The 207,624-nt window shown below is 46.4% G+C and overlaps 3 protein-coding genes across 7 annotated transcripts; all 3 read left to right on the plus strand.

The window, feature by feature from the left end:
- The first annotated feature begins 5,577 nt into the window (after window positions 1–5,577).
- On the plus strand, window positions 5,578–45,675 carry MED1 (mediator complex subunit 1). 2 transcript variants are annotated; one of them, XM_008271398.4, is made up of 17 exons: window positions 5,578–5,824; window positions 8,381–8,487; window positions 14,918–14,996; window positions 17,517–17,571; window positions 17,674–17,806; window positions 18,490–18,518; window positions 21,032–21,103; window positions 22,124–22,198; window positions 23,032–23,105; window positions 23,789–23,878; window positions 28,409–28,520; window positions 29,021–29,145; window positions 30,331–30,449; window positions 31,506–31,707; window positions 36,164–36,259; window positions 36,375–36,480; window positions 39,309–45,675. In XM_008271398.4, exons 1-17 carry the CDS (start codon window positions 5,800–5,802, stop codon window positions 42,550–42,552), a joined length of 4,743 nt encoding a protein of 1,580 aa, XP_008269620.2. In that variant the 5' UTR covers window positions 5,578–5,799; the 3' UTR covers window positions 42,553–45,675. The 2 variants fall into 2 exon arrangements, with proteins under 2 accessions (XP_008269620.2, XP_069916861.1); XM_070060760.1 differs by lacking the exon at window positions 17,674–17,806.
- A 988-nt stretch (window positions 45,676–46,663) lies between these two features.
- FBXL20 (F-box and leucine rich repeat protein 20) lies at window positions 46,664–170,019 on the plus strand. Of its 3 annotated transcripts, none has more exons than XM_002719337.5 (15): window positions 46,664–47,053; window positions 96,466–96,527; window positions 118,561–118,615; window positions 124,285–124,359; window positions 126,377–126,471; window positions 128,242–128,310; window positions 147,144–147,239; window positions 149,117–149,243; window positions 151,660–151,734; window positions 153,961–154,091; window positions 157,111–157,171; window positions 158,106–158,150; window positions 159,796–159,852; window positions 161,439–161,651; window positions 163,558–170,019. In XM_002719337.5, the coding sequence occupies exons 1-15, from the start codon at window positions 47,006–47,008 to the stop codon at window positions 163,663–163,665; spliced, it is 1,317 nt and encodes a 438-aa protein (XP_002719383.2). In that variant the 5' UTR covers window positions 46,664–47,005; the 3' UTR covers window positions 163,666–170,019. The 3 variants fall into 3 exon arrangements, with proteins under 3 accessions (XP_002719383.2, XP_051680865.1, XP_051680864.1); XM_051824905.2 differs by lacking the exon at window positions 46,664–47,053 and adding an exon at window positions 47,500–47,589; XM_051824904.2 differs by lacking the exon at window positions 46,664–47,053 and adding an exon at window positions 47,580–47,885.
- A 17,637-nt stretch (window positions 170,020–187,656) lies between these two features.
- STAC2 (SH3 and cysteine rich domain 2) lies at window positions 187,657–200,701 on the plus strand. 2 transcript variants are annotated; one of them, XM_008271396.4, is made up of 11 exons: window positions 187,657–188,170; window positions 195,716–196,022; window positions 196,247–196,344; window positions 196,506–196,596; window positions 197,487–197,602; window positions 197,723–197,795; window positions 197,891–197,952; window positions 198,096–198,193; window positions 198,390–198,441; window positions 198,796–198,933; window positions 199,370–200,701. In XM_008271396.4, the coding sequence occupies exons 1-11, from the start codon at window positions 188,081–188,083 to the stop codon at window positions 199,472–199,474; spliced, it is 1,230 nt and encodes a 409-aa protein (XP_008269618.1). In that variant the 5' UTR covers window positions 187,657–188,080; the 3' UTR covers window positions 199,475–200,701. The 2 variants fall into 2 exon arrangements, with proteins under 2 accessions (XP_008269618.1, XP_002719382.1); XM_002719336.5 differs by having other exon boundaries at window positions 197,490–197,602.
- The last annotated feature ends 6,923 nt before the right edge of the window (window positions 200,702–207,624 follow it).

The following is a 207,624-nucleotide window of genomic DNA, read 5'->3' on the forward strand; positions in this document are numbered from 1 at the left end:
CTTATCCAGTTCAAACAGCAATTGAAACATCCCTAATTTTATATTATTTCCTCTTGAGCTGAATAGAAATCACCAATGAATGAATAAAATAATATTTTTTCTGAATCTTTGAAGTTACAATGAATTACATACCTATCGCACTTTACAATTTTCCATAGACTCTTTTAAGCCTGTCAATGAATATCAGTTAAATAAACTGGTGAGGTGACCAGCATAAGTATTATAAACATCTGGTAAGGTTGCAGCTGAGACGTGGAAGGAGTTGTATTTGACCATGTTTACACTGCATATAGGAAGGGCGTTTCTCTTCTTAATCCTATTATTATATATTTTTATTAGTAGATCAATTAAACTAGAGAAAAATCTGGGTTGTATTCAAACTTTTAAACACAAAAGCTACTGTAAATGGTAGGGGATGGTCCAATAGCTGGTGGAAATAGTGCTTTTGTAAACTAAGGGTTGCTTCATTTTACTGAAAAACTTTGAACTCAGACATTCCAGGACTGCTCCATTTACTTTATTTGCATAACCTCCAGGGGCAGGGAGTCAGAAAACCTGTGTGAATACCCGGGTGATCAGTCAATGACGGCAATTCTTTGTAGATCCTCCAGAACATATAAAAAAGTTTCTATTTTAGCTGTATGCAAGAGGAAATATTTGGGGCAGGCGTTGTGGCACAGCTGGTTAAGCTACCACCTACAACACCGGCATCCCCATATGGGTGCCAGTTCAAGTCTCAGTTGCTCTACTGTCGAGTCAGCTCCCTGACTCCTGGAGGATGGCCCAAGTCCTTGGGCCCCCGCACCCACATGGGAGATCCAGATGGAGTCCGGCCATTGTGGCCATTTAGAGGGTGAACCAGCAGGTGGACGATCTCTCTCTCTCTCTCTCTCTCTCTCTCTCCCCTTCTCTCTGTATCTCTGTCTTTCAAATAAATAACTAATCGCTGTCCCCAAATAAGTAAATCTTTAAAAATGAAAAGAAAAGCAGATAGAGAACGTCATTAAACAGGACAAGCAGGTTGTGGAGCAGGAAGTGAAGCCACCATCTGCAACACCAGCATCCCTCACAAGCACCACTGGAGTCCTGGCTGCTCTGCTTCCAGCTCAGCTCCTTCCGAGTGTGCCTGGGAAGGCAGCAGAAGGTGGCCCAAATGCTGGTCCCTGCCACCCGCATGGGAGACCTGGATGGAGTTCTGGGCCCCTGACTTCATCGTGGCCCAGCCCCAGCTGTTGCAACCATTTGGGGAGTGAGCCAAAGGATGGAAGATCTCTCTCTCTCTCTCTGTTACTCTGCCTTTCAAATAAATAAATCTTTAAAACAAAACAAAGGAAAAAAAAAAAAAAAAAAGAAATCCGCCTTTGGGGCAGCACTGTGACACAGTGGGCTTAGCTGCTGCTTATGGTGCTGGCGTCTCAGTTCACAGTGCTGGTTTGAGTCCTGTCCATTCTGCCTCCAATCCAGCTCACTGCTAATGTGCCTGTGAAGACAACACAGATTGGCCCAAGTATGTGGGCTCCTGCCACTGACATGGGAGACCCAGAAGGAGTTCCGGGTTCTTGGCTTTTTCCTGAGCTAGCCCTGGTCATTGTGGCCATTTGGAAAATGAACTAGTGGCTGGAAGATCTAGCTCTTGTGCTATCTCTCTGTCACCCTGCCTTTCAAATAAAGAAATTAATCCTTACAAACAACAACAAAAATGAGAAAAGCATTCAGGTACATATAGGAATAATCTTCACATACTGCAAAATGGGGACAATGACCAATGTTTTTTTAAAATATTTATTTATTTATTTGAAAGTCAGAGTTACAGAGAGAGAGGGAGAGACAGAGAGTGAAAGGGATCATCCATCTGATGGTTCACTCCCCAGATGGCCATGATGGTCAGGGCTGGGCCAGATTGAAGCCAGAAGCCAGGAACTTCCTCCATTTCTCCCACATGGGTAGCAGGGGCCCAAGTACTTCAGCCATCTTCTGCTGATTTTCCCAGGCCATTAGCAAGGAGCTAGATTGGAATGGAGCAGCCAGGATGTGAACTGGCACTCATATGGGATGCCAGTGTTGTAGGCAGCAGCTTTACCAGCTACACCCCAGCACAAGCCACTATGGGCAAATTTTAAATTATTAAAATTTAAGGGAGTCTAAATAACTTATTAAATCCAAAATCTAAACTTCAAGTTGGTTTGTGGGGAAAAAACTTATTGTCACTTTAGCTAAATATTTCCTTTTTTTTTTTTTTTTAAAGACTTTATGTATTTATTTGAAAGGCAGCGTTAAAGAGAGAATATACTTGAGGCCGGCACCATGGCGTAGTGGGTAAAGCTGCCATCTGCAGTGTCAGCATCCCATATGGGCGCCATTCGAGACCCAGCTGCTACTCTTCCGATCCTGCTCTCTACTATGGCCTGGGAAAGCAGAAGAAGATGGCCTGAGTCCTTGGGCCTCTGCATCTGCATGGGAGACCCAGAAGAAGCTTCTGGCTCCTGAATTCAGATCAGCCCACTCCAGCTGTTGATGATGGGGATGTGATGGGTGTGATGGGTGATGGCCCAAGTGCTTGGATAATCACCACCCATGTGATGACCCGGATTGTGTTCCAAGCTCCTGGCTTCAGTCTGGCTCAGCCCCGGCTGTTGTAGGCATTTGGGGAGTGGATTAGCAGATGAAAGAAAACTGTCTCTCCATCTCTTGCTGCCTTTCAAATAAAAATGAAAATTAAAAAAAATTGTAAAGGAAATTTTCCTGGGACCAGTGCCATGTGTAGTAGATTAAGCCTCTGCCTGCAGTGTCTACGGGTGCCGGTTGTAGTCATGGCTGTTCCTCTTCTGATCCAGCTCTCTGCTAATGGCCTGGGAAAGTAGCAAAAGATGGTGCAAGTGCTTGAGCCCCTGGACCCATGTGGGAGATCCAGAAGCTCCTGGCTCCTCACTTCGGATTGGCCCAGCTCCAGCCATTGTGGCGATTTGTGGAGTGAAGCAGCAGGAAGATCTTTCTCTCTGTCTCTCCCTCTTTGTCTGTAACTCCGCCTCTCAAATAAATAAATAAAAATTTTTAAAAAGAAACATTTCTGATATCTTCTCTGTACCTCAACTTTAGGGTTGCCATATTTTATATAGTATTTTACGTTATATTATATATGTGGCATACTTTTAAACTACAAATATTCATTGACTATATGAAATCCAAATTTAATTGACAATTCAGTATTTTTATCTGGCTTATCAAATCACCCTAAGAATAGGAAGTGAGTTTCTGACATAAGTCAGTAGCTGTCAGACACGGAGAGAAGGCAGTGAAAGAAGAGACTCAGTGCAGCCATCCTGGAGCTAACAGGGAGCTCATGGAATCATCACCTACACTGAAATTTGGCGGTGAAAACACCATTAAGGTGTGGATGTTGTAGCAAAACAGGTTAGGCCTCTGCTTCTGAAAGCTGCATTGCATATCAAGTCCCAGCTGCTCTGAGCTTCCAAACCAGTTTCCTGCTCATGAATCTGGGAGGCAGTGCACAACCCAAGTACCTGGGTTCTTGCCACCCACACTGCAGACACAAATGGAGTTTGTGGTTTCCTGGTTCTTGCCTGGCCCAGAGCAGCTGTTGTCACTTTGGCTTTCAAATAAATAAAATAATAAAAAAAAAGATTTGGTTAAAGTTTGAAATGATGCAACACAGGACCTCAAATCAGGGATCAGAAAGTCTTGCCTTTCTTGCCTAAAGGGAAAAAACTTTACTTAATTATTTGAGAGGCAGACAGAGAGAGCTCCCATCTGCTGGTTCACTCCCCAAATGCATGAAATGGCTTGGGCAAAGCCAGTAGCCAGGAATTCAATCAGGGTGGTGGTAGGGACCCAAGTACTTGAGCTATTATCTGCTGCCTCCCAGGGTGTGCATTAGCAGGAAACTGGATTATAAGTAGAGCCAGGACTCAAAACCAGGTACTCTGATATGATATGTGTGCATCCCTGGGCATCTCTTAACCACTGCACCGAACACCTGCCTGGAAAATATGCTGTTAATCCCAACTCAAGTGGAGCACTGTTAGTCTGCTTTCAAGGAACCAAGTACTCTGACGTTAGGATGCAAATGCCCACTTTGGAACAAACATTTAACTTAGATTTGAATGAGAGCTGAAAGGGTTGGATAAAGGGGAGGCTTCCCAGCAGTTAGAAAGGCCTGTAGAAGGACCTTGGGAGGAATGCAGGAATTCTCCTCCAAATGAGGGAAAGTCAGTATGCTGGGGATTGGGACAGGCAGAAAAGCTGGATCTAGACAGGCTTGGTAAGCCAGTAAGATTGGCTACCAGGCCTAGGTACAGTGCTAGGGAGTGATGATTCAGTAACACGGGGCCATTTCTGCCCCTACGAAATTCACTATGTATAATATGACTCCAAAGAATGACGATAAGAGGAAAAAAACAATAAAAGTGTAATCCTATTTTCAAGGGAATGTTATAATTACCTTTGTGGCAGTAAAGAAACAAGTTGCCAGGTTATTTTTTTTTTTTTTTATCAAATTTATACTGCTGTGCCTACTCAGTTGAATTGCAGTTATTTGCTGAGATGGCTCTGGATATGTGAATGCTATTTTTTAAATGTGGAAAAAATCTGAGACTACAGTCAGTAGAAATTCATTGCTTAAGCAGAAGATGGCCCAAGTCCTTGGGCCCCTGCACCCGTGGAGGGGGGGGGAGGGCAGCAGGGGGACTTGGAAGAAGCTTCAGGTTCCTGCTTTGGATTGGCTAGGTCCAGCAGTTGTGGACATTTGGGGAGTGAACCAGCAGATGGGAGACCTCTCTCTCTGCTTCTGTAACTCTACCTTTCAAATAAATAAATCTTAAAAATAAAAAAGAAATTCATTGCTTAATATTCTTGCAGAAAACTAGGTAAGATCCTACTTTCCAGCCGCATTTTTGAAGGATGTATATGAGAAAATTCTTTTTAAAAGTAGCCTTTAAGCTCCAGTGGCCATGCACTTGCCAGCATTGCTATGGATTTCTCTTCATGAGGATTTATTGACACAAGAGAGAAGACTACACACTGTGATCTGCAGTGGAGATACAAGCTAAACTGCATGTTTCCACCAAGACACAGTGATAACATGCACTTGCTGCTGAGAACAAGTTTATTTTAATCCAAAGCACTTCAGATTTTCAAAACTGCTGCAACTGCTCAAGAAATATTCCTGAAACTTAAAAAATATTAGAAAATGGTAATTAAGTGTCCTAGGCAGCCTTCAAATGTCGTGTTACAAAGAGCCAGTGTTTTTATGACAGTTTTACTGCATCTAGCATATAAGGGAAACTCTACTGTATTTGATAAAACATTTCAGATACCAGTATTCTTTGAAAATCTAGCCTGTAAAAAAAAAGGGGTTCTGTGGGTTTAGTTTCCAAACTAACGGCTAAAATGAAAATGCAAGTTTTCGTACAACAACCGAACTCTACCTGCTCGCAAGTTCAGAACGAAGTACCCAAGAGCTAAGAGACAGCCGGATTTGGAAGAAATCTCGCGGAAGTACGTCATTCACCTCTCGCGAGACTTCAGTATCCCGTCGCTTCCTTTCTCGCGCAGGATCACGGTTTATCTCGCGAGCTTTAGGAAGTTCCGTTGGGGAAGATGGCGGCGGCCGCAGGCACCCTTCTCTTCTTGCCACCGGGGACTTCAGACTGAGCCTTCCCGGGAAGAGTAGGGACTGTTGGTGCCCTGCGTCCCGGGAGCCCGAACTAACGTGGCTCTCCCATTAGTGGAAGGAACGGGCTTCTCCTCTTGTGGCGGACCCAGGCCCTGCCCGTCGTCAGGATGAAGGCTCAGGGGGAAACCGAGGGTGAGTGACAGTGGGGGAAAGGAGGGGGCGGGACTCAACTGGGGGCAGCCAATCTGGGCGAGGAGGTGGGGGCCGATGCCCCGTGGGGGCCGCTTTCGCGGGGGCACTGAGTCCAGGATGCGGGATGTGTGTGTCTTAGATGCTCATCATGCCTTCCTTGATGGTGATAGAGCGCTGACTTAGGGTGGTGGGGGCTCCCAACTTGGGTGAAGATTTCCTTTTTATATAGAGACAGTACCTGGGGCTTCTGGGCACTTTTAGCCTAAAGTGGTGGAAGATCAGGCGAGTGAATATATTAGCTGTTTGCAACTCATTCCGGAAGAGACCATTGAATAATGGCCTAAAAACAGCCATACGGAACCGTGTATCTAAAAGTACTGGAGAGTATTTTGATGTGAATGATGTGATTTGGTCCTGAGGATACAAAATGCCTGCACTTCCTAAAAGTCACAGTGTTCCCATCGGTGGCCGGACTGATTTAGAACTGTTGAAAACGACTTTTTCTATGGAAATTTTTACTCCGATTCTCTGGAGTTCCACACTGCACTTTCAATCACAGCTTACTTTATTATCATTGTTCATCCTTCCAGTTTGTTCTGAGCTTTGTAGATCAGGGGGCTGCCCTATTCATTTTTTTTTTTTTTAAAGATGTATTTATTTGAAAGGCAGAGTTACAGAGAGAGAAAAATCTTCTACCTGCTGGTTCACTCCCCAAATGACCGCAATAGTTGGAGCTGGGCTAGGCCGAAGCCAGGAGCCTCCCCAGCGTCTCCCATATGCGTGCAGGGGGCCACTCTCTGAGGCCATCCTCCGCAGCTGTCCCAGGTGCACCATCAGGGAGCTGGATTGGAAGCGGAGCAGCTGGGCCTTGAACCTTTGCCCATATGAGTTGTCAGCATCCCAGGTGGTGACTTCACCCGCGATACTACAACACCGGCTCCCTTATTCATCTCTGTATAATCTCTGGCACATAGTAGTTGCTCAGAAAATGTTTGATTTGAGTTTCAGACTAAGGACGTTTTACAGAATGCTTCTCAAGAAAAAAAAGGGGTGTGATTTGAAGGAGAAGAAATGTGTGTCCCTTGGGTGTAAAGTGGAAACACCATCAGGCAGGAGTTTTGTATGGTTTGCTTACTACTGTGTCTGCAGCACATACAATTGTGCTTGAATGAATGGCTTGATAGTGGGAAATAGGAATGTGCCCAGAGCAATCAGCTGGCTGAAGCAGCCTACAAACCAGTTTTCCAGAAGATGAAGGCGTGAAGGAAGGAGTCTGAGTCTTGACTGAGATCATCTTGCTGCCTTAACTCTGACCTTCTATTTATTTTTCAGTGCCAGTGTCAACAGTCTGTTTTTTTTTTTTAATGTCTCCATATTGATTATGTACTTTTCCTTCTTTGCTATTCAGTAGTAATGTCTCTGCTTTTAAGAGCATTTCTTTTTGCACCAATGGTAATTCCCATGTTAACTTGATCACACTGCCTCACAGATGTCACCTCAGGCATATCTTGTTATTATTATTATTATTATTATTATTATTTTTAACAGGCAGAGTGGACAGAGAGAGAGAGGTCTTCCTTTTGCCGTTGGCTCACCCTGCAATGGCCGCCGCAGCTGGCACGCTGCGGCCGGCGCATTGCGCTGATCCGAAGCCAGGAGCCAGGTGCTTTACCTGGTCTCCCATGCGGGTGTAGGGCTCAAGGACTTGGGCCATCCTCCAATGCACTCCCGGGCCACAGCAGAGAGCTGGCCTGGAAGAGGGGCAACCGGGACAGAATCCGGCGCCCCAACCGGGACTAGAACCCGGTGTGCTGGCGCCGCAAGGCGGAGGATTAGCCTATTGAGCCATGGCGCCGGCCCTCCTCAGGCATATCTTGTGTTCCTTTCCAGTGGCCCCAGCACAGGTCTTCGCTCATACATGGCAGTTCAAGAACTAGGGGAGGCTCGAAGGGTTTAAGAGGTTCATTCATATTCTTAGTTCAGGAGCTGATCCTTTCTGCCTTTCTCTTAACCTCTGTTGGAAATTCATCTTTTGGTTATTGATTTCTTCCCTGTCCATATAATTTTAGCTATATGGAAAAATATGAAACATCAGATAGGCAATTAGGGTCTGTTTTCTTGATCATACTTATCAACCAATCTCTTAAAATTATGGCCAAAAATTAAGGAAGTATTTTCACATTGAAAATCAGCTAACCATTGTAAGACCATGTTCAAATGTATGCTCTCTATAAATATTATACAGAAATTTCAGGCATGTTATGAAAATGACTGTCACTAAGTTGTAGGCATGGTCGTGAATCATGATTAGACTCGGTTCCTTTTTGGGTTCCCATTAAAACCTTGAATGGAATGTCCTATGGTGTTCCTTTTATCAGACCCATAAGGTATGTGTCTTCTCACCTTTAAAAATATTTTCTTTATGTGGTTTGAAGAAATTATATCGAAAAGTAGTTTAGCCAATTCTTAGATTCGGCTGTGTGGGGGTTTCTTTTCCAAGAAAAACGAGGTCTTGATAAAGGAGTTTCTAATGATGTTTTCTGATTTATGTCGTAGAGTCGGAAAAGCTGAGTAAGATGAGTTCTCTCTTGGAACGGCTTCATGCAAAATTTAACCAAAATAGACCTTGGAGTGAAACCATTAAGCTTGTGCGGCAAGTCATGGTGAGGATTGTGGCAAGTGGGTAAAGTGTTATACTTAGATAATAAGTAAGCTCCCTGTGTCCAAATTAGCTACAATAGTGTCTTCAGATTTATTTATCATAAAACACTGGAATATATTGGAGCTTTTCAGGGACCTACCTAGGAAGGAGCTATCCATTCATCCTGGTTATCTAAGGGGGATTGTTCCAAGATCCCCCGTGGACATCAAAATCCCCATTTGCTCAAGTTCCTGTTATGAAATGGCATGGCATTTGCATATAACCTATGCACATACTCCTATATACTAGAAATCATCTCTAGATTACTTATAATAAAAATGGAATGTTATGTAAATAGTTATTACATTGTGTTGTTTAGGGAATGATGACAAGAAAAAAAGTGTTTGCTATAAAAGAAGTTGTTTTTTTTTTCTGACTCTTTAATCTTCATTTGGTTGATTGTGCAGATGTGGGATTTGCAGATACCAAGGGCTGACTGTATTTATAAAACTATATTTATTGTGAGTTTTGGTACCCAGTGGGTACTTATAGCAAAGGTGCCAAGAAATATGCCTGTTAGGGACGCATTTGGCAGACTGGTATTAGAAGACATTCTTCGCTTCCTTTTAAGCTCCTTGATTGTAATGTGTTATTTTCATTGTATCTGTAGAGTAAGCACTACTAGTAGATTTGTAATCACTTTAAAAAATATTTTTATTTTATTTGAAAGGCAGAATGACAGAGAGAGGTCCTGCATCCACTGGGTCACACCCCAAATGTCCACAGTAGCTAGGACTAGGCCAGGCTGATGCCAGGAGCCCAGAACTGCATCTGGATCTTACTCATAGGTAGTTGGAGACCAAGTATTTGGACCATAACCGGCTGCATTCAGAGGAAATTAGCAGGAAGCTGGATCAGAAGCAGAGTAGCTGGGCCTCAAACCAACACTCCGATAAGGGATGTTGGCATTGCAAACAGTGGCTTAATCCTCTGTGCCACAATATTGACCACCTGCAGTTCATTTTTTTTTGTTTGTTTTATTTATTTATTCAAAATAAATACAGCAAAAGAGGGAGAGATGGAGAGATATCGTCTATCCACTGGTTCACTCCTCAGATGGCTGCAACAGCTGGGGTTGAGCCAGGCTAAAACCAGGAGCCAAGAGCTTCTGGGTCTCTCATGTGGGTGCAGGGGCCCAACCACTTGGGCCATCTTCTGCTGTTTTCCCAGACCATTATCAGGGAGTTGGATTGTAAGTGGAGCAGCTGGGACACAAACTGGTGCCCAAATGGGATGCCAGCATTACAGATGGTGGCCTTACCCACTATATCACAAAGTGGGCTCCCTGCAATTTTTTTTTTTTTAAAGAGTTACAGAGAGAGGGGTCTTCTGTCCATTGGTTCACTCCCTAAGTGGCCACAATGACCGGAGCTGATCTGATCTGAAGCCAGGAGCCAAGAGCTTCTTCCTGGTCTCTCATGTGGGTGCAAGGTCCAATGCCTTGGGCCATCCTCTGCTCCTCTGCTGCTGTCCCAGGTGCATTAGCAGGGAGCTGGATCAGAAGTGGAACAGCTGGCGTTCTAAGCAGCGCACACATGGGATGCTGGTGTTGCAGATCAGGGCTTTAACCTGCTATATCACAGGGCTGGCCCCCAATTCATTCTGGGTTTTTTTTTTCTTTTTTTTTTTTTTTGTGTGTGGGGGTGTTACTTATTTGAAAGGCAGAGTTACAGACAGGCAGACGCAGAGAGAGAGAGAGGTCTTCCATCCACTGGTTCATTCTCCAAATGGCAGCAACGGCTAGAGCTGCATCAATCCGAAGACAGGAGCCAGGAGCTTCCTCTGGGTCTCCCACGCTGGTGTAGGGGGCCCAAAGACTTGGGCCATCTTCCACTGCTTTCCCAGGCCATAGCAGAGAGCTGGATTGGAAGTGGAACAGCCAGGCCTTGATCTGGCGCCCATATGGGATACCAGCACTGTAGGTGGCAGCTTAACCTGCTACACCATAGTCTGGCCCCCCAGTTCATTCTTTTTTTTTTTTTTTTTTCTTTTGGGCAGGCAGAGTTAGACAGTGAGAGAGAGACAGAGAGAAAGGTCTTCCCTTTCATTGGTTCACCCCCCAAGTGGCTGCTACGGCTGGCGTGCTGCGCCGATCCGAAGCCAGGAGCCAGCTGCCTCCTCCTGATCTCCCATGCGGGTGCTGGGCCCAAGCACTTGGGCCATCCCCCACTGCCTTTCCGGGCCACAGCAGAGAGCTGGACTGGAAGAGGAGCAACCGGGACAGAATCCGGCACCCCAACCGGGACTAGAACCTGGGGTGCTGACGCCACAGGCGGAGGATCAGCCAAGTGAGCTGTGGCGCTGGCCCCCAGTTCATTCTTAATACAAGTGAATTTTAGATTTTCACCTGTTCACTGTTAATATCTTTCTCTATAGTATTACTTCTCTTTCCTGAGTCATTCACCAGTATTGGAATTAATAGCAGTTAAGTACAAGACAGAAGGGTGCAGGGGGGTTATATTATTCAATGTTGCAGAGCTGATGTTAAGAATTCATCCAAATGATTCCAGTGGTAGTAAAATCGTGCAGGAAAAGGTTACTCCGGTTTTTGACCTGGCAGTGGTGAGTGTGCTCACTTGTGATCTCTTAAGAGTTATTCACTTTTCTGTATGTTTGTTATACTTCAATTAAAGTACCCCAACTTCCCTATCAAATTTTATTTTGGATTCAGAGTATGTTGAGCTTAGATTTATTAGTGTTTAAAATGATCATTATCAGTGTAACACCAGTAGAATAACTGAATTTTCTATCAAAAGACCTGTATTTTAGGTTTTAATTCCATACTTACTACCTATGTAACTTTGGACAGATTATTTAATCTCTCTTACTACCTATGTAACTTTGGACAGATTATTTAATCTCTCTGAGTCTCAGTTTCCTTATCTGGATTATGGAAGTACAGAATAGCAGTTTGTTTTTCCAAATAATTTTGTTGTAAGGAAAAAGTAAGATAGTAAATATTAAATGAATTCAGTAACTATAAATTCTGCAAATGCATGTGTGTCTTCTGGCTCAGGTTTTTACACAAAAAAGCTTTTTTTTTAAAAATATGTTATATAGCCGGCGCCGCGGCTCACTAGGCTAATCCTCCGCCTAGCGGCGCCGGCACACCAGGTTCTAGTCCCGGTTGGGGCGCCGGATTCTGTCCCGGTTGCCCCTCTTCCAGGCCAGCTCTCTGCTGTGGCCCGGGAGTGCAGTGGAGGATGGCCCAGGTGCTTGGGCCCTGCACCCCATGGGAGACCAGGAAAAGCACCTGGCTCCTGGCTCCTGCCATCGGATCAGCGTGGTGCGCCGGCCGCAGCGCACCGGCCGCGGCGGCCATTGGAGGGTGAACCAACGGCAAAGGAAGACCTTTCTCACTGTCTCTCTCTCTCTCACTGTCCACTCTGCCTGTCAAAAAAAAAAAAAAAAAAAAAAAGTTATATAAAAAAATAACTTTGCCAGTTTCAGATTTCAGAAGTTGTCCTTTAAATACTCTGAGGCAGCCATATTCCAGTTTGAAATATTTTCTAAAAATTATGCTGTCATTTGAGAGACCATGAAACAGATTCTGGGTGGCTGGGGTACCTCTGAGGGGAACCCCAATATCTAGGTTTGGTCAGTAGCTCCTTTTACTTGCTTAGCAGTTTTACAGATTGAGAAACTGAATTTTATTGGTCCATCAATACTTTTTGTTTTTGAAAAGATTTATTATTTAATTTGTTTGAAAGAGAGAGAGCTCTTCCATTCACTGGGTCACTCCCTAAGTGGCCACAACAGCCAATCTTGGCCAGGCCAAAACTTGGAGTCAGGAACTCTATCTGGATATCTCACATATTGATAGGGGCCCAAGTACTTTGGCCATGTTCTGCTGACTTTACAGGCAATCAACAGGGAGCTGGATTTGAAGCAGAGCAGCCAGGACTTGAACCTGCACCCTAGTATGGGATGCTGGCTTGGCAAGCAACAGCTTAACCTGTTGTGCCACAATGCCTGTCTCAGTATATCAAGACTTTAAAGACTTTCCAGCAACTGATATACTGGCCAAATCTCAGTGAATTAACATGTAAAACAGAAAGCCAGTCTATTAATTTACGAAAGTGGTTTATCTTCCCAGTTTACAAAGTACTGGTGTTTGTTGTCCAGAGCACCCCTTTCTCTATTCAATATAGGGGAAACCAGATTAGTAATAAATCAGATACTCTTTTTGTGGGAGTGGATTTAAAGAGATAAATTTATTTAGCAAGTGTGGGGAATGTCTGGCCTACAGGCTTAATAAGGCTTGCAAAATCATTTGTTCTGGCTTTGCCAAGCTAACCGTATATGGGATTTGAAATTCAATAAATCTATAGAAGGCTAATTTTTCTTTTTAAAGATTTATTTATTTATTTATTTGAAAGAGAGGCAGACACACACACACACACACACACACTCTCTCTCTCTCTCTCTCTCTTACATTTGCTGGTTCACTACCCAAGTGGCCACAACGGCTAGAGCTGAGCCAATCCATAGCCAGGAGCCAGGAGCTTCTGGGTCTCCCATGTGGGTGCAGGGGCCCAAGAACTTGGGCCATCCTCACTGCTTTTGAGGCCATAGCAGAGAGTGGGATCAGAAGTGGAGCAGCCGGTACTTGAACTGGTGCCCATACAGGATGCTGGAAATGCAGGCAGCAGCTTTACCCGCTACTCCACAGTACTGGTCCCTAGAAGGCTAATTTTTAAGTTGATAATTTTGTATGGCCTACAAATGATGTTATAAGTATCCAAATGACTCCTGGCAGAAAAAAATTTCCTCACCCTTGATTTAGGCCATGGAAAAACCTAGAAAACTATTCATGTACCATAAAACAGTTCATGTTTCTGGGGATTGGAATGTTTTCAGAGAGAAATCACCTCCCTGGAAAAAAAGCATTGTAACTATTTTGATCTTTAGAGTACCCTTCCTAGACTAGATGATTTTTTAAAAAATTAATATATTTATTTGAAAGAGTTAGAGAGAGAGAGCGGGGGAGAGCGAGAGAAGTGAGAGAGAGACAGACTGACCAACGGACCTTCCCTATGCTGGTTCACTCCTCAAATGCTGCAACTGCTGGGGCTGGGCTAGGCTGAAGCCAGGAGCCAGAAGTTCCTTCCCTGTCTCCTACGTGGGTGCAGGGGCCAATTACTTGGGCCATTTCTGCCATTTTTCCCAGGCCATTAGCAGAGAGCTGAGCAGAAGCAGGGCAGCCGGGAATTGAACTGGTGCCCATATGGGATGCTGATATCGCAGGCAGCAGCTTTACCTGCTATTCAATGCTGGCCCTAATGGTCTGTTTTTGGGTCAGTCTAGTTTGACCAGAGTTTGGTTCTATTTCTCATATTCAGATTACCTTGTTAGCTTTGGTAATTCTCAAGTCTCCTGAGTCACTTTAAGTGTCTAAATGTTAAGATGTCATTTCTACAGAAAGTAGATCTCATCTATTTTTTTATGTAAGATTTATTTATTTATTTGAAAGAGTTACACAGAGAAGGAGAAGTAGAGAGAGAGAGAGGAAGAGAGGTCTTCCATCTTCTGGTTCACTCCCCAATTGGCTGTAATGGCCAGAGCTTCACTAATCAGGAGCCAAGAGCTTCTTCCAGGTCTCCCACGCGAATGTAGGGGTCCAAGGACATGGGCCGTCTTCCACTGCTTTCTTAGGCCATTAGCCGAGACCTGGATTGGAAGTGAAGAGTCGGGAATCGAACCAGCACCCATATGGCATGCTGACACTGTAGGCGGCAGCTTTACCCGCTATGCCGCAGCACTAGCTCCATCTATTTTATATATATATATATATATATATATTTTTTTTTTTTTTGGACAGGTAGAGTAGACAGTAAGAGAGAGAGAGAAAGGTCTTCCTTTTGCCACTGGTTCACCCTCCAATGGCCCCGCGGCCAGCATGCTGCGGCCGGCACACTGCGCTGATCCGAAGGCAGGAGCCAGGTGCTTATCCTGGTCTCCCATGGGGTGCAGGGCCCAAGCACTTGGGCCATCCTCCACTGCACTCCTGGGCTACAGCAGAGAGCCGGCCTGGAAGAGGGCAACCGGGACTAGAACCCGGTGTGCCGGCTCTGCAGGCGGAGGATTAGCCTATTGAGCTGCGGCGCCGGCCCATCTATTATATTTTGATTCTCTCTAATTGTTCCCTGAATTACCTTATTTTAAATCTTGGAATTACTTTTTCTTTCATATGCATGTGGATATGGATATATATTCATGTTTGTGAACTTTTTTTCTTTGATTGTATGGACAGATAATAGGTAAGATTGTGTAAACTTGATAGAGTCTATGTTGTATCCTGAAATATTGCTGTCAGGGTAATATGTATGTTTACCTGACACATTGTTGGCTTGGTTAATTTTTACCTTAAATGTTTTCCCTGCTTGATACAGGAGAAGAGGGTTGTGATGAGTTCTGGAGGGCATCAGCATTTGGTCAGCTGTTTGGAGACATTACAGAAGGCTCTCAAAGGTTTGTAAACACCAGGATTACACTGATTGCTTAAAACCCCCATTTTAATTGGGATTCTTTTATACTTACATTAGAAATATAAATTGAGGTAGGTCAACTTTCTTTGCAAAATATCACTTCTTTCATTTATGGACTTGAAATGAGCTCCTTCCTAAACCTTTGAAGCATTTGGTTTTGTTAAAAAATTTATTTTATTTACTTACTTAATTTGAGAGAAAAGTGCAAGAGAGAACTTCTATTCCTTGGTTCACTCCCCAAAAGCATGCAGTGGCCTGGCCTCGGCTGGGGATGCCGAAACTGTGAGCTTGAACTTAGTCCCAGTCTTCCATATCAGTACAGGAGTCCAGTTACTTGAGTCCTTGCTGCTGCTTCCCAGGGTCTGCATCAGCAGGAGGCTGGCAGGAGCCAGAGCAGGAGGTTGAACCCAGGTCCTCTGGTGTGGAGCACAAGCGTCTTAACTGCCAGACTAAATTCTTGCTCCCTGAAGCATTTACCTTTTTGTCTTATTTTGGAGATTGATAGAGACTTAAAGATAATTGATGAATGATAACTATAAGATAACAAAGGAAAGTTTTTTCTTCACATGGTCTCTTCTAATTCTCTCTGAGAAGATGGACATATTAACTACCTAAAAATATTTTTGTAAAGTTTGTGGACAGAGTTCCTTAGGAAATAAACAATATTTAAATCATGAGCTTAATTATTCATGCTCATTTATAATGATTAATTCTGTCTGTTTTTTGGGGAAAATGAAAGCAAAAACAGATTTCACCCTGTTCCACCACAATTGAACATGATTTAGCTGAGTATTATATTATTTTCCTTTTGAAATCGGGGTAAAACATATATATGTACCTTAAAATTACCTTCTTAACAATTTTCTTTTTAAAGATTTATTTATTTTACTTGAAAGTCAGAGTTACACAGAGAGAAGGAGAGGCGGAGAGAGAGAGGTCTTCCATCTGCTGGTTCATTCCCCAGATGGCTGCAATGGCTGGAGCTGCACCGATCCGCAGCCAGGAGCGTCCTTGGTCTCCCAAGTGGGCGCAGGGGCCCAAAGACTTGGGCCATCTTCTACTGCTCTCCCAGGCCACAGCAGAGAGCTGGATCGGAAGTGGAGTAGCTAGGGTTCAAACTGGCGTGCATATGGGATGCTGGCACTGCAGGCGGCAGCTTTACCCATTACGCCACAGCACCAGCCCCAACTATTTTTTTTTTTTTTTTTAAGAATAATTTATTTATTTGAAAGTGTTAGAGAGAGAGAGAGAGATCTTCCATTTGCTGGTTCATTCCCCAGATGGTTGCAATGGCCTGTGCTGGGCCAGGCTGGAGCTAGGAGCCATGTGGGTGGCAGGGGCCCAAGTACTTGGGACATCCTCTGCTGCTTTTCCCAGGCCATTAGCAGGGAGCTAGATTAGAAGAGGATCATCTAGGACACGAACCAGTGCCTATATAGGATGCTGGCATTGCAAGCAACAGCTTTACCCGCTATACCACATCCCCAGCTCCAGCTGTTTTTAGGTATGTAGTTCAGTGGCATTAAGTATGTTTGCATTTTTTGTAATCACCATTATCCCAGAACTTTTCTCTTCTTCCCAAACTGAAACTCTGTACCCAGCCCTGACAACCACTATTCTTTCTGTCTATGAATTTGACTATATAAGTGAAATCATATCTATCCCTAACTGGCCTCATGTCTTCAAGGTTCATCCATGTTGAAGCATGTATTGGAATATCTTTCCTTTTTAAAATCCAATAATATTCTGTTATATATGTACCACATTTTGTTTATCCATTCATCTGTTAATGGGCATCTGGGTCATTATTTTTTTTCATTTCTTTTTTTTTTTTTTTTTTAAAGAGAGATAGATCTCCTGTCTGCTGACTTACCCCCTGAAATACCTGCAACACCTGTGGTGGGCCAGGTCGAAGCCAGGAACTTGGAATTAAGTCTGGGTCTCTCACATGGGTGGCAGAGACTCAACAACTCTAACGGTCATCTGCTGCTTCCCAGGGTACTCATTAGCAGGAAGCTGGAATTGGGAGCAGAACTGGGATTTGAACCCAGGCACTCAACTATGGAATGTGGGCATGCCAAATGGCATCTTAATTGCTAGGACAAATGCCCGCCCCTGTTTCTGTCTTATGACAATTGTGAATAATGCTGCTGTGAATATTATTTGTTTTGTTGGTTTAGAAATTAATCTTCTTTATTCTAGAATTACCAGATAAATGTGTCTTCTTTAAGTTACAGACTGCTTGTTTCAAATAATGAGTTGTGAAAAAAGGAAAGGAGTAAGATCTGATAATTTTTCAAATAGATTTTTATACCCTTATTAATATATGGGCCAGAGCTAAGCCTTACCAGTGAACTTTGTACAGATTACAAGCATTTGAATTACTGATATGTTTATGGCTTTTGAAGGATGAATATACTTTGTAGGGTATTTCCTTCTTTGAAGAATACTGTTTAAGTTATTTGGAGCATTCTTTATGATTTATTTTTTCACCTTTTCATAGTAACGTCTTTACCAGCAATGACTGATCGTTTGGAGTCTATAGCAAGACAAAATGGGTAAGTAGTCTCTGTAAGCAGAAATGTTTAGCTTAGTGTTAACTTTGGGTGGCTTTATTTATGTGTCTTCTATTAATTTTTGTTTTGATTTGTTCCTGCTAGACTGGGCTCTCATCTCAGTGCCAGTGGCACTGAATGTTACATCACGTCAGATATGTTCTATGTGGAAGTGCAGTTAGATCCTGCAGGACAGCTTTGTGATGTAAAAGTGGCTCACCATGGGGAGAATCCTGTGGTATGTGTTGATATTTCACTGAAATCTGTGGGGTTTAATAGGAACATTTATTTAAAAATGAATTGTTGGGGCTTAAATATCTTGGGCTTAGTTTTTTTGTGAGCCACTGTAGAGATGATGTGATGGGCTACAGCATCAATAGCTGTAGAATGAAATTTGCAGTAACTTGGGTCCATCTGTAACATCATCCAAGGGCTTTCATAAATGAAAACACCAGAGGAACCCTTTTCATTTCATATCGACAAATGTGAGCCGCAATTGAATAATAGGTGCTCAGAGTACAGAAATAAATCTTAGGGTTCCCATCCTCAAAGAGATTATAATCAAGAAGGACACATAATCTGAAAAAATCCTGTCATAGAGATGACTGTAAATTGTGTGTAACCAGACAGTTTGATATGAATTTCAGGGGTGCCATTAAAGAGAGTTTGTAATGTTTTAAACAAGCTATTGAAAGTTGATTCTTTATAAACTTTTGCATATCTTTTGATTTTTAATTTCTCACCCCAACCCCATGGTTTACCAATTAGGAAGAAGATGCTTTTTTGGTATCTTCATTTAAGGACCTTCTGTAGTTTTAATGTTTTTGTTATAAAGCATGTGCTATTAATAAAGAAAAACTGTTGATGTCTTCAAAGTTGTTGAAGTAATTTAATGTTTTAACAGAACTTCTTTGATTTCAGAGCTGCCCAGAGCTTGTACAGCAGTTAAGGTGAGCAAATAACATTAATGTTCTTTGATATTGACATATAGTGCTAGTCATTAAAATGTTTTGAGACTGATTAGAAATTATCTCCCTCAGGAACAGTTTTATTTTCTTGGGCCAAGGTTTTTCAGACTCTACTTGTTCGCTTTTTTTTTTTTTTTTAAGAGAAATGACACAAATTTTTTTTTGAAAGTCAGCGTAACACAGAAAGAGAGGAGAGACAAAGAGGTCTTCCATCCATTGATTCACTCCTCAAATGGCCACAACGGCCGAGCTGGGCTGATCCAAAGGCAGGAAACAAGAGCTTCCTCCTGGTCTCCCACGTGGGTGCGGGGGCCCAAGGACATGGGCCATCTTCCAGTGCTCTCCCAGGCCATAGCAGAGAGCTGGATCGGAAGTGGAGCAGCCGGGTCTCAAACTGGCACCCATATGTGATGCCGGTGCCTCAGGCTAGGGCATTAACCTGTTACACCACAGTGCTGGCCCGTATTTGTTCACTTTCAGAGGTGACTTAACATGATTTTTTTTTACCCCACTTGGTCTATCCTGGAAATCTCAACCTTGATAATGTTGACAGTTTGGATTAGAAAATTCTTGGGTTTAGAGTGTTGCCTGGTGCATTCTAGGAAATATAACAGCATCTCTGACCACTAGTTGTCAGCAGTATCTTTAGTTGTAATCAAAAAGTATCTCCAGGCATTGTCAAATGTTCCCTGGGTGAGGGAGTTAGTTGGATCACTACTGCCTCAGAACTACTGATCTAGTGGTCTTAGGAATTCTGTTTTATAAAAATAATTAAGACCCAGTAATTGAACAGAACAGACTTGAGAAGACTGAATCTGTATCATAAAAGGAACTGTGATTCATATTTTGAGAAAAATTGTTTTATCTTCAAGGAGTATATATTATAAATCCTGTCATAATAAAAGTGCTAGACTTGATGAGTGTCTCTTTTTGGCAGTTGGTAGCTTTTTTCCACTAACTTGTCTTTCCTTTGAATTGAGTAGAAATTTTTCTGCTTAAATTTAAACCCAGAATTAAGACCTTCTGGGAATTTAAGAAAGTCACCATGTTAGCTTTGTTTTATGGTTAAGTTCTCATATACCTTATGGTGAAGGGAAGGGTATCTTAGAGTACTGACAATGAAGAGATGTGTATACATAGCCTTCTCAGTCAGCAGTGTCATGTGCTTATATACACAAGTACACCAGATTTGAGCTAGCTTCCAAAAACTAATGCACTGTAAAATACGCTTTATATGATTTTTGTTAGATCGATAAATTATCAAAGCTGTATTACCAGAATACTCCAAGCAGAGCCAATATTTCTGGCTTCACTATGAACTGATAGTGTTGTAAAGTTAACTTGTAAGTTTGTTTGAAAATGGGATTCTCAGGAAGATTGTTAACCTTTACCTAATACTTTTTAGTTTTTAGTATAGATGGTAATATAGAGGTAGGGCATACCTACATGTACCTCAAAGACTTCACAGAAAGTGGAATTAAATAATAAGTAATTTTATTTTGGTGCATAACGATGAAAGCTTACTCATTTGATGGTAAGGGATGGAATGTGCTACCTTGAGAATCATTGAGAACCTATTGCTGAGGTCATATAGGTGGAGATCCCATGTGTATTATGCATATCATAATATGCACTTTCCGTGAACCTTTTGATGTACATACATATTATTCTCTTATTCTTTCTTTTTACTGTCTTCATAGCAGTATGGGCTCTAAGTGCTGAATTAATGCTCACCAGTGTCTGATAAAGCATTTGACATTGTCACAGTTTAGCTTTTCAGATACATTTTTTTTAAGTTTGAGAAAAGGTGAAGACATTGAGAACTGTTTATAATCTAAAGCTACCCATAAAAGCTTATTGGACCAAGAATCCAAACCTGAATGTTGGGTCATAGAGAACCAGAGATCATGGTTGTACTGTTTCTTTTTCCTTGGGACATATATGACGTTAGGAACATTTTGGACTATGTGATTTCCCTCCTGAGTATCTACTCCCCTTTTTTGTCTCCCCCCTATTTGTTTCCTTCTCACCTCTGTATTTACATGTCTCATACTTGCAGATGTACAGTCTAGTTTATTTACTTCTTATTCCTTTTAAAATTCAAAGTTTAATTTCCTATCAAAACCTAATCTCAACAGTGTATTAAGTGGCAAAGAAAGTGATTCACTTAAATTAGATTTCATTATTTAGGAGCTAATTTTTATACATATAAATCACAGATGTTTTTACTGTCTATTCCTTTTGACTTTTATGCTATTTGTTAGCATCTTCTCCAGAAGAATGAGGCAGAGGAAAAAGAAAATATTTTCTTTTCTTTTGCTGGTTTTGATTGACTCTGGAAAACTTTTTTTTTTCTTTTGCGTGGTGGGGGGGGGTGAAGATTACAGCAAATTATTTAAAATGGTTTTGTATAGCCATGATTTTTGGTGCTTTGTTGTAAGATTGAGTAGTAATTGTATATTCTCCCTTTCCTCCTCTTTCCTGAACTCCTATAGGGAAAAAAATTTTGATGAATTTTCTAAACACCTTAAGGGTCTTGTTAACCTGTATAACCTTCCAGGAGACAAGTAAGTATTTTTGTTATTTATTTATTTTTTATGTTTTGGAAAAATTAGAATCAGTTCATAAACCATTTTGTGTTTAGAAATTTGCCAGCTCTTGTGCCACATGTCATTATTGATTCCTTCTCATCTTAGAATCCATAGCTTAGCTTCTGACTTTTTATTATTATTTTTTTAGATTTTTATTTTCTCTATTTGAAAAGCAGAGGTACAGCTTGAGAGGGAGAGATAGAGAGAGAGATCTTCCATTCACTGGATCACTCACCAAATGGTTGCAATGGCCAGGACTAGGCCAGGCTAAAGCCAGGAGCCTATGGGTCTGCCTAAACTCTTGGTCCATCTTCCACTCAGGCACATTAGCAGGGAGGTGGATCAGAAGAGGAGCAGCCAAGATTTGAACTGGTGCTTATGGAGCCTTAAACCACTATACTACAATGCTGGCGCCTCATTTTTATTTTTAACCTATGTGGGATCCTGTTAAATTCTTTGGTTCTTGTAAACAAATAAAAATAAGCTTTGATAGTGATAAAAATTACTGTTTTAACATTTTAAAGTTGATTGTTTTTTTGATGTTGAAGATTTATTTATTTGAAAAGCAGAGTGACAGAGAGAATGAGAGACAGAAAGCAAGAGAGAGGTCTTCCATCTGTTGGTTCATACCCCAAATGGCTACAACAAACAGGGCTGGGTCAGGCTGAAGCCAGGAGCTAGGAACTCCATATGAGTCTCCCACATGGGTGGTAGGGGCCCAAGTACTTGGGCTATCTTCTACTGCTTTCCCAGTTGCATTAGTAGGACGCTGGATTGAAAGTGGAGCAGCCAGGCCTTGAACTGGCACTCATATGGGATGCTGGCATCACAAGTGGTAGTTTAATCTACTGTGCCACAATACCAGCTGCTAAAGATGATTCTTTTAAAAAATATTTTTGTTGCCTCCAGTATAGATTTGTCCTCTAGGTGTCTATATCAATTTTTATGTGTGTATGTATGTCTATTTTTTAACTCATATTCTCATCTACTCTCCAGTAAACTGAAGACTAAAATGTACTTGGCTCTCCAATCTTTGGAACAAGATCTATCTAAAATGGCAATTATGTACTGGTAAGAATGACCAAAGAGTCAATTCTGTGTGACTCTTGGTTTTTCACCCAGGGCTTGTTAAGGTCCTAATTAATACATCTATGTTATAGTTGTATATTTTGCTATATTATATGTAGTTGTATACAATTTATGTATCTCTTTACACATCTTTTTCTGTTTTGTTTAAAGACATTTATTTATTTATTTGAGAGGCAGAGTGACAGAGAGAGATCTTCCATCCACTGATTCACTCCCCAAATCTCTGCCACAACTGGGGCTGGGCCAGACTTAAGCCAGGAGCCATGAACTCCATCCAGGTCTCCCACAGGGGTGTCAGGGACTCACATACATGAGCCATCACCTGCTGCCTCCCTGGGTATGCATTAGCAGGAAGCTAGAATCAGGAGCAGATCAGCCAGGATTCAAACCAGCACTCTGACATTGCGGGCATCCCAAGTGACAGCTTAACTCTGTCACAACACTCACCCAGTGTATCAAATATCACAGTCATCTTCTTTCCTTCTGAGATGAGGACTGCATTCTATCTTCTGAGTATGACATTGCTAAATTGCTGGTTATTATTTCATAAGTTTTATTGGAAAATTTGTCAGTGTTGAACTCCTATCTCATACATAATAGCTGTAATTTTTGCTCACCATATTACATACTGGTACTTGGATATACCTTTATTTTGAAAATGAAATACTCTTGCTATATGTCTTATTGCAGAACAAAGCCATTACCATTATGATAGTATTAATAAGACTTCCAAGAACTGAATTCAGTATCACACCTTGCACTGAGACCTTCAGGGCTTAAATATGCAAGCCAAACATAGATGTTTTATCTTGCAGGAAAGCCACTAATGCTGGGCCCTTGGATAAGATTCTTCATGGAAGTGTTGGCTATCTTACTCCAAGGAGTGGGGGTATGTGATCCTATTTTGATTATCTAGAAAATGTCTAATTTTAGTTGTAGGGTCATTTTTTTAAACGGTTATTTATTTGAAAGGCAGAGTTACAGAAGCAGAGGCAGAGAGAGAGCTTCCATCTGCTGGTTCACTCCCCAAATGGCCACAATGGCCAGAGCTGAGCCAATCTGAATCATGGAACCAGGAACTTCTTCCAGGTATCCCAACTGGATGCAGGGGCCCAAGGACCTCGGCCATCTTCTGCTGCTTTCCCAGGCCATAGCAGAGAGCTGGATTGGAAGTGGAGCAGCTGGGGCTCCAACTGCCACCTATATGGGATGCCGGCATTGCACGTGGCGGCTTAACCCGCTATGCCAGAATGCCAGGCCCGGGTTATTACTTTTAAGTTTATCTTGGTTTATAAAGATATAAACAGAGGGTGAACACTGTTAGTCATTTGTGTATTTTGTAATGATTTCTCAAGTATGAACAGTCACTCATTTCTTTTTCAGTTGTGCAAAGTAATTTATGGCTCCCAGAATCAATACTTAATCTTCTGTAGTATTTTATAAACTGCTTTGGAGCATGACTCCTCATATCAGTCGAACTGTTTTCTAGTTTATAGGTCTATAGAAACGTGAAGTTTCCCTTTATTTAAAATTTATTTATAAAGCTACAATGATGAGTTTCATTTTTCATAGGTCATTTAATGAACATGAAGTACTATGCCTCTCCCTCTGACCTGCTGGATGATAAGACTGCATCTCCTATCATTTTACATGAGAATAATGGTAAGACTTTAAAGAAATTAATGCTGTTTTCAGATTTTTACTTTTTTAATGAGGTAAAGTGAGAAAGGGAGCATGTGTCTGCTAGCTCACCACCCAGATTCCTGCAGAAGCCTGTTGCTGGAGCTGGGAGATGGAAATTCAATCCAGGCCTCCTGTGAGTGGCAGGGACTCACCTACTTGAGCCATTACTGCTGCCTCCCAGGGTCTACATTAGTAAGAATCTAGAATCAGGAGTGGAATGTGGACTTGAACGCAGCTACTTCATTGTGGAATGTGGTTGTGTTAACCTCTAGGCCAAGTGTCAGCTCCTCATTGTTCGTTTTTTTTTGTTGTTGTTGTTTTTTGTTTTTTGTTTTTTTTTTTGACAGGCAGAGTGGACAGTGAGAGAGAGAGACAGAGAGAGACAGGTCTTCCTTTGCCGTTGGTTCACCCTCCAATGGCCGCTGCTGCAGCTGGCGCACCGCGCTGATCCGTTGGCAGGAGCCAGGATCCAGGTGCTTTTCCTGGTCTCCCATGGGGTGCAGGGCCCAAGCACCTGGGCCATCCTCCACTGCACTCCCTGGCCACAGCAGAGGGCTGGCCTGGAAGAGGGGCAACCGGGACAGAATCCGGCGCCCCGACCGGGACTAGAACCCGGTGTGCCGGCGCCGCAAGGTGGAGGATTAGCCTATTGAGCCACGGCGCCGGCCCATCATTGTTCGTTTTTAATATTTATTTGAAAGACAGAGATCCCAAAAAGGTAGATACCTTTTGTTTTTCCTGATTTGAGGTAACTAATAGAGTACCTGAAATATCATGTATTGGAGTGAAATAGACATTTTGAGAATCAGTGATTGTTTTTAGCCATGTCTCTTTCATAGGAACAGTGTTTTGTTTTCTCTTCATGCTATTTGTTGAACTCCTTTACTTAGGGTAGGATTAACTAAACAATCATTAAGTGTATTGAAAAAAGATCATTGTAAAAATTAAGAGTGAGAATCTGAGAGGGAGGGGGAGGAGGAAGGGTTAGAGTGTGGGTTGGAGGGAGGGAGGGTGGGGGGGAAGTCCACTTTGTTCCTAAATGATATAAAGGAAATATATGAAGCTTGTATAAATTAAATATATAAACAAAAAAATAGAGATTGATCGTTTTTCCATCCACCAGTTCAGTCCCCAAATGCTACAACACTCAGGCCTGGGTCAGGCAAAAGCCAGGAGCCAGTAACTCCTTCGTGGTAGTCTACATGGGTAGCAGGGGCTCGAGTACTTGTTCTGCTGCCTCTCCAAGTACATTAGCAGAAAGCTGGGTTAGAAGCAGTATAGTTAGGACTCGAAACAGTACTCTGATATGGGACGTCAGCATCCCAAGATGAAATTTAACCAGCTGTGCCACAGTGCTGGCATTCCTTCAGTGTTTTAAAAATATTTAAAAAGTCTGAATGTCCAGTGTACCTGTAATTTCTGTTTTGCTACCCCTTAATGAGTTTACTGTCCTTACTATTTGCACTTGATATAACACACACATATTTACATCCATAACAAATGCAAATATACATATCTGTATGAAAACACATATACAGGGGATGGCATTCCAACCTGTTGTGCAGCAGGTTAAGCCACACGGCCTGTGATGCTGGCATCCCATATAAGTGCCAGTACTTGTCCTGGCTACTGGACTTTTCTTCTTCTGCTGCTGCTGCTGCTGCTGCTTCTCCTCCTCCCCCTCCCCTCTTCTCCTCTCCTCCCCCTCCCCTCCTCCCCTCCTCCTTCTCTCCTCCCCCCCTCCTTCTCTCCTCCCCCCTCCTCCCATCCTCCCATCCTCCTCTTCCCTTCCTCCTGTCCTCTTCCCCTCCTCCTCCTCCCCTCCTCCCCCCTCCTCTCCTCCCCCCCTCCTCCTCCCCTCCTCCTCTTCCTTTCCTCCTCTCCTCTTCCCCTCCTCCCCCCTCCTCCTCTCCTCCCCCCCTCCTCCTCCCCTCCTCCTCTTCCCTTCCTCCTCTCCTCTTCCCCTCCTCCTCCTCCCCTCCTCCTCTCCTCCTCCTCTTCCCTTCTTCCTCTCCTCTTCTCCTCCCCTCCTCCTCCTGCTCCCCCCTCCTCCTCCTCCTGCTCCCCCCTCACCTCCTCCTCCTGCTCCCCCCTCACCTCCTCCTCCTCCCCCCTCCTTCTCCCCTCCTCCCCCCTCCCCTCCTCCTTCTCCCCTCCTCTTCTTCTCCTCCCCTCCTCCTCCCCACTTCTCCTCCCCCCTCCCCTCCCCCTCCCCTCCTGCTATCCTCCTCCCCTCCTTCTCCCCTCCTCCTCTTCTCCTCCTCCTCCTCTCCTCCTTCTTCTTCTCCTCCTCTTTTTTTTTTTTTTTTTTTCCCAAGAGACCGAGAGAACAGGAGATAGAAACCACGTTTTCAGGAACAAGTCCTCTTAAAACTTTGACAGGGAGTGCTCAGGGAGGTAGGCACAGTGAATCCCATTAGAATGGGGGTAGAGCTGAGACTGGTGATTGGGCTATATGGTCACCAAGCCAGGAGCTTCTTCACGAAGGACTTGGGCCATCTTCTACTGCTTTCCCAGGCCATAGCAGAGAGCTGGATCAGAAGTGGAGCAGCCAGGACTTGAACTGGTGCCCATATGAGATGCCAGCACTGCAGCAGTGGCTTTACCTGCTATGCCACAGCGCCGGCCCCTAAATACATCTTAAAAAAAAGAAAAACAACAGAACATATACATGTTCATCACAGTAGCTTAATAAGAACTTTGTAACAAATGAATAGATAGGGGCCGGCGCTCCAGCATAGCAGGTGAGGCTGACGCTGCAGTGCTGGCATTCTCATATGGACGCTGATTCAAGTCCTGGCTGCTCCACTTCTGATCCAGCTCTCTGCTATGGCCTGGGAAAGCAGTGGAAGATGGCCCAGGTGCTTGGTCCCCTGCACCTGCGTGGGAGACCTGGAAGAAGCTCCTGGCTCCTGGCTTCAGATCAGCACAGCTCCGACCGTTGTGGCCATTTGGGGAGTGAACCAATGGATGAAAGATCTCTCTCTCTCTCTCTGCCTCTGCCTCTGCTTCTCTGTAACTGTGCCTTTCAAATAATGAACAAATCATTTTTTATTAAAGAAAGGTATTGGGGCCAGTGCCATGGTGCACTAGGTTAATCCTCCCGCCTGCGGTGCTGGCATCCCATATGGGTGCCGGTTCTAGTCCTGGTTGCTCCTCTTCCGGTCCAGCTCTCTGCTGTGGCTTCGGAGAGCAGTGGAAGATGGCCCGGTTGCTTGGGCCCCTGTACCCACATGGGAGACCAGGAAGAAGCACCTGGCTCCTGGCTTTGGATAGGCACAGCTCCGGCTTGAGGCCATTTGAGGAGTGAACCAATGGGAGGAAGACCTTTCTCTGTCTCTTTCTTTCACTGTCTGTAACTCTACCTGTCAAATAAATAAATAAAATCTTTTAAAAAAAGGGTATCTTCAAGCATTTCTGTGTTATGAAGACATTTTTGTTTTTTTGAAAGATGTATTTGAAAGGCAGTGAGAGACAGCCGGCGCCGCGGCTCACTAGGCTAATCCTCCGCCTTGCGGCGCCGGCACACCGGGTTCTAGTCCCGGTCGGGGCACCGGATTCTGTCCCGGTTGCCCCTCTTCCAGGCCAGCTCTCTGCTGTGGCCAGGGAGTGCAGTGGAGGATGGCCCAAGTCCTTGGGCCCTGCACCCCATGGGAGACCAGGATAAGTACCTGGTTCCTGCCATCGGATCAGCGCGGTGCGCCAGCCGCAGCGCGCCAGCCGCGGCGGCCATTGGAGGGTGAACCAACGACAAAAGGAAGACCTTTCTCTCTGTCTCTCACTGTGCACTCTACCTGTCCAAAAAATAAAAAAATTAAAAAAAAAAAAAAAAGGCAGTGAGAGAGAGAGAGAGAATCTTCCATCTACTGGTTCACTCCCCAGATGACTGCAATGGTTGACCTGTGCAAGACCAAAGCCACGAGCTGTTTATTGGGTCTCCCATGTGTGGGCAAAGACTGAAGCAGTTGGACCATCTTTCTCTGCTTTCCAATGTGCATTGGTGGGAATTGGAAAGTGGAATATCCAGGAGTTGAACCAGTGCCAATAGGGGATGCCAGCATTGCAGGCAGTGACATAACCTGCTGTGCCACAACCCTTGTTCCTATCCATTTTTTTTTTTTTTAAGATTTTTATGTATTTATTTGAGAGGTAAAGTTACAGACAGTGAGAGGGCGAGATGAAGAGAAAGGTCTTCCTTCTGTTGGTTCATCCCCCAGATGGCCACAACAGCCAGAACTGCACCGATCTGAAGCCAGGAGCCTCTTCCTGGTCTCCCACGTGGGTGCCAGGGGCCCAAAGACTTGGGCCATCTTCCACTGCTTTCCCAGGCCATAGCAGAGAGCTGGATTGGAAGAAGAGCAGCTGGGACTAGAACTGACGCCCATATGGGATGCCGGCACCGCAGGCAGAGGATTAACCCACTGCGCCACAGTGCCGGCTCCCCATCCTATTTATTAATATGTTGTGATTCCCACATTGTGGTAAAGAATACACTTTTTCTTTTCCTAGTTCCTCGGTCTTTGGGCATGAATGCATCAGTGACAATAGAAGGAACATCTGCTATGTACAAACTCCCAATTGCACCATTAATTATGGGGTCACATCCAGTTGATAATAAATGGTAAGTTAAACATAAGTCCAGTTATGGTAGCAAAGTCCACGTTTTTAACTTTTAAGGCCAGTATGAAAGAAATACTTCATTTGGCTTTCCCCTACTTGAATTTCTAGAGTTTAGCTTTTTGTTCTATCCATTTATTTCTCTTTGCTCACTATGTATTTGAATGTTTCTGTGCTGAAGCCTGCTCGGAGAACACATTCTCTGCTGAGAAAGAAGAGAACTGGGCTAATTCCTGTGGTTGAATGATTTCTCCATTTTATGTTGATTTGGAGTTGTTTTGGAGTAATAACTGGGAAATACGCTTCAGGATAAATCTTTGATTAAATACTTCAGCATTAAATAGTATGTTTTGGAATTGTGGGAGGGCACTTCAAAGAATGGCAGACTTTTGATAGACTTTGTAAGTATGTGTGAGATACATACATGTTTGAGAACAGGTATTTGGCTTTTTCATTTTTATATCAAGTCAAAATCCAACTCTTCCCTTGCTCTTTGTTTTGAAGGACCCCTTCCTTCTCTTCAGTCACCAGTGCCAACAGTGTTGATCTTCCTGCCTGTTTCTTCTTGAAATTCCCTCAGCCAATCCCAGTATCTAGAGCATTTGTTCAGAAACTACAAAACTGCACAGGTGAGCTTTGAGCATTAGGAGCTATAACTCATTATATTTTTATTTTTATTTATTCTAGAGGTAGAGAAAGAGAGGGACAGAGAGGGCTTCCACCTGCTTGCTGGTTGAATTCCCAAATGCCAGCAGTAGCTAGTGTCTAGGCTGGGACTTGGTGGGAGCTGGATTCAGGTCTCCCACCCAAGGGTTACAGAAACCCAATTCCTTGAGCTGTCAGCATTGCCTCCCAGGATCTGCATTAGCAGGAAACTGGAGGCAGGAGAGAGAGCCCAGGTACTCTAGTCTGGGACTCAGGCGTCCTAATCCCTAAGTTGAATGCCTGCCTCTGTTCACTTGTAAGTGTGAAAAGGAAACCTTAATTGTAGATTATCTTAGGCATCTTTAAAGATTTTTTGTTTATTTGAGAGGCAGAGTTACAGACACAGAGAGGGAAAGACAAAGAAAGGTCTTCCATCTGCTGGTTCAGTTCTCAAGTGGTCGCCTCGGCCAGAGCTGAGGTGATCCGGAGCCAGGAGCTTCTTCCGGGTCTCCCACACAGGTGAAGGGACCCAAGAACTTGGGCCAACCTCCACTGCTCTCCCAGGCCACAAGCAGAGAGCTGGATTAGAAGAGGAGCAGCTAGGACTCCAACCGGCACCCCATATGGGATGCTGGTGCCGCAGGTAGATCTTGGCTTACTATGCCACAGCACCAACCCCTCTTTAAGTTTTATAGGCCTTAGGGCCAGTGCTGTGGCAGTGGGTTAAAGCCCTGGCCTAAAGTGCCGGCATCCCATATGGGTGCCAGTTCTAGTCCTGGCTGCTGCTCTTCTGATCCAGCTCTCTGCTATGGCCTGGGATAGCAGTAGAAGATGACCCAAGTCCTTGGGCCCCTGCACCCACGTGGGAGACCCAGAAGAAGCTCCTGGCGCCTAGCTCCGGATTGGCACAGCTCTGGCCATTGTGGCCATCTAGGGAGTGAACCAGTGAATGGAAGACCTCTCTGTCTCTACCTCTCCCTGTAACTCTTTCAAATAAATAAAATAAATCTTTAAAAAAAAAAGTTTTATAGGCCTCAAAAATTACTGGTAACACTTATTAAGTACTTCTTGAATAAATGGGCCAAAGAATGTAAAAATCATGAAGAGAATACTGAGCGGTCAACATTTGTATCTTAATGAGATTATTATATTGGTTCTTGTTTTTCCAGGAATTCCATTGTTTGAAACTCAGCCAACCTATGCACCCCTGTATGAGCTGATCACTCAATTTGAGCTGTCAAAGGACCCTGATCCAGTACCTTTGAGTCACAACATGCGATTTTATGCTGTAAGTAATGCCCACTAAAGCTAGAATGTAATAGGTTTTATTTAGACCCAAGATGAGAAATTTTCTTCATAACATTATCGAGGTCAGATAACTTCCTTTTGGACTGTTGGATCATATTGTGTTTCCTCACTTACGCAAGAAATTACAGAAATCTCTGAAACCTATTGAGGAAAAAAGGCATGAGTTTTCAAGTCAGGAAGCAACAATGTTCAATTATTTGTTGAAATTTCATATGAAATTCTCTTAATGGCATTCTGAAATTGAGTAAGCTTAGAAGTATGTATTAAGTGTTCATACTATTGAATTCTTTGAAGTGCCATGAATGTATTCTGTGGAAACCTCCTTCAACTACATAAAGAGAAGAAAATGTATAAATTATGAAAGTTTCTAAAATCATGTTTGGGCTTGAATTAGAATTTTTAAAAATAATAGTTTCGCAATTCTGCATTATATGGAGTGTTTTATTAAAAAATACAGATTTTGTACTAACCATTTAGAAATGTTTTTAGTAAAGATTTCTGATGTAATTTTTTTATATTTTCATTCATAGAGAAGGCAGAGAGACAGACACATATTTCCCATCTGCTAGTTCATTCCCCAGCTCTCTGCCATAGTTGGAAAGAAGCCAGGAACCCAGAATTCAGTCTGGGTGTCCTGCATTGGTGGCAAGGACTCAACCACTTGACCCATTACTGCTGCTGCCTAAGGTGCCATTAGCAGAGCTGGAGTCTGCAGTGGAGCTGGGACTCAAACACGACACTTTGATACGGGATGCAGGCACCCATGCACCATCTTTACTGCTATACCAAATGCTTGCTGCCACGTTAGCTAATGAACCTAGTAGCATAGAGCTTTTACTAAATAGGGATCTTTCCAGAATAACGAGTAATTGGTTAGCATTTATAATACTAACTACTTGAAGAATTTACTGTGGGGTTTTATTGCTCCCCCAGATTTTGCTGTACTTTTTTTGAGGAGCAGGTTTCTTCCGGGACAGCTTGTGGTTGGAGCACAAAGGGAAAGTAAATAGTACTCACTGATGTTCTTTTTGCTCAGGCTCTTCCAGGTCAGCAGCACTGCTATTTCCTCAACAAGGATGCCCCTCTTCCCGATGGTCGAAGTCTGCAGGGAACTCTTGTTAGCAAAATCACCTTTCAGCATCCTGGTCGAGTTCCTCTTATCCTCAATATCATCAGACACCAAGTTGCCTATAATACCCTAATTGGAAGCTGTGTCAAAAGAACTATTCTGAAAGAAGGTACTGCCTTTCCTTTTGATATATTTAGTGAAAGATGGAAACTGACTACTCCAGTGGTTTTTCAAAATTTTTTTTTTGAGTTTTTTTTTTTTTTTTTTTTTGACAGGCAGAGTGGACAGTGAGAGAGAGAGACAGAGAGAAAGGTCTTCCTTTTGCCGTTGGTTCACCCTGCAATGGCCGCCGCGGCCGGCACACCGCGCTGATCCGATGGCAGGAGCCAGGTACTTATCCTGGTCTCCCATGGGGTGCAGGGCCCAAGGACTTGGGCCATCCTCCACTGCACTCCCTGGCCACAGCAGAGAGCTGGCCTGGAAGAGGGGCAACCGGGACAGAATCCGGCACCCCGACCGGGACTAGAACCCGGTGTGCCGGCACTGCAAGGTGGAGGATTAGCCTAGTGAGCCATGGCGCCGGCCCTTTTTTTGAGATTTTTATTATTTGAGAGGCAGAGTAACAGAGACAGAAAGGTATCTTCTGTTTGCTGGTTTGCTCACCAAATTGCCCTAACAGCCACGGCTAGGCCACACCCAAACCAAGAGTATAGAACTTCATCCAGGTCTTCCACTTGGATAGTAGAAGGCAAAGCACTTGGACCATTTTCCACTGCTTTTTTAGTTGAATTAGCAGGCAGATGGATCAAAAGTGGAGTAGCCAGGAATTGAACCCAGACTCTGAAATGAGATGTTGGTATCTCAAGCTGCTGCTGAATATACTGTGCCATAGTACCAGCCCCTCGAGTGGGTTTTGAATTTGGTGGCCCATGAAAATCACCTATGGAGTTTTTAAAACTCCAGGTGCATGAGTTTCACCCCAAGACGAACTGAATTAAGACTCTAGTGGAAAGATTAGCGAAGGCAATGTAACCACAAATTATTCTGATGAAATCATTGTGTAGATTGGCATTTGGGAGCCTCTTTTTTTTTCCTCCTTATTCTGGCATATTCTATGTGTTTTTTTGTTTGTTTTTGTAAATCTGAACTCAGTCCCAACACGGTTTGTCTCTCTCTTTTTAAGATTTATTTTATTTATTTGAAAGGCAGAGTTACAGAGAAAGGTAGAGACAGAGAGAAAAGTCTTCCATCCACCGGTTCACTCTCCAAATGGCTGCAATGGCCAGAGCTGGGATGATCCAAAGCCAGGAGCCAGGAGCTTCTGTGTTCTGCACGTGAGTGCAGGATCACAAGCACTTGGGCCATCCTCTGCTGCTTTCCCGGCCATAGCAGAGAGGTGGCTTGGAAATGGAGCAGCTGGAACTTGAACCGGTGTCCATTTGGGATGGGCTTTAACCCACTGAGCCACGGCACTGGCCCTCTGTATTTTAAGGTCAATCATGATAATCAGTTTCCTGGTTTATGAACACATTTTCTTTTTACCTGTTTGTTGCCTTCTCAGTAATTCTGAATTTTCAGGATCATCTATAAAATCTCTTGTATGTACAACTGAATGACTTCCTTTTCATATTAAATGGATCTACAGCACTTACAGTTCTCTTCAGAAAAGAAAATGCTTGTGCAGGTCTCTGTATGGGCAGTCTTAAAATATTTGACGCATAGTGTTCAGAGACCTTGTGGGTCAGATGGAATGTAAGGTGGGATCTTCTAGGTGCTTTGTTAGTTATTACAGATCAAGGAGAACATACGGTTTTCCAGTTCCATCCATTTTGTTATGAATGACAGTATTTCATTTTTTTTTTAAACCATTGTATAGTATTCCATGTGTACATAGCCCATATTTTTTTTTTAAGTTTTATTTACTTGGAAGAGTTATAGAGAGGCAGAGGTACGGAGAGAGAGAAGTCTTCCATCTGCCAGTTCACTCCCCAAATGGCTGCAATGGCTGGAGCTGGGCTGATCCAAACCCAGGAGCCAGGAGCGTCTCTCTGGTCTCCCGCATGGGTTCTGGGATCCAAGCATTGGGCCATCTCTCACTGCTTTCCCAAGCCATAGCAGAGAGCTGGATCGGAAGTGGAGCAGCCAGGACTAGAACCAGCGCTCATGGGGGATGCTGGCACTGCAGGCAGGGACTTTTACCCACTACGCCACAGCACCAGCGCCTCCATAATTTGTTTATCCAGTCTTTAGTTGATAGATGTTTGAGGTGCATCCATATACTAGCTATTGGGAATCGTGGTGTATGGAGGCCTCTTTTTTTGCAGTGTATTTTACTCTTACTCTTTACTCTTTCTCATATACCTTGTAGAAGGAAGACATCAGAGTGCTATAGTGAGACAATTTCTTGATATGTAAATTTTGGGTTATGACACTGATTTTTAGCTTTAGTCCTTATGGTTTTTTGTTTTTGTTTTTGTTTTTTTGTTTGTTTGTTTGTTTTTTTTTTTTTTGACAGGCAGAGTGGACAGTGAGAGAGAGAGACAGAGAGAAAGGTCTTCCTTTGCCGTTGGTTCACCCTCCAATGACCGCTGCAGCCGGCGCATCACACTGATCTGAAGTCAGGAGCCAGGTGCTTTTCCTGGTCTCTCATGCGGGTGCATGGCTCAAGGACTTGGGCCATCCTCCACTGCACTCCCTGGCCACAGCAGAGAGCTGGCCTGGAAGAGGGGCAACCAGGACCAAATCCGGCGCCCCGACCGGGACTAGAACCCGGTGTGCCGGCGCCACTAGGTGGAGAATTAGCCTAGTGAGCCGCGGCGCTGGCCTTTTATTTTTTATTTGTTTATTTTTTTATTTATTTTTGACAGGCAGAGTGGACAGTGAGAGAGAGAGAGAGACAGAGCTCTAGTCCTTATTATATTTTCCTTTTCCATTCTTTGGAGAACTTAATCATAAAATTTTTCTAAGCTGGAATGTGTGCCCTTTTCTCTCTCAGGATTTTGGAATGCTGATGTTTTTCAAATACAGTTTGCTATTAGAGGCCTTGATGTAAATTTTGGCTGTTCTAGTTAACCAAAGTTAATTTTCTACCTGAGTCATAAAGCACACCAGCAATAGATATATATCAGTGGGAATGATAAAGAAGAAGAATCTGGGAAGATAAATTAGGAAATAGCTTTCATGGGAATGAGAATGTCTTTAAAAATGAAGTTTTCGGGCCGGCGTTGTGGCTCACTAGGCTAATCCTCTGCCTGCGGCGCTGGCACACTTGGTTCTAGTCCCGGTTGGGGGCGCCAGATTCTGTCCTGGTTGCTGCTCTTCCAGTCCAGCTCTCTGCTCTGGCCTGGCAAGGCAGTGGAGGGTGGGCCAAGTGCTTGAGCCCTACACCCGCATGGGAGACCAGGAGGAAGCACCTGGCTCTGGCTTCTGATCAGCCTGGTGTGCTGGCCGCAGCGGCCATTTGGGGGGTGAACCAATGGAAAAGGAAGACCTTTCTCTCTGTGTCTCTCTCTCACTGTCCACTCTGCCTGTCAAAAAAATAAAAAATAAAATAAAATGAAATTTTCAAGAGTTGGATTAATGACATAAAGCATAGACAAGCAAATTTGTGACCCTTCTATTTTGCCTGTTTGAATCCTTGGAGAATTGTCACATAACTTCAGGGCATCTCAAAATGAGTTTTCCTAAGATAGTTTTGGAGCTAATCCTACAGAGATACATGCTTTTCCTCCATGAAACTGTGTGATCCTGTGTCTTGGCTGCCAGAATGACTGGCCTAAGCACCTGTGATGATGGTTAGTTAGATAGATGTATTTGCCTAAACATACTTCATCATTTTAGAATATAGCCTCTATTTCTGCTCATTGAATTACAGGCTACACAGATAAAAGCTGCAAAAATGATAGAAAGCAGGGGTGAAGTCAGTGGTTCTGGATGTCTGCTTATCAAACAGAATAACAAAACTCCTTGTGGCCATTTTTATTTCCAGAATTCACTTTTTTTAAAAATATTTATTTATTTATTTGAAAGAGTTACAGAGAGAGGGAGAGACAGAGATCTTCCATCTGCCTGTTCACTCCTCAAATGGCCACACTGATTGGGCTTGGGCCAGGCTGAAGCCAGGAGCCAGGAATTTCATCCGGGTCTCCTATGTGCAGGGGCCCAAGTACTTGGTCCATCTTCTACTGCTTTCCCAGGAGCATTAGCAGGAAGCTGGATTGGAACTGGAGCAACCAGATCGCCATCTGTGCCCATATTGGATGCTGGCATCACAGGCAGCAGCTTTACCTGCTACACCACAGGGCTGGCACCAGAATTTACTTTCAAAGTAGTGTGTTTACATCTGCCAAAATCTCTTACATTATAGGAACTAAATATCTTCGTGTAGAAAGTTGAAGTTTCTTTTTTTAATTCTTGTTTTGGAGAAATTTATAATAAACTGGCAGATTCCTTTTAATTTTATTCCTTCTATCTGTAGAAGATAAATTGGTATTTTTGTGTGAAAAAGTATGAAATTTAGTTTCTATGGAGGACTAGAAAATTTTACTCTGTATATGTAAGAATACTTATTTGTCTCAGTCTCCCATTTGGTTGACTGTTTTGTGATCTTTTTCATTGTCTTTTAGATTCTCCTGGGCTCCTCCAGTTTGAAGTATGTCCCCTCTCAGAGTCTCGTTTCAGCGTATCTTTTCAGCACCCTGTGAACGACTCCCTGGTGTGTGGTGAGTTATGTGGATGGCTGACTATCCCATGGGAACAATTTGCTCCCTGTATCTTTTTTCTGAAAGTCAGAAACTGAGTCTATCCCAGATATTTCCTGTATATTTTGTCTTTCAGTTGTGATGGATGTGCAGGACTCAACACATGTGAGCTGTAAACTCTACAAGGGGCTGTCAGATGCACTCATCTGCACAGATGACTTCATTGCCAAAGTTGTTCAAAGGTAGCACTGGCCCTTCTCCATCAACATCCCATTAAGAGAACTAAGAAGAATGTGTTTGCAGTACTAGAGTGATTAAAGACAATCATTTAGTCATTGCTTTGAATTCATGTGTCTGCTTTTGGATTTAAAAGTGTCATGAGGTTTTGTTTTTTTGTTTTTTTGTTTTTTTTTTTTTTTTTTTTTAAATCATTCTGAGAGTAACAGGAGTTAAGGTAGGTAAGTTCAGTCCTGGTGTTAGGGTACTTCAAGGTAGCAAAGAGCTGAAATGAAGTACACTTTTTTGAAAAGTTTACCCTCTTTTGCCTTTTTTTTTTTTTTTTTAAGGATTTATTTATGTATTTGAAAGTCAGAGTTACACAGAGAAGGAGAGGCAGAGAGAGAGAGAGAGAGAAAGGGAGGGAGGGTGGAGGGAGGTGTCTTCCATCTGCTGGTTTACTTCCCAGATGGCTGCAATGGGTACACCAATCTGAAGCCAGGATCCAGGAGCTTCTTCCGGGTCTCCCACATGGGTGCAGGGGCCCAAGGATTTGGGCTATCTTCTACTTTCCCAGGCCATAGCAGAGAACTGGATTGGAAGTGGAGCATCCGGATCTTGAACCGGCGCCCATATGGGATGCCGGCACTGCTTAACTGCTATGCCACAGCGCTGGTCCTGCCTTTATTTTTATCTATCTATCTATTTATCTATTTATTTATTTATTTTAGATTTGAGAGGCAGAGTTACAGACAGAGAGGGAAAGACAGAAAGATCTTGCACCCATTTGCTTCACAAATGGCCATGAAGGCTGGAGTTGGGCCGATCCAAATTCAAGAGCCAGGATCTTCTTCTGTGTCTCCCACGTGGGTGCAGGGACACAAACTCTTGGGCTGTCTTCTGCTGCTTTCCCAGGCCATAAGCGGCGAGTTGGATCAGAAGAGGAGCACCCAGAATTTGAGCCAGTGCCCATATGGGGTGCTGGTGCCACAGGCAGAGGCTTAGCCTACTATGCTACAGTGCTGGCCGTGCCATGTTTTTTTTTATAGTTCTTTGGGAAGATTTGTTTATTTGTTTGAAAGAGTTACAGAGAGAGAGGAGAGACAAGGATCTTCCACCTGCTGTTTGGCTCCCCAAATGGCTGAATGGCTAGGACTTGCCAGGCCAAAGCCAGGAGCCAGGAGCTTCATGCAGGTCTCCCACATGAGTGCAGAGACCCAAGGGCTAGCGCCGCGGCTCAATAGGCTAATCCTCCACCTGCGGCACTGGCACATCAGGTTCTAGTCCCGGTCGGGGCGCTGGATTCTGTCCTGGTTGCCCCTCTTCCAGGCCAGCTCTCTGCTGTGGCCAGGGAGTGCATTGGAGGATGGCCCAAGTCCTTGGGCCCTGCACCTGCATGGGAGACCAGAGAAACACCTGGCTCCTGGCTTCAGATCAGCGTGATGCGCCGGCCGCAGCGGCCACTGGAGGGTGAACCAACGGCAAAGGAAGACCCTTCTCCCTGTCTCTCTCTCTCTCACTGTCCACTCTGCCTTGGGCCATCTTCCGCTAGTTTCCCAAGCACATTAGCCAAGAGCTGGATCAGAAGCAGAGCAGCTAGGTCTTGAACCGCTGCCCACATGGGATCCATGCTGCAGACAGCAGCTTAACCTGCTGTGCCATAGCACCAGCCCCTTCTTTTGCCATTTTTTAACTGATCTAACATTAAATGGCAGTGTGTCAGAAGATACATAAGCCACTCAGCTTCCCAGACATTAATTTATAAATTTAACATTTTTTTTTTCCATAGGAAGAGCTAGCAGCCTATTTTTGTAAATGGATTTTATTGGAACACTGCTATTCATTTACTTGTGTGTCAGATTTCAAGCTAAGTTGACAGCAGTGGACAGAACATATGATGTTCCAAAGCCTAAAATATTGCTACATAGACCTATAAGAGAAAGTTTGCTGACATATTCTTTGGGGGACAGTATTTTTACATGTATGTTTATAAGTTATGAAAAGTGCTTTGCTTTATAATAAACAAGAATTCATAGCAGCAGTAGCACTTTTCACAACATTGTAGCTTTGGGATGATCTAAGCCATTAAAGTTCAGAACTTGTTGAATAAAGAGATTTTTTTTAAGTGCTAATTAGTTAAAGTAAATCATGTCCTATCAGTTACAATATGAAATCCCCAAAGGAAGCCTTTTTTATGTTTTACTTCCATTATTACCAATTCTTTTTAGTTCAATATGAAATATAATTACTTGTATTCTTATTTATGATTTGCTTTTGGTATTTTTTTATCCTTTTTTTTTTTTTTTTTATTTGACAGTTAGTTAGTGAGAAAGAGAGAGAAAGGTCTTCCTTTTGTTGGTTCATCCCCTAAATGGCCGCTACAGCTGGAGCTACGCAGATCCGAAGCCAGGAGACAGGTGCCCCCTCCTGGTCTCCCATGCCGGTGCAGGGGCCCAAGCACTTGGGCCATCCTCCACTGCCTTCCAGGGCCACAGCAGAGAGCTGGACTGGAAGAGGAGCAATTGGGACTAGAACCCGGCGCCTGTATGGGATGCTGGCGCCGCAGGTGGAGGATTAACCAAATGAGCCACAGTGCCGGCCCCAGTGTTTTTTTTTATAAGAGGTTAATATCAACTACTCAGTCCAATTCTTTTTGGGATAAATTTACCTGGTATTTGATAATACCACCATTGCTTTACAGATTACTTGCTTTCTGTGAAAACTGCTTACAGCAAGCCTCTGGGGGCTTATCTAAGTCTTGGGCAAAATTGGAGCCTGTTTTCCAAAATCAGAAATTGATTTCATTCAGCAGCCAATGCAATGTTAACTTTGTTTTTTCCATCTTATCTTTCAGATGTATGTCCATCCCTGTGACGATGAGGGCTATTCGGAGGAAAGCTGAAACCATTCAGGCCGACACCCCAGCACTGTCCCTCATTGCAGAGACAGTTGAAGACATGGTGAAAAAGAACCTGCCCCCGGCTAGCAGCCCAGGGTATGGCATGACCACAGGCAACAACCCAATGAGTGGTACCACTACACCAACCAACACCTTTCCGGGGGGTCCCATTACCACCTTGTTTAATATGAGCATGAGCATCAAAGATCGGCATGAGTCGGTGGGCCATGGGGAGGACTTCAGCAAGGTATCTCAGAACCCAATTCTTACCAGTTTGTTGCAAATCACAGGGAACGGGGGGTCTACCATTGGCTCGAGTCCGACCCCTCCTCATCACACGCCGCCACCTGTCTCTTCGATGGCCGGCAACACCAAGAATCACCCGATGCTCATGAACCTTCTTAAAGATAATCCTGCCCAGGATTTCTCAACCCTTTATGGAAGCAGCCCTTTAGAAAGGCAGAACTCTTCTTCCGGCTCACCCCGGATGGAAATGTGCTCAGGGAGTAACAAGACCAAGAAGAAGAAGTCATCAAGATTACCACCTGATAAACCTAAGCACCAGACTGAAGATGACTTTCAGAGGGAACTATTTTCAATGGATGTTGACTCACAGAATCCTATCTTTGATGTCAACATGACAGCTGACACACTGGATACGCCACACATCACTCCAGCTCCAAGCCAGTGTAGTACTCCCCCAACAACTTACCCACAACCGGTACCTCACCCCCAACCCAGTATTCAAAGAATGGTCCGACTATCCAGTTCAGACAGCATTGGCCCAGATGTTACTGATATCCTTTCAGACATTGCAGAAGAAGCCTCTAAGCTTCCCAGCACTAGTGATGATTGCCCACCCATTGGCACCCCTGTTCGAGATTCTTCAAGCTCTGGACATTCTCAGAGTGCCCTCTTTGACTCTGATGTCTTTCAAACTAATAATAATGAAAATCCATACACTGATCCAGCTGACCTTATTGCAGATGCTGCTGGAAGCCCCAGTAGTGACTCGCCTACCAATCATTTTTTTCCTGATGGAGTAGATTTCAATCCTGATTTATTGAACAGCCAGAGCCAAAGTGGTTTTGGAGAAGAATATTTTGATGAAAGCAGCCAAAGTGGGGACAATGATGATTTCAAAGGATTTGCATCTCAGGCACTAAATACTTTGGGGGTGCCAATGCTTGGAGGTGATAATGGGGAGACAAAGTTTAAAGGCAACAGCCAAGCTGATACAGTTGATTTCAGTATTATATCAGTAGCCGGTAAGGCTTTGGGTCCTGCAGATCTTATGGAGCATCACAGTGGTAGTCAGAGTCCTTTATTAGCCACTGGGGACTTAGGAAAAGAAAAGACTCAAAAGAGAGTAAAAGAAGGCAATGGTACCAGTAATAGTAGTCTGCCAGGGCCAGGGTTAGACAGCAAACCTGGGAAGCGCAGTCGGACCCCTTCTAATGATGGGAAAAGCAAAGATAAACCTCCAAAGCGGAAGAAGGCAGACACAGAGGGAAAATCCCCATCTCACAGTTCTTCTAACCGGCCTTTTACCCCACCTACCAGTACGGGTGGATCCAAATCTCCAGGCAGTTCAGGAAGATCTCAGACTCCCCCAGGTGTTGCCACCCCACCCATTCCCAAAATCACTATTCAGATTCCTAAGGGAACAGTGATGGTGGGCAAGCCTTCCTCTCACAGTCAGTATACCAGCAGTGGTTCTGTGTCTTCCTCAGGCAGCAAAAGCCACCATAGCCATTCTTCCTCCTCCTCTTCCTCGTCTTCTGCTTCCACCTCAGGCAAGATGAAAAGCAGTAAATCAGAAGGCTCATCAAGTTCCAAGCTAAGTAGCAGTATGTACTCTAGCCAAGGGTCTTCTGGATCTAGCCAGTCCAAAAATTCATCCCAGTCTGGGGGGAAGCCAGGATCCTCTCCCATTACAAAGCATGGGTTAAGCAGCGGCTCCAGCAGCACCAAGATGAAACCTCAAGGGAAGCCATCGTCACTTATGAATCCTTCTTTAAGCAAACCAAACATATCCCCTTCTCATTCAAGGCCACCTGGAAGCTCTGATAAGCTTTCCTCTCCAATGAAGCCTGTTCCTGGGACTCCCCCGTCTAAAGCCAAGTCCCCTATCAGTTCAGGTTCTGGTGGTTCTCATATTTCTGGAACCAGTTCAAGCTCTGGCATGAAGTCATCTTCAGGGTTAGGATCCTCAGGCTCATTGTCCCAAAAAACTCCCCCATCATCCAATTCTTGTACAGCATCTTCAGCCTCCTTTTCCTCAAGTGGATCTTCCATGTCATCTCAGAACCAGCATGGGAGTTCCAAAGGGAAATCTCCCAGCAGAAATAAGAAGCCTTCTTTGACAGCTGTCATAGATAAACTGAAGCATGGAGTTGTCACCAGTGGCCCTGGGAGTGAAGACCCAATGGATGGCCAGATGGGGGTGAGCACAAATTCTAGCCATCCCATGTCCTCCAAACATAACATGTCAGGAGGAGAGTTCCAGGGCAAACGCGAGAAAAGTGATAAAGACAAATCAAAGGTTTCCACCTCTGGGGGCTCAGTGGATTCTTCTAAGAAGACTTCAGAGTCAAAAAATGTGGGGAGCACAGGTGTAGCAAAAATCATCATCAGCAAGCATGATGGAGGCTCCCCCAGCATTAAAGCCAAAGTGACTTTGCAGAAACCTGGGGAAAGTAGTGGAGAAGGGCTCAGGCCTCAGATGGCCTCTTCCAAAAACTATGGCTCTCCACTCATCAGTGGTTCCACTCCAAAGCATGAGCGTGGCTCTCCCAGCCACAGTAAGTCACCAGCATATACCCCCCAGAATCTGGACAGTGAAAGTGAGTCAGGCTCCTCTATAGCAGAGAAATCTTACCAGAACAGTCCCAGCTCAGATGATGGCATCCGACCACTTCCAGAATATAGCACAGAGAAGCATAAGAAGCACAAAAAGGACAAGAAGAAAGTAAAAGACAAAGATCGGGACCGGGAGCGGGACAAAGACCGAGACAAGAAAAAATCTCATAGCATCAAGCCAGAGAGTTGGTCTAAATCACCTATATCTTCAGACCAGTCTTTGTCTATGACAAGTAACACAATCTTATCTGCAGACAGGCCCTCAAGGCTCAGCCCTGATTTTATGATTGGGGAGGAAGATGATGATCTCATGGATGTGGCCCTGATTGGCAATTAAGAACCTTATTTTTAAAACAAACATAGCCAGAGGAAAAAAATACGTTTATAGGCAACCACCATACGGGATGAAGTCAGGTCTGATTTTTAAGAATCCTAAATGGCAAGGCTTAAAGCTGGGTGAATTTATAAAGGCATAGTCAGACCCTACTAAAGAGATCATATGGTTTGAGTGGTTATCAAGAATTTCTTGTTCTTTGCCAGAAAGAAAAACTTAAGATACTTGCTTAAGGAAGGGAGGGGGGTGGGAGGGGTACAGGGAGAGGGAAGGGTGCGAAAACAGTTTTGTGGGAAATATTCATATATATTTTTCTCCCTTTTTCCATTTTTAGGCCACGTTTTAAACTCATTTTAGTGCATGTATTTGAAGGGCTGGGCAGAAAATGAAAAAGCAATACATTCCTTGATGCATTTGCATGAAGGTTGTTCACCTTTGTTTTGGTAGTTGTCCATTTCAGGCATGGGCAAATGAAGGACTTTGGTCATTTTGACACTTAAAGTAATGTTTGGTGTCTTTACTAGGAGTGATTGGGGGAGGGAAGATGATTCTAGCTATTTATTTGTAATATTTTAACCCTTTATCTGTTTGTTTTTATACAGTATTTCTTTCTAAATCTATGAGGGTTAGGGTTCAAAATGATGGGAGGCAGAAGAGTAAGGCTTATTTGATGGTAGAGAGCTTGTAGCTCATGCTGATCCTGTAGCATCAAGCCCAGGCAGATTAGTCAGAGCCCGCCTTTGGAGTTAAATAGAGAAACCAAAATGACATTTTTATTTTAGAACATTTTTTTCATAGGGTTCAGACATCATAGGAATATTACGAGCTACCTTCCTGTGGAGGTATTGCTTTATAATCTTAAAAAAAAAAAAAAAAAGCTGGGGTGGCTTTTAGGAAAGTAAACATGTTTTCAGATGAGTAAGGTTTAACGGATAGCCTTCCTGACTCAGTGGCATGAAAACCATTACAGAATTAATAGTTCTCCTATTTCCATATGTGCCAAAAGTCTGCATCCCAGCATTTTGATTGCAGGAGAACTGATGCCATTCCTACTAGCTGGGCTCTTGTCTCTCTTCATCATAAAGAAGGAGTCTAGACTTTAATCACTCCGCTGTATGTTCCCTGAGATAAAACAGTGAAAATTTTGCAGCCATAGTTCACTTAAAACAATTTCAAGCTCACTTGAAGTAATGGGGCCTGGAATGCTAGGTGAGCATGAAGATAAACCCTTGCTACTATGTAGCAACACAATTGGACCTTTTTGGATAAATAGGTCTGAGTCTGGATTCTGGGGGACATCAATAAGAAGCCCTTCTCCTAAATATAGAAATCCAGAAGACCATTTTAAGTGCAACCGAAGTTCTCAGTATTTGGAGGGTCCTCTCAAAATTCTGCGGCCTTACTTTGATTTTGACACCTGCACTGTGCCATTCCTGATGACTCCATTCAGGATCTGTATCAGCGGGACGGGGCATAGTCCCCAGCACAACTCTTCTGGATTAAAAAAAAAAAAAAAAAAAAAAGCCAGGTGATTCATATGTGTTTATGTGTGTCATAAAGTGGAGTGACTTCATCAGATATGGAAGAAGATTTCTATTTTCAGCTCTTTCTGCAGGTTGGATTAGCATAGAGTTGGAAAATCAGCTTTGGCTTTCTTTCCTGACTGTCTCTCATTTCCTCTGGTATTCTCCCCTTTCTGGTCATCAGCTCTCAACAACTCTGCCACTTTTGTGTCCCAAGGTAATAAAGAAGTAGGAAACGAAACATTGCAAAGTGGAGCAAGAAAAGTTATCAGTTACCGTATCAGAGTCAAATGTCTTTGGGGGACACTGAGGTGATACCAGAGTGCTTTATCTTGTGATGCTGATACAGTAGCAACCTCTCAGACATGCAACCAGGTTGGATTTCTCACAAGTTTGTCACCTAGTTTTGAATCCTATCTCAATGGTTTCTGCAGGAAAAAAAAAAGTTACATGGTTTTTAAGTTTGTTCTGGGTGGGGAAAATCTTATGGGGAATGTACTGTATAATATCAGGGGCTCAGCTCCCCCAAGCAGAGCCAACAAATACCAAAATGAGTAAACTGGGAAGCTTTTTCTCTCTTTCTGTCTTCATCCCAGATCAAAGAATCCCGAGTTAGGATCTGGATGAAGGATAAGCCCCTGAATTGTCGATGGGCACACCCCACACACTGACCCAGCATCTGAACTTGCTTAACAGGGAGCCGGGGCTAAACTGCTTCACCCTGCCTGGGAACCAGGGAGCACTGCATTTCTCCACAGGGTGGAGGAGAAGAGGCAGAATAAACCAAGCCTGGGACACCTCCCTCCTGTCTAGGTGTACTCACTCTCCTGTTTCAAAAGACGGCAAGGACATGAAGTCAACTTCTACCTATCTTCTGCTGCTGGTGTCTTATGTATTCTTAGTTTGACCTGATTCCTCTTTTGTCTTTTGTCTTTATATATTAGGGGTTCTTGGTCAAAACCTGCTCTGATGTACATGAAAATTTCAGGTTCAAATTCAATGTGTCTTAAAACAAGTATTGGGGGGGAGGGGGACGAAGCTGGATGTAATTGCCAAAACTGGCTTGAGGTTGAAGATTCTTGAAAAGATTTTCCTTCCTCAGGCCTAACTCTGAAAATCTAGTGCAGCAATATCATGAATTCTCAGAAGCCCTTTCAGGGAACCAGTGAATGAATCATACAGTATCCACAGTTGAGTCACTTAAAGCAGATGTCAGTATAGGAAACATTATTCATAATCACTGGGCAATCACATTGTATTTTTTTCCTTTCTGTCCCTGCCTCCCATTTATTTCTATCCTCGAATTAATTTTTTTTGTGCAAGGGCAGGACATAAATCTCAAAAATTGGATTGGGAGACATACTCAGCTATGTAAGAGCTGAGCTTTAAATTTTGAGTAAAAATGTACATCAGGAGCAGCTGGGGAGGGTCTTTTCTAAAAAAGAATCTTTCAAATTTGATTTTCTGTGCGTATGGCCGTTCTGTAAATACTTTGGGGTTTTTCATTTTTTTGAAAGTAGACAAAACCTGTGGGATTTTTTTCCCGAAACATTACAAAAGAATGTTTATTTACATGCAAATAAATTTCTTTGATAAAAAGCAATAAGCCTATGTGTAATGAGATTTTAACCTTCAAATCGTTTTTGTGTTCAGCTTTCCAAAAAATCCAGTTCAAAAGAAGAGCAAAAACTAAGTATCTTCTGGAGTGCTGCTTGAAATGGGTCCACTGGAATGGCTAACTGATAATTCTTTGTAACAGTTTTCTTAATTACATTATATTTTTGTGTGTGTACCCGATATTACCAGTCTGTTCTTAGGAAGAAGATGAAACTTTGATGAGACTAAACTAAAAGGCTGTTTTATACCACTGGCTGAAGCAAAGCAAAATACTGAAAGTATCTGGGGGAGGAGATTATAACACCTAGATCAGGGTTTGTGGGCCTGAGAATCGAGTTTTCTGAAGGTAGGTTCCTTCCTTAGGGAGTGCTCTCTAGAATAAAAAAAAAAAAAAGTCACTGAGTGCTTTAGGGGTTGGGAAATAAGCTTTCCAGCTGAAATAATGCTTTTCTTAAAAGATTTGCAGCGCACTTAACTGCTTTTAATACAGTTCATTTCTTAGATTCATAACAAGCCAGTTAATAAAACTAGTAATTAAAAGGGGTGTGAAGACTAACTTAACTGCTTTGGAAGCATACAATTAGAAACAGTACTGGGGCCATAATAGCTGGGGTTTACGATGCAGTTTCTCACATTTCATGTCTGGAACAGGATTCTGCACTTTTCTGCTCCTTGAAGGGGCAACTCTACTCTGGATTATTCCTTAACTCGTGGGGTTTCAGTCATCAACCCCGGGACCTTAAAGGCTCGAGTAGTTAAAACAGCAGGAGAACACAGATGAGCTCCTACACTGGGAGCCTAAGAGTCAGAAGAACGTCCTAGTTTCCACTGGGCGAACGCCCCCGCCTACTCGCTCACACACGCTCGTTTCTCCCGCCAAAGTGGCGTCAGCGTCAGGCTCTCACCAACCGGCGCCCTGATTGGAGGACGGGCGAGCACCACAGCCCATTGGGCGCCCGCGGCGGCAGAGGGGCGGGGGAAGCCAAAGGCCCTTCTGCCGCACCCGCCCCCAACCCACGACGCGCGCCCCTCCCCCAGCCGGAGGAATGGTCGCCCGGCTTCAGCACTGCACCCCCTGACCCCGAGGTGCGGCGTCGCCGTCATCCCCGGAGCGGAGCGCTCGGCCTGCCCCTCGGCGCAATTAGCCCCTGCCCTCCCAAACCATGCACGAGCCAGACGTCCCGCAGCGGCCCCCCAGGCCCGCCTGCGGCACCCCGTAATGCAATCCACAGGGGCGGGGGAGGCGGCGGCGGCGGCGGCGACAGCGGCGGCGGCCACACTGCCCTAATCTAGAGACATCCAGAAAGAGGAGGAAAATGGCTCCGAGCAGGGACCGCCTGCTGCACTTTGGGTTCAAAGCGACAGTGAGTGACAGGGGAAGGGAGTTGGGTGGCCAGGAAGGATGTGTGTGTGTGCCGGGACAGGCGCCTGGGGAAGTAGTGACAAGACGGGGTCGGGGGTCCCCGGCAGAGCTGAGGTTCTGCGGCTGGGTGCGTGCGTGTCTGCCCGCGGAGGCGAAGGCAGGGGGCACAAGAGGGGCTTTCGCGCACTGTGCTGTCCTGCTTAGCTGTCGAGCGAGCACGCGCGCGCGAGCACCCGCCCCGCAGCCCCTCTGCGCGCGCGCGCGCGCGCGCACACACACACACACACACACACACACACGACACATAGGCACTTCCCTGCCTCTCCTTCTCCCGGTGGGCTCGCCTGCCTCGCGGCGGGAGGGGGCCCGTGCCGCCGCGCTCCGGCTGCTCTCGGGCGCTCCGTCAGGGGCTGCGCCCGCGGTGGGGGAGGGGTGGTCTCGCGCCGCCGCCGCCGCCGCCGCCGCGCGCTCCTCCCCCTCCCCCCGGCGTTCCGGGCCCGGGCGGCTCTGCCCAATGAGCAGCGGCGTTGCTGGCAGGTGGGGAGTGTTTTTGTTTTGGGTTGAAGTTGAGGTTGAGGAGAGAGCCGAGCTAGCGACGAGCAGTCGTCGGGGCCGCGGGCGCCGCGGGAGGTGGTAGAGGCCCCGCCGGAGCCGAGAGGTCTCTCCTCCCCGTCCGCCGGCCCGGGCCTGGCCCCTCGCCCGCCGCCTCCGCGGCCCGGAACTCCGGGGCCTGCCCTAGGCCCCCTGTCTGCACGCCGCAGCGCCCAGCCCGGGCCGCACCCGCCGGCCCCATGAGGAGGGACGTGAACGGAGTGACCAAGAGCAGGTTTGAGGTGTGAGCTTGGGGGGCTCGCGCGGCGTGAGGAAGGCCAGCCCCGCTCTTTTACCCCCAAAACATGGGCTCCCCGCGGAGCCTCCTCCCTGGCTTGGGCGCCGCCACCCACCCGCCCGTGGGGCTGCGGGACCTCGCTCCGGGCTCTGCGACCTGCGAGCCCGGCGCAGCCCGGCTGCCCTGACCCTCCCGGCTCCGGCCTCTCCCCAGCGGCGGGCCCCGGCGGGGGATTAGCTCTGGCGCCCTAATTCCCCCCTCCCCCAGAACCACTCCGCTTTTCCATTCTCTACACCACCCTTGGCTTGCCTCCTTCCACCCGGCTCGGCAGAGCTTGCTGCTTTTCTTCCTGTCTCCTTCTTCGCGAAGCGTTGGTTTCCTCTCGAGGGGCGAGATTAGGGGCCAGGGGCCGTTTCTCCGAGTTTGAGGCATCGATTAAACGGGGGGAGTGGAGCCGGTGGACGGGATGGCCGAGGCGGCCGCGGGCTCTCGGATCTGTTGGGTTTGGGTATTGTTCTGATACTTCCTCTTCTTTCCCATCTAGTCTGTGCTGTCGTAGTTCATTGTTTCTACATGCTTGGAGATCGGGACCAAGGTCTGAGGCTTTAGGAAATCCGTTCCGGCCTGTTTGTCTCGCAGATACTTTTCCCCCTGCTAGCGAGGGAGGTTTATGGTCGTGGAATTGGGGAAGGGACCGTGTGAGAGCATCCTCAGAAGTCGCGAAAGGAAGCGATTCCTTTGGGAAGCGAAGTATTGTTAACTACTGATGAATTACAGTAGCATAAATACACACTGCAAGATTGAGAGATAAGAGAGAGAGAGAGAAACTTACACAACAAGAGGCATAGATGTTACCTGGCCTTTTCTGGCAGGCAGACAGGCTGACCTGGGATCACTCAGAGCTCAGTGTACACCAACCGCACCGGCGTTTTTCTACTTCCATTTGAAAGATGAAATCGGAAGACGGTCATAAAAGAGTTGCAGGAGACTCGCCCAGCTGGGTGCAGGGATTAAAAAAGTTTGCCTGAGACTCTTCAGTTTAGTTCAGTGCTTGATTCATTGTTATGCCTACGGGGAAAATATGTGAATTTATCCCCGAAGATCAAGATGGAAAGTGTGTTGGGGGCAGTTTAAAATCAGACCTACAGTATTAAGTTGCAGGTATGGAGTGGAGAAAATCAAGGAATTGGTCTTCTGAAAGGTTTCACATTTAGAAGAAAGTATTACGATGGATATTTAGTGTTTATTTTATTAGGACATTGGGTTCTAAAGTAGAGAGTCCCAGTAGGGTTAATTTCCGGTGGTTTCATATTGAGTACCCTTGTAGAAGTCCGATGACTGAAGAGGCGTTAGGCAGCTAACAGGAATCTGGAAAGGCAGGGGTAGTCTTGCTGCGCAATTAGCTCTTGATCATTTTGCTGTTCACTCTAGGTTGTTGAATCATTGTTGGAAAGAATTCTCCTGTAGTATGTGCTTTAAAATTGCATTGCATTTCCTATTTTTCTCGTTGTTTTATGTTTTAATTCAGTTTATAGGAGTAGAATATTAAAATAATAAGTTTTATTGCTTAATTAAATGCATCCGTTTACCTTGATTGTTAAGTAGCTGGCAACTTGCAATTTCTAAATAGGATCTGAGAAGGTAGAAAAAGAATAAGGGGGAAAAAACTGGTATGAAGTTATGATTACATTGTTTGTAAGCTAGAAGCTATTTGTTTTGTATGATGTGTTTGATGCCAAATGAAAATGACTAGAAATGATAGGTTAATGGATTTCTTTATCTGAGTATTTCTTAAAACCATTTACTACTTTTTTTTTTTAGGTTTATTTTATTTATTTGAAAGAGTTAAAAAGAGAGGTAGAGACAGAGAGGTCCTCCATCCTCTGGTTCACTCCCCAGATGGCTGCAACAGCCGGAGCTGCGCCCATCTGAAGCCCAGAGCCAGTAGCTTCCTCCAGGTCTCCTACATAGGGGCAGGGACCCAAGAACTTGGGTCATCTTCTGCTATTCCAGGCCATAGCAGAGAGCTGGATTGGAAGAGGAGCAGCCGGGACTAGAACTGGCACCCATATGGGATGCTGGTGTTCCAGGCCAGGGCTTTAACCCACTGTGCCACAGCTTTAACCCACTGTGCCACAGCACTGGCCCAAACCATTTACTTTTTTTTTTTTTTTTTTTTTTTTTTTGACAGGCAGAGTGGATAGAGAGAGAGAGAGAGAGAAAGGTCTTCCTTTTGCCATTGGTTCACCCTCCAATGGCCACGGCGGCTGGCGCACCACGCTGAACCGAAGGCAGGAGCCAGGTGCTTCTCCTGGTCTCCCATGGGGTGCAGGGCCCAAGTACTTGGGCCATCCTCCACTGCTGTCCCGGGCCACAGCAGAGAGCTGGCCTGGAAGAGGGGCAACCGGGACAGAATCCAGCGCCCCGACCGGGACTAGAACCCGGTGTGCCGGCGCCGCAAGGTGGAGGATTAGCCTATTGAGCCACGGCGCCGGCCACTTTTTTTTTTTTTTTTTAAGATATATTTATTTATTTATTTGAAACTCAGAGTTACATAGAGAGAGGAGAGGAAGGGGGTGGGGTCTTCCATCTGCTGGTTCACTCCCCAGTTGGCCACTTCAGGCCTGGGTGTTAACCTGCTGCGCCACAGCAAATGGCCCAAACCATTTACTTCTTAATTGACCTAATTTAGAAGTAATAAGACAATTAGTAAACTGGTCTTTTATGAAGCAATAAACTTATTGCTAGTCTATTGAAAATCATTTGCAATACCTACTTTCTATAAGTAGGTAAATAAAACAGGGTTTTCATATATAAAACATTTATATCAAATGAGTTCTATATTCTCAGAATTACAGAATACATTTTAAAGAGCTGATAATTTTACCATTGTAAGCCATCTCTGAATAGGGATTTTTGAATGCAAGAAGTCTTTATGGGAGCCAGCACTGTGGCGCAGCGGGTTAAGCCACAGTTTGCAGTGCCAGCATCCCATGTGGGTGCTGGCTAGAGTCCTGGCTGCTCCACTTCCGATCCAGCTCTCTGCTAATGTGCCTGGGAAAGCCATTGAAGATGGCCCAAGTGCTTGGGCCCCTGCACCCACCTGGGAGCCCCAGAAGTTGTTCCTGGCTCCTGGCTTTGGCTTGGCATAGCCTTGGCCATTGTAGCCATTTGGGGAATGAGCCAGTGGATGGATGATCTCTCTGTCTCCTTCTTTTTCTGCAACTTTTACATTTCAAATAATTAAATAAGTCTTTTTGGTAGTTATTGGCTGATTTCAAACCGTGGTTTTGGCTGATACAAAAAATGCACAATTTCCTTTTCTTGGGGAAAATAACTGAAGCTTATGATCCTTTCATAGTTGGTTCATTAAAGCGTTTTTATAGGAATGTTTTGTTTAGTATGCTATTGGATGTTATAAATGGAGGCCGCATACTTTAAAACTCATTCCCAGGGATAGAGCAATAGAAAAAAATTAAAACCAAAATAAAGAGAGTGCCTATTTGCCTGTTGGATATATCAAATAGTCAAAGTAGTTGACTGGTGGATAAAGTTAGAAATCTGGAGATGTGAAAATTCTGTCCCTTGCTTTGTCACCTATATTACATCTGTATAATAATGACCCTTATAGGTTAGTGTAGTACATGTTGAATTGTGTTAATTACTTCATTGAAAGTCACATTACTAATAATGAGCCATAGCTTTGTGGCAAGTTTTGGTTAACTTCCTTTCAAATTTAATGATGGTCATTGAGTGTTTCCTACAGTCCAGGCTACACAGGTGCTTTAGCTTGGTTACTTCTAAGTCTCATTCTGTTTTGCCACTGAGGAATATGAGGACCTGAGAGGTTAATTAAATAAGGTGTTTAGTTTGCACAGCTACCAAGTGAAGGAACCAAGTTTCCTAGCTGTAATTTTTTTTTTAACTCCACTGTGTCATCCTCCTCTGTTTTTAGTCTAACTTAGCCAAAAAGCTCATTAAATGTATGGAAAAGTGCTATCCCAAAGTTCTGCATCGTGTGTATATTATTTTGTATTTGCTATCAAGAGAGTGAATCTGTCCTTTTTTATGTTCTTTATCTTAAAACTCAATGAGATTAGTGACAGACAAGTTTAAATATTTTTCATTTAAGCCTCTCCACTCTGTCATACTCTTAGTAGTTCCATTATGAGTATGTACCAGTCCCGGTGCTAATATTAATTGATATTCATGTACCACTTTACGGTTTATTCGGTGCCTGGAAATGTTAAAAGTTCACATAAGTTTGGAAGTGATATAGTTCAATTTGGGTATTTTGAATCCGTGTTTATACTTCACAATCTTTTTATTTTTTAAGATTTATTTATTTACGTGGAGGGCAGCGTTACAGACAGAGGGAGGGAGAGACAGAGAAAGACATCTCCCATCTGCTGGTTCACTCCCCAGATGGCCACAATGGCTGGAACTTGGTTGATCTGAAGCCAGGAGCCAGGAGCTTCTTCCAGATCTCCCACATGGGTGCAGGGGCCTAAGCACTTGGGCCAGCTTCTGCTGTCTTCCAGCAGGGAGCTGGACTGGAAGTGAAACAGTTGGGACTTGAACCGGTACCTATATGGGATGCAGGCACTGCAGGTAGAGGTTTAACCTACTATCCTACTATGCCACAGCGCCAGCCCCCAGCCTTTCTTATACTGTTTTTTTTTTTTTTTTTTTTTTTTTTTTTTTTGACAGGCAGAGTGGACAGTGAGAGAGAGAGAGAGACAGAGAGAAAGGTCTTCCTTTGCCATTGGTTCACCCTCCAATGGCCGCCGCGGTTGGCGCGTTGCGGCCCGCGCACCGCGCTGATCCGATGGCAGGAGCCAGGTGCTTATCCTGGTTTCCCATGGGGTGCAGGGCCCAAGCACTTGGGCCATCCTCCACTGCACTCCCTGGCCACAGCAGAGAGCTGGCCTGGAAGAGGGGCAACCGGGACAGAATCCGGCGCCCCGACCTGGACTAGAACCCAGTGTGCCGGCGCCACTAGGCAGAGGATTAGCCTAGTGAGCCGCGGCGCCGGCCTCTTATAAATTTATAATATTACATATATCCTGTCACACTAGGTTGTAATATTTTGCCTGCTTGTGTGATTTTTATCAATTCCTTCAAAATAATAAGAATAAAATGTGGCATGACAAAATGAACATACTGCATTGGGATTTAAGAGACCTGAATGCTAATTAATCTTTATTTTTACCACTAAGTGTAAGTTTGATAATTTCCTTTTCACTTCTTTGGTTTGGTAATTTCTCTTAGGAAAACAAGGAAGTTAGAATCAGTCATTAAAGTGCTTTTTGTTCCAGAATCCTATGAATCTATGATTTTTCTTTTTTCTTTTCTTTTTTTTTTTTTCTTTTGACAGGCAGAGTGGACAGTGAGAGAGAGAGACAAAGAGAAAAGTCCTCCTTTGCCATTGGTTCACCCTCTAATGGCCGCCATGGCCGGCGTACCGCGCTGATCCAATGGCAGGAGCCAGGTACTTATCCTGGTCTCCCATGGGGTGCAGGGCCCAAGCACTTGGGCCATCCTCCACTGCACTCCCTGGCCACAGCAGAGAGCTGGCCTGGAAGAGGGGCAACCGGGACTAGAACCCGGTGTGCCGGCGCCGCAAGGCGGAGGATTAGCCTAGTGAGCCGCGGTGCCGGCCTGATTTTTCTTTTTATTAAAGCAGAGGGCTATATTTCCCTTTGCCATTTTTTCTGAAAAAGCAATTCCCATATTTTGTTTCAGCTTGTAAGTTCAGTCTCACAATACTGCTAACATTGCATTAAAGACTTTTTTAAATACCTTAACATCTTACACTCTAACTGAAGAGGATTCTGCATAATAAATAACCATATTTTCCAAATTGGTTCATGTGAAAAATGCTTTTCATTTTTCCAGCGGATGATAGCCACTTGTTTTTTTTTTTGAAAAGTCTTGCAGTAGGGCAGGGTGCTAGTAAAACTTAGGAATTTTTGGTTTTAATGCTCTTGAGATTGGATTGAAAGTTAATTATCTAACATTATAGAAAATCCAAGTCAGGCTGGCGCCACAGCTCACTAGGCTAATCCTCCGCCTGTGGACCCAGCATCCCGGGTTCTAGTCCCAGATGGGGTGCCGGATTCTATCTCAGTTGCTCCTCTTCCAGTCCAGCTCTCTGCTGTGGCCCAGGAAGGCAGTGGAGAATGGCCCAAGTGCTTGGGCCCTGCACCCACACAGGAGACCAGGAGGAAGCACCTGGCTCCTGGCTTCGGATCGGGGCAGCACACCGGCCGTGGCGGCCATTTGGGGAGTGAACCAATGGAAGGAAGACCTTTCTCTCTGTCTTTCTCTCTCTCTCACTGTCTAACTCTGCCTGTTAAAAAAAATAAAATAAAAAAGAAAATCCAATTTAAATATCTGCAACATAAATACATGATCTAATATACTATGCTACATCAAAAATTATGATGACCTATGATTATACAGTTATAGAAATGGCCAGGGCCTGCTCCATGGTGCAGTAGATTAATCCTCCACCTGCAATGCCAGCATCCCACATGGGCACTGGTTCCAGTCCCAGCTGCCCCTGCTATGGCCTGGGAAAGCAGTGGAAGATGGCCCAAGTGCTTGGGCCCCTACACCCTCGTGGGAGACTGGGAGTGAGCACCTGGCTCCTGGCTTGGGATCGGCGCAGCTCCGGTTGTTGCGGCCATTTGGGGGAGTGAACCAACAGAAGGAAGACCTTTCTCTCTATCTGTCTTTCCCTCTCACTGTCTGTAACTCTACTTCTCAAATAAGTAAATAAAAATCTTAAAAACAACAACAACAACAACAGGGGCTAGCACTGCGTTGCAGCAGGTTAAGCTACAGTCTGCAGGGCCAGCATCCCATATGGGTAGCTGCTCCACTTATGATTCAACTCTATTCTAATGTGTCTGGGAATGCTTGGGCCACCTTACCTACACAGGAGACCTAATGAAGCTCCTGGCTTTGGCAAGGGCATTGCAGCCATTTGGTGAGTTAACCACCTGATGGAAAATCTTTCTCTGTCTCTCTCTCTTTAACTTTTAAATTAAAAAAATTATAGAAACAATAATAGTTGTATAAAATAAATTATAATATCCATTACTTAAAAATCAACGTGTGTGAAAAATACATAAATCATTACATATTGAGAATTACTATGATCTCAGTTATCCATTAAGTAATTAAAATATGTATGGGCAAATTTTTGTAAAATATATTCTTTTTTTAAATTTTTTATTTGACAGAGTTAGGCAGTGAGAGAGAGAGAGTGAGACAAAGATCTTCCTTCCGTTGGTTCACTCCCCAAATGGCCACAACGACCAGAGCTACACCGATCCGAAGCCAGGAGCCAGGTGCCTCCTCCTGGTCTGCCATGCGGGTGCAGGCGCCTAGGCACTTGGGCCATCCTCCACTGCACTCCCGGGCCACAGCAGAGAGCTGGACTGGAAGAGGAGCAACCGGGGCTAGAACCCGGCGCCCGTATGGGATACCAGCACTGCAGGCGGAGGATTAACCAAGTGAGCCACGGTGCCGGTCCCAAAATATACTCTTGACATTTAAGTTCTGTATTCTTAGGGTATAATCTATTTTTATATTGAAGATTTTCATTTGGTAAATCAACATTACTGGGGCTGGTGCTGTGGTGCCTGCAGGTAAGGCTGCTGCCTGTGGCATCCGCATCCCGTATGGACACTGGTTCGAGTCCTAGCTACTCCACTTCTGATCCAGTTCCCTTCTGATGTGCCTGGGAAAGCAGTGGAAGGTGGTCTGAGTCCTTGGGCCCCTGCACCTGTGTGGGAGACCAGGAAGAAGCTCCTGGCTTTGGATCCACCCTGCTCCGGTCATTGCAGCCATTTGGGGAGTGAACCAGTAAATGGAAGATCTGCCCTCCCCCACCCCACCCCTGTAACTCTACCTTACAAATAAATAAATAGATCTTTCTCTCTCTCTCTCTCTTTTTTTTTTTTTTTTTTTTGACAGGCAGAGTGGACAGTGAGAGAGAGAGACAGAGAAAGGTCTTCCTTTGCTGTTGGCTCACTCTCCAATGGCCGCCACGGCCAGCGCACCGCGCTGATCCGAAGGCAGGAGCCAGGTGCTTATCCTGATCTCCCATGGGGTGCAGGGCCCAAGCACCTGGGCCATCCTCCACTGCACTTCCTGGCCACAGCAGAGAGCTGGCCTGGAAGAGGGGCAACCGGGACAGAATCCGGCGGCCCGACTGGGACTAGAACCCCGTGTGCCGGCACCTCGAGGCGGAGGATTAGCCTATTGAGTCGTGGCGCCGCCGGCCAGATCTTTAAAAAAATAGTATTACTGTTAGAAGTATTTGCATTTTTAACATTTTTAAAGTCTTGTATTATGTTTTTAGGTCATTTGTTAGAGTTGATCCTTTTTTATCTTAATTTTTTTTTTTTTTTTTTTTTTACAGGCAGAGTGGACAGTGAGAGAGAGAGACAGAGAGAAAGGTCTTCCTTTGCCGTTGGTTCACCCTCCAATGGCCGCTGTGGCCGGCGCACCGCGCTGATCCGATGGCAGGAGCCAGGATCCAGGTGCTTTTCCTGGTCTCCCATGGGGTGCAGGGCCCAAGCACCTGGGCCATCCTCCACTGCACTCCCTGGCCACAGCAGAGAGCTGGCCTGGAAGAGGGGCAACCGGGACAGAATCCGGCGCCCCGACCGGGACTAGAACCCGGTGTGCCGGCGCCGCGAGGCGGAGGATTAGCCTAGTGAGCCGCGGCGCCGGCCTTTATCTTAATTTTTTAAATATATTTTAATTGCCAGAGTTGCATCTTTTCACATCTTAGTCTCATTTTCTTGCGGACTAATAGGTACTTTTGTGATAGGCTAAATCCCTTAGGTTACTGTTTCCTGACTGGTGCCAGATTGGAAACTGAATTGAAACTTTCAGTAGTTTAACTAGTACAGTTCTGTGGTTTTGGAGGGGTATTTTTAGATGTTCAAAGTAAAATATTCCGTGACACTAGGAAAATCCAAGGGAGGGAGAGAGAAGGAAGAATGCCCTTAAACTGACCAAATTTAGCTGCTTGTGCATAGTTGTTTTTACTGTTTTCCTATTTGATTTTCCAGACTTAGTGAGTTCTTGGATTAGACCCCGATCCAAAAATTAACTCAGAAAAACAAGGGCATCCAACTGTGTTTTTATACTTTTGTTTTAATGCATATGGCTCTGTTTGATAAAAATATTTTAGTAGAATAATGACTGATAACTGGTGGGTGGTACTGCACCATTCAATAGGATTTGTGCTTGATTCATCTTGCTTAATTATTTTAAGATTATATAAAAACAGATCTGTATTCAAATGTGATAAGTCCAAAACAAACTTGCATTAGCTTTTGAAGACTTTATGTTAAAAGAATGATTTACTGAGGTACTTATTTTCAGCAAATACAACTACTTAGTAGGCATGTGAATTATAACTATAGGTAAGCAACCTCTTTATTCTGTAACCATGTTTCTTCAAACTTGATTTTATGATATTCTGTTGCCTTTAATAAACCTCATAATCTCTTAAATTGCCATGAGATTAAAGTCACCTATTGGGTCCCAGCAGGCAAAGGGTTGGTCAGATATGAAACAGATGTTGTCAGTTTCTTCTGTTATTTTTGTTTAATCTCAGGAATTTCTAGTCAAAACTGAAAAAGAAATAGACCACCATAAAGGGAGTAGTAAACCAATCTTAGGCTTTACTTTGGTGCTAAGGTAGAAATTACCCTTGTCTTTAACAGCATGGTATTGAAACTTGGCAATATGTCAAATGGCTATTCAGCTTAATACAATCACTATGCTGGTATGACTTTTTTTTTAATAATTATGATTTCTTAAAAAAGATTTATTTCAAAGTCAGAGTTATAGGGGTAAGGGGAAGATATCTTTTATCTGCTCACTCACTCCCCAAATGGCCACAAGGGCTGGGACTCAGTCAGGCCAAACCAGGAGTCTGGAACTCCGTCCAGGTCTCCCAAGTGAGTAGCAGGGCCACAAGTACCTGGACTATCTTCTGCTTTCCCAGGTGCATTAGCAGGGAGCTGGATCGGAAGTGGAGCAGCCAGGATGATCTGAGTTCATATGGGATGCCTGTGCTGCAGGCAGCAGCTTAACCCACTGTGCCTCAACACCGAGAATGGAAGACTTTCTAAGCAACTGGATAAAGAGGGGATATAATCTCTCAATCATTTCAAATTAGAAACTGAAAAAGTATTCTCAGTTTTCCAGGCTTTCTCAGTTTTACTTATAATCTGCACTTAAAAGATGCCATAGATATAGCTATGTTAGGGACTTTGTATTTGCTTTACTGTATACAGAGTGAGGGGTTTTGTATGGCAAGAGGGATGGACAAAAAACTAAAGTTTCTAGATTAGGGCAGGTCCTTGAATATAAAGTCACTTTTTGTTGACAGTTCAAGGAAGTTCATCCACCACTCCCTGTGTACTGAATGGCAGTTACCAAGAATAGCCAGCTTTATTTTGTTGTTTTCTTTTTACCTTTTTAGAAATGGGTGGAGAAAAGAAAAAGAAAGGGAGAAAGGATTTGCAGTTCCCAGCAATTGAACAATTTAAGTGCTGGTGGCAGGATTTTTCTAGAGTTCTCTGTTAGAACATGTCATCTTTTCCCCTGCATCTTGTTTTTTGAACCAGATCATGTTTCTTTTAATATCCTAACTTTGGAATTGATTTCAGTAAGGAAAGAATGAATGAAGGTCTTAAGGCGTTATCATCAGAAATTCTGAACCATGAAGCAAAAAGTGCTCATTATATATACACATTCGTGTGTTCAGTGTGCATGTTGTACAAATTCTAGTGAAGTCCTAGTGTTACAGGTATCTGTGTCTTGTGTTACCTCGTTGTCCCTCTAAAGTCTAAACTCTAAGGATGCTTCTAGTATGTGTATTGTGTGATTCTTTGTAAAGAAGTTAGGTGGTCAATTTATTGCTGATGTTCTTAAATTTCTTTGCTTGGAACAGCTAGAAAGAAATCCAGTTGGGGCAGTCTTTTGGCCTAGTGATTAAGATGCTGATTAGGATACCTGGGTTTCATATTGGGAGTACCTGGGATTCATTATCTGGCTCTGACTGCTGAACTCTAGCTTCCTACTAATGTGGACCCAGGGAGGCAGCATTGATGGATGGGCTCAAGTAGTTGGGTTCCTGCCACTCATGTGAGAGACCTGGATCAAGTTCCTTGCTTCCAACTTTGGCCCTGGCCATTGCAGGCATTTGGGGAGTAAATAGCAGATGGGAATGCTTTCTCTCTCTCTCGAAAGAAAAAAAAATCTGGTTAGCCTTTGTAAATCTTATTCTATGTGCTGTTTGGATTCTTGATTGTTTGTGCAAGATAAAAAAAGATTAAAAAAATGGAGATAGACACTCAGGATGGGGATGGGGAGATCTGCAGTATAGCTGACTATATAAATACCTTTGCCAAAGGCCTGATAAATAGATACGATTGTGTGGTATTCTAGAGTCTGGAGCACTGTAATTTCTATTTCTATTAGAAGATTTTATATATATACTATATAAATTATATACGAGAGATGACATACACACATGAGAGACACTGAGACTATTTTTTTTAAAGATTTATTTATTTGAAAGAGTTACACAGAGAGAGGAAAAGCAGAGAGAGAGAGAGAGAGAGAGAGGTAGGTAGGTCTTCCATCCATTGGTTCACTCCCCAATTGGCCGCAGTGGACAGAGCTGCGCTGATCCGGAGCCAGGAGCTTCTTCCAGGTTTCCCACGTGGGTGCAGGGGTCCAAGGACTTGGGCCATCTTCTACTGCTTTCCTAGGCCATAGCAGAGAGCTGGATGGGAAGTGGAGCAGCCGGGTCTCGAACTGGTGCTTATATGGGATGCCAGCGCTTCAGGCCAGGGTGTTAACCCACTGTACCACAGCACTGGCCCTGACACTGAGACTATTTAAGAGCATTAGCTTTGAAGTCTGACTTTGAACCCTGACACTGCTACTTGCCATTTATGTGAATGTGGACAAGGTATTTAATTTCTTTGAGTCTCAAATTTTTAATATCTAAAATGAGTATGGTATCTGTTGTACTGCATTTTGAGGTTTAAATTCTATAATGTTTATATAGTATTTAGGAAGCTCTGCCATATAATAAGGGTACAATAAATGATACCTACTATTTTATTTTATTTTATTTTATTTTTTGACAGGCAGAGTGGACAGTGAGAGAGAGAGATAGAGAGAAAGGTCTTCCTTTGCCGTTGGTTCACCCTCCAATGGCCGCCGCGGCTGGTGCGCTGCGGCCGGCGCACCACGCTGATCCAATGGCAGGAGCCAGGAGCCAGGTGCTTTTCCTGGTCTCCCATGGGGTGCAGGGCCCAAGCACCTGGGCCATCCTCCACTGCACTCCCTGGCCACAGCAGAGAGCTGGCCTGGAAGAGGGGCAACCGGGACAGAATCCGGCGCCCCAACCAGGACTAGAACCCTGTGTGCCGGCGCCACTAGGCGGAGGATTAGCCTAGTGAGCCGCGGCGCCGGCCAATGATACCTACTATTATATTACTTTGTAGAGAACTGTTTATAAATAGACTTTGTGTAAAGTAATATTTTAATACTTTAAAGGAACTTTCTATATGAAGCAAAACCCTTTTTGTTTTAAAGGTTGGTTTTTTTTTTTTTTTTTTTTTTTTATTTGAAAGGCAGAGTTAAAGAGAGGCAGAGGCAGAGAGAGAGAGATCTCCCATCCACTGGTTTACTCCTCAAATGGCCTCAACAGCTGGAGCTAGGCTGATCTGAAGCCAGGAGCCTGGAGCTTCTTCTGGGTCTCTCACATAGGTGCAGGGGCTTAAGGTCTCAGACTATCTTCTGCCGCTTTCCCGGGCACATTAGCAGAGAGCTGGATCGGAAGTGGAGCAGCCAGGACCAGTGGCCATATGAGATGCCAGCACTGCAGGCAGTGGCTTTACCCACCACAGGGCGCCACAGTGCCAACCCCAGGAAAAACCCTTTTGCAAAAGAAATAATGCAATTAATCATCTGTTTATTCATCTGACTCAATTTTGTATATTTGACTTGTTAAACAGAAAACACCTATGAATTTTAATCAGGCTGATTGAGCAGTAGTAATTTAGCAGTGTTTCAATATGGGGTTTAGACTGCAACCATCACTGTACTCATTGTTAAGCGAATGTGGATAAATATCTCCTAAGATAAGAATCTGGCACCAAATTGTAAGTTGACATTTTAAAACACTGGATCAGTCAGCTTTTGCCCCCAGAAACTGGCCATTCTTTCTCTCTGATTTGTAGAAAATAAAACTATGATGTGATTAAACACAGACAAGTAGAAGTACACTTATCCTTATCAGCTTTTTGAAAATTGCATGTCCTTCATGTAAAGTTTATGTTGAAAAAAACCATGTTGCAACTTACTTCTACAGCCTACTTGTTAAAAGAGAAACCTGTCATGTTTTGGAATTTTCCTTGAATAAATTTAAACATTTATTTAATATTGTAACTTTTCCCAGCACATTATCAGGAATGGTAACTACAAGAGATAATACTAATACTTAGTATTCTTTTTTTTTTTTAATAAAGATTTATTTATTTACTTGAGAGGCAGAGAAAAAGGTCTTACATCTGCTGGTACACTCCCCAAATGGCTGCAATGGCCAGAACTGAGCAGGTCTGAAGTCAGGAACCAGGAGCTTCTTCTGGGTCTCCTATGTGAGTACAGGGGCCCAAGCATGTGGATCATCTTCCGTTGCTTTCCCAGGCACATTAGCAGGGAGCTTGATTGGAAGCGGATGGGATGTTAGCACTATAGACCACAGTGCTGACCCCAGTACTTCGTATTCTTACAGTTTAATGAGGTTACACAAAAGACCATTCCAACTCTAGATATAATTTTCTTAAGTGTAACAACAAAAAATGCAACTTTACTGAAGTCAACATATTCCTTAAGAAAGAATAATTGTATTTATATTATATGCCTCAAAAGGTGGAATATAGGCTCCTAGAGACAAATTTCATATGAGCTCATTCATCTCTGGTCCAGACAGAAAAGTTTGGCCTAAATATAGGAATCAGGCTCTCAAGAGACTTAATCTTGGCATTACTGTGAACTCACATTGAGCCCCTGGGGAAACCACTTAACCTTTTTATGTCTTTACAGCTTTAAGATTTCCAATATCTATCATAATACAACTTGGATTAATGTTTGTTAAAAATTAATCCGAACTTTAGCTTTTTTTTAAATAAAGATTTATTTATTCATTTATTTGAAGATCAGAGTTACACAGAGAAAGGAGAGGCAGAGAGCAAGAGAGAGAGAGAGAGGTCTTCCATCTGCTGGTTCACTCCCCAATTGGCTGCAACAGCCGGAGCTGAGCAGATCCGAAGCCAGGAGCCAGAAACTTCTTCTGGGTCTCCCACACAGGTGCAGGGGCCCAAGCACTCAGGCCATCCTCTGCTGTTTTTCCAGGCCACAGCAGAGAGCTGGATTTTAAGTGTAGCAGCTGGAACTCGAACCAGTGCCCATATGGGATGCCGGCACTGCTTTACCCACTATGCCCCAGCTGGCCCCCTAACTTTTTTTTTTTTTTTTTTTTTTTTTGACAGGCAGAGTGGACAGTGAGAGAGAGAGAGAGAGAGAGAGAGAGAAAGGTCTTCCTTTGCCGTTGGTTCACCCTCCAATGGCCGCCGCGGCTGGCGCGCTGCGGCCGGCGCACCGCACTGATCCGATGGCAGGAGCCAGGAGCCAGGTGCTTTTCCTGGTTTCCCATGGGGTGCAGGGCCCAAGCACCTGGGCCATCCTCCACTGCACTCCCTGGCTACAGCAGAGAGCTGGCCTGGAAGAGGGGCAACCGGGACAGAATCCGGCGCCCCAACCGGGACTAGAACCCGGTGTGCCGGCGCCGCTAGGTGGAGGATTAGCCTAGTGAGCCGCGGTGCCGGCTACTTTTGTTTTTTAATAGTACTTCCTGATGGGGCCGGCGCTGTGGTGTAGCAGGAAAGCCTTCGCCTGCAGTGCTGGCATCCCATATGGGCACTGGTTTGAGTTCTGGCTACTCTACTTCTGATCCAGCTCTCTGCTATGGCCTGGGAAAGCAATAGAAGATGGCCCAGGTCCTTGGCCCCTTCACCTGTGTGGGAGACCTGGAATACTCTCCTGGCTCCTGGCTTCAGATGGGTGCAGCTCCAGCCATTGCAGCCATCTGGGGAGTGAGCCAGCAGATAGAAGACCTCACTTTCTCTCTCTGCGTCTGCCTCTGCCTCTCTGTAACTCTGCCTTTCAAATAAATAAATCTTAAAAAAATTATACATCCTGAGTTAAGGGAACATTATTAAGGAGACGTAAATGAAATGAAATTTCATTTATTGCAACTGAGGTCCCTACAAGAGATAAATAGGAGTGTGGATGACCTTTAGAATCACCAGTGAAGTTTTGCTTATTTATTTACATTATTTTTTATTTGTTTGAAAGGCAGAGCAACAGAGCAAGAGCTGTCTTCCATCTGCTTGTTTATCCTCCCAATGCCCACAACTGGGCTGGGCCAAGCCAAAACCAGGATTCTGGAGCTTCACCCAGGTCTCCCTCATGGGTGGCAAAGACTCAAGTACTTGAGCCATCTTTTGCTATTTCCCAGGGTGCATATTAGCAGGAAGTTGAATCTGAAGCAGAGCCAATATTAAACTAGTGGAGGCACTCTGGCATGGGATATGGGCTAATTAACTGCTGTGCCACTGTGGTGGTCCTACCAGTGAATTTTCTGCATAATGCTAATCCCCAGAAACAGCTGCATCTTTTTTTTTTTTTTCCAAGAGAACAAGTCCATTTTTATTTACTTACTTATCAATAGTTGAAATCTTTGAGGTACAGCATCACATGGATTCTGTGTCCAGTGGTGTTTGCATGAAGGTTGCTTTGGAATTTGGCACAAGCCATGGCACTGTTTCAATGAACACTGGTTAACTTTCCCCAGATTACTTTGTTTTTTTTTTAGGTTTGCTGCCAGGAGTCACAGTGCTCTTTGCTTTTGTATATGTAAGCACATCAGTTGCCCAAGTAGAATTCATTTTCATCTCAAGTAGAAATACCTTCAAACAGGTAGAGTTACAGACAGTGAGAGAAACAGACAGAGAGAAAGGTCTTCCATCTGATGGTTCACTCTATAAATGGCCGCAACGGCCGGAGCTGCGCCGATCTGAAGCCAGGAGCCAGGTGCTTCTTCCTGGTCTCCCATGAGGATACAGGGGCCTAAGGACTTGGGCCATCTTCCACTGCTATCCCAGGCCACAGCAGAGAGCTGGACTGAAAGAAGAGCAACCAGGACTAGAACCGACACCTATATGGGATGCCGGCGCCACAGGCAGAGGATTAACCTAGTGCACTACAGCGCTAGCCTCATACCTTCAATTTTAAGAAGTGCTGTGTGGTCCCTTTGGTTCTGGAGACCTTGCTTACAGCCGGCAAAAATGGACTTGCACCTCAGTCTTCCAGACATAGCTGCCTGTAGAAGTCCTGTTCCCAGCAGGCCTCCACAGGCTCCAAGATGGTAGAAAGAACCATCCTTTGGTTTGAAGTAGATGTGGGCTTGCATGTTTCTCTCCTAGAAGTTGACAATGGTAAGAATATGTTAAGAAATGCTGCATTAAGAAAGGCAAAGCTGATTTATACTTGCAACTTGGACTCTAAAGGGGAATAGATTTACGTATCATGAATTTGACAGAAAATCAATCCACTTTTCTTGGATTTCTATATTGATATTTTAGCTGTAGAAACAAAGTACAGTATCTAATATGTAACACCTTAAATCTAGTTATTTTACATCATCAGATATATTCAGTTTCACCGATGAAGCTACTGCACCACACTACACTCTTTTTTTTTTTTTTTAATATAACTTATTTATTTATTTGAAACTCAGAGAAAGAAAAAAAAAAGAGTTCTTCTGTCTGCTGGTTCATTTCCCAAATGATTGGTGCTGAGCCAGGCTGAAGCCAGGATCCAGGATCTCCATTCAGGTCTGCTATGTGGGTGGCAGGGGCTCAACCACTTGGGCCATCTTCTGCTTTCCCAGGTGCATTAGCAGGGAAATGGATCAGAAGTGGAGCTGCAAGGACTCTAATTGGCACCCATATGGGATGCTGGTGTTGCAGGCAGCGGCTCAACCCCCTGTGCCACAGGGCTGGCCCCTACTCTTGATTCTTAAGCTACCAAGAACAAATGTGTCTGGAAAGTTAGTGAAGTTTGTTCAGTTTTGGGCTCAGACAGTGAAAGTTTAGAAAAACAAAATATGGGCCTTCGCTGCAGCTCACTAGGCTAATCCTCCGCCTTGTGGCGCCCGCACACCGGGTTCTAGTCCCAGTCGGGGCACCGGATTCTGTCCCGGTTGCCTCTCTTCCAGGCCAGCTCTCTGCTGTGGCCAGGGAGTGCAGTGGAGGATGGCTCAAGTGCTTGGGCCCTGCACCCCATGGGAGACCAGGAGAAGCACCTGGCTCCTGCCATCAGATCAGTGCAGTGAGCCAACCGCAGCGTGCCAGCCGCGGCGGCCATTGGAGGGTGAACCAACGGCAAAGGAAGACCTTTCTCTCTGTCTCTCTCTCACTGTCCACTCTGCCTGTCAAAAAAAAAAAAAAAATATATATATATATATATGCTATTGGTGGAAGTTCAGTTCTGTTCATTCGTTTGGCACTGAGTATGTTCAATTGACAGGTGTTAGAAGTACCCAGGTGCTCCAGGATTTTCTCTCTGCTTTGTAAAGTTTGTGCTCTATGAAGAATGATAAAAGAGTATATAATCTAGTGTTTTGATGATGGTAAATGCAATGACAGTTGTATGAGAAAGTGATAATGACCACTTTTAGGAGAAGCAGTCACAGTTTTTGTGGTCCTCACTGCTTATTTGAGATACATTATATTTTGTTTAGTGCAGGTAAGAAGTGTGTCCAACTTGGATTTGTAGGCAGTTATGTTACATACTAAAGTTACCCTTTAGAAAAGGAAATACTCAGATTGACATCTGAGCAAAGTTTAATGTAGAACTAGTGCAGTGTACTTTCTTGAAGTTTTTGTGCATTGCAGCATAATTGGACTCTGGTTGGTTAACAGATATGCATTAAATTAAATTTGTGCAGCACTGTTATTATTTTAGCTAAAGGAAACTTGAGAATCAATCTCGTTGGCAGCTCTAAGGTCCCTCAGTTTAATGTGTTTGAGTGACATAACTTTGATCCATTTCTGTTTTAATACAATTAAGGTAATTATATGAATAGGCCTGTCATTTAATTTCAAACTACAAATACAGGTTAAACTGTTATTGGAAAGGAAGTTAAAATATACTTTCTGGGACAGGCAGAAAATTGTAGTGCAGTAGATTAAGCTTTTGCTTGGGATGCCTGCATCACATATTGGAGAGCCTGAGATTAAGTCCTGCCTCCACTTCCATTCCAGCTTCTTGCCATCACTCCTTGGAGGTAGCAGGTAATGGTCCAAGTACCTAGGTTCCTGGCACCCACCTGAGAGACTTAGATAGAATTTGTGGCTCCTGGTTTTGGCCTTGCCCAACCCTGGCTGTTCCAGCATTTGGGGGGTAAACCAGCTGATGGAAGATTTCTGTCACTCTTCCTTTCAAATAAATGAGTTTTTTATTTTATTAAAAAAGACTTATTCCTTTATTTGAAAGACAGAATGACAGAGAGGCAGAGGCAGAGAGAGAGAGGTCTTCTGTCCATTGGTTCACTCCCCAAATTGCTGCAACGGCTGGAGCTGAGCTGATCTGAAGCCAGGAGCCAGGAGCTTCCTCTGGGTCTCCCACGTGGGTGCAGGAGCCAAAGGACTTGGGCCATTTTCTACTGCTTTCCCGGGCTATAGCTGACAGCTGGATCGGAAGTGGTGAATGAGTCTTTAAAAATATTTTTTTCGGGCCGGCGCCGCGGCTCACTAGGCTAATCCTCCGCCTAGTGGCGCCGGCACACCAGGTTCTAGTCCCGGTTGGGGTGCCGGATTCTGTCCCGGTTGCCCCTCTTCCAGGCCAGCTCTCTGCTGTAGCCAGGGAGTGCAGTGGAGGATGGCCCAGGTGCTTGGGCCCTGCACCCCATGGGAGACCAGGAAAAGCACCTGGCTCCTGGCTCCTGTCATTGGATCAGCGTGGTGCGCCGGCCGCAGCGCGCCGGCCGCAGCGCGCCGGCCGCGGCGGCCATTGGAGGGTGAACCAACGGCAAAGGAAGACCTTTCTCTCTGTCTCTCTCTCTCACTGTCCACTCTGCCTGTCAAAAAATAAAAAAATAAATAAATAAAAAATAAAAATATTTTTTTCTATTCACCTTAAAGTGAGTTTCAAGTAAAAAATAGTTCTCTTGCCTCTTTTCCTTCACCGCATTCTCCAGAGCTAACCGTTATTAACTGTTTATTATGTGTGTGTGTATGTACGTTTGTATTTATTTATTTATTTTTGAAAGAGTTACAGAAAGATGTAGAGCCAGAGAGAGAGAGAGAAGTCTTCCATCTGCTGGTCCACTCCCCAACTGGCTGCAATGGCCGGAGCTGTGCTGATCTAAAGCTAGGAGCCAGGAGCTTCTTCTAGGTCTCCCATGTGGGTACAGGGGCCCAAGGACTTGGGCCATCTTCTGCTTTCGCAGAGCATAGCAGAGAGCTGGATTGGAGGTGGGACTTGAACCGGTGCCCATATGGAATGCCGGTGCTGCAGGCCAGGGATTTTTATTTTTTAATAAAGATCTTATTTATTTATTTGAGAGGTAAAGTTACAGTGAGAGGGAGCCACAGAGAGAAAGGTCTTCCTTCTGTTGGTTCACGCCCCAAATTGACCCAATGGTTGGAGCTGTGCTGATCTGAAGCCAGGAGCCAGGTGCTTCTTCCTGGTCACCCATGCAGGTGCAGGGGCCCAAGCACTTGGGCCATCCTGCACTGCTTTTCCAGGCCACAGCAGAGAGCTGGATTGAAAGAGGAGCAGCTGGGACTAGAACCTGGGGCCCATATGGGATGCTGGTGTCACAAGCGGAGAATTAACTACTGCCCCACAGTGCCAGCCCCCAGGCCAGGGTTTTAACACGCTGCACTACAATGCTGACCCTTTTCTAAATAATGTGTAATGTTTTCATATTTTATGAATAAGGACACTATTTTTTAAATGTCTCAAGACCTGTACTATTTTTATTTTTTTATATTTTAAATTTTATTTGACAGGTAGAGTTATAGACAGTGAGAGAGAGAGACAGAGAGAAAGGTCTTCCTTCTGTTGGTTCACTCCCCAAATGGCTGCTACGGCCGGTGCTGCACCATCTGAAGCCAAGAGCCAGATGCCTCCTCCTGGTCTCCCATGAGGGTGCCGGGCCATCCTCCACTGCCCTCCTGGGCCACAGCAGAGAGCTGGACTGGAAGAGGAGCAACCGGGACTAGAACCGGCACCCATATGGGATGCTGGCGCCATAGGCGGAGAAATAACCAAGTGAGCCACGGCGCCGGCCCCAGTACTCTTTTTTTTTTTTAAGATTTTATTTATTTATTTGAGAGGTAGAGTTATAGACAGTAAGAGAGAGAGAGAGAGAGAGAGAGAGAGAGAGAGAGAGGTCTTCCTTCTGTTGGTTCACTCCCTAGATGGCCGCAAGGACCAGAGCTGTGTGGTTGTGAAGCCAGGAGCCAGAATCTTCTTCCGGGTCTCCCACATGGGTGCAGGGGCCAAAGCACTTGGGCCATCTTTTACTGCTTTCCCAGGCCATAGCAGAGAGTTAGATTGGAAGAGGAGAATCCGGGTCTAGAACCAGCGCCCATATGAGATGCCAGCGCCACAGGTGGAGGATTAACCTACTGTGCCATGGCACTGACCCCAATAAGGAAACTATTACTGGACATACATTTTATCATCTTGATCCCACCGCCTTTAAAAATACGTAAATTATGAATGCTTTTTTTTTTTTTAAGATTTATTAACTTTTGTTATTTGAAAGACAAGAGTTAGAGAGAGACAGAGAGATCTTCCATCTGCTGGTTCACTCTTTTTTTTTTTTTTTGGACAGGCAGAGTGGACAGTGAGAGAGAGAGACAGAGAGAGAAAGGTCTTCCTTTGCCGTTGGTTCACCCTCCAATGGCCGCCGCTGCAGCCGGCGCACCGCGCTGATCCGATGGCAGGAGCCAGAATCCAGGTGCTTTTCCTGGTCTCCCATGGGGTGCAGGGCCCAAGCACCTGGGCCATCCTCCACTGCACTCCCTGGCCATAGCAGAGAGCTGGCCTGGAAGAGGGGCAACCGGGACAGAATCCGGCGCCCCGACCGGGACTAGAACCCGGTGTGCCGGTGCCGCAAAGTGGAGTATTAGCCTAGTGAGCCACGGCGCCGGCCTTGGTTCACTCTTTAAAAGGCACAATGGCTGGGTCTGGGCTGTGCCAAAGCCACGAGGCAGGAAGGAGTTTCTTCCAGGTCTCTCACGTGGGTGCAGAGAACCAAGCACTTAGTCTATTCTCCGCTGCTTTTCCTGGTATATTAGTAAGGAGCTGGATCAGAGTGGAACAGTAGAACACAAAATTTTTTTTTTTTTTTTTTTTTTGACAGAGTGGACAGTGAGAGAGAGAGAGACAGAGAGAAAGGTCTTCCTTTGCCGTTGGTTCACCCTCCAATGGCCACCGCGACTGGTGCACCGCACTGCTCCGATGACAGGAGCCAGGTAGTTATCCTGGTCTCCCACGGGGTGCAGGGCCCAAGCACTTGGGCCATCCTCCACTGCACTCCCTGGCCACAGCAGAGAGCTGGCCTGGAAGCAGGGCAATGGGAAAGAATCCGGCGCCCCGACCAGGACTAGAATCATCCACTAGGTGGAGGATTAGCCTAGTGAGCCGTGGCGCCGGCCTAGCCAGGAGCTTGTTTAGGGTCTCCCATGTGGGTGCAGGGACCCAAGCACTTGGGCCATCTTCTACTGCTTTCCCAGGCCATAGCAGAGAGGTGGATTTGAAAAGGAGTAGCCCGGACTAGAACTGGCGCCATGTGGGATGCCGGAGCTTCAGGCCAGGGCTTTAACCCGCTGCGCCACAGCGCTGGCCACTTGGGCCATCTTTTGCTGCTTTCCCAGATGCATTTGCTGGGAGCTGGATTTGAAGTAGAGCGTCTAGAATGCTAACCATTGCCCATATGGGATGCCAGTGTTGCAGCCAGCTGCTTTATCCGCAACCCACAATGCCTGTCCTGTACTTTTTGCTTTTATACTTTCCTTATGATATGTCTTCAGGTCTGTTAGATGTGTGTTTTTTTTTTATTGCTTCCTTTTTTTAAAGATTTATTTATTTTTTATTTCAAAGTCAGAGTTACACAGATAGAGAAGGAAAGGCAGATAGAAAGGTAGAGAGAGAGGGAGGGAGGAAGGGAGGAAGAGTCTTCCATCCACTGGTTCACCCTCTAATTGGCCGCAACAGCCAGAACTGTGCCGATCTGAAGCCAGGAGCCAGAAGCTTCATCTGGGTCTCCAACGCGGGTGCAGGGGCCCAAGCATTTGGGCCATCTTTTACTGCTTTCCCAGGCCATAGCAGAGGGTTGGAACAGAAATGGAGCTGCTGGGACACGAACCGGTGCTTCCTCTGGGTCTCCCATGTGGGTGCAGGGACCCAAGGACTTGGGCCATCCTCTACTGCTTTCCCAGGCCATAGCCGAGAGCTGGATCGGAAGTGGAGCAGCAGGGACTGGGATGCCAGCACTGCAGGTAGTGGCTTTACCTGCTATGCTGCTTTGTTTTTAAATAAGCCTTTAGGTTCTCTTCCCTTTTTCTTTCTTGATGGATTGATTGGTTGATTTGAAAGACAGTGATAACAGGACAGCAAGAGATAAACATGTTCATCCAAGGGTTCTCTCCCCAAAGTGCCTGCAATTGCCAGGGCTGGGCTAGGCCAAAGTCAGGATCCCAGAACTCCTTTCAGACCTCCTGAGTGGTGGCAGGGACCCTAGTACTTGGGCCTTCACCCACTGTCTTCTCACAGGCATTAGCAGGAACCTGGATTCGAAGCAAGGAGTCAAATAGGACTCAACCAGGCATTCTGATTCTGCAGCATCCCCAGCAGTGGCTTCATCTGCTGCACCACAGTGCCCTTCCCAAGGCTGTTTCTTTCTTGACATTAAATATGTCAATGTTCTTAGAGTCTTCTTGTGCATATATATGTGTTTCTTTCTTGGAAATACCAGGAAGAGGGATTTCTGGGTCAGAAGAAATACATATTTTAAGTAGATATGTCAGATTGCTTCTCCAATTTATGCTTTGTCCAGTGGTTTATGAAAGAACTTGGTGTGTTTGGCATAGTAGTTAATATGCCACTTGGGATGCCTGCATTCCATATTGGAGTGCCTGATTTTGAGTCCTGGGTGCACTACTAATTAGCTTCTTGTTAATGCATACCCTGTGATGGCTCAAGTAGTTGGACCCCTGCCATCCATGTGGGAGACTTGGATTGAGTTTTGGCTACTGGCTTTGTTCTGGCCCATTCCCAGCTGTTCAGGGCTTTCAGCTAGTGAACCAATGAAAAAGATCCCTGTCTCTCTTTGCCTTTCAAATAAATAAAATAAAAAAACGATTGTTTTTAAATAAAAGGATATGTTGGGGGAAGCATTGTGGCGCAGTGGGATAAGCTGCCGCCTGCGACGATGGCATCCCTGTGAGTGCTGATTAGAGTATTGGCTGCTCCATTTTCAATCCTGATCCCTACTGATGTGCTTGGGAAAGTAGCAGAAGATGGCTCAAGTACTTGGACCCCTGCCACTCATGTGGGAGATTTGATGGAGTGCTTGGCTTCTGGCTTCAACCTGGTCCAGCTTTGGCCCATTTAGTTATTTAGAGAATGAACCAGTGGATGGTTTTTCTCTGTCTGTCTCTCCCTCCCTCCCTCCCTCCCTCCCTCCCTCCCTCCCTCTCTCCCTCCCTCCCTCCCTCCCTCCCTCCCTCCCTCCCTCCTTCTCTTTCTGTCACTCTGCCTTCAAATAAATAAGTAAAATATTTTTTAAAAAATGGCAAAGCAAGGCCGGCGCCATGGCTCACTAGGCTAATCCTCCGCCTTGCAGTGCCCGCACACCGGGTTCTAGTCCCGGTCGGGGCGCCAGATTCTTTCCCGGTTGCCCCTCTTCCAGGCCAGCTCTCTGCTGTGGCCAGGGAAGGCAGTGGAGGATGGCCCAAGTACTTGGGCCCTGCACCCCATGGGAGACCAGGATAAGTACCTGGCTCCTGCCATCGGATCAGCGTGGTGTGCCAGCCGCGGCGGCCATTGGAGGGTGAACCAACGGCAAAAGAAGACCTTTCTCTCTGTGTCTCTCTCTCTCACTGTCCACTCTGCCTGTTAAAAAAAAAAAAAAAAAAAAAAAGGCAAAGCACTGGGGCCAGCATAGTATAGCTGGTAAAGCTACCGCCTGTGACACTGGCATCCCATATGGCCACTGGTTTAAGTCCCAACAGTTCCGCTTCCAAACCAGTTCCCTACTGATGACCTGGGAAAAGCAACAGGAAATGACCCAAGCACTTGGGCCCCTGTTTGCTACCCTTGTGGGAGACCAAATTAAGCTCTTGGCTTCTGGCTTTGGCCTGGCCCAGCCCTGACCATTGTGGCAACCTGGAGAGTGAACCAATGGATGAAAGATCTCTTTGTCTTCCTCTTCTCTGTGTAATATAGTCTGCCTTTCAAATAAATCAATACATTTTTTTAAAAAATATTTTATTTGAAAGTCCCAGTTACAGAGAGAGGGAGAGACAGGGTGCTGGATCGGAAGTGGAGCGGCTGGATCTTGAACTGGCATCCATATGGGATGCCAACATTGTAGGCAGCAGCTTTACCCACTATGCCACAACACCAGCCTCCAAATAAGTAAATCTTAAAAAAAAAAAAAAAAAACTACATATCTTCACTAAACATGATGTTTCCCAACATTTAAATTTTCCAGATAGATTAAAACTTTTTTGTTTTAATTTGTGTTTTCTTCATTACTGATGAAATCCTCTGTCTTCTTATTTTACTCTTTAGTTTTACTGGTCATTTGTATTTCTCCTGTGAATTACATATTTTATCCTAAGTTTTAAGCATTGGATTGTTTTTACTTTTACTCAGGGGTTCTTTTATACTGGAAACTTTTATAATCTTGCTATTGTTAGTCTATCTCTTGCTGCCATAACAAAATACCACGGACAGGTGATTTATAAACAGTAATAATTTCTTTCTCACATCCTGGAGGTTGGGAAGTCCAGGATCGAGGTCCCAGTGTGTTCAGTGTTTAGTGAAGACATGTTTTGTGTCTCGAGCTGGCACTTCCTGCTGCATACTCGTATAGTTCCAGTGGTGAAAGGGGGCGGATACTGTGTCCTCACATGGTAGTAGCAGAGGAAAAGGCCAGTAGCTCTCTGAAGCCCTGTTTATAAGGGAATTAATCCCATTCGTAAGAGCACAGTGCTCATGGACTAGACAAGTCCCACTTTTTAATACCATCACCTTAGAGATTAAATTCCAGTTTATAAGTTTTAAGAGGATACATACAAACCACAACAACTACATAATTTTTTTTCAAAGTTTTTAATCTATTTGGAATTAATTTTACAAGATACTTCTGACTGAATTCTTCCTTCATATTGACAGTTGTCATAACACCATTGAGTCTGTATGGTAAAACTAAAATGCATTCATATGTGTTTTTTGAACTGTTTTCTGTTTCATTGTTTCATCCATGTGTTTTTTATTGCCAATACTGCAGTTTTAATTAATTGACTTTATACATTATTTGGAAGGATTGATGTTATAACAATATTTTCTTTGTTGTTAATGAACATGATGTATAGTCAACTTTTTCTTTTTAAGATTTATTTATTTATTTGAAAGGCAGAGCTACAAAGAGAGATCGAGAGACATAGAGATCTTCATCCACTCCTTCACTCCTCAAATGACTGGGTCAAGCTGAAGCCAGGAGTCCAGAATTCCATTTGGGTCTCTCAAGTGTGTGGCAGGGACTCATACTTGAGCCATCATCTGCTGCTTCCTGGGCACATTAGCATAGAGCTGTATTGGAAGCAAAATAGCCAGGACTGAAATCAGCATACAGGCATCCCAAGCAGCAGCTGCCTAAGCAACTGTGTCACAGCACTGGCCCCTGTTTGTTCAACATTTACCAGCAATTTTTATAATGTTCTTTATTTAAGATGTAATGCAGTTTTAGTTTTATTTCCGTGTACTTTAACTAAATTCTTTAATGTTATCACAAATGCATTGTCTTTTTTGTTAAATTTTCTAATCACTTATTCAGTTAGCAAATATTTGTTGAATACTTTCTGAATTATTTTAGATGCAGAAGGTATTTTTAAAAGTAGGCTAAAAACCCAAAATCCTGTCCTAATGTAGTTTAAAATCTAGTGAGGGGAAATTGAAAATAGATTAAAAATTAAATACATAATTTATTGGATACAGATAATTGCTGTGGACAAAAATAAAGAATGAGAAATGGAGTGAAGGGACCTGGGCATGGTTCATATTTTAAGTAGGATTGTTAAGGGGGACTTATTGAGATAATCTTCTAGTTAACTTAAAAAAAAAATGATAGAGCAAGACCTGAGGAGAAACCATTGTAGGCAAAGGGTATTGAGTATAAAACTGAAGGCAGACATGTCCATGATATATACTGGGAATGGTAGTCGATCAGTCTGACCAGATCATAAGGTTGGGAATGGTGGTAGAGATGAAGTTATTGGTAGGAAAGGGGGGGTGGGTGATGGTTGAAGAACGGAACAAATCCTGAATGACCTTATAGACCATTTTAGGCTCTGAATTTTATTCTGACAAAATAGTTCATACAAATCTTTGAGCAGAAGAAAAATGTGATATAACTACTGATTTAAAAGTGTCACCGGCTTTGTGGAGACTGTACTGTATAACTAGTATTCAAATCTTTTGCAGTCATTCAGAACAAAGGTGGTGATATTTTTGTATCTAATGAATTGTGATATTGATTGTAAAAAGTAATTGGACCCAGGTGGGGCAAGTGGGGAAGCTGTTGTGCAGTGGGTTAAGCTGCCACCTGTGACACTAGCATCCCATATGAATGTGGGTTCAAGTCCCAGTTGTTCCACTTCCAATTCAGTTCCCTACTAAATGCTCCTGGGAAGGCAGAGGAAGACAGCTCAAATGCTTAGGCCCCTGCCACCCAGGTGAGAGACTTGAAAGGAGTTCCAGGCATCTGTCTTCAGCCTGGCCCAGGCCCAGCCATTGCAGCCATTTGGGGAGTGAACCATGTGGGTGCAGGGGCCCAAGGACTTGGGCCATCTTCTACCGCTTTCCCAGGCCATAGCAGAGAGCTGGATTGGAAGAGAAGCAGCCGGAACTAGAACAGGCGCACATATGGGATGCCAGCACTGCAGGCCAGGGTTTTAACTTGCTGTGCCACAGCGCCGGCCAACAATAAAATTATTAATAAAAGAATAAAAGAGGCATGAGATAACAGTAACAAAATGAATGGAAGAAATAGGTGAGACGTTTCAGCAAGATTAAAAATTGGGTAGAAGAGTGTTAAGTAATTCAGATAGTCCAAGGAAACAAACACTTGGTTTTCTGTAGAGAGAACTGTCATTAAGATGCAAGTATACCCAACAAAACCTACAGAAGGACTTGGGAGTTAGTAGTGAAAGTTCTCAGAAAAGAAAAGGATGGGGGCCTCTGATATGTTAAGCTGATACCTGCAACTTCAGCATCCCATCTGACTTCCCAGCCAACTCCCTGCTAATATGCCTGGGAAAGCATTCCAGGTGCTTGGGCCCCTGCACCCATGTTGAACACCTGGATAAAGCTCCTGGCTTAACAGTAGTCCAGTCGAAGCTGTTGTGGCCATCTGGGGAGTGAACTAGCAGAGGGAAGACCTCTTTCTCTCTGTAACTCTGCCTCTCAAATAAATAAATAAGTCTTTTAAAAAAAAAATGAAATGTTACATCTTTGAAAGAACAGGATGCTATTTTTAGAAATGTTTTGACAAGTAAGAACTAATGCTTCTTGGAATATCCCCATCCCATATTAGAGTTCTGAGTTCAAGTCCCAGTTATTCTGCTTCTGATTGAGCTTGCTGCTAATGTATGCCCTGAGAAGCAGTAGATGATGGCTCCTTGGGTACATGGTCTCTGCCACCCACATGGGAAATCCGGATTGAATTCCAGGCTCCTGGCTTTGACCTGGCCCAGCCCTGGCTGTTGTAAGCATTTGGGGAGTGGATCAGTGCATGGAAGATCTCTTTCTCTTTTCTCTGTCACCCTGCCTTTCAAATAAAAATGAAAGTAATAAAAAGAAGTATAACCCTCCTTCCTCTAATAGAAGTTAATAAAAATATTAGATGTTGAAACAGTTTACCTGGAATTAAAATAAATAACAAAAAAAGTAATAGCAACAGAAAAATGGAATTTAAAAAATTAAAGGTAGGGAGTATGACTAACAGGAATTCCGGAATGACAGAACAGAGAGAATGTTGAGAAGTGCTACAAAAAATATTTTTGAAGCATTTTCCAAATTGAATCATGTAGATTTCCAAATTAAAGTAGCTGCTAGAATAATAAAGACTCAAAACAAGAGGCTTGATTATGAAATTCCAGTAAACTGGAGCTAGGATATATTTACCAGTGTCTGAAAGCATAACTAGAAGCTGTATTCAGAGGGCCTTAAAATGGGAGGTGGGTGTTTGGTGCAGCAGATAAGATGCAATTTAGGACACCTGTATCCTGCAGCCCACATCAGAGTACCTGGGTTTGAATCCTGGCTTTACTCCTGATTCCAGCTTTCTGATAATCTGCACCCTGGAAGATAGCATATAATGGCTCAAATACTTGGGTCCCTGACACCCACATGGGAGACCTGGATTGAGTTCCAGGCTCCTGTCCAACCCGAGCTGTTGTGGACATTTGAGGAGTGAACAAGTATATGAAAGATCTCTGTTTCTGTGTGCCTCTCCCTCTACTGTCTCCTCTCTGTTTCTCTGCCCTTCAAATTAGTTTAAAAACTTTTTTTAATGTTGGGGGGAAGGACCCCAAATTAGGATGGCATTATATATCATACTGCTAACATAAGAAGTCAGAAATATATCAAGTAGTGTCTTCAGATGTCTTGATAGAAAAAGTTTTTATTTTATAATTTTATTCTCAACAAATTATTAATCAAGTTTGAGTATAAAGAAATATTTAGGAGCTGGCATTGTGACATAGTGGGTAAAGCCACCACCTGCAGTGCCAGCATCCCATATGGGCACTGGGTTGAGTCCTGGCTGCTCTACTTCCAATCCAGCTGTTTGCTATGGCCTGGGAAAGCAGTAAAAGATGGCCCCAGTCCTTGAGCCCTTGTACCTACGTGGGAGACCGGAAGAAACTCCTGGCTCCTGGCTTTAGATCAATCCAACTCTGGCCATTGTCGCCATTTGAAGAGTGAACCAATGAATGGCCTGGTTCTACCTCTGCCTCTATAACTCTGCCTTTCAAATAAATAAATACATCTTTTAAAAAAAAAAATTTATAAAAAAGGAAATATTTAGGGGCTGGTGCCGTGACACAGTGGGTTAAAGCCACAGCCTGCAGTGCTGGCATCCCACATGGGCACCTTTATTTACTTATTTGTTAGGTCAGATAAATAAAGAGGGAAAGAACTTCCATCCACTGGTTCACTCCCCAGAGGCCTGCATCAGCTCCCAGCTGGGGCTGAAACTGGGAGCCAGGAATTCAATCCGCATCTCTCAAGTGACTTGTAAGGAACCAAAGCATTTGAGCCGTCCCCATTGCTTCCCGTGGTCTGTGTTAAAGTAGGAATTCTGGGTAGGAGCTGGAACCACATATTGAACCTAGGTACAATGTGTGGGTTGTGGACATCTTAAACACTAGGCTCAGGGCCTGCTCCTGGTCTCTTATTAATCTGATAACTTTTTAATTTTAAGATTCATTTTATTTATTTGATAGAGTGATAGAAGAGAGAGCTCAAGTGCTTCCATCTACTGTGTCAGTCTCCAAATGGCCACAATGGTCTGGCCTGGAATTCCATCTGAATCTCATGTGGGTGCAGCAGCCCCAAGAACTTGGACCATCTTCTGCTTTCCCAGGCACATTAGTGGGGAGCTAGACTGGCAGCAGAGCAGCTGGGACTCAAATCGGCACTCCAGTATGAGATGCCAGCATCACAGATGGCTGCTTAACCCACTGGGCCACAAGACTGGCCCCAGTTTGATGACATTTTCTTTCAAAGTTATTTCTTCCCTTCCATTGGTTCTGTGATTTATCAGTTTCTAGCACATGGACTAGAATTTGCACATGAGAGAGACCACATCAGCTTTATTTAATGATCCCTGTGGCATTTTTGGAATCAGGAATTGAGTTAAATGCTTGGTAATCTTGAGTCAGATCCCATTGTTGTTTGGTAGTTTCTACTTCATAGATTTTTTTTTTTCATGCATGTATAGATGGCTAAGAGTGAAACTGGTGAGAGAAGTGGATGTGAAATTATTTCAGCACTCTGAATTTTTAGTTCTTTCACTTCATAGACTCAAAAGAAATTTTCAGTAGGGCATTGAGGATTTCCAGGATTGAGCAGCAGTAGTACAATCAAATCCATCAGTTCTTTGAAGTTCATGGAGTCCTCATGACCCTAGAACATTGCTGAGGATGGCCGAAGCCAATAAACAGAATGCAGCTCAACAAAAACCAGAATAAAAATATATAGCTACTTTAATTTGGAAGGAGAGCTAGGAATTGGTAGTGGACATAGGTTTTTGATTAAGCTAAACAAAACAGAAGTCAGCATAAAGGAAAGCATGAGATAATTGAGTCAGATATTGGAAGGTGTCCAAGGAAGAAAATTTGACCTATTAAGTAGTATATCTGTTTTCTAAACACCATTCTTTAGTGTTTTAATATAGAGGTTTCTTTTCTTGAAGATATTTAGTCATGAGATGGTAACATGCTGGCAGTAATTTGCTTCTAGAAAACAATTATATTTCTACTAGGGACAAGATATTGGGCGGAGGAATTACAAACTTATTTTGTTTTAGGTTTATTTAGCCATACAAAAATGTTTTTCCTTTTAGAATCTGGCAAGAAAACCAGCCAATTGGAAAAACATCTGGTATTGGTTGAGTGAGGGGATGGTATAATCAGTAAAAATTATTTATTTGAAAAGAATTTTTTTAAAATCGGCAGCTTCAACTCTGGATTCATGAAAATTCATTCTTAGCCTTGACTTAAATTTTCCTGCCACCAAAACATTTGACCTATGTTGGGCTACCTCTGTGTATCACAAATTTTTTTGGAAGTCCATAGAATTGAACTCATAAGTCATAAACATTTTCAACTTAGAACCTGTTTTTGTAGCATTTGCTGTCTTAGAAACCACCCTATAACTTAGTGGCTTAAAACAGTTGTTCAGCCTGACTCTTCTGCCCTTCTTTTCAAAAAGTCCCCCTGAGGCTGCAGTCATCTGGTATCTAAGATGACCTCACATTCTGAGACATTGGTGTCATTGTCAGCTGGTCCTGCACATGATCTCACCATTTTTTTTTTTTTTCAGGTTTGTTTATTTGAAAGTCAGAGTTACACACAGAGAGAAGGAGAGGCAGAGAGAGAGAGAGGTCTTCCTTCTGCTGGTTCACACCCCAATTGGCCGCTCCAAAGCCAGGAGCTTCTTCCTGGTCTCCCACGCGGGTTCAGGGGCCCAAGGACTTGGGCCATCTTCCCAGGCCATAGCAGAGAGCTGGATGGGAAGTGGAGCAGCCAGGACTGGAATTGGCGCCCATATGGGATGCCAGCACTGCTGGCCCCTCATCATTGTTAAGTTTAAACTGGGCTTTCTTATATTGCAGCAGGAGTGTTTCAGGAGGGAAGAGCTATTGTCTCTAAAGGCCTAGCCTTGAAAATCTATTATTTCTACCCATTAATTTAGACAGATTATGGCACCATGTCAACTTAGATTCAAGGAGTGAGGAACTGGACCCTTTCTTTTGAAGGAAGGAGAAGCAAAATCACATTGCAAAGGGGAATTGTCACAGGGAATTCGGATTTCTTGGGAGCCATTATATATATTTATGTATTTTATAGATTATATATTAGTTAAATTTGTGTTACCACAATGAAGTACTAAGGGCAGGCTACTTATGAAAAAAAGAGAGGTTTGTTTAGCTCATAATTTTGGTAGTTGAAGTGAAAGATCAGACCATACCCAATGATTTGGTCTCTGATGAGGGCAGTGGATAGCAGTCAAATGAGGGCAGGGCATATGCAGAAGATGGGCCACTAGACAAGCCAGCAAGCTGAGGGAGTGAGTGTGCCCCAACTATGGGTTTTATAGCCAACCTACTCTCCAGAATTACCTTCATATAGCACACTTCCTAGTGACTTAAGAACTTCCCATTGTGCCCCATCCAGTAAACTACATAACTGGATTAAGTTTCTACCTTTTTGGTACCATTAATTTATATTAAAGTTTAAATGTCTGCAGAAATTTGGGAGCAGAATCATATTCAAACTATAGCAGTATGTATGTAGTTTAATTTGGAAACACATATTTTAAAGAATCCAAAAGGTCATTTAATATTGGTCTGGTGGGGCCAGCGCTGTGGCATCATGGGTTAAGCTGCTGTCTGCAGTGCCAGCATCCCATTTAGGCACTAGTTCAAGTCCTGGCTGTTCCACTTCTGATCCAGCTCTTTGCTAATGTACCTAGGAGGGCAGCAGAAGATGGGCTGAGTGCTTGGGCCCCTGTGCCCATGTTGGAGACCTGGAAGAAACTCCTGGCTCCTGGCTTTGGACTGGCTCAGCTCTTGCCGTTGTGGCTATCTGGGGAATGAACCAGCTCATGGAAGCTCTGTCTGTCTGTCTCTCTCTCTCTGTAACTCTGCCTTTCAAATAAATAAATCTTTTTTTTTTTTCTTTTTTGAAAGGCAGAGTGGACAGTGAGAGAGAGAGAGACAGAGAGAAAGGTCTTCCTTTTGCCATTGGTTCACCTTCCAATGGCCGCCGCGGCCGGTGTGCTGTGGCCAGCACACCGCGCTGATCCAATGGCAGGAGCCAGGTGCTTCTCCTGGTCTCCCATGGGGTGCAGGGCCCAAGTACTTGGGCCATCCTCCACTGCACTCCCTGGCCACAGCAGAGAGCTGGCCTGGAAGAGGGGCAACCGGGACAGAATCTGGTGCCCCGACCAGGACTAGAACCCGGTGTGCCGGCCCCGCAAGGCAGAGGATTAGCCTATTGAGCCACGGCGCCGGCCCAAATAAATAAATCTTTAAGAAAAAAATTGCTCTGGTTATCTATTAGAATTAAGTTCTCGGCCGTCGCCGCGGCTCACTAGGCTAATCCTCCACCTTGCAGTGCTGGCACACCAGGTTCTAGTCCCAGTCGGGGTGCCGGATTCTGTCCCGGTTGCCCCTCTTCCAGGCCAGCTCTCTGCTGTGGCCCGGGAGTGCAGTGGAGGATGGCCCAAGTGCTTGGGCCCTGCACCCCATGGGAGACCAGGATAAGCACCTGGCTCCTGCCATCGGATCAGTGCGGTGTGCCGGCCACGGCAGCCATTGGAGGGTGAACCAACGGCAAAGGAAGATCTTTCTCTCTGTCTCTGTCTCACACTGCCCACTCTGCCTGTTAAAAAAAAAAAAAAAAAAAGTTCTCATTAAGAAAAGTTTACTAGACCAATTTTTTAAAATAATGAAGGTGGATCTTTTTTTTTTTTTTTTTTAAATAATGATTTTACCTTACTAAAGCAAAGTTGTGATTTGTAAGTGGATTTATGAATTTGTTTTGGTTCCAAAGTAGACTGAACGCACAATATAGTTCTGGTCATCAATGACATCTCTCCCCATTACTAGTTTCTTCTTTTTTTTTTTTTTTTTAAGATTATTTTTGTTTATTTCAAAGTCAGAATTATAGAGAGGGAGAGACAGAGATCGTCCATCCACTGGTCTACCCCCAAAATGGCCACAACAGCCAGGGCTGGGCCAGGCCAATGCCAGGCACCTCATCTAGTCTCCCACGTGGGTGCAGGGGCCCAAGCTCCAGGGCCATCCTCTGATGCTTTCCCAGTCACATTAGCAAGGAGCTGGATTGGAATTGGAGCAACTGGGATGCTGGCACTGCAGATGGCAGCTTGACCAGCTATGCCACAGCACTGCCCCACCAGTTTCCTCTTATAAGGACAATTGGGATCACACTAAAAGCTCACAGACTACAACTAGAAGACTTCTGGTTGGGCAAAACTTTTTTTTTTTTAATCTTTATTGAGACATAATTGACAAGTGGGGACGTTTATGCCACGATCAGACCTGGCCACAATGGTTCACATTCCTGCCACATATAAAACAGCCCCATCCAATACCTCCAGAGTCTTATCCCCCCCCCCCAAAAATTAATTTGAATACTTTTGTTTACATCAGATTCAGTTGTGGAGAGGGTTCCTCAGTTGCAGTTTGTCTTGATCCAAAGGTCTGTAAGTTGAAAAGAAAGGATATGCTCCGTATTCCCGACAATTGGGAGTTGTCACAGGGATAGAATAATGGCAATAGACTCACTCAGGAGAGAAAAGGAAGGCATATTGCAGTTGTTGGCCCCTAACAATCCTGAAATCCAGCGGGCACATGTTAGAGTCACCCAGTCCAGGAGCAGGAAGTATTCCCTGACGGGGCCTTGTTCTGCTTCCTGGACGTGGTTCCCTAATACGTTGTTCTCTGTGGCTCCTGGCTCTGTAGTTGGGGCTGTTAATTCTGCTGAGAAGTCTTCCCTTTTATTTAAGAAACATCTTATGAATCCAAGTACTTTCTCAGTGTACTTCTTTCCTATAGAATGTTGGGACTCATAGCTTCTTTTCATTTTGAACTGTTACCTTTTAATCCAGTTGGTACAACTTCTATAAAATGTTTTAAATTTTATTGGATCTGACTTGGTTCATTCTATGTCCCAAAAGCTGTCTGGTATCCATAGTTTGTTTCAAGACATAACCAATCTGGTAGTGTCAGGTCCTGTGGTATACTTCAACCTTCTTTTGTCTAGCTAAGAGCATCAGCTATGCAAGATCTTAAATCTTTTTGAGGTCTTAAAAGGATTTCATAGTCACACCTTTGATTGGATATTTATCTGGAGGGGATTTGTTATGTTGAGAATCTTATTGGCTTGAGAGACTGAAGACAAGGAACCTTTATTTATTTATTTATTTTGGACAGGCAGAGTGGACAGTGAGAGAGACAGAGAGAAAGGTCTTCCTTTGCCGTTGGTTCACCCTCCAGTGGCCAGCGTGCTGCCGCCAGCGCACCGCGCTGATCCGATGGCAGGAGCCAGGTACTTATCCTGGTCTCCCATGGGGTGCAGGGCCCAAGCACTTGAGCCATCCTCCACTGCACTCCCTGGCCACAGCAGAGAGCTGGCCTGGAAGAGGGACAACCGGGACAGAATCCGGCGCCCTGACCGGGACTAGAACCCGATGTGCCCGCGCCACAAGGCGGAGGATTAGCCTAGTGAGCTGCGGCGCTGGTGGAATCATTTTTGTTTTCCAGTCCAGCAGTTCGAGGCCCAGCATTTTTTCTGAATTTTTTGCAAAATGTGCATTTCTGTCTTCAACTTATTTCTCCCATTATTTTATCATATGCATCTAACAGAGCAACAGCCTCCTACAGCCCTCTCCAGAGACTTCCATTCACAGCATCTCGCTAGCAGTTAAATATACTTGTTTTATCAAATTAGTTAGTTGATGGCTTCGTCTCTGATTCTCTAACTCCCTTCCAGATCTTCCCACAATTGTGTTAGAGTCTAATTCCTATAATTAACCCCTATTTTCTGGGCCAGCACCGTGGGGTAGCGGGTAAGGCCTCCATCTGCAATGCCGGCATTCCATAGAGGCTCCCGTTCAAGTCCTGGCTGCTCCACTTCCAATCCAGCTCTCTGCCATGGCCTGGGAAAACAGCAGAGGATAGCCCATGTCCTTGGGCCTGCGCTCATTGCGGCCATTTGGGGAGTGGATCAATGGAGGAAAGACCCTCTCTGTGTCTCCCTCTCACTGTCTGTAACTCTACCTCTCAAATAAAATAAATAAAATCTTTAAAAAAATACTATTACTCTAACTACTATCTCTCTGATCCTCAGGTAACAGTAGTTTGGGGCTACTGATGGTCACAGAGGCAACATTCAGAAAGAAAACTAGACCCAGAAAGGACAAAGCGGAGTCTGACTGGCATTCTCTGCATTTCCCTCTGAGTGTGAAAAGACCATCAAGGAACACTGACTGGTGTCTCACTCTGCCTGATCTGATCGTTATGCATTGTGTACATGTATTGAGTTATCACACTAAACCCCTTAATTGTGCATAGGTAAAATATTAAAAATTTTTAAAAAAGAATTCTATAACTATGTATCAACTTATACTCTCAAGAAAGTGAAAAGACAATCTGAAAACCAAAGAGAAATTATTTGCCAATTATGTAATAAGGGCCAAGGATCCAGAATAAATAAAGAACTCTTGTCTTAACAAGTCAACAAAATACCCCAGTATTTAAGAGTAAAGAATCTGAATAAACATTTCTCCAAAGATAGCCAAACTATCACATGAAAAATATTCAACAATACTAGTCATTAGGAAAAACAAATCAAAATCCTAATGAGATGCTGTTTTACAATCACTAGTATAGCTATAAGTTAACAAAGGAGAAAAAAAATAACAGAGGTTGGCAAGGATATAGGAAAATTTGGACCTGTACTTTGCCGATGGCAGTGTAGAGTGGTGAAGGCACTGTGAAAGACGGTTTGTTTCTTAAAAAAAGTTATAGAAATACCATATAACCCAGATCTATACCAAATAAATTGAAAGCAGGTATTCATGAAAATACTTGTATACAAATGTTCATAGCAGCAAAATTCAAAATAACGAAAAGTCCAAGCACCACAAATGCCCATTGGCATGTATTTTATAAACAAAATGTGTTATATATGAATACATATAGTGGAATATTACTTGGTCATAAAAAAGGAATGAAGTGCTGAGACAGTACAATGTCTATAATCATCAAAAGCATTGCAAAAGAGAAATAAGCAGTCAGCGGTTTAAGCCACCACTTGCGACTCCAGCATTCCACATCAGAGCTCCATTTCAAATTCCAGCTTGCTCTGTTTCTAATCCTATTTCCCGTTAATGGCCCTAGGAAAGCAATGGAAGATGGTCCAAGTACTTGGATCCCTGCCCCCCACATGGAAGAGCCCGATGGATTTTTTGGCCCTGGCCCAGCCCCAGCCATTGTGGCCATTTGGGTAGTGAACCAGTGGGTTGAAATTTGATCTTTCTCTCTTAACTCTTATCACTCTACCTATGAAATAAATAAATAAATGTTAAAAAAAAATAAAGAGAAATGAGCCACACATAAAAGATTGAAGGACTCACTTATAGGAAGCATCCACGCTAGGAAAATCCATCTACAGAAAGCAGATTATTGGTAGCCTAGGGGCATGGGAAATGATTGGGTAAGAAGTGATTACTTAAGGGAACCAAGGTGTTCTGAGATCCCAAAGAAGTGATAGTTACACAGCACTGTGAATGCACTAAGTGACACTAAACATACTTCAAAATGATTTATTCTGTTATGTGAATTTCTCATAAAGCAGTGTTTCTGGATATGTCTTTGAGCATTTCTGCAGCAGGCTAGCATTTGAATCGGTAGACTAAGAGCTGTGGACCAGCATCATCCATTGAGGGCTTGATAGAAAAAAAAGTGTAGGAAAAGAAAAATTTTTCCTCCTTCAACTGAGATGTCCATCTTCTTCTGCCCATGGACATCAGTTCCTGGTTCTCAGGCCTTTGGACTCTGGAAATATTACCAGGTCCCCTCCCTGGTTGTTAGGCCTTCAAACTCAGATTAAATTGCACTACTGACTTTCTGTGAGCCAGTTCCTGTAATAAATCTCTCCATGTATGTGGATAAATCCTGCTCTCTTATTATCGTAACTGAATTAAAATATATTTGCATAAGACAATAATAAACTAATTTTGGGTTTATGAGATAAGTATGTAACATAATAAAGGAGAAAGGAAAAAATAGAGTTCTTTTGTAGCAAAGTTTATATTTTGCAGTGATTTAATTAGTGGTGAGCTGAAATAGATTGTGGCAAATTAAACTACATATTATAATTTCTAGATTAAACACTAAGAAACTAACTGAAAGAAATACATTTTTAAAAAAGTTTATTTATTTGAAAGATAGATTGTTCAGCTCCTGGTTCACTCAGTAGATGCCCATAATAGCTGGGGTTGGGCCAGGCCAAAACCAGGAACTGGGAACTAAATCTGGATCTCCCATATGGGTGGCAGAGAGCCAACTACTTAAGCCACCACCTACTGCCTTCCAAGTTGTACATTAGCAGGAAGCTAGAATTGGCAACACAGACAGGACTCAAACCCAGGCACTCTTGATCGGGGGTGTGGGTATCTCAAGCAGTGACTTAACCACGGTGTGTGTGTGTACATGTGTACCAGGGGACAGCAGAAGAGGAATAAACGAGACATATAGACAACAGATGGGCTGGTGTTGTGTTGAAGTGGGTTAAGCTGCTGCCAGCAGCACCGGCATCTCCTGTGGACACTGATTCAAGTCCAGCTGCTCTGCTGCTGCTGCTACTTTACTTTCTTGTTGTTGTTTTAGAAGACTTTTATTTAAGGAATACAAATGTCATGCATTTCATAAGTACAGCTTTATTAAGCTGCTCCACTTTTTTTTTTTTTTTGGACAGGCAGAGTGGACAGTGCGAGAGAGAGACAGAGAGAAAGGTCTTCCTTTGCCATTGGTTCACCCTCCAATGGCCGCTGCTGCCGGCGTGCTACAGCCGGTGCACTGCACTGATCCGAAGGCAGGAGCCAGGTGCTTCTCCTGGTCTCCCATGAGGGTTCAGGGCCCAAGCACTTGGGCCATCCTCCACTGCACTCCCTGGCCACAGCAGAGAGCTGGCCTGGAAGAGGGGTAACCGGGACAGAATCCAGCACCCCGACTGGGACTAGAACCTGGTGTGCCGGCACTGCAAGGCAGAGGATTAGCCCAGTGAGCTGCTGCGACGGCCCTGCTCCACTTCTGATCTAGCTCCCTGCCAATGTGTCTGGGAAAGCAGTGGAGGATGGCTAGAGGGCTTGGGTCTCTGCACCCATGTGGGAGACCCAGATGAAGTCCTGGTTCCTGGCTTCAGCCTAGCTTAGCCCTTGCCGTTGTGGCAATTTGGAGAGTGAACCCGCAGATGGAAGATCTCTTCTCTCTGTCTATCCCCTTCTCTCTCTAACTCTGCCTTCCAAATAAATTAAATGTATATAAAAAAAGAAAAGAAAATAGAATGAGAGACATGTCTAGCCAAATTAATACTTAAATGGAAATAGGCTAAATATTTCACTCAGCAGGCATGGATTGTCAGACTGGATAAAACAAGATTCAGCTTTATCCTGTGTAGAGGAGACACACACTATATTAAACAGGTTGAAAATGAGAGGATAGAAAGGTGGTGATTTGAACAGTGCTGGAATGAAATTAAGAAAATAATTCCATTCACAACAGCATTGAAATTAATAAAATACTTATGAATAAGCCTGCAAGAGAACTTATTCAGAGCTTTTGCACTAAAACTGCTGAGAGAGAAATTAAGGAAAACAAATAAATGCATATTTTATGTTTTTTGTATCTTACTTGCTAAATGAGTGACATCTTATTTATTAATTATTTGTATTGCTTTTCTGTTTTGTTTTTGCAAGTCATTCTACCGTGGAGATACAAAGTGAAAAAGCAAGAGAAGCTTGCTGGGAATTTACAGTTAAAAAGAGGGATTACAGTACTTCCAGATCCCCAAAGGATAAATAACATTCATTGATTCAGCAATTTCTGGGCACTGTGTTGGTTGCTGATTGTATTGTAATGAACTGAACTGACAGTGTTCCTTTCCTCTCAGTTTACAATCTGATACGAAGGTTACCACAGCAACTCAGTAAGCTTTCTGAGCTTTGGGGCATCCTAAGAGAAGGAAGAGTCACACTGAGTGAAGGAGGTTAGGAATCACTTCATGGGATCAGTAACATCTTCAGTGGGCATTCATCTGTTTTTTTGTTTTGTTTTGTTTTTTTTTTTGGCAGAATAGGTCATCTGTTTTTTTGACAGAATAGGCAGGTTTTGTTGCACATGTGCTGGAGGGAAAATAACATGAAGAAAGCAGGCACCTGTTTGCAGAGAAGCAAATGGTCCTTAAGTTCTTTTTAATTTCTATTTTCCTCTAGTTGTTTATACTTTACTACACATCCGTAAATAAACCAGGAATTATAATGTGCACCATTTTATATTCCAAAAAAATGCCAAAAAGGGGTTGGTGTTGTAGGTTAGCAGGAAAGGCTTTCCCTGTGTCACCAGCATCCCATATGGGTGCCGGTTTGTGTCCCAGTTTCTCACTTCCCATCCAACTCCCTGCTAATGGTCCAGGAAAAGCACTGAAAGATGACCTAAATGTTTGGACTCCTGCTACCCATGTGGGAGACTTGGATGAAGCTCCTGGCTCCTGACTTAATCCTGGCCCAATCCTGGCTGTTGTGGCGGTCTGGGGAATGAACTAGTGGATAGAAGATCTCTCTCTCTCTCTCTCTCTCTCTCTCTCTCTCTCTCTCTGTTTCTCCCTCTCTGTAACTACTGACTTTCAACTATATCTTTTATTGAAAAAAATGCTAACAAGATGTATTCGCTTGAAAAGCTGAGTGATAGAAGGAGACAGAGAAAGAGAGACCTTCTATCTAGTAGTCCACTCCCTAATTGGCCACAACAGCCAGGACTGGGTCATGTCAAAATCGGGAGCCAAGAACTCCATCTAGGTCTCCTTGGTGGGTGGCAACAACTCAAGTACTTGAGCCATCATCCACTGCTTCCCAGTCAGATTAGCAGGGAGCTGGATCAGAAGTGAAGTAGCCAGGACTTGAACTGGCACTCATATTGGACATGATATCCCAGTCAGCAGCTTAATCTACTGAACTATAATGCCTGCCCTACCAAAATACTTTTGATTTATACAGCCTAATTTCAGATGTGAAAAAGACCTGTAGGGACTGGTATTGTGGCACAGCAGGTTAAGCCAGCGCTTGCAGCACCTGCATTCCTTTTGAGTGCCAGTTCAAGTCCCTGCTGCTCCACTTCTGATCCAGCTCCCTGCTAATGCACCTGGGAAAGTGGTGGAGGATGAACCCGAGTGCTTAGGCCCCTGCACCCACATGGGAGACCTGGATGAAGCTCCTGGCTGCTGGCTTTGGCCTGGCCCAGCCCAGCCCCAGCCATTGCAGCCATTTCAGGAGTGAACTACTAGATGGAATGTCTCTCTCTCTTTCTCCATCTCCCTCTTTGTAACTATGCCTTTTAAATAAGTAAATAAATCTTTAATTAAAAAAAAACTTTAAAATTTTTATTTCATTGTCATAAAATACACATAATAAAATTTACCATTTTAACTGCCCAAATGAATTTCGGAGCTGGGCCGATCTGAAGCCAGGAGCCAGGTGCTTCCAGGTCTCCTACGAGGGTGCAGGGGCCCAAAAACTTGGGCCATCGTCTGCTTTCCAAGGCCATATCAGAAAGCTGGATCAGAAGAGGAGCAGCCTGGCCTAGAACTGGCGCCCATATGGGATGCTGGCACGACAGGCAGAGGATTAACCTGCTGCACCACTGTGCCAGCCCCAAAGATAAAATTTATTACAAGTAATTCTTTGTTTAAAAGAATATCTTTTAAGGACAATGCCGTCACATAGCCGGTAAAGCTGCTTCCTGCAGCACCAGCATCCCATATGGGTGCCGGTTCCAGTCCTGGCTGCTCCATTTCTGATTCAGCTCTCAGCTAATAAACCTGAGAAAGCAGCAGAAGATGGCCAAGTCCTTGGGTCCCTGCACCCACAAGAGAGACCTAGATGAAGTTTCTGGCTTTGGCATGGCCCAGTCCTGACTGTTGCAGCCATTTTGAGGAGTGAACCAGTGGATAGAAGCTTGCTCACTCGCTCTCTGACTCTGCCTCTCCTCTGTAACTCTGAATTTCAAGTAAATAACTAAATCTTTTTTAAAAAATACATTTTAAAACAAAAAAGCACATTCATAAATTTACTGCATATGTCAGGGACCCAAATTAAAATCAGTGTAAATATGCCAGAAAAATTTTTCTTTAAGATTTATTTACTTATTTGAAAGGCAGAGTTACAGAGACAAAGGAGAGGCTGAGAGAGAGAGAGAGAGAGAGAGATCTTCAATCCTCTGGTTCACTCCCGAAATGCCCACAACAGTCAGGACTGGGCCAGACTGAAGCCAGGAGCCAGGAGCCAGGAGCTGCTTCTAGGTCTCCCAGCTGGATGCAGGGGCCCAGGCACTTGGGCGATCCTCTGCTGCTTTCCCTGGTTCATTAACAGGAAGCTGGATTGGAAGTAGAGCAGCCAGGACTTGAACTGGTGCTCATATGGGATGCCAGTACAGCAGGCTGTGGATTTAATCCTATTGAGCTAAACCCTGGCCCCAAATTTGTTTTCTTATAAAGTCCAATGTAGACAGTTTTCAGCTGATGTGATTTTTTTCAGTCATGTGCAGACAATTTCAGATTTTTTGCTTATCTTTTTTTGTTAAAGATTTACTTATGTGAAAGGCAGAATTAGAGAAGGAGAAAGAGATCTGTCTGCTGGTTCACTCCCCACATGGCTGCAGCAGCTGGGGACTGGGCCAGACCAAAGCCGGGAACATGGAGCTCCATTCAGATCTCCCACATGGGTGGAGGGACCCAAGTGCTTGAATCATTCTCTGCTGCTTTCCCAGTTGCATCAGTGGGGAGCTGGGTTAGAAGTGGAGCAGCTGGGACTCAAACCTGCCCTCATATGGGATGCTGATGTCACAGGTGGCAGCTTAACCTGCTATATCATGACACCAGCTCCTCTGTTTGTCTTTAAAACTGTGGCTCTTGGGCCGGTGCCGCGGTTCACTAGGCTAATCCTCCGCCTAGCGACGCCGGCACACCGGGTTCTAGTCCCGGTCGGGGCGCCGGATTCTGTCCCGGTTGCCCCTCTTCCAGGCCAGCCCTCTGCTGTGGCCAGGGAGTGCAGTGGAGGATGGCCCAGGTACTTGGGCCCTGCACCCCATGGGAGACCAGGAAAAGCACCTGGCTCCTGGCTCCTGCCATCGGATCAGCGCGGTGCGCCGGCTGCAGCGCGCCGGCCATTGGAGGGTGAACCAACGGCAAAGGAAGACCTTTCTCTCTGTCTCTCTCTCTCACTGTCCACTCTGCCTGTAAAAAAAAAAAAAAAAAAAAAAAAAAAAAAAAAAAAAAAAAAAAAAAAAAACTGTGGCTCTTGACTGAAGCTCCAATCATCCTAACCACATTCTAAGCAGTAGAACGGAGGAAGGAAGAAGGAAATGACATGCATTCTTTGAAGGCGCTGCTGCAATTGCTCTCATCACTTTTCTTCCAGGACTTTATTACTGAGATATATTTAACTGCAGGTAAAATAAAGACTTCTTTCCACATAGCCATATGCATGACAGTTGGGAATTCTGTTACATATTCTATAAGCCTTAAATAATATAGGTCAGATATTCTTTTCTTTTTAGGACTTGGTTACTTTAAGCAGCAGAGGTCACTGATGAACAAGTCTTTCTTTCTTTCTTATTTTCTTTGTTCTGTCTGCCCTTTTCCACCAAAATTTCATGCAAATCAACAATTATATGAATGGATGACAGACCAAATCATTTAGCTTTTTAAAAAACCTATTTAAGAATTCCCTACTAAAAAAAAAAAAAAAAAAAAAAAAAAGAATTCCCTACTTACAGAAAACTTGGTAGTTAAATTGTCAGCTTGCTTGTTTAGGTGATGTTGCCCCCCCCCCCCCCCCCCCGCTTTTTTTTTAAGATTATGTATTTGAAAGGCAGTTAGAGGGAAGGACGCACAGAGAGAAAGACATCTTCCGTCTGCTGATTAAGTTATTTATTCCCCAGCCATTCGTGGGCCAGTCCGAAGGCAGAAGCTAGGAGCTTTATCTGGGTCTCGCACATGGGTGCAGGGGCCCAGGCATTTGGGCATCTTCCATTGCTTTCCCATTGGATTATTAGGGAGTTGGATTGGAAGCAGAGCAGCCTGGAATCAGATCACTGCCCACAGCGGATACCTGCATTGCAAACAGCTGCTTAACCCACTAAGCCACAGTGCCAACTCCAGATGTTGTCTTTTCTTGAAATACTAAGAAGAGAACAGTCTAGATACTCTCATGTTTTTTTCTTTACCACTTCCTTGTAATTGTTGATAGACTACAAAAATACATCATCATGTATCTCTGTGTTAATAGGAAATCAAATTACCTAAGAATGTTGAAAGTTTAAACATTCACTTCCTCTACAAATCATATATGTAAAATCCTTCACAAATGTGTTGTGATTCATTATATCCTTGATCTAAATTGTTTTGACAAACTTTATATTTTTGCATGGGAAACCTAGAGTTTGGATTTAGCTGAAATAGTAAAAAACTAAAATATATATTCTGTTGCTTTTATGAAACATTTGTTTTACAAATAATAGCACGAATAAAAGTGGAAACCATTTGGGTTTTCTAGAAAACAGTGAATGTTGTGTGTCTACTTTTAGGATTTTTTTTTTTTTTTTTTTTGACAGGCAGAGTTAAGACAGTGAGAGAGAGAGAGAAAGAGACAGAAAGGTCTTCCTGCTGGCGCCGCGGCTCAATAGGCTAATCCTCTGCCGGCGGCGCCGGCCCCCCAGGTTCTAGTCCCGGTTGGGGCGCCGGATTCTGTCCTGGTTGCCCCTCTTCCAGGCCAGCCCTCTGCTATGGCCCAGGAGTGCAGTGGAAGATGGCCCAAGTACTTGGGCCCTGCACCTGCATGGAGACCAGGAGAAGCACCTGGCTCCTGGCTTCGGATCAGCGTGATGCGCTGGCCGCAGTGGCCATTGGAGGGTGAACCAATGGCAAAGGAAGACCTTTCTCTCTGTCTCTCTCTCACTGTCCACTCTGCCTGTCAAAAATAATAATAATAAAAAAAAGAAAGAGAGAAAAATCCTACATCAAAGTTCCTGGGTTCAATACCTGACTCTGGCTTTTGACTCCAGCTTCTTGTTAATGCAGGCCCTGGTGGTAGTGGTGATAACTCAAATGATTGGGTTCCTGCCACTCATGTGGGAAACTTGAATAAAGTTCCCTGTTCCCATCTAATAGCCTGATCCAGGCCACTCTGGGCATTTGGGGAATGAACCAGAGGGTTGAAGCTTTCTGTCTCTGTCAATCTGTCTTTCTGCCTCTTCCCACCTCCTTCCCACAATGGCTGGAGCTGCGCCGATCTGAAGCCAGGAGTTTCTTCCAGGTATCCCACACAGGTACAGGGGCCCAAGGAATTGGGCCATCTTCTACTGCCTTCCCAGGCCATAGTAGAGAGCTGGATTGGAAGTGGAGCTACCAGGTCTTGAACCGGTGCTCATGTGGGATGCCGGCACTTTAGGGCAGAGTGTTAACCCTCTGCGCCACAGCACTGCCCCCAGTAAGAAATCTTTAAAAACAAAGATAATGGCTGGTTGTGGTGTAGCAGGTAAAGCAGCTGCCTGTGACACCAGCATCCCATATGCAGTCCCAGCTGCTCCACCTCTGATTCAGCTTCCTGCTGGTGGCCTAGGAAAAGCAGTGGAGGATGGCCCAAATGCTTGGACCCTTCCACTCATGTGGGAGACCCAGAAGAAGCTCCTGCCTCCTGGCTTCCACCCAGCCCAGCCCTGGTCTTTGCAGCCACTTGGAGAGTGAACCAGTGGATGGAAGACCCCTCTCTCTGTCTCTCCCTCTCTGTTCATAATTATTTCAAATAAATAAATCAATCTCTCTCTCTCTCTCTTTTTTTTTTTTTTTTGTATTCTGTTGCCTAGAAAAGTGCCTGATAGGGGCTGGCTCTGTGGTGTAGCAGGTAAAGCCACTGCCTGTAGCACCAATATTCCATATGGTCTCCCGTTTGAGTCTCAGGTGCTCCACTTCCGATCCACCTCTCTGCTAACATGCCTGAGAAAGCAGTGGAAGATGGCCAAAGTGCTAGGGCTGCTTCACCATGTAGGAGACCCAGAAGTATCTCCTAGCTTCAGATTGGCCTAGCTCTGGCCATTGTGGCCATTCTGGGAGTGAACCAGTGAATGGAAGCTCTCCATCTCTCCCTCCCCCATCTTTGTAACTTTGCCTTTCAGATAAGTGTCTGATATTTACAGGGTTTTCAGTAATGTTCATTACATAAGGTCAGTAGGAGTTTCTACTATACTTAATAGCAATAAACATACAGTTTTGGCCGGCACCGTGGCTCACTTGGCTAATCCTCCACCTGCGGCGCCGGCATCCCAGGTTCCAGTCCTGGTTGGGGCACCGGTTCTAGTCCCAGTTGCTGCTCTTTCAGTCCAGCTCTCTGGACTCTAGCTGTCAAAAAATTTTTTTAAATATACTTATTGGGTCTGGCGCTGTGGCACAGCGGGTTAAAGGCCTGGCCTGAAGCGCCAGCATCCCATGTGGGCGCCGGTTCTGGTCCTGGCTACTCCTTGGTGTGCCGGCCGCAGCAGCCATTGAGGGGTGAACCAACGGAAAAGGAAGACCTTTCTCTCTGTCTCTCTCTCACACTGTGTACTCTGCCTGTTAAAAAAAAAAAAAGGAAAAATAATATTTATTTTTATTTGAAAGGCAAAGTTAGAAAGAGGCCGAGACAGAGGCAGAGAGAGGGAGAGAGGTCTTCCATCCACTGGTTCACTCCTCAAATGACCACAATGGCTGGAGCTGGCCTGATCTGAAGCCAGGACCCAGGAGCTTCTGCTGGGTCTCCCACTTGTGTGCAGGGGCCATCTTCCTCTGCCTTCCCAGGCCGTAGCAGAGAGCTAGATTGGAAGAGGGGCATCCAGGTCTTGAACCGGCGCCCATATGGGTTGCCAGCACTGCAGGCAGAGGCTTTACCTGCTACTCCACAGTGTAGGCCCCTGGCAGTTGCTTTTTTACATAACTTTAGTAGTCAGGCTAACAACAGGTGTGATCTCCTTGTGGCATAAGCAGTGGTTTTGTATAAAAGTGTTCATTTTGGGGGGTCAGTGTTGTGGCATGTTGGGTGAGGCCACCTATGATACTGGCATCCCATATGGGCTCCAGTTGAAGGCCCAACTGCTCCACTTCCCATCCAGCTCCCTGCTGATGCACCTAGGAAAGCAATAGAAGGTAGCCTGAGTAATTGGGCCCCAGCCATCCATGGTAGAGACCTGAGTGAGGCTTCTGGTTTCTGGCTTTGGCCTGGCCCAACCCTGGTAGTTGTGGCCAAATATTTGGGTTGTAGACGAACTGATAGATGATTTTTCTGTCAGTCTGTCTCTGTAATTCTTTTTTTTTTTTTTTTCTTTTTTTGACAGGCAGAGTGGACAGTGAGAGAGAGAGACAGAGAGAAAGGTCTTCCTTTTCCGTTGGTTCACCCTCCAATGGCCGCCGCGGCCGGTGCGCTGCGGCCGGCGCACTGCACTAATCCGATGGCAGGAGCCAGGTGCTTCTCCTGGTCTCCCATGGGGTGCAGGGCCCAAGCACTTGGGCCATCCTCCACTGCACTCCCTGGCCACAGCAGAGAGCTGGCCTGGAAGAGGGGCAACCGGGACAGAACCCGGTGCCCCGACCAGGACTAGAACCCGGTGTGCCAGTGCCGCAAGGCGGAGGATTAGCCTAGTGAGCCGCGGCGCCGGCCCTCTCTGTAATTCTTTCAAAAAATAATTTTTAAAAAGAGAAAAGTGCTCATTGTGAGTGATTTGATTAATTGCTCACTTGTGTACGTCAAGAATGCTGATGGTGATTATGAAACATGAAATATTCTCGTTCCCTATTCCAAACTTCTGAAGGGCTTTAAAAAAAAGATCTATTTATTTATTTGAAAGGCAGAGTTATGGGAGAGGGTGTCTTCCATCTGCTGGTTCACTCCTCAAATGCCCACAATGTCTGGAGCTGCAGTGATCCGAATCCAGGAGCCAGGAGCTTCTTTCAGGTCTCCCACATGGGTGCAGGGGCCCAAGGACTTGGGCCATCTTCTGTTGCTTTCCCAGGCCATAGCAGAGAGCTAAATCAGAAGTAGAATAGCCAGGACTTGAACCAGCGCCCATATGGGATGCTGGCACTACAGACAGCGTCTTTACCTGCTATACCACAGTGCCGGCCCTGGAACACTTCTTTAAACAAGCAAATGTGAGCCAATTTTAGAAGTGACTTTATCTAAATGGCCTCTTGGAATAGTTTTCCATAGTAATGTGACCTTGGCAGTACCTCTGTTTCCTTATCTTACAAAATGAAGATAATAGGGATGGCATGAAAATTAAAAACGTTAATTCAAACACATGAAAACAACTTAAAACAGTATCTGTCATATCATCTCATCCTCCTGACTGTCTCTAGTTATTTTTCTCTAAAGACAAGGAATACACTGAATACTTCAAGACATTTTTCAGCCCTAAGAGTCTGAAAAGACATTTGACTTATAATACTCCCTGTACTTTTTTAGCTCTCTCTTAAGAGAATCACCTCTAAACTGAAGAGTTGGATGTAATGAAGTATTAAGTAACACTTGACACAATGATTTTGTTTTTGCAGATGTTCTCAAATAGCGATGAAGCTGTAATCAATAAAAAACTTCCCAAAGAACTACTATTACGGTAAGTTGGAATGCTGAGTTTATGTTGGTTTTTATACATGTCTATTATATTGGTCTACTTTAAAATTTTTAGAATTGTTGCAGATTTTCTTAAATGTGTAGTCTGTATTTGAATTCTTAAATTTATTGATTGTTTTGCCAGTCTTACTCTACATTTTCTAGCTATGACTCAAAAGTAAGTAGTAATATTTTTCTTTCAACTTAGACCTATATTTGATTTTGTTGACCAGTTTTCCCTTTGTCCTATTCTTCGATATAATGTGAGAGAGGTAATATTTTTTATCTTATTAAGTCCTTGGAATAGTGATTCTGATCTACCCCTTACTCCTGTTCCCCATGCCCAATATCACAGTGTTTTGTTTTGTTTTGTTTGTTTGTTGTTTTTTTTTTTGTTTTTTTTTTTTTTTTTTGGACAGGCAGAGTGGACAGTGAGAGAGAGAAAGGTCTTCCTTTGCCGTTGGTTCACCCTCCAATGGCCGCTGCGGCCAGCGCACCGCGCTGATCCAATGACAGGAGCCAGGTGCTTCTCCTGGTCTCCCATGGGGTGCAGAGCCCAAGCACTTGGGCCATCCTCCACTGCACTCCCTGGCCACAGCAGAGAGCTGGCCTGGAAGAGGGGCAACCGGGACAGAATCCGGTGCCCCGACCGGGACTAGAACCCGGTGTGCCGGCGCCGCCGCAAGGCGGAGGATTAGCCTAGTGAGCCGCGGCACCGGCCACAGTGTTCTTATGAAGTGATTTATTGGAACAAAATGTTGAATAGACCAAGAAGCTGAATGGAAAAGTTATAGCCCTTCATTTTAAAAATTGATGGGGGCTGGTGCTGTGGCATAGCAGATAAGGCCGCCACTTGCAGTTCTGGCATCCCGTGTGGGTGCCAGTTCGAGTCCTAGCTGCTCCTCTGCCAATCCAGCTCTCTGCTGTGGCCTGGGAAAGCAGTGGAGGATGGCCCAGGTGCTTGGGCCCCTGTACCTCCTGGGAGACCCAGAATAAGCTCCTGGCAGTCCTGGCTTTGGATCAGCCCTGCTCCAGCCTTTGCAGCTATTTGGCGAGTAAACCAGTGAATGGAAGACCTCTCTCTCTCTCTCTCTGCCTCTGCCTCTCTCTCTCGTTAACTCTGCCTTTCAAATACATAAATAAATCTTTTTAAAAAAATTATTTTATTTATTTGAAAGACAGAGGAGTTAGAGAGAAAAGTAGAGCCAGAGAGAGGTCTTCTATTCCACTGGTTCACTCCTTAAATGACCTCAATAGCCAGAGCCGAGCCAATCTGAAGCCAGGAGCTTCTTCTGGGTCTCCCACGTGGGTGCAGGCGCCCAAGGCGTTAGGCCATCTTCTACTGCTTTCACAGGCCATAGCAGAGAGCTGGATTGGAAGTGAAGCAGCCGGGACCCAAACCGGCGCTCAGATGGGATGCCAGCACTGTAGGCTGGGGCCTTAACCCGCTGTGCCACAGTGCCGGCACCGTAAGTAATTATTTAAAAAAAAAAAAAAAGTTGAGGCCGGCGCTGCGGCTCACTAGGCTAATCCTCTACCTGCTGCGCTGGCACCCTGGGTTCTAATCCTGGTTGGGGTGCTGGTTCTGTCCCAGCTGCCCCTCTTCCAGTCTAGCTCTCTGCTGTGGCCCAGGAGTGCAGTGGAGGATGGCCCAAGTGCTTGGGCCCCTGCACCCGCATGGGAGACCAGGAAGAAGCACTTGGCTCCTGGCTTCGGATCAGTGCAGTGCACCGGCCATAGCGGCCATTTGGGGAGTGAACCAACAGAAGGAAAATCTTTCTCTCTGTCTCTCTCTCTCACTGTCTAACTCTGCCTGTCCAAAAAAAGCATGGGGCATGCATTTGACCAGGTGGTTAATATGTCACTATGACTGCTCCTATCCCACATCAGAGTGCCTTGTTTCAAGTCCCAGCTCCATTCCTGATTCCAGCTTCCTGATATTGAGCGTTCTGGGAGGCAGCAATGATGACTCAAGTAATTGGGTTCCTACCATCCATGTTGGAGAATTGGATTGGGTTCCTAGCTGGTGGAGGCATTTGAGGAGTGAAACACAGAATCAGAAGCTGAGTAGCCAGGACTGGAACCAACATCACAAGGGTAGGCTTAACCTGCTCTGAATCACCAGACCCTGTTAAGTATTTTGTATTTTAGTGGTTAACTTTAAGACCAAGATTTGGGGAAATTACTTGACTTTCTGGTAACTTGTTGTGGTTTATGTTTTTGTATTGTATCACTCTGAAACCCAGATTCCATATTATGGCATGTGAGAGTGTTCATGATGTGACAAGAGAATAATATGATCTGGCCTTTAAAATATTTTTAAAGGATTCATCTGGCTACTTTGCAAAGCTCAGATTGCAGGATAGGAGTGAGGAGCAATAAGAAGGCTTCTAAGAATGTCCAGTCAGGAGACAAGGGGTACTAAAGTAACATTTCTGCAGTTCCTTAAACTGTAGGATTGACTACTCTGGTTCTTTCTAGCTGTACTCATTATTATTAACCTCACTGTAGTCCCTGTTGATGGGCTGTGAGGTATATAATTACCAGAGAGTGAACATTACTAGGGAAATCAGAGGAAGAGAAATTTGTAACTCACACTACTCTCAAACCTCACTGGCTTTTTCTCTAAGGCTATGGAAGGGTGATCAGGCGACTAAGGCTGACCACCTTAGTGACTGTAACACTGTGCTGTTGTGCCTTGGAGGGAGCAAGTGATAACCCAAATCCTTGGGCCATTGCCACCCATGTAGGAGACCAGATGGAGTTTTTGTCTCTTAACTTAAATGTATAGTTCAAGACTAGAAACAGATGCTACTGGAAGGGAAACTGGGTGGCTGGAAGACAAGAATAGAAGGAGGGCGGGCGCTGTGGTGCAGTGGGTAAAGCTGCCGCCTGCAGTGCTGGCATCCCATATGAGTACCAGTTTGAGCCCTGGCTGCTCCTCTTCCAATCTAGCCCTTTGCTGTGGCCTGGGAAAGCAGTAGAAGATGGCCCAAGCTCCTGGCTCCTGGCTTCGGATAGGTGCATCTCTGGCCATTGAGACCAATTGGGAAGTGAACCAGTGGGTGGAAGACCTCTTTCTGCCTCTCCTTCTCTCATTCTCTCTCTGTGTAACTGTGCCTTTCAAGTAAATCAATCAATCTTTTAAAAAAATAGAAGGAAATCTTACTTTTATTTTCTACTATGCTTTTCTGTATTTTTCTTTTTATGTTGTTTTTAAAGGTTTATTTTATTTTTTTGAAAGAGTTACACAGAGAGAGAGAGATGTCTTCTATACACTGGTTCACTCCCTAAATGGCTGCAACAGCTGGAGCTAGGCCGATTCAAAGTCATGAGCCAGGAACTTCTTCCAGGTTTCCCACGTGTGTACAGAGATCCAAGGACTTGGGCCATCCTCCGATGCTTTCTCAGGCACATGAGCACGGAGATGTATTGGAAGTGGAGCAGCTGGGACTCAAACCGGCGACTGTATGGGATGCCAGCACTGTAGGCCAGGGCTTTAACCCACTGTGCCAAAGTGCCGGCCCCTGTATTTTTCCTTTAGATGTTTTTCTTTTTACATTTTCACTTTGAAATTGTGTCATACTTAAACAAAAATTAGCAAAATATAATTCAAGTATGCCTCAGTTTCCTCAGTTATCAAAATCAGGAGATTATCTCTGATATAGTGCCTATCAACAAATCTACAAACTTTATTCAGATTCCTTAACTGTCCTCCTACCAGTAACCTTTTTCTGACCCTGGAACCTAATCTGGATATTTCCCTAGTCTTTTGTCTTTCATAACTGTGATACTTTTAAATGGTATGGTTAGCTATTTTATATAATATCCTTCGATTTGGCTTTGTCTCATACTTCCTTTATAATTAAATCAAGTTATGTATTTTGGCAAGTGTACTATAGAAATGGTCTTGTGACCTTTACTATGTATTGTAACAAGACATACATGGTGACATTAGTTTTGATTACTTAATTAATGTATCTTTCACATAGCCACTGTAAAATTATTTTTCCCTTTTAATTAATGTGTTTCGTAACTATGTAGATGTTCTGTTACTCATTTTTGTTGGTTAATTTTAGCATCAGTTGTCACTATAGTATTTACCAGGAGTTTGAATTTGCAGTTATATCTATATTGAGTAATTAGAAGAGCTTTTCTTTCTTTTCCATTTGTTTGTAGTATGGACTCTTGGACACTTGTTTTATTCTATGAGTTATGTTGTTACTGTCATTGCTTATTTTGTTGCTCAGCTTTGAATTTTGTACTGTATCTGCATTTGCTTTTTTAAATTACAGTTTAGTGGGCTGACGCCACGGCTCACTTGGCTAATCCTCCGCCTGCAGCGCCGGCACCCCAGGTTCTAGTCCTGGTTGGGGCGCGGGATTCTGTCCCAGTTGCTCCTCTTCCTGTCCAGCTCTCTGCTGTGGCCAGGGAGTGCAGAGGAGGATGGCCCAAGTGCTTGGGCCCTGCACCCGCATGGGAGACCAGGAGGAAGTGCTTGGTTCCTGGCTTCGGATCAGCACAGAGTGCCAGCTGTAGCAACAACCATTTTGGGGGTGAACCAACGGAAGGAAGACCTTTCTCTCTTGTCTCTCTCTCTCTGTCTAATTCTGCCTGTCAAAAAAAAAAAATACAGTTTAGTAATTACACAACATTTAGTTTAGTTAGTTTTTAAGTTACATATTACAGCCTTCAATCTAGCATATGTTAACATACAATAGGAGAGGTTTGTTGTTAGAAGCACCCTGTTTCCTTGCATTACAACAAGATAACCAGTGAATTAAGCAAGTGTTCCTGTTTCCTCTTAACTTTAACTAACTTACTGATTGTCCTTTTTTCCTTTCAAGCAGAGATTATTATTAATGGCTTAGCAAGCTGGAACCCACTGTTTGCATAATATAAAATTCACTTTGCAGGATTGACAATATGTCCTTTCAGAGCAGGACCATGTGCAATTGTTTAGGGGTACTTCTTATAAAATGAATGTCAGTGTTTATAAGACAATGACTCTATGTGCGTTCCAAGAGTCACTGTGAAATGACTTGTTTCTCCAAGATTCCTTTGTAGGATGATATTGATAACTGTAAAAATGATGTGAAATAATCAGACTGCTTGAGCCCATGCATGCCCTAAAAGACAAAATACAATTTCAGAAAAAGGATAATTAGTACTTAGATTGTGAAATGTTTTCATTATTTTTCAGCTCTTGGTGTTGGGTCATAATTTTGACATAATAAATGATATGTATGTGTAATTGGGTTGGAGATGAACTTTCTAAACTTAAGTGGAAACAATGAATATCTGTTTTATTTTTCTTTGTCTAAAATAGATGAGAGATGAGCATTTGGCACAGCAGATAAGATACAGCTTAGGACACCCACATCCCATACTGGAGTGCCTGGGATCAATTCCTAGGCTGTGCCATTATCTTTGCCTTTCAGAGCGCACATTAGCAGCATGCTGCATGGGAGGGAAGGCACTATCCCAGGCACTCTGGTGTAGAATGCACGTGTCCCAGGCGGCAGCTTAACCCACTGCACCAAATGCCTGCCCCTCCACTGAGTTTTAACAAATGGCCATATTACAACAAGATGTTTTTGTCCCCTCAGAATCAATATGTTGAAACCTGATCACCACTGTAATAGCATCAAGAGGTGGGATTTAAGAACTGATTGAATCAGGAACGGGGTTTAGGCCTTCGTAACAGAAGCTCCAGTCTTGTCCGCTCCTTCTACAATGTGCAGACATAGGTAGAAGGTACCATCTTTGAAGCATTCAGGGAATGATTAAATTATCTTTCCTCAAACGGGATGGATATTCAGTCTCTTGATTTGAAAGTAATTATTTTCCAACAAAACACATACCAAAAACATTTGAGATTAAGCAGGAGATACATTTATTAAAATGGTCTGGATTAGGCATGGGGCCCAGTGGTTAAAACAGCAACTGGGAGATGCACATTCAGTATCAGCGTGCCTCCATTCAATTCCCAGTTCTATTTGTGAGACAGCGTCCTGATAATACAGACTCTGAGAGGCAGCAGGTGATGTACTTGGGTCTCTGCCACCCTCATGGGAGACAGAGATTTAGTTCCTGGCTCCTTGCTGTTTTTGGCATTTGGAAAGGAAAACACTAAATTGAGAGTGATCTCTCTTTCTTTCAAAAATAAATAAAAAGATAGATAGTCAGTCTTGTAGCCAGGCATTGTTTAATGAAAATCTGATTTAATTTCAAATTGAAAATCTAATACTAATTCAAACTGGGATAAATTTGAATATATATCATAGAATTATCAATAAGCAGTGATTTATTATGAATAAGATATCTGATTTCCTTGTACTGAAGTGTACTAAAATGATGAATCTGGTAGTTTCATTTGTGCTACACTTATTTGAGGGAATGACTATAGATTAACATTAGCTTTTATACAGTATGTTAAATGTGCATTTGATCAAGAGAAGTTAGGGTCAGTGTAGTGTAGCAGGTTAAGCCACCACCTGCATTGCCAGCATCTTTATATATCATATATATCATATAGCATCTTTATATATCATTTACATTGTACTAGGTATAAAGAATCTAGAGATTATTTAAAGTATATGGAAGGATTTGTAAATTTATATGCAAATATTTTTCCATTTATTATACAGGGCTTGAATATTTGGATTTTGTTATGGGGTGGGGGCAGGAGTCCTGGAATCAGTCCCCACAAATAACAAGTTATGACTGCACATCTGTATTGTCCTCCAAGCTGCATTTATTTATTTTTGTTGCAGAATATTTATCCTGGATGTCCTAGACAGGACACTATCAGAAATCAGTCTGAACTTTAATAATCCCATCTGTATAATAATGAACTGAATTCAAAGTCTTATGCTAAGATTTTTATGTGGAATGTTTAAGTCAGAAGTTGGTGAACCATGGTTTGGGCTCAGCCTATCTTCCCTGTTTCTGTTACTGTCTTCAGGTAGGAAAGAATGGAAGAAGGCAGAAAAATCTGATATGAAAATACAGATCTACATCAAAAGATAAGGGTCTTTTTATTTTAAAAGAAGTTACTGGCAAATGTTTTATAAACTTTTAAATGTATTTATTTGAGAGACAGAACCCCCCCAAATGCCTGCAAGGACTGGGGCTAGGCCCAGGCTGCAGCTAGAAGCCAGGAACTCAAATCCAGATTTTTCATGTGGATGGCAGGAATCCAATTACTTTGAACCTTCACTGCTCCCTCTCAGGGTCTGCCTTAGGAGGAAGCTAGAGTCAGGAGCCAGAACTGGGCATTGTACCCAGGTACACCCATGTGAGATGGAGGCATCTTAACTGTCAGGCTAAATGCCTACCCCTGAAAAATATTTTTTTTTTTATTTTTTTTTTTTTTATTTTTGACAGGCAGAGTGGACAGTGAGAGAGAGAGACAGAGAGAAAGGTCTTCCTTTGCCGTTGGTTCACCCTCCAATGGCCGCCGCTGCAGCCAGCGCACCGCGCTGATCCGATGGCAGGAGCCAGGTGCTTTTCCTGGTCTCCCATGGGGTGCAGGGCCCAAGCACCTGGGCCATCTTCCACTGCACTCCCTGGCCACAGCAGAGAGCTGGCCTGGAAGAGGGGCAACCGGGACAGAATCCGGCGCCCTGACCGGGACTAGAACCCGGTGTGCCGGCGCCGCAAGGTGGAGGATTAGCCTATTGAGCCACGGCGCCGGCCCTCCCTGAAAAATATTTTAATTTAAAATATTCCTTTCTATCAAAATAAAAATATAGCTCAAGAGTTGATATCTCACAAGGCATTAAAGACTGTTGGCCTATGTGTTTGCACAGATATTCAGAGACAGATAATAATATTTGATGATGAGAAATTATTTACATGTCTGTTACTACATAAACCAGTTAGACAACAAGGCTGTGTGTGTGTGTGTGTGTGTGTAGCTTCAAAAGCTGAATATTTATGGGAAGACTCACAAACAAGCAGCAATGACTGTCTCAGGGACAAAGTAGACATTTTATAGATGTGTACTACCATGAATGTGTGTTTTAAAGATTTATTTTATTTATTTGAAAGGCAGAGTTAGACAGAAGGAGAGAGAGGGAATGTGCACATTTCCATCTGCTGGTTCACTTCTCAAAGGACTGCAACATCCAGAGCTAGGCTGGCCGAAGCCAGGAGCATCTTCCGGGTCTCCCATGTGGGTGGTAGGAGCGGAAGTACTTGGGCCATCTTCTGCTGTTTCGCCAGGTGCAATGGCAGAGAGCTGGATTGGAAGTGGAACATCCAGGATAGGAACGCTCTGCCAGTATGGAATGCTGGTATCACAGGCAGCAGTTTCTCCCGCAGTGCCACAATACCAGCCCCTCTTCTGCCTTTCAGATAAGGTAGCTAGACAGACAGATAAAATCTTTAAGGAAAAAAAGAAATGAGAGGGGAAGACTTAGTGTCGCTCCCCGTCTTCGTGGAGGAACGACACAGGACCCTGCGCTGTTCTTTTGTCTGCTCGGCCCTCCCCGGGTTTGCTGCTGGTTCTTCCCGGGTTGGCTACCGTCCCTTCCACCTCCGTGGAAGGGCGGTTCCCCCTGCCACATTCCCCACTTCCGCAGGGGAGCGGCACACCGCCGGCCGGCTCTCTTGGGGGCTGCACAGGTGTTCCCTTAGATGTTCCCCTTAGATGTTCCTGGTGCATGCCGTCTCTCTCCTCCTTTATAGTCCTCCTCCGCCAATCCTAACTCGGCTGCCCACATGCCGAGTATGCTGCTCTCCTCCAATCAGGAGCAAGTCCTACAGTTTATTGGCTGAACTGGAGGCAGCTGTGCAGAAGCTGTTTTCTTCTCTCCCAGCGCCATATTGTGGGAGAGCAGATGCATAGAATAAGTCTTAATTCCAGTAACTTAGTCCAGTCCGGATTGCTCCCCACAACTTAGAAAACCTTTTATACATTTTCACTTTTCTGTATCTTTATGTGAAGAGTTAAAATTATGGAGGAAAATAAACCACTGTACACTTCGCCTAAAATACTTGGCCTGATGTCAGGTGTTACAGCACAGGGACAGCCAGTTAGGCTGCTACTTGGGGTGTCCACATCCCATATCAGAGTGCATTGCTCAAGTCCTAGTAGTGATGGGGATGATGGCTCAAGTGCTTAGGCCCCTGCCACCCATGTTAAAGACCTAGTTAGAGTTCAGGTTCCTGGCTTCTACTGTTGCAGGCATCTGGGGAGAGAACCAACAGGTGAAAGATCTCTCTCTTACTCTGTCTCTGTCACTGCCTTCAAATAAATAAACATTAAAAAAATAAGAGGCTTGGCCTGGAGATAGTGAAAAACAGGAAGATACTAAATATAATTTAGTATTCTGTCCTATAATTTAGAGATAACAGTATCATTTCTTCTTGATTTTCCTACAGACTCATAAGGAATTGTTTTGATGTTTTCTAAGTTAATATTAACTTTTTTGTAAGAATGAATTCTTCTTATGAGCAAAAAGAAAAAAATGTGAAGAAACAATATCTCTTACCAAAACCCTACTAGACTAGGGTTTTAGTTTAGTAGATTACCCCACTAAAATTTACATTCAGGCTTTTACAGATAATTAGCTTCATTGTTGGGACCAGCATTTTGGCACAGCAGGTTAAGCTGCCACCTGCAACGCCAACATCTCATGAGTGCCAATTTGAGTCCCAGCAGCTCTGATCCAGCTACCTGGAAAGCAGCAGAAAATGGCTAAAGTATCTGGGCCCCTGCTACCCACGTGGGAGTCCTGGGTACAATTTCTGGCTCCTGGCTTCTTCTGGTCCAGCCTGGGCTATTGGGGAGTGACCCAGCAGATGGACTATCTCTCTCGCTTGCTTTCTCACTCGTTTGCTGTCTTTGTGACTATCTTTTGAAATAAAATAAATTTCTTCATTGTCAAGTACCTCAAATAGAGGTCAAAGGGTTGCTAAATAATATTAAACATTTAGACAGTAGATTCATGGAGTAATGGAAGAGACGTATGCACTCAAGATTATCACATTCATCTTATTAGAGAGCCAAATTAGGACAGGTAAGACAAAGCTCTTATTACATGAATAGAGAAGCTCAATGACTGTATTTGTCTTCTCCTTAAGAAAAAAAGTTTTATAATACCCAAATCCAGAAAAAAGGCCAATTCATTGAGTGCTTGACATTGAGAACACAATTCAGTACATCCTAACAACAGAATTATAATTGTTAAGACATTCAGCCTTTCATATTTAGGATTCTTTTTTTTAACTAATAAAAATTATATTTACTTAGAATCATTCAGAATGTCAATAAAATAGCTGCAGGGTTTTTTTTGGGTATTACAGAGTGGTATTCAAGTTAACAGACTGCAATTATTTTGTATATGCTTTTTTTATTTTTATTTTTTGACAGGCAGAGTGGACAGTGAGAGAGAGAGACAGAGAGAAAGGTCTTCCTTTTGCCGTTGGTTCACTTTCCAATGGTTGCCGCGGCCACAGGCCGGCACACTGCCCTGATCCAAAGCCAGGAGCCAGGTGCTTCTCCTGGTCTCCCATGGGGTGCAATGCACAAGGACTTGGGCCATCCTCCACTGCACTCCCAGGCCATAGCAGAGAGCTGACCTGGAAGAGGGGCAACCGGGACGGAATCCGGCGCCCCGACCGGGCCTAGAACCTGGGGTGCCAGCGCCGCAGGCAGAGGATTAGCCTATTGAGCCGCGGCACCAGCCATTGTATATGCTTTTATTGTATTTTTATTTAATTTATTTATTTGACAGATAGAGTTAGACAGTGAGAGAGACAGAGAAAGGTCTTCCTTCCTTTGGTTCACCCCCCAAATGGCCACTACAGCTGGAGCTACGCCGATCTGAAGCCAGGAGCCAGGTGTTTCTTCCTGGTCTCCCATGCTGGTGCAGAGGCCCAAGCACTTGGGCCATCCTCCACTGCCCTCCCGGGCCACAGCAGAGAGCTGGACTGGAAGAGGAGCAACTGGGACTAGAACCGGCGCCCATATGGGATGCTGGCACCACAGGCGGAGGATTAACCAAATGAGCCACAGCGACGGCCCTTTATTGTATTTTTAAAAAAGATTTATTTATTTATTTGAAGGCAGAGCCACAGAGAGGTAGAGGTAGAGAGAGAGTGAGGTCGTCTTCCCACTGGTACACTCCCCAGAGGGCTGCAAAGGCCAGAGCTGCGCCAATCTGAAGCCAGGAGCCAGGAGCTTCCTCCGGGTCTTCCCCTACAGATGCTGGGGCACAAAGATTTGGGCCATCTTCTACTGTTTTCTCAGGCCATAGCAGGGAGCTAGATCAGAGGTGAAGCAGCTGGGACTCGAACCGATGCCCATGTGAGCTGCTGGCAATGCAGGTGGCGGCTTAACCCGCTACATCACAGCGCCGACCCCTGTATTTTGTATTATTTTGTATCAGAGACAACTGGAGATGAAAAAACTACCATGCCCACATATAAATAATTTGTACTGTGTACCAGTAAGAACCTGCTTTAAATTTCCAACTTAAAACCTGCATACTGTACCAGGCAAGGTTAGTGGCTGTTGAAATTATCACCATGACAGGTTATCTAAAGATACACATTCAACAGTACAAACGGGGGCTGGCGCTGTGGCACAGTGGGTTAAAGCCGTGGCCTGAAGCACTGGCATCCCATATGGATGCTGGTTCTAGACCCAGCTGCTCCACTTCAATCCAGCCCTCTGCTATGGCCTGGGAAAGCAGAGGAAGATGGCCCAACTCCTTGGGCCCCTGCACCCACATGGGAGACCTTGAAGAAGCTCCTGGTTCCTGGCTTCAGATCGATGCAGCTCAGGCCGTTGTGACCAATTGGGGTAATGAACCATCGGATGAAAGATCTCTCTCTCTCTCTCTCTCTCTGCCTCTCCTCTCTCTGTAACTCTTTCAAATGAATAATCTTTTTTTAAAAAGTACAAAGACTCTGTATAGTTTTTAAAAAATCTTATACAGCTCTTACATTTCAGGTTTTTTTTTCTTTAAAAGGAGTGAGTTGTGTCCTAGGAATTAAATGCCTTTTTTTTTTTAAGATTTACTTATTTATTTGAGAGCAGAGTTAGAGAGAGAGAGAGAGAGAGAGAGAGAGAGAGGTCTTCCATCTGCCACTTGACTCCCCAGATGGCTGGAATGGCAAGAGCTGGGCTGATCTAAAGGTAGGAGCCAGGAGCTTCCTTGGGGCCTCCCACATGGGTGCAGGGGCCCTAGCACTTGGGCCATTTGTACTACTCTCCCTTGGCACACCAGCAAGGAGCCAGGTCAAAAGTGGTGCAGCCAGGACTCAAACTGGCACCCATATGGGATGCCAGCGCTGCAGGTAGAGGCTCAACCCACTGTACCACAGTGCTGTACCCTAAATGCTTTTTTTTTTTTTAAGATTTATTTATTTATTTGAAAGACAAAGTTACAGAGAGGCAGAGGCAGAGAGAGATCATCCATCTGCTGGTTCACTCCCCAAATGGCCACAACAGCCAGACATGGGCCAATCTGAAGCCAGGACCCAGAAGCTTCTTCCAGGTCTCCCATGTGGGTATAGGGGCCCAAGCACTTGGGCCATCTTCCACTGCTTTCCCAGGCCACAGCAGAGAGCTGTATCGGAAGTGTAGCCTCCGGATCTCAAACTGGCACCCACATGGGATGCTAGAACTGCAGGTGGTGGCTTTAGCAGCTACACCACAGTGCCAGTCCCCCCAATGCTTTATAGATAAGGAAAAAAAAAAAAAAAAAAAAACTGCGCTAGAACCAACTTATCATCATCATCACATTATTCTTGCTCCTATTCTTTTCCTTGCTCTTTTCAACCTTGACAACTCACTTTTTTGCTGCATCAGTTTTTTAAGTATTCAGCAGTATCCTTTTCTGTTTTTTTCCTTCAGCTCACTGGCATTCTTTTCATAAGGCTGCAACATTGCCAATGGATAAATCATTGATACTCTCCTTTGATTTTTTTTTTTTTTTTTTGACAATACTCAGAACAGAATGAGAAAAGGGTCTGGGGCCAGTGTTGTGGCATAGTAGACTAAGCCTCTGCCTGAGGTGCCAGAATCCTATATGGGCACTGGTTCATGTCCTGGCTGCTCCTCTTCCGATCCAGCTCTCTGCTGTGGCCTGAGAAAGCAATGGAAGATGGCCCAAGTGCTTGAGGTCCTTGTACCCATATGGGAGACCCAGAGGAAGCTCCTGGCTCCTGCCTTCAGATCAGCCCAGCTCCAACTGTTGTGGCCATTTGCAGAATGAACCAGTGGATGGAAGACCTTTCTATCTGTCCTTCCTTCCCTCTATATGTATCTCTACCTTGCAAATAAATAAAATATTTTAAAAATATAACAAAGAAAAAGGCCAAAGGATGCCTCTCAGGTGCATTGGGATCCTTGAACTTTTTTGTTCCTCCTTGCAGAGGGATACAGATTCTTTCTCTCAAGGAGCCTTGTCTTCCTTTGCTATGTCTTCACATTTTTCCTTCTTTAGCAGACATGGTTTTAAAACTCTCTGAGCACTTCTTAGAAAACTCTGAGGGGGCCGGCGCCGCGGCTCACTAGGCTAATCCTCCGCCTAGCGGCGCCGGCACACCAGGTTCTAGTCCTGGTCGGGGCGCTGGATTCTGTCCCGGTTGCCCCTCTTCCAGGCCAGCTCTCTGCTGTGGCCAGGGAGTGCAGTGGAGGATGGCCCAGGTGCTTGGGCCCTGCACCCCATGGGAGACCAGGAAAAGCACCTGGCTCCTGGCTCCTGCCATCGGATCAGCGCGGTGCGCCGGCCGCAGCGCAATGGCCGCGGCGGCCGTTGGAGGGTGAACCAACGGCAAAGGAAGACCTTTCTCTCTGTCTCTCTCTCTCACTGTCCACTCTGCCTGTAAAAAAAAAAAAAAAAAAAAAAAACAAAAAAAAAAAAAAAAAAAAAAAAACAAAAAAACTCTGAGGAGTTAATGGATGCATCTTCTTGTGCATCTCCCAGCAAGTCTGCACAAGTAATGTGTTTGACAATATTTTGCTCCTCAGCTTCTCAGGATCCCCTTTGCCCGTGTTGAGTTATTTCCTTCACTTGCCCTGGTGCTGTCTCTGTGGAGCTTGGTGTACTGCAAAGGCTGTGAGAGCAGGAGCCAGATGCAGCCCATGTTTAGGTTTCTACTCTATCCCTTATCTGCCATTTAGAAACTGAAAAGGTGAGGGGCCGGTGCTGTGGCACAGTGGGTTAATGCCTTGGCCTGAAGCGCTGGCATCCTAGGTGGGTGTCAGTTCAAGTTCCAGCTGCTCCACTTCCGATCAAGGTCTCTGCTATGACCTGGGAAAGCAGTAGAGGGTGGCTCAAGTCCTTGGGCCCCTGCACCCACGTGGGAGACCTGGAAGAAGCTCCTAGCTCCTGGCTTCGGATCAGCACAGCTCCAGCCATTGCAGCCATCTGGGGAGTGAACCATCAGATGGAAGATCTCTCTCTCTCTCTCTCTCTCTCTCTCTCTCTCTGCCTCTCCTTTCTCTGTGTAACTCTGCCTTTCAGATAAATAAACAAATCTTAAAAAAAAAAAAAAACTGAAAAGGTGAAAAGGAGATAACAGATAAGTCAGGTAAGACTTGGAAATGGGGTATTGGGGGGGTTGGGAGGATCACATTTTGAAAGGACAGTAAAGTGTAATAAAAGAAGGAAAATAATATAAAACAGATAAATAATAGAATGCTCCAGCAGCTTTATTAAATTGTTAAAGGTTTTATATCTCTAAGATCTATAGCATATTGTCTGCTATTTCCACTTAAAAAAAAAAAAAAACATATCCAGGACAAACCTCCTGGTAAGCCAGCAATGTATTTATTCCTCAATGTTCCATGCTCAGGTTAATGATACCTTTAACCACCCACCTGTACCTTATTCGCATTCCCTTGTTCCCATCTGGTCCATCATCAAGTCCTAGCAAATCTGCTCTAGCCTCTACATCTCCTGTGCAACAGATCTGATCTAAGCCTTTTTGACCTAACTAGACAATAGCAGTGATCTCCTTACTGGTAGCCTTAATGCCACTTTGATCTCCTGACATTCTGTTCTGCACATAGCAGCTATAGTAATCTGTTCCTGTTATGAATTAGATAATATCATTCATGGCCTAAAATCCACCTTTGGCATGCCGTAGACTTAGAATACAACCGGAGAAATTTCTTATGTGCACAAACCCTTCTGACATAATCTGAACTCTGTCCAACTCTGAACTTCGCTCAGCAGCCTCATCTGTAAAAGGGGAATAGTACCAGCTATTGTACTAGCTATTTCACAAGATGATTGTGAGTAGTCACTGTGGTAGTACAGAGCACTTAAAGTGATGCCTGGTTCATAAGAACCCAGTAAAGAATTTTTCTGCTGCTGCTGCTGCTCTTCTAACCTGATTTTTTTTTATGTTAAGATTTGTTTTTTTTTTTAGGGGCCAGCACTGTGGCATAGTGGGTGGGACTGCCGCCTGCAGTGCCAGCATCCCATGTGGGTGCTGATTCGAGTCCTGGCTGCTCCACTTCCCATCCAGCACTCTGCTGTGGCCTTGGAAAGCAGTGGAAGATAACCCAAGTCCTTGGGCCCCTGCACTCGTGTGGGAGACCTTGAAGGGACTCCTGGCTCCTGGCTTCAGATCGGCACAGCTCCGGCCATTGCGACCAACTGGGGAGTGAACCAGCAGATGGAGGGCCTCTCTCTCTCTCTCTGCCTCTCCTCTCTGTGTAACTGTGACTTTCAAGTATTTTATTTATTTGAAAGGCAGAATGACAGAGGGAAGGAGAGACAGAGATCTCTATCCATTGGTTCACTCTTTTTTTATTATTATTATTAAGATTTATCATATTTATTTGAAGGTCAGAGTTACAGAGAGAGGTAGAGACACTGAGAGGTCAGTCTTCCATCCAGTGTTTCACTCCCCAAATAGCCAGAGCTGAGCCATTCTGAAGCCAGGAGCCAGGAGCTTCTTCTGGGTCTCCCATGTGCATGCGGGGCCCAAGGGCTTGAGCCATCCTCTGCTGCTTTCCCAGGCACTTTAGCAGGGAGCTGGATCAGAAGAGAAGCAGTGGGGACTTGAACCAATGCTCTGATATGGGATGCTGGTGTCACAGCTTAACTCACTGTGCTGCAACGCTGGCCCCTCACTGTCTCTTTCTGATCCTCAAGCAGACCTTCATATTCTCAGTGCTCACTTACCGGGAATGCTCTTTTCCCCAGACTTTGGCAGTCTTGTTTCAAACCTTTGATCATTCAGGCCCCAAATCAAACAACTGTGCCTAAGGCTTTCTCTTGTCACTTATTGTATGATATCACTCTGGTTTATGTTTTGTACAATACTCATCCCTTCCTGTTTTGTGTAGTACTCTTCACATATTTTATTCCTAAACAACAAAAATATGTTTTTTTCCAATAAATACGTGAAATTTGGCACCCTCTGAATCTGAATGCTTTCCTTTCCTTTTAGGTAAGCTGAAAATTAAAAAAAACCGAAAATTTAAAATTTCTAGACTTCTTTCTTTAGAGGAGGCAGACTTTCTAACTATTACTATAGATTGCCTACAGACACCTATTTTTTTTTTTCATTATTTCACCATAATTTTTCACTGGGATTTGACTTCTCTGCCCCTTATTGGTGTCTTGCTGAGATTGCACAAAAAGATATTATTTACTTAGTATGTTACCCTTAGCTTAACCCCTCCAGCTCATTTTTTTTTTTTAAGATTTATTTTATTTATTTGAAAGAGTTACAGAGAGAGGTAGAACCAGAGAGGTCTGGGAGAGGTCTTCAGTTCTGTTGGTTCAGTCCCCAAATGACCACAATGGCCAGAGTTGAGATGATTCAAAGCCTGGACCTAGGAGCTTCTTCTGTGTCTCCCAGTGGTTGCAGGGACTCAAGGACTTGAGCCATCTTCTACTGCTTTCCCAGGCCATAGCAGTGCAAATCAAAATATATCAGGATTCTATTAGAGGAAATAATGTGTTAGAAGTGTAAGATATGTTTCTTCTAACATTTAGTTATTTTTACTGGTTTTTGTTTGTTTCTAGATTTATTTATTGGGGTGGGCATTGTGCCGCAGCTGGTTAGGCTGCTGTGACACTGGCATCCCATATGGCACCAGTTCAAGTCCCAGCTGCTCTGCTTCCAATCCAGTTCCCTACTGATGTGCTTGGGAAAAACAACAAAACATGGCCCAAGTGCTTGGGCACTTGCACCTGCATGGGAGACCCAGATGGAGTTCCAGCCTCCACTTTTGTAGCCTTTTGGGGAGTGAATCAGCAGAAGGAAGATCTCTCTTTCCGTAATCTCTCTCTTTCTCTCGTAATCTCTCTCTCTAACTCTGCCTTTCAAATAAAATAAATCTTTTTGAAAAATAAAGATTTATTTATTTTATTTGAAAGGCAGAGTTACAGAGAGTGAGAGAAAGAGAGAGAGAAATCATCCATCCACTGGTTCACTCCCGAAATGGACTTAATGGCCAGAGCTGGGCCAATCTGAAGCCTGGAGCTTCTTCCAGATCTCCCATGTGGGTTCAGGGGCCCAGATACCTGGGCCATCTTCTGCTGCTTTCCCAGACACATCAGCAGAGAGCTGGATAAGAAGAGGTTTAGGCAGTGACTTAACCCACACACCACAGCACTAGCCCCATTCTACTTGTTTTTCTGACATCATCCAACTACTTAAGTCACTAAAAGTAACTTCTGCTCCAAAACTAAAAATACTTAGAGTGGGATAGCATTGTCATAAGACAGATACATAAGCTGATGGAAAAGAGTCAAGAACTCAGGAATCTTCTCATAAAAAGGGTTCTTTTTTTAAAAAAATATTTTATTGAAAGCGTGACACAAAGGAGGAGGGAGAGTCCAAGAGACAAAGATGGCTTCCATCTGCTAGTTCACTCTCCAAATGGCCGCAATGACTAGAGTGGGACCAGGCCCAAGCCAGGAGTCTGGAACTCCATTAAGGTCTCTCAATAAATGGCAGGGACCCAAGCATTTGATCCATCTTCCACTGCCTTTGCAAGTACATTAGTAGGGAGCTGGATCGAAAGTGGAGCAGGGGCCAGCGCCATGGCTCACTTGGTTAATCCTCCGCCTGTGGCATCGGCATCCCATATGGGCACAGGGTTCTAGTCTCAGTTGCTCCTTTTCCAGTCCAGCTCTCTGCTGTGGCCCGTGAAGGCAGCGGAGGATGGCCCAAGTGCTTGGGTCCTTGCACCTGCATGGAAGAACCAGGAAGAAGCTCCTGGTTCCTGGCTTTGGATCGGCACAGCACCAGCTGTGGCAGCCATTTGGGGAGTGAATCAAAGGAAGGAAGACCTGTCTCTCTCTCTCACTATCTGTAACTCTACCTGTCAAATAAATAAATAAATAAATCTTTTAAAAAAAAAAAAAAAGTGGAGCAGCCAGGACTTAAACGAGCTCATATGGAATGTCAGTGTTGCAGGCACCTTAACCTGCTGAGCTACAACTCCAGACCCTGTATTATGGAGGCTTCTTGAGTGAAAAGGGCCAAATGATTTTTTGAGAAAGATGACAAGACCATTCAATGGGAAAAGAACAATAGTTTCAATAAATAGTGTTGAGGAAACAGAATATCCACATGCAAAAGAATGAAGCTGGAACTTTCAATCAATACAGTAATCAAAGGCCTAAATGTAAGAGCTGAAATTAGAAAAATTCTTTGAAGAAAATAAGAGAAAGCTTCATGTCCTTGGTTTTGACAAGAATTTGTTATGTGTGATACCAAAAGTTCTGGAAAAAGAAGAAAAACAAAAAAAGTGATAAATTGGACTTACCTAGTGATTAAAAAATTTTGTGTATTAAAATACATTGTCAACAGTGAAAAGACAACCTCAGAATGGGAGAAAACATTTACTAATTGGGGTGCAACAGGTTAAACCACTGCCTGAAAACATTTATAAAATGCACATGATTTTCTGTTGGATATAATTGTATTAACTCAGCTTATTCTAAGTTCCAAAATGTGACTGATAGCCCCTAATCACCAAACAACAAAATTTTGTTCTTTTACACTAACTCAGAAGGTTTTTTTTTTTATGCTTGAGCTAACTATGGACTAGAATATTTGGCCTGCCTCTTCCAAACTAATACTGACCTCTATTATGTAATACTCTAGATATTTCCAGTTATCTCAAGGAATATCATATCATTCTTTATTTTTATTTAAGATTTATTTATTTATTTATTTATTTATTTTAAAGTCAAAGTTACAGAGAGAGGGAAAGACAGAGAGAGAACCCTTCCATCCGTGGGTTCACTCCCCAAATAGCCTCAGTGGCCCAGGTTAGGTCAGGTCCAGAGGCAGGAGGCAAGAGCTTCAGTTGGGTTTCCCACATGGGTGGCAGGCACCAAAACACTTGGGCCATCTTCTGCTGCTTTTCCTAGGCCATTAGCAGGGAGCTGTTTTGAAATGGGGCAGCCGAGACATCAACCAGTACCCATGTGGGATGCCAGTATCACAGATGCAGCTTTACCCACTACACTACCACACTGACCCTCATATTATCCTTAAAGCAAAATGAACTTTCATTCACTTAAATCTGTTAAGCACATGCTATACTGTACTTTTTTGCCACTATCAGAAAAATTTAGCTTGTCATTCAGATCAACATGAACTTTATGATTGTTCATGAGAGGCTGGCTCTGTGGTGTAGCCGGTGAAGCCGCCACCTGCCAGTGCCAACATCCCATATATGGGTGCCAGTTCAAGTCCTGGCTGCTCCACTTCAGATCCAGCTTTCTGCTATGGCCTGGGAAAGCAGTGGAAGATGGCCCAAGTTCTTGGGCCCCTGCACTGCGTGAGAGACCCAGAAGAAGCTGGGTATGGGCCCAGCTCTGACTGTGCAGGCATCTAGCGAGTGAACCAGCAGATGGATGACCCCTCTCTCTCTTTCTCTGTCTCTCTGCCTCTGCCTTTCTTTCTTTCTTTTTTTTTTAAATTTATTTATTTGACAGATAGAGTTAGACAGTGAGAGAGAGAGAGAGACAGAGAGATAGGTCTTCCTTCCACTGGTTCACTCTCCAAATGGCTGCCACAGCCGGCGCTGTGCCGATCCAAAGCCAGGAGCCAGGTGCTTCCTCCTAGTCTCCCATGTGGGTGCAGGGCCCAAGCACTTGGGCCATCCTCCACTACCTTCCCGGGCCACAGCAGAGAGCTAGACTGGAAGAGGAGCATCCAAGACTAGAACTGGGCGGAGGATTAACCAAGTGAGTCAGGGTGCCGGCCCCTCTGCCTCTGCCTTTCAAATAAATAAATCTTTAAAAAAAAAATGTTCATGAGTGAAGAGGGCTTCAAATATAAGTGTCCTATTTATTCCCAAGAATCTCTGACCTATTTATACAAATGGTTTAAGGTATAGTTTATCAGGTTTTAGACAGATAAATTATTGGTCTACTTCAAAGTAAATATATATTTAGTTTCTATAAGACTAAAAAAAACTTCCAGCAGTATTTCTTTTTTTTTTTTTTTTTTTTTTTTTTTTTTTTTTTTGACAGAGTGAACAGTGAGAGAGACAGAGAGAGAGAAAGGTCTTCCTTTTGCCGTTGGTTCACCCTCCAATGGCCGCTGCGGCCAGCGTGCTGCGGCTGGCGCACCGCGCCTATCCGAAGGCAGGAGCCAGGTCCAGCAGTATTTCTTAACATTGTTGCTTTTTGAAGAGTTTTGTAAGTTACTAAAATATCATTAAATATATGGAAATTTGATGGTAGGTGTTTGTCCTAGCAAGTATGATGCTGCTTGAGACATCAGCATCCCTTACTGGAGTGCCTGGTTTTGAGTCCAGTCTCCACTCTCCATTCCAGCTTCCTGCCAATGTGCACCCTGGGAGGCAACAGGTGATGGCTCAAGTACTTGCTTCCATTCCTGCCACATGGGAGACCCAGATTGAGTTCCAGGCTCCTAATTTGGTCTGGCCCAGCCCTGGCTGTTACTTTGGGAAGTGAACCAGTGAATGGATAATCTCTGTGTCTGTCTCTTGGCTTCTCTAACAATTTCTTTTAAGATTTATTTATTTATTTGAAAGTCAGAGAAGAAGAGGCAGAGAGAGAGAGAGAGAGAGAGAGAGAGGTGTCTTCCATCCTCTGGTTCACTCCCCAATTGGCCACAACAGCCAGAGCTGCGCCAATCTGAAGCTAGGAGTCAGGAGCTTCTTCAGGGTCTCCCACGTAGGTGCAGGGGCCCAAGGACTTGGTCCATCTTCTACTGCTTTCCCAGGCCATAGTAGAGAACTAGATTGGAAGTGGAGTAGCTGGGTCTCAAACCAGCGCCCATATGGGATGTCAGCACTGCAGGCAGCAGCTTAACCTGCTATGCCATAGCATTGGCCCCTAACAAATTTTTTTAAACAAAGAATTCACATTTTATAGTTGCTATTTTTTAGGTTTTATTAAATATTTTATCCATTGTCACAAAATTATTTATAACACTAATCAAGCCTATTTCTTTGATAACTAGATGTGGGAAAATTTCTTCACTTTAAAAAAAAATACTGTCAGAAATCATTGTCCTTTGATGTAATTTTGTGCAGCATTTATATGTACATTGTAAACTAAAAGAGTACTTTCTGGGGCCGGCACTAGAGGGTTAAGCCACCATTTGCAGCACCAGCATACCATATTGGCATCAGTTCAAGTCCTGGCTGCTCCGTTTCCAATCCAGCTCACTGCTAATGTGCTTGGGAAAGCAGTGGGAGATGGCCCAAGTACTTTGTCCCCTGTACCCATGTGGAAGACCCAGAAGCGGCTCCTGGCTTTAGATGCGCCCAGCTCCAGCTGTTGTTGCAGCCATTTGGGAAGTGAACCAGTGAATGGCAGATCTCTGTCTCTTCTCTCTCTCTCTCTTGCTCTCTCTGTAACTCTGCATTTCAAATAAATAAGTAAATCTTTTTAAAAAATATTTTCTTCCACTGTGTTTTATGCAGGCATTATTATCTTTGTAAATTGTTCAAGATTGTGTGTATGTGTGTGTACACACATGTATATGTGGAAAGTGAATTATTATAGGCTAAAATATAAAGAAACTATCATACAATAAAATTTGTCTCCTCTTCTTTTTAGGATATTTTCTTTTCTGGATGTCGTTACCTTGTGTCGCTGTGCTCAAGTCTCCAGGGTAAGAATGATTGACCGGTTACAGGGGACATCCCCCTTTCCTGACACTGATGATGATAGCCCATGTGGAAAACTGACCATTTATTTTCGATGTTACTTGAATGTTATGTTCTCAAGCATGGTATTCCAGCCATAAAATTCCCAAGCCCTTGTAATTCTGTGATGAGATTATACTATATATGCAATCTCTGACTTTTTCTAATCCTATTTTCATAATGTAAACAGAAGAGTTGAAAAAACATTGAACATTCATAAAGTATTAGGCTTTACTCAAAATTGTAATGAAGTTGTATTTTATTATGTTTTTCTGGTTTTATACACATACACACGTGCCTCTTAAGTGTCTAATTTTCATATTATTTTCTCATATTCTTAACTTATAGCTAGATTTAGAAAAAACAAAAACAGGAAAGTTATAGAGCAAAGCAGATTTTCTTCCTTAAATCATTCTCTTCAGTATATTTTACCCACTTTCGGCAGTTGACATTGCTGTGATAAAACAGTGAAACATAATCTTACTGGCTGCCAGTAATATAAAGAATATGATCTCTGTTGTGGGAAGATTGCTTTTAAAAAAAGATTTATTTATTTATTTATTTACCTATTTACTTATTTACTTACTTACTTACAAGGCAGAGTTATAGTGAGGCAGAGAGAGAGAATCTTCCATCCACTGGCCGCAATGGTCAGAGCTGGGTGCATCAGAAGCCAGGAACCAGGAACTTGTGTGGGTCTCCCATGTGGGTACAGGGGCCCAAAGATTTGGGCTATCTTCTACTGCTTTCCCAGGCCATAGCAGAGAGCTGGATCAGAAGTGGAGCTGCCAGGACTCGAACTGGCACCCATATGGGTGCCAGCACTGCAGGTGGAGGTTTTGCCCACTATGCCACAGCGCTGGCCCCGGGAAGATTGCTTTATGAACCATTACTAGTCCTTTTTGTAATGCAGATATATAATAATTAATAAAATAAAATAAAGGAGTGTTAACAGTTGTCATCTTTTTATAAGCTGGCTTTTTGTGTGTTCATCCATTTAATAAGTATTTTTTGGGAATCTACTATATGCTAGATTGGTAATATGATCTTATAAAGTATGCTTATTTATGTAAGTGGACCCAAGTGTCCCTTGAAATCACCACCATCACTACCACCACCACACCCCAAAAACAATATTAAAACTTCACCTTGTCGGGCCGGCGCCGCGGCTCACTAGGCTAATCCTCCGCCTTGCGGGGCCGGCACACTGGGTTCTAGTCCCGGTCAGGGTGCTGGATTCTGTCCCGGTTGCCCCTCTTCCAGGCCAGTTCTCTGCTGTGGCCAGGGAGTGCAGTGGAGGATGGCCCAAGTGCTTGGGCCCTGCACCCCATGGGAGACCAGGAGAAGTACCTGGCTCCAGTCATCAGATCAGCGCAGTGCACCGGCCACAGCTTGGCGGCCGTTGGAGGGTGAACCAACGGCAAAGGAAGACCTTTCTCTCTGTCTCTCTCTCTCTCACTGTCCACTCTGCCTGTCAAAAAAAAAAAAAAAAAAAAAAAAAAAAAAAAAACTTCACCTTGTTATGGTATTTTAAAATCAAGGTTTATTTATTTGAACGGCAGAGAGAGAAGGAAAGAGAGACAGAGACAGAAACCTTCTGTCTGCTGATTCACACCCCAAATGCCTGCAACGGCTGTGGCTGCACCAAGCCAAAGCCAGAACTCCATCCAGGTCTCCCATGTGAGTGACAGGAACTTAGGAATTAGCCATTACCTGCTGCCTCCCAGGCAGATAAGCATGAAGCTGATCAGAAGCAGAGTATTCCATTTCGAACCAGGCCCTCCAATGTAGAATGCAGAAGTCTCGAGCGATGACTTAACCTGCTGTGTACAACACCCACCCCGTGCTAGTGTTAAAGTAATTTCCATTCCACGGCCGGCGCCGCGGCTCACTAGGCTAATCCTCCGCCTAGCGGCGCCGGCACACCGGGTTCTAGTCCCGGTCGGGGCGCTGGATTCTGTCCCGGTTGCCCCTCTTCCAGGCCAGCTCTCTGCTGTGGCCAGGGAGTGCAGTGGAGGATGGCCCAAGTGCTTGGGCCCTGCACCCCCTGGGAGACCAGGAAAAGCACCTGGCTCCTGGCTCCTGCCATCGGATCAGCGCGGTGCGCCGGCCGCAGCGCAATGGCCGCGGCGGCCATTGGAGGGTGAACCAACGGCAAAGGAAGACCTTTCTCTCTGTCTCTCTCTCTCACTGTCCACTCTGCCTGTCAAAAAAAAAAAAAAAAAAAGTAATTTCCATTCCATACTAAATCAGTATATTAGCTAATTTAGGAACAACCAGGAGCATTTTGATGATTTCTTTTATGATATTTCCTCCCTGTTTCTTTTGTAATCTCTCTAGACTTGGACATTATACTTTAAATGAATCTTTTTTCCTGTCTCCCTATAAAACTGAAGTCATCATTCAGAAACAATAAAATACCCAGACCATTGTCTAAAGCTGTTTAGTTTGCAGAGTCTCACCTGAAGAGTGTTGATTTGAATGATGTTTAATTATGTTCATTTTCAGATTCTTCTTCCTTAATATGTTAACTTTCAGGAAAGAAAGACACAGTGCAGATTTTTCATTGTATCTGGATTGTTGGTACATCGTTAGCTGTCATTTTTCTTTGTACTTGAAAGGTTTTTATAAATGCAAACTCCAGAGAGACACCTGTTATTCCTAATTTTAGCCTGAGTTCTTCATGTTTCCTGGTTGCTGGAGAAAGTAGTGTAAGGAAATGAGAAATATCATACCGAATCAGAGAAGTGTGTAGTTCAGAAGCTACTAAACATATTATCTTAAAAATTTTTACTCGTTGCTCACCATGATGGGACATATAAGAAACAATTGAGAATATGAAATCCCAGAAAGGAAAGTAACCTTGAACTTCTGAGAAACCTTCATATATTGCTAGAATGATAGCTACTCACTTACCTTCATAGGAACTCTGACAACTGTCTAGCTTAACTGTGTGACAGTTACCCCAGGGTTTCTAATCCAGAATTTCTTTTTTTTTTTTTTAAGAGTTATTTATTTATTTGAAAGCCAGAGTTACACAGAGAGAGGAGAGGCAGAGAGAGAGAGAGAGAAAGAGAGAGAGAGAGGTCTTCCATCCACTGGCTCACTCCCCAATTGGCCACAATGGCCAGAGCTGCGCCGATCCAAAGCCAGGAGCCAGGAGCTTCTTCCGGGTCTCCCACACGGGTGCAGGAGCCCAAGGACTTGGACCATCTTCTACTGCTTTCCCAGGCTATAGCAGAGGGCTGGATCGGAAATGGAGCAGCTGGGCCTCGAACAGGCACCCATATGGGATGCCGGCGCTTCAGGCCAGGGCATTAACCCACTGCGCCACAGCACCAGCCCCAGAATTTCTTTTTTAAACTTCAGAGTCAGCTGTAAGTATAACCAATGTTAAATCCTTTTTAATTTGTTGTAATAAGAGAAAATACTCTTTAAAAAAATCTATTTATTTACTTGAAAGGTAGAGTAACAGATAGGCTGAGAAGGAGAGAGAGAAGTCTTCCATCTGCTGGTTCACTCCCCAAGTGGCTACAATGGCCAGAGCTGAGCCAGTATGAAGCCAGGAGCCTGGAGCTTCATCTGGTCTCCCATGTACGTGCAGGGGCCCAAGGACTTGGGCCATCTTCTACTGCCTTCCCAGGCCATAGCAGAGAGCTAGATTGGAAGTGGAGCAGCTGGGACTTGAACTGGTGCCCATGCGGGATGCTGGCACTGCAGAGTGGCTTTACCACAATGCCATGGTGCTAGCCTCGAGAAAATACTCTTTATATACACACACACACACACACACACACACACACACACATATATATAAAGACTTTTGTTACATTTTAAATGTTAAAAGTAAACTTTTAAAGGCTTTCTGATTAAAATATGCCGGCACACCGGGTTCTAGTCCCGGTCGGGGTGCTGGATTCTGTCCCGGTTGCCCCTCTTCCAGGCCAGCTCTCTGCTGTGGCCAGGGAGTGCAGTGGAGGATGGCCCAAGTGCTTGGGCCCTGCACCCCATGGGAGACCAGGAGAAGTACCTGGCTCCTGCCATTGGATTAGCGTGGTGCGCCGGCCGCAGCGCGCCGTCTGTGGCGGCCATTGGAGGGTGAACCAACGGCAAAGGAAGACCTTTCTCTCTGTCTCTCTCTCTCTCACTGTCCACTCTTCCTGTAATAAAAAAAAATAAAAAATAAAAAATATGTAATGATCCACAACAAATTAAGTTATTGGAGTCATTTCTCACCTAATCCTTAACATTAAAAGCTTAGACGTGGGGCTGGCACTGTGGCGTAGCGAATAAAACTGCCACCTGCAGTGCCAGCATCGCATATGGGAGCGGGTTCGAGTCCCAGCTGCTCCACTTCCAATCCAGCTCCCTGCTTTGGCCTGGGAAAGCAGTGGAAGATGGCATAAATCCTTGGGCTCCTGTACCTGCGTGGGAGACCTGGAGGAAGCTCCTTGCTTCAGATCAGCGCAGCTCTGCCCATTGCAGCCAATTGGGGATTGAACCAATGGATGGAAGTCAGTCTCTCTCTCTCTCTCTCTCTCTCTCTGCCTCTCTTTTTCTCTCTGTGTAACTCTTTCAAATAAATAAATAAATCTTAAAAAAAAAAAAAAAAAGCTTAGACACTTTCTTGACTACTCTTAACTTGTTGAAGAGATGATAAGAAGTCTTTCCCAGTTTTGAAATTACTACTCAATCAAGTTGAAGGGAAAGGGGATTCATTGACAAACATACCTGAGTGAGCAAATTGGCAATGAGGAAATAATTTATTAGAGAAACTGTCATTTCTTTTCTTTATCTCAAATAAACATTCCACAGTTTCAAGTCTAACCAAGTGATACTGTGAATAGCAAATTTATGTTCTATCCCTCTTTCTTTGGTTTCACGATTATCTTATCCCCAATTTAGGGATGGAGCAAAGACTTGCTTTTTTTATTATTATTATTATTAATTTTTTTTGACAGGCAGAGTGGACAGTGAGAGAGACAGAGAGAAAGGTCTTTTTTTGCCGTTGGTTCACCCTCCAATGGCCGCCGCGGCCGGTGTGCTGCGGCCGGCGCACCGCGCTGATCCGATGGCAAGAGCCAGGTACTTCTCCTGGTCTCCCATGGGGTGCAGGGCCCAAGCACTTGGGCCATCCTCCACTGCACTCCCTGGCCACAGCAGAGAGCTGGCCTGGAAGAGGGGCCACTGGGACAGAATCCAGCACCCCGACCGGGACTAGAACCCAGTGTGCCGGCGCCGCAAGGCGGAAGATTAGCCTAGTGAGCCGCGGTGCCAGCCAAACACTTGGTTTTTATCAGCGAATTTCTGCCTCATTTTGAGATGAGAAATTAGAATTTCCAATTTGAAAACAACTTCTGGCTATGACGCTCATGACAGCCTGCCCTTTCCCTGACTTCCCTAATTGAAGATCTTTGTGGTCGCCAATTTCTGTTCCACTCATTTAATGAGATAATTCAATTGGAAAATAAAATATGGATTAGGATTAACACACTTTATTTGGGAGATAGTGGTAGGCCTGAATAATTTTTTGGTCTGTTGCAGTGATTAGTTGATTGAATTGTGAAGTTGAATATTGCTAGTTTTTCCTCTTCATTCAGCTTTTGCTCATTTACTCTCTTTTTCTTCAAAACAGGCCTGGAATGTTCTGGCTCTGGATGGAAGTAACTGGCAGCGCATTGACCTGTTTGATTTCCAGAGGGATATTGAGGTATAATTATGTGGTGTTTGGCCTCATTTCTCTTGTCGGTAATTACAGACCAAACAGATTGGCCCCAACCATATAAATCTCATTTTCCTGGAGAGAGAAACTATTGTTTTCAGTGTATCTTAACTCCACAGGAGCCTCCCAAGTTCCCAAATGTTTCTTCAGTTGTCGAGAATGAGCTGAGTTACTTCACTTGAAGTAATAATTATTTAGAATTAATAGGTTCTGAAACAGGACCAGAAATTTTTTGGTTTTACAGTAGAAATGTAAACTTCTGTTCATTTTAAGGGGGTTATTTTGTGTATGTTTACTGATGAGCAAGTGGAATAGGACCTTTTGGGTGATGATAGTTGCATTTGTTCTTGAGATGAGATTCTCAAGGTTGAAAAACTTAGATACTTTCTAGACTACCTTTGACTTATTGAAGAAATATGTAAGACTTAAAGTTTCACAATTTATTTATTTTTTTAAAGTTTTATTTATTTATTTAAGTCAGAGTTACACAGAGAGAGAAGGAGAATCAGAGAGAAAAGTCTTCCATCTGCTGATTCACTCCCCAATTGGCCAGAGCTGCATTGATCCGAAACCAGAGCCAGGAACTTCCTCTGGGTCTCCCACATGGGTGCAGGGGCCCAAGGACTTGGGCCATCTTATACTGCTTTCCCAGGCCATAGCAGAGAGCTGGATTGGAAGTGGAGCAGCCAGGACTTGAACCAGCACCCATATAGGATTCCTGCACCGCAGGCAGCAGCTTTACTCACTACGCCACAGTGCCGGGCCCAAAGTTTCACAATTTAAGACTTCATTTTTGTCCTTTGGTAGGCTACAGATAATTTTTGTGGGGAATGAAAAAAAGTCTTTTATTGTTTTTGCTAGAGAGTTTTTTCCCTCCCCATACTCCCACCCTACCGTGTGCCATATTTCATCTCTTAGTATGTTTATCTCTAAAATGGAGAAGCATAATGGCTTAAGCTTCAGTTATCTTAACCTGGATTTTAACTCTCTTGTCCTTAACTTTATTATCAGGAAAGTGGAAATAATAGCTAACTTCCTCGTAGTTTTATAAGGATTAAACAAGAATCTTGAGTTCCAATGGAAATAAATTCTCTTGGGTTCATATAAGATATTGTTAAAAACCTCACATGAGCCTTTCATTATCTACTTTCTTTTTTTAAAAAACTTAATTTATTTCATTTTATTTGAAAGGCAGAGAAAGAGACAAAAATATCTTCCATCCACTAAATCACTCCCCAAAAGACTACAGAAGCCAGCTTGGGCCACTTAAAGCCAGGAGTTCAGAACTCTTTCTGGGTCTCATATGGTATCAGGGACCCAAGTACTTGAGCCATTGTCATAGCCTCTTAGGGTATGCATTAGCCGAAAGCTTGAATCAGAAGCAAAGCCGGGACTTGAGCACCAAAATTCCAGTAAGGGATGTGGGCATCCAAGTGTCATCTTAACCGCTGCATCAAATGCCTGCCACTTCTGTTATCTGCAGAACATGCTTCTAGAACAATATCCACAGGCTTTGTCCTGGGTTTTATTTTCACAGTTCTGTATTCTTCATGGATCTAAATGCTTAAAGCAACTTGACTCACAAAAATCATTCAGCAAGCTTTTAGTGTTCATTGAGTAGAATATATGTGTAGAGTACTACAGACTTACCATAGGAAGGAATACAAAAGTAAATACAGTTGTCCTCCAGTAGCTGTGGTTTAACTCACATGGGCCACGCACATGTATTTAGTGCCATTCGAGAACAAAAGAACACCATTTCCTCCAATATAGAATATCTTGGCTGTTGAGTGAAACTAAACAGAATAAAGAGTTTAGGCATTTCCCAAGTAGATAAATTAATCACTGAGCCTTTCTCGGGGAAGTTGAAATTTTCTTGTTAAATTAATTAGGTTTTTTAAGAAGTAGGAACCTTTTCTTTTTGTTTATAAATTGTTAAGAATAAGGATATATCCACTTCAAAAGCAGTACGGTAGGTTATCTTTTTGTTTAATTCTTTTTACAGGGCCGTGTAGTGGAGAATATTTCAAAACGATGTGGGGGTTTTTTACGAAAGTTAAGTCTTCGTGGGTGTCTTGGAGTAGGAGACAATGCATTAAGGTAAAAACATAACTGTTAAAATTAACAATATTGATTAAAAATCAGTTTCTTCTTACCCAAAAAAGGGCCAGTTTTTATAGGCCTAAGGTATTAGTGCAAATGCATTTATTGTTTTAACCCAAAGGTACCTAGTTATAGGAAGTGTAGTTTGGGAATATACAAGAACAAGTACTTCTCCCAAAAATCCAGATTTTCCAACATAAATATTTCTTTTGGAGGCTTAAGTTTTAGTTTTAGTTTTGTTTTATAAACTTTTGTTATTCAAATATAGGATAGTGTTTCTTGTTTTTTGAGAGACAGAGAGGACTCCCATTCTCTTACTCATTACTTCCCCAATGTGTACACCAACCAAGAGTGGGCTAGATGAAAACCAGAAGCCAGAAATTCAATCCAGGTCTCTTATGTGGGTAACAGGAATCCAGTAACTTGAGAGAATCACTGCTGCCTCCTAGGGTCCATATTACCAGGAAGCTGGAGTCAGGAGCTGGAGACAGAGCCGGGTATTGGACCCAAGAACTCCAATATGGGACACAGCCATCTTAACCAGTAGGCTAAGTGCCTACCCCCAAAGCAGGATGTTGTCATATTAGTTGACACAAAGATCCCTGTTTACCATGTTATGGGTTTTTAAAAAGCTTATGGGCAAAATTATAATTATGCTACTTTCTACCATTCTCAACTATTCTTCGCAACACTTATTCACGTAACAAATGTGTAAGTTTTTTCTGCCATCCAACAAGCAGCTCTTTGATTCTTTGGACACCAAATAGATGCCCTTCAATCCAGTTTAATTCTGACACAATCAGAATTAGCTCTTACCCTTACTCTTATTTTTACAGGCTAAAGGGTCAGTTCTGCAAAACTGCCCCTACTTTGGGTCAGTTTAAAGCCCTATGTTACCATAAAATTTTTAAGCAGTGGGCTTTAAATCACAGGTTCCCATGAACCCTCACCGCAAGTTAGTTTGCTAATATGGTTGACATAACTCAGGAAAATACTTTAGTTCCTTTTACCAGTTTTTATAAAGAAGACAAATGAACAGCCAGATGAGGAGGCACTCAGGGCAAGACCCAGAAGGGTCCCAAGCACAGGGGCATTTATTTCTCGGATTGGGATAGGCCAGCCTCCTGGCACATGGCTGAGTTCACTGGCGCAGAAGTCTTACCATCCCTTTTACTCAAAAGTTTTTTTTTTTTTTTTAATAAAATCCATTTATTTATTTGAAAGGCAGTAAGAGAAAGAGAGAGAGATGTTCCATCTGCTGGTTCATTCCCCAAATGGCTGCAACAGCTGGGCTGGGCCAGTCAGAAGCCAGGAGCTTCATCTGGGTCTACTGCCTGGGTGGTAGGGTCCAAACACTTGAACCATCTACTGCTGCTTTCTAAGGTGCATTAGCACGGAGCTAGATCAAAAGTGCAGCTAGCTGGCACTTGAACTTCACCCATATGGGATGCCAGCACTGTGGGCAGCAACTTAACCTGTTAAGACTTCGCACCAGCCCCCCAAGAATTTTTACGGAGTTTTTGTTACATAGGTATAGGCATGGTGAAAGAGATTCCTGTCACTCAGAAGATGACAGTGTTTTAGGAATTCTATGTCAAGAACCAGGGATGAAGACCAAATATGTACTTGTTACCATTTCACAATATCAATGCTATATTACAACCAATATTACCAGTAATACTTTTATTAGTTGTTTTGTTTCATTTTTGGCCTGGAATGTTGCCCATTTCATTTGAAACAATTTACTTTGTTTCTTTTTCTTTAAAGGACCTTTGCACAAAACTGTAGGAATATTGAAGTACTGAATCTAAATGGATGTACAAAGACTACAGACGCGTAAGTACTGTATGTTCTAGAAGGGTAAGTCATGGCCCTTGTGTCTAGAATATATATTCCAGCTTTAAATACAGTCTACTGAATATGTTTAGGAAATTTCATCTTGGTTTTATAGAGGAAAGATATTTTGAAAGGAGAGAGCAACATGAAAGTCAAAATTTGAGTAGTATAAGAAAATGTTGAAATATTTGATATTTAAAGTAAAACTTTAAAAAATTATAGTCATATGCAGTACAGATACCAATAATTACATTACTAGAATTATTTATATTCCAAGAACATACTAGTAGCTATCATTCAAAAGCCACAGTTAATAAATAACTATTTAAAAAGATTAAAATCATAAACACAGGACTAAACAGTTTAGAAAAATTGGTACTGAGAGCAGTTAATAAATGAAAATGACTCATGAATGTGTCATGTATCAGTCGCGATATACATATACATCTACTTTAGATAAATTATCTTTTAATTTTTTGTTTCCTTTTAGGACTTAGTATTATAGAGATTAAGAAATTAACTATTTAATATGTAGAACCATGGCATGTAACCTACATTTTTTTCTAGAAATCTATCTTTTTCCAAAGATAGATAGATAAAATATGGGCATACATAAGTACAAGGCTATTCACTTTTACTGTTTGTAATAACAAGTATCAGTAGAGGACTTATTAAATAAAAATAATGAGACAAATCCCTATATAGTGTTCTGGAGTGATCTCTAGGACATACTGTTAAAAGAAGAAAGCAACTTGCATAGGAATTTGTATAATACAATAGTTTTGTAGAGCCAGAGAACTTATATAAATATAAATTACTTATATTTCAAAAAGAAACAATATGTGTGTCAATTAAAGACTAACACAAATGATTGCTTATATGGGGGAAAGGGCATGAAGGGACAGGAATGAAAGGGAGAACTCTGTAGCACTTCCCCCCCCCCCTTCTATAGTTTCGTTTCTGTGACTTCAGTTAACCACAGACTAAAATATTCAATATATTTAATATATTAAAATACACTAAAAATTAAATGAAAAATTTCAAGAAATAAGCAGTTCTTAAGTCCTATATAACTTGTATCACCATGTATTATTTTGTTCTACTTTATTGTTCTTGTTTATCTCTTATTGTGCCTAACTTACAAATTAAACTTTATCATAGGTTTGTATATGTGAAGAAAAGTATAAGGTGTGTTGAGTTGGTACTATCCAAGGTTTTATTATTTTTTTTTCTTTTTCTTTTTTCTTTTTTTTTTTTTTCTTTTTTGACAGGCAGAGTGGACAGTGAGAGAGAGAGACAGAGAGAGGGAAAGGTCTTCCTTTGCCGTTGGTTCACCCTCCAATGGCCGCCACAGCCGGCACGCTGCGTTTGGCGCACCGCGCTGATCTGATGGCAGGAGCTAGGTGCTTCTCCTGGTCTCCCATGGGGTGCAGGGCCCAAGGACTTGGGCCATCCTCCACTGCACTCCCTGGCCACAGCAGAGAGCTGACCTGGAAGAGGGGCAACCGGGACAGAATCCGGCGCCCCGACCGGGACTAGAACCCGGTGTGCCGGCGCCGCTAGGTGGAGGATTAGCCTAGTGAGCCGCGGCGCCGGCCAATATCCAAGGTTTTAAGCACCCTCTTAGGAAGGTCTTTGTACATATCTCCACTGACAGAGTGGACAGCTGTATCATGTTTTAGTTTTATACTCATGTAAATGTTTTACATAATTAAAATATAAATTACGTCAAAAAGAAATTAAGGCCAGCACCATGGCTCACTTGGCTAATCCTCCGCCTGTAGTGCCAGCACCCCTGGTTTTAGTCCCGGTTGGGATGCCGAATTCTGTCCCGGTTGCCCCTCTTCCAGGCCAGCTCTCTGCTGTGGCCCGGGAGTGCAGTGGAGGATGGCCCAAGTGCTTGGACCTTGCACCCACATGGGAGAACAGGAGGAAGCACCTGGCTCCTGGATTCGGATCAGCGCAGTGCACCAGCCGTAGCAGCCATTTTGGGGGTGAACCAATGGAAGGAAGACCTTTCCCTCTGTTTCTCTCTTACTGTCTAACTCTGCCTGTCAAAAAAAAAAAAAAAAAAATTAAAACAGTCCCTGAAAATTGAAAACAAAACATCTGAACACAAGTATATCCCAAGTTGGAGTTATAAACAGAGAGAGCAATTACTTCTACTTATTTTGGGTTTGTTATGAAATTTTAAACGTGTATAGAAGTAGACAAAATCATATAATCAACCCACCACCCAACTTTAGCTATTCAATTTATGGCTAGTATTGTTCTATAAACATATCCCCGCTCATTTTATCTTCTTTTGAAAAAAAATTTATTGACATTATATTGCTTAATCTGTGAATATTTTAGCCTATACTACTTAAAATCTTTTAACGTAAGTGCATTAATTTTATCATACCTCTAAAAACTTATAATGTTTTAAAATCATCAGATAGCCAGTTGTCATTTTTCACATTTCCACATGTTCTTGATGACTTTAAAAACAGTGGGGCTTGTTGTTGTTGTTGTTTTAAGATTTATTTATTTATTAATTTGAAAGGCAGAGTTACAGACAAAGAGAGAGAGAGAGAGACGTCTTCCATCTGATGGTTCACTCCCCCAGATGGCCACAATGGCTGGATCTGCACCAATAACAAGCCAGGAGCCAGGAGCCTCGTCTGGGTCTCCCAGGCAGGTGCAGGGCCCCAAGGACTTGGGTTATCTTCTTCAGCACCGGCCCCAAAACACAGTGTTTGAAGCACAGTATAAAAGAAGAAACAGGGGCAGGCTTTTTGGCACATCTGTTGGAATGCCCACTTCCCATACCAAGGTGCCTGGTTCAAGTCCTAGCTGCTATGTTTCATATTCAGCTTCCAGCTAATACACTCCCTGAGAGGCAGCAGCAATAGACAACTTCAGTCTCTGGGTCTCTGCCACTCACATGGGAGACCCAGATTGAGTTCCAGGCTTCTGACTTTGGCCTGGCTATTGTGGGCATTTGGAGAGTGAACCAGTGTGTGCATCTCTGTCTATCTGTCTCTCTCTGTGTATAACTGTGTGTGTGTGTGTGTGTATTTTTCAATTAAAATGAAACTAAATAAATATTTTAAGATAGAGAATAAAGATACAGATTCTAAAAATCATTGGAGACTTCTGCTTCTGACAGTGACAGTCCCTACTGCCATAAACAACTAGAAAACTGGACAAAATAATAGAAAAGCAATTTAAGATGTTGGACAACATACTGCACAAGACTGAAAAACAAGACAGACGTGTCATTACCCTGGCTGTCTCCCTGGAGACATTTTCTAGACAATGTTGGGAGCCCAGACAAAGGACAGTTCTTGCTTAGTTGAAGAGAAAGATATCAGAGTTCATGCAGACTAAAATTACTGGAATTTGTGGCTGGTGAGGAGAGAACTATACCCCCAAAAAAATTCTGCAGGCATTGTCATAGATCTGGCTTGATAGTAAACTATATATATGCAAAGTGTGAGATCCCACAAGGCTTGGTAAATAACATATAATAATAAGGAGAGAACAAATTACTAGGAACTGCCTTTCCAACAAAACTCAATACTCCTTAAAGAAAAACAAGAAAATCCAAACACCAACACCCAATAATACAGCATACAGAATATATAGCATTCAGTAACCAAAAAAAAAAAAAAATGCAGAAAATGGGAGAATGTGACCCAGAACAAGATAAAAAATCAATCCATAGAAACTGACCCAGAAGTGACTGATTATAGAATTAATCAATCAGTAAAAAGTACTGTTTGAAGTCTAGTTTTACTTTACATTAAGGACAGAGTTCTTACATGGGGAGCAAGTGCACAGTGACTCCTGTTGTTGATTTAACAGTGGACACTCTTATTTATGACGTCAGTCCTGTCACCCTAGGCTCTTGTCATGATCTGCCAAAGCTATGGAAGCCTCTTGAGTACACAAACTCCAACATTATTAGACAGGGCCATAATCAAAGTGGAAGTTCTCTCTTCCCTTCAGAGAAAGGTACCTCCTTCTTTGATGGCCCCTTCTTTCCACCGGGATCTCACTCACAGAGATCTTTCAAGTAGGTCATTTTTTGCCACAGTGTCTTGGCAAACAGCCATATTTGTTAAAAGGGTTGTGATAATTAGAAACCTTCTACCAAAGTTTAGAAAAAGGAAAGGAAGGCCGGCGCCGCGGCTCACTTGGCTAATCCTCTGCCTGCAGCGCCAGTACCCCAGGTTCTAGTCCTGGTTGGGGTGCCGGATTCTGTCCCGGTTGCTCCTCTTCCAGTCCAGTTCTCTGCTGTGGCCCGGAAAGGCAGTGGAGGATGGCCCAAGTCCTTGGGCCCTGCACCCGCATGGGAGACCAGGAGGAAGCACCTGGCTCCTGGCTTCGGATCGGCATAGCTCCAGCCATTGCGACCATCTGGGAGGTGAACCAACGGAAGGAAGACCTTCCTCCCTCTCTCTCTCTCTCTCTCTCTCTCTCTCTCTCTCTCTCTCTCACCGTCCACTCTGCCTGTCTAAAAAAAGAAAAAGAAAAGAAAAGAAAAAAATAATATTGGGGCCAGCACTGTGGTTTAGCAGGTTAAGCTGCTGCCTGCGATGTTGGCATCCCCTATGGCCACTGGTTCAATTTTGGCTGCTCTACTTCCAACCCAGCTCTCTATTAATGAGCCTGGGAAAGCAGCAGAGGATGGCCCAAGTGCTTCAGCCCCTGCACCCACATGGGAGACCTGAAGAAACTCCTGGTTTCAATCTGGCCCAGATCTGCCATTGCAGCCATTTGGGGTGTGATCCAGCAGACAGAAGATCTCTCGATTCTCTCTCTAACCCTGCCTTTCAAATAAAATAAATTTAAAAAAAAAAATAGTATTAATCTTTTAACAGAATATTTCAAGGTAGGCTTTTGGCCTAGCGATTAAGATGCCAGTTAGGATACCTGCATCCCATAAAAGTGTACCTGGGTTCAGTACCTAGCTCGGATTCCTCATTTCTGCTTATCCATACCCTGGGAGGCAACAGTTGATGGCTCAAGTGGTTGGGTTCTTGCCACCCATGCGTGAGTACTATATTGAATTCCCAGCCCCCAGCTTTGCCACCGCCCACCACCTGCAATCTGTTGAGGGCATTTGGAAAGTGTAGAAGTGGATGGGAACTTGGATGCTTGTGTTCTCTCTCTCTCCTTGTCTCTCTATCTCCTTCTGTCTCCCTCTATTGTCTGCCTCTTAAATTCATGAATTTTTAAAAAAATGTTTTTAATCTTGTAAAAATAGGGAACAGGAAGAAAAACTTACTGTTTCATTATATGAAACAGTTACTATTATGATACTGAAAGCCAAACAGACATAAGAAAGGCCACCTACAGGGGCCAGTGCTGTGGTGTAGTAGGTAAAGCCGCCGCCTGCAGTGCCCACATCCCATATGGGCCACCGGTTCAAGTCTAAGCTGCTCTACTTCTGATTCAGCACTCTGCAATGGCCTGGGAAAGCAATAGAAGATGGCGTGAGTCCTTGGGCCCCTGAACCCACATGGGAGACCTGGAAGAAGCCGGCACCGTGGCACTGTGGCGCTGGCATCCCATATGGCTGCCGGTTCTAGTCCTGGCTGCTCCTCTTCTGATCCGGCTCTCTGCTATGGTCTGGGAAAGCAGTACAAGATGGCCCAAGCGCTTGGGCCCCTGGCTCCTGGCTTCAGATCAGGGCAGCTCTGGCTGTTGCGGCCATCTGGGGAGTGAACCAACGGAAGGAAGACCTCTCTCTCTGTCTCTCCCTCTCACTGTCTGTAACTCTACCTGTCAAATAAATAAATAAAATCTTTTTAAAAAAACAGATAAATAAATAAATCTTTTAAAAAAATAAAACTACAGACCCATATTGCTCTTGGGCTTATGAAATCATTAGCAAGATATTACCAAGTTGAATCCCTCAGTGTATAAAAAGTATAATGAATCATAACCAGTTTCAGCTTATCTCAGAAATGTTAATATTCGGAATCAATGTAATTCTACTTCAGAAGATGTAAGGTATAATTATCTCTGTAGATAGAGAAAAACATTTTATAAAATTAAGCATCCATTATGATAAATTTTCTAAATAAGGAAAAAGTAACTTTAACCTGATAAATCACATATTATTACAAAATTTACCAACATCATATTTAATAATGGAAAACTAAATACTCTTCCTAAGATCAAGAACAAGGCAAGGATGTCAGACCTTACCATTATCTGTTCAACATTGTTTTGAAAGTCCTACCTAATGGAATAAGGGAACATTAAAAATACTTACAGACTGGAAATAAATAATGAAAGTACATGATAAAGTTTATAGGAAGCCTCAAGGAATGCTACTAGACTTTTTTCAGTATCCCCAGTATAGAAAAAAAAAATTACAGATCTATTAAGTTCTTTCAGAGTAATGAGAAACATGACCAGTATTGCAAAATCAATTCTGTTTCTGTATAATAGCAGCAAATAATTGGCAAATGAAGTTTAAAGTAGCCTATAATTTGTAGTAACATCCAAACATATAAACTAGTTGGGGATAAACAATAAAAATTATGTGTAAATCATTAATACTGAGAATCATATAAATTATAAAATGGTTACCAAGAAATTGAAAACCTAAATATAAATGGAGGACTATTCAATGTTAGTTGATTTTAAAACTCAGTTGTTAAGATGTCTGTTCTTAAATTGTTCTGCACATTCAACACAATCCCAATGGTTAAAATCACAGTAGGTTTTTCTTTAAAAAAAAAAAAAAAAGACTTATTCATTTATTTGAAAGTCACAGTTACACAGACAGAGAAGGAGAGGCAGAGAGAGGTCTTCCATCTGCTGGTTCACTCCCCAAATTGCCACAATGGCCAGAGCTGGGCCAGTCCAAAGCCAGGAACCTGGAGCTTCTCCTGGGTCCCCAATGTGGGTGCAGGGGCTCAAGGACCTGGGCCATCCTCCACTGCTTTCCCAGGCCATAGCAGAGAGCTGGATAGGAAGTGGAGCAGCCGGAACCCAAACCAGTGCCCACGTGGGATGGCGGCACTGCAGGCGGCAGCTTTACCTACTATGCCACAGTGCCAGCCCCAGGATTTTCATTTATACTGGAATATTGATTCTAAAATTCATGTAGGAGGCAGACATTTGGTACAGTGGTTAAGATACCACTTGGAAGGGCTGCATCCATGTCAGAATGCCAGGGTCTCAGCTGCAGTATAGATTCTAGCATTCCCGCTGGTATACCTTGGGAGGCAGCTGGTAATAGCTCAAGTGATTAGATCCCTGCCACCAAAGTAGGGACTCAAATTGAGTTCCCACCTCCTGTCTTTGACCTAGCCCCAACCCTGGCTGTTGGGAGTATTTGGAAAGTAAACTAGTGGGTAGAAGATCTGTCTCTGTCTCTCTACCTTTCAAATAAAATGAAAATAACTGAGTTAAACAAAAAAATAGGAGTTGCTGTTGTGGCTTACCCAGTGAAGCCACCTCTGTAACACCATTGCCCCATATGGGCACTGATTTGTGTCCCAACTGTTCCAGCTCCAGTCCAGCTTCCTGCTAATGAAAAGCAGTGGAAGATTACCCAAGTGCTTCAGGCCCTCTCTAACCACAAGGGAGATCCAGGCTCCTGGATTTGGCCTGACCCAGTCATGGCCATTCTGGCCATCTGAGGAGTAAACCAATGGATGGAAGATACCTCTCTCTGTCTCTCCCTCTCTCTCTGTAACTCTTTTTTTTGACAGAGTGGACAGTGAGAGAGAGAGAGACAGAGAGAAAGGTCTTCCTTTGCCGTTGGTTCACCCTCCAGTGGCCACCGCGGCACTGCCGGGCACTGCGCTGATCTGAAGGCAGGAGCCAGGTGCTTCTGGTCTCCCATGGGGTGCAGGGCCCAAGCATTTGGGCCATCCTCCACTACACTCCCTGGCCACAGCAGAGAGCTGGCCTGGAAGAGGGGCAACGGGGACAGAATCCAGCACCCCGACCGGGACTAGAACCTGGTGTGCTGGCGCCGCAAGGTGGAGGATTAGCCTAGTGAGCCACAGCGCTGGCCTCTCTGTAACTCTTTCAAATAAATAAATAAATATTTTTAAGAAAAAAGAAAGAGAAAAAGAAAGAAAGTAAAAAGGAAGGAAGGTAGGTAGCTAGGAAGGTCGGTCGGTTGGTTGGTTGGTCACCAAAAAAGTAAAAGCCAGGATAGACTTGAAAAGAGTCCTAACTTTGAATCTCTTTCTCAGCCCACACAGAATCATCAACATAGAGTAGAAGCCTTACTCAGACTGAAAGGCTATGAAGACTTAGAGTTGACTCCAAGGAAGCCAGGCTTCAAAATACAAAGAGGGAGAAAAAAAAGAAAAACAAAAACATTAGCCTAAACCAACAACAAAATAATGAAATTTCCTTAAGGGAAAAATAGAATCCAGAGTTGTTAAGAGTTGTTATACTATATTACACAGAATGTCCAATTTTCTACAAAACTATGACCCATAATAGAAAAAATATTGAATATTGAAATGCCTGAGTTCAAGTCCCACCAGTGCTTCCAGTCCAGTTTCCTGGCTAGTACACACTGTGGGAGGCGCAGTGATGGCTGGGGTTTTTGGATCCCTGCCATGCATATAAGTTCCTGCTCGCAGCTTCTGTCTGACACAACCCTGGTTGTAGTAGGCATCTGGGGAGTGAACCAGAAAATCTCTGTCTCTCTCTGTCTCTGCCTTTCAAATAAATGAACAAAAATTTTAGAAAAAGAACTAAAGGAAACCGAATTTCTATAAAAAAATTATTGGAAGGTCTGATGATAATGACATTAAGTAAAGTGTAATTTATGAAGAAAATTATTTTAAAACTGAGCAAATGGAAATTCAGGGGCTAGAAACATATAATTGAAAATATCACTGGCAGTCTGAATAAGAGATTAGGAATATCAAAACAGATAACCACTAAACTTGAAGATAGATCCATAGGTCTATCTGAAGAACAGAGAAATAAAGGATTATAGAATAACAGAGGCCAGCGCTGTGGCATAGCAGGTAAAACCGCTGCCTGCAGTGCTGGCATCCCTTATGGGCACCAGTTTGAGACCCAGCTGCTCCGCTTCTGAACCAGCTGTTTGCTATGGCCTGGGAAAGCAGTAGAAGATGGCCCAAGTCCTTGGGCCCCTGCACCTGCATGGGAAGACCCAAGGAAGCTCCTGGCTCCTGGCTTCAGATCTGCGCAGCACCAGCTGTTGTGGCCAATTGGGGAGTGAACCAGTGGATGGAAGACCTCTCTCTTTCTGCCTCTCCTTTATCTCTGTATGTTAACTCTGACTTTCAAATAAATAAAATATTTAAAGAAAAGAAAGAAAAATGGACAGAGCCTCAGAAACCTATGGGACTAATCAAGGTACTAGCATGTCTGTAATGGAAATTCTAGAGACAAAAGAAGTAGAAAACAATTTTGAGTAATTTTTACTAAAAACTACCCAAATTGGATGAAAATCATTACAGATCTAAGAAGTTAATTGGACTGCTAGTATAATAAACACAGAGATACCCGTATCTAGGTACATCAGAACCAAACTGTTGAATCTAAAAACAAAGAGGAATTTGAACACTACTAGAAGAAAACAACCTAACCTGTACAGGATAGGAAAATATGGTTCTGGCCGGCGCTGCGGCTCAATAGGCTAATCCTCTGCCTGCGGCGCCGGCACACCGGGTTCTAGCCCTGGTCGGGGCACTGGATTCTGTCCCGGTTGCCCCTCTTCCAGTCCAGCTCTCTGCTGTGGCCCGGGAGTGCAGTGGAGGATGGCCCAAGTCCTTGGGCCCTGCACCCGCATGGGAGACCAGGAGAAGCACCTGGCTCCTGGCTTCGGATCAGTTCGATGCGCCGACTGCAGGGCGCCAGCCACGGTGGCCAATGGAGGGTGAACCAACGGCAAAAGGAAGATCTTTCTCTCTGTCTCTCTCTCTCTCTCACTGTCCACTCTGCCTGTCAAAAAAATAAAGTAAAATAAAAATATATGGTTCTCAAGATACGACTTCTTGGGCTGGTGCCGTGGCTCACTTGGTTAATCCTCCGCCTGCGGTGCGGCGTCCCATATGGGCGCCAGATTCTAGTCCCAGTTGCTCCTCTTCCAGGCCTGCTCTCTGCTGTGGCCCGGAAAGGCAGTGGAGGATGGCCCAAGTCCTTGGGCCCTGCATCCGCATGGGAGACCAGGAGGAAGCACCTGGCTCCTGGCTTCGGATCGGCATAGCTCCAGCCATTGCGGCCATCTGGGAGGTGAACCAACGGAAGGAAGACCTTTCTCTCTCTCTCTCTCTCTCTCTCTCTCTCTCTCTCTCTCTCTCACTTTTACTGTCACTCTCTCACTGTCTGTAACTCTACTTGTCAAATAAATAAATAAAAATCTAAAAAAACTTCTCTGTGAGACTAAAGGCAGTGGTATGGTATATTCAGAGTACTAAAATAAGAGAAAGAATTTATGTCTAGGAAAAACTCAAAATTGAAGGCACAATGAAGATATTCCCATAGCAAAAACTGAGATATTTTTGATAGCAAATATGCCTTGTAAGAAATACTAAAGGAGGGGCTGGCGCTGTGGCACAGCGGGTTAACACCCTGGCCCGAAGCGCCGGCATCCCACATGGGTACCAGTTCTAGTCCCGGCTGCTCCTCTTCCAATCCAGCTCTCTGCTATGGCCTGGGAAAGCAGTACAAGATGCCCCACGTCCTTGGGCCCCTGCACCCATGTGGGAGACCCAGAGGAAGCTCCTGGCTCCTGGCTCCTAGCTTCAGATCAGCATAGCTCTGGCCTTTGAGGCCAATTGGGGAATGAACCATCGGATGGAAGACCTCTCTCTCTCTCTCTCTCTCTCTGCCTCTCCTCTCTCTGTGTAACTCTGACTTTCAAATAAATAAATAAATCTTTAAAAAAGAAATACTAAAGGAAGTTCTTTAGGATGAAAGGAAGTAAGTCCCAAATGTTAACGAAAATCCACCATTTTTGGTGAATAAAATCACCAGAAATGGTGAATATGAGGGCAGTGGAAAAGATTATATATAAAAGTATATAATTTATAATTATAATTATAAAATTATATAATTATATATATAATTATATAATTTTCTCATTTGTTCCTTTAATTTCTTTAAAAGACATAAAATTGGGGCCAGCATTGTGCGGTGGGTTAAGCCACCGCTTGCAATGGCAACATCCCTGTCAGAGCACTGGTTTGAATCGCTGCTGCTCTGCTTCCGATCCAGTCCCCTGCTAACGCGCCTAGGATGGAGGCCCTGCTAACATGCCTAGGAGAGAGACAGAATATGGCCCAAACACCTGCGCTACTGCCACCCCCGCAGAAAATCTGGATAGAGTTTTGGGTTCCTGGCTTTGACTTGGCCCAGCCTTAGCCATTGCAGCTATTTGGAGAGTGAACCAGTGAATGGAAGATCTCATTTTCTTCTTATTCTCTCTGTCCCTTTCTCTGTCATTCTACCTTTCCAATTAATAAATCTGTTTTTTAAAAAAAGATAAAATTTATAGAGCAATGATTATAGTATGTACCATTGTTGTTTTTTTTTTTTTAAAGATTTTACTTATTTATTTGAGAGATAGTTAAAGACAGTGAGAGGGAGAGACAGAGAGAAAGGTCTTCCGTCCGCTGGTTCACTCTCCAAATGGCCACAACAGCCGGAGCTGCGCCGATCTGAAGCCAGGAGCCAGGAGCTCCATGTGGGCGCTGGTTTGAGTCCTGGCTGCTCCGCTTCCAATCCAGCTCTCTGCTATGGCCTGGGAAAACAGTAGAGGGTGGCCCAAGTCCTTAAGTCCCTGCACCCATGTGGGAGACCTGGAAGAAGCTCCTGGCTCCTGGCTTCGCATCAGCCCAGCTCCAGCCATTGGGACCATTTGGGGAGTGAACGAATTGATGAAAGACTTCTCTCTTTCTCTCTCTGTCTCTGCCTCACTATAACTCTGCCTTTATTTTTATAAATAAATAAATATTTTTTTAAATATATCTGAAAACTAACAGATGAAATGAAACCGTACACTTCATACAAGAAAGCAGTAAACAAGAAAACAAAAGACATGAAACCAGCATAGAACATGTAGGAAAATGGGTCTCCCATGTGGATGCAGGGGCCCAAGGACATGGGCAATCCTTCACTACTTTTCCAGGCACATTTGCAGGGAGCTGGATCAGCAGTGGAGCATCAGGGACTTGAACCAATGCCCATATAGGATGTTGGCATTATAGGCAGCAGTTTATCAGCTACACCACAGCGCTGGCCCCAAAATAAATAAAATTATACATACATATATATATAAATTATTCACACCCATGTGGATTTATACAAGAAATACAAGTTTGGTTTAACATCTAAAAATCAATATAAATTTCAATAATAGAATAATACTAGAATAGAGCAAAGCTTACTTTTCCTATGTGGGGCCAGGTTAGAAAGCTCTTTAGGCTTTGTGACCTGTATAATCTGTTGGAACTACTCTATTTTTCTCCAGTGTCCAGTGCAGCCATAGACAGTAGATAAAACAGACATGACTCTGTTGCAATAGGTGCTGAGATTTGAATTCCATATAATTGTCACAGATCACAAGGTAGCATACTTTGAGTTTTTTTCAACCATTTAAAAATGTAAAAGTGATTCTTAATTTGTTGACTGTAAAAACAGGCAGCAGGAGTGATTTAGCCCTTGGGCCATAAATTGCTGACCTCTGGAGTAAAGAACAAAAACCACATGATCATCTCAGTGTGATAGGCAGCAGCCAAAAATGGACTCCAGATAATCCCCACCTCCTGCTGCTACTCACACCCTTGTGTAATTCTTTCCCCTAGAGAGTTAACCCTGACTAGTGATTGTTTCTAACAATAGACTTGGGAAAGGGGATGGATGTGACTTGGATATTAGGTTACAGAAAGACTGCTCTGCTCTGCTCCGCTTTCATTCAGGGCTCTGACACTAAGAGAAGCAAGCTGCCCTGTTAATGCCTCTTTGGATAGGCTCACGTGCTAGGAACTGTGTCTCTAGCAATAGCCAGCAAAGAACTGAAACCTACCGAAAGCTATCAGTATGCTTGTAATTGGATCTACTGAGCTCTGCCAGCAATCACCTCAGTAAGCTTGGAAAAAGGGTCTAAACACAGTTAAGTTTTGAGATGGTTGCAGCATGACCTTGGTTGCAGTCTTGTGACAGACCGAGTCAGAAGCAACATACTATGCTGCCTGTATTCCTGACCCACATAAACCGAGATAGTAAATATTTGTTCTAAGATGATCAATTTGGGGGTAATTTGTTTTGCAATAGTAAGTAACTCATGTGAGAGAATGTTTAAAAAAAATCTTTTAAGTTTAGGGACAGGCACTTAGCAGTTAAGATGCCATTTCTCCTATCAGAGTACCTGAGTTCGATATCTAGTGTCACTTCCTGACTCCAGTTTCGTGCTGATGCAGGCCCTGGAAGGCTGTGGTGACACCTTGAAGTAATTGGGTTCCTACCATCCAGATAGGCCTGGATTGAGTTGCAGGCTCCTAGCTTTAACACAGCCCAGTCCTGGCTGTTGCAGGCATTTGAGAAGTAAACCAGTGAATGAAAGATGTGTCTGCCTTGCTTCTCTGCCTTAATTAATGAATGCATAAAGGTTTTTTTTTAAGATAAGTTTATTTTGATGCAAAAAATGTGAGAGGGGCTGGCATTGTATAGTTGGTTAAGCCACCACCCACGATGCTGGCAACCCATGAGTACAGATTCAAGTCTCAGCTGCTCCACATCCTGTCCAACCCCCTGCCAATACACTTGGGAAAGCAATAAAGGATGGACCAAATGCTTGATCCTCTGCCACCCAGATGGAGTTCCAGGATCCTGGCTTTAGCTTGATTCAGCCCTGGTAATTGTGGCCATTTGGGAAGTAAACCAACCAATGAAAGATCTCTCTCTCCATCCCCCATTACTCTGTCTTTCAAATACATGAATATTTTTAGTTTTTTAAAAATCTGTGCATATAAGGAAACTTCAAAAATTCATTCAAAAAATAAATATTATGAAAAAATACATTTGTTTCAAATATTTTACATCAAAATAAATTTATATTTCAATTATATTTCTCATGAAGTACTTTCATACATTAGTGGACACAAAAAAAAGCACATGGCAAGATCAATAGCCATTCATGCTAAAAACAAATATGTAGAAGAGAATTTTCTCAACCTGATCAAAGGTATTTATGAAAAACTTATTGCTATTATCATAATAGTGAAAAAATGATTTCCTTCTAAGCTCAGAAACAAGGAAAGGATATTTACCTTCTCTAGTTCTAGTCAGTATTCTGTTGGAAGATCTAACCATCCAATAAGTTAACCCCCCAAAAAAACACACACTGAGGGGATGACATTCAGTGTAGCAGGTTAAGCCATTGCTTCAGATGCCCACATTCTTTTTTTTTTTTTTTTTTTTTTTTTTTACAGGCAGAGTTAGACAGAGAGAGAGAGACAGAGAGAAAGGTCTTCCTTCCGTTGGTTCACCCTCCAAATGGCCACCACGGCTGGCACGCTGCACCGATCCGAAGCCAGGAGCCAGGTGTTTCTTCCTGGTCTCCCATGCGGATGCAGGGCCCAAGCACTTGGGCCATCCTCCACTGCCTTCCTGGGCCACAGCAGAGAGCTGGCCTGGAAGAGGAACAGCCGGGACTAGAACCCAGTGTGCCAGTGCTACAAGCAGAGGATTAGCCAAGTGAGTCGCAGCACTGGCCCAGCTGCCCACATTCCACATCAGAGTGCTTAGGCTAGAATCCTGGCTCCACCCTCCATCCCAGCTTCCTCCCAGTGTAAACCCTGTTAGGCAACACATGATGCCTGAAGTAATTGGGCCCCTGCAGCCCATTTAGGAGTTCCCAGTTGAGATCTAACCTCCTGCCTTTGGCCTGGCCATTGTGACTATTTGGGGAGTGAGCCAGTAGTTGAAAGATCTCTGTCTCTTTCTCTCTGTAACACTTTCAGATAAATAAATAAATCTTTAACAGAAAACAACAGTTCACAATAAAATAGCAACATATTTACAAATAAATTTAATAAAAGATCTCTATAATGGAAACCAAAACATTACCGAGAAAAAATATAGCATATATGAAGTAGTAGTCCCCATTCATGCTGTGGAATACTTAAATACAGGTCTGGAGTCAGCGTTGTGGTACAGTGGCTTAAACCAGCTGCAATACCAGCTTCCCACACTGAAGCGCCATTTTGTATCCTGGCTGCTGTGCTTCCAATCCACCTCTCTGCTAATGCTCCTGGGAAAACTGTGAAACATGGCCCAAGTACCTGGGCCCTTGCTACCCACATGGAAGACCCAGATGGAGTTCAAATTCCTGATCTGGCCTAGCCTAGCCCAAGCTATTGCTGCCTTTTGGGGAGTAAACCAGTGTATGTAAGGTCTTTCCCTCTGTCACACTTTCAAATAAATAAAATCTTTTTTTAAAAGTAATTTACGGGCTTGCACTGTGGTACAGCAGGTAAATCTACCGCCTGCAGTGCTGGCATCCCACATGGATGCCAATTTGAGTCCCAGCTGCTCCACTTCTGATCCAGCTCTCTGCTATGGCCTGGGAAAGCAATGAAAGATTGCCCAAGTCCTTGGGCCCCTGCACTCAGGTGGGAGGCCCGAAAGAAGCTCCTGGTTTCTGGCTTTGGATCGGCTCAGCCCCAGTCATTGGCAGCCATTTGGGGAGTGAAGCAGCAGATAGAAGACTTTCTCTCTCTCTCTGCCTCTACCTCCCTGTAACTCTGCCTTTCAAATAAAATAAATCTTAAAAAAAAAAAAAAAAAAGAAAGTTAACTTAGAGACTTAATTCAGAACATATAGAAAAATTAGCTCAAAATTAATCATAGACCTAAATGTAAGAGCTAAAATAACAAAACTGTTAGAAAAAAGCATAAGGAAATAACTGTAAACCTAGAGTAATCAGAATTTTTAGTTGATACCAAGAACATGAGTTATAAGTTGATAAATTGGATTTTGTTAAAATTAAAAGCCTATATGTTTCTAAAGATAAAATTAAAGGGGCTGGTGCTGTGGCATAGTGGGTAAAGCCACTGCCTATAGTCCAGCATCCCATATGGATGCCAGTTTAAGTCCCGACTGCTCCACTTCCGATCCAGCTCTCTGCTATGGCCTCGGAAAGCAGTGGAGGATGGCCCAAGTCCTTGGGCCCCTGCACCCATATGGGAAGATCCAGAGGAAGCTCCTGGCTCCTGGCTTTGGATCACAGCAGCTCCAGCCGTTGTGGCCAATTAGGGAGTGAACCAGCATATGGAAGACATCTCTCTCTCCGCCTCAGCTCTCTCTGTGTAACTGACTTTCAAATAAATAAATAAATCTTTAATTAAATAAAGATAATATTAAGAAAATAAAAATACAATCATAAACTGAGAAAATATTTGCAGATCCTGTATCTGGTAACAAGACTTATACCCAAAAACATTAGAGAAAGTTCTTAGAATCAATAAGACAATCCAAGTTTTAAAACTGAGCTAAAGTCTTGGGTAAACATTTTATCAGACATAGGAATGGTTAATAAGCACAAGAAAAGGTTTTCTCTGTGAGATTGCAAAGTGAAACCATAAGGTGATTCCACTCCATCCCCTCTAAGATGATGAGATCAAAAAGTGGGAAAATGCAGGGCAGGGGCTGACGACTGTGGCACACTTGATTGAGCTGCTACTTGCAATGCTGGCATCTCATGTAGGAATGCAGGTTTGAGTCCTAGCTGCTCCACTTTTTTTAAGATTATTTATTTATTTATTTATTTATTTTTTTTTTTTTTGACAGGCAGAGTGGACAGTGAGAGAGAGAGAGACAGAGAGAAAGGTCTTCCTTTTGCTGTTGGTTCACCCTCCAATGGCTGCTGCGGCCGGTGCGCTGCGCTGATCCAAAGGCAGGAGCCAGGTGCTTCTCCTGGTCTCCCATGCGGGTGCAGGGCCCAAGGACTTGGGCCATCCTCCACTGCCCTCCCGGGCCACAGCAGAGAGCTGGCCTGGAAGAGGGGCAACTGGGACAGAATCCGGTGCCCCGACCGGGACTAGAACCCCGTGTGCCAGTGCCGCAGGCAGAGGATTAGCACATTGAGCCGCGGTGCCGGCCTTAAGATTTATTTAATTATTTGAAAAAGTTACGCAGGGAAAGACAGGCAGAGAGAAAGAGAAGTCTTCCATCCACTGGTTCAGGATGCAGGGCCCAAAGACTTGGGCCATCTTCTACTGCTCTCCCAGGCCATAGCAGAGAGCTGGATAGGAAGTGGAGCAGCTGGGACTTGAACTGGCACCCACATGGGATATGGGCACTGCAGGTGGCAGCTTTACCCATTGCACCACAGTGCCGGCCCCTGGCTGCTCCGCTTTTAATCCAACTCCCTGCCAATTTGCCTGAGAAGACAGCATAAGATAGCTTAAATCCTTGGACCCTGCCACCCACATGGCAAACCTGGATGGAGTTTGGGGCTCCTGGCTTTAATTTTTTCCAGCTCCAGCCACTATAACCATTTGGGAAATGAGCCAGTGGAGGAAGATATCTCTCTCATTCTCTCTGTAACTGCCTTTCAAACAAATAAATAAATCTTTAAAAAGTGACTCTTGGGGCTGGCGCTTTGGTGCAGTGGGTTTGTGACACCAGCATCCCATTTGATCACCACTCCTATGCATCTCCCTGCTAATGCTTCTGGGAAAACTGCATAAGGTGGTCCAAGTGCTTAGACCCCTGTCCCTCACATTGAAGACCTGGATGGAGTTCCTGACCACAACCTGGCCCAGTCCCAGCTGTTGGCAGCCATTTAGGGAGCAAACCAGCAGATGGAAGATCTCTCACTCTGTCTCTCCCTCCCTGTCTGTAACTCTGCCTTTCAAATAAATTAAATAAATCTTTAAAAAAGAAATGAATCTCAGGGTCGGTGTTGTGGTATAGCAGGTAAAACCGCCACCTGCAACGCCAGCACCCCAAATGGCACTGGTTATGAGACAGTTGGAGAATTTAGCATAGTCTGGGTATCAGGTGATATTAAAGAATTAAAGTATTTATTAAAATGTATAGTAAAATACTTTCAGGTATTTAATGTGTCTGAGATTTCCTTCAAAGTACTGGATCAAAAAAGGAGAAAAGGGAATAGATTAAAAAAATAAAATAGCAGAATATTGGTAGGTGTTGAAGATGTTTAATGACAATACATTTAGTTTCTCTGTTATTCACTCTTATGAATATTTGAAATTTTCCTTGATAAGTTAAAAAAATTAAAATGAGAACTTGACCATCCTGAAAAAAGCCTTGAAGAAATTCTTAAAGTAGATAACAGTGTTACATCACTTCTCATTTTAGCCCAATACTGGTCCATTCTCTGTATACTGTGCAAAAATCCAGTTCTTTCATCACTGCCATACAAAACATTATCTTGAATAGAGATTTGAGTGAAAGCACAAGCATCACTTCTGGTCCTCGTGTTTGACCATGTGCTAGCAGAAGGAGCCGGCGCTGACCAGCCTTGTGATTTCCCTGATTTGCAAAATGTGCATAGATCTCTTGAGCTCACATGAGTAGTGTGCTTTTAATAGGTAGTAACATTCACAATTATGACCAAGTACCATCTCTCCCTCATGCCAGTTTTTATACACAGTATAGTTTTTATTCTCCTTTATGAATGGCCTCTGCCTCTTCCTGAATGTGAAAGGTCCTGGGAATATAACTGCTTTTGGGGGGAGGGAGGGAGAGGGTATGAGAGTTCTTATATACACGTACGTGTTTAATGTAAATGCTGTGTGATATACTAAGGATATGTTCTTAATCTTGTTTATTCATTATTTTCTCCCTTTTCCATTTTTCAGTACATGTACTAGCCTTAGCAAGTTCTGTTCCAAACTCAGGCACCTTGACTTGGCTTCCTGTACATCAATAACAAACATGTCTCTAAAAGCACTAAGGTAAATTTCTTACAGTTAGCATTACTAGTAATCACAACAAATATAATCTTTTTTAAAATAACTGGTAGATAGTTAGAATTGAAATGAACTGTTTTATGGATATATTCTTAAATTCAGAATAGACTTTTTGTTTTGCCACTTGCCCAAATTCCAGCTACGTGAAGTTGTACTGATACTCAGTAGCTCTTGTGTTATAAAAATAACAGCTTTGGGTCAGGCGTTGAGGTGCAACAGGTTAAACTGCCTCTTGGGGTGCCCGCATCCCATACTGGAGTGCCTAGGTTTTTGTTTCACCTCCACTTCCAGTCTACCTTCCTGCTATTGCACACCTTGGGAGGCAGCAGGTAATGGCTCACATACTTGGGTCCCTGACACTCACATGGGACACCCAGATGGAATTCCATCTCCCGGTTTCAGACCAACCCAGCCCTGGCTGTTAACGGGCATTTGGGAAGTGAACTAGTGGATGGAAACTTTCCCACTGTCTGTATACATCTCTCTGCCCTTCAAATAAGTGAAAATAAATAAGTAAACACTGAAAATAACATAATCGTTTCATGTGGTTCAACCTTGTGTGTGTGTATATACATATATATGATATGTTTAAATATATATGTATATATACATATATGTTTTAAAGTTCCTGAATTTTCTAAATCAATAAAGGTTAATTATTGTATTTGTATATTTTTTAAAGAATGTTACAGAAGATTTATCTTAAAAGGAGAAAAAAAATATTCTCTTTGGGAATTTATTTTTTAACCAGCCATTTGTAAATGATTATTGTCCCATATAATGGTTACATTTATGTGTAGTAAGAATTTTATTAAAAGAAACAGATTTTAGTTGAATATAAGTAATCTAAACCTGTGTCTTCCTTTAGACCTTCCACATGAACATTGGCCACATGTGTATCTAAGACTGTTTACCATGTAGGATAATAAAATAACATTTATCACTTATAAGATTTTTCACATAAGTGACCTCATTTATTTTGAAAGCCCTGTGATATAGATAGGACATTTTACAGATAGGAAAATCTAAAAAGTTGTTGAGACTAGGTACTGTGATGCAACCATGAAATGTAACTGAATAAGATATTGTGGCTTCCCTTAAGGTGGGAGAAAAAAAAACTACCGAGCATGTATCACCTGACCACGTCATAAGTGCCGGTAGAGCAGCGAGCACAGCGTAGAAAGGGCCGCAGCAGCAGCCGTCTTTGAAGTCAGACATTAATGTTGAAGAATGAATTTGATCTTAGGTCTGGCTTTGTTTTCAGAGTCTTTTTTTTGCAGCTAGGAATATTTAAACCAGTGTACACAAAGTTTTCCAAAGAATATCATAGAAAGCTTGAGATTCAACCATAGTCTAAATGTGAAACTAACTGATGAGAGCAGAAAGGATTATAGCTGAAGCTAGGATTTTAAAGGCAGAGACTGAACACCAGATATCCTAAATTCCGCCTACAGAAACAATACTTTTAAAATAATGCAGATAAGAGACACATGATATCTTTGTAATTTTTAAAAAAAAAGTATAATAGTTATTATTGCTTTATCCTAATAGGTTTACTAAATGGAGAGTCTGGGTTTGAATGAACTCTTCATTATTCGGATACTTGAACAAGTCACCCAATTTCCGTTTCCTTTGCTAATGAGTCCTAAATGGGCACCACAGCACTTTATAAATCACCCTTTTTTTTTTCCCTTTGGCTATGGGAATACCTGCTTTCTAAATCTATGTTAAGTAAATGTGTGTATTCTTCTGAGAGATAATAGGAGCATATCCGTTCCTTGACTTAGTAGCCAAAAATAAAACTTCAGTGCCTTTGGAATTGGATGTGTTGATGTGTTATGTCTAATATTTTTTATCCTAAGTGAGGGATGTCCGCTGTTGGAGCAGTTGAACATTTCCTGGTGTGACCAAGTAACCAAGGATGGCATTCAAGCACTAGTGAGAGGCTGTGGGGGCCTCAAGGCCTTATTCTTGAAAGGCTGCACACAGGTAATATTCCAGATAGTGCTTGCGAAAGTCAGAGGAACCATGGGATCTTTATAGGCAAGCCCAAGGTGTTTGTCTTGAAGGATATATTAGTTGTGTGTATTACTGACCAGAGAAACATGCTTACAAAAAATTAAAGTGCTTTCTTTAGAAGAAAAGAATTTAAAAAAAATTAATATCTGACCAAAGATAAATTTGGATAGAGCAAAGTAGAGAGATAAGATTATACTGAAGATACACTTAAGCAAGGATTTTCATGCAGTTTTTTTTTTTCTGTACAGAAAAGAAAACCTGCCATATTGTCACTGCCTGGTTCTTTGAACTGTATAGGCAAAGAAGGCAGTCTTAGAAATTCCACTTGCTTAACCACCTAGAGTTTTCTTAGGTGTGCAAAGGGTACAGCAACCTGCATTTTATACTAATAATAACCATTTCCTGCCAGTCATGTAACAAATTCAACATATATTGTCATTAAACATTTCACTGTCTCAGTGTTTTATTGTGAAAAAAGGTATTAGCTAGATAGCATCTTGAAAAATACAATCAAGAATGAATTTAAGGTTGGGCATTTCACACTGTGGTTAAGCTGCCACTTGGAGCGCCTACATCGGAGTGCCTGGTCGCATATGGCTGCACTTCCAATTCAAGCTTCCTGCCGACGCATACCCTTGGCAGGCAGCAAGTCATGACTCAAGTAGTCAAGTTCCTGCCACCTACATGGAAGACCTAGATTGACTTCCTGGCTCCCAGCTTCAGTGTAGCCAGCCCCAGCCACTGCAGACATTTTGGGAAGTGAACCAGTGCGTGAGAGCTCTAACTCTGTCACTCTATCTCTGACTCTCTCTCTATCTCTTTCTCTCCCTCTCCCCTCTCTCCCTCTCTCCCTCCCTCCCTCTCCCCCTCTCCCCATCCCCCACCTCAAATTAAACAAAAAAATGTGACTGACAAAATGAGGTCAGCCTCTTATTTTTTTAAAGGTAATGTTTTAATTTTAAAATTGTTATTTATTTCACTTTTTTATTTGAAAGAGGGAAAGAGATCATTCATCCACTGGTTCACTCCCCAAATGCCTGCTACAGCCAGTTCAAGGCCAAGCCAAAGCCAGGAGCCCCAGAACTCAGTTCAGGTCTCACATGTGTCTCTGGAATCCCAGTACCTGAACCATCACCTGCTGCCTCCCAGGCGGCACGCACCCTCAGCAGTAAGCTGGAATTGGAAGCGGAGCTGAGACTCAAATCCAGGCACTGCTATTATAGGAAGCAGGCATCACAAGTGGTGTCTTAACTGCTGCATCAAACACCTGTCTCTTACTAATAATTGCTGATACCTTGGATTCCACTAAAATGCCATTATTCTCTCCTTCTAATGGGAGAGAGTCCATTATTTGAAACAGCTTCAGATGTAAGACTGCCTTAAAACAACAGCTTGAGTTTCTGGTTATTTATGGAACCCTGAAAAATATTGATGTGACTATATCATTATAATCAGTGACTTCCATCTGTTCTCAGCACTGTAAGCATGACACTGATCTTTCAGCAGCAAATAAATACTGTGATTCTTTTTTGGCTGCTTCTCTGGAATCTTTACTTACAAAAAGTTTTTTTGGGAGGGCTGGTTAGTGTTGTGGCATAGCAGGTTAAGCCATGGACTACAATACCACCATCCCATATGGACACTGGTTCCTTTCCCAGCTGTTCCACTTCTGATCCAACTCCCTGCTGATGTGCCTGAGAAAGCATCAGAAGATGGCCCAAGTACTTGGGCTCCTGACTCCCATCTGGGAGACCCAGATGAAACTCTGGACTTTTGGCTTCATCCTGGCCCAGCCAGGTGGTTGCAGCCATTTGGGGAATGAACCAGTGGATAGAAGATCTCTCTGTCTCTCCCTCCCTCTAACTCTGCCTTTCAAATAGATAAATCTTTTTTTTTTTTTTTTTAAAAAAAGGCTTTTTCCACTCTGCCTGTCAAAAAAAAAAAAAAAGGCTTTATGGGGAGTAGAAACATAAAAATTATTTTTTATCATCCCACAGCAAAATACTGTGAGATATGTTTATCAAATGTAAAATTCATAAAGAGTAAGCAATGTTTCTTTTTTTTTTTTTTCAATTTGGCGATGGTATGAACTTGATGTGGTCAGAACTGATAAAAATACCAGTAACCCTACTAATAATAAGAACCATTCATTTTGGTGATCATGTAAACTTGATGTGGTCAGAACTGGTGAGAAAAAAAAATACCTCTAATCCTACTAATTAAAGGAATCCTGTTCTGTGGTCATAGTTCATTGTTTCTGCTTTGTTGTTCCTTTGAAACTTAATTAGTTATGTTTAGAATGTACTGATGGATGTGTACATTCTTAAATCTTTCACCTTTGAAACAAAGTTTATAATCACTTTTTCTCTTTTTAAAATCTTTCTAGCTAGAAGATGAAGCTCTGAAGTACATAGGTGCACACTGCCCTGAACTGGTGACCTTGAACTTGCAGACTTGCTTAGTAAGCATATTCCCACAACTCTTCTGTATTAGTGATATTACAGTAACAGTTTCAGTCATCAAGGCCAGTGGTTTTTGTACTACAACCTAAGTGACACAGTAGACACACAGATAACTATATGCTTGACAATACTCCTTAGAGAGTATCCTACGGCTTTGCCGTGATATGAGGGTAGCTTTTGCAGAATTCCAGATGAGCTAACAGTAACTCCACACCTTTTTTATCTACTTAAGAAAACTAATTTTTAAAAAATATTCACAAAGTTTAGTATTTAAAATTGCAGTTGCACTTTATAACCTGTTGAAATATACCTGTGGGTCACATCTGTGGAGAACCACTGATCTAAAAGATGTCAAAGAATGTGTACCCTTGAAATAATTTCCCAGTGGTGTTTGCATTTAACATTTCAGCTTGTTCCGTCTTTCAGCTCTGTGTCTGCCCCAAAACCCCTGAATTTTACTCAGATAATTTTCTGAAACTATACCAAGGCTGAACATTGATAGTACACCTTGAGCTTTTTTTTCTTCTTAACCTTAAAAATTACATATGCATGTTGTCTTGGAGTGAAAACCCCTGCTAGTAGAGGGAAAAAAGTGAATGGAAATTTTCCTTGTTCTGGCTAATAAGCCTTTTACTTTTACACTCTGCCGTTCTTGTTTGATCACCTGTTTGACACCTAGTGTGTGTTTAGTTTGAAGGTGATCCATGAAGTGCCACATTTTGTGTAGTCTGTCCTTCCAGCTATTGAGGAAGGAGTGATAACAGTCTACTTAGGAAGTGCTGGGAAACTGAGTCACAAGGATGCTTTACTTTCCTCTTTAATCCTGACCATCCTCCCTGATGATTCTGATTGCCTTAGTTGATGCCTGGAATTTGCCTAACTGCATTTATGAGACAGAAATGTTTACCTTGAGAGAATAAGCATCACTGTTATGAACATGAAATCATCATTTTGGAGTGACCAAAAAATTATTCTCGGGCAGCTTCAAATGACCTGTGTCTGTATACATGTGCTAAATACATACCATTTGCAGGTTTGTTTTCATGTCATCTGTCCTCCAGCAGGCAGGAATCCATTAGTAAGCATAATGAACCAGTTCCATCACGTGTGTGTTTTATTGCTTTTCTTCACCCATGTCTTGATTCAAGGGCTCCCCCTGCAACGTGATGAAATGGTTCTCAGCATTTATGAGACTTGATGTTTGGCCCAAAACTATTGAAAGAGCTAAAATATGTTCTTGATTCATTTACCTTTTTTTTCCTGTTTTAAAAACAAAAGCTTAGTCAATTTTACCCTTTTTTTAAGATTTAAAGTATTATTAATATGATTTTCTTTGTCCATATTCTCAGTACTCCCTAATAGGTTTTAAAACATGAAGGAAAGGACAGCACAGCCCTACAGTACTTCTTTCTGGTTGTGTGGTAGCAGTTCCACTACTGGAATAGGACTGCTACATCTGCCTGTTTATGGATCCCCACTTCCTCCATACATCTCACCCATCCTTGTCAGTAGTAATGGCACATCACATTTGTATGGCACATTTTTAGGTACTGCCACTTGTGCACATACCTCATTATTTTATCCTCATGGCAAATCATGTATCTCCCTTAGCATTCCATTGTTTAGCTGTATTTGTTTCGGTTGCACAATAATGGAAATGTGTTGAATTAAGCAATGGTATTGAAACTTCTTATTTTCTGTTTGTGTTTTTATTTGTCCTAGCAACTTGGGAATACTGCTTGATTAACAGAAATGTCAGGAGAGCTTTATTTTAAACCTGCAGAAAGTTAGTGAATCTGACAAACTGGAAGTGTTAATACTGTATACCATTATGATGTTTATGTGTAACATCTCTCTCTCTCTTTTTTTTTTTTTTTTAATATATAATATCCTTGAGTGCGTGTTCTAGGTTTTAAAATCATTTAATTGAAACTACACTGTGACACACCTATGCTATTCCTTGTCTCATTAGGCTAAAAGGATCCCATGACAGTTTCTTCCCTTTATACCAAAAATGAGCACAGATTCTCTTGCAAATTAAATCAAAAAGACCTGGAAGAAAGAAAAAGTATGTTTGTTTTCTTTTAGGTTTGTTATATGATTAATATTAAACCTGCCTTGATTTCTTTTTGGTGCTTACTCACAGAGGTATCATTTTTTTCTTCTTTTTCTTCTGCTGTGTTACTAATACTTGTGAATTTATTTGGTTTGCTCTTGTTTTTTAGCAAATCACAGATGAAGGTCTCATCACCATATGCAGAGGGTGCCATAAGTTACAGTCCCTCTGCGCCTCTGGCTGCTCCAACATCACAGATGCCATTCTGAGTGCTCTAGGTCAGAACTGTCCACGACTTAGGTAAGCATTTCTTGTTTAGCTGGAAAATCAAGGAAAAGGAATAAAAGTCTCCTTCACCTTTATTTATTTATTTATTTATTTGAAACTTTGAATTTTGAAGTAGCCAATACCCTTTCAGGTGCCCACCGTCTTGTTTTGTACCTCAGTGGATTAAATGTAGTTGGTGGCATGAACCAAATGCAAGGTGTCCGGCGCGTAACAAATCTTCCCAGGCAGACGAATCAATTAATTCACAGGCTTTTATTGGGGTTCCGCTCCCAGGCGAGGTTCTCTGGTCCCAACAGAGCAACAGAGTGGGGGCCGGGGAAGTCGCACGTCAGAGATTGGGAGGGCTCCTTTTATAGATTCAGGGCATGGGGGTTAAAGGTTGAGGCAGGTCTGATCCTCATTGGTTGACCTTTAGGCACCCGCGGGGACCTTGACAAGGACTTTACTTCCCCGGAAGTATAGGCCTTCCTTCCATGCGGATCCCAAAGCTACCACCCCGACCTTTTGATGATAGGAAAGGGGGCGACGATGAGTCTGGCTACTTCCTGCAGACTGAGGACGTTGTCTACAGGGGCCCACTGTGGGTATCTTGGGGCTCCGCAGGGACAGGCATGTATGGATGGAGAAGCATCTGGTTGACTGCTTGGTTGCTGAAGGCCTTGGTTCATTCCATTATCACCTGCTGTAAACACTTAGACACTGTAGTATACAAGTCAGGGTGAGAATAGCAACCAGTGATCCTAAGAGTGGCACTAACCAGGTAATGAAAGGATTTCATAGAGGAGAGGAAATGAGGGGGTCTCTGGACCCTTGTGAGGATTGTTTGATGGATGTGGTTTAAATCTGATCTCAGCCAAGACTGGGAGAAGGGCCACTCAACTTTTGCAGGTAGTGGGGTTTGTCTGTAGAGAAATTCTGAATAATCATACAACATTATGTGGGGGAGAGGACCATCAGTACACACAGGTTGGGAGCAGAGCCATTGATGTTAGAGTAGAGGCTGTTATTACAAAGGAATGAGACCCAAGTGTTCTAGACAGGGTCTGGAACAAAGGGCAGAGTCATTACTAGAGGACCCAAGAAAAGTGCTGTCTCAGCCAAATAGAACCTGACAGAAGGGGCCTGATAATTAATCAAGTGGGCTTTAGGCCTTGTAAGTTAAGAGGCCCAGACCTATCTCTTCATAGGGTACATCCTAAGGGAGGTGTGAACCTCCTTGGGGAAGGCACCCTGTTGACTTCCATTACCTACCTGGCCTGGGAGGAGAGCTGGCTAGGTAAAGGCAGGTGGCATCTCTAACAGGAAATTTACAGTTCTGCCTGTAATGTTGCTGACCCTACTTGACCGTCCCCTCAGCTGTGGTGGTCACTTTGGAAGCTGGGCCTTCAACTCCACCCTCCTGTGTAGCTCAGTGTATGTTAGAATGGAAAAACTCTCAGATGTGATACTTAAAAGTTGTGCCTCTTGGCCGGCGCCGTGGCTCACTAGGCTAATCCTCCGCCTTGCGGCGCTGGCACACTGGGTTCTAGTCCCGGTCGGGGCGCCGGATTCTGTCCCAGTTGCCCCTCTTCCAGGTCAGCTCTCTGCTGTGGCCCAGAAGTGCAGTGGAGGATGGCCCAAGTCCTTGGGCCCTGCACCCGCATGGGAGACCAGGAAAAGCACCTGGCTCCTGGCTTCAGATCAGCGTGATGCGCCGGCCACGGCGGCCATTGGAGGGTGAACCAACAGCAAAGGAAGACCTTTCTCTCTGTTTCTCTCTCTCACTGTCCACTCTGCCTGTCAAAAAAAAAAAAAAAAAAGTTGTGCCTCAATCAGATCACACTCTCTCATTAGCTAAGACATTGATTTCTTTTTTTTTTTTTTTTTTTTTTTTTTATTTTTTTGACAGGCAGAGTGGACAGTTAGAGAGAGAGAGAGACAGAGAGAAAGGTCTTCCTTTGCCGTTGGTTCACCCTCCAATGGCCGCCGCGGCCGGCGCGCTGCGGCCGGCGCACCGCGCTGATCCGATGGCAGGAGCCAGGAGCCAGGTGCTTTTCCTGGTCTCCCATGGGGTGCAGGGCCCAAGCACCTGGGCCATCCTCCACTGCACTCCCTGGCCACAGCAGAGAGCTGGCCTGGAAGAGGGGCAACCGGGACAGAATCCGGCGCCCCAACCGGGACTAGAACCCGGTGTGCCGGCGCCGCTAGGCGGAGGATTAGCCTAGTGAGCCGCGGCGCCGGCCCAAGACATTGATTTCTAATTGGTGTTCTGTTAATGATGATTTCTTATATGTTAGCGGTAATTTTTTTCGACTTTGACAGTAAGTAATTGGTAAGCAAACATGTAAATGTTTTTTTGATTTCTATTGTATGGAGGTCACCAGACTTTTCGCAGAAAGGAACTACTTTTGATTTCTCAGTCCTATGGTTGGTTGGCATTTAGATTTGTGGGTAGCAGTTACTGAATAGGAGAGTGACTGCCAGCTCAGCCCCTCTCCTAGGCCTCCCTGGGAGCCTGTGGGAGGAGGCAGGAAGCTTTCCTAAGTGTGAAATTTCATATTTGGGACAGGCCTGTAATTAGCATTCCCTTCATCACATTGCTAAGAAGATATCTAAATCTGAGTGAACCTACTTGTAAAATAAGGAAAGAAAATAATTTACTTCAGCAACAGATTAACCTAAACAGAGCATTTATCTCAATTTCCTTTGTTTTCTAGGAGCAGGCTGCCCTCTGGGGGTAAGCAGTATGCCATCAAAGAAGGCTTTTAATGCATTTCATGCATTTGGGCTTTAACTACAAACTTCAGTTTTATTCTTCTGTGTTCTCTGATTACATCACCCTGAAGTGTGGTATTTGCAGGACCACTTTATGATAACTCCATGAAAATGAATGGCAAGATCTACATGCAGACTTGCTTGAAGCTGTTGCTGTCGCTCTGTATTACAAAGTCCTTAGAGAACAGGAGATTCTTTTCTTAAATTCTTGCTGTTTTAATAAACACAGTTTTCAGGGACCATGCACTTGAATTTCACTTTGTTTTTTTCTTAACAGAATATTAGAAGTGGCAAGATGTTCACAATTAACAGATGTGGGCTTCACCACTCTGGCTAGAGTAAGTATTTTTTTTTCAAGTTTCATGGGTTCCATAGGTTTTGTTTGGAACTTTTATTTCGGAAGACTGAGCAGCAGGAGAAATGAAGGTGCCAGTAGAATCTGGGAGGTGCTCTGTGGCTGGTGTTCTGCACGTTCTCATATGCAGCCACAGAGGTGCTGACACTGGTAAGAACACAACTGTTCTGGAAATGCAGGCATGCACTGCAGAATCTGATGGTCACTCCTGATTCTTTGATTTTCTGCAACTTCATTAAAATACTAAGTTAACCTTTCCAAAACAGGCACCTTGACTGAAAGTTCAGCTAAGTAGAGACTTCCTTGTGCTTTGTAAAAGAAACGTAACTTGTTTATATGGCATGTAGCTGGTAGATGAAAGTACTGTGGAAAGAAACAGGTGAATCTGGTTTCTAAACAGAGAGGTTTAAGAGATTTTCTGTATTCTCCTGAAGATTTTAACGCTTGGAATGATTTTATAAATCACTATGTGATAATACTGTTCAAAACTGCAGTGACTTTAGGAGGGTCATTTGCTTTCAGGCAGGTTGCTAGAGTACTAATTGGGTCAAGGCACGTGGCATAACTGAAGGAGGACAAAAAGCTTGCTTGCCTTTCTTCCAAAGAAACAGTTTTCATTAAATTATTCATGATTGAAAAGACCTCTGATTAGCCCAGTATTAATGTTTAGAAAACTTAGTCCCTTGTTCTTAGGAATTTATGGACTTTAAATATGGAATAATTGAGAAATTTCACTGTAATCAAATTCTTCTAAAATGAGAAATTAGTGGCAAAAGATAGAAGGTGACTTGAGAATGACACCAGCTCTGAAACACTAAAATCTCCTCAGTATATTTAATATTACCTCATTTTTTCTGGCTCTGAAGTTTTCTCATGTTTTAAATGTTTATTGCATAATGTTTGTAATGTCTTTGTAGAATTGTCATGAACTTGAAAAGATGGACCTGGAAGAGTGTGTTCAGGTAAGATTGTAGATTTTTTTTTAAAGATTTATTTATTTATTTGAAAGGCAGAATTATACAGAGAGAGAAAGAGAGGCAGAGAGAGAGAGAGAGAGGTCTCCCATCCGCTAGTTCACTCGCTAGTTGGCCGCAGCAGCAGGAGCTTCTTCCGGGTCTCCCACGTGGGTGCAGGCGCCCAAGGACTTGGGCCATCTTCTACTGCTTTCCCAGGCCATAGCAGAGAGCTGGATTGGAAGTGGAGCAGCCAGGACTTGAACCGGAGCCCTTATAGGATGCCAGCACTGCAGGCGGCAGCCTTACCTGCTACGCCACAGCACCGGCCCCAAGATTGTAGATTTTTATTCACAAATGTAGTATAGTTGAAAGTTACATAATACATGCACTTCAGAATTTCACTTTCCTACCCTATAAGAGGATGCTAGTGCCTGGCAGCACTGCTGATTCTCCATTTAGTGAGGTCTTCCAGGCATACCAGAGGTGCATGTACTGAAGAACTGTGAAAATACACACCATCAGTTCAGTTACCCGTAGAGATGAAGGTCACCCAAGCTTCAGACCATGAATCTGCCTTCAGAGAGATCATGAAAGAACACTTCAAGCCCCGCCACACTTATCTATAGCCCTATCATTTTTTAGCTTTATGGGACCCTGGAAACCTGACTGTATTGTACTCTAACCCACTGACTTCCTTATGAACAATTTATTTTCTTACCAGTTGAAGAGCTTTGGGATTATTAATTGACTGAGGAGAAATTTTGAAAGGGGAACTCCAAAAAAGAAGATAGAGCAATGAATTTTTTAATAGTAAAAATAGAGAAGATACTTATAACCGTAAAGAGCATCTTTTTAAATTTCTTACTATCCAGACACTACTTAACAGCTGTTAATTCCTACTAAAATAAAACTTGTTCACATGAGTTTTATCTTACTCATGCCTGAATGTCTCCTGTGTCTTTCCAGTGTTGATCTGGAATGGGCATGCCTGGCACTCCACTCCCTCCCTCTGCCATTTCTCAGCCCCTCTGAAGCAGAGTGTAGTAAAAATCGTGAGCGTCTCGGATGGAGAGGAGTTTGAAAAGAAGCACTGTGTGCTTTCACTCAGATAACTGAAAGGCTGATCCCGCAGGGATCATAACGGAGCCCAGACTCCAGCAGCCTGTCTACCAACCTTGGGAAGATACCAGCCCCAAAGGCATCAGTCCTGAGTTGGGTCATGCCTTCTAAAAATTGGGCCAAATGTCTAAAAATTCATAGACAATTTGACATTAGTTTTTTTTTTTTTTTTTTTCATGGAGCTCTGTCTTCTGATCCTTTTCTGTGATGGTTCTAAGAAGGTAGGGCTAAATCCCATCCAGTGGATGGAAGTTCCAAGGGGAAAGATTCTTATTTATTTAAAAAACAAAACAGAATTTTGGACAAAGTTGTTCAAAGACAAAGACTAGAGATGACCGTCTGTGGTCAAACCCAGCCTGGTGGGTTCTTTTAGAACAGATTCAGATAGCACTTGATATTTAAACTTTTAAGATTCTGTTATTGGATAATATAGATTATCAGAATGTCTAGACTAAAAGTGTAGTCAACAGTGAGGTATGGCCCATGATTTTATTTGGAATTAAACCTAAAGTAAACTTATGGTTTCTTTCAGATAACAGATAGCACATTAATCCAACTTTCCATACACTGTCCTCGACTTCAAGTATTGGTGAGTTTGACTTTCAGAGTTTGATGTTTATTGGATTCAATCAAAACCCAATGCTACAGTTCCAGTTGAAAAAGGAACCCCACTCTTACTTTTCCTCTTGTCTGGCTACCATTTTTGAAAAGGATGCATCTCCAAATTGCCAGCTGATAAAGGGCCAAGGAAGGACCTGAGTGAAGAGGGAAACCGGGAGGAAGTATCTATGCCTAGAGGTTGTAAGGTGATGTGGAGAGTTCTCTTTCCCAGGTGGATTATGTTCCAACCTGAATGGTGTTAAATTGTCAGAGATCCAGGGGGTGAGATGGCCCAAAATACAATGTGCTTCATCTTGGGACTCAGTATTCTTTTTCTTTTTTTAAGATTTATTTATTTATTTGAAAGGCTTGGAGAGAAAGATTTTCTATCTGCTGGTTCCTCTCCAAATGGCTACAACAGTCAGGGCTGGGCCAGGCTTAAAGCCAGAAGACAGGAACTCCATCCAAGTCTTCCATGTGGGTGGCAGGAACTCAGGTACTTAAACCATCATCCACTCCTTTACCAGGCACATTATTAGCAGGGAGCTGGATTGGAGGAGTAGCCAAGACTCAACCAGCATTCTGATACAGGATGCCGGCATCCCAAGCAGCAGCTTAGTCCTCTGAGCCATAGTGCCTTCCCCGAAATGTTCTTACAGAACAGAACTGGACAAGACCTTCCTGGGGGAGTTCTTTGTGCGACCCTCAGTGATGCTATAGGAAGGAATGCTAGCTGGCTGTTCTGTATCCAGGCTCATTTTCAGTGTGTGTGGTGACGTGGCACTGTCCAAAATGGGGTCAAGGATTCTGAGTTTCCCAGAACTAGGGCTTTAAGGAACATTGTTGAAGAGGTGTTCACACATGATATCCATAAAAATCATCTTCAGTTAATTGTTAGGGCCTGCCCCTGTACCGTATAACCAATATTTAGTTAAAATTCCAGAAAATTTTTTTTCACATTATTTATTTCAGAGGTAGATATAGACAACACATGTGAGCTCCCATCTGCTGTTTGACTCCCCAAATATCCACCATGGCCAGGCTGTGATCTAGGCTGGAGCCAGTAGACAGAATCACAGTCCATGTCTCCTAGATGGGTGGCAGGAACCCAGTTACATGAGCCTTCCAGGGTCTGCAGTGTTGCAAAGCTGGAGTGAGGAGCCAGAGCCAGGAGTCACGCCTAGGCACTCAGTGTGGAATAGGATGTGCAGGCATCTTGACCACAAGACTCAGCACCTGCTCCCAAAATGCCAGGAAATTTGTTTCTGTAAAAAGCTTGATCCTGACTCGTCCTTGCAGAGAAGAAAAGTATTAATTTGGGGAGGGCATAATTTTCATAGCTGTCTTATCTGTGAACTAGTCATTTCATGCATTCACAAACTGTATTTAGAATCACGCACAGAAACATGAGTTGTTGATTGCCAAAAGCAGAATCCAGCAACTCTGATTTGCTTTCTTCGTTTCACCATGTGGATCTAGTAACAGCTCTGTGTTCATTAAAATCACACCAGAGACCCTAGCTAGAGGAGTGCCAAAAGACATTTCAACGTCTTTCCTTGTTCTGTTTGGCTACAGAGTCTGTCTCACTGTGAGCTGATCACAGATGATGGAATCCGTCACCTGGGGAATGGGGCCTGTGCCCATGACCAGCTGGAGGTGATTGAGCTGGACAACTGCCCGCTAATCACAGATGCATCCCTGGAGCACTTGAAGAGCTGTCACAGCCTTGAACGGATAGAACTCTATGACTGCCAGCAGATCTCTCGGGCTGGAATCAAGAGACTCAGGGTAAAGACGGCCCATCACCCTCCGGCTCTGGTGTTCTCAGCACCCTTTCTTTTTCTTTTTTTATTTTCAGATTTAGATTCCTGTGATTTTTTTTTTTTAATATTTACTTGGACATTTAGCAAGGAGAAGAAGAGGGAGCGGAAATCAAAGGGTAGATAGTTTTTATCTGTCATTGCAGATGGAAATTTAGTTGGAAAGCACCCACTAAAGGAAAGAAAAGTAGGTCTTCTCCCAGCAGAGCTTCTCCAGTAGTGTCCAGGGTTTCTAACATCCCCAGAGTCAATACAACAACAAAAACCCACGCATTCCAGATTTTGTTTCTAAGGAAAGAAAGGAATAACAAAATATTCAGTTAAATGGTATTTCAAAATTTAATTTGTATTTCCTTTTTACATAAAACCCTCTTCCTGGAGGTTCTTGTTTAAGACTACAGATGAATCAAATAGATTTTTACCTTTTCTTTTGGCCCCATCCTCTATAATTAACCCCTGTACAGCCAAATGACCAGAAGATAGATTGCCAGCAAAGAAACTAAAAAAGCTGGGTGCTTCTGTATGCTGTAGTATGCAGCTCAGTGGATCTTGACTGAAGCAGCTTCAGACCTGCTACAGGAAAGGCACTGTGTAGGCAGGCCCTTCCCGCCAACCTACGAAAAATGCATGTCAGCCACAGGGATGTGAGCCAAGAAAGGAGCACTAAGCTTCACCTGGAGTTCCAGTTGGCCTCAGTTCCTCCTCCCCCTTCAGACATACAAGCAGAGGGCTGAGAGCATACCTGCAAAGAGGGTGGCCTCACAGCGCTTTTACTTCTTTTTTGTTGTTTTTGTTTTGTTTGGTTTGGTTTGGTGCTGAAACCCAGGACAAACCCCCTTTTACTTCTATACCAAAAGGAAAGAAAAGCCCCAGGTCAGCCAGATCCTGTCCCAGAGCCAGCTTCTACCCGGGCTCCTGCACCTGCCGGCTGCCAGGAGTCCCCTCCACCTCTGCGTCTGTTTCTGTTCTTCAAGCCACTGAGCAGTTCTCTGCTTTAATTTAGCTATTTATGCGCATGTCTGTACTACAGCCTCCCTAAGAGCAGGATCCCCTCGTGACCATCTTTCTACTCCTCTCACTGAAGTAGTATCACCTTTAGCATAGTAGTATTCAGAAATAGGAGTAAAGGTTAGATGTGTATTGTTTAAAGAGGAAATGAAGGGGTTTTTTTAGTATCAGTAAAAAATTATTTACTATAACTTGGAAAAATTATTATTTTAACTTGCATAGCTTCTTCATACTATGAAAATACAACTGGGAATCCCTTTAGGACTAGATAAATTAATATGACATTTTACACTAGCTTTTTAAAAAAAATTTTTAAATTTATTTATTTGAGAGGTAGAGTTACAGACAGTGAGAGGGAGAGACAGAGAGAAAGGTCTTCCTTCCGTTGGCTCACTCCCCAAATGGCCGCAACGGTCAGAGCTGTACTGACCCGAAGCCAGGAGCCAGGCACTTCTTCCAGGGCTCCCGTGCAGGTGCAGGAACCCAAGCATTTGGGCCATCTTCTACTGCTTTCCCAGGCCACAGTAGAGAGCTAGATTGGAAGAAGGGCAGCCGGAACTAGAACTGGCGCCCATGTAGGATTCTGGCACCACAGGCGGAGGATTAACCTACTGCACCATGACGCCGGCCCCAGCCTAGTTTTTTTTAATTATGAAAACAGGTACCAAAGTTAGAGGAATTAATTTTATCACTTACAATAACCTAGGCTAGAACAAAGTTGTACCCAAGCCTCTAAACATCCTAAACAGTACTCAGCCTCTGCTCTGCTCTCATGTCCATTTAGCTCCTTGATGGTTTTTCTGAGAAGCAGCATTGCTCTTTCTGTTTGAGTCCACTCTCTTAGTAATGTTTCTGTCTTGTTTCAGACCCATTTACCCAATATTAAAGTCCACGCCTACTTCGCACCTGTCACTCCACCCCCATCAGTAGGGGGCAGCAGACAGCGCTTCTGCAGATGCTGCATCATCCTATGACAATGGAGGTGGTCAACCTTGCTGAACTGAGTATTTAATGACACTTCTAGAGTACGGTGGAGTCTCTCCAGTGGAAGCGACCCCAGTGTTTGGGGCAAGGATTTCAAAGTGAGGGAGGGTAGTGTCCAGACCCTCAGAGCCACACAAACGTATGCATACACACCCTCACCCCATCCACTCTAGCTCTGTGACTATGGGACTGATGTTCGTGCTGGCTTTATCAAGTGGATTGGTAAAACTTAACCATTCCGATTGGACGTGCCCAGAAGAAAATTATAGGCCAAGGTAGAGGGAGGGAGCATTCCAGCAAACCCAGTGTTACTGCTACTGTGGTTTCTTTACTTTGTTAAAAGGTTTCTTTGGGGATTTTTGGAACAGCAACTGCAGTCCTCCGGGGTCAAGGAAAGCATGGAAAAATAATATATGATGTGTCCAGGGACCAGAAAGAAAATTTCTTTGCATCTTAGATATGGTAGCCATCCTTTGTGAGATGACCACAGAGCTTCTGTGCTTCCTTGTTTCCATGCCAACATGCTGAGCATGCTCACAAAGAAGGCACGTCCATTCCTCTTGTGTTTTAGTATTTGGCCCAGAGGTTTCCTAAATAGTTACATTGGAATCACTGTGGTCTGAATGTGATTACTTATTCACTCAGTTGTCAATGTCTGTAGCATACTTGTGCACCTGTCTTCCATTCTCTGTTGCTCCCGCCCGCACTCTTGCTCAATCTGTCACCTATTCATAGTCTCCTTACTCACACTCAGTTATTACTCTGTTGTGTTTACAGTTTGCATTTTGGATGATTAGTTGGGGTTACCAAACATTTTTAAAAGACATTATCAATAAATATTTTTTTAATTCTAAATTTTACCATTGGGGGACCCTGCCTGAATCTTTGACAATTTGAAAGGAAACTATTAAAAAAGCAAAGAAAAAGTTATGAGAAAAAAATGAGAAACACTATCTTGATAAAAACAAACATTTGCATTTTGATTTCTATTATATCTTATGACAAATGAAAATTTGCATGATTTGTCCAGTACTCCCCCTTGCACATTTTTCCTTGTATCATATCCACCGACTTAGAGAAATGCATTGTTAGTGGAGAGTGATATGACAGACACCAAAACTGAGCCTGAAAGTCCTCACCAGCTGAGATGAGATACTGATGATTAACATTATCATATGTTCCTGGAACTTGGTGTGATGAGTGGTTTCTCTGAACTTGCCTTAGCAGGAATGCTGCAAGAGGGGCCACTTGGTTTCTCTTTTTGTTCCCCCATTTCAGCCTGCCAGGGATACAAGAATGACCCTATAAATAGCTGGTCACTGTATGTCAGTGTTAACTGTATCTTATCCAGTGTTGGTCCTCAGAGAACCAGGACCTGTCAACCATGTCACTCTGCTACTTCAGACTACCCCTCAGTGGAATATGAGAGTAGCCAGCTACAGGCATTGGGGCAGCCAAAAAAGAACTGGGGCAAGAAGCAGAGGGTCCAGTGTCCACATTCAGCGTGAGTACCTGGCAGCAGAGCTCAAGGAAGAGGTCCAGTGCCTAGTGCTCAGAGTCCAAGACTCAGCCCTCCTTGCCTAAATAAACAAATCATAGAGGAGAAGGGAAATCTGTTTCTAAAGCACAAATTTCTAAATCCCATGGTTGGAAACTTGTGAGGTTTTTAATAGGGTGATGGGGGAGGGCACCGTCTTAGGACTTTGTTGTGCAGCCTGCCGTTATCCAGGAACATCTTCTGCGTGACCCAGACTGTGAAAGGGCTTGTTTTCATGTGCAGGTGCTGGTTTTACCAGCATATGGAAAATGAAGTCTGATTGATTTCTCCATTGATTTCTAAAGCAGTCAGTTGAAAAGGTCCTAGAAGTTTGTACTAGCCATCGTTAGCATATGAAATTTATTTTAAATCATCCTTTATTTTTCTCCTTTAAAAACTGACAATTTACCTTGAAAGGAATATACTTAAGACTCACATTTGGCTGTATCCACACATACAGATACATATGTGTATGCATGCACACATGTGTATGCACGCACACACACACACACACACACTTCCCAATGTGATCTGCTAATATTCAGATGCCCATTCACTCATTCAAGCAAAGGTAAAAGAAATACTTAGAGGCCATCTGCTCTATAAAGTTTTTAATTTTTTTTAGTGCCAGCAAAAACTTACCATAAAACTTTGACTAGTGAGTATGGATTTGAATTGCTTAAGTTGAGGTTATTAAGGTAGTTCCTTACTTAAAGGATAAACTTAAAGGACCTTCTATGCCAGTACTTGAAAAGTCTTGAATGTTTCTCTCCTTGAAGGGCGTCCCCACATACAGGTCCATGTGGACTGGCCCTGGTGATCCCTGCTGTTAAGGCAAATCAATCCCCACCTGTCTGGGCTAAGAACAGATTCAAGTGAGAAAAAACAAGTTCCAGCGCTATGCAGCACTGGCTTGTCTGTGATCAAGAGCCTTGTTTGTTTCTCACAAAAAAACTTCAGGCCCATCATATTTGGAAGAAAATGTATTTTTGTGCTGATCTTCAGACTACACCAGATGATGAATATGCTAGGAGTCTGAGAACACAGAATATGGTAAGTTCTGGCCAGGATCCTGACATAGGATGCTTCCTGTCTCAACAGCTGGTACACTTTTGAAAATTCATTAAGGCTTATTAATGCAGGAAAAGTTCTCTTTAGGAAAAGCTTATTGGTCCATTTGTCTAATACCATAGCCAGTCCATAATGTACCTTTTATAATGAAAAGAAAAAACTGAACAGAGAGGAGAGAGTTGCAGTAAGTAAGACGTAAGACGGGACCCTCAGAGCTTTGCCATAAACCTGCAGGTGACCAGGAGTAATTAAGAGTGGAGAAAGTTCTTGAACATCCAGATCAAATCTTGCCTGAGCAACACTTCCCCTGCGCTCATGCATCATACTTTCCAGCATGCTTCCTGGTATCTTCTGCATCCTCCTCGTTGGCCCCATGGAGGTGACTCAGCTTTTTCCCCTGCGGATTTCCACCATTTCCTTCCTGTACCATCCTGGCCCTCTGTTTAAAGCTGCCAGCTCACTCCAGTTAAAGCTGCTGATTTGCGTCTCAGATTTTTCCAGTCTAGCTTTCTCTTTGGGCCCTTGTCCCCATCAAAGCAAACTTTATAGGCAGCCTTGAATTGTTTAAGTGTCAGGTGGCTTGGATCATTTTTCACTGGATGGTTTCTGATATTTGCTTACTAAATTTGAATTAAGTATAAAATCAAACTATTGGAGAAGGGGTTCCTGCTTCAGCTTTTTTTCCAGTATTGGGTATATTTAAAGCACATTGTGCTTTGTAAAAGAAATGTTTTCTTGTTCTGCTCCCTCCTTTACTGGATGTAAAGCTTGTCCTTAAGTGGATTTTGTACCTTTCCTGTCTGATTTCCACAGCCAGTAAGTTGATATAGCAAACATATAAGACAAAAATTTCACATATCCTGAAGGAACCTGGTAAATAATTTTATAATGCTTTATTTGGGGCTTTCCAGATTATTTGAATAGTGCAGTATAACCATAATGCTACAGTGATCAGGCGAGAGCCAGGCTCTTTCATTTCTTCCAGTTGCCTTATCAAACGCGTAGTGTTGCTAGTCCACTAATGCTATGGGAGACTAAACGAAGCATGCGCTGGGACCTGCCTTGGTTTGAAGCTGTTAGGAAGTGTGGGTGTCGCTGGAAGAAGAGGGCGGTTTCCTGCCTGCCTGTTGAGCAGCAGATCCTCAGGTGACTGTGTTAATGAAGAAGAGGAGCCCTCGTGGCTCATGGTTGCCCCTTGGCCCTTGAATGTGTATTGTACCTGAAGTCAGACTGCTCGTGCAGTTGCCACCAGAGGAAGGATTTAAAGACAGTTGGTTTATTCTGCCTTTCCTCTCCTGTGTGAGTGATTCAAGGGCAGGGTACTGTCCCTATGGAACTTCTTGGCTGACAAGCTCTTTAATTGGTATATTCTGAACTCTGGAACATTTTACAAAAAGATTGCCTCCTCTGTCCACCAGTTCTACAATCTCCAGCCACCTCAAACCCAGGCCAAGCCTGGTTTGCAAAAAGGTGTATGTTGTTTGGTTGAAGGTCTTAAGAAAAAGCCCCTTCTCCCTTTACAATGATTTTAACCAAAGAATTCTAATGCATTAGGAGGGTGAGGGGAAATCAAGAATCCCAGCCCCATCTCACCTTTATTTTTGTCGTAAGTTTTAATTGTAAGATTGGAAGGTACAGGAAGCTGTATAAGACCATTTCATTCTTAAGCATGTCAGTCCCAGAAGCCTTTGACCCATAAGAAAGTTAGTACACAACTCAGCTGAGTCTGAGTGAATCTGGCACCCACGAGACTTACATTTAATTTAAGCAGAAAAAAGTGCTGGACAAGCCCACGTGAGTGCTGACAGTCCTTGCGGATACGCACGTGTTTGGTCTCTGCCTTGTGCTTTTTTGAGCAAGCCCTTGGAGAGCTCACTGTGCAGGTGTTGAGTCTCAGCGCTTCCTCAGCCAGAGGGGTTTATTGCCCTGCGAGGGAGAGCTGTGAGCCAGCAGAACCAAATCAGTGGCCTTTGTATTTTGCATGTTTTTTAGTGTCTTATTTTGAAGACTTGGCATGGGGAGAGGGGAGATGAAGTTCAAAGTAAAGGGGAATTGGTTCTGGAACTGGGGTACTTTGTATCAGGAACAGCATCTGTCCTGGACATGTAGCAACTGCTGCCTTAGACGTGGGTACATTGACTTCTGATGAACTCCATGCCTTTGGAGGTTATCTTTTCCACACACCTAACCAGGGCCAGCCAGAGGGGATTGGCACCACTGACCAAACCACTGCCTACCAGCTGCTTGGGGCATGGTTTTGGTACCATGGCAAGAGCAGGTGGGCAATAAATGAGAATCCACACCCTAGGAAGAGATGGGAGATGTGAGGCACCCAGACATGCACCTGTGCTGTTCTGCCACTGCCCCAAGAATCAGGGGAATCTCTGGACTGATGTCTTTTTTGCTAAAGTGAGAGGAAAATAGCTGTCTCGCCCGGTTGCTCCTGTCATTGTCTCCTCCTTAATTCAAAGCTGTGCTGCACTGCCGCTCACACGTGTGTTTCTTCCTTAGCCTGGCCCTTCTCATCCCCTGAAGTCATTATTCTACTTTCTCTACTTGTAATATGGCACTGAAGAATGAGAACCTAAAGTCTTAGAAAATCGGAACTTGGGAAAAAGAAGTCTAACTGGCATGGTTTGATGAATTCCTTTACCTTTTTCCCCGTAAAGCAAAGTGATTTTCTTTCCTAGTGCTATATAATAGTTCTTTAATAAGTGAAACTTTTGCTGCTACTGTCCTGGGTTTACATCAGTTTTTTCTTTTCCTTAAGAGTAATTTCTATTCTGTACTCCTTTGATGACTGTTAATTTCTATTAAATGCAGGAAGGGGTGAGCCTGTGCTGTCTTCTCTTACTGCCCTCCTCACCCTACCACCAAATGACACACTAACTTCTAACTTCCCGAGCCTGTTGGCAAGTACATGAGATCCATGGAACGGGCTCACCAGAAGCTACCCTTGTCCTTTCTCACCAAGCTGTAGCCCTCGGAGCTGGCCCCTGAGATCTGCCACTGCCCACTCCTAAGGTTACTGTAGGGGAGAGAGGCCTTCTCAGTTCTGCCTTTCTCCGTTCTTGTTTTCTGACTTGGCCTTCAGATGCTTCCCACTCTGGCCTCCTTTCTGTTCTTTCCAGGAGTTTGTCCAGGTAGAATCGCTGCTGCGCGTGTCTCCCAGCTGCTCTGCTCACCTTTGTCCCCTTCCCAGTGACCCTGAGAGCGCAGACCTGAGTACCAAGGCCTGTGCAGAGCTCAGAACTGTGAGGACTGCCCCAGCCTGTCAGACTCTGCTGGGGTCTGCAAAGGTGGAGGGGTGGTGCTGCTGGAGACATTCTTCTCCAAACCAGGCTCTGGTCCCTGTACTCCTCCCCCCCGAAGGGAGTGGACGTTCAGCCTTCCCTGGAGTGCCGCGGTGTGCGGGACTGCTGCTGGCTGCTCTCTTCAGATGCCGAGCCAGCCCCTGGGGCCCACAGCGGCCATTGTGGCGACTTAACACAGGGTTCCATTAGCTGTCCAAGCGACTGTGTTCCAGCCCAGTCCTGCACCTGGGGATGAGGGGAGGGGGTTAATCAAATGAATAAAATCCAGAGTGGCAGTAGAGGATTCCTTTTGCTTTAAAATCTTTGGACTAAAAATAAAAAATGTTTTTATATATAAATATATAAATTGTTATGTAACTATTATTGTTTCCTGTATGTTCTAATTTTGTTTTATGATGTAATTAAAGGAAATAAGCTGTGAAGATTTCATTTTCTTGTGAGAAAAGCCTGGCTTGGGTCTGTGACTCTTAACTTCCTTGAGCCCTAGAACTGCAGAGCCTCCTGAAACTGGATGAGGGAACTTCTTTCTGGCATCCTGACCTTTCTAGTAGCCTTTATTTAATGCTCATTTATTTTTTATTTAATCCTCTTTTAATAGCCATTACTTAATAGCCTGGACTCCACTTGTCCTCAGGAAACACAGGAAGACATGAAATAAATCAGAATCACCTTAATTAGTTTGATAGTTAAAATTCAACTTGAGGTCTTTGTCTCTATTTGTTGCAGGTGGTCAAACCCACAAGCTCAGGAGTCAGCCTGCCTGAGTTCATGTCCGCACCACAGACTGCCCCTAACACCCCACACATAGCCGGCTCAGACCTTCGTGCTAAGATGGGCTAACAGTACCTGCTTTACACAGCTGTGAAGATTAAATGGAGGAAGGAGGCTTCTAGGGCTCATAAGCATAGGTAAATGCAACAGGGTCCCAATCCTTTTGGAAGAGATGAGCAGTAGAGCCAAATCAACCTAATTTAAAAAAAATATTTTTTTTTGAGAGGTAGAGTTACAGATGGAGAGAGAGAGAAAGGTCTTCCATCCGCTGGTTCACTCCCGGAATGACGGCAGTGGGCCAATCTGAAGCCAGGAGCCAGGAGCTTCTTCCAGGTCTCCCACGTGGGTGCAGGGGCCCAAGGACTTGGGCCATCCTCCACTGCTTTCCCAGGCCACAGCAGAGAGCTGGATCAGAAGTGGAGCAGCCGGGACTTGAACCAGAGCTCATATGAGATACTGGCACTGCAGGTGGAGAATTAACCCACTGTGCCATGGCGCCGGCCTCTCAACCTAAATTTAAAACTGACATTACCTACCTTGGGGAGCCCAGTGGAAAAATAAGGCCACTTAACATTCACTCATTATCCTGCAGAAGGCATAGGCCTGGACTGGCGTAGTTGTTAGGGGCCAACGTAGTCCCTTCAGGGATGTAGGCAGGTGTCTGCTGAACTGTCCACATTATGAGTCAGAGGGGCCTGCAGGTTAAGCCACCACCACTTGCAGAAGATGGGCCCCTGCCATGCACATGGGAGACCTGGAAGAAGCTCCTGACTTTGGCCTGACCTAGCCCCGGTCATTGTAGCCTTTTAGTGAGTGAATTAGCAGATAGAAAACCTCTGTCTCTCCTCTCTAACTCTGCCTTTCAAATAAATAACTCAGCAAAATGAGCACTACATGGAAACAGGTAAATGAACAGTAAGTAAATGTGTAGGCTTTTTAAGAGGATTCCTTGGCCTTTAAAAAAAAATGTATTTATTTGACAGAGAAAAAAAGCTGGTTCACTTCCCAAATGGCCATGTTAGCCAGGGCTGGGCCAGGCCAAAGCCAGGAGCCAGGAACTCCATCCTGGTTTTCCACATGAGTGGCAGGGGCCCAAGTACTTAGGCCATCATCCACTGCCTGGCCAGACTCTGTTTCAAGATTTTCATAGTAAAACTTCAAGGGAGAGGGCGATGGGGGCGGGGTGGGGGGGGGGGGGACCCAGTAGCATTTCTTTTAAGAAAGCTCTTGTTTAATTTAAAATTGCTTTTGTTTTAAGATTTATTTATTTGAAAAAGTTACAAAGCGCTTCCATCTGTTGGTTGCAATGGCCAGTGCTAGGCCAGGCCAAAGCCAAGAGCCAGGAACTTCATCTTGATCTCCCACTTGGGTCATCCTCCAGTTCTTTTCCTAGGCTGTTAGCAGGGAGCTGGATTGGAAGTCGAACAGCCAGGACACAAACTGGTGCCCATATGGGATGCTAGCACTTCAGGCACCAGCTTTCCCTGATATGCCACAACACCAGCCCTCTGCTGCACTCTTAATCCAGCTTCCTGCTAATGCATACCTTGGGAGGCAGCAGGTAATGGCTCAAGTAGTTTGGTGCTTGCCACACACATGGGAAACCCAGATGGAATTCCAGGCAGGCTCCTGGCTTTGGCCTGACCCAACCCAGGCTGTTGCAGGCATTTGGGAAGTTCACCAACAGATGGGAGATATAGTCTCATTTCCCGCTCACTCGCGCTCTCTGCCTTTCAAATGAGTAACCTTTTAAAAATGAATACATAAAATTAGCCTTCTATATAGAAACAGACAACTTTAGATTACCACCTGATGAGATAAACAGTCTATTTCAGGGGTGGGTGTTTGCTGCCTGAGGCACCTGCATCCTACATCGGAGTACCCGGATTCAAGGCCCAGTTCCACTCCTGATTCCATCTTTCTACTAATGCAGACTCTGGGAGGCAACAGGTGAGGGCTCAAGTACTTGAGTCCCTGCCACCCATGTGGGAGACCTGGACTAACTTTCCAGCTCCCAGCTTCAATCTGGTCCAGCCCCAGTAATTGAGGGCATTAGGGGAGTGAATCAGTAAATGGATTTCTCTCCCTCCCTCCATCCCTCCCTCCCTCTCTCTCTTCCCCACTTACTTTTAAATAAATACAAGTTTAAATTTAAATCAGTTTCAAGTGGATTACAAACCTAAAAGTGAACCATATGCATAGAAAATTGCATGACATAAATATTTATTAATACCTAAAAGAATTTAAATTTGAGAGAGAGATGCACACAACAGCCCAGACTGTAATTCAATCCAAGTATCCCATGTGAGTGGCAGGAAGCTGTCGCTGAAGCCAGGAGTTTGAGGTGGGTATCAGACCCAGGAAGTCCACTATGGGACCTGAGCGTCCTAACCAGGAGGCCAACCTCATGGCCCCAGCTGCAGCTGATAAATTAAAGATCGTTGCTAGAGGATAGCTGCAGTGCTTCCCAAATCCCTGACACGCTGGTGTTGAATAGGCACGAGGATGTGAATGTTGGATGGTCGTTTGAGGCTTTAGTAATTAGTTTTTGTCCAAACTAATTGGAAAATAATTCCAGCCAGATTTATTTATTCCCTTGCCCCAGACCCCATCGTTTGCCCTAGTTTGTAGTTTAAGTAGAGAACATTTCCCCTTGGAGCCATAAAGCCAAAGAAATTGAACAAGCATGGAACAATACATTGAACGTATATACCTTCTAAAAATTAACTTTAAACTCTTCAAAAAGTCAGGGGGAAGATTCTAACATGGATTAGCTCACGTGTAGTGTTCCCCGGCCAGCGCTGCTCACCACCACACTACCAGGGTTTTCTGCCTCAGCTTGGCCAGCTTAGGAGAGTGGGCAAGGGGAGCTATGGTCAGGGTCCAACAACACGGCTACTGAGCAGAAAGCAGAGTGAGGCTGGAGGCCCTTTGCCCCCTCCCCAGGGATGAGATGCAGAATGACCTGGCTCTTGGCCTGGAGCCTGGGGCACCCGCTGAGGATTTTGACAAGGCTCCTGGTCAACACAGAATCAGGCTGGCCTGGGTCTCCTCCGCTCACCGGGGAGTGCCTAGGTCAGAACCACGGGGCAGCCTTGTGGATTCGGCACTGAAGCAGTGAGAAGGGCGCCACCGGGATGCGGCAGGTTCCCGACCTCCGAGCCCCTGCGGTGCGTCCACCGCACACCAGTGCTGCTCCCACCCTGCTGCAGTCCCCCTGGGCAGCCTCCCCCCGTGCCGTGTGCCAGGTGAGCAGCTCTGGGGAGCAGGACAGGTAGAAGGCAGGCATCCGAACCCCAGGCCACAGCACACTGCTCCGAGGTGCTCTGCCAGCTGGGGTCACCTTGCTTGTATGACTCCTGGGGAAGGCAGGGCGCTGACTCTGCCCCACTCGGAACTCTGCCACAACAGAAACAAGCCAGTTCTTTCACTCATGAGCGTCCATCTGTTGCCTTGCATTTTCCTGTGAGTGCTGTGGATCCCTGACCCTTAGATACAAAGCTGGTGTTGAGCACATGTTGACCAGTTGGCTGGGACGCATACCTCCAACCCCCTCTCCACCTGACCCAGCACCTCTTCCTCTTATCTAGGACACAGAATATGCTGCGAACACTGTGTTTAAACCCAGCCAGACACTCTCCCTCTCACCACAGCCACAGAGCATGGTTCATCCTTATGATTCCTGACTGCCTGGAAGGGAGACAGGGTCCCAGAGACAGTTCTGTCCCAAGAGCGCAACAGTAGGGCGGGGCAAAGGGGTGGGGGTAGCCCAGCAGAATGAGACTGCCCCCTGGGCCCTGGTGGGAAGGTGGTGGATCGGATTGGCTGGGAGAGCCCGGAGCTCTGCCAGTGTCCCCATCGGCTCCACTGCACTTGATGAAAGCCTGGGACATGGGCGGCACAGTGGCAGTGGTCGGGGTTGGGGGGCAGACATCAGCCCAGAAGGACACGGGGATTCCTGGGGGAGGGAGAGCACGGGTCACTGCCTTACTGGGCAGGGGCAGGAGAAGCTACTTCACAAGCTCTCATTCCTCACCTTGGCCGAGGCCATGGACGCCTGCGTAGGAATGAAACCCGGTACAACAAGATGATCATGTTCTAATCGCCCAGGCTCATGGGGTGACAAAACAGGAGGGGGTGGAGGGCCAGGAGGGGGTGCCAAGGAAGGCCCTCTCCCAGACCACAGGAGGTTTCCTGCAGCCACACCTGAGTTCCTCATCTTCTGGAGAGGGAGGCTGGAGCCTCAGCTGAGCCGGGCTCAGGTACCGCGGCGTCTCGCCGGGAGCCACGTGCAGTCAGCCGGTGGCGGTCAGGCCCGGGCCAGGGCTGGGGAGCAGCCTGTCAGCCTCATACCTCAGCTCCCAGGTCAGCCTCCACCCCTAGGAGAGACCCCGGCCACCTCCCAGGTCCCCAGGGAAGGCTCCAGGCAGTTCACAGGTGCTTATTAAATACTGGACCCTGCGGGGAGACAGAAAAACCAGCAACTGAGTGATGCCACTGGGATGGCCACAGGAGCCTAACTCCGACCTTGTCCTGTGCCAGCCTTGCTCTGTGAGCCTGGTCTGGGCTTGCTCGGCTGGAGCAGGGCAGGAGTGTGGGACCTTCTGTGAGCCCCCTGCGAGTCTGGCTGGGAGGGGCCACCGCAGTGGGAGGGGGAGCCTGGTGGGCAGTGCTCAGCACCCAGCTCTCAGAGTGTTGAGGCGGGTCCATCAGCAGCCCCAAGGTCTGGGTGAGGTCCTGGTGAGTCAGCTTCACCAGGGTCAAGACAGGGCAGCCTGGAGGAGGAGGCCTGGGGGCAAAGGTAGAAGGCAAGGGACACAGTTCGTTAGTCACAGATGACCCTCGGATGCCCACACCCAGGCGTCCCCCTGGGGCAGACTGTTTGACAGTGCCAGGTGACTCTCAGATGGAGAGCGGGAGGGCACACAGCAGCCCACCACAGAGACAGGCTGCCCACCCACGTATTCCTCCTTAGGTGGCCCACAGGTCTGGTCCCTGCCACACAGCCTGCCCAGTGAAGTTGACCAGTAGCCGGCAGTAGCCGGCAAACGGTGTCGATGCAACCACCGGTGCGTTTCGGAGATGGAGGCCCCAGGGTTCGGGTCCAGACAAAATAAGGCCCCACAGCCCTTCCCTTCCCGCCCAATGCTGTCACAGCTGTGGCCATACCACATGTGGCCACCAGGGGGCAGGGCCACCCTGTTCTGGAGAGATGACGCCCCGAGGAGGTGAGCCCCTGGATGGGAGTTGGAAAGGGAAGACGCACCTCAGCTGGGTTGGGCTGCTCCCCAAGGTGCCCAGGGTGAATGGCGAGGAGGAACAGAGTCAGAGGTGAGGAGTGGGGCCCTGCAGCCTGTCCCCTCTCCATCCGCCCTCCAGCTGCCCTGGGTGGGCACTCCACCCACTCGTGCCCCACCAACCTCAGCTGCACTCTCAATCCTGTCCTGCCCCCACGCCGGAGCTGCGGAGCTCTTCTCCCTCACCCCCAGCTCGTCCCGCCTCACCTGTCTGGGGGACAGAGTGTGCAGGAGTGGGGGGAGCTCAGAGCCGGAGGGCTGAGAGGCGAGGGGGCCCTGCGGTGGGCTCTGGCCACGGGGAGCGCTGGGGCCAAAGAAGCGACGCAGCCGGCCGGGGTGTCCTGGGGGGCGGCTCTCCCAGCTGACCAGGGGCCTGCCTGGGGCCCGACTTGGGCGCTGAGTCCGCCGGCCGGTGGGCAGGGAGGAGCCAGCCGCAGAAGAGCTGTGGGGATGGTTGCTCCAGGCAGAGGGAGCAGTGCCCGGATGCAGGGTGCGGGCCACAGGCAGGGCGCCGGAAAGGCCTCCTGGAAAGCACCCCTGTGCTCAGCAGGGGCTCTGCAGGGCTGTGGTCACCCTGGAGTGGCTCCCAGGGGCGGGCAGCTGGGGAGCAGTGGCCACCACTGAGGACCCACTGTCCCTACCGCAGCCCGCCCCGGGAGTGCAGACGCGACCAGTCCCACAGTACCCCCTCCCCCGATTGTTTCAGGGCCTCGTTTTGATTTTATTTTATTCGAAAGGCAGAGACAGAGACTATCAGAGATCGCCCATCACTGGTTCACTCCCCCAGATGTCCCGAAAAGCTGGGATGGGCCAGGTCGACGCCCGGAGCCTGGAACTTCATCTGGGTCTTGGCCATGGATGGTAGGGACCCAGGTATCTGAGCCATCACCTGCTGCCTCCCAGAGTGTGCATTAGCAGGAAGCTGGATTCAGGAACAGAGCTGAGACCGGAACTCAGGCACTCTGATCTGGAATGTGGGCGTCCTAAGCAGCTTTTTTTTTTTTTTTTTTTTTTGGCAGACAGACAGAGAGAGACAGATCTTCCATCCTCTGGTTCACTCCCCAAATGGCTGCCATGGCCAGAGGTGGGTCAGGCCAAAGCCAGGAGCCAGGAGCTTCCTCCAGGTCTCCCACATGCATGCCCAAGGACTTGGGCCGTCCTCTGCTGCTTTCCCAGGCCATAGCAGAGAACTGGATCGGAAGTGGAGCACTCAAACCGGTGCCTGTATGGGCTGTCGGCACCGCAGGCAGAGGCTTTACCCGCTGTGCCACAGCACTGGCCTCCCAGAGGTTAGAACCTCTGTGCCAAACTCCTGCCCCCAGGGACATTTTTTTGGATGCAATGTTTTAGTGGATTTTTAAAAATGCCAAGTATGTTTTTTAAGCAGTTGGACTTTTAAAATTTATTTATTCAAGAGGCAGAGATAGACAGAGCTCCATCCACTGGCTCATTCCACAGATATTCATAATGGTTGAGACTGGGCCAGGCCAAAGCTAGAAGTCAGGAACTCCAACAGGTCTCCCACTTACTGATCCGTCACCTGCTGCCTCCCAGGGCCTGCATTAACAGGAAGCTGGGACGGGGGCTGCAGCCAGGTAGCGAGCCCAGGTGCTCTGAGCACAGGATGCAGTGTCTTAACCGCAGGACTGACGGATGTGTATCCCACCTGCGAGTCTCCATATTCTCTTGGCTGTGGCATAACCAATCCTACTAATATACCTTGGGGGTCCCCATGCTGACAAAGTATCTTTTTATCTATAAAAATGGTTGAAAAGGGGCCAGCACTGTGGCTCAATGGGTTAAGCCACTGGGATACCTGCATCCCATTGCGCTCTGGCTGGAGTCCCGGCTGCCCCACTGCCAATCCCGCTCTCCCTGCTAATGCACCTGGCGGAGCAGCGGAGGACGGCACCAGTGCACCCGCATGGGAGACCTGGATGGAGTTTCTGGCTCCTGGCTTTGGCCTGGCCCAGACCTGATTGTTGCAGCCTTATGGGGAGTGAACCAGTGCGTAGAAGCTCTCTCTCTGTCTCTGTCTCCCCCCTCTCTGTAACTTTGCCTTTAAAATAAATACAAAACCTTTAAAGACTGATTGAAAAATAATTTCACGTCCTTCCTCTCCTCCACGCACAGTATTCTGTGTTGTTTTCTGTCCCTAACCTGAAAAGTGAAGTCCACCCCTCCCTCAAAGAAAGAAAGCTGAGGGGCCAGGGCTGTGGGCTAAGCCCCCCCTCCAGGCCAGCATCCCATGTCACAACGCTGGTTCAAGTGCCCGCTGCCCTGCTCCGGATCCAGCTCCCACTGGTGCACAGAAGACGGCCAGAGTGCTTGAGCTTCTGCCGCCCACGTAGGAGACCTGGACGGAGTTCCTGGCTCCTGGCTTTGCCCTGGTCCAGGCCATTGAAGCTATTGGGATCGCTTCCATCGGAAGATCTCTCCCTCTCTCTCTCTCTCCCTCTCTCTACATATAACTCTGTCTTTCAAATAAATAAATAAATACTTTTAAAAGTATTATAGGCTCAGCCTACTATGCCACAGCACCGGCCCCCAATAAATACTTAAAAAAAAATAGTCAGCTGAGAGGGAGTGCTTCTCTTTCTTTCATTCTTTCAACAAAACATTACTGAGTGCCTGCTCCCTGAACACCAGGCTGTCCCTCAGGGCACCCGTGTGGCTGGAATCCAGCCCTACCCTGAGCTGGGGCACCCAATGCCCACCCACATTGGTGATCAAAGGGGCTGGGTCCTCAGCCTGGCCACCCGGAGTGGAACACACTTCGGAATTCTGAAGAAGATGGGACGCCTCCATCTCACTGAGGATTTTTAAGGTCAATTATACTTTGTTGTCAATTAGCATCTTTATAAACTATAAGACATAATTGTCTCCAGATTATATATATATATTTATTTATATATATATTTATTTTTATTTTTGACAGGCAGAGTGGACAGTGAGAGAGACAGAGAGAAAGGTCTTCCTTTTGCCGTTGGTTCACCCTCCAATGGCCGCCGCGGCCGGCACACTGCGCTGATCCGAAGGCAGGAGCCAGGTACTTATCCTGGTCTCCCATGGGGTGCAGGGCCCAAGCACTTGGGCCATCCTCCACTGCACTCCCGGGCCACAGCAGAGAGCTGGCCTGGAAGAGGGGCAACCGGGACAGAATCCGGTGCCCCGAACGGGACTAGAACCCAATGTGAGGGCGCCGCAAGGCGGAGGATTAGCCTAGTGAGCCGCGGCGCGGGCTCAGATTATATTTTTAAAAACAAAACAAAGGACCGGGCTCTGAGTTCAGGCCAAATGATGAGACAGAAGTGGATTAATGGACCTGGCATTTGTCAGACATGGGATACACAGGTGCATGTGCACTCACACACACACGGTGACAATTCCATGTGGCATATGGCAATCGCCACGTGGACTGTGTGTGTGTACACCGGCGCCCCCACCCTCCCCAGGAGAGGGGCTCTCCTCCCAGCCAGATGGCTCTCCTGCCCTGGGCGCACAGCTCTGCGGGTCTGGCCTGCACCCAACAGCGCCCTCTGGAGGTAGACCAGGTGTGGGCCCGCCTCAAACCCACAATCCTTTGCACCTGAGAAGGGCTCTCTGTCACCGCAGCCTCCTCTGTTCCTGCCTGCTCCCCAGCCCTCCCCACAGCCCAGCCAGCTGGCGCTTAGTTCTTCTGCTTTGTCTCTGGGCGGCTCAGCGGCCCCCAAGTTGCTCCAAAGCCGTGAGCGTCGCGCGTCTCCGCTCGCTGTGCTTTGTCCCACCAGAGTGGAAGCTCCTGGAAGGCAGGCACTGAGAGAGGTGCCCTTGGGCCGGGATTAAGAGCATGTTTTCCAGGCAGATGTTTGGTGCAGTGGTTGACCGATGCCTTAGGTCGCCCACATCCCGTGTCAGAGTACCTGGGTTTGCATCCTGGCCCCTCCTCCGCTTCTAATCCAGCTTCCTGCCTGGGAGGCAGCAGATAATGAACCAAATGCCTGGACTCCTGCGACCTGCATGGGAGACCTCGATTGAGTTCAGGCTCCTGGCTTCAGCCTGGCCCAGCCCTAGCTTTTGCAGGCATTTGGGAAGTGAACCAGCAGATTTCTGTCTTTGTCTTTCAAATACATGAAAAGCAAGCAAATTTGGAAAAAGAAACTAAGAGCCTGTTTTCCAGGACAGACTATGTAAATTCAGGCACAGCTGTGTGCCCTTGGGCAGATAACCGAACCTCTCTGAGGCTCGCTCTACAGCTGGAGAAGGGGGTGGTGTGAGCCTTTCCTGTCTGAGCCCTCAGCCAACATCCTCTTGGTGCCTAGGACTTCGCAGGCTTATAACGCAACACCGAGCAGGGGAGGTCGATCTACTCACGACGCAGTTCTTTGGTGCCCAGCAGGACTTCAGAGTGCATTTGGAACGTCCCATGCTAGATGCTAGATGCTTCTGCCCTGTTATTCCACTTATTGCTTCCTAAGTCTACAGGTGCAGAAGCTTTTCACACAGTCAGGAGGAGACAGAGCCAGGAGTTGAGCCCAGGCTGTCTGGGTCACAGTACCTGCCCCCAATCACTGCGCTGTGTCCCACTCTGCCGCACATACAAGTGTGGGATTTTAAAATGAGGGGCCGGTGCTGTGGCATAGCAGGTAAAGCCCTGGCCTGCAGAGCTGGCATCCCATATGGGCGCCAGTTCGAGTCCTGGCTGCCCCACATGTTCTCTGCTATGGCCTGGGAAAGCAGTAGAGGATGACCCAAGTCCTTGGGCCCCTGCACCCATTTGAGAGACTCGGAAGAAGCTCCTGGCTTCGGATTGGCATAGCTCCAGCCATTGTGGCCATCTGGGAAGTGAACCAGCAGATGGAAGACCTCTCTCTCCCTCTCTCTCTCTCTCTCTCTCTCTCTCTCTCTTTCTCTCCCCGCCTCTCTGTAACTCTGCCATTCAAATAAATAAATCTTGAAAAAAAAAAAAAAAAAAGAATCCCAAAGTGGCCTGCCAACCTGGAAGCTGAAGATTGGAGTCTAATCCTCCCACAAAGAAAGAGGGGCAGAGAGGAGCATTCCTCACTCATACACCCGCTCACTCATACACTCACTCACTCATACACTCACTCACTCATACACCCACTCACTCATACACTCACTCATACACCCACTCACTCATACACTCACTCATACACCCACTCACTCACTCATACTCTCACTCATACACCCACTCACTCACTCATACACTCACTCACTCATACACCCACTCACTCATACACCCACTCACTCATACACTCACTCATACTCACTCACTCGTACACTCACTCATACGCTCACTCATACTCCCACTCACTCACTCATATACTCACTCATATATACCCACTCACTCACTCATACACTCACTCATACACTCACTATACACTCACTCACTCATACACTCACTCATACTCACTCACTCATACACTCACTCATACACTCACTCACTCATACACTCATTCATACACTCACTCACTTGTACACTCACTCATACACTCACTCACTCATACACCCAGTCATACACTCACTCATATACCCACTCACTCATACACCCACTCACTCATACACTCACTCATATACTCACTCACTCATACACCCACTCACTCATACACTCACTGATACACTCACTCACTTGTACACTCACTCATACACTCTCTCACTCATACACCCACTCACTTGTACACTCACTCATACACTCACTCATACACCCACTCACTCATACACCCACTCACTCATTCACTCACTCATACACTCACTCACTTGTACACTCACTCATACACTCACTCATACACTCACTCATACACTCACTCATACACCCACTCACTCACTCATACACTCACTTGTACACTCACTCATACACTCATTCACTCATACACTCACTCATACACTCAGTCACTCATACACTCACTCATGCATCCACTCATTTCACAGCTCCAGAAGAAGTCTCAGATACCTGTGTCCTAGGGCCTTTCATAGCTTCAGCCACAAAATGGAGATAAAATATTTTTGATTGGTGCCGGCATTGTTTTGTAGCCAGTAAAGCAGCCACCTGCAATGCTGGCATCCCATATGGGTGCTGGTTCAAGTCCCGACTGCTCCACTTCCGATCTAGCTCCTAATGGCCTGGGAAAAGCAGCAGAAATTGACCCAAATGCTTGGGTCCCTGCCACCCAGGTGGGAGACAGGGATGGAGTTCCTGGCTCCTGGCTCCTGCCTTTAGCCTAGCCCAGCCCTGCCTGTTACAGGCATTTGGGGAGTGAATCCACCACATCTTTCTTCTCTCTCTCTCTCTCTCTCTCTCTCTCTCTCATCCTGCCTTTAAAATAAATAAATAAATACATCTTAAAACAAAACAAAAGGCCCCACAGATACTGCCGGAGCCAGACGCAAAGCTTGACAAACCCTGATCTCAGCGCCGCCCGCGATCTTGAATTCCCTTCGAGTTTTGAGTGAGCTGCCCTGCCTCCCTGCCCCTGCCCCTGTGGTGCCCCGGGGTTGCCCAAGGAGGCTCAGGGAGTTCGCGTGGGCAAACCCCACCTCCTGACCCGGCATTCAAGGCCTTCATCGCAGCTTCTCAGCAGCTTCCAGAATGCGCTGTTGTGTTGCCCACTCCATGCCTTTGCCTCTGCTGTTCCTTCTGCCCAGAATATTCGGCTGCCTTCTGCCTTCCCGTGCCCTGACGGCCTGTAACAACCCAGCTCGAAGTGCATCCCCGGGCGGCCTCGGATGCAGGGACAAGCCACTCCCAGCGATCTAAGCCTTGCAGGTCTCAAAGACAGGCGCTCAGAGGCCGCGTCCGGCGCTGCGGCCTGTGCGGCCTGCAGGGGGCGCTGCGGGCCCGGGCTGGCCCAGGCTCGCCCCGGCTGCTGCAGCAGAGTCCGTACTCTCAGAAGTTAAGCAGAGCAAGGAGTCGGAGGCGGGTTCCGTCCTCTGCCTCGATGTCTGTTCAGCATCAGCACGCGCACCCCCTGCTCCCCATGTAAGTCGGGGACACCCTCCCCGCACACCACGATCCCGCACGCACCTCACCCTCCCTTCCGGGCGCTCCGGCCACGCGCAGATCCCCCTGGAACTGCCCACATGCCCGGGTTCGGACCTTTAACTTCTTCTTCTTCCGCGGGGCTCCCTCTCCCCCTGATACCCCCAAAGGGATGACGTCGCCGTTACCGTGGAAACAGATGCTTAGGTAGAGCAGAGGGAGAAAGCAGTGGCGTGGGGTACGCAAACCAAACAGGGACGGGGAGGGGCGCCAAAGGCTATGTGCCCCGCCCCCCCACCCCCATCCCCACCTGTTCCAGGGCTGCGGTCAGCCTGTCCCCAGCCCCAGCAGGAAATGGGAACAGAATGGCAGGGGATGTGGGAGCGTTTTCCCCATGGAGAAGAAAGAACCGTGGCCCTCCCATGTCTCCGGGACAGCCTGGCTTAGACCAGGGGCTGTGCACACCAGAGTCCCTGTTGTCCCCTCCAGAAAGCCGAGGGCACAGAGAGAGGGAACAGCGGGCCCTGGGCGTGTTAGGGACAACGTCACGGGCAGTGGGAGGGCGGTCCTCTGCCAGTGTCCCGAGTGCCAGGGGCCGGTGACAGCAGGGGATGGGGGGGGCCTGCTCTAGCCCCTGGGGACCTGGCTGTCCCAGATGCCACAGCCGGGAAGTGTGTCAGGCACTTGCGTAAGAGCCTTCTATATTTCCATAAAATCATAATTACCGCTGCCTGCCATGAGCCTTAGCTCATTAGAGTGGTGTCTGCCCATGGGGTCCCTGGGTGTCTGGTGTTGGGGGTGGGGAGGGATGGGGGGAGACCAGGGGAAAGCCAGGCCTCTCTGTGTTCTCCATGTCCCCAACCCTGCTGTGCTTGGGCCTCCTTCCTCTCCCCAGCCAGAAAGGGAGCCAGACTCTGCGCCCAACCATGATGGCACCCCTCCCTGAGACCCCGGATGTTAAAGCCGGGGCAGAGGCCAGCTGCCCAGCTTTCAGGGCAGGCCGTGCTCGGTGACCCGTGGGGTGCAGGCTGCATGCAACACAGTGGGACTTGCACTGGGGGCGTTTCTGGAAGAAACTGTCAGTCCTCATGCAAGAAGAAATCCTCCCAACAAAGGCTGTCACTGGGGCTGGTGCTGTGGCGTCGTGGGCTAAGCTGCCACCTGTGGTGCTGGCATCCCATATGGGCGCCAGTTCGAGTCCCAGCTGCTCCTCTTCCAGTCCAGCTCTCTGCTACGGCTTGGAAAAGCAGTAGAAGATGGTCTAAGTGCTTGGGCCCCTGCACCCACATAGGAGACCAGGAGGAAGCTCCTGGCTCCTGCCTTCGGGTCAGCCCAGCTCCAGCTGTTGCAACCATTTGGGGAGTGAACCAGTGAATGGAAGACTTCTCTCTCTCTCTCTCTCTCTCTCTCTCTCTCTCTCTCTCCCCTCTCTTCTTCTCTCTCTCTCTTTCTCTGTAACTCTACCTCTCAAATAAATTAATTCTAAAAATTAAAAAAAAAAAAAACTGTCACCCACTGAGTGCAGGAGCACCTCGGGTTCCCTAAGGAACAGATGAAGGCTCCAGGTTCAAAGTTTCATCCACCCTCAAGGGGCTCATGAACTCCCCTGCGCGCACCTGCAAGTCCCAAGTTAAAAGTCTCCAAGAGGGCTGGCGCCGGGCTCACTAGGCTAATCCTCTGCCTGTGGCGCCGGCACCCTGGGTTCTAGTCCTGGTTGGGGCATCGGATTCTGTCCCGGTTGCTCCTCTTCCAGCCCAGCTCTCTGCTGTGGCCCGGGAAGGCAGTGGAGGATGGCCCAAGTACTTGGGCCCTGCACCCCATGGGAGACCAGGATAAGTACCGGGCTCTTGGCTTCGGATCAGCACAGCGCGCCAGTCGTAGCAGCCATTTGGGGGGTGAACCAACGGAAGGAAGACCTTTCTCTCTGTCTCTCCCTCTCTCACTGTCTAACTCTCTCTGCCTGTCCAAAAAAAAAAAAAAAAAAAAAAAGAGTCTCAAAGAACAGCCATAACAGTAGCGCTCATTCCTTGTGCCTTAGCCTGTCCAGCTGTTCACAGACAGCAACTCGCTGCTTCCTCGAGTACAGGTGAGCCCAACTCTTCCACCTGCTCTCGTCCAGTTCTGCCTGTCCTCGAAGAAGGAAGCCCAGATCCCTCCAGACGGGGCCTTGAAGTTACAGCAGGGAGGGAAGGGCAAGTAGGGCTGAGGATGGGGCCGACTCCCAGGGTGCTCTGGTCCATCCCAGCTAGCTCGGCTCTCCTAGTGAGAGGTGCTCCGGCAGCTCTGTGACCCTTTCCAAGGGAGTCCTGTTCTAGTGTCCCTGCAGTGGCCACCTCTTGTTTCCTGAGATGGGGCAATGATCCTGCCCCCCCCCCCCCATGCCAGGAGATGCTGGTCTCTGGGTTGTCGGCCCTGAGAGCGCTGGCTGGAGAGGGCAGCCAGAGGTCGTGGGATCCAGCCCCCTGCCTCCTCCACGTTTGTCCCACCTCTGCCTTCAGATGCAGGGACCAGATGGGCTCCTTTTCCCTGCTTTCCCTTGGCCAAGCGCTCCCCTGATTCCCCCGGGAATTCCCAGTGGCTGATCAGATTGGCCACAGAAAGCCATTTCTTCCTTGTCAGTCCCACCGTGGAACACCAAGTTCTAAATGGCCAAGGACAGTGAGGAAGGAAGCTGTTTCCTTCTCTCTGCCTCCGAGAAAGTTCTGGGGAAACACAAGTCTGCCACAACAAAAAAGGAAAGACAAAAAAAGCTACCTTCCTTGCCTGTCTGCTTGGGCTAAGCGCCTTACTACGCAGTTCCAGTGTTTTCTAGCAGGGAGGCAGGCACCATCACCATTTGCCTTTGAAGAAATCAAGGCTGTGAAACATTGGGTTCCCTGGGGTGGGCGGTTGGAGTGGCGGTTAAAATGAGGCTTGGAAATGCCCACAGCCCTTGTGGGAGTTCTTGCATTCAAGTCTCAGCACTGGGGCCAGCGCTGTGTCGTAGCAGGTAAGGCTGCCGCCTGCAGTGCCAGCATCCCATATGGGCGCCGGTTCGTGTCCCAGCTGCTCCTCTTCCGATCTAGCTCTCTGCTATGGCCCGGGAAAGCAGTGGAGGATGGCCCAAGTCCTTGGGCCCCTGCACCCATGTGGGAGACCCAGAAGAAGCTCCTGGCTCCTGGCTTTGGATTGGCACAGCTCCAGCTGTCACAGCCAACTGGGTGAACCAGCGGATGAAAGATCTCTGTCTCTCTCTCTGCCTCTCCTTCTCTCTCTGTGTAACTCTGACTTTCAAATAAAATAAATAAATCTTAAAAAAAAAAAAAAAGTCTCAGCTCTGCTTCCAATCCCAGCTTACTCCTAATGTGCGCCCTGGGAGGTAACAGATGATGGCTCAAAAAATTGGGTCTCTGTCACCCACCTGGACTGAATTCTGGGCTCCTGGCTTTGGCCTGGCCCAGCCCCAGCTGGCACAGGCATTTAGAGAATGAGCCACAGAAAGAAGATCTTTGTCCCTCTCTGTCTCTCTGCCTTTCAAGTAGAATGAAAATAATCAAAAACATTTTTTTAAGTGTGACGATCATGGATAATACTTTCATAAATTAACCAATGCAAGATCTAGTTACCTGCCTTAGGTCACAGTTAATTAATGGGTACCTACATGGTGTAGAAGCCTAAGAAGCCCAGAGCCCCTGCTCTTTGGGGAGGAAGTGGGGGAACCCCCCAATATACCCAAACATGGAAGCAGCCTCTGTCTGTCCTAGGCCGGGGATGCGAGGAGGCCCTGGTGAGACTGACTTGCCCAGGCAGGGGCAGCTGGACAGGACGAGGACAGAGCCTCCTCAGAGGGGCGGCAGGAGACAGCAGCCAACAGGCCTTTAGGGAGCCTGGGTGGGAGGCTGGCTTCCAGTTCCATCCCCACTCCCGTCCGGAGGGAGCCTGCAGCCGGAGCGGCTCTGAACGCGGCGTGGCCCAAGCCCCCACAACCACAATTCTCATGTCTGTCCTTGTCCTCCTTTCACTGCTGGCCAACACATCTCTATTCCTGGATGCCTGAGCAGGCTTCGCCAGTGAGCTCAGCCCTGCCAGCACCAAGACTGTCCGGAGGTCCAGCCCCTGTCCTCCAGGGCTAACATAAAGCCAGACCCCACCCCCGGGGCCACCCCACCCACCCTTACCACCCACAGCAGAGGGTCCCGGAAGTCTCACTCTGTTCACTCCCAGGAACAGAGCACCTCCCCTTGGACAGGCCCAGAGATGAAACTGGACCTGTTGGTCAGGGCAGAAGCAGAGGGGAAGGGGTCTGGAGCGAGGCGCCCTTGGGGGAAGGGGATCAGTAGATCAGGTGGGGAACGGACACCCCCGCACGTGAGCGAACACCTCTTCTTCCACCTCTCCAGCTGCCAGCAAGGGAGAGGTTAGGAGAGGTTTGGCCACCCTGGGGTGAGGACCGAGCCTGGGAAGCACACCACCTGCTTTCCTTGCTGGACCAGGAATTGTGCCCCTGCCTTCTGGAAACCCATGCACCGTGGTCCAGGGTGTGTGAATTTGGAGACAGCTCCCCGGGTGGGAAGGTATCCTATTCAAGCGGCACAGGGATCCCCGTTCTTCGTTCACCAGCAATCCCCATCTTCCAGTCTTCCTTACCAGGAAGTCCCAACTCCGATCTCACGCTCAGCTTTGCTGCTGCAGCTCCGACCTATTTGTATTCCCAACAACCTCATCCTCATCCAGACTTGAATGTGATCTTGACAGCCTCACCTCGGTCCTGTCACGCCCCCCACCCCCCAGGCCAGGTTTTTCCGTGTGAAACCATCCTCTCTCCACGTCGTCCCCTTCCAAGCCCCTCCCCATCTTGTCGAGCCCCCCCAAACTCCGCCCACCTCGCCCTCCTGGCCATGGCGGCAGCCAATAGCCAAGGGCCTCGATTTGCATAGCGGCGCGGGGGAGCGGCGGAGGCAAGGGGGAGGGACCAGGCGACCTCCTAAATCAAAGTTGGGAGGCGAGGACTGGGCGGAGGGGCCGCCGGGTGCGGGGCTGGGGCCGGCGGGGGGAGGGGGAGGGGGAGGGGATGGGGGGGCGGGCGCAGAGGACCGCGGAGCCGGCCGGACACGGACAGCTCCGTGGCTCCCTCCCTCGGCTCATCCCCGCGTCCCCGCTTCCCTCCTCCCCTCGCTGCCAGCTGCATCCTCTGCAGACCCTCGGAACCCAAGCCCGGGGTCGTCCGGCCCCCGTGGCTCCGTGTCATTGCTCCCCCATCCCCAGCCAACCCCGCAACTTTCTCCGCCCGCCCCCGGGGGCGGGTGGTTGCTTGGCCCGGGAGGGTTTCTCCTGGGGCTCCTTGGGGGCAGTGTCTGGAGAAAGGCTCCACAACTCCGGGGGGAAGCCCGCCGCCCGCCGCCTGGCTCCGGCGGGCCTGCCGTCGGGTCTCGGTGCCCTCCCTCGGCCTCGCCCCCAACCATGACCGAAATGAGCGAGAAGGAGAACGAACCGGATGACGCGGCCACCCACACCCCCCCGGGGACCGTCCCCGCCCTCCAGGAAACCAAGGTAAGTCGGGAGTGGAGGGGCTCGAGGCCTGGCCCCAGCTTGGGCAGGGGGTGGTCCCTGGCCCGAGCGCCCCCTTCCCGGCTCTGGGTTCGCGGTGGGCTTGAGCGCCTGGGGTCACAGTACCAGGTTCTCCATGATCCCCACGGCTGGGCGCAGCGCCCCGGGGAAGGAGAGGGTGCGCGCCGAGGGGCCGAGCGGAGACCCCAGGGCAGACACTCCTGGCCCACGCGCGGAGCAGCCGCGCGGCCGCCACCCTCTGGGGGTTCTAAGTGGGCTTTCTTGGATGGAAGCGGCGCGGAGCCGGCGGAGCGAGCAGGGGCCCGTGCGCGGTGGTGCGAGCCGGTGTCCGCCCCGGTCTGCGTGCGGGCGCGCCCCGCGCCGCTCCGCAGGCGTCTCCACCGCCAGCCTGCCTGGGTCTCGGCGTCGCTGTGAGCTCTCGCCCCGTTCTCTCGGGGTGTTTCTCTGCGAGTGCCCCTCTCTGACCCACCGCAGTCCTGCAATCCCTCCCAGCGCGGTGGGTCCGCGGACGTGCGGCCGCGACCGGGGGGTGCGCAGCTTGCGAATCCGCGCTGGGGGCTGCGGCAGCGCGGGCCGTCGGGCGCGGGCGGGGACCCGGGTGCTGCGGCGGCTCGGGAGCAGACAGGCATCCCCACCCCCACCCTGGAGCGGGACGAGGTGGGGGGAGCGGGCGGGCACGAAAGAAGAAGTCATCGTAATTAATGAATGTCATAATTAACCCTAATTATGTATGATTGTTACTCCGGCGGGAGTCACAATGAATAAATTATTCCCCAGTGAAGGCAGGCGGAGCCCAGACTCCTGCCTGGGGTGGGGGGGACGCCACTCATGATCATCACCCCCTAATCTGTCTGCTCCCTGCCCAAGTTCAAGGCGCTGGAGACTGACCCGCAGGAAGTTGTGCGGGTGCGAGCTGAGTGGCCGGGGATGGCAAGAAAGGGGGCAGTGCGAGGGCGCCCTTGCCCCTGCCCTGTCTTCAGCCCAAAGCCTGCCTCTTGCTAGGGTCCACCCTGGCATTTTGCTCCCATCCGTTGTTTCCCAGAGAAGGGTCGGTGCAGACCAGAAGTGGGTGGGGCCTTGGGCTCTTTGGTGCCCTTGGTCGTGCTACAAGCTCTTCCCACCACCCTCTTCCTCAGCCTTCTCTCTTGACCACCCCTCAGGATATGAGGTTAATTCAAGGTCAAGGTCATCAGAGAATGCTGGGGGCCGGGGGATGAGCAGGGCAGGGGTGGAGTCTGGCTGAGGCACCCCAGGAAGCACCTTTTCCCCAGGAACCAGAGATCTTCAGATCCTTTGACCTTCTCTTGCCCCTTCCTGAAATTGAGATTGACACACAGACCAGAGCTAGCCCCCGCTCCTCACCATGGAGAGCCACGTCTCTTCTGAGACGGGAATGAGGTGCCAGGAAGGGAAAACCATGCCTGGAATAAATGTGAGAGTTCCTCTCAAGCAGAGGGCCCCAGGGGCTGAGCCCCACCCTGGGTTCCAGCGCCCTGTTCCCAGTTGCCTGCTGACCACCCGGGACAGACACAGTCTCCCCGCTTGCTTGCTTCCTTCCTTCCCAGGAGCCTGGGGGCCTCCCAGCCCCTGCCTGGCTCCCCCCACCCAGGCCCATGGGCTCCAGGCCCCTGGTCAGGAGCGCTGGGCAGGCAGGCAGGGGCTGGCTCAGCAGTCCGGCAGGCTGCAAGTCCAGCTGCAGAGAGGGGAGGCCAGGGCCTGGCAGGTCTGCTCCCGCCTCCTCCCAGCCCAAGGACCCTCCAATGTCATTGGGGTGAGCCGTGGAGATGCCAGGAGCAGCGCAGGAGAGGGCCTCCGCACCTGACCCAGCCCTCCGGGCCCTCTCCTGCACATCTCGTGAGAGACACAGGGCGGACCACACAGGCTGCACTGTGGCTCATGCTGGGGGCGTTCAGCAGGGCAGAGGCAGGAGGAGAGAGAACTGGGGCCCAGCACAGCCTCCCTCCATCCCCCACTTCAGCCTGGCCCAAGGCAGCCCAGACTGGGGGCTGGGAGAGGGGCTGCTTGCTGCTCACCAGAGGGGGCTGGCGCCTGTGGGCAGCAGGACCAAGAATCCAGGCCTCCTACTCATCAGTGTTTGGTGTCCCCTAGGAATTTATTTATTCTTTAAAAAAGATTTATTTTATTTGAAAGAGTTACAGAGAGTGGGAGAGACAGATCTTCCATCTGCTGGTTCACTCCCCAAGTGGCTTCAATGGCCAGGGCTGGGCCAGGGCTGATCCAGGCCGAAGCCAGGAGCCAGGAACACCATCTGGGTCTCCCATGTGGGTGCAGGGGCCCAAGCACTTGGGCCGTCTTCCACTGCTTTCCCAGGCCATAGCAGGGAGCTGGATCGGAAGTGGAGCAGATGGGACTCAAACCAGCACCCATATGGCACGCTGGCATCGCAGGCAGTGACTTTACCCGCTGCACCCCAGGGCTGGCCCCACTGCCTGGGCATTCATTGCCAACCCTGCTTTCCCTAAGGCTGGGTCTCAGCCCTGCCCCATGCTTCGCCGTGAACCTCCCAGAGCGTCCCTCCTCCTTGGATCCTCACCCCATTCTACCACAGAGAGCCTGCCCATCACCCCCTTAGGTGCCATCCCGGGAGGATCCCGCCACACCAGCTCTGCCATCTGAATGAGCTGGTGCCACGTCCGCCGCCACCCATTGCCAGCTGCCTTGGTGCCTTTTCAGGAGATGCTGTGGGAAACTGAGGAAAGACAGGGCCATCCAGAGTGTGGGAAAACAGGGAAGAGGGCGCCCAGGCCACGAGCAGACCAGCTGCGGGTATATGGGGGGAGGAGTAGAGAGCTGGCTTGCCAGGGCCCATGGCAACTTCTGGCCCTGCCCGGGAATGCCCCCCTGGGGGCACCAGCCATATGACTGGCAGGGAGAGGAATAAAGGGCCTCTCCAGGAACTGGGAGACCCAGGAGTGGGAATGCCGGGACTGGCCACACCAAGCCAGAGGTCTGTCCCAGGCCATTGGGCAGCAGTGCCCCCACCCTTCCCTCTTGCCACAGCCCTTGGGGCATGCCAGCCCCCAGATGTGATCTGTCATTCCTTCTGGCTTCTCGGCTGTCCTGGGATCTGGGGCCCAGAGCAGAGGCAGGGCTGGTGCTGGGGGGTGTTCCGTCCCAGAGGCCTCTGGCACCCCGCGCTTGTGGCTGTAGCACCAGGACTAGGAGGGGTCCAGAGAGCCCGGAGGCTGGTGAGCGCAGAGCCCTTCCTACTACCTCATCCTCCGAGGGTTGCTAGGGAGATCGTGGCCTGGGGCGAGGGGACACCCCAGGGGCCAGGTTTCAGCCCGTGCAGGGGAGCCCTGCCCAGTGATGGCAGCTGCACAGATGGAACGACTGTCCCATGGGAGGGCGGGCGCGCTTCCCCTGGCAAGAGGGACGGACACAGGCGGACAGCGCTCAGGATGAGAGGCCGGCCAGTCTTTCAGGTCCCTTCGAACCCCAGATGCCATGCCTGACCAGTCGGACGAGCCCATGGCACAGTGCAGGACGGGGTGGGCGGCCGAGGCAGGGCCAGAGCAGAGGATGGCCCTGGTCATTTGGGCTCGGGAGCTTGAACCACTGGTCCCAGTCCTGGCTCTGCTGCTCGACAGTTGAGGACTTGCGAGCTAATGGTTTAGCCCTGGGAGCCTCAGTGCCTCATCTGGAAAGTGGGACAGCAATGGTTCCTCCTCAGAGGGTGGTGTCAGGACTAACGAGGTGCGGATGCAAAGCCATCACTCAGTCTGGCCCTCCGAGATGTACGCTCCCGGGGGTTTGTTCTGCTGCTTGTTAATCCAGAGCCTTGTGTGGCTTAAAGAGCACCTAGTCAGGTCTCTTCCCTCTTGGAGGTGGGGAAACTGAGGCTGAGAGGAGGTGAAGTGGTTTGCCTCAGGCAGCAGGTTCAGTTCCGCCTCCACTCCCAACCCCGAGACTCTAAAGGGGCTCTGTGCCCAGATTTCCTGGACAGCAGGGGGAGCAGTTGGGGCTGGTGCTGTGTCGCAGCGGGTCAGGCCACCACCTGTGACACCAGCATCCCACGTGGGCGCCCTTCGCATCCCAGCTGCTCCACTTCCAAACCAGCCCCCTGTTAATGCACCTGGGAGGGCAGTGGAAGTGGCCCGAGTGCTTGGGCCCCGCCCCAGAGTCCCGGCTTCATGGCCATTTGAGGAGGGGAGCAGTGGATGGAAGGTTCTCTCTCTCTCTCTCTCTGAAACTCTGCCTTTCAAATAAATAAGTAAATCTTTAAAAATAAACAAAAAAAAAAAAAAAGGAAAGAAAGAGCGAGAGAAAGAGGGGCAGCGTTCACCTGCCTCTCCCCAGCCCCTCAGAGCCACACTCGCCCAGAGGGCCTGCAGCCTGATCCGGCCTGGTGTTTGTTTAATAATAATTCTACCTCTGTGGCAATGCACAGAGGGCCTGGGGCTTGCTTCTCACAGACACACAAAGAAGCCCACAGTGCCATCCAGGAAGCTGGGTTTGGAAGGAGCCGAGCAGTTCGGCGTGCCAGACACCCCGGGGCCCTGGCTCCCAGCTGGCACAGCAGGGCCTGCCTTGTTCCCAAACAGCCCCTCCCTGCTCACCCCTCTGACTTGCTGCCTGCTGGCCTCCCAGAGGCTAGAGGGGCCACCGCTTCCACCTCCTGGCACGGCTGCCAGGCAGGCAGCCATGGTACACGGGCCGCCCGGCGTGCCAGCTGGGAGCCCTGGCCAAGCCTCCCTGCCTGGAGCCAGGTCTCCACTCCCTTATTCTAGCACTGCTGGAAGGAGGGGGCGGGGTAAGTTGTTCCCCGCTGGAGGGGAGAGGGACAGGGCTGTGGGCAGCGAGCTTCCCAGACCTCCCTCAGGGCAGACGAAATGAGGGCGTGCTTGGGTGGACAGGTGAGACAGATCTGCCTCCCTCCAGGCTCCACCCCCTGCTCAGCTCATGGGCCCTGGGCAGGGTTCCAGCCCCTGCTCATCATTTGTTCAATGGTGACACATTAGCTGAGCACCTACTATGTGATGAGGCCCTGTGTGGAGGTTTGCAGGGACTGTGCCTGCCCTCCAGACACTCCTGGTCTGCTGGGCAAGAGAGAAACGAGTGGCAGCAGTGACCTGATGGAGCCGTGAGGGAAGCAGGGCTTGGGTGCCGTGGGCACCAGCGGACGGAGTGTTTCGAGGACTTGCCCGTCCAAAGCTCCGAAGCTCAAAAGCATGGGCGAGTTCCGGGATCCGCCCGTCTGGGCCGCAGGCAGCAGGCCGAGGCTGCAGGCACAGGGCTGCCACCTCTAGTGGAGTCTCTTGGCCGGAGTGAGGGCCTTGGGCTGTGTCCTGAGGAGTCATGGGAGGTTTTTAGCAGGTCAGGGGTCACTTCCTGTGTAGAAGCCGGATGGGGCTGCAGAGTGAGGCAGCGGCTTAAGCAGAAGCCATGAACCAGGCTGCGCCATCAGGGCCAGAACTCAGGCTGGGCTGTGGAGATGATGTGATGGGAGGGTGGATGGGGAGGTCTTTTGTTTTGTTTCAAAGATTTATTTGAGAAACAGATGTCAGGGAGAGATGGAGAGCCAGACACCAATTTTCCATTCACTCCCCAAATGTTCACCACAGAGCAGGGCTAGCCCAAAGCCGGGAGCCAGGAACCCCATCCTGGTCTCTCCTTGGGTGGCAGGGGCCCAAATGCTCAGGCCGTCCTCTGCTGCTTTCCCAGGCACATTAGCAGGGAGCTGGATCAGAAGTGGAGCAGCAGGGACTCGAACCTACATTCTGATATGGTATGCTGGTTCATAGGCAGCAGCTTAACCCGCTGTGCCACAATACCGGCCCCTGGGGAGAACCAGCCCTGTGAATGGGGTCCAAGGGAGTGCTCCTCATTCTCCTTTCAGCCTCGTCAACAACATGGAAAACTGAAAACCTAGCATGTTTTGCTTGGTTCCCAAAAAGTTTTTTTAAGATGTATTTATTTGAAAGTCAGAGTAACAGAGAGAGAAGGAGAGACACAGAGAGATCTTCCACCCACTGGTTCACTCCGCAGATGGCCACAATGACCAGGGCTGGGCCTGGACTAAGCCAAGGGCTTCATCTGGGTTTCCCAAGTGGGTGGCAGGGGCCTAAGCACTTGGGTGGTCTTTGCTGCTTTCCCAGGCCATAGCAGAGAGCCGGGTCAGAAGTGAAGCAGCTGGGACTCGAACTGGCTCCCATATGGGATGCCGGCACCACAGGCCACGGCTTTACCCACTGTGCCACAGTGCCAACCTCCCCCACATCCTCACCCCGCAGATCTGTGTGTGTGTGTGTAGAGAGAGTAATTTATATATACATAAATTGAGTTTAGTAAATAGTACACTCATGCAACAAAATACTGGATAGCCATAAAAAAGAATAATGAAACTCTTTATGTTGGAATGGAATGATTTCCAAGATTTACTGTTAACTGTATAAGCAAGGTGCAGGGAAAACAGTGTACTACTACCATTTCCGCAAAGAAAAAAATGGGAAAAGCCTCTGCGGTGGCACAGCAGGTTAAGCTGCCACCTGCAGTCCCAGCATCCCATATGGGCACAGGTTGGGGTCCCAGGTGCTCCACTTCCAGTCCAGCTCCTTGCTAATTTGCCTAGAAAAACAGTGGAGGATGGCCCAGGTACATGGGCCCCTGCCACCCACATGGGAGACCTGGATCGGTCTCCTGGCTTCAGCCTGGCCCAGCCTTGGCCATCGCAGCCATTTGGGGATTGAACCAGAGGATGGAAGATGGAAGATCGATCTCTCTCTCTCACTCTCACTCTCACTCTCACTCTCACTCTCTTTCTGCTGTGCCTTTCAAATAAATAAATAAATTATTCTTAAAAATTTGTGGCTGGCACCGCGGCTCACTAGGCTAATCCTCCGCCTAGCGGCGCTGGCACACCAGGTTCTAGTCCCAGTTGGGGCGCCGGATTCTGTCCCAGTTGCCCCTCTTCCAGGCCAGCTCTCTGCTGTGGCCAGGGAGTGCAGTGGAGGATGGCCCAGGTGCTTGGGCCCTGCACCCCATGGGAGACCAGGATAAGCACCTGGCTCCTGGCTCCTGCCATCGGATCAGCGCGGTGCGCTGGCCGCAGCGCGCCGGCTGTGGCGGCCATTGGAGGGTGAACCAACGGCAAAGGAAGACCTTTCTCTCTGTCTCTCTCTCTCACTGTCCACTCTGCCTGTCAAAAAAAAAATTGTTTCTACCCAATTTCACATAAAAGTCTATTTCTTTTGGGAAGCTGGGCAGCCCGGCCACACTGGGCTGGCCTTGTGGACAAGCCTCAGCTGACCAGAAACCAGCAGCTGCTCCCTTGCTGTCCACTTAGCCACAGTCCCCACCACTCTGAACTGTCTGCCTGCGCCGGCAGAACGCCCTTCTATTTCCGGCTCCTTTAGGCGGCTGAACTTGGGAGCCAGTCTCTTCGTACTTCCTCTCAGCCCCCACGCTGCTGTGGCTGCCACCACGGAGGCATCCCGAGGGGAAGCCTGCCCGCCTGGGCCAGCCCCCCTGCAGCCGCCCACTGCCCGCCCCCTCTTCTTCCTGCAGCTCCAGCGATTCAAGCGCTCACTGTCTCTCAAGACCATCCTCCGGAGTAAGAGTGTGGAGAACTTCTTCCTCCGCTCTGGCTCGGAGATCAAGTGCCCCACCGAGGTGCTGCTGACACCCCCGACCCCCCTCCCCCCGCCCTCCCCGCCCTCCGCATCCACCGCGGGGGGCCTGCCGACGCCTGCCCCCTCCCCGTGCCCAGTCCCACGCCCCCTGGCGCCTCTCAAGCCAGTGAGGCTGCACAGCTTCCAGGAGCACGTCTTCAAGAGAGCCAGCCCGTGTGAGCTGTGCCGCCAGCTCATCGTGGGTAGGTGCCTGACCGCGGGTGGGGGAGGGGCGGGGGACTTCCTGTGCCTCTCCCCCTGGGCAGGGGAGTGCACGCTCCTGGGCTGGGTGTGTACCACTCCATCCGCTGGCCGCTGGGTGCTGGGCCTGAAGGTTGACCCTTGGCTGTCCCCGTGCCCTACCTGCCTCCTCTGCTCCTTGCCCGTGGGGGTGTCCGCTCTTGACGACCGCTCTTGCTCGTCCCAGGAAACTCCAAGCAGGGCTTGCGATGCAAAACCTGCAAAGTCAGCGTCCACCTCTGGTGCTCCGAGGAGATCTCCCGCCAGCCATGCCCCGGCAAGACGGTGAGTGGGGGGAGTGGGCGGCGATGACCGGCCTCGGGTGCAGGCTGTGCCCAGTCCCTGAGTGCTGCCCCCAGACTGCTTCCTCCCGGGGTTTGGGAAGGGCCAGGTTCTTGATGGGCTGTGACCGTCCCGTGCCCTCTCTCTGCCCCCTCTTGCCACAGTCCACTTCCTTCCGCCGTAACTTCAGCTCCCCGCTCCTGGTGCACCAACCGCTACCAGTCTGTGCCACGAGCAGAGAGTCCCCACCCTCTGGTGAGCGCCCCCCCAGCCCGCACGCCATTGCCCCTGTTCCTACTGTGTGGGATGAGAAATCCACAGAGTCCCCAGATGGGTGCCTGAGTCACCCTGGCACTGCCAGTCCTTGGCGCCAGCTCTACCCTTCCGTGAATTCTCCTGCCCTAAATACAGGCCTTCTTCATCCATTCACACATGCCCGCCTTCATCCATCCTAAACCCACACTTTGCCAGGCACTGTGCTAGACCCTGAGGCACGGCTGACGTTCGGGCCCCGAGCGGGGGAGCCAGGTGTGAAATGGACAGTCAGGCATGTCATTAGCCAGCCACTGTTGGGATGAGGGCCTTGGAGGAGAAAGACAGAGACCAGAGCCCTCAGCAGGGGGCAAGGAATGAGCCATGGAGGGCACAGGGCATCCTGTGGGCTCCAGAGGCCTGAGGCAGGAAGGGGTGGGAATCAAAAAAGGACAAAGTGCCCGGGCCTAGGGGAGGGGGGAGGTGGAGAGACACTGGCTGCAAGGCCTCCGTGTGCGCTTTGCGAGCGGCATTTGGACTCTAGCCTAAGGACGTGGCACGCCTGTTCAGGAGCGCTCTGCTTGGCGGGCGTGGGAGGGGCTGCCGTGGCCGCAGGGGGTCCGAGTGGCAGGCCCACGACAGCTGCTGAGGCAGTTTGGTCGCTGGAGCTCTGCCAGCAGCATCGGCAGTGGAGAGATGTGGGCACATCCCAGGGCTGCTGGGAGGCGGGAAGGTGACAGGGAAGCCGTGGGCAGCCCAGGAGGCCAGCAGAGCAGGAGGCTGCAGGTTCCTGCGCGGGGGGGCCCACGGGAGGGCATGCAACTGCCCGAGACAAATGAGACCCGGGCCGAGGGAGGGCAGAGCCGGTGCCAGGCTTGAGGGTGCCCCCTCAGCAGGGGCCAGCGGGAAGGTGGACCCCGTCTACGAGACCCTGCGCTATGGCACCTCCCTGGCCCTCATGAATCGCTCCAGCTTCAGCAGCACCTCTGAGTCCCCCACGAGGAGCCTGGTACGGTCGGGGTGGGGGTGCGCCCAGAAGCGAAGCCTTGGCCGGGGTGGGGGGGCAGCCTGGGGGCAGGGCCTGACCGACCACTCTTCCCCACCCCCCACCTCCCGCCTCTGTCCCCAGAGCGAGCGGGATGAGCTGACCGAGGATGGAGAAGGCAGCATCCGCAGCTCAGAGGAGGGGCCTGGTGACAGCGGTGAGCAGCGGGGAGCCAGGGGCAGGCAAGGGGGGCTTAGGGGAGGCCGTCCCTGTCCCTGCTGCTTCACACCCTGGCCTGCCCTGGCTTCCCAGTGTTCACAGCCCCAGCTGAGAGCGAGGGGTCGGGAGCAGAGGAGAAGAGCCCTGGACAGCAGGTGAGCCGCGCTCGCACTGAGTCCCCAGAGGCGGTGTGGGAAGGGGCCTCCTTGACACTGGGGGTCACTGCCCCTCGGCACAAGGCATCACAGGGGAGTTGAGGGTGTTGTGCACTCATCACCGACGGAGAGCTCCCCCCCAGCCCCCCAGGCTCCCCGTGCGGAAGGATGTGGGGCCCATGTACTCCTACGTCGCGCTCTACAAGTTTCTGCCCCAAGAGAGCAACGACCTGGCCCTGCAGTAAGTCCAGTGCGTGGCCGCCCCGCCGGGCAGCGGGGTCTCAGGCTCTGCCCCCAGAGGGGCATGCTCAGGAACCTCCTCTTCACACCCTGGGTCCCCACCCAGTGTCCCCAAGGCTGGGGGCAGGGCGCTGCGCAGGGTCTCCAGGGGCCAGGTCCCCCTGCCCCCTGTGCCAGCCCAGCTCCCCCCTCCCCAGACCGGGAGACCGAATCCAGCTGGTGGATGACTCCAACGAGGACTGGTGGAAGGTGAGTTAGCAGGGGTGGAGAGTGGAGGGACCCTGGCTGGACGCCTCCACTGCCTCTACCCTCCACGGGCACTGCCCCACCTTCTTGCTGGGTTGCAAAGACCTTCCTCCTCCAACGGCTGGTCCTGGCCAAGCCCAGGACTGACCCTTGGGCCCGGCTCTCAGTTTGGCCCTCCCTGCTTCAGCTTTGTCCCTCTGCCTACCTCATGCCCTCCCCCTGGGCTGGGGACTGGCACCCAGGGAGCCCGGGGTGTGGAGAGTGTTGGCGTTGACTCTGAGTGGGGACAGCCTAGGGGAGGCAGTACAGGGTGCATGGGGGTGGGGTGGCGGTGCTCACTGCCAAGCTCCCCCGCAGGGCAAGATTGGCGATCGGGTCGGCTTCTTCCCAGCCAATTTTGTGCAGCGGGTGCGGCCAGGCGAGAATGTTTGGCGCTGCTGCCAACCCTTCTCTGGGAACAAGGAACAGGGTTACATGAGCCTCAAGGAGAACCAGGTGAGTGCCTGGGCCCCACAGCCTGGGCGGGAGGCAGGGGAAGGGGCAGGGACCAGTGGCTTGCAGGCTGAAGCTGGCAGCCCGGCAATGGGGTAGGAGAGATGGGAAGGCAGGGCCAACAGAGGCAGGGGCGAGTGAAGTTCAGCGTGGCTCGGGCAAGGCCAGAGCGGTGGCTGGGGTGTGAGTGCTGGCTCTGCCTCTGGTTTGCCCAAGCGCAACCTCAGGCAAGTCCTTTTCCCTCTGTGATGGCCTCTGCGAGATAGGGTGGGAGAGGCATCAGAGCAGCTGATGTCAAGGTCGGCCCCAAGTGTGCCTTACACCCTCGCGGGATCTGCTCCCATCACACCGGCTAAGTGGCCACATCAGCCGCTGGCCCCATCATCCCCCGGAGGCTGCAGCCAGTGCTGGGTCTCAGCTCCGTCTTCCTCCCCCTCAGATCTGTGTGGGCGTGGGCAGGAGCAAGGACGCTGAGGGCTTCATCCGTGTCAGCAGTGGCAAGAAGCGGGGCCTGGTGCCAGCCGACGCCCTGACCGAGATCTGAGAGGAGCCAAGAGAACCCACGCCACCCCTGCCTAGGCCTGGCCCCTGCTTCTGGCCTGGGGTGGGGGGAGGCACCCTCGTCCACACTCCCCCTCCCTCTGCCCCTCTCCCAGGTGCCACCCACCATGGCTTAGGAAGGATTTGTCCTGGGTGGGGCGCCCCAAGTGGGTCGGTCCTCTGGGACTTGAGGTGGGGGAGACGGTGGGAGAGAACGAGGAAGCTGCAGGGAGGGGGGCCCCGGGCATCCCATGTAGTGCCGCGGAGGCCAGCCCTGGGGGAGGCTTCCAGACAGTTTCCTCCTGCCCACACCTCCTTTGCATGCCCAACCCCCCTCCGAGCACAGAGCCTCTGCTTGGGTCCATGTGTGTGTGCACCCGCACGTCTGCCCCTTTGCCAGCTCGGGCCCTGGGGGAGGGGCTGTCCGTGTCCCTCCTGCTCTCCCCCCTGGGGCCGGGAGGGGACCCAGGGCCGCCTCCTGGTCTCACCACCTCTTGTCGCTCCGTCAATTCTCAGGAACGTTCTGCAGGAATCTCTCCCATTACTTGAAACCTGGGCTGACAGAGGAGGGGAGGGCTGAGGTCTGGGAGGGTGTGACAAATCAGAGACTGTCCCCTCAAGTGGAAGGAACATCACCGGACAGCAGCCTCACCCTGCTCTTGTCCACCGGGAAAGGACACCCACGAGCAGCCTGGACACAGAGGCCCACCCGAGGAGGAGGCACTGACCCACACCTGGCCTTCCCCGCCCCCTTCCTGGGCTCTGCCGAATCCCTTTCCTGGGTATATCAGCTGCCCTCCCACCCCTGTCTGGGACACGGAGCCCTGGAGGAAGGGCCGGAGACAGCCGAGGAAAGTGGGGGGGACCCCTGGGGTGGGGTGGGCACAGGGGGAGGACCCCTTCTCTCTGGTGCCAACACCCCTCCCTCCCCCAAGCTCAGAGCCTCCTCTTGTGCCCTCGGTCGTGCTGGCCAATGCCACCCCCATCCTAGGCACAGCCACATGCTCCCGCGCAGTGGAGGGGACACTTATCTTCCTTTCCGGCAGCCCTTCCCCCACTCCTCCCCCGCCGAGGAGGGGCTCAAGCCACACTGCCCTGTTTGCTGCCATAGGCCCACCCCCCAGCCCCATCCCGGGGGCGGGCCCAATGCCCACTGTACATGAGGCTGCATGGCGGGTCTGCTGGGGCATTGCCCGGCCCCCAGACCCCTAATTAAATGTTTCTTGTCCCAGCCTGTCCACTCTGCTGTTTGATTGGGGTGGGGGTGTGTGTGGCCAGGAGGCTGGGGGGGGGGGGCAGAATATTGGTCTCCCAATATTCTGGACTGGTGCTGGTGCTCACGTGTAGGGGCGGGGGGGGGGCAGGCCTCCTCAGCCCCTCCCACCCCGGCAGCCTGAGACTGGCGGTGTCTGGGGGTAGCCAGAGGGCAGAGTGACGCAAAACACCTGCGGAAAGGGGCGGTTTGGACGCGGAAGGGAGCATTCCGCTTCTCAGAGCACCTGCGCCGCGCAGCGGTTGGGCCCCCAGCTCGGCGTCTTGGCACCGTCGGCCACCGGAGGTGCCCTCCCGGTCCGGCCATGCTTGGGGTGCAAGAGGGCTCAGTACCCAGCCAAGATCAACCTCTCCGGGGGAACGCTGGCGCCGGGGACAGTCGCGGACAGTAGCCCTGAGATGACTCAGTCTCGCCCATCATCGGGAGCCTGGCACGAGGGGGCCGGCGGCGCGCGCCCCTCCCGCGGCGGTGCCCGCCGCCCACCCGCTCCAGCAGAGCGGCTGCCTTCCCTGCCGCCCGCCAGGCCGCGTCATCACCAGCGAGCACGTCCCGGGCTATTTATAGGCTGCGGGGAGCGGGGCGGGAGTGAGGAGCGCCTGCTGCGGGGGTGCCAGGGCACCGCGGCGCTGCTGGGAGGCAAGGCCTGCGCGCCTGCCCCTCCGCACAGGCAAGGGAGGCCGGCCGGGGCCAGATCTTGGGGCCCGATCTTGGGGCCCCTTCACCCAGGGGGCGCCGCAGGGGGAGGAGGGTGACCCCTCTCCGTCCTGGGAGTAGAGGAGGTTACCACTTGGGCCACCTTAATGTTGGGACGAATCAGCGGCCAGGAGAGGGGGGAAGGGGCTTTGTGATGAGGACACTGATGCAGGGTTAAGGGCTTTCCCAAGGTCACACAGATTAGCCAGCCAACCCTGTCCCCTATTTTTAGTTATCATTTTATTTATTTATTTTGAAAGTTGGAGTTAAAGAGAGGCAGAGACAGGGAGAGGTCTTCCATCCACCGTTTCACTTTCCAGAGGGCCACAACAGCCAGGGCTGGGCCTGTCCGAAGCCAGGAGCCAGCAGCTTCTTCTGGGTCTCCCAGGCAGGTGCAGGAGCCGAGCACTTGGGCATCTTCCACTGCTTTCCCAAGCCATTACCAGGGAGCTGGATTGGAAGTGGAACAGCTGGGACTCAAACCAGCACCCATATGGGATGCCAGTGCTACAGGCAGCAGCTTTACCTGCTATACCATGGCACCAGCCCCTTAGTTATCTTTTTAAAATCTGTTTTTCTGTGAACTTTTTTTGGAAGTGTCCCCATGTACCCAACAAAGTTTATTTTAGCAACAGCTGGGGCTGGGCTATGCCGAAGCCAGGAGCCTGGGACTCTGCAGTTCTCCCGCGTGGGTGGCAGAGGCCCAAGTACCGGAGCCATCACCTGCTGCCTCCAGGGTGCGCTTAGCAGGAAAGTCCATCTGAAACAGGGCCAGGACTTGAGCCCAGGCACCGACATGGGATGCTGGCAACCCAGGCAGCAGTTTAACCCACTGTGACATAAGGCCCAGCCCACCACATAACCCTGCCCTTTTTATACACAGGGAAACTGAGGCTCAGGCTGGCTGATCGCTTGAACAAGGTCATCTGGGAAATGAGTGGTCAATGAGTGGCCAGCCTCAGAAACTGCAGGGTTTTCCTCTCCACTCCGCTCATTCCCCATGCTGCCTGGGCTCCTTCAATGCCTTAGCCAGCAATGGAGGCAGAGAGATGCAGGAGCCGGGCTCCCGGAACAAGACTGAGACTGAGAGCCCTGCAGTCAGGCCTCCTGCACACCCGCTTGCGCCTGCCACCAGCCGCCAGCTGGCCTGGACCCCTCCCCCGGCCCGTTTGCCGCACTGCTGAGCACACGGCTTTTTTCCAGCGCCACACTGCCAACAGCAGGCTCCCAGCCTAGAGGCAGAGAGCAGCTGCTGCTGTCCCCACTGTGGCCTCTGCCCTCCTGGATGCCAGCTCTGGGTCTGCACCCACCACACCCCTGGCTGGGGCAGAGGATATCCCAGAAGCTGCTGGCACTGCTGCCCCACCATTTGGCTCCATTTTCTCTGACCTACATTTGCCCTTCACTCCCCACCTCAGCCTCAGCTCCGCTGGGAGGCACCATGTGGGACAGAGGTTACCTGGGCTCAGGGGCCGTGCAGGAAGAGGGGACGGTGTGGGGGCCGGAGACAGGAGGGCCTAAGAGGTGGGGCCTCAGGGTCAGGGGGAGACACAGGGAGTGAGCCCTGTTCACCTGCACGCCCTGGCTGGTGCCACTCCCTTTGTCCCTTCATCCTTGCCCCTGACTCTGCCTAGTGCTGGCCAGGCTGGCGAAGCCTGCTGAGGAGTGCAAGGCAGGCAGCCATGTGTCCAGCCTTGGCCCGTGCTGGGCTGTGCAGGAGCCTCAGAGGCAGCACCTGGAAGGAAGCTGAAGTCCCCTGGACACTTCTCCAGCTGCTGGCCCCGCAGAGAGCACTGTGCCCAGAGCCCCGGCAGCACCCCGCTCTGAACCATGGCCTCCGCCTCTGGAGACCTCAGGCCTGGCATGATGAGCCCAGGCAAGGCCGAGGTTCTGGGAAGTCACTGGTCCCTCTGGGCCTCGGTTTCCTCATTCAGAAGTGGCAGTGTGGCTCTTGAGAGGAAGGGCACGTCTCTTATGGTTGCACGAGGTTCCAGGACCTGCGAGAGAGCCAGTGGTTCCCTTGGGGGTTCTTGGTGCCCTGGGAAGGGGTGAAAAGCCCAGGGTGAAGAGAGGGAGGTTCCTACTCTATAATCCAATTCACCCCCCCCAAAAAAAAAAAAAAAAGCAACCATCAACCAACCAGCCAGGCAAGCAACCAACCGACTCCCAGACCCCAAGAAGCTGGGAGCCGCAGCCTCCATCTGTGGCCACCTGCGAGAGAACAGCACCACCTCCTGGTGCAGGGTGGAACTGGCCCCTGTGCTGCACCTGGGGAGCTCCCTTGGGGGCGCCTTCTCTTTTCTTCCATCCCTGCCCCTCTACTTCACCACAGGCTTGGAAGTAGGGTGGTCTCCAGCACGCGTTCTCCTCTGCCCCGTGCCTGGGAAAGGGGCCTCCCGTGCACCGAGCTGCAAGCTTGGCCACAGTCCTTTGCCCTTCCCGGCCTCAGCTTCCCCAAGGTTAAAGCTCACCCAGGCTCTGATGAGCGTGGGTGGTGGGGTCCTCTGGACACTTCTGAGAGTCGGGGCTTCCCTGCCTTCTGCCACTCACCTCCCACCACGCCCAGAACAGATGATGACGCTGGAGACAGAACAGAGGGGTCCACCTACTGTCCCCAACACTCGGACCTGCCTTTCCCTTCCACCCAGAGCATCCCCCAGAAGGGCATGGCTGAGCAGTCACCCAAAGACAAGAGTTCCTGGGGAGAGGAATGAGGGGCAGGGAGCAACCAGGAAGCGTCCAGTCCTAGGTGCACGAGCTACACAGGAGGTAGCCCCTTTAGCCAACTCTCCCTGATCTGTCCAACCCAGAACTCTCACTCCCTGAACTTTACTGGCTGCCGGCCCCTCCCACCAAGGCATCTGTCCCCTTAAAGCACCACCCACGCAGTGTATCCAAAGTAACCTTTATAGCCACTCCCCGCCCCCATAGGTTCCCTGTGACCACCACAGGCTCAGAAGCTCACCAAGCTAGGCCTGGGACTAAGCCAGACTTCTCAGGCCCCTGCATCTACCAAATTCCTTTACCCCAATGCTAGACTTGGTTCTGACTGTGCAAATATGTCACTTCATCCATTTTCTCATCTGCAAAATAAAGGTGGTAATAGCTCTGTTACAGTGTTGCTAAGATCAACAGAGATCCATCTAAAGTGTCCAACAGTCCTTGGCTCACCAAACAGATGTTTTATAGTAAAACTTATTGGCAGCTATTACTACCAATATGTGGCAAAAGGAAAACACTTCAGGGACTCAGATTCATTAAGCAATTCACAGTGGCTCTCACAAGGTTCACTTTTGTACTGTGCAGCTCGAAATTTTTGTACTCCAGGATCTGCTAGATGAACAGTTTCTCCTGATGCAATTGGGTACAAAGCAAGATAAAAACAAGAACTCTTGGGGCCAGCATTGTGGGTGCTGGTTTGAGTCCTGGGTACTCATTTATTTATTTATCTGAAAGGCAGAGTTACAGAGAGGCAGAGGCAGAGGCAGAGGCAGAGGCAGAGGCAGAGAGAGAGAGAAAGAGAGAGAGAGAGAGAGAGAGAGAGAGAGAGAGAGAGAGAGAATCTTCCATCTGCTGGTTCACTCGTCATATAGCCACAACAGCTGGAGCTGTGCCGATCCTAAACCAGGAGCCAGGAGCTCCGGCCCCTGCTCCACTTCATATTCAGCTCCCTGCTAATGGCCTGGAAAAAGCAACAGCAGATGGCCCAAGTACTTGAGCCCCTGCCTCACAATGTAGGAGGCCCGGATGAAGCTCCTGGCTTTCTTCCCTTTCAGATTTATTTACAGGGCCTCCGCTGTGTAGGTTAAGCCTCTGCCCGCAGCACTAGCATCCCATTTGGGTGCCAGTTCATATCCTGGCTGCTCTGCTTCCAATGTAGCTCCCTGCTGACAGCCTGGGAAAGCAGTAGAAGATGGCCCAAGTCCTTGGGCCCCTGAACCTGCATGGGAAACCCTGAAGCTCCTGGCTCCTGGCTTTGGATTGGCCCATCTGTGTCAGTTGCAGCCATCTGGGAGAGTGAACCAGTGGATAAAGACCTCTAATAAGTAAATCTTAAAAAAAAAAAAATGTAGGGGCTGGTGCTGTAGCATAGTACGTGAAGCTGCCACCTGTGGCACCAGCATCTCATATGGGCACCAGTTCGAGTCCTGGCTGCTCCACTCTGATCCAGCTCTCTGCTATGGCCTGGGAAAGCAGCAAATGAACCAAGTGCTTGGGCCCCTGCACCCGTGTGGAAAACTTGGAAGCTTTTGGCTCCTGTCTTCAGATAGGCCTAGCTCCAGCCATTGTGTCCATTTGTAGAGTGAACCTGCAGATGTAAGACCTCTTTCAAATAAAAAAAATCTTTACAGATGGGAGATATTCTTCCACCCATTGGTTCACTCTCCAAATGAGTAAGCCACAGCTGGGCCTATCTGAAGACATGAGCCAGGGCCTTTAGCAGGGAGCCGGATTAAAGTGGTGCAGCAGGGACTTGCAAGAGCACCCATACCAGATGCAGCAGCACCTTTACCAGCTAGGCCACAGCACCAGCCCTCAGGTGAATAAATACAACTTTTTTTTTAATGGAATTCTTTCTCTTTTTTTTCTTTTTGACAGGCAGAGTGGACAGTGCGAGAGAGAGACAGAGAGAAAGGTCTTCCTTTTGCCGTTGCTTCACCCTCCAATGGCCGCCGCAGCTAGCGCGCTGCGGCCGGCACACCGTGCTGATCCAATGGCAGGAGCCAGGTACTTATCCTGGTCTCCCATGGGGTGCAGGGCCCAAGTACTTGGGCCATCCTCCACTGCACTCCCTGGCCACAGCAGAGAGCTGGCCTGGAAGAGGGGCAACTGGGACAGAATCCGGCGCCCCGACCGGGACTAGAACCTGGTGTGCCGGCGCCGCTAGGCGGAGGATTAGCCTAGTGAGCCGCGGCGCCGGCTTAAATACAACTTTTAAACAGTGGTGGAGCATTGTGTATCCTCAGCTTTTTTTTTTTTTTTTTTTAATTTATTTAAAAGGCAGCGTTAGAGAGACAGAGGGAGAGAGTGTCTTCCATCTATCTGATGGTTCATTTCCCAGACGGCCTACATGGCCAGAGCTGGGCTGATCTGAAGCCAGGAGCCAGGATCTACAGCTGGGTTTCCCACACAGGTGCAGGGGCCCAAGCACTTAGGCCATCTTCTGCTTTCCCAGGTCACAGCAGAGTGGGATCAGAAGTACAGCAGCCAGGACTCGAACCAGCGCCCATACGGGACACTGGCACTGCAGGGGGCGGCTTTACTTGCTGCCACAGCACCAGCCCCTGCTGTACTTTCAATGCAGCTCCCAAATGGCATGGGAAAAGCAGTGGAAGATGGCCCAAGTATTGAGGCCTGCCACCTATGTGGGTGACATGGATGAAACTCCTGGTTCAGGCTTGGCCCAGCCCCTCATGTTGTGGCCATCTTAAGAATAAACCAGTGGATTGGAAATCTGACTCTTCCTCTTTCAAATAAATTTTTTTTTTTTGGACAGGCAGAGTGGACAGTGAGAGACAGAGAAAGGTCTTCCTTTTGCCATTGGTTCACCCTCCAATGGCCGCCGTGGCCAGCATACTGCGGCTGGCGCACTGCGCTGATCCGAAGCCAGGAGCCAAGTGCTTCTCCTGGTCTCCCATGGGGTGCAGGGCCCAAGCACCTGGGCCATCCTCCACTGCCTTCCCGGGCCACAGCAGAGAGCTGGACTGGAAGAGGGGCAACCGGGACAGAATCTGGTGTTCCAGCGCCGCAAGGCAGAGGATTAACCTATTGAGCCACAGCACAGGCCTCAAGTAAATCTTAAAAAAATTTTTTGGGGGCTGTGGCCTTACGGGTTGTCACTGTGGTGCCAGCATCACAGCTGGGAAAGCAGTGTTAGGTCTGCCTGTGTGGCAGACCCAAAGCAGCTACTGGCTTTGGAATACCCTGGCCCTTTGGGGGAGTGAACCGGCACCCAAAGCCAGGCTGTGGTGCAGCATAGCAGGCCTCGGCTTGCAAGCCCACATCCCCTGAAGGGCCAGCTCCAGCCCAGCTTCCCGCTCATACAATGGGGAAAGGCCATGTACTTACGTGGGAGGCCAGGATGAAGTTCTTGGCTCCATGCTGATCAGGCCATTTGGGGAGTGAACCAGTAGATGAACAGCCCATCTTTCAGATAAATACCCCTAAGGGCATGTTCTTGCTGTTGG

This window comes from Oryctolagus cuniculus, chromosome 17, assembly GCF_964237555.1.
Source record: "Oryctolagus cuniculus chromosome 17, mOryCun1.1, whole genome shotgun sequence".
NCBI classification, from domain to species: domain Eukaryota; kingdom Metazoa; phylum Chordata; class Mammalia; order Lagomorpha; family Leporidae; genus Oryctolagus; species Oryctolagus cuniculus.

Coding starts and splice junctions, on each gene's coding strand:
- MED1 (XM_008271398.4), top strand. CDS start 5,800: ATGAAGGCTCAGGGGGAAACCGAGG. Junction 8,488..14,917: donor AGCTTGTGCGGCAAGTCATG/GTGAGGATTGTG, acceptor TGCTTGATACAG/GAGAAGAGGGTTGTGATGAG. Junction 23,106..23,788: donor TCTTACTCCAAGGAGTGGGG/GTATGTGATCCT, acceptor CATTTTTCATAG/GTCATTTAATGAACATGAAG.
- FBXL20 (XM_002719337.5), top strand. CDS start 47,006: ATGGCTCCGAGCAGGGACCGCCTGCTGCACTTTGGGTTCAAAGCGACA. Junction 154,092..157,110: donor CAGAACTGTCCACGACTTAG/GTAAGCATTTCT, acceptor TTTTCTTAACAG/AATATTAGAAGTGGCAAGAT. Junction 157,172..158,105: donor GCTTCACCACTCTGGCTAGA/GTAAGTATTTTT, acceptor ATGTCTTTGTAG/AATTGTCATGAACTTGAAAA.
- STAC2 (XM_008271396.4), top strand. CDS start 188,081: ATGACCGAAATGAGCGAGAAGGAGAACGAACCGGATGACGCGGCCACC. Junction 196,023..196,246: donor GTGCCGCCAGCTCATCGTGG/GTAGGTGCCTGA, acceptor TGCTCGTCCCAG/GAAACTCCAAGCAGGGCTTG. Junction 197,796..197,890: donor GGAGGGGCCTGGTGACAGCG/GTGAGCAGCGGG, acceptor CTGGCTTCCCAG/TGTTCACAGCCCCAGCTGAG.